The sequence below is a fragment of the Tubulanus polymorphus genome, chromosome 3 (assembly GCF_964204645.1).
Source record: "Tubulanus polymorphus chromosome 3, tnTubPoly1.2, whole genome shotgun sequence".
Lineage (NCBI taxonomy): Eukaryota > Metazoa > Nemertea > Palaeonemertea > Tubulaniformes > Tubulanidae > Tubulanus > Tubulanus polymorphus.
In genome coordinates this window covers 26,500,295-26,785,145 of record NC_134027.1, presented here as the reverse complement: position 1 = coordinate 26,785,145, position 284,851 = coordinate 26,500,295, and the positions used below count along the sequence as shown (strand labels likewise).

The 284,851-nt window shown below is 36.7% G+C and overlaps 27 protein-coding genes and 2 long non-coding RNA genes across 48 annotated transcripts; 13 read left to right on the top strand and 16 right to left on the bottom strand.

Moving 5' to 3' along the window:
• Positions 1–4,279: 4,279 nt before the first annotated feature.
• On the bottom strand, positions 4,280–9,411 carry LOC141901761 (uncharacterized). Its single transcript, XM_074789208.1, has 5 exons — positions 7,234–9,411; positions 6,618–6,783; positions 6,394–6,523; positions 5,355–5,567; positions 4,280–5,055 (listed from the first exon to the last, which is right to left on the bottom strand). Exons 1-5 carry the CDS (start codon positions 8,552–8,554, stop codon positions 4,915–4,917), a joined length of 1,971 nt encoding a protein of 656 aa, XP_074645309.1. The 5' UTR covers positions 8,555–9,411; the 3' UTR covers positions 4,280–4,914.
• Positions 9,412–14,476: 5,065 nt separating this feature from the next.
• LOC141901982 (transmembrane protein adipocyte-associated 1 homolog) lies at positions 14,477–18,123 on the bottom strand. The gene is made up of 10 exons (XM_074789594.1): positions 17,738–18,123; positions 17,520–17,655; positions 17,353–17,442; positions 17,192–17,264; positions 16,967–17,046; positions 16,478–16,597; positions 16,334–16,394; positions 15,816–15,918; positions 15,645–15,725; positions 14,477–15,117 (listed from the first exon to the last, which is right to left on the bottom strand). Exons 1-10 carry the CDS (start codon positions 17,887–17,889, stop codon positions 14,871–14,873), a joined length of 1,143 nt encoding a protein of 380 aa, XP_074645695.1. The 5' UTR covers positions 17,890–18,123; the 3' UTR covers positions 14,477–14,870.
• Positions 18,124–18,125: 2 nt separating this feature from the next.
• LOC141901984 (uncharacterized) lies at positions 18,126–22,490 on the top strand. The gene is made up of 12 exons (XM_074789595.1): positions 18,126–18,215; positions 18,544–18,653; positions 18,736–18,822; positions 18,957–19,019; positions 19,096–19,174; positions 19,329–19,414; positions 19,495–19,548; positions 19,829–19,933; positions 20,573–20,684; positions 20,776–20,878; positions 21,179–21,330; positions 21,623–22,490. Exons 2-12 carry the CDS (start codon positions 18,579–18,581, stop codon positions 21,712–21,714), a joined length of 1,008 nt encoding a protein of 335 aa, XP_074645696.1. The 5' UTR covers positions 18,126–18,215; positions 18,544–18,578; the 3' UTR covers positions 21,715–22,490.
• Positions 22,491–23,482: 992 nt separating this feature from the next.
• On the bottom strand, positions 23,483–26,681 carry LOC141901420 (polyadenylate-binding protein 2-like). Its single transcript, XM_074788634.1, has 8 exons — positions 26,587–26,681; positions 26,195–26,341; positions 25,991–26,111; positions 25,514–25,581; positions 25,319–25,425; positions 25,160–25,247; positions 24,468–24,616; positions 23,483–24,142 (listed from the first exon to the last, which is right to left on the bottom strand). Exons 2-8 carry the CDS (start codon positions 26,333–26,335, stop codon positions 24,112–24,114), a joined length of 705 nt encoding a protein of 234 aa, XP_074644735.1. The 5' UTR covers positions 26,336–26,341; positions 26,587–26,681; the 3' UTR covers positions 23,483–24,111.
• Positions 26,682–27,813: 1,132 nt separating this feature from the next.
• LOC141901433 (uncharacterized) lies at positions 27,814–30,269 on the top strand. Its single transcript, XM_074788657.1, has 2 exons — positions 27,814–27,895; positions 28,451–30,269. The coding sequence occupies exon 2, from the start codon at positions 28,474–28,476 to the stop codon at positions 29,728–29,730; it is 1,257 nt and encodes a 418-aa protein (XP_074644758.1). The 5' UTR covers positions 27,814–27,895; positions 28,451–28,473; the 3' UTR covers positions 29,731–30,269.
• Positions 30,270–30,803: 534 nt separating this feature from the next.
• LOC141901432 (IQ motif and ubiquitin-like domain-containing protein) lies at positions 30,804–38,323 on the bottom strand. 2 transcript variants are annotated; one of them, XM_074788655.1, is made up of 15 exons: positions 38,246–38,323; positions 37,830–37,961; positions 37,682–37,718; positions 37,138–37,581; positions 36,610–36,720; positions 36,232–36,366; positions 35,974–36,141; positions 35,196–35,527; positions 34,293–34,503; positions 33,774–33,949; positions 33,207–33,377; positions 32,622–32,798; positions 32,122–32,370; positions 31,317–31,502; positions 30,804–30,974 (listed from the first exon to the last, which is right to left on the bottom strand). In XM_074788655.1, exons 2-15 carry the CDS (start codon positions 37,947–37,949, stop codon positions 30,804–30,806), a joined length of 2,688 nt encoding a protein of 895 aa, XP_074644756.1. In that variant the 5' UTR covers positions 37,950–37,961; positions 38,246–38,323. The 2 variants fall into 2 exon arrangements, with proteins under 2 accessions (XP_074644756.1, XP_074644757.1); XM_074788656.1 differs by lacking the exon at positions 37,138–37,581.
• Positions 38,324–38,512: 189 nt separating this feature from the next.
• LOC141902714 (dynein axonemal heavy chain 12-like) lies at positions 38,513–73,002 on the top strand. Its single transcript, XM_074790556.1, has 57 exons — positions 38,513–38,667; positions 39,280–39,482; positions 39,986–40,076; positions 40,404–40,430; positions 40,891–41,077; positions 41,512–41,587; positions 41,676–41,726; positions 42,117–42,275; positions 42,578–42,773; positions 43,248–43,439; positions 43,779–43,932; positions 44,009–44,100; positions 44,397–44,575; positions 44,963–45,224; positions 45,693–45,899; positions 46,235–46,356; positions 46,651–46,939; positions 47,357–47,743; positions 48,223–48,539; positions 49,139–49,421; positions 49,774–50,050; positions 50,491–50,623; positions 51,311–51,506; positions 52,022–52,507; positions 52,859–53,088; positions 53,514–53,700; positions 53,978–54,202; positions 54,596–54,781; positions 54,864–54,989; positions 55,336–55,524; positions 55,609–55,757; positions 56,114–56,252; positions 56,522–56,881; positions 57,322–57,602; positions 58,027–58,296; positions 58,672–58,864; positions 58,960–59,121; positions 59,637–60,856; positions 61,291–61,573; positions 61,927–62,072; positions 62,148–62,362; positions 63,417–63,609; positions 63,947–64,139; positions 64,224–64,396; positions 65,508–65,648; positions 66,138–66,441; positions 66,759–66,983; positions 67,375–67,554; positions 67,836–67,976; positions 68,059–68,196; positions 69,658–69,891; positions 70,187–70,372; positions 70,591–70,694; positions 70,777–70,981; positions 71,346–71,483; positions 71,710–71,801; positions 72,233–73,002. Exons 2-57 carry the CDS (start codon positions 39,283–39,285, stop codon positions 72,492–72,494), a joined length of 12,033 nt encoding a protein of 4,010 aa, XP_074646657.1. The 5' UTR covers positions 38,513–38,667; positions 39,280–39,282; the 3' UTR covers positions 72,495–73,002.
• Positions 73,003–73,895: 893 nt separating this feature from the next.
• On the bottom strand, positions 73,896–75,895 carry LOC141902013 (nucleoporin NUP35-like). The gene is made up of 8 exons (XM_074789638.1): positions 75,683–75,895; positions 75,352–75,579; positions 75,213–75,270; positions 74,852–75,005; positions 74,694–74,763; positions 74,478–74,606; positions 74,238–74,387; positions 73,896–74,108 (listed from the first exon to the last, which is right to left on the bottom strand). Exons 1-8 carry the CDS (start codon positions 75,818–75,820, stop codon positions 74,031–74,033), a joined length of 1,005 nt encoding a protein of 334 aa, XP_074645739.1. The 5' UTR covers positions 75,821–75,895; the 3' UTR covers positions 73,896–74,030.
• A 1,631-nt stretch (positions 75,896–77,526) lies between these two features.
• LOC141902575 (E3 ubiquitin-protein ligase RNF123-like) lies at positions 77,527–87,635 on the bottom strand. 2 transcript variants are annotated; one of them, XM_074790375.1, is made up of 31 exons: positions 87,476–87,635; positions 87,094–87,142; positions 86,935–87,011; positions 86,748–86,851; positions 86,611–86,665; positions 86,451–86,536; positions 86,289–86,375; positions 86,125–86,192; positions 85,470–85,713; positions 85,276–85,392; positions 84,763–84,981; positions 84,602–84,675; positions 84,416–84,518; positions 83,826–84,056; positions 83,619–83,748; positions 83,166–83,267; positions 82,887–82,946; positions 82,626–82,816; positions 82,099–82,182; positions 81,824–81,931; positions 81,496–81,748; positions 81,327–81,414; positions 80,972–81,059; positions 80,811–80,889; positions 80,596–80,735; positions 79,867–80,131; positions 79,693–79,777; positions 79,196–79,323; positions 79,014–79,108; positions 78,857–78,942; positions 77,527–78,549 (listed from the first exon to the last, which is right to left on the bottom strand). In XM_074790375.1, the coding sequence occupies exons 1-31, from the start codon at positions 87,573–87,575 to the stop codon at positions 78,447–78,449; spliced, it is 3,699 nt and encodes a 1,232-aa protein (XP_074646476.1). In that variant the 5' UTR covers positions 87,576–87,635; the 3' UTR covers positions 77,527–78,446. The 2 variants fall into 2 exon arrangements, with proteins under 2 accessions (XP_074646476.1, XP_074646477.1); XM_074790376.1 differs by having other exon boundaries at positions 82,902–82,946.
• A 376-nt stretch (positions 87,636–88,011) lies between these two features.
• On the top strand, positions 88,012–93,046 carry LOC141901430 (syntaxin-16-like). 2 transcript variants are annotated; one of them, XM_074788652.1, is made up of 8 exons: positions 88,012–88,152; positions 89,093–89,193; positions 89,278–89,330; positions 90,236–90,342; positions 90,431–90,593; positions 90,674–90,771; positions 91,032–91,175; positions 91,633–93,046. In XM_074788652.1, exons 1-8 carry the CDS (start codon positions 88,072–88,074, stop codon positions 91,816–91,818), a joined length of 933 nt encoding a protein of 310 aa, XP_074644753.1. In that variant the 5' UTR covers positions 88,012–88,071; the 3' UTR covers positions 91,819–93,046. The 2 variants fall into 2 exon arrangements, with proteins under 2 accessions (XP_074644753.1, XP_074644752.1); XM_074788651.1 differs by having other exon boundaries at positions 88,012–88,260.
• A 256-nt stretch (positions 93,047–93,302) lies between these two features.
• LOC141902915 (dedicator of cytokinesis protein 3-like) lies at positions 93,303–125,096 on the bottom strand. Of its 13 annotated transcripts, XM_074790871.1 has the most exons (53): positions 124,937–125,096; positions 123,519–123,611; positions 121,962–122,002; positions 121,829–121,884; positions 120,906–121,002; positions 120,419–120,567; positions 119,549–119,669; positions 119,416–119,466; positions 118,319–118,476; positions 117,879–117,951; positions 117,727–117,799; positions 117,439–117,462; positions 116,869–116,943; positions 116,459–116,534; positions 116,291–116,382; positions 115,763–115,888; positions 114,798–114,922; positions 113,972–114,070; positions 113,821–113,884; positions 113,171–113,271; positions 112,875–113,043; positions 112,130–112,227; positions 111,971–112,051; positions 111,777–111,877; positions 111,610–111,691; positions 111,473–111,525; positions 111,311–111,404; positions 109,864–110,050; positions 109,355–109,485; positions 109,113–109,211; positions 108,438–108,631; positions 107,968–108,147; positions 107,823–107,881; positions 107,576–107,739; positions 107,146–107,231; positions 105,598–105,754; positions 104,843–105,085; positions 104,278–104,364; positions 104,090–104,197; positions 103,865–104,006; positions 102,624–102,793; positions 102,038–102,307; positions 101,653–101,736; positions 101,449–101,568; positions 101,015–101,094; positions 100,234–100,438; positions 98,706–98,732; positions 98,165–98,281; positions 97,539–97,653; positions 96,576–96,734; positions 96,266–96,324; positions 96,140–96,181; positions 94,834–94,973 (listed from the first exon to the last, which is right to left on the bottom strand). In XM_074790871.1, the coding sequence occupies exons 1-52, from the start codon at positions 124,971–124,973 to the stop codon at positions 96,149–96,151; spliced, it is 5,685 nt and encodes a 1,894-aa protein (XP_074646972.1). In that variant the 5' UTR covers positions 124,974–125,096; the 3' UTR covers positions 94,834–94,973; positions 96,140–96,148. The 13 variants fall into 13 exon arrangements, with proteins under 13 accessions (XP_074646960.1, XP_074646961.1, XP_074646965.1 ...); XM_074790859.1 differs by lacking the exon at positions 96,140–96,181 and having other exon boundaries at positions 93,303–94,973; XM_074790860.1 differs by lacking the exon at positions 96,140–96,181 and having other exon boundaries at positions 93,303–94,973; positions 96,576–96,731.
• A 249-nt stretch (positions 125,097–125,345) lies between these two features.
• On the bottom strand, positions 125,346–126,759 carry LOC141902434 (3-beta-hydroxysteroid-Delta(8),Delta(7)-isomerase-like). The gene is made up of 3 exons (XM_074790150.1): positions 126,417–126,759; positions 126,030–126,066; positions 125,346–125,945 (listed from the first exon to the last, which is right to left on the bottom strand). Exons 1-3 carry the CDS (start codon positions 126,703–126,705, stop codon positions 125,579–125,581), a joined length of 693 nt encoding a protein of 230 aa, XP_074646251.1. The 5' UTR covers positions 126,706–126,759; the 3' UTR covers positions 125,346–125,578.
• Positions 126,760–126,823: 64 nt separating this feature from the next.
• On the bottom strand, positions 126,824–135,092 carry LOC141901072 (DNA replication licensing factor mcm4-A-like). The gene is made up of 17 exons (XM_074788146.1): positions 134,937–135,092; positions 134,493–134,601; positions 134,369–134,410; positions 134,157–134,291; positions 133,771–133,940; positions 132,619–133,057; positions 131,833–132,075; positions 130,953–131,196; positions 130,457–130,548; positions 130,279–130,381; positions 129,741–129,917; positions 129,328–129,421; positions 129,100–129,254; positions 128,677–128,794; positions 127,990–128,231; positions 127,475–127,685; positions 126,824–127,110 (listed from the first exon to the last, which is right to left on the bottom strand). Exons 2-17 carry the CDS (start codon positions 134,587–134,589, stop codon positions 127,015–127,017), a joined length of 2,658 nt encoding a protein of 885 aa, XP_074644247.1. The 5' UTR covers positions 134,590–134,601; positions 134,937–135,092; the 3' UTR covers positions 126,824–127,014.
• A 103-nt stretch (positions 135,093–135,195) lies between these two features.
• LOC141901367 (malonyl-CoA-acyl carrier protein transacylase, mitochondrial-like) lies at positions 135,196–137,573 on the top strand. The gene is made up of 4 exons (XM_074788562.1): positions 135,196–135,906; positions 135,978–136,065; positions 136,546–136,766; positions 137,181–137,573. Exons 1-4 carry the CDS (start codon positions 135,307–135,309, stop codon positions 137,571–137,573), a joined length of 1,302 nt encoding a protein of 433 aa, XP_074644663.1. The 5' UTR covers positions 135,196–135,306.
• Positions 137,574–137,977: 404 nt separating this feature from the next.
• On the bottom strand, positions 137,978–141,785 carry LOC141901368 (NF-kappa-B inhibitor-interacting Ras-like protein 2). 2 transcript variants are annotated; one of them, XM_074788563.1, is made up of 9 exons: positions 141,680–141,785; positions 141,173–141,329; positions 140,994–141,017; positions 139,315–139,410; positions 139,188–139,235; positions 138,795–138,893; positions 138,563–138,656; positions 138,251–138,337; positions 137,978–138,170 (listed from the first exon to the last, which is right to left on the bottom strand). In XM_074788563.1, the coding sequence occupies exons 2-9, from the start codon at positions 141,269–141,271 to the stop codon at positions 138,109–138,111; spliced, it is 609 nt and encodes a 202-aa protein (XP_074644664.1). In that variant the 5' UTR covers positions 141,272–141,329; positions 141,680–141,785; the 3' UTR covers positions 137,978–138,108. The 2 variants fall into 2 exon arrangements, with proteins under 2 accessions (XP_074644664.1, XP_074644665.1); XM_074788564.1 differs by lacking the exon at positions 140,994–141,017.
• A 336-nt stretch (positions 141,786–142,121) lies between these two features.
• Positions 142,122–158,268, top strand: LOC141902323 (uncharacterized). 2 transcript variants are annotated; one of them, XM_074789991.1, is made up of 7 exons: positions 142,122–142,203; positions 150,020–150,378; positions 151,299–151,393; positions 152,632–152,712; positions 154,806–155,015; positions 155,868–156,285; positions 157,327–158,268. In XM_074789991.1, exons 2-7 carry the CDS (start codon positions 150,066–150,068, stop codon positions 157,515–157,517), a joined length of 1,308 nt encoding a protein of 435 aa, XP_074646092.1. In that variant the 5' UTR covers positions 142,122–142,203; positions 150,020–150,065; the 3' UTR covers positions 157,518–158,268. The 2 variants fall into 2 exon arrangements, with proteins under 2 accessions (XP_074646092.1, XP_074646091.1); XM_074789990.1 differs by having other exon boundaries at positions 157,324–158,268.
• A 482-nt stretch (positions 158,269–158,750) lies between these two features.
• On the bottom strand, positions 158,751–163,988 carry LOC141901168 (actin nucleation-promoting factor WASL-like). Its single transcript, XM_074788274.1, has 10 exons — positions 163,721–163,988; positions 163,455–163,595; positions 163,152–163,250; positions 161,802–161,901; positions 161,330–161,528; positions 160,801–160,843; positions 160,515–160,713; positions 159,838–160,316; positions 159,660–159,765; positions 158,751–159,585 (listed from the first exon to the last, which is right to left on the bottom strand). Exons 1-10 carry the CDS (start codon positions 163,817–163,819, stop codon positions 159,536–159,538), a joined length of 1,515 nt encoding a protein of 504 aa, XP_074644375.1. The 5' UTR covers positions 163,820–163,988; the 3' UTR covers positions 158,751–159,535.
• Positions 163,989–164,342: 354 nt separating this feature from the next.
• On the top strand, positions 164,343–173,511 carry LOC141901167 (low-density lipoprotein receptor-related protein 3-like). 2 transcript variants are annotated; one of them, XM_074788273.1, is made up of 13 exons: positions 164,343–164,392; positions 164,547–164,644; positions 164,760–164,801; positions 165,165–165,291; positions 165,703–165,914; positions 166,295–166,429; positions 166,935–167,087; positions 167,324–167,680; positions 168,177–168,293; positions 168,697–168,819; positions 169,222–169,347; positions 169,714–170,588; positions 171,048–173,511. In XM_074788273.1, the coding sequence occupies exons 2-13, from the start codon at positions 164,581–164,583 to the stop codon at positions 171,051–171,053; spliced, it is 2,337 nt and encodes a 778-aa protein (XP_074644374.1). In that variant the 5' UTR covers positions 164,343–164,392; positions 164,547–164,580; the 3' UTR covers positions 171,054–173,511. The 2 variants fall into 2 exon arrangements, with proteins under 2 accessions (XP_074644374.1, XP_074644373.1); XM_074788272.1 differs by having other exon boundaries at positions 169,714–173,511.
• An 829-nt stretch (positions 173,512–174,340) lies between these two features.
• On the top strand, positions 174,341–179,882 carry LOC141902257 (uncharacterized). Its single transcript, XM_074789903.1, has 11 exons — positions 174,341–175,735; positions 176,309–176,516; positions 176,916–177,089; positions 177,189–177,315; positions 177,801–177,931; positions 178,280–178,398; positions 178,542–178,622; positions 178,744–178,842; positions 178,926–178,979; positions 179,059–179,097; positions 179,568–179,882. The coding sequence occupies exons 1-10, from the start codon at positions 174,341–174,343 to the stop codon at positions 179,092–179,094; spliced, it is 2,424 nt and encodes an 807-aa protein (XP_074646004.1). The 3' UTR covers positions 179,095–179,097; positions 179,568–179,882.
• A 1,235-nt stretch (positions 179,883–181,117) lies between these two features.
• Positions 181,118–184,977, bottom strand: LOC141901699 (synaptotagmin-1-like). The gene is made up of 8 exons (XM_074789117.1): positions 184,599–184,977; positions 183,849–184,043; positions 183,091–183,351; positions 182,580–182,753; positions 182,425–182,501; positions 182,103–182,232; positions 181,877–182,005; positions 181,118–181,643 (listed from the first exon to the last, which is right to left on the bottom strand). Exons 1-8 carry the CDS (start codon positions 184,812–184,814, stop codon positions 181,569–181,571), a joined length of 1,257 nt encoding a protein of 418 aa, XP_074645218.1. The 5' UTR covers positions 184,815–184,977; the 3' UTR covers positions 181,118–181,568.
• Positions 184,978–185,084: 107 nt separating this feature from the next.
• On the bottom strand, positions 185,085–187,615 carry LOC141902359 (uncharacterized). Its single transcript, XR_012618892.1, has 3 exons — positions 187,531–187,615; positions 186,306–187,213; positions 185,085–186,154 (listed from the first exon to the last, which is right to left on the bottom strand). It is a non-coding gene; the product is annotated as an uncharacterized LOC141902359 (long non-coding RNA).
• A 2,337-nt stretch (positions 187,616–189,952) lies between these two features.
• LOC141902391 (uncharacterized) lies at positions 189,953–193,629 on the bottom strand. Its single transcript, XR_012618893.1, has 4 exons — positions 192,913–193,629; positions 192,692–192,827; positions 192,506–192,613; positions 189,953–192,182 (listed from the first exon to the last, which is right to left on the bottom strand). It is a non-coding gene; the product is annotated as an uncharacterized LOC141902391 (long non-coding RNA).
• Positions 193,630–201,579: 7,950 nt separating this feature from the next.
• Positions 201,580–207,710, top strand: LOC141901545 (protein bicaudal D-like). Its single transcript, XM_074788855.1, has 3 exons — positions 201,580–201,916; positions 202,782–203,147; positions 203,798–207,710. Exons 1-3 carry the CDS (start codon positions 201,731–201,733, stop codon positions 205,643–205,645), a joined length of 2,400 nt encoding a protein of 799 aa, XP_074644956.1. The 5' UTR covers positions 201,580–201,730; the 3' UTR covers positions 205,646–207,710.
• Positions 207,711–210,838: 3,128 nt separating this feature from the next.
• On the bottom strand, positions 210,839–220,465 carry LOC141901513 (methylglutaconyl-CoA hydratase, mitochondrial-like). Its single transcript, XM_074788799.1, has 8 exons — positions 220,327–220,465; positions 214,281–214,348; positions 214,107–214,194; positions 213,814–213,993; positions 213,390–213,446; positions 211,861–212,048; positions 211,675–211,773; positions 210,839–211,058 (listed from the first exon to the last, which is right to left on the bottom strand). Exons 1-8 carry the CDS (start codon positions 220,460–220,462, stop codon positions 210,981–210,983), a joined length of 894 nt encoding a protein of 297 aa, XP_074644900.1. The 5' UTR covers positions 220,463–220,465; the 3' UTR covers positions 210,839–210,980.
• A 263-nt stretch (positions 220,466–220,728) lies between these two features.
• On the top strand, positions 220,729–264,654 carry LOC141901922 (nuclear receptor subfamily 1 group D member 2-like). Of its 2 annotated transcripts, XM_074789496.1 has the most exons (15): positions 220,729–220,787; positions 230,299–230,353; positions 231,875–231,919; positions 237,943–238,037; positions 251,385–251,501; positions 252,170–252,311; positions 256,959–258,034; positions 258,535–258,634; positions 258,791–258,932; positions 259,332–259,462; positions 259,967–260,062; positions 260,160–260,311; positions 261,586–261,722; positions 262,583–262,666; positions 262,979–264,654. In XM_074789496.1, the coding sequence occupies exons 4-15, from the start codon at positions 238,035–238,037 to the stop codon at positions 262,980–262,982; spliced, it is 2,184 nt and encodes a 727-aa protein (XP_074645597.1). In that variant the 5' UTR covers positions 220,729–220,787; positions 230,299–230,353; positions 231,875–231,919; positions 237,943–238,034; the 3' UTR covers positions 262,983–264,654. The 2 variants fall into 2 exon arrangements, with proteins under 2 accessions (XP_074645597.1, XP_074645598.1); XM_074789497.1 differs by lacking the exon at positions 261,586–261,722.
• A 3,310-nt stretch (positions 264,655–267,964) lies between these two features.
• On the bottom strand, positions 267,965–269,945 carry LOC141901229 (hematopoietic prostaglandin D synthase-like). The gene is made up of 5 exons (XM_074788338.1): positions 269,752–269,945; positions 269,033–269,125; positions 268,571–268,686; positions 268,293–268,391; positions 267,965–268,203 (listed from the first exon to the last, which is right to left on the bottom strand). The coding sequence occupies exons 1-5, from the start codon at positions 269,897–269,899 to the stop codon at positions 268,021–268,023; spliced, it is 639 nt and encodes a 212-aa protein (XP_074644439.1). The 5' UTR covers positions 269,900–269,945; the 3' UTR covers positions 267,965–268,020.
• A 450-nt stretch (positions 269,946–270,395) lies between these two features.
• Positions 270,396–274,845, top strand: LOC141902256 (uncharacterized). Its single transcript, XM_074789901.1, has 10 exons — positions 270,396–270,597; positions 270,911–271,003; positions 271,082–271,197; positions 271,278–271,376; positions 271,456–271,637; positions 273,008–273,243; positions 273,827–273,919; positions 274,001–274,116; positions 274,218–274,316; positions 274,401–274,845. Exons 1-10 carry the CDS (start codon positions 270,450–270,452, stop codon positions 274,581–274,583), a joined length of 1,365 nt encoding a protein of 454 aa, XP_074646002.1. The 5' UTR covers positions 270,396–270,449; the 3' UTR covers positions 274,584–274,845.
• Positions 274,846–275,173: 328 nt separating this feature from the next.
• On the top strand, positions 275,174–278,398 carry LOC141902255 (uncharacterized). Its single transcript, XM_074789900.1, has 10 exons — positions 275,174–275,332; positions 275,490–275,582; positions 275,663–275,778; positions 275,858–275,956; positions 276,031–276,198; positions 277,327–277,462; positions 277,612–277,704; positions 277,783–277,898; positions 277,981–278,079; positions 278,158–278,398. Exons 1-10 carry the CDS (start codon positions 275,200–275,202, stop codon positions 278,326–278,328), a joined length of 1,224 nt encoding a protein of 407 aa, XP_074646001.1. The 5' UTR covers positions 275,174–275,199; the 3' UTR covers positions 278,329–278,398.
• An 840-nt stretch (positions 278,399–279,238) lies between these two features.
• LOC141902662 (uncharacterized) lies at positions 279,239–281,910 on the top strand. The gene is made up of 3 exons (XM_074790493.1): positions 279,239–279,329; positions 279,556–279,730; positions 280,090–281,910. The coding sequence occupies exons 1-3, from the start codon at positions 279,285–279,287 to the stop codon at positions 280,302–280,304; spliced, it is 435 nt and encodes a 144-aa protein (XP_074646594.1). The 5' UTR covers positions 279,239–279,284; the 3' UTR covers positions 280,305–281,910.
• The last annotated feature ends 2,941 nt before the right edge of the window (positions 281,911–284,851 follow it).

The following is a 284,851-nucleotide window of genomic DNA, read 5'->3' as shown; positions in this document are numbered from 1 at the left end:
GACGGATTATGACATAATCCATGCTCATAAAAACGTTTTGCATACTCGAATATACTAATCGAGTGTTCATAAAAAGGCCTCTTAGCTTGCCAGAGTTGACTAACGTTAGTGTATAAAAATCCCGCTAACGATGAGCATAGAGGCAGCACCGTACGGTAAATTTTCCTTTAGTTTGTATCAACTCTGATTACTTGAATTAGTCTCTTTGTCTCTGGATTGTATATATATATATCTCATAATTTTTGTAGTATCTCATTATTCCTGAAGATGACTATTAGGATATAGTCGAAACGTTGAAATAAACTACCATCTCGAAGTTTCATTTTCGGACTTTTTATTATCATTGTGGGATTCTCTCTACAATTACTGACACTGATCCGGAGTGGTTCTGATGCTGAATAGAGGATGCACGGGGGTGTCCCGGGTTCAAACCCATGAGTGGTCCAAGTTGTCCTGATGCTGAATAAAGGATGTACACGGGTGTCCCGACCGTACGGTGCTGCCGCTACGTTCATCGTTAGCGGGGTTTTCATACACTAACTAAAGTCAACTCTGGCAATCGACGTGCTATCCAGTTATACTCCGTGACCTTAGCTTGCCAGAGTTGACTAACGTTAGTGTATAAAAATCCCGCTAACGATGAGCATAGAGGCAGCACCGTACGGTAAAATGTTGATATCTTAAAAAAGCGTTATTACTGATAATTGATTCAGAGCGGTACTGATGCTGAATAGAGGATGTACAGGGGTGTCCTGGGATCGAACCCATCAATAACTGATACTGATTCATAGTCCTGAAGCTGAATAGAGGATGAATTGTAGTGTCGTCCTGGGTCCACAGTTCTACAGTTCTGAGTTAAGATTTGACCCTGGGTTAAATAAAACATTGAAAATGAATAAACTTTAACTCAGAGTTAACTCTAACTCACAACTGTGGAACTGGGTCCTGGGTTCCAGCATAATTACTGATATTGATTCAGAGTGGAGGATGTACAAGGATGTCCTGGGTTCGAACCCAGTAATTACTGCACTGATTCAGAGTGGTTCTGATGCTGAATAGAGGATGAACAGGGGTGTCCCGGGTTCGAACCAATCAATTACTGATAAGATTAATAGAGGATGAATTGTAGTGTCGTCCTGGGCTCCAGCATAATTACTGATACTGATTCAGAGTGGAGGATGTACAGGGATGTCCTGGGTTCGAACCCATCAATTACTGACACTGATTCAGAGTGGTCCCGATGCCTGAATAGAGGAGTGTACAGGGGTGTCCTGGGATCGAACCCATCAATTACTGATACTGATTTAGAGTGGTTCTGATGCTGAAAAGAGGATGTACGGGGGTATCCCGGGTTCAAACCCATGAGTGGTCCAAGTTGTCCTGATGCTGAATAAAGGATGTACAGGGCCGGGTGTCCAGACCGTACGGTGCTGTCGCTATGCTCATCGTTAGCGGGGTTTTCATACACTAACTAAAGTCAACTCTGGCAATCGACGTGCTATCCAGTTATACTCCGTGACCTTAGCTTGCCAGAGTTGACTAACGTTAGTGTATAAAAATCCCGCTAACGATGAGCATAGAGGCAGCACCGTACGGTAAATTTTCCTTTAGTTTGTATCAACTCTGATTACTTGAATTAGTCTCTTTGTCTCTGGATTGTATATATATATATCTCATAATTTTTGTAGTATCTCATTATTCCTGAAGATGACTATTAGGATATAGTCGAAACGTTGAAATAAACTACCATCTCGAAGTTTCATTTTCGGACTTTTTATTATCATTGTGGGATTCTCTCTACAATTACTGATACTGATCCGGAGTGGTTCTGATGCTGAATAGAGGATGTACGGGGGTGTCCCGGGTTCAAACCCATGAGTGGTCCAAGTTGTCCTGATGCTGAATAAAGGATGTACACGGGTGTCCCGACCGTACGGTGCTGCCGCTACGTTCATCGTTAGCGGGGTTTTCATACACTAACTAAAGTCAACTCTGGCAATCGACGTGCTGTCCAGTTATACTCCGTGACCTTAGCTTGCCAGAGTTGACTAACGTTAGTGTATAAAAATCTCGCTAACGATGAGCATAGAGGCAGCACCGTACGGTAAAATGTTGATATCTAAAAAAAAACGTTATTACTGATAATTGATTCAGAGCGGTACTGATGCTGAATAGAGGATGTACAGGGGTGTCCTGGGTTCGAACCCATCAATAACTGATACTGATTCATAGTCCTGAAGCTGAATAGAGGATGAATTGTAGTGTCGTCCTGGGTCCACAGTTCTACAGTTCTGAGTTAAGATTTGACCCTGGGATAAATAAAACATTGAAAATGAATAAACTTTAACTCAGAGTTAACTCTAACTCACAACTGTGGAACTGGGTCCTGGATTCCAGCATAATTACTGATATTGATTCAGAGTGGAGGATGTACAAGGATGTCCTGGGTTCGAACCCAGTAATTACTGATACTGATTCAGAGTGGTTCTGATGCTGAATAGAGGATGAACAGGGGTGTCCCGGATTCGAACCCATCAATTACTGATACTGATATAGAGTGGTCCTGATGCTGAATAGAGGATGTACAGGGGTGTCCCGGGTTCGAACCCATCAATTACTGATTCTGATTCAGAGTGGTTCTGATGCTGAAAAGAGGATGTATGGGGGTATCCCGGGTTCAAACCCATGAGTGGTCCAAGTTGTCCTGATGCTGAATAAAGGATGTACACGGGTGTCCCGACCGTACGGTGCTGCCGCTACGTTCATCGTTAGCGGGGTTTTCATACACTAACTAAAGTCAACTCTGGCAATCGACGTGCTGTCCAGTTATACTCCGTGACCTTAGCTTGCCAGAGTTGACTAACGTTAGTGTATAAAAATCTCGCTAACGATGAGCATAGAGGCAGCACCGTACGGTAAAATGTTGATATCTCAAAAAAACGTTATTACTGATAATTGATTCAGAGCGGTACTGATGCTGAATAGAGGATGTACAGGGGTGTCCTGGGTTCGAACCCATCAATAACTGATACTGATTCATAGTCCTGAAGCTGAATAGAGGATGAATTGTAGTGTCGTCCTGGGTCCACAGTTCTACAGTTCTGAGTTAAGATTTGACCCTGGGATAAATAAAACATTGAAAATGAATAAACTTTAACTCAGAGTTAACTCTAACTCACAACTGTGGAACTGGGTCCTGGATTCCAGCATAATTACTGATATTGATTCAGAGTGGAGGATGTACAAGGATGTCCTGGGTTCGAACCCAGTAATTACTGATACTGATTCAGAGTGGTTCTGATGCTGAATAGAGGATGAACAGGGGTGTCCCGGATTCGAACCCATCAATTACTGATACTGATTCAGAGTGGTCCTGATGCTGAATAGAGGATGTACAGGGGTGTCCCGGGTTCGAACCCATCAATTACTGATTCTGATTCAGAGTGGTTCTGATGCTGAAAAGAGGATGTATGGGGGTATCCCGGGTTCAAACCCATGAGTGGTCCAAGTTGTCCTGATGCTGAATAAAGGATGTACAGGGCCGGGTGTCCAGACCGTACGGTGCTGTCGCTATGTTCATCGTTAGCGGGGTTTTCATACACTAACTAAAGTCAACTCTGGCAATCGACGTGCTATCCAGTTATACTCCGTGACCTTAGCTTGCCAGAGTTGACTAACGTTAGTGTATAAAAATCCCGCTAACGATGAGCATAGAGGCAGCACCGTACGGTAAAATGTTGATATCTTAAAAGTAAGTACTGACACTGATTCAGAGTGGTTCTGATTCTGAATAGAGGCTGTACGGAGGTGTCCCGGGTTCAAACCCATGAGTGGTCCAAGTTGTCCTGATGCTGAAGGATGTGCAGGGGTGTTCCGACCGTACGGTGCTGCCGCTGTGCTCATCGTTAGCGGGGTTTTCATACACTAACTAAAGTCAACTCTGGCAATCGACGTTCGACGTGCTGTCCAGTTATACTCCGTGACCTTAGCTTGCCAGAGTTGACTAACGTTAGTGTATAAAAATCCCGCTAACGATGAGCATAGAGGCAGCACCGTACGGTAAAATGTTGATATCTTAAAAGTAAGTACTGACACTGATTCAGAGTGGTCCTGATTCTGAATAGAGGATGTACAGGGTTGTCCCGGGTTCAAACACAGCATTTTCCAAATAATACAATACAATGATCTGAGGGAGGGATGATACCGGCAAACATTTTTATTCCACAAAACAACCGAAAAGCAAAACACATTCAACAAACACTGGCTTTTTATACCTTCAAATTATATTGCAAAAAATAAAACATTATCGATTATGACATTATTACTTAATTATAACAAAACTAACACCGAAATATCTCGCAGATTTCTCCGACATAATAATTCTCAAATTGCATGAATTATATACAAAATTCAAATTCATTTTCAATTCAACATCATCTTTGAACATCGTCAAGAGCTTATTATGAAATAATCATTGTTTTTTTATCTATCTAAAGTGACCATTCATAAAGTGTGTATGGAACTCACAATACGCATACAATTAAACATTATCTACAGTATTCAATTCTTGATCCTCTGGGGCCGGTTGCAGAGTCATGGCTTAGACTTAAGACCAGTCTAAGACCAACTTAGTTCTATAGACAATCTAACAACTTAAGACCAGTCTTAAGTTTTAAGACCACTTTTGGACTTAAGTCACGACTGTGCAACTGGCCCCTGGATACACGTGTACTTAATGGACGGCCCCTGGTCTAACTAAACATACATTCGCCTAATAGCAAAATAGAATGAACTCGATGAAACTACAAAATAAAACTTATAACTAATGATAATTATAATACTGTGTGTGAATTAATGATAAGATACACAAACTACGACTGTCTGTAATTTTCACACCGATGATTCATGTTGTTTTTATACGTTGTACATTTTTCGAGTATTTTCGCGTATTATTTGTAAAACGTCGTCGATAGGAAGACGTCTGTGTTTAGCTACTTCATACGCGACACACAACGCCATACCGGGATGTGATAACTTTACTTCATCCCTCGGCACCTGTAATTACACAAATCACACGGTAAATAATACAGCCCTAGATCAGCTCCGAACACATTCACAGTTTTGAAAATTTGCTGATAAAATGTCTGATGTGTGATTTGTGGGTTCTTTTCGTCAAAATTGTCTCGGGTGAAGTTCTAATAGAAAGAACGGTGTATCAAATGTTCAAGGAGATGCAGGGACCAGGCAGCAGAATATCAAGAGTGGGTGCAGGGTTATGGCAGAAGGGTGTCAGAGAGGGTCCAGGGTCCAGCAGTAGATATTTGGTTTCTCTCAATTCGAGTACCGGTACTTACATATGAAGGAATAAAATACGGGGCATCCGTTTCTAATAGTATCCGATCTACGGGCATCCTACGGACAACGTCATGAATTCCACGGGCTCTCGGATACGTCAACAACGCCGTGAATCCCAAATATAGATTGGAGAAATGTTCCAACCACGGAACGGCGGTTTCCCAATCCTCGGTGAAACAATGTCTGTGAATTTTATAATCTCGCGGAACGTACTGTAAATATATATATACAATACATCAACAAATGAGGCATGAATGAATCAAAGATTGAATAGAGGAATGATTGAATAGAGGAATGAATGAATAGAGGAATGAAGGAATAGAGGAATGAAGGAATGAAAGATTGATTAAAAAGGTATGAATGAATGACGAATTGAGAATGAGAGATTGAATAGAGGAATGAATGAATAGAGGAATGAATGAATAGAGGAATGAAGGAATAGAGGAATGAAGGAATGAAAGATTGATTAAAAAGGTATGAATGAATGACGAATTGAGAATGAGAGATTGAATAGAGGAATGAATGAATAGAGGAATGAATGAATAGAGGAATGAAGGAATGAAAGATTGATTAAAAAGGTATGAATGAATGACGAATTGAGAATGAGAGATTGAATAGAGGAATGAAGGAATGAGAGATTGAATAGAGGAATGAAGGATTGAATAGAGGAATGAAGGATTGAATAAAGGTATGATTGAATAGACTTATGAATAAATGAAAGTTTGAATAAAGGAATTATTGAATGAAGCAATGAGTAAATCATTTGTATTGTGCAATGATGGATGTTCAAAGGCGCTTCCTAGTTTGGATATCAAAATGCTTTCTTAACAAGTTCTTTAACTCCATCTTGAAAGATAAGCACAGATGCTGAAGAGTAGGAGGCTAAGATGTGTAAACTGTAGAACTGAGTCCTGAGCTGTGGAACTGAGTCCTGTACTGTGGAACTGAGTCCTGTACTGTGGAACCAAATGAAATCCTGAACCGTGGAACTGAGTCCAGAAGAGCGGAACTAACTCCTAAGTGTTGCGTATTGCTTACCATTTTCATGATCTCGATACAATCTTTATCTGCCTCTCTACAATGAATTACCAACGGTTTCTTGCATTCTATAGCGATTTTCAACTGTTTGATGAAGACTTCTTTCTGAATATCGGCCTTTTCTAGAAAGCTAAAATAAATGAGAAAAGAGACGCATTCAGGATGATGGTTCATCGAAATAACTCAAATAGTAACTCATCGATAGGTGTTTTAATACTCACTACTGTTTTGAATAATCCAGACCTATTTCACCCAGAGCCACAACTTTCGGATGCTTCATTATTTCGCGAAGAAATTCCGCCTTCTCGTCGTTGAACTCACTCGCGCATTTAGGATGACAACCGAAAGCTCCCCAAACCTGATCTTCTTTCAGTATATCGACCCATACACCTGAAATAGATCGATCATCATCAGTGAATCAAATATAGATTCAACACTTGAGTTTAAAACCAAGGTCAAGTTGAAGAGTCATGACGTAAGTCCAATAGTGGTCTTAAATCTATCATAGACTGGTTGAAGGTTTGCTACAGAACTTAGACAAAAGTCGGTCTAAGACTGGTTTTAAGTTAGCAACTAGGTCCAGGGTCACATTCAGGAGGTCTTATGAGTCGCAAGACCCCCTTGACCTCACTGAGGCTTTTTAAGGAGACCCCCAAAATTTAATCAAAGGGTATACTAGTCATAAATAACCCGATGCCGTCCAGATTGTCGGAAAATTATCTGTAAAACATAGGTAAATTTCTGTTGCAAATGCAGGAAGAGGTATTTTTTCCGAGCGGTAAACGGGAGCCTATTCTAATCAATTGACCCATGCAGCCCCCCCCCCCCCTGAAAACCTACCATTCTGTTTATAAGTCCTCGGATCACAGAAGTTAGTAATACAGCCGGCGTAGTTAACCATGAACGTATCGGCGTGTAACTGTTTATATTCGCTCCACGATCCGCGATGTTTCGATTTATTGAATATGAAATCGATGTGACAATGAGAATCGATGAATTTAACGTCGCTCATCGATAGCTTCGCGTAATATCTCTGTTTCCACAGATAATCAACGGGAGACGAGACGACGTTCGTCGGCGACTCGAACGAGTAACGTTTCGGGTAAGTGAAACTCGTAGGCGACACGTCGGGAGTTCGGTTCCGCCAATCCGATTGTCCGAACGCCGACCACGTATTCACACCGCCGGTAACCGGGGAATTATTGGCGCTTCGCGGCGACGTCGTTGTCATCGTATTCGGACTCGTTTTAGCGATACCCGCGTTAGTCCAACCGAGACGTTTCGCCGGTCGATTCCTGCGAGTCGCCGCCGGTAAATTATCATCGTTGAAACTACTCGTAAACGCGCGATTCGACGGTCTCCGATTGGACGAATTCGTCGTCTGCTCTGCGTAACGATTCAACCACGGATTCAACGAACGATTCGGTAAATTTATATTCGGATTCGGTTTGAAGAATATTTCGTTGTCGCTGCTCAAACTGCTGCTGCTCGATTGACTCTTTAACTCGTTACGTCGTTTAGTGTCGCCGACTAAATCACGCGCGACCCACGAATCGTCGCTGGCCTCGTTATCGGAATCCGAATAATCGACGAGCGTCGAATTGAGCGACGCGTTTAGAGATCGGTTTAAATCTTTATTCGGCGTTACCGATGACGACGATGACGTATTGTTATTGTTAGTATCGGGAATAGATTTAAGCTTACGTTGTTTATCGATGGATTCATTCGTTTTGTCGCTAGCCGTTGAACCGCTGTCCGAAGGAGACGTTACCACATCCTCGGTCCAGTTATTACCGATATTACCGCTGTTCGCGGCTGTCGCGTCGAGCGTGCGGTAATACGGATACTGCATCTGAGGTATCGCGGACGTCTGAAATCCGGGAGGCGGAGGCATGCTGTTAAAACAGCGCGGTGCGAATCCCTCAGGGGGTGATCTCATAAATCCCGGGGGTCGTCTCATAAATCCGGGAGGTCTAGGCATCGGGTAATTATAATACGGAGATATGAAACGGTTACTCGACGTCATAAACCGATGTCGCTGCATCATGCTAGAATAATCAGTGTTCATCATCGCGTTAGGCGGACCACCGCACGGTCCGAGCAGATCCTCGAATCCGGTCATCGGATTTGAGCCGTAACCTTGCCAGTTCCACGGCGACATCCATCGAGCGTTTTCATCGAAGTTGCGATAGTTTTCCGACAGCAGCGGACTGTCGTCGGTAAACGGTGATTTAACGCGACGGCGGCTGCTGGAACGACATTCCGCGTAAACTTTCGTCGACGATGTATTTGAAGACGATTGTTGAGGTGATTGAAACCCTGGCGGAGCTCGTTTCGAAGCAGTTCGTTCAGAACATTTATCATTGATGACGCTACGGTTATATGCACTAAGTGACCTGGAATATTCATCGGACCAATGACTCTCTTCGTTCGCTATGTTGTTGTTTTGTTCAGGACGTTCGGTCGTCGTCGGTTTCTTATTTTCCAATTCTTCCCGATTTTCACAATTTTCGGAACCGACAAGATTCGTCGCGTCTTCGAACACGTTTTTATCACGATCTACCGCGTGATCTACTCTAGAGAACGATCTACTATCGTCAGCATTGTCATCTTGGACACTTTTAATAACGATGATTCTTTCATCAGTTTCTTTAGCAACGTTTTCAAGTTGTTTCGGCTGGTTCAATTTTCCTCGTCCTCGCCCGCGTCCGTAAGCAGACGGAAGACAACCCTCACCTCGTCCTACCCCGTGTCCGTGCGTAGATGAAACGCAACTCTCACCTCGTCCTAGCCCGCGTCCATACGCAGACGGAATACTACTCTCATCTGGTCCTAGTCCCAGTCCGTACGAGGACAGAACGCTGCTCTCACTATTTACACCTATGACACGTCGTTTCTTACTGTACGTGTCATCCGTAACTATTTTCCTTTTCGGCGTTTCGACTCTTCTTTCGTCGGAACTTTTCGCATCGAAATCCGAAGAATTTCCAACGACTGATTCATTTTTCGTCAAGTCGAAAGAACACTCACAACTCGTAGGCATAGATTGAAATTGTATTTCATCCTCTGAATCGTCGCGAGTTAAATCGACTACTGGCCCCGGTACGGTTTGCCTGGAAACCAATTCTTTTTGTAATTTATGAATCATCTCGCGAGACAGGTTTTCATCGAGAACTCGTGAAGTTTTCGCCGAATACATATCACCGCTTGTAGCAGAATTACCGGTATAATATTGATACGAATCACCTGAAGGAAATAAAAACATTTAAATATCAGTTTTTCCCTGAAAATATTTGAGAGAAAAAACCATAAACCTTTTTAAAGTGGTAGTCTCAGTGCTGCCATCCTTTCTAATGTAATAAATAACAAGGGCCAAATTTCACAAAAATTTTTAAACCCTTAAAATGATTTTACTTCTTAACTTCATCTTCAAATGATTTAGGAGTAAATCTTTTTTTGAAAACATTTTTCTGAGACCTAATTTTCAATGGAATTACTTAGTTTTTACAAGGTCCTTTTCTACTTTTTTACTAATTTCACTGACTGTAGGCTACTTGAATTACCTTTGGGGCGTTCTTCATATGAACCATCAAGAGAACCATCCAAAGACCTGTAAATATATATAACACCAAGTTCTATAAATCAGGAGATATAACTGTGTACTAGTGCCGGGTAGTATGAATAGGATTTGACTGAATGGCTTCTGATCACACAGAAGAATAGTATCTTCACAATAGCGGGGATAACAAAAGGCATTGTTCAATTCAGAGATGATTTGAAATTCACCACGTGTAACAAACTACGTTTCACTTACACAGTTTCTAATTGTTTAGATTCTGATTCTGATGAAACGCTGAGGTTTTCCATTTTATTCACTATTTCATCCGCTCGTCTTAAATCTTTATCCGATGACTTTTTAAGTATTTCAAATTGTTTAGTTAAATTGGCAGTCGGACTAATGCTAGTAGCCCCTGGTCTCTTACTGTAGGTCACTATTCTAGTGCTGTTAATCACTGGTGTTGTATTGGTCCTTTTATTTGCTTGGGTGGTCTCTGGCCAAGTACTAGTGGTCACTTGACTTCTACTGCTAGTCACTGGTCTTGTACTATTGGTGGTCACTGGACTTGCACGGGTGGTCTCTGGCCAAGTACTGGTGGTCACTTGACTTCTACTGCTAGTTACTGGTCTTGTACTGCTGGTGGTCACTGGACTTGCTCGGGTGGTCTCTGGCCAAGTACTAGCGGTCACTTGACTTCTACTGCTAGTCACTGGTCTTGTACTGCTGGTGGTCACTGGACTTGCTCGGGTGGTCTCTGGCCAAGTACTAGCGGTCACTTGACTTCTACTGCTAGTCACTGGTCTTGTACTGCTGGTGGTCACTGGACTTGCTCGGGTGGTCTCTGGCCAAGTACTAGCGGTCACTTGACTTCTACTGCTAGTCACTGGTCTTTTACTATTGGTGGTCACTGGACTTGCTCCGGTGGTCTCTGGCCAAGTACTTGTGGTCACTTGACTTCTATTGCTAGTCACTGGTCTTGTACTGCTGGTGGTCACTGGACTTGCACAGGTGGTCTCTGGCCAAGTACTTGTGGTCACTTGACTTCTACTGCTAGTCACTGGTCTTGTACTGCTGGTGGTCACTGGACCTGCTCGGGTGGTCACTGGCCAAGTACTTGTGGTCACTTGACTTCTATTGCTAGTCACTGGTCTTGTACTGCTGGTGGTCACTGGACTTGCTCGGGTGGTCTCTGGCCAAGTACTAGCGGTCACTTGACTTCTACTGCTAGTCACTGGTCTTGTACTACTGGTGGTCACTGGACTTGCACGGGTGGTCTCTGGCCAAGTACTTGTGGTCACTTGACTTCTACTGCTAGTCACTGGTCTTGTACTACTGGTGGTCACTGGATTTGCCCGGGTGGTCACTGGTCTCGTACTAGCGGTCACTTGTTTAGTACTAGCGGTCACTGGTTTAGTACAAGCGGTCACTGGTTTAGTACTAGTGTTTACTGGTTTAGTACTAGTGTTTACTGGTCTCGCGTCGCTGGTCACCGGTCTCTTTAATTCACTGAAATACGTCGTCTGTTGAGGAAATTTCTGATCTTGTTTCGTTTGCTCTGAAACTTTTCTATTCACTGTTTTTTCGCGTTGTTTTTTGTCATCATTTTTTTTCTTTTGAATTTCGGTCTTATTTCGTGGTTCAGTTTTCAGTTCAGTTTTAAACTTATTCTTTATCACAAATTCCGGATCTTTATTTTTCACGCAAGTTTTCGTTATTTCTATTTCATTCACAGATTCTGAACGAGTCACCGCGGTAGTTTCACTATTTATTCTTGATTTCCTCCGTGAGAAATGATTTGAATCGATGATTAAATCCTTGTCACAACTCGTAGAAGATTTCACTGATTTCACGCGCGTTTCAGGTTGAACGAGGTCTTTATTATCTGCGGAATCTTTGATTCCTCCCCCACGTCCGATTCCTCGATAGGATATTCCGATTCCTTGTATTCCGTGCAAGAACAATCTAGCTGAACCCCCTAGCGCACTTCTTTGTCGAGTAACATCCATTGATGCTCTTTACTGCCATTTCTTCGAACAAGTAAAATCTAAAAAAAACAACCAAAATTTTATAAAATTATTGAATAAGATCATAGTGCTGCTTGAAGCTTAGGGACTCGTATCATCAGAGTTTTTGGTCAGCAGATATCCATAATTGATTCATGAAACAACCTGGATTTATTCATCAGATAACGAACTAACGTTAACTAACAGTCAGGAACACTTTCCAAAAACGGCTTATTCTGCCAATTTCGGCGTTTTCCGCCAATAACGGCAGAATCAGCCATTTATGGATTACTCAGTTTTAAACTGCTTCTGCCAATTTAGCCGAAATCGGCGTTTTCTGCCATTTTTGGCTTGTTCTTAAAAAACGCCATTTCCGCCGTTTTCAGCTGTTACAGTTTTTAAAACTACATCGCCAGAAACGGCGTTTTTAGCTTAGATAGTTTTACAGGTGCTATTTATAATGCTTAGTTCGATGGGAGTCCCTATTATGACATCATCGCTTTTCTGCTGGCATACATTTGTATATTTGCGCCGAAAAATTAATCTCATTGATCCGTTCCAGGCTTCAAGAAAGAATTAAATATAAATGTATGGGTTTCCGATGGCAAATGTATTTGAATTCTGTTCTTTCTGTATACCTGTATTCTATGAAATAAATATATACATACATGTATCCCAAATTGTTTCGAAAATGTTTGTTGTATTTTGAAATGAGTCTAGATACAGCTGTATCGATTTTGAGTTGTAACGTCATCGGCCACCAATTCATTCAATCATTATCCATCACAAGAATCCATCAATTAGCTTGGAGGCATCGAAGATGTTAATTACCTTCAATTAACCAACATCATATGCAGTCCAATATATCCCTCAACCATTCTATGCTTTATTAGGCAAGATAAGACCGTGGGCAAAACTTAAAACTAGATTTTTGATACACTAGTTTATACATCCATGATTGATTTGTCTTATGAGAATGATAATTATAATAATACTAATTTTATTTTTATTTTTAACATATAATATTTACACATCCGTTCACCTCAGCAAATTAATTATTTTATTCCGAAAAAAGTACCGCGTAGACACTAGGGGAAACGTCTAAGTGGGTGGGGGAATCCTCATATATAACAAGGGGACTGCCAATAATGGCTTAATAGTTTATGATTATAAAACTAACTACGCCAAAAACGGCGGAATACGCCAGAAATGGCGAATGTTTTTATGTGTACCCATGGCAACGTTTACTTGAAAACTTTATAATAGTTTTTAAAACTAGTTCCCAAATTTATTTTTAACAAAAATCATGATTAATAAACTTGTTTCATGCTGTAGTAGTTTTGAGAGTTTTCCCGGAGTTTTTGGGCTTCATATGACGTAATCATTTAGAAAAACGTAAATTTGACCACTTTACCTAGCTCAAAAATTTCCATCCTAGCGTCATATGAAAGCTTATCGTCTGCTCGAGATTATGACGTCATCGGCAACATGCGCTAATTGAACCGGAAGTGCGCAAAAAACTTTAAAGCAAAACTCGAAACTTAGTGAGCTGAAACTGGCTGATTAAGCCATAAACGACTGTGAAAGTTTCAAAACTGAGTGATCCATAAACGGCTGATTCTGCCGTAATTGGCGGAAAACGCCGAAATTGGCAGAATAAGCCGTTTTTGGAAAGTGTTCCTGACTGACTAATAACTCTCCAATTTTTTGGGCATAGCTCGAGCTGGGCCCTGCTAGTGCTAGAGTAGCCTAGTTCTAGTTTTGATCCATGAATCAAGAAGTAATAATTATTACGGCTTCGTTTTGAGGGGTGTTGCAGGCAGTATTACTTTCGTTTCTTGTGATCGTGGACTGGAGCGAGAATTTTTTTGTAGCAGAATAAATAGAATGAAATAGATGAATTGAATGGACCGTTTTTGGCTCATTGTTAGAATGCACCCATGTATGCTATGGTTCTAAATAATCGACTGTTTTTTCTCTTAGTTTCATCAGTTTTCCTACAAAATCAGTTTAATCAAACAAGCGATATGCAACGAGGCGAGTCACACTTACTAATCAACACGCTGCCATTCACTGTTTTCGAAATTGGGGCCACATTTACATATATAGATGGCAGCACGTGCTGGGCGGAAGTCGCATGCCACAGTAGGAATATTGTAAGTTGAGTTAGTTCTCATGTTCGCCACTATTAATTTATATAGCGGCAGCACGTGACGGTTAAACCTATGACACCATTGCGGGCGAAATCACCGATCCGGCACATATTTGTAAGGGCGTCAGATTTCTACCTCATATTAATTTCTACGGCAAATATATATATATATATATATATATATATATATATATATATATATATATATATATATATATATATATATATATATATATATATATATATATATATATATATATATATATATATATATATATATATATATATATATATATATATATAGTCTATTCAGTTTCATGAAAAATATCTCGATTTAAGAATTTAATGCATAAGATAACGCAATAAGTATTGTTTATTGTTAACATAGCAGTATTTACTATCTTTATTTAACATTCAACAAAAAATGTACATATCATTATTTAGTTTAGCATCAATATTCACACAAAAATATCCAAGCACTAATCTGCAAAGATGACCTGTAGCAGGTGGGGAAGCATAGCGGGCCAGTGTGCCGAGTTGGAAATAATCCAATCTTCATGCAACATTATACTAAACATTAAAACATTATTACATTGACATATACATGAATTTGTTCAAAGATACTACATCGATATTTATCCTACGAACTGCAGTATTTGGAATGAATCAATATTATCGCGAGACAGTGTTCATCAGATCTTACATTCATTGTGTGTGTGTACATTTATTATATGTCATTTACGGCATTAATCCTCGCATTAATTCAAGTATTAATGCTATAGTCGTAAGTTGAATTATCGGCAGGCATACTGGCGACCATATATAACGGATTAGGACTCGGCGTGATATTACATGAATTAGTGTCAAACTGCGTGCTGTCGTAGATCGTCAGAGTCGCGGATGTATCGGTTGCAGACGTTGAAGATTGATGAGGCATAATCACTTCATCATCGGCTAATTCATCGATCTGTGTCTTATACGAGAATAGTATACTCGTCGGGAGAACCGTTCTGGATAATCAAATACACAAAACATATCAGTTCAATAATCAGAGACAAGTTATAAATTATCAATCCTACTAGAATAGAAAGATTTCAGATGTAATAATTGAGATATTTCAGTTTTCAGTTTGGTTTGTTTTTGCTTTACAGCATTCAAATCTTGATTTCCCAAGACTATATATAACCCTATTAGGTTGTTCATTTAACCTCACTATGAGACCACAGCTTTTAGGTATTGCCCACATTGTAAACACACTGTAAGTAGCCAGCAGGATTCGAGCCAGCTTTTTACTGATAGTGAATGCAACATCAAACATTACTGAGGCCGCTTAAATGTTAACCTAGTGTCAAATCAATAAACCACTAACAGGTCGTACTGTGTAGGTTAACTGATTTTAATGAAAGCTTATCAAGTTAATGAGTCTTTAACCAGATGAAGCTATGCACTAGTTGTCAAAGCTCATAACTTCTAATTATAAAACCAGTCAAACGTATACAGTGACTACCCTGTTTTTATGCTGAATGTAGAAACTTACTTGAAGAATTCTCGAAGGAATGTACCATAAATCAAAGGAGCGAAAAGTGCGAAATATATGAAAGTTGTAACATCGACTACACTGGAAAAGTAATCGTAAAAAGTTTCATTAGGAGAAGGATTCCCATTCGAAGTTGATTATTTGAGAAAGGTAGAATCATGAATCACTTACCAGATACCATCAGTGATTTCACTATATATTAACGCACTCCCAATAGTAGTAGCAGCATTCATTATACACAGAAAACCGGTGTAATAATAGAAACCTCTTCGAGCTGTAAATAATTAAAATATCAACAAAATAGGATTTCTCAAAATTCAAGTATACCAGCAAGTCAAACCCACTTAATTCAGATCAGTTCAGATCAGAATTTTGATCTGATAATTATTATTAACAGCCCCACTTACATATGGGATTGTTCATTTATCACGTATGCATAAAATTTTACTTTATCAACCCCCCTCCCCCTCTGTACGCAAAATCGGCCATTTCTTCGTATACATTAAGCTTTACAGTAGGCAATTGCACTGACCCCCCCCTCCCCTAATGCGTACGTAATAAATGAATGACCCCTATGTAAAATATGATGTTTAATCCCGATTTTTCATAAAACCAGATTCTGTTAGTTCCAAATGATCTGGATTAAGCGGGTTCTACTGTATGAGAGATTAGAAAGCTTAGATACTTACTCGGTAGCGGGTATCGTGAAGGAAGGCTCAACAATGGAAGAATAGATATCACAAAATATATCTGAAAATGTTTAAAGCAAAATTCTGCTGTATTTCATCGGAAATCGTTGAGAATTATGAATTTCTATTACACCGGGTACTTACAATAAAAAAGAAAGAAGAACTCGCGCAAAAGAAGATCATTCCTCCGTGACCGAAAATATCAAAATTATGCGATGGTGAAGATATTCTTCGATTGTCCTTCTTCACAAATTCTAATGTGCCCTGAGAATGAGTTAAGAAAATTTGTCATTAATATGGAAAACACACAAAAAGTAATTTGGGACTAAAATCACGTCCAAGTTTGACAGTTAAGATTTGATAATAAGGTCTACATTCAGGCTAGATCGATGTTTATTTACATGAACTGGAACAAAAGTTTCTAGAAAAAATCATGCTAATTCCGAATTCAAAATCAAACTGAAATTGTTTCATTCCCTGCAGGTATGGTGGATTTGTAAGGGACTCAAGAAATAACTATTGTAATCAAATGACTAAGAAAATTATTCCTATTGCAAGATCGAAGCATTGAAAATAAACAAACTAGTCATTTAGAGGAAGATCTATGGAACTACGAACACTTGTATATTTTACCTGAGCTACAGAGTAAATCAGGGCAAGAAAGAATGTTACAAATAGCACACGTCTGATACTAGTTCTACTGTCGAGGTGACCTGAAAATAATAATCACATAACACTCAAAAATGATTCATCGCGGTTAGCAGAAAAACCCACAATCGGAAACAAATAAATGATAGTGACGATAAATTTTGGAAATCTTTCATAGTTTATCTTTTTTTTGATTATGGGTTATCTCACCAAATGCTAGACCAAATACAAGCACCGACATCTCTGTAGCCAGTAGAGAAAAACGAAGTAGCAACCATAGAACCTTAATAGGGAAAAGTCAAAATGTAAAATTCTATCATCTCAAAATCCGTATTTTTTTAGTAATCAGTTAAATGAGGTTGATAACTTACCCTATCAGTTACGTCACCAGCTACTTTAGCAGCATTAACACTCATTGATACAATACATCTAACTTCACCTACTATAGCTACTGACAATACCTACAATACAAAACACAAATGGTATAAAACAATTGCTTTTATTCCTTTTACAGCAGATAGATTCATATCTTACTTACGAGACCATAGAATGCCGTGAATATCGGACTTTGGGAACTCTTCAATTTTTTGCAGGCAGGACGAATTTGACAGAGCAGGAAAATAAGAAAAACTGTGTTTGGCAAAAATATAATCAAATCCCATATCCGCACTTGTCTGAAAGATAGAAATAGGTCTTTGACAGATTTTGAAAAAAGAAACTGGATAAATGAATATTACTCATGATCAATTGACTCACTTGTCACCACTCCCTATTTCATCAAACAGAACAGCTTGACAGAAGTGTTCTTGTATTGGTTGAGGTGATATCGATGCATTCGGAGTTATAACGGCGCTCGTTGTACTCGTTATCGGAGTCGTTGTCGAACCGTTTTCCATTTCAACGATCATAAGATCTTCACTATTTTACAGTCGGTTTAGTTCGATAATTAGTGCGTCTTGTTTATGGCTATATATTCTTTATTCTACTCGCCTCTAACCAGTTTCTGTCAACATTAGTTTCTTTCTAAATAATCAGTTCTAACTGTGAGTTATCTGTTCGATATACTGTCGTCACCTGTCTGTAATTTATACACCATTTATTCCGCATTTTATCAATGTTTTTCTTCTTCGATTTTCACTTCCGGGTTCAGAAAGGTTACACTTCCTGGTTGGTTGGGTTTCTCATTTCTGATATTCGCCTATTCGATGCTTCAGTTCATTGCACTCAATTCTATGTAAGTTCTACATTTTATTTCACACTTACTCGCGTAATTTCAAATGACTCGATTGGATAGAAATAACTGTTTCTCCTCTGAAAATTGAGACTTATCTCCCATCATGTCCAATTCAATTAATCTTTTTTTGTAAATGTAGGCTAATGTTTTGTACACAAGTTATCATCCATGCTTTTTCGCTGTTCCTTTTTCATCGGATAGAGGCTTGTGTATAGATTATCTGATTATGATTCTAAAACTCTTTATTCCGGTTACTGACCTGACTTGTTGAAATCTATCTTGATTAATCTGGAGTTGACTGATATTGTCTCTGAATCTGTTGTAACAGGCACCCACAGTAAACCTGTTGTAGATGTGAAGAAGATGCAGAGAGAAGGTCCGGTTCAGTTTCTACGCTATCATCAGGGTAGCGTTAGAGGAGTCGCATTTCATCCGAAGGTAATTTCTATCAGAATATTTGCAATCGTTTTAGATACATTTCCTTATATAGGCTATAAATATGATCTGTTTTCACTAATAGGATCGCTATTTGTTTTGTTCCGGAGCCTATGATGGTAAAGTCAATCTTTATTCAGCTAAAAAAGCTGAATACATTCAAAGTTATGCTGTAAGTATTTCACATGAGAATTGAATTTTTTCCCGATTCTTCAACATTCTGAAGCCAATCTGGCAACTTATGAACACTTCTGGTCTCTGCACAACTGGATTTCTGATTAATGGTTATTGTTTATATTTGTTTAGATAACTACAGTAAGTTTAGCGAGGAATATCAACGCAGTGCGTTTTACTTGTGACGGAGCCAGGGTGAGTTCACTCAAATAGCCACCAAACAAAAATAAAAGGCGGTTTGTTTGATATTTGAGTTGATTGATTATTTCAGATTCTTGCTACTACGACTGCTAGAAGACTCGCTATGATTGACATTGAAAGAGGAACTCAGATTTTATCATATGATAATTGCAAGTATTCTAATACATCTAACATATGATCAAACTATCATTGTATTTACAACTTATTCAAATGACGTCATTAGTTAATTAGTTAATCCAATCACAAATGAACAGAGTATATTAAAACTGTTTGAATATTTACTATAATCTCAATGTATTTTAGGTGCGTTTAATGGACGAGATCGAACAGGACTTGCAGCTGATCCTCTCGCTCCTAACATCGCCGTCTGCTGCTGCGTAAATGGAAAGGTATTTTCTCTAATAGTTTCCAGTAAACCGAAATCTCGCTGCTCTTAAATGAATGAACTCTGATCTGTCTGTATTTATAGGGTTTGACGTTGTTCGATTTTCGAATGCCATTGCCACTCGATTTTATCAATGATGTAAGTAGCTTTAGGTTTAGGAGTGAAGTTCATACACTTCTGGAGGAGGGATAGAAATAGGCCACTATATGTACAAGCTGCATTTGATAGGAATGGATCACACCAGTATCAATAATAACTAACCCCTGTATTCCTGTATAAAAAAGAATTAGGGATACTGATTTAATCCATCTACTATCAAATGTGACAAGCCCCTGTGGCAATTGTGTATGTGGTTGAAAATCAGCTGAAGTTTTTTTCCTTATCTTAACTCATTCTCTAAAAATTCAAAATAAAACAGGTTCATACAGATAACATCCGAGATGTGACGTTCCTACATGAAACATGGCCGTGGGGCGATCGTGGTAGGATCCTGTTGACTGCCGGTGCTGATGGCATGTGTAAAGTATGTATCATCACTATCTATCCATTCTAGTCTGTATGATAAATATAGGCCTATAAACCAGTGATGTATAAACTGATTCTCTTTGAATTAATAAAGATTGCTTACCATGGATAAAGTTAATCTTAAGTTACTATAAAACAATAATTTTGAAGCGAGACCTCACACGGCAGCTCGCGCCATTTTGCAGAGCTTCTCGGGACCTGTGGTGACAGGTCTGCTTGAAAACTGATGAAATGAAGGAAAACTTTAATTTTTATGGTCTCTTTATAGTAATGAATATAATAAAGATTGCTTACCATGGATAGAGTTAATCTTAAGTTACTATAAAACAATAATTTTGAAGCGAGACCTCACACGGCAGCTCGCGCCATTTTGCAGAGCTTCTCGGGACCTGTGGTGACAGGTCTGCTTGAAAACTGATGAAATGAAGGAAAACTTTAATTTTTATGGTCTCTTTATAGTAATGAATATAATAAAGATTGCTTACCATGGATAGAGTTAATCTTAAGTTACTATAAAACAATAATTTGTTGACTGGCATCATCACTATCATCACTATCTATCCACTATAGCGTGTATGATAAATATAGGCCTATAAACCAATGATGTATAAACTGATTCTCTTTGAATTAATTTCAGGTTCTTACGTTCGATGGTAAAATAGTTCACGCGATTGACGCTGGTCATAGTTTAAACAGTGTATGTCCTACACCTGAACATTACGGATCCGTTCAAGATGATGGTTTCGCGAGTAAGAAGAAAAGAGAAACATATTTATAATTTGTTTAGAATTCCAGCACTTCGAATACGATTGATAATTGTTGTTTATTTGTTTGATATAGGTTTGATAATGATGGGCGGTAGTTACGCGTGCGCTTACCTTCCTGATTCTGGTATTCAAGAAAAACTTAAAGAAAACGGAGATATGCCCCTGTGGAAAATAAGGTAGGCACTGGAACATTATTTCCAATCAAGTGGGCAATGTGCCTTAGTAATTATTCGTACAGCCCTAGGCTTGCACTGTGTCCCTCATCTTATATATCTTAAAACTATGAGAATTCCTACAATGTAAGATACTACTCTTGTATGACATATGATGAAAATAAAATTATTATTATTATTATCAAGGTTTGGTCTCAAGGATTTGATCTAAGACCAGTCTATAAACCAATAAGTAAAGTTTCTAATAAGTAAAGATAGTACTGTGTGCATTTGATTAATTGTGAATGTATTGTTTATTTGAAGGTATACTTCTAATGGAAGTATGCTATACACGGCGTGTGATAGAGGTGTTATACGTCGGTATCGTAGATGGCCCGATTATCACGAGTATTTAGGAGATGTTTACACGCATAAAGCCGATGTTGAAGATATGGATATTTCTCCATACGATGAATGTATCCATTTATTTACAATTTACTACCAATATTTCTAAAGATCCAGGGATTTAACTAGGGGTTTCAAACTTCAAATGACAGTTGGCTGAAGCGTTGAGAGAATTGTAAATTTACAAGAAGTGTCTTATGAGGGGAGAGGATTAGAGGGAGCACATCCCCCCTAACTCTCTCCCTCTGTAAGACACTGAGTGTCAATGAGCTCAATGCCAAATCTTTCTGGACGTTTTAGGGAACCTCCTAGCATCGCCCCTGCTCTTGTCTCTTCGTTTATTCCTTAATGAGTTTATTGTAGATCTGGTAACGGCGTCTAAAGATCGCTCAGTAGGGGTTATGAGACTCGGGTCGCCGAATCATGGAGTTTCGGAATACGGTGAACTTACATAGCATCAACTGCTGCTAGTATCGATTAAAACATTGCTGATTCACTGAGCACAAATTCTGAAGATCGGGCAGACGTGTCGCATCGTGTCAACTGCTCGAAAAGTTCACAGGTCGCGAGTACAGATTTCCGGTTCGGCCCCCCTGTTATAGAGACAGAATATATATTGAAATACAGCTGGCAAAACTGGCTGAATACTGAGTAAGAAGAGTTAAAACAATCGGTAGATTGAATAAACCGCAAGCTGCAAGAGTACTCAGTGATTACTTACAAGTGAAGCAGGGTTTGTGACGTTATTGATCTCGTGATGAAGAAATTCAGTTCTCTCTCTCAGAATATTATTACCTTACTCAAATGTTATGTACGTGTAGATATATTAAATGAAAATATTTTTATTTTTACTTACATCAAAATCTTTTGCTTTATCATGTAAGCATTTATAATCTGTTTTTGCACACACACACATATATTTCGACGTATAAACATGCGGACAATGTTTTAGGGCATTTGGAGCAGAATGTTTATTTGATTTTCATGTCTTATTTTTCAATAACTGGACGATAGTTAATTATTTCAGATATCAGTGATTGAGAGTTGTATGTACTGCAATCTATTGTATATAGATGGTGACGAATATCATTATAACACTGTACATGTAATAGGAATGTATCATAAAGAAATGTTAGCTATTTTCAGTTCCAGATATTGAAGCTTGTAGAACTAACCTAAATTCAGTTTCATCATGTACATTACCTGTTATATATGTGCCATGCAAATAAACAAAGCATTTATTTTCAAAATGATGATTTATTTGTGTCAGTCAGTTTTTCACCTAAAATCGTCTAAACTTAGTTGTATCCCATCATACCGCCAGATGAATTTCATGTTTTTAACCCAAAAAAGCTTACGAAATTGGAAGGAATCCAAAAGGGATGGAAATCTTTTCTTGCGTGCAACCAAAACCAAAACCTGCTAGAAATATATTCATCTTATTCAGAATAAATGTGTATGTAGCTGTGACCTAACTCTAGCTCTGCAGAGATTTGAACCCAATTTTCAAGCCAAATGTGCTAATCACTGAACTGTGGCGAATGTGTTATGTGAGACTGGTCATCAGTTTAGTGAGCATTTAGCTGTGAAGACCAGTCTGATGTGGTCTATTCATGATCATTAACAATACCCTGGCCTATAATTCATGATGTTTGAACAGCATATCGTTATAAAACTTAGCTTTTGTACAAATGTTGAAATTTGTTATTCCAAATCTGGTTACACAATGGAGGACAATATGGTTAAATACTTTTCTTAAAAGGGCTTAAAAGGGTTTGTTCCATGTACTCTTATTGTCCAACTGGTACTGATGCTCCTATCCATTGTACCGATATTCCTCAGATCCATTGTACTGATATTCCTCAAATCCATACTAAAATAAACAACAAGTTATAAACTAAAGGCACGTGAATAATGTAAGATTTTATTTTTTTCAAACTAAAAAGGAAATCTGACATTTCTGACAAAATTTATGATTGTACCAAAGATTAAAACAAAGCCAAATGATATTTCAACTTCAGATTACTGACTCTTATTTTTCACACTACTAATAATTTCAAACGTTATATCAGTTCTAATGACAAACACAAGATTATCATTTTTAGTAGTTTGGATGGAAGATTTACAGAACATTGAGTAATAGAATGAAGCAGGTAGTGAAAAATTTGAAATCTACGCCAAGTGAACATTTCTGATTAGCAGAATGAAGATATTGACATAAAACAGTCACAAACAACTATGTATGGTAGTACAATTACATAGAAGAATAGCTTGAAATAACTTGCTATCTATCAATATTCATCAGATTAAATGCAAACTTCCGAGGAATGCTGTGCTCATTTCGTTTGCGGTAAGAAGTCCAGTTTTCAATTTCATGAACCGCAGCTTTTGACAATATTTACACGTTAAAAAGTTTGAGGTTTCATCAGAAATAATGAATTACGTAAAGTAGAAGCAGAAACGTTCACATTATGAGCCGAGCTGTCACATCTGCACAAACACCGCACGAGAAAATATCCTGCAAAAAACATATTAACACACAAACTCCATTCGCCTTTAAAAACAGTCAATAATCGCGATAAAGTTTTCTGAATTCTGAAATCGAAAGATGTAGTATCAGTATACAATGAACAGGTATTCTAAATTTGGCAGTATTTTTTTTTCTAGCAGTATCTTTTTTCATCTCTTTTTTTTTAAATATTTTTATTTTTTCGCAGTATCTTTTCTTTATATATATATTTTTTTTCATCAATTTTCATTCATTATTTTGACTGCTTTTTTTTTTCTTTTTCTTTCGTTTCTTTTTTTTCTGCCAATTTACTATTTTGTGTGTGAAGCTTCAGCAACAACATCTAATACGGAGAATACCACGGTCGTCTAGGTCTGAGAAATAGAGAAAACAATAGAATTACAATTTTACTCTCATGTCTCTGATTAGAAAAAATACTTGCGCGTTCTGAAATGAAAAACATCTACGAGCAAATAATATAAATCATCATACGGAAGCAAACTACAGTTTTCATAACTTAAGATCAGGAGATAAAACATGCAATGTCTTCAACAGTGAATTTGATTTGCTGAAAAAGTATATGTATAACAAAGAAAAACGCGTGAATCTGAAATATTTAAATGAAAATATTATACAAGAAATTTAATTGATTGAAATCTTAGAAGAGACAGAATTAGAATAGGATGGAAAGCGACTGACCTGTACATTCCGCGACCACGGGGTCGGTACGACGATGAAAATGAACTAGAGAAATACGGATTATAACCTCTGCCTCGACCTCGTCCTCGACCACGCGGAGGTCGGTTCGTCGATGAAATACCCGGTCTGTTCGTTCGTTTCACCATTACCTACAAAAAAAAAAAACAGCGACATTCTTAGCATTTCAACGGAATGAATGTTCTTCAGGGTCCCAATATTAGATACAGTTAATCTTGCAAAACATGTCTTCGCTGTAATGGTCATTAAATCGATGACTGATCCAAATGATAACTAAAGCAATAGTTAATTGATTTGCAATTACAAGTTTGGACTAAAAAATTGAGACAACTTCAGTTATGTGATGATAAATATCCAAATGACAACTAAGACTTACACTTAGGTCAGTTGCTCGAAAGCTAGTTAAAGTTCATTGGATGGATGAATGCCACAGAGACAATTGAATTTGGTATTTGTCCACCAGTTAACTGTAACCAACGTTTGAGCAATTGTCCCGTTATTGCAAATGGAAAAGTTTATGACTGCAACTAATCTTAGCCATCTGTAAATTTTAACTTCTCCAAGCGTTTTAAATTACTGAATATAGTTTTATACTGAAGTAAAGCGCTATATAAGAAAATACATTATCATTATTATCATTGATATAAATGAGTTTGATTTTAGTTTATTTTTACCGCTATTTGTCGACCTCTGAATAACGAATCGTTCAAAGCCTGGGCCGTAGTGACTGAATCTTTATCCGCGAATTCGATGTACGCGAACCTATCGATAATAACAATCAATTAGCGGAGAGCGAAATAAATTTCGACCGTTTATCGTCGTATAATAATTACCCTTTAGGATGCCCGGTATATTTATCGCATAAAATCGTAACACGGTTTATAGAACCGCAACCGTGAAAGTGTTGCTCTAATTCTTCAGCAGTTGCACCGTAATCAACCTGCAAATTATCATAACGTTCGTTTATTTCCGTCGTCCAAACTGAATTCATTGTTGTTTCTGAAATCTGTATCCAGATAATCACTTACATTAGCTACGTGTATAGATCTGGCATCGGCGTCGATTTTTTCCTCCATTGACATCGATAATGGACTCGCTGAAAATAAATACTACTTTGTAGAAATACTCATTACGCTGTGACTGATCAGATCGATGGACTCTAGAATTTTCACATAACTTTTCCAGATTTTCATAGTCTTATTCTGACCAATTAAAATCAAATTTCGTGGACTTAAATTCGTAGCTCGATCATAAAATCTAAGCACCCTGGGACCGGTTGCTCAAAAATTGGTTAAAAATAACCAGCGGTTAAATACCATAGTAACAATGAAATTTTAATTGTCACTATGTTAACTATCCACTGGTTAACTCTTACCAACTTTTGAGCAACTGCAGCCCCTGGTATATTGCATAAAAAGGATCAAAATTTTCTGAAAAACTTGCATTTTGTTACATTTCACATGAATCAGATTATTGTTTTTTTATATTATATAGTATGTACTTACTTAGACCAGAAGACGATGTTGTACTAAGATTCATTTGTTTATCGACTTCATTCTGCATTTCTTTTAATTTTTCAGCTTCCTCTTCCATTTCCCGAACACGAGCTTTAATTGCTTCAAGTTCCTACAAATATTATCATTTCATTCTATTAAAGCGAAAAGAAATCAAAATCTATCATGGAAAAACATGATTTATATAAAACCTACTGGATCTTCTGGATTTGTATCTTCAGTCGTGTCTCCTGGTGAAACATCAACATCATCGGTACCTAAACCTTCTGTAGACACGTCGTCAAATGTCGTAGAATCGTTGGTAAATTCGTGTTCACCATCACCATTTTCTGCCATTTTACACTAGAAATTCAAAGATATAAAATATGAAAGATGGTTTAGTGTCAATATTAGGCTACACCGTACGACTACACGTCGTAGGTAATTTTCGTCGTTTTTGTTTGGTAAATAGTTGTATTTATCCAGAGCGTTCAACTTGACTTGTTCATTACTTGAGTTTTTACATTTTTCTGACAAAAAAGTTTAATTTATCCAATTGTAACCAACATAATAAACATTTCAGATAATATACATATACATTTTCCAACCTTTTCTTTGTTAAAAACGTTTAAAAATACGGTTCCGTTGTTAAACGATCTCTCAAAGGCTCCACTGGACTCTGTATTCTCGCTCGCCGCGTGTGAACTTGTAACCGACTGCAAGTTGTCGTCGCCGTACCCACAAAGTGTCCGAGTCCCGGAACCGGCTAATCCAGTAGAGAGCCGTAATAAAAAAATGGTCGTCATTAGTTCCAAGACGAGTTTGTCGATGACGTCATATATAAATAATAACATAACCACATGCGTCCTGGTACGCGCTCTTATCTGTTAGAGCAGTTGGAAATGTCTATTTCAACTTGACTTGAGAGAGAGCATCAGACGATGGCCTAGCTCAGTCGGGCTTGATAGTAAATACCTGATAAAAAGTCTGATCAGGGCCCGGTTTCACGAAACAGTTTAAGCCTAAAACAGTTATGTTTTAATTGTTGTCCTCATTGAAAACATGAAGTAACCAATGGCAATTACACCAAAAATTTTAGTTGAACTTGTTTGTGAAACTGGGCTCAGGACTAGAAAGGACTGGCAGTTGACCTAAAACATCGTTTTTTAATCCATTCTTTACTGTGAAGGATTGCAAAAGACATGTCGGTCTGAATCGAACTCTACTGGGCTTATCTGAGAAGAAAAATAAAGAATGTTTTGTTTCGTGTTTTATGTTGTTTTTTTTCTGAAATCTCTTACGATAAGCTATCAGTTAGTTCATACTACTGAAATAGGACAGATTTTCGAATTTTCAGTAGACCCAGTTTCACATATCATACTAAATTTAAGACGAATTGAAGAACTTTAGAACTATTCTATGATTCCGGCTATTGTTGAATGGGTATCTAAAAACACATCATATAGTCTACTAGCAAGAGTTATTTGATTTTATCATTATAAGTCTTGCAAGAAAATAAACATGCATTACTACTTCTACGCAAGTAAATAATTCATTTTGTTTATTTACAAACTAGTGATTATTCGTTTTTGAATAATGTTGAACAAAGAATCAACAAAAGATGATAACGAAGGAAAAGATTGCGGCAATTTGTTTATGATCATACAATTCAGCGCACAGAATTGGTTGAATAAAGTTTTTGTATTTATGTCTGTTCCTCACGCACGTGGTTATGTTATTATTTACCAATTACGTCATCGACAAACTCGTCTTGGGACTAATGACGACCTAAAAAAATGGGAAAACCCGGTAAAGTCCCGTAACGCCATCTATAATATAATCTAAATAATAAATTTTAGAGGTTATCACCACTTTTCTTACAAGGAAGATACAATAACGATTTCTAAATAGAGAGCAGTAAGTAGAATAAAGACTAGTTAGTTACCTAATCGTTGGTGGTAAGCTTTTTATAATCGGATGGGCTTATACCAACGTATGTATGTGGTTTGTGAAAATATCCGATCGTGAAACTAAACCGCAGACAGGTTACTGACTAAATAAAGACAACATCAATATTCACCACAGTCGCCTGGTTCCATTAATCTTTGTTTGCAGTCTTTAATGCTATGTTCTTGACTTTCTGATTGTCTTTTTAGTTTTTAGCCTAACAACACCACAGCCACACACACAGGGGCCTGACACAAAACGATTTTGACCCCAGTAGCCTGATAGGTACTACCTACGATAATGGGGTCATAAATATTCGTGTAAGGCCCCTGTAACCTACACTACAAGTATAATTTACAAAACTATTTGTTTCATGCCAGTCATGCCTGTCATGCCAGTCAGTAGGCCTACAATTGCCAATACTCTTTTACTTTTTACTTATTATCAAAGTTTTTTAAAGTTTATTGCTTCCAACCCAAATTACGATATCAACAACATAATACGGTATCATTTTTAATTTTTCAGAATACCTGCCAGTGCCATTGATCATGGAGCCAACAAAAAAACCAACAATGGACGATGTTGGACTGTTCATTAAAAAGATGGGTATAGATGACCCTGATTGGTATCAGGAGGGTCAATACGATGCTATTTTGTTATATCATCCTAATGATAGAGAGAAAGCGCACATTCTAAAAGGTGAAATAGAGTCTTTAGAATGTAAACCTCGAATATGTACCGAAGACGACAGTTGTCTGTATTATCAGGGGTTAAAACGACGTGAGGAATGTTTCAATAAAAGTACATATATGATGATGTACATTACGCAAAATTTTGTCGGTTTCCACTCCGATTTGATAAAAGAAGATGCAGTCGCTGAGATGTTCGATAATCCGGATAAAAGATGGTGCCTTCTACCGATGATTTGTCTAGATACTATGAAAGATGTGAATCTTCCGTTTGGTTTGAGAGGAATAAAACCAATTGAAATCAAAGCAATTCCCAGTAAATCATGTCCCAGCGATACAACGTATTTTGAAAAATTTCAAAAAAGAAATCTCGTGAAGATTATGAATTTGAAAAAACAATACAAAAGGGAGCGTGAGAAAAAAGATGAACACGAATTAAAACTTTGGAAAATTGAAAAGTTTAAGGAACAAATGGCAATTTCGCATCAGCGGAAAGCTGAAACCGACGCAGCAGCCTCGATGAATCTAACGAAGAAATTAAGTGAACTTAGTTTGAAAGAACAAAAAAACAAACGTGAAGAAGGTATGAGTCAAACTAGCAGAAGTCGTGATAAAGGATGCACTGATATACTGCCCGGGACTGTCATTAATATCTATCATGCTAAAGGGGTTCAGCTTGGAAATTCAAACACCATGACAGTTACGACATATGATGATGATGATAGTACTAGTAGTGAAGAGGAAGAATTTGATGATGCTACAGAAGAAAGAGCCGTTTATAAAAATGATGCCACTGGACGTAAAACTGTTTATGACAATGATGCTACAGAAGGTAAAACTGTAGATAAAAATGATGAAACTGAACGTAAAACTGTAGATAAAAATGATGAAACTGAACGTAAAACTGTAGATAAAAATGATGCTACAGAACGTAAAACTGTAGATAAAAATGATGAAACTGAACGTAAAACCGTTTGTAAAAATGATGCCACTGAACGTAAAACTGTTTATGAAAATGATGAAACTGTATGTAAAACTCCTTTTCGAGCTGATGATGTATACAGTGACTTAACACTGCAAGGAGGAATTGTAAAATGTTTATTCGAAACTTGCTAAAAAACTAAATTCTAACCTTCCATCACATTCGAATCATTCTGAAATTGCAAATGATGTCGTAATTTGTCTATCTTCAGTTTTACTATTGCTTGTCTGTGATCTTGCAGTATTTACTGTACTTTCAACTCATTGTTTTTGAGGTGAGCTCTACAAGATATAGTCGATGTGTTTTGCCAAATGTCCTTCGAGTCTGCTATTGAAATCATTACTTTACCGGTGACTCTGCTTGCCTTAGATCTTGTGGGACCAATATGTTCTCTCACAAATTTCGAAGTGGGGAATCATGGGTCATTGTCACGATGAATTGGAGTAAGAAAATTTGCACATTGTTATATATTATAGAGGCCATTTTCTTGGGGGTAATTTGGGTTTAAAAGAGTCTACTTATGTTTGTCATGAAGATGTTTTATGTTCCGATTGCTTAAATCAAGTTGCTTTCATAGACGTCAATGTCAAAATGCTGTAAACCATTGTTTAAAAAGACTTACAAAATGTTTTTGAAGAAAAATTCTTTATTCTCAAACATTAAACAATCATTATTTATGTACATATTGATAACATTGATTTAAAAATTTTTACTCTTATTTCTTAGTAAATAATTCAATTTGGTTCATTTGAACGAGATAAACGAGATAGATACTCAAGATTCATATTACAGTTAACCTCACCTTACTCAGACATGGCCAACTCAGATAAAAAATAAAATCATTTTCTGACTTCCGAAAGCATATTTCCGATCTTTAACTCTAGTCTGGATTAACTCAGTCCAATTTTACCGGTCCTGGTTTGTCGAAGTTTCGTGAGGTTTGCTGTACTATCATAAGAAATATGATTATTCATGTATAAAAAGAACCTTTGATGGACGGAATAAGTCGACTAGTTTAAGAACTAAAAGATGAATGTTATTACAAATATATCACAGTACTTTCATTGATATCGATCTATTCCATGTAATATACACAAATTGAATATCAACAGAAATGTTGAGTAAAACATTCAGATTTTTCCAGATTTCTATTTCTAGTAACTAGTCAGTTGAAACATGATATATTCTACTAAGATAGATCGTGATATTACTGTGCTCTGATTGGAACTCGTTGACCGGAAACTGAAGGTCCGCGACTTTTTTGGTTTTCTTTCTCTTTCGCGTGCATCAGTTCAGCCATTCCGGGTAATCTGGAGAAATAGTTGCGCGCGAGCGTGTGTTTGTGATTAGCTTTATGCATAAACACTTTACCGTAACCCTGAAAAACAGCAGGCAGATAAGAAATATTGTAAATATGTAATGATAGAGTGAAGCATGTAAAGATTATTAGATTTTGTAATCGAGAGGTTTCTAGGCACAAAAATCGTGAAGAATTTATTCGTTTTAAATGAATGCTTAACTCTAAGACAATTTCTGTGATTTGAATTGTCGTTTTTGTAATGCTGTATAAATGAAGGTCTTTCATGAAATTTCGCTTTTGAATGTGATACAATCATAAATTTGTCAAACAAATAATGATTGATGATTAAGATAATGTATATTTATCCGAACTAAATGAAGGAATTATTTTTGTTTTTTACGGGAAATATTCGCTACTCACCTCTTCCAAATTTTCTAATTTAACGTGAGCGGAGGCTTCGTCTTTCGTGAGGAGAATACAATTCCACGGAGACCACTCCTCATTTCTATCCCATCGTATCAACACGAGGTCGTATAAATCGTCCCACGCGCTCAGCATACTCTGAGAATTCCAAACATTCTCCACCAAATAACGCAGATCGCTTTCCTGAAATTAGAATTATCACCGTTATTTTCAACGGAATGAAGGAATTGAACGAACTTGCTGAAGTCATCATAGCTATGATCATAATGATGACTTACACTTAGTTAATTGGATTTGAGATACAGTGAAACTTATAAGACGAGAAGATACACAATATCCGTGTATGATGATAACAAGAGAAATCCCACAATAACGACGCCAAGATTGAAAAATTCTATATCAGAATTATTATATTTGAGGAGCGACGTTTCGGCTAACAACTGTTAGCCATCACCAGGCATACTCAGAGCAGTATTGATTATGGCAATCAATTATGGCTAACAGTCACTGATGACGACTAGCATTCAAAATGGCCAGTCACCAAACCAAGAGCGCTCTTAAGGTTGTAAGACAAACGAATCGGCAATCTGATCGGATTGTTAGCTGATCTGGGCCCGGTTTCACGAAAAAGTTTTCAAGCCTAAAGCGGTTAAGTTTGAATTGTTGTCCTCATTGAAAACATGAAGTAACCAATAGCAAATAAACCAAAATTTTGAGTTTAACTTTTTCGTAAAAATGGGACCCTGAGCTATGTTTTTCAGTGGGTTTAACTGGATATTTTTCAAGAATACATAAAAAGTACCTGTAAAAGGAAGGCAATTTTCGATCCGTCGCCCATCGCTTCTTCAGACTTTCGCAGAGCATTCAACATATATCTATATTGACTGTAATCCTGTCTAACGCGAGCGTCATTGTCAATCTTCTGACATTTACGGCATTTACCAACATTTCTCGAATTGGATGAAAGTTGGAAGTCCGTTGACGGTAGATATTGGTTACAACTGTTGCAGTAGTAGATATTTTTACGAAGCTGAGCTGGATCTTGAGGAACCTATTTAACACAGTAACACATGTTTAAACATATCAAACATTCACATTTATCTAGGTACAAGGCGGTCAACCTCTAAAATGTACAATCAGCAACAAATTGTATTTTTTCTAGTAACATTTCATTGAAATATGAAAGAAAATATTCAAATTAATCAGTTATTAAAAGTAAGACCCTCAGTAACATTCTTCAATATTTCTGTATGCATCAAATATATCAAATCAGTATTTCTCGACATAAATCAATTGAATTACCTTCAGTAATTTGGTAACCTCAGGATTAAACGTCGGTGTTTTGATATACTGAAGGAACAAAGTTGATATTCTTTTCCTCAAACCGGTTAGATTATCTTCTTTAACTCCTCGCATCAATAAATCGGCTTCTCGATCTATCAACTCGATTATATCTTGTGTTAATTTACAGTCGTGTTCCTACAAAATACAACAACTACATATAACCACAGATGAAACACTGATAATATGTGAAATGCCACATTAAGAGTGTGAAGAGTCGGAAATGATTCCTTCAGGTTTTATTCATTTGAATTTTAAGCTCTATCCTATAATCATCTTCAAAAATGTAATTTCTGGCCCAGTTTCTAAAGTCCAGAAGTAGTCTCCAATTTCTAGACTATAGCCTTAAGTTGTTAGATTGACTACATAACTAAAATGGTTTTAGATTGGTCTAATCTATGATAGTGGGACTGGCCCCTTAAAACAACAATTCAGATAAAGTCAAAACGTTGAGTTATTAGCTTAAGGAAACATTTCAGACTTCAATTTTAAAGGTTTGGATATATATATATTGTTTCTGCTGAAATCAGTGACAGAAATACAAACCTTTACAGTGTGTTTCAACGTAAGTAAAACGTCTAATCGTTCGTCTTGTGTGAGATATTTCATCGTGATGCTGTTATAAATATCTTTCAGTTCCGCAGCACGGATTGTAAACGGTGTATCCATCTCCGTCATTTTGCCATCGCGTCCTCTCCACTTTTTTGGCGACGAAGCCTAACATGAAAGCAATTTCAGAAATAAGCATAAATACCAATGCGAAAATATGCAGATTTTTTAAAACCTTCAAACTCCAGCCAGGTCCGGTTTAATAGACTGGCATTATCTTTAACCCAGGGGCTAACTCAATTCATATTCAATTGAGTTAACCCCTTGGTTAAAGATAATACCAGTCTATAAAACTAGACCTAGGGGCGAGTTCCATAAGTTTGGTCCCAAGTTGTTAGATTGGCTATAGAATTAACATGGTCTTAAGTCTAAGCCAAGACTATGGAACCGGTCCCAGATGTTTAGCAATATCATGCATTACTGGTATGTACAAAGGGAAGCTTGGTCAATCAACCCTATGGCTAAAGATGTATTTCATGAATGCTCTACAATCATCATCGTTACCTTTTCTAGGAAACTCTGTATATGTTTCTGTTTATTTTCGGTGTCAGCTTCCAGTTTGTGTCGACCGATTGATCCAATCAGGTGTGTTTCTTGTTCTAACAGTTGACACAACGCAGCTTTACGTTCAGCTCCGGTTAATGTATTATTTATATGTTCTAGTTCTTCTTGTCTCCATTCTAGAAGTAATCAATTAATTCACATGAATAAATCTTTGCTACTCGAGGCCGGTGTTTTCATTATAGACTCATGAGGTACTTAACCCCCCCCATTTTCCTTAGAGTAAAATTTTCAACACTTTCTCGATGGATCATTTTACTTAGACCAATCTTTAATTTACTGAGTCTAGTTTCTCTTTCACACTGGGTCCAGATTTATAGACCAGTTTTAACTCTATAACCTGGGGGGGACTTTAACCTGAGGGTTAATTCAATTGAAAATGAATTTGGGTTAAAGTTAATACCAATCTGTAAAACCATGCCCTAGAGACTGTAATACTAAACTGTATAAAACAGCACTTACTTTCTAATGCATGGTACAACAAATCGAAATCCTCCTTAGTTTTTGGATTCATTCTTCTCTCAAATTCTCTTTTGATTCGATCTTCCTTTTCTTTTTTCTTTCTGATCTGTTCTTGTCTCTCCCATTCCAGACGACGATTTTTGTCTTCGATGAGTTTGTGCACGTAACGCTGAGCTAGCCAACGTCTGTAGTACTTCTGAATGATTATAATCTAAAAATACAACATTGATAAACATCATTTACTAATTTCAAGACAACGAACATAGGCTCATGTATACACCTTATAAACCTTCAAATGAATATGTCTGAAGAGACAGGCAGCGCTGAAGTAACCACAGTTAACCTCCCCTTACTCAGACATGGCTAACTCAGGACGACTTTTTAACTAACTCTTTTGACTAACTAAATAATTTTTCTGACTTTCTAACTTATTTTCTTATCCTTAACCCGGACTTCGGTTTTGCTTGTCCAAGTTTGTGCGGGTTAGACAAGGTTTACTGTCAATTGTGGATTTCACTTCAGCTACTGGTGCATAAAAACGGCTTTAGTCTAATCAAAAATTCATAAAAACTCGTATCAATGAATGAGGTTTACTGTACACTGTGTATATGATTGTGGATTTCACTAAACAGCTGGAGACTGGTGCTTAGAGCCTGCTTTAGTCTAATCAAAAATTCTTAAAGGCTAGAATTAATTCCCTTGCCTTGGACTGATTTTGCCGGCCCCAGTTTGTCTGGAGTTAGGTGAAGTTTACTGTAGGTATATATGATTGTAGATTCAACTTCAGCTACTGTAGCTTAAAGACTGCTAAAAGTCTAATCAAAAATTTATAGACAAGAATTAATGAATTTTTGGTTGAATACAATCCATTTATCATTGATATCGAAGTGATATTTTTCTAACCTTTTCAAGTAACATAGATTTATAATCATCTGCGGTTGTATATTTTCCAGGTGTCATTAGTTTATCCTGCACATTCGACACGTAAACACCGATACCAGTCATTTGAGTCGACATGTTATTCGTTGTTTGTTGAACGATGTGTTTTATTTGAACTGTTTGCGTGTCTCTGCAGTTTCGCTCCACCGCAGTCGGTGCTCGTATCTTTTTCATAGTCTGCGCCGACGCGTGGTGATACTCGACGCCGCTGTTTTTATGTCTGTATCCGCCTAAATACGGCTTCTTTTTTGTCGCTCTTTCAATTTCGACCACGACATTTTTGACGGTGCCGTCATCTACAATGATAACAGTGAATCATCAGATTCTTCGATGTAACAATTTTGTTGTTCTTTACTATAGCAATTACCCTAGTGTTGACACAAAATGATGACTGGTACACTGATATCAATCTCATTAATTCTCACCATTTCAGAGTTAATGAACAAAGAACAAAATCCACAGTTGATGATTTAACAATCTATAAACTTCATGAGAAACGAAAAAAAAATAGTTTCTCTGCTGATGAAGATAAGTCAAAACTTCAAAACTGTCTGAATAAACTGTCAAATCACCAGTGGGTTTTGCTCATTAACCTCATGATATTTAAATGATGTTTTATTTTAGCTAATCTATTTCAATGCGTGTTCGTTGCTTCTTAATTGTATATCACAGTCATATTACAGATTAAGATTTTACAGAATTGAATTGCAACGGAGCAACTTTGTGGATTGAGAATATTTACCTGTCTGAACTCGCACCGATATAACGTCTGGCATGTGATATTCTTGTCTCGGTCGATATCCCTGTATAGGAGTATTCACTGGATCTGCCGATTGCATTTCTAGTTGCACAGTTCCATTAGGACCGACACCTAGATCGGCGAGCGTAATACCATTCTCCATGTTGCGACCTAACGGTATTCGTAGAAACAATGAAATTCTTAAAACGACCGAATCAAACAAATAAAAGGATATAACGGGAATACATTCATTTAACTGACCTCCGAACATTAACATTATCACTGATGGAGGAACTTTCAACTCGGCTGCAAAATGTTCTTTCAGATGTCCCAATGTTTGACCGAGACTGCAGGCCATCGTTACGACTTGTCCACTGGGCATCAACACAAACTTTACTGAATACAAAATTATAGAATATCGAGTATGAATTATCTATAGATGTAATGATGAATGGAGATAGTAATAGATATAATCCACAACATTGAAAAACCTCGAGGATAGAGGCATTTTCAGAATAAGTTTTGAAATGGCTGATACAATTGAATTGACACAACACAACTCTCTTCATTTTTTTCATCAAATTCTCAATATCATTTGTCTACAAAAATCAGAAGTGATAAACGATGATGATGATTTACCAGTAGCAGTAGCGGTAAGATTAGCTTGAGTTCGAGGTGATACAGCATGAGGATCCGTTTCATGTATTTCATCACTCGGTTCGGTTCCAGTTGCTGCATCTTCACGCGCACCTTCAATATAAACACATCCGATATCAAGAAGAAATTGGTTGAAATTGTGATCAGTTTAAATCAGGGTTAAATGGAAATCATAATTTCTTTTTTCTACTGAAATATAGAACATCGGTTTAGTTAATAAAATCGTTAGATATTTAGCATAAAAACCGGTAATAGTTCAACAGTTGTCAGACAGTTAGTGATAAGTTCGTCATACAGTTTGTGATATTTTCGTCAGGTAGTTAGTGAAAACGCTAGAGTTTGTCAGTCAGTTAGAACTAGAGTTTGTCAGTTAGAACGATGAGTTATCTGCTACAATTTGTCAGTCAGTTAGAACGATGAGTTATCTGCTACAATTTGTCAGTCAGTTAGAGCGATGAGTTATCTGCTATTCTATGAGTTATTCTCAGATAGTGTTGTTAATTGTCTAACCTCCTTCTTCCATTTGTAGCGTTGTATCTATTTCTTTTTCTGCTTCATCAGCTTTCACCTCAACTTGTTCCCCTTTGACCTGTTCAGCAGTCTGTTCCCCTTCAGCCTGCTCAGCAGTTTGTTCCCCATCAGCCTGTTCAGCAGTCTGTTCCCCTTCAGCCTGCTCAGCAGTTTGTTCCCCTTCGACCTGTTCAGCAGTCTGTTCTGCTTCAACCTGCTCAGCAGTCTGTTCTGCTTCACCCAGTTCAGTAACTTGTTCGCCTTCAGTTTGCTCAGTAACTGGTTCCCCATCGACCTGCTCCACATTTTGTTCCCCAACTTCCCCAACAGTCACATTATTTTCAACTTGTTCCCCATTCTCTTCATCTTGTACCTCCTCATCCCCAGATTTCCCATCACCCGCCTCACTATCTCCTCCATCTCCTACAACAAGTCCTGATTCTCCTACAACAATTCATAAACATCAAAACAAAATGAACGAACATCTTAACAATAATTTCTAGAATGCTTAAAACTTAACAAAACAAATAACTAGATTATTCACCTTCAGCAGCAGCGGAGGTCGGTTCCACTTCATCAATCTGTAATAGAAACAACATCAATTCAATGATCCACATTCATTATTGATACAACTATTATAGCCACCACTCGACACAGAGAACCAGGGGGAGAGGAGAAAGGTGTTCACTTACATTGTTATCTTCTATCTGATCATCAGTTACTTCCGTTACATCGACATTTGCTTCTTCTGTTACAATCTCTTCACTTTGTAATTCGATCGGAACATCCTTCACGTTCTCCTCGTCGGCCATTTTAAACTTTGCCTGAAAAAAAGGAAATTGAGCCGATTGTGAATTTGAATCGGCGCCCACCATCATCACCACCAAACACTTACAGCAGTAACATGATAACAAAGATAAAGAAATGTACACAGAGGAAACTGGACAGGCTTGAGCGAGGAGTTGAGGAGAGAGTTGAGGTTGAGTTGATTGTGAACTTTTAGTCTGAAAATGCATTAAATTATTCTGCTTTTCTCGAGTCAAATAAACAGATTATTTGCAACTTGTAAAGATGAGTATTTCTAAGATTATTCAGATGATAAACTTACCGTTAATCAATGATAAACCAGTGATAAGTGGAACAATTTAGCTGTAAAGACTGTTTTCACTCTGACACCGCCGCCATACTTGTTTAGGAAATGACGTCACGGTCGCCAAGGATTATCGACGGATTTGTAACGACTGATTTGATTGGTTCCAACGAGTCTGGGTAAAACTTTCAACCAATCGCGTGAAGTGTAACAAGTGTAGGCTCGATCTCGCCGAGTCTCGCGGATAGTCGAGATTTCATGAACCAGGAAGTAAACAAGAAATACACTTCCCTTAGTGATCGATGTCCCTGATGATGTTTGATTAAGTAATGAATTCGAAGGATTAAAAGTTGTGAAGTTTTGATCTATTATTTCTGCCCCAACTGCTGCTGCACCGGCACCTGCTGCTACTGCTGCTGCTGCTGCTGTTGCACTTTCCGGTAAGAAATTGTTTCATTTTTCAGTCAGTATTTTCTGCTGGAGAAATCTTTTCTTGTAAAAAGAAGTCTAAGAAACTAATTTTCAAAAAGATTTTGGCTTATGTAAAATGATTACACCCGCTCACTAAAAACTTAAGTCCCTTTAAATTCAAGCTAAATGTAAAAGATAAAAAAGTTTCGCAGACGGCAGTACAAACAATCTCCGTTTGAAACAATAATGACCAACCGGGCAACAGATTGTACTTTTTTGTAGTACGGAACCTGTCTGTGTCATCTGGGTTTCAGACTACAGTTTAGATGCCCTTAACTACAGTTAGAGGCTTAGCACAGCAGGATGGGAATTCAGAAGCTGAATCTCAATGTGTACGCCCCATCAGTTTACAGTCAGATACTAGAATACAGTTTGGCCTTAAAGTGTCCCTTAATGGTTCCCTATCTACCTTACACTATGAGTAGGCTTAGTTCCTAGGTGGAATGAAAGGTGACCTAGATGTTGATACTATATCTATATAGTACTATCTAGTCTGTTACTACACCGGCTAGAAGCTAGCCTTATACCTAGCCTAGTTTTACAACAGTTGAGCTAACTCTTTGATGTAACTGTTTTTACAGATCATGGCTTCTGAAGGTCAACAAATAAATGGAGGCCCGTTGGCTGCGAAACAGAAGAATTCAGCTCGCGGTATTGGACCGAATGGATTGCCACGGTTACCTCCGATTGTTCAGCCCGTCAAACAGGACGACCCCTACGCTAATAGTCGATTGATGAAGTTTAGAATGGCCGATCACAGGCAAGGTCTCCTGAAAAAAATCATGTAAGTCGAATAGTGGAAATATTTTTCAAATGTTAATCATCAACCTGTACACTACCCGTTGGGAAAAATTGGGAATTTCCGAGTTTTGGAATTTCTGGAATTTTGGATATATTTGGGAAATTGGTTTCACTTCACATAGCTTGTATCAGTATTATAGTTTTGGGATTTCAATTGCGAACCCCAAGGGCAAAATTTGTTCAGTAATTTTCCTTGAAAATCACCTTCATCAACCAGTCACCACTGAAGTGTTGACGTCCCTGATGGATCCATTTGAGAAAATTCAAAAATTACCAGTGAAATACTTGGAAAAAACTTGGGAAATTTTGAATTTATGTAAAACTTTTGGGAACAATGTCAATTGAGTCTCACACATTATCTTTAGCTGCTTTTATTCAGGTATTTCTCTCTTTCAATATTTCTGGCTTATTAAGGAAAAAATTGTTAGAATTTTGCGCTCAAGTTTCAATGATCAAATCAAATATGAACTATTGTAAATATTTCAGGCTCGAGAATGCAATGAGTGTTTATACTGATGCTGTAAATAGTAGTAAGAAAGATGAAGTAAAAGATGATGGACCAGATTATCCAGCGGAGGTAAATTCAATTCAAACTTATCAAATTTATTCACTCACTGCGTATGCCTAGTGTTAAATTCAATATTATAGACGAAAATGATATATTGCGATGTTTAATTCTAATAGAGAATATTTTCTTTCTTTTTTTTCTTTTCGATTAAACATTTTCATTATTTCACAATTTTCCTCCTCTCAAACATTATTTGTCTTGTCATCACCTTTTTAAAATCACCCATGGCATCGATCCCGATAATACCTTAAATCATCCTCGTTTTCATCCTCTATCACCCCCTCACCTCCTCACTTTCCTTTCAAATCTGTCCTTTCCTAATAATAATCAATACAGATGATGGGAAAAGACAGAAGAATTCGTGTAAGTAAAACATATTACAAATCCCCACAATCCATTTCCACAGTAAATTCTGAATCCAGGTTTACGGTTAAGTTAAACTCCAAATTTTGGTTTGATAATATTACTGATTATTGGAGGATCCAAAAGTACTTTTGAGTCTTAAAAAGTTCTATTGTGGTAAGTAGTTTGTTCTGTGAATTAAATCCAATTCATTCTTGGTAATTCAAATCCTACTGGGCCCAGTTTCACGAAAAAGAAAATCTCTATTTTTTGGTTTAATTGCTAAATTGATTTCTTCATGTTTTTGATGAAGAAGACAATCTAAACTTAACCATTTTAATCTTAAACATTTTCATGACGGAGTTAAACAAATTGGAAATGAACTACCCAGTAATCTTAACTCTGAAGTCAATGATAATGTAGAAAACTAAGCTTTAGTGAATTACATGAAATTCTATATAGATTATTGTCTTGTTTCTAGTTGAATTATCAGTTTATGAAATCATGCGTCGAAGAAGCACCGATCACAGACATGCAACAGGAATGGTTCGATCACATACTGACGATGATTCCTGAACATTTAAAAACACCAATGCATCGAGAAGTAATCGATGAGCTATTCGCGGAGATCGGCGAAAACTATACGTGTAGCATGAAGAAATCAATGGGTAGGTTTATTTATAACTCTTCAATTTCACATCGGAGCCCATTTTAGACTTTATCTAGTTTTTAGCCAGTTTTTACCAGTGTTCTCTTTATGCTGGAATTTTAAAGGTGCTACGTCGATTGTTAAGTGTATAACATTGTTTGTACTGAAATAGCAAGGCTTTCTATCCCCCCAAAAAATACCAAAAAACTAAGCTTAATTTTTGTGTAATCTTCTATTTTTCGCATTAGTTCAACATTTTTTAAAGTAATAATCAGCATTGATAGAGTATTGACAAGCATTGATGGAATATCGACATCCGCCTTGCTAGGGGCAGCAGATAATTTATGAGGGGTGGATATAAAAATGAAAGGGATGGCTGCCACTCTGGCTGTTGAGGAAAACACCAATTTCACAACTTATATTATAAACTGTTTTATGTTATTTGTATTTCAGTTCAACATGCATTAGTAAAACCATCAATTAAAGGACTAGAGAATGATGACACCGGTGAACTTCCAGAAGAACCGTGGTATGTTTTATTACAAAACTGTTTAATTGCTTGAAATGAATAAATATCAACTGTTCTCATGGTATTAACAGTTGTTTAAACTTTGTAGGACATCATTTGCCAAACTGGAAGAAAGCTTGACTTGTGTAGATTTCAGCAGGTTATGACATAAACTATTGTCATTACTGTTGTCAAAAAATCTTATTCAGTTTTCTTTTTTCAAAACATACATTTTTCATATCACTTTTCCTGTACTTTTCATGTAGTGAATTTTCTGATAATGATGGAAACTGTTTTCTGTACGAAACGCTTTCTTATCAATTCTAAGAACAATTATGATTTTAGATTTACACTTAATTTCGGTTTTTTTTTTGTTCAAAATCTGTTTGCAGTGGAAAACTTTTGGTGATAACTTTTTTTTGCTACTGTTTACATCAAAAATAGATTATGCATTATTTTCATCAGTGTTACATTTTTCCATTTTTTTCTTAATGGTAATTTCTGCGTTAATCGTGGTTCAGATGTATGAATTTAAGCCATTATTTTTCAGTGGTTTAGACTACTCGAGTCCATGGCACGACACCTACGTGAAAAACCGTGAAGAAATGAAACAGAACCTACACATACTACACCCGTCTATGCAGATAGTTTTAAACATGTGTTACGACGTTCTGTTGAAATTAGTTCTCGTCGATTGCTCAAACTTCAGGTTTGTGTCGTTTTACCTCAACTCATATGTCTAGAAATCTGAGAAAAGTTGGGGAATATTCTTTGATTCAAAAAAGTCGGGGAATTTTGTAAAAAGCTAAAAACCAGGGAAAAGGCGGGGGAAATTTGTTGAGATTTCTAGACCCTGCATAAATTAAATAGTTTTTGTCTATGTTTAACATATTTGACGGTGTTAATTGATTAGATTCTTAGCAGATCAAGTCAGGGAATAGAGAAATGCAAGTCGGATAAAACTGGCCACCTTGATAATGTATTTAAGCATTTAATATTTATGATTTTCAGGGCTCAGGGTCCTCTCGAGTTCGAACATCTACGTAACAATGTGATATTAGATTGCGAACGAACGGAAGAGAAATTGATGCACAGCTGGTATCCGAAAGTGATCAATATATTCGCGGATAAAAACACAATGGGTTCAATACGATCGGATAAACTGGATAACTTCTTCAGTTGTATTACAACACTCATATCAAACCAGGTATTATACAAACCTCATTCATGGAGTGAACTTGTACAGACAGCGACTTGTCACATTGCACAATGGAATTGATAAAACCAGTATCACTGACCATTCTCTATAAAATGTGACGAGTCCTTATCTGGAAAAAAGCACCGAATACAAATTATTTCTTTCATCCTCTATTCCTCTACGCATTCAGGGACTTTCTCACTATTGATAGGGAATAGATAAAACCAGTATCAAAGACCAGCCTCCAGTATCACTGTATGATACTGGGTTTGGTCTTTATTTTATCTCTTCTCTATAAAATTTGTCTCTTACATAGCAGCTTTTTGGGGAATGCAATATTATAATTAAAATGTAATTGATTGATTCCGATGAATAATTGAAAGCGGTTGAGCAAAATTCATTTAACTGTGGTCAGAATCAGCTCTTGTCATCAACTCATTGATGACATTCATCACTTAAATGTTAAATGTTTATTGATTACAGTTAAAGAGTTTATTAGTGCGAACAATCGAAGGTTGGGTGAATCTGTTCGATGAGAATAATAAAGAGAATTTACCGATATTACGAATGGAATTGACGTTCGACGATAAACGAATGCAGTTTTATCCGCCGTACGAAGATCTCGAAGAACTCGTTTTATTCATCGTTCATCAAGTGAATAAAACTATGCAAAGTGTAAGTTAAAGCATGAAAATATCTCTTTGTGTAGTAGATAGTAAATGAGAGAGGAGCTGTCAAAAACTTGTGATTTCTTATGGATTTATTTAGAATAGACTGTGCATAGACTAGCTTCATCAGGTGAATCACTCACTCTTCATGATGAAGCTACTGGTAGCAAAATATATCTAATGATCTCAGTTAACCTACATTGTACTACTTGTTTTCACAATGAAGACAGTTAAAAGATATGGCTGATATTCTGTTAATCCAGAACCTTCTAAAAATCCATCTATTAAAAAGTCTTCAGACAGTTAAAGACTGCGGTTTAAAAGTTGAATTGTTGCGTAATGATAGGTACCTACTGTTCAGTCATGGTTAGCTGGTGGAACAACTACCGTAAATACCGATGTCACTGTAGCTCAGCACATCACTGATGCTGCTATTCATAAACTGAAAGAAGCGTGCAAACGTAACTTCGAGGAACCACAAGTTTATCTTCAAACGTTCAGTAAGTCAGTTCTCATTTGTCACCCGTGTTGTTGTGTTGTAATGAGTTGTTGTAAAATGTTAGTTGTTAATTTCAGTTGAAAGGTATGATTATATAGTGAATGGTGAGGCGTATGATGAAATACAGAAGTTCATGGAAGAAGAACACACATTCGAGGAATATTGTGACGTAAGATTCTTTTACTAGAATAGACACTCAGACGTGGGAAACAGATGATAAGATTAAAACCAACCACATAGAAATTTAAGATTAAAATCAAAGTTGAGAATCAAAAATATAACATTTCAGGCTCTCTCTCATCAGTGACCATCATCAGTTGTATTTTGGTTTTAATTCTTGACAATGATTTCGTTTTAAATCTTTTATAATGAGTTTTAATCTTATTGTAAGATTCTTTACCATTTTGAGACATTTTGAATATTTTATCAATTCCATGAAATACATGTATGTTGTTTTAATTGTAGTATATAGAAACGTTTAGAAATCTTGCTAAAGAGATTATGGGATTAGCGAGTATTGAACATTTCGATATGATACGACTCGATTGCGAGGATCTAAAACGAGGTTTAGCCGAAGAAGCTCGAGGTCTCGCCGATATTCTACTGACCAGAGTCGCTTCCGATCACAGAAACGAAAATCAGAGGTAAACAGTAAATTCCACCTGATGATGGCTTTTAGGAAACAGCAAAATCCCATGATAAGAGTCCAAAATAAAGTCCAAGATGTTTCCTTCAGCTAGTAGTTTATTCAAGGATTCAACTTTATCCTAATAGGGATTCTCGGGAATACAGGAAACATTGAATAAATTATTAGCTCAAGGAAACATTTCAGACTATTCTTCATTCTAAGTGTGAAATTGTATATTATCATTAAAACATGGACTCAAAGAGTTTTTCATCAATGGTTTCACAACCAACACTTTGTGATCTCAATAAACTTTTCCATCGCTGAATTTTAAGTCTAAATTGTGCAATTTCTTTTTTCATCAAATTCTAAGATGATCAACAAAATATTATTTTACCGATTTCAGTATTTGTCGCGAATTCATGAACATCAAAGAGCGAGCGTTGAAAACACCGGAAACGAGTGAAGAATTAGTCGACATGGTCGCGTTTGTTGAAAACGCTCGATCGATGGGAATGATTAAACTGAACGAACGAATCGGAGAGTGTCAAAAACGTCTGCAGTATCTTCTAGACACGTATTTCTTCACTCAGGAAGATATCGATTTGAACTGTGAAGTTTTAACGTGGCCGAAAAATATTAATCCAATCTTCGATGACAATGATGAGGTAATTCTTATATCTGACGCGGGGAGGACAGCGTAAACAGCCTCCAGTTCGGTGGGTCCTCTACTAGACGGTCAATCTTTCAGCTTATATCATTCATCATCATCTTCTCTTAGTCAACTACCAAGGGAGGCAGCACAAATATCCTTTATCACAACCTCGAGCACAGTAGGTCCTCTACCAGACGGGTCAATCTTTCAGCTTATATCATTCATCATCATCTTCCCTTAGTCAACTAGCACAAACATCCTTTATCACAACCTCGAGCACAGTGGGTCCTCTACCAGACAGGTCAATCTTTCAGCTCAGACGCCTGTCCAGGAGTGGATATCATCTATCCATTGCTGCATTGGGCTTCCTCTTAAGATGTGGAGCCCTTGAATTCCCTTCACCTTTCTTATATATGTAATGATATTTCATGGAGCAATATTGGAATAGAACTGACTGTATTCGTTTCAATGTTTTTTGCAGCTCGTTGAAAGTTCTAAACTTCAAGGTGAACGAGCTCTACTCGAGAAGAAAGAGAAGATTATGTTAGAATTACAGAAATTGAAGCAGAGAGCAGACGAGTTTAATGATTACGGTGAATTAGACATGATGCAACAGTACGTACAGGATGTCAGAGCCGTACAGAAACGTCTAGCAGACGCCCAAGAGAATATCACATGGATTAACAAGGTCAGCAACTGAATCATTGTCTGATCCTAGTTGTGCAGTTCTAGATCCAGAGCTACAGTTTTAGACCCAGTGCTGCAGTTTTAGCCCCAGTGATGCAGTTTTAGACCAATTTCCACAGTTCTAGACCCAGTTTTTCACTTCTAGACCAAGTTCTTCAGTTCTAATCAGTTTTACACCCACTTTCGCAGTTCTAGATCCAGTTCTATAGTTCTTTGGATAAATTTTCTCTACAGTGACAATAAGTAAATTTTCATTTAGTCGATGCAGGTCGCTTTCAATAATCATCAGTTTAAAAAGTGTGAGTAATAAGATTGTTCCATCTATTCCATCTACAGGAAGAACTTCTCTACAAATATCCGGTCAGTCAATTCATCGAAGTCGACGAAATCACATCAGCAGTTGAACCGTTCCAGAGATTGTTTCAAGTAGTTTTGAAATGGCAGAGAGCGGAGAAAAAGTACGTTTTAGTGTAAAAACAATGAAAAATGTTAACAGATTTTGTAATTAAAGACAAAAAACTACAATACTAAGTAAAACTTATAGAGGATTTCGATTCAAAATGCTATGAGTCATTTTCAAAAATTTTCGTTTTTGAGAATTGGGTCGAAATGTAGAAATATTGACTTTGTATCGTGGGTTTTTTCTTCAATTGAATTAGAGACGACACAGGAAAGTCACTTGTCTATGGAAACTAACTATCTGTTTTTTGTAATGAAATGTGTAAATATGTTCTGTTGTATTCATTGTTCAGGTGGACCGATGGAGCGTTTTTAGAACTGAACGCCGAATTAATCGAAGGTGAAGTCGACGAATACTGGCGCGAAATCTACAAAATACAGAAAATATTTAACAATAAAGTGAAGAAACTGATGGCGGAAAAAGAAGAACGAGATCGCGAAAAGAAGAAGAAGAAGAGACGCGACGACGATGAAACGGCGAGTGTCAGCGATAAGAAGGATGATGATGAAGATGAAGAGTTTCATCCTCCGGCAGCTCTGACTGTATGTAACAGTGTACAGGATCACATCAGCGAGTTTAAGGTAAATTAGGATAATTCTCCAAACTAAAAAAAATCATTAAGCCACAAGCTCTTTTGTATCAATGTCCAGGAACCTCCTCAACTGGCAGGAGCTTTACACATGGTTGCAGTCAGAATATAATGTTGGCATGAATAATGACAGGAGCCTAGGCTTTCTTGACATACACCCGCAAGCAAGCATCTTTCACAGATGACACAAGCAGTGAGGCTAAAAAAAACTAATTCTTCTTTTTAAGGCTGCCCTGAATCATTGTTTAGGTCATAAGATTTTCATGTAGTGTGCAATACCTATACTTGAACTTGTTACAAAGTATCACAACTATTGGACTGCTGTTCACTAGCATGTTATAAAAAAGAAGGTAAACTTTGCTTTCCTTTTCCTAATATTATTGTTCTAACTCTGATGTTGGTATTTCAGGAATATATTCCCTACATATCTACTCTGTGTAACCCTGGAATCCGTACTCGTCATTGGAGTCAAATGTCTGAAATAGCCGGGTTCGATTTGACGCCCGATCACGGCACGACGCTTCGTAAAGTTCTCAAACTCAGCCTGGAACCGTTCATGGATCAGTTTGAGTCGATCAGCGGCGCCGCGACTAAGGAACACTCGCTCGAGAAAGCGATGCATAAAATGATGGAAGATTGGGAACTGATAGCGTTTAATACGTCGCAGTACAGAGATACTGGAGTCGCTATTCTAGCATCGGTCGACGAGATTCAAACTACACTCGACGATCAGATCGTTAGAACGCAAACAATGAGAGGTTCACCTTTCATTAAACCATTCAATAAAGAGATTAAGGTACGTGTCTCACTGCTTTCTAATGTCTATTGAAATCTGTTCAGACTAGTAGCAGGGTCTAGTGTATTCATAAAACAGTCACAATATATTGAAGTAAAATGCGTCTGCCCAACTTCAGAGGTTTATTTGAAATGAATGTTTTATTTCCAATTGATTTCAAGTAATCCGATCTCTGAAGATTGGTAGAAGAATTCTACCAGAAAGATCAGTTTAACTAACATCATTCATTATCAATCTTCAATATTTTTTGGTCATTTGATTTTGGAAGATGGACAATAATGATATATATAATTGTCGCTCTTCCAAAAACAGATTAGATAACTTGCATAGGTTTTATTTTGATTGTGGGTTTTTCTCTTAGGGTAACTTATAATCCACTTAGTCTTTAAAAACGCATCTATTCATAATTCTGAATCTGTGTATTGTACCTAACATTGATATGATGAATACATGATGAATTAATGTGATGAATATTTCAGGAATGGGAAGAGAGATTGATGCGTATTCAAGAAACGATCGATGAATGGTTGAAGGTACAGGCTCAATGGTTATACTTGGAACCGATATTCTCCAGTGAAGACATCATGCAACAGATGCCCGAAGAAGGTCGTTTGTTTATGACGGTCGATCGTAACTGGAAAGATATCATGAAACACGTCGTTAAAGATCCGAAAGTTCTCGTCGCTACGAATCTCGCCGGATTGTTGGAGAAATTACTCGATAGTAACGGTTTATTAGATCGTATCAATAAAGGATTGAACGCATATCTCGAAAAGAAACGTATTTTCTTCCCGCGGTAAGTTCTAGAATCTGTTACATTTCAGTAAACTATGCCTAACTCAGACTCGTGACAAACTCTACCAAAACCTAAATCATTCTAACACCTCTGGTCAAGTGGACTAGTTAAATCTGTCTACTGGTTAGCATGCTTGTTTTCTACGTATGAGACCCGGGTCCCATCCCGGGGATTGCGCGTAATTTCACTGTCATTTTTGAATCGTTACATGATTCGAACAGAAATGTCATGAGCTGTCCTTCGAATACTGTAAGAGAATCAATCTTATTTCTGCATTCAGTACCTTGGGTTAAGTTTGCCAGTCCCAGTTTGTCTGAGTTAGGTGTGGTTTACTGTACATATCTTCCCATAAACTAAACAGTAACTACCGTGTCAGGGACTGCAGTTGCTCAAAAGTTGTTTAGAGTTAACCAGTGGATAGTCGACATAGTGACAATTAAAGGTTCATTGTTACTACGGTATTCATCTGCTGGTTATTTTTAATAAACTTATGAGCAACTGGTCCCATAACTGTGTAGTTTCAAAATGTTAATCTATCCTCGTGGTATTTCCCATAGAATTCCATCTAAATGATTATAATTTTCTTTCATTTGCGACAGATTTTTCTTCTTGTCAAATGATGAAATGTTGGAGATATTGTCGGAAACTAAAGATCCGATGCGCGTGCAGCCTCACTTGAAGAAATGTTTCGAAGGAATCGCTAAACTTGAATTCGACAGCAAGTTGGATATTCATGCGATGTTCAGTAGTGAGGGAGAGAAAGTGAAACTGAGTTCAGTAATCAGTACATCAGAAGCTCGAGGCGCTGTAGAGAAATGGTTGTTACAGGTGCAGGATGTGATGTTGATGTCTGTAAGAGACGTGATTGCAGTTTCTAGAGAGGTAAATATTGAATAGACTTTAGTGTTACACGTAAATACAAGTAGTACAATGTAGGTTAACTTGATTTTATAAGAATTCACAAGATTTTGTTACTAGTGGATAAAACCTTCATCAGGTAAATGAGTGTCACAATACTATTGTTTCTCCATTGACTTTACTCATTTACCCGATGAAGCTACTACTATGTAAACAGAGCCACAATCATCATCAAGATGAGTAGAAGAATTCTACCTGAAATGTCCGATTTAAAGAATGAATATTTGCTGCTTATCTTTAATATTGTGGCACTGGTTTTACATACATTCTTATGAAATGAGATTTTATGAAATGTTATTTCTTCACTTTAATAAAGGCTTACGCGAAAGAAGCTCGCGAAGAATGGGTTAAAGATTGGCCCGGTCAAGTTGTATTGTGCGTATCGCAAATATACTGGACTTTAGAAGTTCACGAGGCTTTGAAATATGGCTCACAAGGTCTGTTCGAATATTACGAGAAACTACAAGCTCAACTAAGCGATATCGTCAAACTGGTGCGAGGCAAACTGACCAAACAACAACGTATAACATTAGGAGCGTTAGTCGTTATAGATGTACACGCTAGAGATGTTGTACTTGATATGGCACAGAAAGGTTTGTTCATTATATACACAAATCAGCTTCATCAAATACCATCAAATACCATTGATTAATACTACAGTTAATATTCTATATATCTATAAAAAAAACAGCGGATTTCTGTAAGTTCTTACTGGATATTTCACTGAAATATGTTCATCTGTGTTTATAATCTAAATGAACTTAGATTTTAAAAGTTGAAAAACAATTTTTATAGAAAGTACATGATTATAGTAGTACATTGATAAAGTACCATGGATTGAAAGCTCTGGTCACGAGTTTTCTATTAGATTGTGTATTTTCAACGTTTTAAATCTAACTTTGTTATATATTTCACATATGATTAATGATCTTCACTATTTATTTTAGAGCATGGAATGTTGAAGCATGTTTGTTCACTATTCTATCACTACGTGTGTTATTCATCGTGTTTGAATATTATTGTATTTTTAAAGGTGTTTCCGATGAGAATGATTTTCAATGGCTCGCTCAGATGAGATATTACTGGGAAGAGGATGATCAGTGTCGCGTACGTTTAACTAACGCTCGCGTGAAATACGCGTATGAATATCTCGGTAATACAACGCGGTAAGTATTACAAACATGTCACACGTAATATCATATCATTATCGAGGCTCGAGAGTAGTCTCTTCCCAGGATACGAGATCAGTATTCCACCGTGTCTAAGTTTGGTGCTATCTCAGTTTATCATTCATTGAAGTTTCTTAACAAGAAAACATGGAAATGAATTGAATCACAGACGTCTAGTTTATTATACGTTCCTGTTTAACCCTTTCAGTGCTGACTAATCAATACCCTATAGTGCTGGAGATAATTTGAAAATTTTGAAAAATTCCACCCTAGTGTGTTGAATAACGGGAATACCACTATAGTGCGTCTACACCTCGGCGCGGTGTATCGTTAGTTACTAGTATTTCACTATGTTTGACAGGTGCTGCCATCTTTCAAGAGAGATAATTAGTAATTACTGATTACAACAATACACCGCAGTGCGGTGTACTAGCAACATCCATCACCGATTCATACACTGCACTGCGGTGTAGACGCACTGAAAGGGTTAATCAAACATTTCCTAAATCGTGGTGAAAAATTGGTGAAATCAAAACATCTTCAGAAATTTCTTGTATCTTGTCAAGATAGTTTCATTTCAATTTTATTATCCTAACAAAAGATCTAGTACCCGCAAGATACTAGCAAAGCCGAGTCCTAATCATAAGACCTCATCTTGATTTAATTATGATTATTTATTTTCAGTCTTGTGATAACACCGTTGACCGATAGGTGTTACCGTACTCTGATTGGTGCGTTCCATTTGAATTTGAACGGCGCCCCCGAGGGTCCGGCTGGAACCGGTAAAACTGAAACGACTAAAGATTTAGCGAAAGCGTTAGCCGTTCAGTGCGTTGTGTTTAATTGTTCCGATGGTCTGGATTATATCGCTATGGGCAAGGTAAGTTTCAAATTGTGGTTTCAAGCAAACTTTCCTAGTTGGTTGAATACGGCAAAAGCTCTTTGCAGTGAACGCCTTTTGTTCTGGGCAAAATGCTTGCTGTGCAGAGGTGTTCACAGTGGAGAGGTTTGAACTGCTGGGGTCACACCACCTCGTGGTAAATCAAGCAGGGTGGCCACTGACCTGGAAAACCTTGTAATCCAGGGAATTAGAAAAATCTAGAAAAAATCAGGGAAAACTTGGGGCATTGACAAATTTTTCAAAAACCCTAGAAAACTCTGATATGTTATTGACCACACGTTTCTTTATCAATATGTGATTCATTAAAGATGAATGAATGGTAAAATTTTAAACCAAGAAATTCCTCAGATCCACTCCGGGAATTTGGCGTTGAAACATGTAAATTGGCGGAAAGTGGTCGCCCTGTCAAGTCATTTGATTCCAAAATTTCCAATTAATGAACATGTTTCCTTGTTTGTCAAATATAATATTTATCTTGTTGTTTTATTTGTTAGTTTTTCAAAGGTCTAGCTGCTGCAGGTGCGTGGGCTTGTTTCGATGAATTCAATCGTATTGAACTGGAAGTGTTATCAGTCGTAGCTCAGCAGATTCTCTGCATAATCCGAGCCGTTCAAACCAAAGCCGAAACGTTCGAATTCGAAGGCACCGAATTACGATTAAACGCCAACTGTTACGTTTGTATCACGATGAACCCCGGTTACGCCGGTCGCTCCGAGTTACCCGATAATCTTAAAGTTCTGTTCCGTACGGTCGCGATGATGGTCCCCGACTACGCGATGATCGGCGAGATCTCGCTCTACTCGTTCGGATTCATGGACGCGAGGAATTTAGCGGTTAAAATCGTCACGACGTACAGATTGTGTTCGGAACAGTTGTCGTCGCAGTTTCACTACGATTACGGTATGAGAGCGGTGAAAGCCGTTCTTTCTGCCGCCGGAAATCTGAAACTAAAATTCCCCGACGATGATGAGAATATCCTGGTATGTGCCAAGTGTTGACCAGACCTGACTATGACTACTATTTCAGAGTAGTTTCTTTCTACTCTTTTCAAGAGCTCAATTTCTCCAAAAAATATTAAAATCAGAATAATTTCTAGTTCATTTTCAATGAAACTACTTGAAACTTTTTGATCTCAAATTACTCTGGTAAAACTACAAAAAATCAGAAATATCAGTCGGTAGTCTGGTTTGGTGATGCCAATTACTCTGGTAAAACTACTAAAATCAGAAATATCAGTCGTTAGTCTGGTTTGGTGATGCTAATTTCAACCGTTTTTCATCAAAATTCATACAAGACATGTTTGTAATGATATTATATATTGATTATTTCAGCTATTGCGTTCGATCTTGGATGTAAATTTACCCAAGTTTCTGTCGCACGACATCCCGCTGTTCCAAGGTATCATTTCCGATTTATTCCCGGGAATCAAACTGCCCGAAGCCGACTACGAGATATTCCTGAAGGCCGTTCACGAAGTCTGCGAGAGGAATAAAGTACAACCTGTACAATTCTTCATCGAGAAAGTTATTCAGACTTATGAAATGATGATCGTCAGACACGGGTAGGTTTTTTTACACATTCGATAAATAAACCAATATTTCTTAAATACCGATATGAGAAAGTAAACATGACTTTATCAGTGATGTTGTAGTAATGATGAAACGTAAAACTCCCACTATTATAAATTGACTGAAAAGTTTATCAAAATGTATTAACATGTTACTACATGTACCGCCCTTTCTTAGTCTAAAAAGTTAGACAAACAATAACAGGGTGCAGCCACTTACCTGAGATTGCTAGATTGTGCATAAAATCAAACAGTTTCCATCTATGTCTTACATACTTGACTGTGTTGAAAATGATTGGATTCTTAGCAGATTAAGTTAGGGAATGGTCAGAGAAAAGCTACCATCCTGTCTCAGTCTAGAAAGTTTGAAAACATTTGTCAATTTATGATTGTTAACACTACTGATTCATTGATTTCAGTTTTATGATGGTCGGGGAACCGTTTGGCAGTAAAACGACAGTCATTCATACATTAGCTGAAGCGATGACGTTATTAAACGAACAAGGTCACGGGGAGACATTCGAGAAGGTCATGTATCGTACAGTCAATCCGAAGGCTATTACGATGGGTCAACTGTTTGGTCAGTTTGATCCAGTCTCACATGAGGTAAAATAATCTTTCTTATACCATAACTCATGATCCAGGACCCATTTCTACAGTTCAGTTGACCTTTGAGTTAACTTATTGAAAATGAACTACATGTGTAGTTTTAACTCAGAGTTAGTTCATTTTCAATTAGTTAACTCTGAGTCAAGTGTGAACTCACAACTGTGGAACTGGGTTCAGTTCTATAGTTCTCAAGAAATTATTAGAACTGGTCTAGATTTTCAAATGTTATTTGAATCTACCAATACTCACTGTATACGTGTTTATTTATTGATAGTGGACTGATGGTGTAGTCGCAAATACATTCCGTGAATTCGCATCCAATGATAGTCTCGACAGAAAATGGGTGATATTTGATGGACCTATTGATACACTATGGATTGAGAGTATGAATACTGTATTGGACGACAACAAGAAACTGTGTTTAATGAGCGGTGAAATTATTCAAATGTCGAACGTAATGAGTTTGATTTTTGAAACGATGGATTTGGCTCAAGCTTCGGTAAGTTTAGACATGAATTCAGTAGATATTTCCTCACTTATTTCTAGTGATGAAAACGTATTTGAAATTTCCTTTACAAAAAGATATGATATGAATGGCTATAACATTGATCATATTATTGAGTACCTGTGTTAAACATAGAATTTATAGACAGTTTTCGTAAATCAAAAATTCTATATTTATGTTTTTTCTTGAATTTTTTTTCATTATGAATTGAATTTTTTTCATTATTGCATTTCCTTAAAAGATAGGTTCCTCAAGATTCCTAACCTAAGGTTATTTATACTTCTTTGAATGTTCTTTGTATCATTCTACCTTATTTGATTAGATCAAGGATGAATTGAATGTATAAATCTGTAAGAGAAAGTCAATATCTCTTGCTGTGTATTTCAGCCAGCTACAGTCAGTCGATGTGGTATGATCTATTTGGAACCTACGAGTCTCGGCTGGAGACCGATACTGAAATCATGGATGGCCAGAATATCAGACGTGATGTTGAAAGACAATGAAGAATTGATTCCAGCTCTGTTCGAATGGATTGTAGATCCGTCATTACAGTTTATCAGAAAGAATTGCAAGGTGATTTTCTAAAAACCGTATCTGAAATAGAATGATACCTTTGACATCAGTATTTATTGACCGTTTGATGATCTGATTTCAGGAATATGTTCCGTACAGCGAGACTAATTTGGTTTGTTCTCTAATGAACCTCGTCGAGATGTTGATGTCTGACGCCTGCAGTAAAGAAGATGCTCTCGACAATAAACATCTACGAACTTGGCTCATTGTAAGTTTCACAAGTTCGATCAGTTTGAGTGTTGAAGTTTAATTCACCCAACAATCTCGGAACCAGTTCTATAGTACTCGGTAAAAATAAAGCTTAATTCTGTTGGAATCTTCTATTTTTCACATTAACTCGATATTTTTCAAAGGAATTATCAGCATTGATATAATATTGGGATCCACTCTGATAGAGGGAGCAGATACTTTATAAGGTGTGGCTGAGTTTTAGAGGGTAGATGTAAAAATGAAAGGGGTGGCAGCCACTCTAAAACCTGTTGTGGTGAACACTGAGAATTAACTCATAAATGTCGAACCAGGTTCTGATTATTTGTATTTGAATATATTTACAGTGTGCGTTCATGTTCTCGGTACCGTGGTCTATCGGAGCTCTTGCCGATCCCGACGGTCGGGATAAATTTGACGTATTCTTCAGAGAGTTGCTCTCCGGTAAATCTGACTCGAATCCGATTCCGAAAGCGGTCGGTAAAATCGACGTAGCATTCCCGAACGAAGGACTCATTTACGACTACATGTTCGAGGTATGTCTATAGATATCGCGTTGAATAAAAGTCGCAAATGTTTGAAGACGTTATTTCTGTAAAGGGACTTGTTTTGTTTTGCAGCAAAAAGCTCGAGGTAATTGGAAAGCGTGGACTGATTTTACGAGAGGTGCCGATCGTTTCCCCGGGAAAAAGATACGAGATATACTCGTTCCGACTATGGATACAGTTAGATACACATATCTTATGGAAGTGTGTATTGAACATGGAAGGTAAGTCAGTCAATCAGTCAAACAGTCAAACAGTCAATCAGTCAGTCAATCAGTCAGTCAGTCAGTCAGTCAGTCAGTCAGTCAGTCAGTCAGTCAGTCAGTCAGTCAGTCAGTCAGTCAGTCAGTCAGTCAGTCAGTCAGTCAGTCAGTCAAACAGTCAATCAGTCAGTCAGTCAGTCAGTCAATCAGTCAGTCAGTCAGTCAGTCAGTCAAACAGTCAATCAGTCAAACAGTCAATCAGTCAATCAGTCAGTCAGTCAGTCAGTCAGTCAGTCAATCAGTCACTCAGTCAGCCACTCAGTTGGTTAGAATGATCATGTATACCGTAAATAATGTGAATGTTTTATGAATTTTAGACCTCTGATGTTTGTTGGTCCGACCGGTACCGGTAAAAGTGTCTACGTCCAGGAGAAACTGATGAATGGTTTATCGAAAGATAAATATCTACCAGCGTTTGTGAATTTCTCCGCTCAAACCACAGCCAATCAGACACAGGTATGTCAGTGATATTGATAGTGATAATTTGATAATAATCTATCTAGTGTTGGAGCAGCAAATGATTAAAGGCTCTGTTACCAGAACAGTTATGACAAAAGCCTTTGACAAGATGACTTGTATCCTGACTCAGTCGAAGAGATTGACAAAGTCTTGAGATTTAACTCCTCAAAGTTACAACCAGTAAGGGTTGAGCTCTGGGTTATTCAGTGTAGGAGGCCGACTGCTCAATACTCCTTAAGTTTGATAATCCTTTCTTCTACTTGTAGTTCATAATCATGTCGAAATTAGATAAAAGACGAAAAGGTGTATTCGGACCTCAGATGGGCAAGAAAGCGATTATATTCGTCGATGATTTGAACATGCCAATGAAAGAGATCTACGGCGCTCAGCCACCTATCGAATTACTGAGACAATACTTCGATCACGGAAACTGGTACGATTTGAAAGATACCGTGAAGATCACGTTACAAGATATACAGTTACTAACGGCGATGGGACCGCCCGGCGGAGGTCGTAATCACGTGACTCCTCGATTCTTGAGACATTTCAATATCATCGGTATTACTCCGTTTAATGATGAGACAATGACTCGGATATTCTCGATATTGCTGAGTACCTACCTCAGAGTAAGTTTTATTCATCAATCCTGGATTCATCTCGATATTTGCTCCCACAATAAGAATGAAAAATTGAGTCCGGAAATGTTTCTTTAGCTAATAGTTCATTCAACGTTTCAACTTTATCCTAATAGTAATCTTTAAGAATACTTATGTTGTGACGAAATATTGAGATATATATTTAGTCTATAATTAAGAAACTAATAAAGAAATAAGATATATATCTTCGTTCTGGGGTATACCTCATAATTTTGTCACAACATTGTATTCCTGAAGATGACTCTAAGAATATACGTATTCAACTACTAGCTTAAGGAAACATTTCATACTCAAATTTCATCCTTAGTGTTGGATTTTATATCATCGTTACAACGCACAGCATTTCATCAATGATTATCGTATTAATATTTCATCAATTTCACAAATAAAAAAATGATTTATTTTTTCAGAATGAGGAGTTTGCACCTGATTTCTTCACGGCTGGTAACAACATCGTTCAGGCGACTCTTCACGTTTATAAAGAATCGATGGCTAATTTATTACCAACTCCGGCGAAATCTCATTACGTGTTTAATTTGAGAGATTTCTCGCGCGTCATTCTCGGGTGTTGTCTGATCAGAAAAACTCAAGTCGAAAGTAAGAAAGTGTTGACGAGATTATGGGTACACGAGGTGATGAGAGTGTTCTACGATCGACTGATTGATGACGCTGATCAAACATGGCTTTATGAGTAAGTATTAAAAACATGAAGTTTCCCACAATATCGGGGAAAACTTCAAAATGATATTTCCTGGTTTTGAAGTGTCTGCAAGTTTGATCGACTTTCTTCTAATCCTGGAAATATCTGGGAAATTCATTTTCCACTTCACGTAGCATAGTTCCAGGATGTCAATTGGTTCCCTAAGGACAACTTCCTTCAGTAATTTTTCCTGAAAATCACCTAATCCAACTAGTCAGCACTATTAAAATGATGATGTCCCTGTAGTGTGATAGAATCTCTTCATTTCCAATTAGGAAAATTGAAGAATCACTCATGAAATACTTGTGAAATCGGAAAGACTTGGAAATATTGAATTTATGTAAAACTGTGGGAACAATGTCGATTGAGTCTATCTGTAGTTGCTTCACATATTTTTTTCCTGTCAATATTTCAGGCTTATTAAGGAATGCTGTAAAGAATATTTCAAAGAAACGTTCGACAATCTGTTCGATCATTTGAGTAACGGCGGTGAAGGCGGCGCTAAAGTGAAAGAGGAAGATTTACGTAGTTTAATGTTCGGTGATTATATGAATCCGGATTTAGAACCTGAAGAGCGTGTTTACGAGGAAGTTCTCAATCTGAAGGATTTATATACAGTAGTCGAACAATGCCTCGAGGAATACAATAATACACACAAGACTAGAATGAATTTAGTCATATTCAGGTTAGTTACAACATTGAAGCAGCCATCTTGGATTTTGATTAGATTGTTTGTGCTTGGCAAATTAAATTTTACCCAAATATTACAAGTGTTGATCTGATCGAAATCATGTATGATCTGAAGCAGGTTTTCAATTGATCCAGAATTCTCCTCTAGTGAGTTTGTTTCGACCAGATTATGCTCTACCTCTTCAGGAATAGTACTGTAAGCTGTAAACCTGATAGAAGTGGCCGGTAGAGAGTTTGTCATTCGCGATTCCCATTCCTAAACCAGAATACCTTCTATCAAAACCCTGCTGAAGATGGGTTCCTTAATTATTGTTTTTGTATCTATAATATTCAATTCCTGGTTTAAATTATTTGTGTAATTCATTTACAGATATGTGCTGGAACATTTATCTCGTATTTGTCGTGTATTGCGTTCACCCGGAGGTAACGCTCTGTTGGTCGGAGTTGGAGGCAGCGGTCGTCAGTCTCTCACGCGTCTCGCTACTTCAATGGCTGGACACGCTTTATTCCAACCAGAAATCTCTAAAAACTACGGAAAGAACGAATGGAGAGAAGATTTAAAGGTTTGTTTCTCGATTCATTTCAACATGGAAAATTGTAAGCATTTTTTTTTCGCACATCAGCATTTCATTGTCTTTTCTTTTTTGGCGTTTTGTAGGCATTGCTTAAATCGACCGGAGCTCAGGGTAAATCAACGGTATTCCTGATCACTGATACTCAAATAAAAGATGAATCATTCCTGGAAGATATCGATAATCTTCTGAACACGGGAGAAGTTCCGAATCTTTTCGCAACTGATGAAAAGGCAGAGATTATGGAGGTAAGTGATGACAGTAGTTTGTAATGGAAATACAGTAGACTCTGCTCAAGTAAGATCTTTTAAGACTGTAGAAATTTGTCCGACTTGAGATATCTAAGTTGGATGGTGTAGTTTTTCATCTCTGAGCTAAATGGTTATCTATGAGTTAAACAGTTTTCCCTGATTTAGACAGTTAATTCTGAATAGAATTGTTTTCTTTGAGTTGATCAGGTGCTGCAGTTGCTGAAAAGTTGGTTAGAGTTAACCAGTGGATAGTTGACATAGTGACAATCAAAAGTTCATAGTTACTATGATATTCATCAGCCCGTTATCTTTAACCATCTCTTGAGCAACTGCAAACCCTGGCGGATGAATACCATAGTAACAATGAACGTTTAATCGCCGCTATGTCGACTATCCATCGGTTAACTCTAACCAACTTTTGAACAACTGGCCCAACTTAAGTCAAGTTTACTGTTCATGCGATTTGAATGTATCAATACCTGTATGTGCAGTGATGTGTATTTATATTGTAGGCTGTACGACCAGCAGCTCAAGCCGGTGATAAAAACGCCGACTTCAGTCCGCTCGCTTTATTCGCATTCTTCGTCAATCGATGTAAAGAGAATCTTCACGTGATCATCGCGTTCAGTCCGATCGGCGACGCGTTCAGAAACCGATTGAGACAATTCCCGTCGTTGATCAACTGCTGCACGATCGACTGGTTCCAAGCTTGGCCCGAAGACGCCCTCGAACGAGTCGCCCATAAATTCTTAGAAGAAGTCGATATGGAAGACGATATGAAAAACAACGCGGTTTTCATTTGTAAATATTTCCATCAAAGTTCGAGAGTTTTATCGGAGAAATTCCTCGATAAACTCGGGCGCCATAACTACGTAACTCCGACGTCGTATCTGGAATTGATCAATTCGTTCAAATCGTTGATTACGAAGAAACAAGACGAAACGATGAAAGCGCGCAGACGATACATCGTCGGTTTAGATAAACTTGCGTTCGCGTCGTCGCAGGTCGCCGAAATGCAGAAAGAACTCGAGGAACTTCAGCCGCAGCTCGTCGAAACGGCGAAAGAAAACGACAAAATGATGATCGTCATCGAGAAAGAGTCGAAAGAAGTTGAAGAAACGAGTAAGAAAGTGAAAGCGGACGAAGCCGTCGCGAACGAACAAGCGTCTGCCGCTAAAGCTTTGAAAGACGAATGCGAAGCGGAGTTAGCGGAAGCGATTCCCGCTTTAGAAGCCGCGTTATCGGCGTTGAATACGTTAAAACCCGCCGATATTACCGTCGTTAAATCGATGAAGAGTCCTCCGGCCGGAGTGAAACTCGTAATGGCCGCCGTTTGCGTTATGAAAGACGTTAAACCTGATAAGATCAATGACCCGGCGGGCACAGGCGGGAAGATCATGGATTACTGGGGTCCGTCGAAGCGTATCCTCGGCGATATGGCATTCTTACAACAACTGAAAGAATACGATAAGGACAACATTGCCGTTCCGATTATGGCGAAAATTCGAAAAGAATACATCACGAATCCGGATTTCGATCCGTCTAAAGTAGCGAAGGCTTCGTCGGCGGCCGAGGGTTTGTGTAAATGGGTGTGCGCGATGGAGATCTACGATCGTGTAGCGAAGGTCGTCGCGCCGAAGAAAGCTCGACTCGCCGAGGCTGAATCGGAATTGAGCAGCACGATGAAAACGTTGAATGAAAAGAGAGCAGAGTTAGCTGCAGTTGAAGCTAGGTTCGTTTACATTCATATTCATTGCTCCAGCCTCAGATCCTAGCTGAGTCAAACTTAACTCAGAACTGTGGAACTGGATCCTGGGCCCTACCAGTTATGAGTTTAGAATTGAGTCAAACTTAACTCAGAACTGTGGAACTGGATCCTGGGCCCTACCAATTATGAGTTTAGAATTGAGTCAAACTTAACTCAGAACTGTGGAACTGGATCCTGGGCCCTACCAGTTATGAGTTTAGAATTGAGTCAAACTTAACTCAGAACTGTGGAACTGGATCCTGGACCCTACCAGTTATGAGTTTAGAATTTATCGCAGGACCACGGATGACGGTATGGGGTCCTCCCTTTAAAAATTTGGAAGTTTTACCGCCTCCAGATGTGAGATCTATAAAACCAGCCCCTGATCTGATGAAATGAATGTTTATTTCTCTCTATAGATTGGCTGATCTGAAGAAAACATTCGAAGAAGCGACTGAAAAAGCGAAAAACCTCGAATTCCAAGTGGATCTCTGCGGAAAGAAACTTGTACGAGCTGAGAAACTGATTGGTGGATTGGGTGGAGAGAAAGACAGATGGACACAAGCTGCCGAACAACTACAGATTATATACGACAATCTGGCCGGAGATGTATTGATTTCAGCCGGTGTAATCGCTTACTTAGGACCATTCACATCAGCTTTCAGAGATGAATGCACTTCTGATTGGGTTAACAATTGTCTGGTAGGTTATGTGATCATTTATACTACAACTATTCAGTTCCACGGGCCTCACTTGAAATCTAACTCTGGGCTTATAACATAAGAACTGAACTAATTTTGTCTCAAGAATCGAACTGTAGAACTGTGTTACTAGTTTGTGTTCAGCTCTTGTTTTATATGTTAATTCGCTATTACTCATTCATACTCCAGCCAGTCGGTTCCACAGGCCTTGGTTAAAATTTTATACTAGGTCCAAAGCGTTGGAAATGAACTCATTTTGTTTGTTTTGTCAAACTGTTGAACTGCGTTACTTGTTTGTGTTCAGCTCTTTGTGGTCGATGTTTGAAATCGGAATTCATTATTTCTCATTTCTAGATGAAGAATATCCCGTGTAGTAAAGAGTTTTCTCTGACTAAAACGATGGGTGAACCGATCAAAATACAAGCGTGGAATATAGCCGGGTTGCCTAGAGACGCGTTCTCTATTGATAACGGTGTCATTGTTGCCAACTCGAGAAGATGGTACGAGAGTTTGAAAACGAGTTGATTTATCAAGTAGATTTTCACGTGTTTATTAATTCTATGTATTTAATTCAGGCCATTGATGATCGATCCTCAAGGTCAGGCAAATAAATGGGTGAAAAATACGGAGAAAGATTTATCGCTATCGGTGATAAAACTAACCGACGCCGATTACATGCGTACGTTAGAAAATTCGATTACGTTCGGTAATCCAGTCTTACTGGAGAACGTCGGCGAAGACTTAGATCCATCCCTGGAACCTCTTCTTCTTAAACAAACATTCAAACAAAGTAAGTAACATTAGTTTTTGTGTTCATCGTCGTAGTTTAGAGAAAGTTTGATTATAGTTCATTCAAATCTAGAAAAATATTTCATAGTTTGGGAAAAACTACACAAATACAAAGTAAAGTTGATAGATGATTTTGACGTTTTGATTCAACTGGTATCAACCATTTTCAAAACAGATTCGAGAGGAGTTTTGATGTATAAATTTGTTTTGGAAATTAATTCGAAATATGAAATTCCTCTGAGTTTTTACTTCATAATTGTGGCTTTTCTTCAATTGATTTTTAGTCATTTGTCTAAAGAAACATATTTCATTGTCTCGTTGATTAATGTTATTTGTTATGTTTGTTTTTGAATTAGTGTCAATGGGTAAGTCAGGTATTAGAATTCTATGTTCTTACCTACCCATACCTGTGGTATATGATGGAAGAACCAATGATTCTTTTATAAACTTTTCCTCCTATTAAACTATATATTATCATCATATCATTTTTAATCATTTCCTCTATCTTTTTGCTCGATGTATTTAAGATCGATGTATTTTTCTCGCAAATTTCCGAGAAATCAAATCAAATTTACTCTCTGTTTTCCTTTAGCCGGTTGAACAAAATGCCTCCTTTTCCATCAGAATTTTCTCAAATACAGAATCAAATGGTGCTTCTTTAGATTTCTATTTCTTGTAGCTCTGCTCATAAAACATAGTTTTGATGAAATGTTTCCGACCAATTTAGACAATAAATGTTCAATAAATATTATATGAATATTATATTCTATAGCTGACAGTAAAGGAAATCCTCTGATAGGTTGAACATATTTTCCCGATTCATCTTTTTATTTCATCACAAGCCTTTATAATGTCATACCACATTTTTATATAAAAAATTTTTTTTCAAATTTTCACACTCAATGCATAAATATTTATCACGAAAGATTCACATAGTTGTAAATATCATGGTGACAAATTCTAATCATTTCATTTCATTCTGGAGCTATTTTTGATATTAGATTCATGGCTTTGATATTATGAATTTTCATTCTATCACAATTTCTATTTTCAAGGTGGTGTTGAAATGATTCGTTTGGGTGAAAATACGATTGAATACAGTCAAGATTTCCGATTTTACATCACAACTAAATTACGTAATCCGCACTATTTACCAGAGATCGCTACTAAGGTTTCACTACTGAACTTTATGATTACACCTGAAGGTTTGGAGGATCAGCTTCTAGGAATTGTCGTCGCTAAAGAAAGGTAATATCATAAAGTTGAATACAGTTAACCTCTCGGTTTCAAAGACAAGTGACTGTAGTTGATATGAATTCATCGAATAGAGAGTGACTGTGCACTTAGCTCAGTTGGTTGAGTGGAGGACTGGGCACCAAGAGGTTCCTAGTTCGAAACCACCCCTCTGGCGTTAGCTGGTGAGACACATACTGCTAACTTAGCTAGGTTGTGAGCCATAACAACCTATATAAAAGCCCTGTCCGTCTCTTATGACCCACAGGGTTACACTGTTACTTGGAGTTGAGACGTAAAACTCTGATAAACTGTAACAAGTGATGGTAATGATTTAACACATTTCTCACAGGCCGGAACTCGAAGAAGAACGTCAAGCTTTGATCATTCAGAGCGCTGCCAATAAAAAACAACTGAAAGAAATTGAAGATAAAATTCTGTACACATTATCCGCATCTGAGGGTAACATCTTAGAAGATGAAACTGCCATCAAAATTCTCGACTCTTCGAAAATTCTATCCGACGAAATCTCTAAAAAACAAAAGGCGAGTATGAACTCTATTTCGGTATGTCAGTTATATTCGTGAAATTGATATTTTCGTATTATTTCAACACGTATTTGTTTACAGGTTGCTGAAGAAACTGAGAAGAAAATAGACACGACGCGTTTAGGATATCGACCGATTGCGAAACATTCGTCTATTCTGTTTTTCTCGATCGCTGACTTGCCAAACATCGATCCTATGTATCAGTATTCATTGACGTGGTTCGTCAATTTATACATCAATTCTATTCATGACAGGTACGTTCAACCCACTGCCTTATCATGAGAAATATATTCCCGGGGCCAGGTTCCACAATTGTGAGTTAAGAGTCAACTCTGAATAGAAAAAATATTCATTTACAACTAGTTAACTATGATTCAATTGTTGACTTGCAACTGTGGAACTGGCTCCAGTTCGATATTAATGTTTAAACTCTATAGAGTCAAATTTAACTCAAAACTGTAGAACTGGATCCTGGACCAGTTGTGAGTTTAGAGTTAACTCTGAGTTGAAATCAGTTCATTTACAATGTTTCGACTCTAAGGTTAGATTTCAACTCACAACTATCATGGAATTCAGTCTTGATTGTTTCATGTTACCCCCTCCAAAAGGCTGCTGCCCAAACCCTACGAAGACCATTCATCGGAATTTACGGTTTAAATTTTTCAGCAATAAATCACGGATTCTTGAGAGGCGTTTGCGCTATTTAAAGGATCATTTCCAATATAATTTATACGAAAACATCTGTAGATCGTTGTTTGCTAAGCATAAGCTTATCTTCTCGTTCATATTGTGCGCTAATATTTATTTGTAAGTAAGAAGAACGTGTCCTTAAAGCGCTCTCCCTCATATATACTATACTCATGTATATATATCCATATCCATCTATATATTTAGCCTAGTTATAACTGGACCTCGCCACCTACCATATCTATAGCATGTATCTACTGTCAACAGGGTTCTTACCGATCGGGGAAATCAGAGAACTGCTCATTTATTACTGGTAGGGAAGTCGGAATTCTGACTCTTTTCTTGAAAAGTTGGTGAATTTGAGAGTGGCACAAGAACCTCTCAAACAGAAACCGCCCCTACTGACGATATCTCATGATTCAATAAGATATCTTCAGTCAAGGATCAGGGAATTATCAGGGAATTTTGAAATCCCTGATCTGTAAGAACCGTGTATCAATATGGAATGCATGAAGAATTTTGAAGTATTCATCTCCTTGTTAGACTCAGTACATGGTTTACTATCAGTCGGAGGAATCGAATACAACTGAAATTCCAATGAATTCCAAATTGAGTAAAAGTGTATGATCTGTATCTCTTTATTTCTCATTTCTCTGCATGTTTATCTAATTTTTACAGCAATAAATCGAAGATTCTCGATAGAAGATTACGTTATCTTACCGACCATTTTACCTATAATCTATACACTAACGTGTGTCGGTCATTATTTGAGAAAGACAAATTGCTCTTCTCATTTTTACTGTGTAGTAAATTACTCATGTAAGTTATTTGTTTTTGTGTTTGAGGGTTTCGGTGTTTTAGAAAGTTTCGAAGTTTTTGCTATTTTTTTTAAAAGATTTTGTGCCGTGAGTCACGAATATTGCTTTTCATTAAATATAATCATCTGCTTTTTCCTACTCTTTTCACAAATCATTTATTGCACTTTGGTTTTCAACAGTTATTTTTGTCACATTTCACATTTCAAATGCGTAGTTATTGAACTCTTAAAAGAAAAATTTTAAATCTTATAAATAATACTGAATTCTTAAGAAAATTATTTTTGTTATAGACTTTTAGATTCACTGCACAATTATTACTGCAACAAACCTTAAGACTGAACATTTTAAAAGACATTTCAATCAATTCATAAATAATTATGTAATCTGTGTTTACAATTGCACTCCACAGCCATTTTGGATTAAAGCTCTCTATAAATTTTATGTTATATTGATAGTAATAATAATTCTTTACTGGGCGATTGTTTTACAGGGCAAAAGGTGAACTGAATCATGAAGAATATTTGTTCTTTTTGACCGGTGGTGTCGGTCTCGAAAACAAATTAGCGAACCCCGACTCGTCATGGATATCCGATAAAGTTTGGGATGAGATTTGTCGTTTGAACGATCTACCGACGTTTAAAGGATTCAGAAATTCATTCACCGAGAATCTAGGATTATGGAGAAAGATGTACGACAGTAAAGATCCTCACGAGTACGAAATACCCTCACCGTGGAATACAAAACTCAACGACTTTCAACGAATGATAGTTTTGAGGTGCATCAGACAGGACAAGGTAAAAATCAGAAAAACCTTATCATTTATTATATACCGGTAGATACAGGCTATGACTTCTATTTGAGAGTAGTTTCTACTCTTTTTAAGGGCTCAACTTCTCCCAAAAATATCGAAATACCTCCAAAATCATAATTTCTCTTTCATTTCTAAAGCTAAGTCTAAAAGGGATTTTCAGACTCGTCACAAGTTGTTAGATCAATGGCAATGCCATCTTCAGAGATACTTAGAATATCGTCAATTGTGCCTTCATCACTGAGAATACAGATATCAGTTCATCTGTTATCCAGGAACTAATGTAATGTCTGTTTATTTCAGGTCGTTCCAGCTATAACTATATTCGTACAAGAGAAACTTGGAAAGAAATTTGTGGAGCCGCCACCGTTTGACTTGGCGAAGAGTTACGTCGACTCCAACTGTTGTTCGCCTTTAATCTTCGTTTTGTCGCCCGGAGCAGATCCAACAATGGCTTTGTTGAAGTTTGCCGAAGATAAAGGATTTGGTGGAGCGAAGTTCAATTCAATTTCTCTCGGTCAAGGACAGGTAGGTTTAAAACTAGATAAGGAAATATTCAGAATGCATGATTTGATGAAACACTTATCTGTGACGATTATATACAAAATCCAAATCTCTAAGACCAGGGGCAGCAGTTGCTCAAAAGATGGTTAAAGTTAACCAGTGGATAGTTGACATAGTGATGATTAAAAGTTCATTGTTACTATGGAATTTATCTACTGGTTGTCTTTAACCATTTTGAGGAACTGGCCAATGAAAGTTTCCTATATATTCAGTATATTCAGGGTTTTGACTATATTGCCTTAGTCCTCAGTTATCTTCGGGTCGATGACTAATCTCACTTTGTTAGTGTATGGTTTTTAAATGTTTCTATGATTCCAATAAACATGTGGAAAGATAATGAAATGATTGATTTCAGGGTCCGATCGCTGCTCGTATGATAGAATCAGCGAAGAACGAGGGCACGTGGGTGATGTTACAGAACTGTCATTTAGCCGTCTCATGGATGACAGCAATGGAGAAAATTTGCGAAGACTTCACTCCAGAAACTGTTGATCCTAACTTCAGATTATGGCTGACAAGTTATCCTTCAGATAAAGTAATTATTAGTATTAGGTGTATCACAAACACACGATAGTCTTATCAGATGATTTGAAACTTTTCCGAATTTTTAAAGACTTTTAAATGAGCGTTGATTTTCTGCTGATGTTTTGTTCTTCAAATCTGGAATGTTTTAAAAGATATTTTGTTGTACCTGGTATCAGTATTCAAATATGTATCATAATGTGATATTGAAATATTTAAACTGTTGTGAAACATAGTTGAGCGTGGTGAAGAAAGTTAAACTGTTTTTGATAGTATATTTATTTATTTGTTTAGTTCCCTGTGACTGTGCTACAGAACGGTGTTAAAATGACTAATGAACCCCCAACTGGATTGCGACAAAATCTGCTACAGTCGTATCTAAACGATCCTATCAGTGATGAGACATTCTTCGCCGGATGTCCCGAACGAGAACTCGTACGTATAAATACCTCATTTCAATTTCCGATTCATTTGAAACTTGAAGGAATAAGACATCGTGATAATTATTTTTCTGCAGCAATTTGAGAAGTTGTTATACGGGCTTTGTTTCTTCCACGCGCTCGTGCAAGAAAGACGAAAATTCGGTGCTCAAGGTTGGAATATTGCGTACGGTTTTAATGAATCCGATTTGCGTATATCGGTCAGACAACTTCAGGTTTGTGTTCCTCAAACTCCTATTCATTAATACATCACATATAACTAGACTATTTGTAGAAAAAACTACAATTATGTAGAAGAACTAACTAAGAGAGTAACTAAGAGAGTGATGATGTTTGGACTTCTATGGGCCATTTTCTGAAACTGTTTTGAAAATGCCTGATAGAACTGAGTTGAAACATACGTCACTTCTCTCTTAGTTTTTCTACAAATGAATTATAGACAGTCAGTTGTCAATGGAAACTCGATTCTAGATGTATTATAGACAGTCAGTCGTCGATAGAAACTCGATGTATTATAGATAGTCAGTCGTCGATAGAAACTCGATTCTAGATGTATTATAGACAGTCAGTCGTCGATAGAAACTCGATTCTAGATGTATTATAGACAGTCAGTCGTCGATAGAAACTCGATTCTAGATGTATTATAGACAGTCAGTCGTCGATAGAAACTCGATTCTAGATGTATTATAGACAGTCGGTCGTCGATAGAAACTCGATTCTAGATGTATTATAGACAGTCGGTCGTCGATAGAAACTCGATTCTAGATGTATTATAGACAGTCGGTCGTCGATAGAAACTCGATTCTAGATGTATTATAGACAGTCGGTCGTCGATAGAAACTCGATTCTAGATGTATTATAGACAGTCGGTCGTCGATAGAAACTCGATTCTAGATGTATTATAGACAGTCGGTCGTCGATAGAAACTCGATTCTAGATGTATTATAGACAGTCGGTCGTCGATAGAAACTCGATTCTAGATGTATTATAGACAGTCGGTCGTCGATAGAAACTCGATTCTAGATGTATTATAGACAGTCGGTCGTCGATAGAAACTCGATTCTAGATGTATTATAGACAGTCGGTCGTCGATAGAAACTCGATTCTAGATGTATTATAGACAGTCGGTCGTCGATAGAAACTCGATTCTAGATGTATTATAGACAGTCGGTCGTCGATAGAAACTCGATTCTAGATGTATTATAGACAGTCGGTCGTCGATAGAAACTCGATTCTAGATGTATTATAGACAGTCGGTCGTCGATAGAAACTCGATTCTAGATGTATTATAGACAGTCGGTCGTCGATAGAAACTCGATTCTAGATGTATTATAGACAGTCGGTCGTCGATAGAAACTCAATTCTAGATGTATTATAGACAGTCGGTCGTCGATAGAAATTCGATTCTAGATGTATTATAGACAGTCGGTCGTCGATAGAAACTCGATTCTAGATGTATTATAGACAGTCGGTCGTCGATAGAAACTCGATTCTAGATGTATTATAGACAGTCAGTCGTCGATAGAAACTCGATTCTAGATGTATTATAGACAGTCAGTCGTCGATAGAAACTCGATTCTAGATGTATTATAGACAGTCAGTCGTCGATAGAAACTCGATTCTAGATGTATTATAGACAGTCAGTTGTCAATAGAAACCGCTGATTTGTATTACAGATGTTTGTTAATGAATATGATGAAGTTCCATATGAAGCTATCACGTATATGACCGGCGAATGTAACTACGGAGGTCGCGTTACCGACGATTGGGATCGAAGATGTTTACTGACGATTCTATCCGATTTCTACAATCCGAACATTATTACTGACGCTAAATGTAAATTCTCCCCGAGCGGACTTTACTTCGCTCCTCCGAAAGGCACATATGAAGACTACGTTGAGTTCATCAAGGTATGAAAATCTGTATTATTTTGCATGAATGTTTGATTTGGTGTCAAAGTCAAATCAGTGAAAACAGATTGACAGTACTTTGCAGGTTAACTAGATTTTGTTTGAAATTCTGAGCCTTCAAGAGTAGCTTCATCAGATAGCTTTACATGACGAAGCTACTCTGCACAGCTAGCCGAAGCTTATAACTTCTAACAAGCTCTAGTTAACCTACACAGTACGACCTGTTTTCACATTTACTTTCTTAAAACTGTATAAATCAATTGATAAAATGTATGCATTCTCTTTGCATGAATAGAAATTACCTCAAGCTCAATATCCGGAGATATTCGGGATGCACGATAACGTAGATATCTCAAAGGAACTGCAGGAAACTCGAGGTCTATTCGACTCGGTGTTGTTGACGCTCGGTCAGATGGGTGGAGGAGGCAGCGGTAAAACTGATGACGCTTTACAGGAAATTGCCGCCGATATTCTGAGCAAGGTAAACTTAAATAATACCTCGGAGCTTAAGTAATACCTCGGTAATTAAGAAGTACCAGATAATACATGTTTGAATCTAGATGATACAAATAAAAACATAAGATGGGGCATAGAAGACCAAATAAAAAGCTGCAGTTAAGAGAAGCGTCTTTGAGATATAAAGACATGTAAGGCTGCTTCACTTGATTAACACTAAACACTGTATTTATTTATTTTCAGTTGCCGGATAATTATGATCTAGAGGTGGCCATTAAAAAGTATCCAGTAGTTTATTCAGAGAGTATGAACACTGTTCTCGTACAAGAAATGGAACGTTTCAATACGTAAGTTCATCATTCATTCATAAGACTGAGTCTTTCAATTAGCGGGATATTCAATATATCAATGTGATTTGAATTTTTTCAGGTTATTGTCGATTATTAGAAGCAGTTTGATCAATCTACAGAAGGCGATTAAGGGTCTGGTTGTGATGTCAGCCGAGTTGGAAGCGTTATCGAACAGTCTTCTGATCGGTCGAATGCCGGCGTTGTGGGCTAAACGTTCCTATCCATCACTGAAACCACTCGGAAGTTACGTCAACGACTTCTTAGAACGTTTGAGATTCTTACAGGTTTGTTCTGTGATACGATATGTAACATCTACAGGAGAGTTAAATGGAAATGAATCAGGGCTGACAACTCTTCATGATTTTCAGTAATTGTTACTATCCATATACCGGTAACTAGAACTACTGATTTGATTTGTTTGATGCATACAGAAATATGAAAGATTTCACTGAAGGTCTTACTGTTGATTACTGATTGATTTGAACATTTTCATTTATATTTCAATGAAATGTTACCGAATAAATTCAATTTGTTACTGATAGCAGTTGGCAGCCCTGATGAATTGATAAGAGTGAAACCCTAATTGTGATTCAGTTCTTGTCTCATTGTTTCGCATGATAAATCTGTGATAAATGTTTATTTCTACAGAAATGGTACGACGAAGGGAAACCATCGACGTTCTGGGTGTCGGGATTCTTCTTTACACAAGCATTCTTAACTGGTGTTAAACAGAATTACGCGAGGAAATATACGATTCCTATTGATTTACTGGACTTTGATTTCCAGGTGAGTTTTCGCCGTTGTCTTAAAGAATGAAAGCAACGTTAACATTATTATTACAGTCATTTGATCTTGTGTATGCCTACTTTTTTAATGCTTCTATTTGTGAAGATAATGAAATCTGAGGTAAGGATCCGTTGCGCGTTACTGGATCCTGGATGTCATTAGATATTTTCCTAGTCGAATAGATTGCGATTGTTGATGATTATAGAATATTCATGTATTTTTGTAGGTGATGCATACTGATAAATTAGATACACAGCCTGATGATGGTGCTTATATTATTGGTCTGTATTTAGATGGCGCAAGATGGGACGTTACAAAGTAAGTCCATAACGATACCCACAGATCTGCTCTAAAATGTGACTGTATTGTGTTAATGTATTGAAAGTCAACTAATTATGACTATAACCAATAATCATTTTGCAACTGGATCCTAAATTGTTAAGAGATATTGAAAGAGAGAATGAAAAGTTGATGAATTTTGATTGGATATATCTAAAGTCTCTAATCTAAGCCCAATTTTGAAATGATAAATGTTTACATGACACTCCCTGACAACTGTGGCTATTGTGACAAATGCCGCGACAAATACTAATTTCTCTATTGTAAAAAGTTTTTATTTAATGTCTGGATAAGTTGCAGCTATAATGTACATGTATTGTACATGGAATTGAAAATGGGAAGCATCAGAGATTCTTTATTCTCCAGTTAACCTTGATAATTAACTGCAATATTTATGAATGTATTTTCAGCGATCAACTGACCGAACAGTTGCCTAAAATCCTCTATGACTACATGCCTATAATATGGTTGAAACCGTCTAAAATGGTTGATATTGACACATCGGACAAACGATACTTGTGTCCGGTTTATAAGACAAGCGAAAGGAAAGGTGTTTTATCAACGACTGGTCATTCTACTAACTTTGTCTTACCGATTCGTCTGAATGCCGGTAAACCAGTTCAACACTGGATTAAAAGAGGCACCGCTCTTCTTTGTCAACTCGATGACTAGATCGTCGCTTTCTATATTTTTGTACAAATCTCTTACGAATTTTATATAGGAATTCTTATTTTGAATCCGTCCCAGGTTGAAATTGTCTATAAAAGACTGCTGTGTTATGTTAAGCTATATAAATCAAATTATCTATGCTATTGTTATTTGATTGTTTCATTTGTACTCGTACACATAAATACTATACAAACTTATACATGATTTTGAATATATTTTGTAGAGCATTGTGTTATATTTAAGTATCTGTTAGATATAACTCTAACTCAATCCGTCCATGATAAGTTAATTCCGTCCCTATCTATCAAAATCCACACATAGAACAAATCTGTTATTTTTTTCATGTATTCACAAGTTAAATACAAAATCCCGATTTATTTTATAAAAGTTTGTTCTTGTTTTTCTAGGAAAATTTATACAATTATTATTATAATTATTGTATGTTATAGATACGTGTGGTTCACTTGTTGATTTAATTCTGTGATATACATTAATGAACTGATATAGAATAAAGTTGCAATTTAATTTGATTAATTACCAGTTAACAGTTCATTCTGTTTTGCTCGAGGAAAACTTAGGATACACACTTTAGGATACTCCGGATATTGACGAGACAGGCAGGCTCAGAAGATTGGGAGACAGACACCGAGACAGGCTCAGGAGATTGGGAGACAGACACTGAGACAGGCTTAGGATATCGAGACAGACGCTGAGCCAGGCTCAAGAGATTGGGAGACAGACACTGAGACAGGCTCAGATCTGGAGACAGACACTGAGACAGGCTCAGGAGATTGCGAGACAGACTCTGAGACAGGCTTAGGATATCGAGACAGACACTGAGACAGGCTCAAGAGATTGGGAGACAGACACTGAGAAAGGCTCAAGAGATTGGGAGACAGACACTGAGACAGGCTCAAGAGATTGGGAGACAGACACTGAGACAGGCTCAGGAGATCTGGAGACAGGCACTGAGACAGGCTCAAGAGATTGGGAGACAGACACTGAGACAGGCTCAAGAGATTGGGAGACAGACACTGAGACAGGCTCAGGAGATTGCGAGACAGACTCTGAGACAGGCTTAGGATATTGAGACAGACGCTGAGCCAGGCTCAAGAGAATAGGAGACACGCTAAGACAGGTCCAGATTGAGAGGCACGTCCAGGAGATTGGGAGACAAATGCCAAGGCAGACCCAGGAGATAGAGACATACTGAAGGGAAAGAGAGGTACTGACAAGACAGGAGGTTAAGATATCTCACTACTTAGCTATGATTGATGAATGAATTCTAATTTGTCCACAAATACCTGGAGCTGTTCATACATATCACTATCCTTTCCTTCTTGAAACTCCTCAATTGCATCATGCAACGTAGGATAATTACTGACCAAATTGATGAACTACCGTATATTCGTTTATTATCATCTATAAATTCATTCATTATTCCTAAGTAAGTAATACATGTAGATTCGGCAGTTGATTTGAACACAATCGATACAGAACGGTGCTGTTTAAAAAGCGTAGAGTCATTTCTGCGAAAAGTCACCAGCCAAACATATACTCCATTGCTTTACCGATTATACCAGAATTTTTCTGCGGCGTAGTGCACTGATTGGTTACCTGAAAAATCAACGCCATCTATTTATAAACATGGAAAACATAACTCCGATATTTATCCGAAAAGACTCGGATCTCAGACTTTGATCTCGGGCTCTGATCGAGTTATGGTAGCGAAATTCTAATATTTACCTGATGATCACTGCTGGCAGCTATATAGGCAGCCGTTAACGGTCTAATCGGGGTACCTCTAGCAGCGCCACCTATCGGAGTACCTCTAGCACCGGTTATAGGCGTATTTAAATTAGATTGATTGCACTGATTTCCAACGTTCATAACCGACTGTAAATAAAACGAATAATCCAAACATGAAACTTTCTCCCATGTCACAAATTTAAATCTGTCTTTAGAAGATAATTGAACATCACTTACAACGTCTATACACATCTGCACTCCGACCATGATTCCATTACCGAAAACCTTTCCATTTTTACTCAACGCTTTTTTGGCTTGTATTTTAGATTGATATTGAATATGCATCCAATTACCTTCAGCCGATATCTAAACAACAAACGTAACCGTTAAATAACACCAAACAGACATTTGAAAAGATGATTTCTGATTAGAAGCGCTGAATCTGTTAATTACCACATGATTGAGAATGTTGCCGTATTGTGAGAATTGTTGTAATATGAACGATGTCGCGGCTGGAGGAAACCTGGGACAAAAATAAAAACGACGTTACAAATATATTTAGAATCTGATCGCCCGCACTGACTAACAGGGGTGGTAGGTAGTATTCTCACCCGAATATTGTAACCCAAGTTTCATTCAGTACTTCATCAGGTGTAATAGCTTCACCCTGTGTATAGAATGGATCGATCTGTGTTGGGCTGGAAGCTGTAGCAGTCACTGTCTGTGGTGGTGCGTTATTAAATAGTAATCCAGTTTGAGGAACTCCTATTAAACACAATAAACAATACAATCTTTTAGAGAGAATTGTGACTGGAAGGCCAACTGGGGTGAGTGCCTGGGGGCCGACCAGGGTGAGTAGGGGGTCACCAGGGGTGAGTGCCGGGGGCCAACCAGGGCGAGTAGGGGGTCGCCAGGGGGTAATGCCCGGAGGCCGACCGGGGCAAGGGTCCGGGCAGGTGGGTTAACACTTACTATTGATACTTCTATTGTATATTGATGAAGAGTTAAGTTGACTTGAATTAAAATCAGGCTAAAAATAAAAGCACACAACTATTGAATGTTTAGTCCAGTAGGTTACTAATCCTCACATCAGATAGATGCAAGTAGTTACCTGATTGTGTCCATGAAATGGACTACTGGCAGCGCCACCTGGTGTAGTTATTTGATCGTACAGACCCTGAACGGGCGGAGCAGCAGTTTTATCTTTACGTTGACTGTAATCTGTGCGAGGAGTAGAGAAAGAAGCGCCACCTATACCCGCGACTCCGCCACTGCTGCTCGGAGATTTCACTGATTTTGGAGGACTGTATCCGCTAGGAGTTCCCCATAATCTTGGCGACTAAAAAGTCAGACAAAAATGAGAGAATAGAGAACTTTAGATGGCTTTCAAGACAATAAAATTCAATTTGTTAAACACAGTATAGATATACTTTACTACTTACCGCGGTAGATTTAAGAGCGGATGGAGGTTCACCCAGTAAATAACTCGGTAAATATGGAGACTGTAGATTGCCTGGAGTACCTCCTCCACCTCCAGGTGATCCAACCATCATTGGTGAATCAGAACCAGGTGAGAACATCTCGCGATAAATAAATGATGATATTTCGGTAATTAGGGTGCCGTTTTAGAAAGAGCGTTTCGACGAAACGGAAGTACCGAAATCGTATACACTGTATATGCTACATCGTATGCTAAATAATTTTGCTATTATTTTGGTTGGCAGTAACTTCCGCATATTTAAGTTCGATTCCCGATTTTAACAATTCTGCATATTTTACACTGTGCTATCGAATATAGTTGAGCTTTTTCTTTATAATTGAGGAGATATCCTCAATCTCGATGTAATTTGAAAAGTTGACATGATAGATCCATATTTCATGAAATATAATCAAGTGTTGGTTATATTGAAGTGTCAAATTCATAATCCTAGACTTTCAGACTAGTCCAATTGTCAGTCTTTTATACATCAAAGTTTATAATTCTTTGTGTATTTTGTTATTTTCCTATTGATGTAAATTGTATAAATCAGCTGTAGTGGAAATGTATCATAGATAAAGACTTCTAAATACCTTACATGTAACTTTTATGGTTTTAAAGTTAATACAACTTCATAGTAATAGAAATAAAATTACTATTAAAATTTGAGAAAATACGCTAAAAGTTAATAATATGATGTGTGGAAATAAAATGATGTAAGAATGTAAATCAGATTGATCATTTAATCCTACGCTTTCCAGAGTATTTGGCCAGGTTTATCTCTGGTTTTAGTGCGGGGGCCATGGACAATTGAGTCCATGGTTGGACTTTTTTGTTTTAGAGTCTATGGTTGGACCATGGGCATATAAACTCTTGTTTATAGTTTATAAGCTTATGGTGGTTGGACTAGTTGTTTTTGAAAGTCCACGTGTTTGAGGAGCTTACATTATAATTCCTCGAGCACTCCTGGTATTTTGTATAATTGATAATTGTTGTATGAGAATAAATATGATTGATTTTGAAATTTGTTAAGTTTAATATACAACTCCTGGATTGAGGCCTAATAATCGATTTAAGATAAACTGAATAATTGAAAAAATTCTATCGATTTTAGTGTTAAACCTTTTTATGAAACTGGGCCGTGGGCATTGCTGTTGTCCGATCAGTTTCACCCAGGGATCCAATGGAGTTGTAGGTAGTGTAAAAACGATAATCTGTTAATCCAGCGTCTGTTAATCAACAGTTTTTATACTACCTACAACTCTGATACGAGCCCTGTGTTTTATTCTTGTAATCTTGTAATCTACTTCTTTTTTCAACCCAATCAATAATCCCACCAACTGGTCCGCCGACAAGCTTTTATTTATGCGATTATATCAACGGCACTGTACGTAACACTGGCCCGTTGACAGTTGTTGACGCTAATTAGTATGACCAGCTAGAAGTACAGCAGGCCTAACTACGATTCAAAAAGCCGACATTCTGGATCTGTCAAAATCGACTTAAACAAGCTTTTAACCTTCTGCAATTCGAGCCCCTCAACCAATACAGGCCAAAGAACTCGATAGGTTTCAGGTCAATTCAGAATTTATCCTACACCCTAATAGCCTGGGAATCAGTGAGACTGGGTTGTTTCTTTTCATGAGTCGATCCTCTAGTTCTAGTCCATCCCTATCAGAGATATATTTCTAGTCCACCCCTTTCAGAGAGTTCTAATCCATCTCGGATATCCTTAGTCCTAATTAACAATATATAACCAACAAACGCGTTTACAAAATTTGCTTAATGAATTTTCATTGCATGATTAAAATACATTATATTTTATTATACTTTACAATACATTATTCCTGATTCACTTTGCATAAATTATGTACATAATTATTTGACACAGGCAACAGAGGTTTCAGACAAAGTTACACCATATACAGAGACTTCTATTATAGGAAGGAGAATACTACATTATACATGTACTCAAAACTCTGATTGGAGCCGATGCAAGTAAAGATTGATAGTATGCAGGCGCAGATCCAGGATTTTCACCAGTTTAATATTCAAAAATGTTAAACTGTCGACTAAAATCTCTATTGATAGCCGGGGCCTATACGGCATATTGTTTGGCCGAACATAAGATGATATGGTACTGATTATGTGGTACTATCTGCCCACTTTGTCCTTAGTACATTTCTTCAAGAAAACGATAAAAAATCTTTTTTGGTAGCTGAGCAGGGGGGGGTCACGACACCTGAAACCCCCCTCTGGATCCACGCCTGGTATGATGATATTGGCACAAACTAAAATATTGAAAACTAATAAGTGAGTGTAATTTACTAATGTGCATAGGAGGGTCAAATATAATTTACAACAAGAGATGCTGATTTAATATATTGACAAATTAAGGACCTACATTAGATAGATTTAGTATATTTGTTGTATAGTCTATGCTTACATTACTGACAACAATTTGGACGGAATCGATAAATAAATTCCATTCTGCCAACAGATCTAAAGAGATTTAGCAGTGTGCGACGAGTTCCCTGTTCAAACCTTTTCAAGGCACTGTTTAATCAACAGATATTCATTTAAAGGGAAATTGATCAGTGTTTTTAATATGCCACGGCGGTCAAACATATTTAACAAGCCTAGAATATTCTTCAGAACTAAAATTGATAGCTGCTTTCAATATTGATAAAAACATTACATCTAATCGTAATATATTCAATTCGTTGTCATCAAATTTTAATTTGTTTTCCATTGAATTCTTCAAGACGTTCAACGACTGTTTTACAGAAGAAACATTCTTTTTTGTTCAATAGATGTTGTGATATACATTTCCTGAAACAGACATCGATAAAATTTCAGTCTTAGAAAACAGTATTTCGAGGGTTCTTACGGTATCCTAAATTCCCTGATCCTTGACCAAACAAAAATTCTTTGATTAAAGTATAAGATATCTCGGTGGGAGTGGGATTGTGCTATTCAACACCGGTGAGAACAACAAGATACCAAAAATTCAAATATCCTGACTTTTTCCCGATTTCCAAGAAAAGAAAAGTAAGAATTCCTACGACTGTCCCGGATCTATAAGAACCCCGTAGCTAAATGTGACAATCGTATGTTTTTGATGATAAGATTTACTTACTTGCACGATTGATGTCCACACGGTTTAAACGTTACCGAAAGTCGACTAGCGTAGCATATAGTACATAGTTCATCCTCGTCAGGAGACTACAAAATAATATACAATCTCATACACAACCTAAAATATACGACTACTCCGGTAGATTGATATAACATACCTGTAACTGTTCTCTAGAAAGCTGCTGTTGACATTTAAGATGAGAAATCAAGTCGATCACAGATTGAATTTCCTCAGCATTCACTTCTTTAGGATCTAATAAAATAAATAATGATTTAATCTTAATTCATAGAGTGAAATCATAATCGTTTTGAAGAACAGCAGATTTGTGTCGGCGCTTACATTTTCTGAAGGAAAATCGTTTTTTGTCGGTTGCAGTTTCGTCATGGTGTGAATTATCCAGTAAATAATCTAACGAAGACAACTGAAAACTTGGTTCAGCTATAATCGCGGCAGTCGCACATTCTTGACTTCGAACAAAATGTTAAATAACCATTAATACGGGTCCGGACCGGGTATCAAAATAACCCCTACGGGTGAATTCTCAACACGGGCCTGGTTTCATAGACCGGGTATAAAAATTACCCTAGTGGTAAATCCTCAACCAGGGGCCAGTTCCATAGTCATGGCTTAGACTTAAGACTAGTCTAAGACTATCTTAGTTATACAGCTAATCTAAAAGCTTAAGACCACTTTTGGACTTAAGTCTCGACTGTGCAACTGGCCCCAGGTGTGACAACCACGAGAAACCATGGAAATAACTGATAAATTTCAAAATGTTCCCAGGCATAATTTCACCCCTGTATCTATGAAACTCGGCCTAGTAGCATACAACTTACCTTTTAGGAGAACCTTTTACAATCAACTGAACGAGTATACCAGCCACTGAGGCTAGAATAGGAAAGTGATCCACAGACTCGAGTCCTGTTTCATAGAAAACATAACAGATTTAATAATAGGACAAGCGGCGAAAAATAATCGACGAAAATGAGATTTAAAGATTGAATAATTACCTGGGAGTTCACTTTGTATCACAGTCTCAAATACACCAGTCCTAGTGACTATTCGATTCATTACTTGACATATACATTGAAACAATCGAGCTATCAACGACTCTGAAGAAGGTTGCGTCCAATCTGTGAAGAATTGCGGCACTAAATGTATCACCATTTCTAACACTCTCAACAGACGGACAGTGATATCGAAACATATCGCGCAAATCTTTAATTGCCGATTGTCGACCATCAAACGTTCAGGACGAGAAGCATACTGCTGTAACTATAGCAACAACAAACAGTCAAATATCGGATCATTACTGAAGTAGTCGCTATTTCTGAGTCACAATATATATTCAGGGCTGCCAACCTCTAAAATGTACTATCAGTAACAAATTGAATTTTTTTCAGTAACATTTCCTTTTGAAATATGAAAGAAAATGTTCAAATCAATCAGTAATCAACATAAGACCCTCAGTAACATATTTCTGTACAAATCAATCAGTAATCAACAGTAAGACCCTCAGTAACATGTTTCATATTTCTGTTCAAATTAATCAGTATCTCTCATCATAAAATAGTAACAAATACTGGAAAATAAGGAACAGTTGGCAGCTCTGTATATGAGCAACTCAAGTGTAAGTCAACATAACGATCATCACAACTACCGCGACTATTTCAGGAACCAGTTTGCACAATTTGAGTCAAATATAAACTGAGAACTATTGAACCAGTTTCAGTAATTACCTCTTGTAACATGCCGATAAACTCTGAGAAAGACCAATTTAATTGATTGAGTAAACTATCGAGAAACTTCACAGAACGTTCCCAATCAGCGAGTAAATATTCGCGAATCATATTCTGATAAAATCTGGATGGACAAACACCTAAAATACACAAAAGATTAATGATTTACTGATTTGACGATGATCGTGCGTCGCATAAAACTAATGAATACGTACGTTGAAGTATATCGGGCTGCGAGTTTGTTTTTCCTTGTTGGTGGGGTAACTGCGTGTATCTGTATGCAAATCCACAACCCTAAAACATTTGAAATACATGTATAGGCTGTTATATTGATTTCAAACAATCTGCATTCAACGCATTGGCGATTGAAGCATACCTTCCAAAATCTGACGAGAATCCAATTCGTCTGTCCCCAAGATCTATTTTCGTATGGTGCAAGTAGATTCTCAATCAATTTGATACATCTGAAACAACAGACATTGTAGAAACTAGCAAAAACCTGACCACAGCATTGGTAGAAATCGCTGTAACGTCAATGATGTACAAAATGCTTCGAAAAATGTTAACCCTTAAAGACATTCTATGCACATTTCCAGACGTGAATGCCAGATTTGATAACTCTAGTTGCTGTGGCTTAAGAGGAGTAGCGTGACAAGTTTCTTCACTATTAATACCGGGTACCGGGTAATAATATGAGATTAGAATCATCTCACATCAGCATGGATACTTACTTGTCAGCAGGCAGAGATTCTAGAGCTCGCAGTGATTTGGCATAGCATACAAAAGCTGCCAGAGCCTGCACCAATGTATCTTTAGAATCTGAAAATCATTTGAGTGATCATTGAGCCATGAGGTTCAATATAGATAACGGAATTCATGTAGATATCGATTCACACAAACCTGAGTTCACGATACGCGTATCGGCAAAATATTTACTGAGAAACAAAGCGTATCGTCGCAGAACCGAATTAAAACCGCGTAGAGCGTTTAACGGGATTGTTGGAGCGAAGAAGTTGTTCAAAGCGCTCGCTGTATTGATACAGACATCGATGTAGAAATCAGGCACGAAGGCTATTAGTGAACCCTGAACATCGGCTTGTTCTATCGATCGCAATACTACTTGAAATAACCAGAAAACATCTTCTTGTTTCTCCTGCAAATAAATTACACAATATTCGTCGTATTCATAATTGAAAAAAACCTAGTGAATCAATGATATTCAACTCACTCTAGAGTAGATGATAGCTATAACCCATGACATGTGACGGGATAATTCCGACAATTTATCTATGAAAACTTCACGAGCTCGTTCTAATTCTGTCTTTACTTCTGGAAGCTATGAAAAAACATAAACAATGATATGTTATAACAGATAAACAAATGTATAATCAATAACAGAGTGACCACTTTCAGCCCATTCACAAATCCCCTTATATTTTCTAGATTTTTTCTAGTTTAATAGTCAATTTCATTATTCAATACTGCAGTAGATGTAGAACTTACTTCTTCATTACAACGTTTCAGTTTGTCTTCTGTGTCACTCAATGCTGATACATACTCATCGACAGCCTCTCTTAGTGTGCACATCTATAAGACAAATATAAACAACTCACAGTTCAAATATTGCAAGTATTGTCGTGATTAGATCTATTATAAATTGGTATCATTATCATTTATAAATAAAAGCCGAGCTACAACAATTCATCATTCAGACCATAGATCAAATTGCTTGTGGAAGGAGAGAGGCGATGAGATTAGTGTTGTACCCAGAGACAATACTGGTATTCAGGACCTAGTTCCGGAGCTCTTAGTTAACTCATTAAAATGAACTAAGTCCATCTCAGAGTTAATTCAAACTCACAGCTGTGGAACTGGATCCAGTAGCTCAAAAGGTAACCAACAGATAAGTAATATAGTGGCAATTATAAACTGTAGTATTTATCATCCACTATAGTGAACTTTCACCAGCTTTTGAGCAACTGCAACTGCAGTAACGTATCCTACATCTTACACGCTGGTGAGACACTAACCTTACTGAGCTGTTTATGAACAGCTATATGATACATCATTATAATACCATCTAGTATCTCCTCTAACGAAGCTCGTTCAGTCGTCAACTGTTGTCTTTCTAATTCTTCTTGTTTCTCTTTTTCTTTGTCGACCGATTTTTTCCTCGACATCAAAAGCGAACGTAATCCGGTCAGTTTGTCGTATACGCATTCTGAAAATAAATCCGATCATCGAAAATACGACGGTTAATGACAAATTTCTACTCGAGGAATTTTACCAACCGGAAGATTCTTTACTAGATTTGCTGACGCCGACTTCATCCAACACTTTCTGAATTTCATCTATAAATACATTTTACAATGATTAGAAGAAAAGCCGTGAAACTGCTGTGAAAACATTTAGAGTTGCATAGTTATATCAAGTAACGAGACGAGTAGTAATATATAGGTTAACTATTTATTTGACGCACAAGCTTTCGCTACAAATGTATAGAAGCTTCATCAGGTGAATAGTTACTCGTCTGTGAAAATTTTAACAGTCGCACAGTTATATTAATTAACCTTTGTATGTTTTCTGTAGATGAGACATTAAACCTCCAAGACGCTGGATTTCAAAATATTTAATACTCTTATCGAAGAATCGATGGCAAGGAACGACAGCTTCTGAAATATAAAACGTATTTCCGATATATAGTAAAATGCAATCAATGATGAATCACTTCAAACCATGATACATGAAATCCCACAATTGATCAAAAGGTTTATGATAATACAGAAATTTTACTGATACACAGATATTGATCTCAATATTTCAGAGAGTTAATAAACAAAACCCACAGTTGATGATTTAACAATTTATTCTGACTCTGAGTTTTGACTAAACTTCATCAGCAGAGAAATGAAAATCAGAATAAGTTGTTAAATCATCGACTGTCTTTCTTATTCAATTTACTATCATTGGACCTCAACTGTCTTTTCCTAGCAATCAATACATGAGTGAAATATGAATGTAACCTGAGCTTTTAGTCAAGTCAGCTGGGTGAGCGGTGTGGTATTCATCCCAATAATGTCGAACAGCTTGAATCAATCGATGGAAGAAACATAACGTTACGGGTAACGGAGCCTGATTGTAACCGAGAGAACCCTAAAAATAGACGTTTTATTTCATTTAAAAACGTATAATCTTATAATCACTCGTACAAACGACTACGAACTACGAACCCGTCCTGAATCAAAGTTTTCTTTCAGATAATCTCTGAGTTTTTCTAAGAATATAACTCGCGATGACGCGCCCTGTTCGCAGTCGTTCATCTGTAGCAGAACGCGTAGAATTTCCACTTGTATTTCTTCCAAAACGTTCACTTTTAAACGTAATTCTTTACAGGCTTTTAAATACGCTTCGCGACTGTTACGATCGTCCTCCCGATCCGGGATGACGTCTTCATCATCTTCCTGTACAAATAAACAATATATAATTCATTCAATCATATAAACAAATTTATCACCATTATGTCTTCACCCCTGATGGCTCATAACCTTGGCAAATATATTTGGCTTAGCAAAACAAACGCGCTGTAAATAAAGAAACAATACTTAACTATGCCAGATATGTATATAATTTCCTATCATGTACAAAATGTAAATACTGTTAAGGAATTTCTCATATTTTATACTGTTTTTTTTTTTTTTTCTCATCTTTATTGTGCAAAACCAATAATGTAAAGCATTACGGAATAATAAAGATATTTTGAATTGAATTTATATATGATCAGTAACGCCGTTACTAAATATTGAGGAACAATTCTACTCACTTTTTTCGGGAATCCCCACCACACAGATGGAATTATATCGATGAGGCCGGCGTCGTCGGGAGGTTTTACGTGCAGGAATATCGGGAATTTGATCTTGTCAAATGTAAACGATTCATTAAGGTTAAAATATCCGCAAAAATATGAACGGAACTCTAAATTTAAAATAACGCGTTCATAAAAGGATATAAAACTGATTTGAGCAAATATCTTCTGGTTCTGTTATGTCGTAATACAGCTAGTGTTAGTATGAGGTACATTTGCTGAAAGTAATATTACAAATTACACGTAATAATAATCGCATTACGCGAACAGTGATATAATCAGCGGTCAATACGTATTGACTGTACCTGGAATCTGAAATCAGGTAGAACTGGTGAGAATCGATAAGCGGCGAGAAGCGTCACGACTAAATGTTCGAGACACGCGCGTAATTCATAATCTTGCATCATTCCGCCCATTAAATCTAACATCTCTTCCATGTACGGCTGATCTTTTAAATGAGCTCTCGCATCACAGAATTTCAACATAAACTTGAGCAAACACGCTTCCACTACATAGGCCTTACTCTGTTCATAAAAATATCATATCATCCAATACATGTACACTATGTATTTATACCAGGTTAGACTCTCGATATTGAAGATAAATGATTATAAACTGTTTCAATTGAAATTTCTGATAGAATGCATCTACCTATCTTCAGAATTTGAAATGTATTGATTAATTAAGATAGACAGAAAGTTTTCATTAAGAATCTTCAGTATTTTAGGTTTTTTATAGACACTTAGTGGCCTGAGACTTTGATATCTTCAGGTATTATTTAGTTTGTGGGGGTAAAACGAAGGGTGTTTTAAACCTACCAGAAGAGGTGAAAGCCTCTCAAATATGTGAGCAGCTATCACCATATACGTGCATCTTTTAGAACTTTTATTTTCAGATGTTTTAGGAACTGTTGCTGCTGCTGTTTGAGGATATTCCTGAAAACGGTGTAAGAACAACGAATTAGTTCGCAAAGTTCATTACGTGTTTAAAACGAAAATAGAATTTCATTCACCTTCGGAAATTCGACGAGCGAAGGAAGTAATGATTCCAGAAAACCGAATAAAACTTGCGCTTTCACCAAGTCAGCGGTCGGGGGTTGTTGTAGAGGACGGTAGCCTTCTATCGGATAACGCAGAGGAGTAGCACCAAAGTTTACGCGTAGGTTTTCACCGATAGATAAACTAACAGCCGGGAAATAAGCGAGACCCGATCCTGAACGAAGAGTCGTGAACGCTTTACCCAAACATCTCCCATTCCTTCAAAATAATAAGTCATACATATATATTAGAATCAGGGTCAGAATCAGAATCAGATCAGTCATTCCTGGTTTTCAAGAAGTTTTAGAGGAAAAATGTTTCAAATTTTGAGGAAGCGTCTGCATCACGTTCATATCCAAATAACTGCATCACTCCCCCTAAATAGGTACTATCCTGGAGCCAACTGTACTGATCCAATTTAGGTGCAATTTACTGTACGACTACAAATTAGACAAAAATTTCTAATGGCCTATTCCTCAAAATTGAAGGAGTTTTGGGTGTTTTGCTCGAATTAAAGCAGTTTCAAGCATTTTCAGTTTAGAAGGAGTTTTTCATCATTATATGAATTGGAGTAGGAAAATTGATAATCTGAAGCAATCAGCTCCGTGGCAGGTGCAGTTCGTTCTATACCTGTAAAATGTAATAGTTCCTTTATCACAGTCAATAGCACAACTGATCACATCACCAGTTAACCAAGCCTAGAAAAATAGATAGGTAATCAACATATGATTACAAATAATCTAAAAACCTATAAATACCGGTAGTTCGACCAAAATTCTAACTATCGTACAAACCTCGCCGTACTTCTGCGTTTTAACATTCCACTTCCTCAAACGATTTCCATCATAGGCGTACGAATCCGGAGTATCACCAACACCTTCCTGAAATATCTCAAACCATTTAACACGATATCTCAATCATGGTTTGCATTAACAATTGTTACCGAAATAACTTACATCTTGTGAGAACTTGCAGTTTATCGTGCTCCAACCTAATTGCATGACACCTTTAGACCCTAACATCACTTCATAAATCCATTTCCCTGAATAAAAGTTGTAGAAAATTATATTAGAAATCTCTAAATCTTACATGTGTATCGTCACAAAATGAGAATACCTTTAAAAACGCAAGTATTCGCTCGAATTGTGCTGAAATTACTGTGACTCGTCACCTGAAATATAAAACATTTTTCAAAACCACATTTCCAATGTGCAAATAAAATCTCCAGGATTCTCTTCGAAATAGTAACTTACACCGAGTTTATCAGTTTCGATGAATAATGTGCCCACATTTGAATTGATATCAAACGCCACAACATCCGGTCCAATTAAACCCATATTCGTGTTATATTTTGAATCTATAATGAAAAATACGAGAAACTTCACACTTGTTTCAGTAAAAATAATGGAGCAGAAATAAATCAACAAAATTCTGACAAACCTTTTACTTGAGTTTCAACAGTGATATTAAGAACATCCTGAATGTGCTCAGATAGATTATTTAAATCTAACACTTTCCTAATTGAAAAAGAAAATTTATAGAAAAGTTGATGAAATGTAAATATCGTACACAATCAATGTTTATGACTGAATAACTCACTCTTCCTGACCACCAAATATATGTCGAATAATCTTCTTAGTGGCGTTATCTGAAAATATTTAAAAAAGAGGTAGAAATATTGTCCATATAAGTCAACTGTCAGCGGCCTCAGCTCAGGATAAACTGTTGCATTCATTATCAGTGTGTGAGCGCTGGGGCTGGGCTGGGAGGGGGTGACAAGCGGGTTTGAGTCTCCAACTGGCTGCCTACAGTGTTAAGGGCAAAACTTAAAAGGTTGTGAGGTTAGATGAATAATCTAATTGGGAAACCAAAATCTGAACGAATGTACAGTATTTGATGATGCCATGATGGTAAAAAATAGGAAAACGATTGACATCAATGTCATCACATCGATCGGGTTTAAACTTTAACAAGAACTCACCACAATCAGAGGCATCTGTCAGATTGACACCAGCTTTTTTCTTATCTTTCATTATCACAAATGACGACAGATCGAGATGTTTATCTTTTCCAGATGCCATTTTTATTGAAGATCTACCGACGATTTTTAGAAAAAAATTATTTTCATGGAGGTCGCCATATTGTTATGATCTAGAAAATAAAAATCCGTAACTGAAACGACGTGAATTACAAATTATTTATTGTATCAAATGATGTACTGATATGCTTGAATAGTGCGAGATCAAAGCAAATCTTATCATTCAAAAACTAATTAATTATCAATTGTCAAAATATTTGCTATTTAGAAAAATCTTTGCACTTAAACTTTTCAGATGATTTCTTTTCATTATTCTAAATTTTGGAATGCAAATCAATTCTATGTTAAATTTTCCTTAGTATTTTCAATTCAATTTCTTAATCTACTTATTTAGATTTACGAAAAATATCTCAAAATTATGTCCTAGTTAAGGGCCAATAAAGGTCAAATTGAATTGAATTGGCTGTCATTAATAAACACTTCCGGTGCTACTAAAATCTTCAAATTTCATGAATTTCTGCTCGAAAAAACCCTAAATAATGGCAACTAGAAGTCTAACAGAGGTGTTCATCTTGATGAGGAATAATGCCATGCAAAATCGGCATATATTCTCAGAACAAGTGAGTAGCAAACTCCCTGCATCATCAACTCATCTGCATCATCATCCTGCTGATCCTGCTGCAGATTCCGGTGGTTCCTGCGGCTCTCCTCAGCAGTCACTACTGGCGGTGAGTGCGTGCGTTCCGTGCGTGTGAATCAGCTCTTCTCTGATGTTTGCTGTCGTCGTTTGGTTGCAACGAATTTAAGTTTCGCTATCCTGCTTCTCGTCGTGATGATAGAGAACACTGCTGCATGTGTGTGTTACCAATTTTGAGACTGCTTGTTGGGTAGAGAGAGTTAAACTGCATAGACATCCTCGGACATTTTACGTCCCTTTTTGCCCCTTACCACCTTAGCTGCGGTCTTACCCTTTTTACACGCGGGACCTGATGCCGGATTTTTTTTACACCAATTCAATATCCTTAACCGAGGTACCAGTTTCCTTAGATTGTACCTGGATACTGGACCCTGGGGAAAAAAAACTCGCGTCAGGCCTTCTCTTAGAAGGGCTTGTTTCAATTGATAATAAATTTGACCACTTTCATGGACCACTATCCCGGTCACTGAGACTGGACCGGTCATTGAGAGCGGACCAATGAGTGTCAGACCCTGTGTCTTAGTAATTTGTTTGCTTTAATTGATCGTAACTTTGTTAGTTTTAGCCTGGTTTTCACAATAAATTGCTGTGTCTTTCGGATCTGGGTTCTCTGTCTAGTTTTAGTTTATTCCGTTTTCTATCCTTGATGTTTATAAAATCGGTTAATTCCAGATTGAATATTTTCAGTTCTACCATACCTAACTCGGATAAACTGGGGCCAGAAAAAAATAAGTCCCGAGTCTTGAGCGAAGTCCGAGTTAATTTAAAGATCGGCGCAAGTCAGAAGATCATTTCCTTGTTTTTTGGCCCGGTTAGTCTGAGTTGGCCATGTTTGAGTTTAGGTGATGTTTGTTCTATTTCAGACATACAGCGATGATAGGACGGCTCTAGTTTCACATTCTTCGAGAGACGTTGAATTAGGACTCAGTAATAACTCCCCGACGAATAAATTACCTCCCGAATGGTATGATCCGTTTCGAAATCAATGATCCGATTGTGTTGCGTTGAAAATTTCGGTATAAACTTTTACAATCTACTTTTATTGAAGGATTGATGGGGTCGAAGAAGTACAATACGAAGTGTCAAGAATTAAACAAAAATGTAAGTAAAAAGTTTCCTCCTCAGTGTATATTGAATACTAATGTCTATTGATTAATTGATGAGACCTGTTTTTCTGGGATATTTTGCTCACTTTTTGGGGTACATACCTCATTTATGTCTTAACAGAATGCCAAAAATCGCGGACAACAACTGAATATCCGATATATTTCCAGTTCCGTACCAATTAGATGGATTGGCAAAAAGACTCCTTAAGTCCAGTTGAATGAGAGAGAAAATCCTCCATTTTGTGAAATTTCTTGAATTTTTACATTGTCACCATGCCTACAAAATGAAGTTATTTTTCTTGTGGGGTCTCAACAACTATAAATCAGGGTGGCGTAGGCATGGTAACAATGTTCAAATCCAAGAAATTTCACAAAATGGGGGATTTTCTCTCTCATTCAACTGGACTTAAGGAGTCTTTTTGCCAATCCATCTAATTGGTACAGAACTGGAAATATATCGGATATTCAGTTGTTGTCCGCGATTTTTGGCATTCTGTTAAGACATAAATGAGGTATGTACCCCAAAAAGTAAGCAAAATATCCCAGAAAAACAGGTCTCATCCATTAATAAATAGACATTAGGGCATCAGACAGTCTATCAGATCTTCAGAAGACGTCTAAAAACACAAATCTGGTATACACACACATGTGTCTTTTTTCACATCATGGTCCGGTTTCATAGACCGAGTATAAAAGTTATCCTAGGGGTAAATCCTCAATCTGGGCGACAACCACCATAGTAACAATGAGAAACCTTGGTTATAACTGACGAAATTTCAAAATATTCCCAGGGACTATTTTTCTTCCGCGTCTATGAAACCTAGCCCAGGTGTTGATACAGGCACTATAAATTTGATAGATACACTAGTGATAATAATAATAATAATATGTTTATTTCAGGGAAAGAATTATCGACACTTCACGACAAACATATGAATCGTCCGACGTTGGACGACAGCGTTGACGAAGAACACGCTATTGAAATTCAAACTAGAGAAATAACACAGGTTAAATTAACGAAGTCTTAGTTTCACATTTTTTAGTCAGTTCTAACTCTGAATTATACACAATCTGATGATTGTTTTTGTATTTCAGATGTTTTCGAGATGTCAGAGATTAGTTCAGCAAATAGTCGCTAAGGGGCGCCACGCTACGATACAGGAACAAAAAGTTACTAACAATATAACGAATGCGCTAGCGCGGACTTTAACGGAATTATCAACTACGTTCCGACAAGGACAGTCGAACTATCTGAAAAGTATGTAGTGATTATGGACCAGCGAGGAGTTTGTCTCGTTACTATATTGAGAGTGTTTGTATTGAATTACTGTTTTACAGAATTGAAAAACCGAGAGGAACGTTCAAATAGATACTTTCAAACTGATATGACATTCATGGACGAACAAACGACGGCAGAAGATGAAGTTTATGATCGGGTAATTATCATCCCTCAATCCACTTGAGTACCATATCAAAAGCCGGTTCCCCTCGATCGCATGCATCCCACTCGTGGCATTATAAGTAGGTTTGAGGTTTCTTTTTCCTGTGAAGGGGAGAGGGACCAGAGAAGAACTGAGACTGTACTGATTCCACTAGAATTTGAACGAATAAACCCTTAACTCACTGAGACTTGAACTACTCATCCACTACATCTCTCTGCTGAATTATGAAATATGTTGTTGTTTTGTTTTTAAAGGGTTTTACAGATGTACAACTACGAATAGTCGAAGATAATTCAATAATGGTTCAACAACGAGAAAAGGAAATAGCTCAGATCGTACGATCAATACACGACCTGAATGAGATATTTAAAGATCTCGCTTCGATGGTCGTTGATCAAGTAAGTCGCTGAAAAAAGTCACAAAAAGTCATAATCGCAAGGGGTACTGATTCCCCCTAGGAATGTCGATTTGCCCAGGGTCCAGTTGCACAGTCGTGACTTAAGTCCGAAAGTGGTCTTAAATCTTAAGATTGGTCTTAAGTTGTTAGATTGGTTATAGAACTAAGTTGGTCTTAGACTGGTCTTAAGTCTAAGCCATGACTATGCAACCGGCCCCTGAAGTTTTATGCGAAGATGAAAAATATTAAATTGATACCTAAAATAGTTTAAATTCAAAAACTTCTTCTCTGTATTGCCAAAAAATGAGTAAATCTGAGTGTTCTGACGAGTTTTCTCTCTGGGTGCCCATTTAATTATGGTACATTAAGATGAGTACGCCACTCCCTGAATCAAACCCTAGATCCGCCCCTGATAATTTATCTTTTAAATAGATTTCTTTGTGTATTTTTGATTTCAGGGGACGATTCTCGATCGTATCGATTTCAATTTAGAACAAACGCAATCGACAGTCGAATCCGGGCTGCAACAGTTACAAAAAGCGGAAAAATATCAGAAAAAGAATCGAAAAATGTTGTGTATATTAGGATTAGCAGTGACGATTATATTATTAATTATAATACTTATATCTGTGAAACATAATTAATATTACTGTTAGATCTGAATGTGTGAATACAGTATGAATGTTATTTATATATGAGTGATGAATGATGTATGAGTTTGTTTCATAATGATTGCATTTTCGATGAAAGTTCAATATTTGGGTGGTCGTGAATTGACAATTCTGCGGTCTCGAGTAGGTTTTGGTTCATTTATAGGCAGTCTATATCAGGGTCAGATCTAAGCACTTGTCCGATTGCCCGGGACAAGTATATTCTCATCAGGGCAAGTAGGTTATCATTATCACTTGTCCCAAGTCTAGTGCAATTTTATGTCTCAAAGCTTCTTTCCAACTTGATACAACAGATGATAGTGCCACCAATCGGACTGCCTGAGTAGGGCAAGTAGCTTTTGGAGGGGGCAAGCAAAATTTCAGATATGCTTGCCCTTGGGCAAGTGGCTTTCATTCCTTAGATCGGACCCTGTATATGGATTGGAACCACGAAGCCTACAGGAACAGCTGCTATGTTAGTGAATCTTATTGCGTCGTGAGTTGAGAATCACAGAATTGAAAGTCGTTGTTAAAGTTACAGACTTAAGTCGAGTAAATCCCAGTTGATGTTGAGGGATTTTGAGCATTGTGTGCTGGATGAATTAAATTCACGGTCCAGTTCCACAGTTGTGAGTTAAGATTTAACTCTAAGTTAACTCATTGAAAATGAACTAACTTTAACTCAGAGTTAATTCTAATTCAGAACTGTGGAACTGGGTCCGTATCAACGCTAGGCTAAAAGTTGATACTTTGTTTCTCATTTCCGTGGATCTTAAAAGTTGACCCGGCCGGGCGCCTATCTACCCTGTACATTACTTTCTTCTAAAATGATTAAGCTAACAATAACAGACCTGGCAGTTTACGAAATGAACTGATTACAAATTTTATCGCAGTTTAGAAAAAGACCCGGCCGTCTACAAGAAACAACGTGTCGTTTTTGTTTAGCCATAAGTTTGGTTCTAGTCATATAAATAAATGTAGCTTCATATATAGATTTCTGTTATAAGAATTCAATAAGTAAAGTGGTTGTTATTATTGTAATAGTTAAAATAGAGGATTGAATATGTTTCATTGAATACTGAAATTATTACACTATAAACATAAGAGTCTACAGTAAGTCTACAGTAAGTCATATCAGTTGTGGTCGTAGAGGTTTAAATGATTTCATTGAAGATTTGATTGCATTTCATTCCAAGTGTGGATATACTGTGTTATAAGAATGACTTGACTTCGTAAATAAACAAATTTTTAAAATAAGTAAAAAGATGAATATTAATTGAATGGTTATTCAGTGAATTTTCTCGAGGATGGTGTCGGTGGTCACTGGAAGGATTTCTTCACTGGAGTTCGGGAATTCTATTTCTGTTGGAGTTATTGGGCAGTTACTCACGAGGATGTCGATTGTCCCTCCTCCGTTACAGTGGAGCTTGAATTTTCAGAAAATTCCAAAAAAAAAACTAAAAGAATCTTTCCTTTCTTAAATGATTTCTTTTTATTACGAAATAAGTTAAGAAATCTTAACCGTTTCAAAAATACCATAAGTGATAATGAAATATCATAGAATATACAGATTGTTGGTCGTGAACGATTGGAATTTTAGGGTGAATCAAGAAAATCACCAGTGAAACATAACTTGTATTTGAATTCTTATTTACAGATGGTTTACGGGAAGTTATTACAGGTTTTGTCCGTATATAGTGATAGTACAAAATAGATTGAATATTCTTTCGTGGCTTTTTAACCCATTATAGTTAAGCACATTGCAAAAAGTAACAATATAGCTTAATCTATACTACTGGATCCAGTTCCACAGTTAGAGTTGAAATTAATCATATCAGTCAAATGTCGAGTTAAATCTAAACTCAGAACTGTGGAACTGGGTTCCTTGAATGTAGCCTAATTCAAATTTTGAGCAAAATGTGATTGAATTTATCCGTGATAATCTGAGGTGAATTAACGTATAATAAACTTTGACTCTAATCCAGAAATTACACATAAAATACTTCTATTAAAAATTAACTTCGATATATAACGTTTAAATTCGTAATTCATGATAATAGAATCTATTAAAGTAAATAGTTGAAATTTGACGTTATAAAACAGTTACATATTGAACATTTAACGTACACAACACACATTATATTCATATGAGTGCGGAGATTAATACATAATCAATATGATTTCAACGCATGATTATCAATGAAAATATCATACAAAATATTATAAACGTATTAACGTACAAACGATCTACAATTAATTATTATGCTAATTAAGATAAACCTTGTTCTAAACGTAGAAAATACATGAAATATAAATGTCAAACGCTTTTGACACATGAAAAAAAAAACAAGAGATAAATTTAAACAGATATATTCATCATTAGCACCATATATCATTCATTTCATATATAAACAATTTCATTAATTTCTGGTGTAATACGTAATATCAACAACAGATGAGACGACAAAGTTTTATACAAAATGTACATATCATAATTCACATTCAAATAATATGATTATCTCAGTTTTACCAGATATAGTCAAACTTACTTAAGTCATCATCAGATAAGTCTGCACATTACTAAAGTCATCTGTATTCTTTCGCCTAAATCTATATTTGCAATACAATTTTCGAAAGCGTAAGTTTTCATAAGAGGTCACATAAGTCATTTCTATTTTGGAGTCCCAATTTTTATTGCCAATACAGCTAGAAGTTATCACATTACTCAAGTTGTATCAATTTAAATTTCCAAAACAATTTACAAAGTGTAAGTTGTCAACATAAAGATCTTCCCAACTATGATGACTTAAGCCAGTTTAACAGTTTCTATTGTGACCAGTTAATTCGAATCTAAAAACGTGCATAAACGAACGTAGATATCACATTCTAATGTTAGGCGTACTTGCTTTACGAGGTTTTGGGGGCAGACGAGGAGTTTCAGGATGAGTATGTGTGAATATCGAAGCAGCTCGTTGAATCGGTGAACCGTGAGTCGATTTGCCGTGAAACGACTTGCCAAGTTTTTTCGGTGGTAAACTCGGTGGTAAATCAGGCGCCTCTTCATCTTCCTCCTCTACGGTTACCGCCGACGCGATATTCGCCGTTAATTTACTCAACTCTGATGCCGTCATTATTTGTGGTGCAGACACCTGAACGAAAATTTCGAAAACATTCATTCAGCTATTATCGATCGAATCAAACAAAAACCGCTTAATTCGGATCAGTTTGGACAAAGCAAAATTCACCGAGTTTATCAGAAATCAGGATTGAACATAGTTTACATGTATTAATGGACTGTAAATAATATCCATATTAGATTAAGATCCGGATTGATCCGAATTAAGCCAGTTTCATTATACATTTTTTCCAATCTCAAATTGGATAGAGCCTATGTATGTATTGGATATGTATATAGGGCTGTACCGAGCCATTGAATTTTGGGGGCAGAGAATCCTGAAAAAGGGCAACTCTACCGGATAAATCAATAATATTTGCAAAAAGGGAAATTTCTGAGAGGCAACTGCCCCCGCTAGGTACAGCCCTGATTTATATTCTTTTCCACTAAATGAAAATAAGATATTCATGCTGAAAATTCAAATCTATAGTCTTCAGTCTTGAGTACTGTATTCTAAGTTCTACCAATCATAAATGGATGACCAAATAATCCCAAACCTTCCCTACAAACCCTGAGGTCTTAACCTTAAAATATAGAAACCTATACTGAAAATAAGGTGCTATCAGTGGACACAACACTAATGTTAGAAATAACTACCATACATTTATTGTTGGTTTTATATCTGGTTAAATTTCAGTGTGATGAAGTTATATACATATTTGATAAAAGCCTGCAAGAGTGACCTAAGTATATATGTCATGTACGCATAATCATACAACTCACAACTCAATCTGTGCTCAGTGAGGAATCTGCGTAAACTTACTATCATCAATATAAATATATCTAAATCCTGAATGTTTTACATGAAAGAGACCTGAACATACAAGAAATCATCACTTTAATAACTGCAGTATCGAACGACGAACAATTTCAGAACTAGTTTTATGGCTTTTCTTGGGTACCGGTAGATTGTGTGCAATCAAAGCTTCATAGCATTTCTGATTTTCTTCACACTTTGAGCAGAGCCAACAACACACATTTAAGAGTTAGATTAAATCACAAGTCTGGATCCAGTACAAGAATTCTCAATTAAAATTCAATTTTAAAGAGTAAGAACATTACTGAATTGAGGACCCGGTCGTAGAGTCTGGCTCTGTACGTTGTTGGCTACAGCTTGAACACACTTATTTCAATACATACTTATTCTAACTAAAACCTTGGATCCTTGGAGGACCGTTGAACCTTTTTAATAGATGTAAATATATCATACGTATTTCAATGATATACCAATAATATCGCACAGACAATCATCAGTGATTCACTTACCCTTTTGCTTAAGAATTGGCGTTCGGGAATCGGTGGTTTAGCTTTCTCAGCATCGGATTCTAAAAATAATCCAATTATAATCAGTGAACTTAGGAATTCAATTGAATTGAAAATAAGAAGAAGTTGAAATTTCAATTTAATACATATATATATATTAAACTAATTATAAAGGAGAGTTAAAGATATATAATCATGCTTTATAGAAAACATATCATATACTGTGTACGTGTATTTCTGGGATATAAGATATTGTAAAAAGCTAAAATCTATTCTAAATTCCCTGATCCAATTTCGCACAATTGGAACTCACCGGATAACGAACATTTTCTCGGTGGAAGAGGTGGCCCGGTGGCAGCGTTATCAGTTTCAAAAACGTCATTACTTTCCTGCGACTGCCGAGAAGGGCTACTATTCCCACTAGACGTTACTATGCCGCTATCGGGGGTCAAACACTTGACCATACTAACTACTGAAGTCAAAAATATCGTGTTCATCTTTCAATCAGTAGTAGAAAACTAACTCTAGGTTATGTATAGAAAGTGACTGCATGCATTAGGTCTTAATAGATTACAAAATAATAATACTGGATCCAGTACCAGAGTATTCAGTTTCACTTGCTTCAAAATTAGTTCATTTTCGATGTTAACTGGTTCAGTCATATTTCAACCTAGAATAACCATTTATAAATGACTCGATCTGTGTTATGAGGATAATATGTAGAGAATCCTGTTATAAAAGTTTCCTTGAATTACGAGAGAAATCCCACAATAACGAAGCCAAGATTGAAAAATTCAATATCAGAATGATTATATTTGAGGAGCGACGTTTCGGCTAACAACTATTGCGTACAGTACCCTGTCATTTTGGTACGCCTGATGATGGCTAACAGTTGTTAGCCGAAACATCGCTCCTCAAATATAATCATTCTGATATAGAATTTTTCAATCTTGGCTTCGTTATTGTGGGATTTCTCTCGTTATCATCATACACGGATATCGTGTATCTTCTCGTCTTTTCCTTGAATTAGTAGTTTAATCAACGTTTCGACTATATTCTAATAGTCATCTTCAAGAATACTGCGTTACTGAAGAACAGTATTCCTGAAGATGACTATTAGAATATTTATATAGAAGAAATTTTGAACAAACTACTAAACTCAAGGAAACATTATCGGACATTTTCGCGATTCTCTACATATTTTCAACGTAGAACTATGGAACTGGATCGTGGTTACAGTAATACCTGATTACGCAAATGCAATTAAACTACTGACCTGAACCACTGAGTGACGATACACCAGTACTGCTATCAGCACTTATTCGATTCAGATTCGAATCACTGGCTGGTTTTTGTATCAAATTGCTTTTATTGTTGTTGGACTCTGAAGCCTGAATTAATCAATTATAGAAAAAAGAGCATTCATCAAAAATACTACAGAAATAGTTTAAACGAGTAATGCCACAACCGTTAAATGTTATATGTTTATTTGTAATATTTTCATTTCCAATATGCTTCAAAAACAGACAGCACGAAAGATTAAAGATTATTTGAGATAAAAGAGGAAGATGTTAATGACATGCATTACAGAGTTTACTATTACCGCCACCACCACCACCTACTACTACTCAAAAGCTGTGCTCATACATTTACACCTTTTATGATTTCATAAGGGTTCAAGAAAAAGTAATTAAAAAATTGCACGAAAGATTTCAACACCTTTTCTCGCGAAAATGAACGAAAACTTGTTTAAAGCGATGAAAAAAAAAAACGTTATCCAAATACAAAATAAATGTGACCGATATATATTCTTGTTATATATACGTTATTTCTGATGTCTGCATCAAGTGATGACATAATTCGATACATGTTGTGGTAGTGGGAGGAAGGAGTGCATATTACCTGTTTAAGAGGATAGACGTCTGATCGAGGACGTTCTCGTAAAGAAGATCGAAATACGCTCGCGCAAAGAGATCTCATCTGTACAGGAAGAGGTGGTCGAACGGTAACTTTAATGTCCTGGAGACACACGATAGGGAAAGGTGTGTTATAGATAATCTGTTAGTGCAATTCTACAGTAAATACAGGTTAGTTAATCACGGAGTTAACGAAGCGTAGAATCGTGTGAAAACTTAAAGCAGAATCATATCATCTACTCGAAATGTGCGAAGTATATATCAGTGCAAAAACCAACACGAGATAGAGAGAAGATTGAAAGATCGATGAATAACTATTGATGATATCATGATTTTTTGTTAACAAAATCATAAGCGTTATTAACTTTATTAGAACTGAGTGGAACCAGTGATTCTTCTATTTCTACTGTCTTTAAAATTCAATCAGGACAATAGACAGGTTAATGGGTTTGAAGCAGTTTTAATTGCTGTTAGTATCGTTTTTATTTATCAAAATCCACGGTTAAGCCATCACCAAAAATTCATACCGGGTTCATCTCAGAGTTTTCTTCAGCCTAAAATTAAAACAGATCAGAATTTCTGTACGATCAATTTACAGAAAATACCGCGAATGAACAACGAATTATTCATTCCGTAAACCGGACCCAGTTTCATAGTTGTGAGTTCGCGAGTCGAATCTAAACTCACAACTCTGGAACTTGGTCTCATGTTTTCTGAACCAACGTTGCGAGAATTTCTGTGTGCAATAATAACGATGATAAAAGTACAGATATTTCATGCTAGTAATGAATCTCATGCGCTGTGTGAAGGTGAACAAGCTTCGGTGAATATAATTATTCCTGTAAGAAACGTACGACAATATAAAACAACATAAGGTCTATATTACATCATTAATCATAAGCAAAAAGCAGCGCTGGGATTACAAACATACAACATTATAAACAAACACGTATCTTAAGTTCATAAGAATTTTGTATCAAACTGTTGCACCAAAGAACAGGATCAAGCAGATCAGTGGATAACAGACATCACTATAGTTAAAGCTGGTCTTCAGGGGGGGCATCCATTGATTACCTTCTGCTGGTCATCGGTCACGTGACACGATATGTCCGGTGTTAGTCGTAGTCATTTGCAGGTGGTTTCCGCATGGAGCTTTGGAAAGAAATCCTACAGTTTAACTCCGCTGAAGACCGGCTTTAGAGAACCAACCATCCCAAATCCCGAACCAGAAAAACAGAATCTAATCGCCCATCGCTGCACTTTTTGTGTATTGTTTCTTTTTTTAGATAATAACACAGTTTCCGTGCAAGATGAATATGTAGAAAATCCCACAATAAGTTCAAAAACGAGATGAAATGTTTCGTAGAAAGTGAACATATTTGGGCTATTATACAATCATGTCCAATACTGATTACTCATCAGGCATACAGTACACCTGATGATGGCTATTGCTTAAGTAAATATACTCACTTACAACGCAACACATTTTGTCTCTTTTTTTACTTATTGGTAGGATTTTCTACGTAAGATTTCTTTTTTGATTAACAAAGTTCATCAAACTAGAATAGTCGACTGATGATGAATAGTGAATTGTGTTTTTGAATACCGTATGTGCGATATCGTTCAATCACATATCTCGTATATACTCGTATGATACTGACTACTGAGAGTGGTACAGAGTCTTTCTATTTATCAAATATGTAAAAAAAAGAGGTGCAGGGAAAAATCACGAAGACAAACCGAAACAGAATCTAAAACATTAGCCTCGAAAAACGAATGAAAGAAAATAACTAAAAGCGAAATTTTGAAACGAAGCATAAGACAATTTCCTATCCACAAATTGAATCCAGATTGAAATGAAATTGTGCTCGAAATGCCATCTCTTTATATCATTGTTCAAAATGAATAAATTAAAGCCATACATAAACAGTGCGATAAATTTATCAATTTGTAAACATTCCGGGATTGAAGCCGTTATCATCATCTATTAAGGAGCAATTTGTGTATCGGGAAACTCTTTGCATATACAGCAATTGAAAAATGGCTTAGACATACCCCTAATGGGCAATAGAATCTGCTAGATCCACAGCGCTTCACTGCTGTACCACTTTCAGATTTTGCCCGACTCTTAACAGTCTCACATGAGGAGATACTTTTATCGCTACATACCGATGGAGGTCGTGCTGTTTCGATTACGTAATCTCCGATCTCACCGTAGATGTTCGATTCACGATCGGTGTTCAGTGATAGGTCACTAGTTCTGAAAATCAAAACACACGATCTCAATATTCAAACGATGAATGCAATCGAAATGTACCGTACCCCTCTGTGAGTCCAGTTCCACTGTTTACTGTTAACATTTGAGCTAGGTTAAAGCATCAATTTCCCTTAAAATATTCGGATAATATCTATTTTTATGTTACAGTACTTTTCATAGTAGTATCGCTGTATGTTGTATTGGAAAGAGCATACCATAGATAAGCCATATAATATTACTTATTAGATCATTGTTATCATCCATTTTTTAGTCATTAAGGCTCCTCGTACGCTATGTACAAAGTTACAGCCTTCAGGCTCTGGACGAGTCCTTCATAGTTCATCTCAAGATTTTGTAAGAGAAATTATTACGAATGATATGTATTATGTTCTATGAGAATAACATTAATCAATAAATCAATCATTCAATCAAAATAAACTGATTTTAATTCAAACCTAACTGTCAACTGCGGAACTGAACCCTGAACAAAATCTATCTTATTTATGAAACATGCACCATGAAAATGAATAACTTCATTCAAAAAGAAAGAAAGACTTTCAAACCAATAGAATAAAGCACCTTGAACTTTCAGAAGATTCAGGTCTTAATGACCCATCAATTGGTCGTCTCAGAGTTGCTTGAGCCATATCCGGGGAACCCTGTAAATCATTGTAGAATGTTCTTTTAAAATAAATATACATCAATAAAGCTTCGAAATCATACTCAAAATAATACGTCGATCAACCTCCGAACATAAATTACAAATCAGAACAAGCAGTTTATTAATGATGAATGTGAACAACATTGTGTCGATAGCTAAATAACTTAAAACATTTAGATCTCCATAAATATCTCATCAATAGAGCTGCATATCAAACCCTGAACAGCTTTTGATTTCATTTACTTTTTAATTTTGATGAAAACTAAATGACACAACATATTAGATGATCCCATTCATGACATGAACATTTAAAAAGCGAAAATATCAAAGCTATATCGTATAAATCACTCACTGATTCTTTAATTCCCTGCTTCATTTTTGTAAACATCTCGACGAGACTTTCGTGAAGTGGAATCACGTCTTGTGTCGCTAGTTTACCGTGTATATTCAACGCTTGTTCTAAAACCGTTAACTGAAATTACATCAGTTCAATGAATGATTGAAACATCATTCAGTAACTCAGCATGAACAGGGGTTTTATTTTAAAGAGGTTTACCTGCTCTAGGAATACACCTTTCAGTTTGAGAATATTTTGATACTCAGACGGATGACTCTGAGCGTATTCGCTCGTGAAGAATGCCTGCGCAAATAAAAAAATACATGAATAATCTTTGCTCTGTGGAAGAGTGGATGAGGATCTGGTCTCATGATTCCCTAGTGCAAGCAGTAGCCTGTGTGATACTTCTCAAACCAATGTCACTTCTCTAAGGAGAGAGATGACTGATACACAGTTACAGATATAGGCAAGAGGTAATAACATGAATGTCACTCTTCTCCAGGGAGAATTGACTGATACATCATTGTGGATCATGTGCACCTAACAAAACCGGTATTCTCAAAATTATTACGCAATTTCTGATGAACTGAAATGATGAAGTTACCTTTTCATAATTCTCCATTCCTCCATTAACAGCTGCGTCTATGACACCTTTCAGTATAATAGTCAATGGATTGAGAGATGAATTACGATCAGGAGTCAACTGATAGGATAAAGTCATATCTTTCAGTTCGATGTTCTTCAAATGAACTGATTCAATAGCTGTTTCTATCGGTGATAACGTCTCTATTTGAATACTCTTTACTTCGCAGTAACGCAGAATGTTCGGTAGTTTATCCGCTAATACCAACTTTGTTCTTTCCAAGCACAATGTCTACAATAACAAATATCGAACAAACTCATAAATGCAACAAGTCAAAAAAACATATAGGGCCTAAGAAGGAAATCCCATAATAGATTCGGCCAAAAAAAGAAAGTTGAAGCTGAAAGTATTGTCGAATTTCTTTTATATTCTTCTTACACAGATATTGTGTATCTTCTTGTCTTATAAAGGGCCTACCAGTGTCAATTTTAAATCTAGGTTACAAAAATACATTATAGAAATAGGGAATTGATTATTTGAGCCTGACATAAAGGCTGTACAGTCACTATGAACAGTCACTAGGCAGCAGTTGATATAACTAACTTACCTTGAAGTTATTTTCCTTATCTTTGATGCCATCTTTGTGGAATGGCCGATCGTATTTGAATGTTTCAACCTCATTGTAAGTATAGAATTTCGATATGGCAGACGGTATCTTGCGACCTTTGAATTGCTGTCTCTCACCCGCAGTGCAATGTACATTACAAATTTGAAGAGCTGAACGTTCGTTGAGGAATATAAAACCACTGAGACATTATTAGACTTTATCAACCACTTACTGCCTCTTCCCAGTTGCTACTATGAGATAACTTAATTGAAGAACTGGATCTACGAGATATTTCATAGCGGCAATGATGCCTGAACTGGAACTATGAGATGTCTCATAGTGGCAATAATCCCTGAACTGGAACTATGAGATGTCTCATAGCGGCAATAATCCCTGAACTGGAACTACGAGATATCTCATAGCGGCAATAATCCCTGAACTGGAACTATGAGATGTCTCATAGCGGCAATGATGCCTGAACTGGAACTATGAGATATCTCATAGCGGCAATAATCCCTGAACTGGAACTATGAGATATCTCATAGCGGCAATAATCCCTGAACTGGAACTATGAGATGTCTCATAGTGGCAATAATCCCTGAACTGGAACTATGAGATGTCTCATAGCGGCAATAATCCCTGAACTGGAACTACGAGATATCTCATAGCGGCAATAATCCCTGAACTGGAACTATGATATGTCTCATAGTGGCAATAATCCCTGAACTGGAACTATGAGATGTCTCATAGCGGCAATAATCCCTGAACTGGAACTACGAGATATCTCATAGCGGCAATAATCCCTGAACTGGAACTATGAGATGTCTCATAGCGGCAATGATGCCTGAACTGGAACTATGAGATATCTCATAGCGGCAATAATCCCTGAACTGGAACTATGAGATGTCTCATAGTGGCAATGATGCCTGAACTGGAACTATGAGATATCTCATAGCGGCAATAATCCCTGAACTGGAACTATGAGATGTCTTATAATGGCAATGATGCCTGAACTGGAACTATGAGATATCTCATAGCGGCAATAATCCCTGAACTGGAACTATGAGATATCTCATAGCAGCAATAATCCCTGAACTGGAACAATGAGATATCTCATAGTGGCAATGATGCCTGAACTGGAACTATGAAATATCTCATTACGATAATGATGCCTGAACCTGGAACTATGAGATAACTCGTAGTTGACAGTGAACGTGTAAATGCGTTAAAGTAAAGGATACAAACACCTTCTCCATTGAGTACGTGATCTTCTGGTGGTGTGTTCACTGTTAGAATAGTTGCGTGTGGAAATTCAGCCAGAAGTCGCTGATGACATTCGCCCAATCTTTCCATTTCTTTTCCGCGATAAATGAAACATTTATTCTGTAAAATAATGGATGAAAATATCAGAAACATCAGGAGGATGTTTACTGTTAGAACGTCAGTGAATGATTGAGTTTACAGACCCGTATGAATCCTGGCAGACTACGACCGTAAAATCCGACTCTGAAGAACGACGGTTCGAATCTAAGATCAGGTCTCAGAATGTTTTCATAGAATTTCGCTTGCATAGTCTATAAATAAACATCATAAAATCAAATCATCGTTCTAATAATTTACAAATACAAGAAACTGTTACGAAAGAACAACCTACCAGAATTTCACTGAGTTTTTTATAATCGTACATCTCTTTGTAGAGTAGAGCGAGTTCCTCACACAGCGGAAAACTGTATTCCCAAGACTTTAAACACAAATATACACAATTCATTAATTCATTTCTAAGAGCAATTTCATATCTATTATAGATGCTGCAGGGCCAAAATATGGCATCTTGCGCAACTGAATTTAATCTGAATGGGGGAGGAGGTTTTGGCTAAACTCCTCAATGGATCCAGGTAATATCTATGTCCATATTTTTTTTTGCAAAGAAAATTTCAAAAAGACAAGATATCCACCTAAATTGGCCCTGATAAGGCCTAGATAAGCCCCTTTTTGTCCTAAATTTTCACTGGACCCCTAGCAATGTATGCTTGTCGCCCTCGCATTGCCAAATCTACCCTTTACAAATTAAGTGCCAATTCCAATTTTCAGGTTGAACCCTTGATTAGATGATGGGATTTAGGCAAATCGCCAGCAGAAACTGTTAGAAAATATTGTGGTATTTTTATCTCATCTACGAGCCGAGTAAAACTATCATTCTATCATATGTCGTTGTATACCTTTCCTTTATCAAAGTAATCAATAATCAGCCGATAAATTTGTTCCTTTCTCTCTCGTTGGCGCTGAGCTATATAAGACTGATGCGCCGGTAAGAAACTATCGCTCCAGTCCAATAATCCGGCGTGTAGTGATAACGTCAATCCGGCTTCCACGTAATTTCCTTCTTCTAAATGAAGATCGCAGAGTTTATAAATGTAGCGAATGTACATTTCTTCACGAGCGATTTCGGTTTTGTAGAAATTCTGTAAGAACAAGATAAACAATGTCTAATTACCGATATACATGTACCACTGACTTGGGTAAAACCGCTACTAATTTGGGTAAAATAGATACTAATTTGTGTGTATCACCAGTAAGAAGAAGTTTGAGTTGAAATCAATCTATTCTCAATGAGTCAAATCCTAACTCAGAACTGTGGAACTGGATCCAGAGGAGTTGTAGCCAATTAAACAAGAAAACAGGTAGGTTCACTGATTGTGTTAGAAATCATCAGCTTTCACTTCTACCTGATGGGGCTAAAAATATGCACTAGAAGCGAACGCTTGTGATTTCTAATTAAATCAGTTATACTACACAGAAATACCTGTTTTCAAGTTAACTTAAGTAATCTGGAGCTGGTTCCACAGTTGTTAGAGTTGAAATCAGTAAATTGTTTTCAATGAGTTAACGCCGAGTCAAATGTTAACTCACAACTGTGGAACTGGATCCAGGTTTCTACTGAAATTTGCTAAAACGCGAGACGTTCTATACTCACCAATAAATTAACCATGCATAACATTTTCAGCAAGTATGAAGAACATTGACTGCAGCGTCTGTAATCCAGTAACAACTCTAATAGTTTCGTTACTGATTTGATAAATGCGGTTCCACTCTCCTTCCACTGTGGTTCATCATCTATCTTCTGTTGAAGCCTGCAAAACAGTTTTCTTATTCAACCCCTTTTTCATAAAAGATTTGTCGCATCTAAGATGAAATAAGACTAAGTTAGGATTTTTTAATGATTTTTACGAAATTCCACACATCAGCGGCATTGAAACGGTATCTATACCTTACTTGAATATTATTTATATGGAAAGTTCAATTTTTAAGTGAATACTAATAAATTATAATGAACATTGATGACAACAAAATTACATAGATATAATATGGACCTAAAACTATGATGATCGTATTAATGATTGTGTAAAGGAAACCATTACCACTTCATCCGACCAACAAAAGAAAATTCATAAAATTTCAATCCTTTGCCATAGAATAGATAAGGACCAGCAATAATTCCCATAGAAAATGAAATAATATCTAAGTTAAATCTTAATGATTGATCGTAAGCTATGTACGAAATAAAACATATAAATATATATATATATATATTAAAAAATTTCTAAAAAAAGTCATTCTTATTCAAAAGTTAATGGTAGTTAATCATTTCTCTAAAACTAGTAAAACTTAATGGTGGATTGAATAAACTTAAATATATTCAAATATAAACGGTTATGGAATACATTCTCATGTCTATAGATTCGAAGATAAGAACGACATATTAATTAATACATAATATACTGAATGATATATCAGTTGAATGAATCAAAAATACACGTTTAAAGATACTGTTTAAAACTAACACCGAGAAAAATGTAGAAAAACATGTAGCTAACAAAAAAGTGAAATAGGCGTCTAAAATAACGATGATATGTTAAACTTACACCAACATTTTCCTGTGAGAAAGTTTTTAAACGAAATACGATTGCGGTAACTTCTATAAGTAAACACGAATATAGCGACGACAATATATATATCAACTTTCGAACAAAAACTGTAGATTATTTTATTGTTTGTCGACACAAATGTTGTTGGAGCGATGGTTTAATAGTCATAAGAGCTGTGTGAATCTATGATGATTAGTCACTTGTGATTACTGACTGACTGACGGAGGGGTGACACACCAGCAGTAGAAAATTACAAATACCGGTACATGCGAACCTCCAATACAGACAGAAAGCTAAAAATGCGCCTGATCCAACTAAATTCACCCACTGAGCTAAAATATCATTGAATTATCTAGATGAAATATTGAAAGATTTCGCTCATCGGATAGCTCAGTGAGTTTCGATAAACAATCAAGTTAATATTTGTAGACCTGTCGTTAGGAAGCAGCGGTCTGTGTGTGAAGAATAGTAAGAATTGATTTTAAATTCTCGACTCGTTAAAACTCTTAAAGAATTACGATTAATCGAATACAGGAATCAATTTCTGGAGAATGGAGACAGAAGACGAACCGGAACGAATGGAAATCAAGACTTACATCTGTTCGAATAACTTCCTGTATTCATCATCGCCTTTATTACGACTGATCAGAATATCCAACTTGTCAATCAGTTCGTATTCAACCTTAAATTCAAACAATATTCATCAAGTTTTATACATATTATAGATCCAAACCCTCTCGACTGCGTTCCACAGTTGTGAGTGAAGATTTGACTCCTTGAAAATGAACTGATTTTAACTCAGGGTTAACTCTTAGTCAGAATTGAACTTGAACTTATTGAAAATGAACTAATTTGAAGTCAAAGCGAACTCTAACTCATAATTGTGGAACTGGATCCTATGTTTCCGTTTTTGCTGTGATTTGGTATAGAAAGTGCCCTCCCCATAATAGTGAGTTCACATAAACAATTCAGAACCCGAGAAAGGGCCCTGGATCCGCCCCTGCCACATGTTTCAACTAAACTTACGGATAAACCTCTCGCAATAGTCATACTCTTCTTGGCGTTCTGTTCGACTTGCATCATATCGAACAGTATCGGTAAAGTCGCCTTTCTGACGTTAGTTTCAGGTACTAACGTCACTTCTAGAAACGGTCCTACCATATCCGGAATGAAGTTGATTTTGTGTGAATCTGCGAACAATATCAAATTGATATTTGAGGTTCATCAATAATATATTTGATGGACGTTTGAAATTGAAGGATAAATAGTTCACCTAAACTCTGCCACATTGTGACAATTTCAAAAGCCATCGGAACTCTCATATCGAAATATCTGAAATAGACACGAAAAACAAATTAACATACAGTAGTTTATCGAAAATAAACTCTCATTTCAAGTACGATTCATGCAGTTCTTACTTCTCTTTGATTTTTTCCTGTTTAGCCTCAGAGAAATTCTCCAGTTGCAATGATTCTTGTGTGATGAACGCCACTGCCAATTTGAAATAGGTTTTCCACAACTCAATATCAAAATCAGGTCCATCTTTGAATTTATCATTGAGTGCTTGATCGAGGTATTGCGAGGCAACAAGTATCACACTGAAAATAATGATAATAACGTAGACGTGTGAAATATCGGATGCATTGAATTGATGTAGATTTTACTCCACTCTAGGGAAATTTTCGAGGACAAACTTTTCTCGATTTGAGAACAACATCAAAGTTTTATGGGAAATAAAAGATGAAGATCAAATCAAGATGAAAAAAATATCTCAACAAACATCTGAGTTAAACAGTTATCTCTGAGTTAAACAGTTATCTCTGAGTTAAACAGTTATCTTTGAGCTGCTCAGAAATGACTTCAGCGGAGCCTGTGGTATAATAGTCACCTGTTAAAAACCATTCTCATCACCATCCAATCCGGCGGGAAGATATTGACTCTGACGAGATCCGTGAACACCGTTAACATGCGATTGAGAAATATCTTCAACGGTGGTCTAGCTTTGAAACTATCCAGGATACATTTATAATGTCGTTCAGACATCAACCAAAGCATACCGATCAAACACGATACCATCGGACCCTGTAATAATACAACATTGATACACAGTTTGAAATTAATATAACCAACAATTGGTTTACATAGACAAGTGACTCTCAAATTCAATTGAAGAAAAACCTACAATTCATGAAGGAAAACTACGAGAGGATTGATATCTCTACTCAATTCTGAGAGCCACTTTTAAAACTGTTTTGAAAATGACTATAAGAATTGAATCAAAAAGTCAAATACATGTACTCTCTCAGTTTTCTTCCTAAGCTGGGTATTTTCTTTAATATTTCACAATTTAAGTCAAACACAGGGTACACACTGATCTAGTCAATGTCAACTGTCTTTAAGTCTATCTGTATATATTATCTCTTTCAGTTTTCTGGTCACTGTGGTCATCAATCAACAGCTGAAACGTTGCATGTCGTTAACTTACAAAACTATTTCTCGTAAATCTTCAGCGTTGCCCATTTCATTTATCCCACAATACTGAATATTAAAATAGTAAACTTACCGCAGCACGGCTGACTCTATCTATCTGCATCACACATTCAGACACGACATCCAGTATTGACTTCACCAACACTTCGATATTATAATCTATTGCTTCTTCCTAAATTCCACAATATCAGAAACACAGAAATCATCATTAGACCTCATAAACGGTGCAGTATAATTGGCCAAGATAAGAGCAATTCATAAACTCTTTATTTACATTCCTTCCACATATCTATACAAATTGAAAAGTTTACGTACAAGTGATCTATGTTTTTGAAGGAATGAAAGAATGTCTCCTAAAACATCCGAACACATGGCCAGCTCAACTTTACAGATGAGAAATCGTTTGAGTAGACCCATACACATCGACATTATCACAGTCCGAGACTCTGAAATTTAAATGACAAATTGTACTCAGTAGTTCGATTATGTTTCTAGTTCAAATTATTTTACAAAACCGAATATCTAAATCTAGTTCCACAAGTTCTGGACCCAGTTCTAGAGTTGTTTGACTTAACAGTGAAAATTAGTTCATTTTCAATATTTCTACTCTTGATTCAATAGTATTGAAACTGTAGAACGGTTTAACTGGATCCTGAGTTTGATTGTACTCTGATAACAATTGAGTTTCAATTTCATGTTAAACATAAAGATCTGCCCCCAGTTTCAAAGTTCTGAGTTAGATAAATAAAATCATCTTCAATCATTAAACTCTATGGAGGCAAACTTAAATTCAGAATTGTGGAACTGCGGTCGGGTTTGTTCACCTGGATCATGGAACATCTGGGATTTGATGCAGTTCCTCGTAGCTTGAAGTTGCCCCCGAATGACGACGTCAGTGTGGTCACGTGGTATCGTGTTTATGCAATTACATATGAGATCGCTCAATTCACGTTGAGTTATTAATTCTAGAAGGCCGTCGTAGATCGTACTCAGATTTTCCAACAGAAGCACCTGAAAATATAGATAATCGGTTTAAAACAGGCGAATAAACTGTGATACAACGAATACGAACGCTGTGTCTGATCAGTTATTTTAAACCGCATAATTCCTTAAGGTAAATTGAATTGAAACTAAACAATGGCTGAGATTAGAATAACAGGGAACTCTGTTGTAAATACGACCATTTTCATACGACTATATTTAACCAGAAATGGTTCTTGACGATGAAGTTCAACAAGAGTAAGTTCAGTATCCCTGACCTGTACGAAGGCTGTCGATAGACAGAAACGACAAACTTGTTTTTTTCAAACACCCTCAACCCGCTAAGCGCCATGCAGGGCATTATAAGCGGGTTCGATGTTTCTCTTTCCCAATGGGGGAGAGACCAGAGAAGAACCTTCAAATGATTACTCCAAGCTTCGACCGAGAGACTCTGTCGCCACCAGGGTTCGAACCCATAAACCCTGGATTGACGAGACCAGTGACCGGCGTCTTAAACCACTCGGCCACTGCGCCTCTCCGAATTTCAAACCAGTTATAATGATGACTGAGGAAAACATTAGTCAACAGTTAAGTTTTACAGAATTTGCATCAGAATTTTCCAATAAATCTAAACGTGCAAAAAATACAGAAATAGAATCCTTTCTACTGTCTATTCGTAGATAATGTTGGGTGCTGTGGGTTGCAGATATTTGAGAAAATCTGTTTTCTTTTACAGAAAAATTCCTGATGGCAAAATTGCATTATATAAGTAAAGCAGGCCTACACATGCAAATTGAAATTGCTATGAAAAAACATTTGTGAGCACGGTATCAACACACTGAATTGTGTTCATTACAGAATCTTATGTTTACTGTTTTGTAACTTCTGGAAAAAATGAATGATGAAATAAAAGTCAGAACGCAATGAAGCAATTGTGTTATAAGTACACATGAATATTCCTAAAAACCTCTTACTTGATTACGATGGAATTTAGTAACCCACGTTAAGAAATTGGTACTTTCCATCTAGAATAGATATTCATAGAAATCAATCCGATTGATGACTGAATATTTACTATCTTATCCGACACTTTCAATGATCATCGCATTTAAAGACAAAATATAAAAAAATTGAATTATCATAGTCTTCATTTACCTGATGAAGCTAAAGCTTGCTCTTCAAATAAATCAAGTTAACCTTCAAAAACCTTAATTATTTGTCTTTATATTTACTGATAGAATATTCCCGAATCCCTGTTTCCTGACACTCAGTTCATCAAACGCAACAAACCTGAGTTTTTGTCAGACAATCCATCTTATGTTGCAGAAACTGAGTACAAGCGTTGAAGAAATCGGACAGTAACTTGTTGAACTGATTGTCTGCCCTGAAAATAGACAGAAAATTAGCATGTGAAAACAACTAAACATTTACATCAACTAAAAGTCTACCTACTGAGATGACAAAGTTCTTGATTGCACGATGAAATCAAATATACTATCCAGCACCTAGAAATTAAAATATCAATTCATTATATTTGGAATCAAAAAGTATGAAAACATTTTTGCAACACAATTTACAATCTTTCCTACCCCAAATGTTTGGTATAAGATGTTTTGATCTCGAGCGCTTGGAGCAGCATCAATCAGGGCTATTAGGCATCTCATTAGATCGCTGTAAAAACCAACCAATGATTGAAGTTGTATTCATTTAATGATATCGCTGACTGATTCATAATGATTTCAATAACGGCACTTACTGATAAACCATAGCCGCCGAGAATGCTTCTTGAATATAATTATCCATTACTGGTTTAAAATGTTCAAATTTTGGATTCCGCAAGTGTTGACAAATACAAACCTGGAGAACATTTTACAGCAATTAATCACTGGTACTGGTGGTATATATATATATATATATATATAGGTATAACACAGAAATGGATTCACTCACCAATGCATGGAAGACTAGTTTAATAGGAGGGCTTTCTGCTGATGCAATCACAAATAACGCATCTAATATGTCATGAAGGAACTACAAATAGGAAAACAGTTGCAAGAAAATTCTCAGATCAAATTCCGAAAGGTTTGAGAGAGTTTGTACGGTTATCACCTTCACAATTTCATCTCCATTTACTTTCATCAATTTCATGATGTTAATTTCAATTTTCGACGGGTCGGCGCGCCACTGTAGGAAACTCTGAAGATCGGCTGAAATAAGCAAGAAGAACGAGTTAGGAAACATCTACAGTGTAGAATAGATTATACTTGTAGACAGTGGGTATAGATGGTAGAAGTTGACTTGTCAGTCAGTTACATGTTATAAAAGAAACTTATCTTTTAAGGAAAAATTGTTTTCAAGAATCTTTGATCAATAGTGCGCTAAATATATACTCTGTTTTTGCTTAAGTTTATTGGAGTCTTTTATATTGTATTTTCAATTCAACATTTTGCATTATGTTTTAAATGGGATTATCATAAAGTGCAGGAATTATCCTGTCATAGAGCTGCACTATAGAAAAAAATAACAAAAGAGATTCCACAATAAACTCAGCCAAAAATGAAAAGTTCTAAAGTAAAATGATACATATATATATATATATATATATATATATATATATATATATATATATATATATATATATATATATATATATATATATATATATATATATATATATATATATATATATATATATATATATATATATATATATATTTAGAGCAACGTTTCGGCTAAATACTATTAGCCATCATCAGTCATAGTTATTCTTCATACACGGATATTGTGTATCTTCTCGTCTCAGAAGAGAAAATACAGTATTATCATAAATTATCATCATTATTAATAAACTTACTGTTCTGAGTGAATTTAGTTGAACAAAGTCTAGTAACAATAACTGCACTTTCTCTCATACTTCGCACGAAGAAACCGTTATCATTCGTCACATTTTCCATATCTACTTCTTCTTTCAGACACGGCAACTTGTAATAATAATCCTTGCGCAGTTTAGACACATCTTCGCACTAACGAAATAAAGAGCGATAATGACTTTCTACCGAAAATAAACATGTTCGTTATTCCACCACTTTTTCCTATGAACAACACGATGACTATCTACAAAATATCTGTTGTTCATCTAGTTTCTTATACCTTATAAAGGAAAAGATCGTGTTGTCCGTCTTTGATAGTGGCTCCACTAGTTCCGGTAATCTTGAAGAATCCAAAAGCGAAAAGCTTTTTGTCCGTATTCACTGAAATAAAGAAATCACGGTGAAAAACCCGCACCAAATGCTTAACCACAACGCACTGCTTGAACTCATGTTTCATGTAAAATCATTTTTCTGAATGGGGCTGAGCTCTTCTAGATACGATATGATTAAATGAACTTGAACTTGAAGTTTTAGATGTTCGAGGCCCTGGCCTCTGTTCATCATTCCAATTTTTCCTAGCTTCATTGATTTTATGCGGCATGCGTGGCTCTGTGGCAAAAACTTATATAACCAATGCATAAGATTAGGACTGGCAGATTGGGACGTAGACACTTGCCAGGTCCCTTCAAAATATGCTGAATCTAGACTTGAAGCTGTTCACAGATGGGGCTCTCACTACAGACTCGGCGCAAGATGTGAAAGAAAATTCAACCACAAATTGTCTATACACACAGAGCAAGGAGCATATGAAATGATTGTTTCTGTTTCTAATAGTGAGACATATGAAGAGATGCAGCTTGATGTAGCGGGTTGAACAGGGGTAACCCTGATATCATATCATAACATACTCAATGAAAATGTAATACATACGAGAAGCGTGTCTAAATTCCAGTCTGACATGACACGTCGTAAACTTCTCAATAGGAAGACTCAACTAAAATCAAAACATCATTCACGATAATTATTATTGGGAAATGATGATAGCATTTTCGCATTTTGAAACGAAACTGAGTTGAATTACCTTGATCGTCTCATTCCAACGAGGAAGATTATTGTGATAGAACACAACAGAATTCACCTCTTTAACCGGAGGTTCACCAACACCCAAATAGATTGCCTCCTGAAATTATAACAAATGATTAAAACATGTACGAAACTAACATGTAAAATGTCATTGTTTGTGTTTTGAAAATGCAACACTTAACAAGAAATATGAGTCTGAACAGATTTCCTTTAGTTAATGTAATATTTTCAACATTTCCTCCATACACTAATGGTCATCTTCAGGAATACTGAAAATGACATTTTCCTGAAGATGACAATTAATTAGGATTAAGTAGAAAGGTTGAATAAACTACAAGTTCAAGTAACTCCATGCATCGGGTCATTGTTAATACAGATTCATTATTTGTAACATATTTTACATCTTCTTTCCAGACTTCAATAGAGAGACCTAATTATCATTTGTTTCTAAAGTCTAGTCGCCTGGAATCGCCACTAGTTTACTGGTATAGCTTGGCTCAAATATACAGAATTCTACTTTTTCTCATGGGGATCATTCATTTATTACGTACGCATAAATTAGAATTTTTCAACCCCCCCCTCCCCTCTGTATGCAAAATTGGCCATTTTATCATATACATTAAGCATTACAGTACGCAATTGCACTGACCCCCCCTCCCCTAATGCGTACGTAATAAATGAATGATCCCATGTACAAATCTATTCTATCCTTCTATCTATTTCATTTCAGGAAATATTTCAGACTCATTTTTATTTTGGATTTTCAATATCATTGTTTACAACACGGATTTCAATCAATTTTATTCATGTTTCATCAATAGTACCTCAACCACTTTATCATCTTTATCCAACACAAGCAGACGCACTTCCACATTTTTACCGACACTTTTACCGGCGCGTTCGAACTCTCCGCCGACTAAATTAACGTAGATATCGTTTCGAACCTCTCCTGAAATTCGTAGGAAATTATTCGATATATTGAAATGTTCTGCGAACGACTGATCTCGACGTGTGACGATAACACATCAAACAATGAAAGCATGATTTAACATCTCATCAAAATTATAGAATTAAAAAAAAAAATTTCAATGGATTGAAGCAGGGAACTGAATAAAAGGTGATGATAATGAAAAATACCACAATCGATGGCATATATATACAGTTTCTTGACAGTATCAAGATTTAATCAGTAAATATTAATGTTTCTGAGAAAATAGGATTTAGATAAATCTGGAAACTGATCAATGAACTTTTTTATATGATTAATGGTGGTATTTTTCATTGTCCTTTACACTCAGAATACACCAGTTTATCCATTACGAATGGCAGCTTTTTCCAGTGCAGAGGATTTACAAAAATCTCATAAATACCGGTATGTCGTGTGTTAATATCGAAGGTTTAAAATTGCTCAACTAATCTTCAGGGCTTATGACACAAACTGTGTGTGTGTGTATATGTGTGTGTGTTAGGTTCCTATTCGCTAACAAATGATGATCTCAATAAATAACTAAACTAGTTTCTCTTCATAAAAACATGCCATGAAAAAACAGCCAACAACAAAAACGAAGATGACACATAATATCAGTTAGTAACACAGGGATTGTGCGGTTTTGACAACATGTTCAAAATGTTGGCTCCGCTCACCAAATATGCGCCTTATAGTACTTCTGGTCAAAGGTATATGACCTGTTCACACAAATAATATCATAAATATCTGTCCGATGACATTTTAGGTTTTTAAACTAAGGATAAGAATGAGAAGAATGAGATTTCGAATTCTCTAGTTTACCTGGTAGAATGACATCCGAAAATCCGAGTCGTTTGATCAATGCTAATCCTCTTGTGAATATCAGCGGATTATCTTTCTTTACGACGTCCATTTCTCCCTTCAATAATCTCTCAGTGATTAAGATACCTTTAATCATTATAATGATAATGCATGATTATGGTAATGAGGCTGCATGTTGCTTCATCCGGTTAAGCTGCTCACAATGCTAAATGCAACTCAGAACACTACAGATTCATTAGTTGGTATTATCACCCGCGCCTATAAGTCTAACAGTGCATCAGCCATCTCTCTCTTTCCCTCTCTCTTGGAATGTCCCATCAGAGGGACTACTTATGCTCAGGAGTCATCTGTCAGGCCCGGTGCCCATTCACTCCTGATGGATGGATAGAGCAAATGAGATAAGTATCTTGCGCGTGAACACTATTGTAATGTATGGGATACCCGGGACCTGGTATCTCAGAGTCGGGTGCTCTAATCACTTCATAGTTCACTGTCTAACAGTAACGATGTCGGGTTATGAGTACGTACCATAGTTCGTCTGTCCGGCTGATAGACTGTATTTACTGTTCTGTTTCTTGATGATGTTTTCATGAAGTTGAGGAAAATCGCTTTCATTGCAACTGAAAATTTCAACGAATATCTATGTAAAAGCGAATGAGAGATGATAGTTTTTATAAAGTGAGTTCAGACACTTACACGAACACTTTCAGATGAAATTCTCTATCTTTATCCTCCCCTAAATGATTCGCTAACATTTCATTGAAACTCAGAACTACAAAAACACAACATGAAATATATGAATAACCTGTACACTGAAACATAAAGAATAGACGATATAATACAAACCCACCATGTATCGATTTAGAAGTTTTAAAACCAAGAACTTATATCAATAATTTAAAATGACACGTTGTTTTCAAACTCATCATCATCAAGTGTGTGATAATGATCTCTAGTGAGTTTGAAACATGGCATCATTCTAAACTTTTTGATCAAATAAATTTGGTTTTAAAACATCTAAACCTATACATAGTGGGTTTTTGTTATAACAACAAATGAATGATTTGTTTGACTAATGATTTATGATGTTATGAGTGTGTCTCTACCTGTGCACCCGTACGGTCGTCTATAGGCGTAGGTCGGCTTCTTTTTACTCGACTCTTCTTTCAGTTTCATTCGTCCTGCGAATAAAATAACTTCATCTCATACATACTTGACGATGATATGAATGAAATAGTATAATGCACGAGAACTCAATCATCAAATGATTGAATTCATTCGTGATCGAAAAAGATGGAAAAAAGTTTTGAGAAGGTTTGAAAGCAGGTGTCAATCAGCTGTCTGGACCTCCACGCAACCTCTCAGACATTCGATACTTTATCAGTGAATTGTTCACACTTCACGTGTGTTCAGAACTTCACCTGAGACATTTTCAATTGAAAATGAACTACAAACACCAGACATTTTATCAGCACACTTTCAAAAACTGATTGTCCACACTTCACGCTCAAAAACTGATTGTCCACACTTCACGCTATACTAGTGGAATATCTGAAGGAGGTGAGAGGAGTTGCGGGCAGAGTTTTAAAGCAGGTACTGAATGCATTGCAAGGTTCAATAAAAAACAGCATTAAAAAAACATAAAGCATTGAGGGATTCATGTGATGAATACACACCTGATTTGGGCACTTTGCAACTACCTGAAATCAATATTCAAATTTTTACATCATTCAAGTATTTCATCATATCACAATCCAGTACCGGTACTTCATATTCCTATTTTGTTCACAGGCAAAGCATGATTTTATATTATTGTGATGCACTCAAGTTAAGTAAAATATCAAACAACCAAATCTTGCGGTTTCACATAAAACATCAGATCTTGGATAATCTCACTTCATGCCGATATTAATACGTAGAATAAACCACTTGCACGCAATCATTAGTTTAGGTATTAAACGCACCTTTTCTGTAAATATGGATTACAAGATGAAGATCCCTGTACGGATCAAGATTTCCAGGATCGAGATCCAAATCCTACAATGAATCAAAACAGTTAAATATCAATAATTAGTCATAGAAATATGATAGAAATTACACTGGTTTTAAAATTTACCGTAAATAGAGCCGCTGAACTGTATCCACTCTCAGGTCTTCCGGTCTTATCAAGTCTTATGATAAACCTTTCACTGAAATAAACGAATCAAATTCAGAATGAAAATCCTGAAACAACTGAAAATAATCAGGACCCCAGTTTGATAATTCTGAGATAGCCAGTAAGATTTGACTCCGATAAAACTCATTGAAGATAAACTGATTCTAACTCAGGGCCCAGTTTCACTAAAAGGTTTAACTCTTAAATCGGTCTAATTTCTAAGTAAACTCAGTTGTTCTTTCATCGGTTTAGGCCTTAATCCTTTTTGTGAAACCGAGCCCAGAGTTAACTCATAACTGTGGAAGATTTGACTAAAATTTGAGGAAGGTTTGAGTAAAAATAAACTAATCTTAGCTCATAATTGTGAAATTGAGCTCTGAATTCATTGCTGAATTTTGTACCTCACGAATTTACTTTCTTTGGCGTCGAACATTTGGAAAAACACTTCAGTCTCTTCACCGATGTTACAGCGAAATTCTTGTAATGTAATATAAACATGGTGCACCGGAGGTCGTTTCTTTTTACCGGCATAACGTTTCAGTTTGTCCGAACCACGAATCTAAAATTAAACCAACATTGTACTGTCAGCTTCAGAAAACAATGTTATCAATGCGTAAGCCAGCAGGTAGCGTGCAGAGTGAGTGGGAATTTAACACGGGTCTGAAAACATCTTTAAAACCTGATGTTCAGGTACGTATGGTCTCTATGTCCAGTTGCTCAATAAAGTTTAACTCAAAATTTTGGTTTATTTGATTTGCTATTGGTTACTTCATGTTTTCAATGAGGACTATTAAAACTTAACCGCTTTAGGCTTAAACACTTTCATGAAACTGATACCTGAGCAGTTTCTGTTCATATAAAATAACAAATTTAATATACCCCAGTAGAAGTATGGTATTATGTTTACAAAACCCTACACTACTGGCCTGGTTAGGGTTGGCTAGAGGAAGTTAGACTATCATCAATATCAACAATACAAATAGTTAGTTTTTCAAGATAATGTGAAAAAATTCTAAAAATGTAAACTGTTAACCCTTTCAGTGCGTCTACACCGCAGTGCGGTGTATAAACCAGTGATGGATTTTGCTAGTACACCGCACTGCGGTGTATTGATGTAATTAGTAATTTGTAATTATCTCTATTGAAAAATGGCAGAAAGTGTCAAACATAGTGAAATACTAGTAACTAACGATACACCGCACTGCGGTGTAGACGCACTATAGTGGTATTCCCATTGTTCAACACACTAGGGTGGAATTTTTTTTAGAATTTTCAAATTTTCTCCAGCACTATAGGGTATTAATTAGTCAGCACTGAAAGGGTTAAACAGAAAAGTTCAGTGCTACACCCGCCTTGCCGATAAGCAATAAGATATAGTTTCGATGCAGCTGAAAATTAAGTATTATTTGCCTAATAAATATTGTCTCCCAGATAAAATCAAAATGAATTGTTAGTAGCAAAAGATTGTGTATTTCTCGAATAGTATGTTTTTTTTTACCAGTGTTGAACTTTCATTGGATCGTGTGAGGATCTCTTTAGCAACGACGAACTAAAATTAAGACGCTCGATGAAAAAAATGAATCCGCTTCTTAATGTAATTAAACGGCTATCTTTGAAATGAGTGAACTTACAGATGCACTAGACGAATATTCAGCACTCTCCCTGTGAATATGATATAATTCAACGGTGCTGATTTGCTCAGGATCGACTTGATCGACATCAATTCTCGGCACCAAATCCAATTTCAGTGTCCTGTGCATTAACGAGAAAAAGAAAGAATACGATTATTTCTATTTGCGTTATGAATTCAAAAACTATCATCTGGGGCCGTTTGCATAGTCATGGCTTGGATTTAAGATCAGTCTTAGATGATCTTAGTTCTATAGTCAATCTAACAACTTAAGCCTAGTCTAAGGTGATCTTAGTTCTATAGTCAATCTAACAACTTAAGCCTAGTCTAAGGTGATCTTAGTTCTATAGTCAATCTAACAACTTAAGCCTAGTCTAAGATGATCTTAGTTCTATAGTCAATCTAACAACTTAAGCCTAGTCTAAGGTGATCTTAGTTCTATAGTCAATCTAACAACTTAAGCCTAGTCTAAGGTGATCTTAGTTCTATAGTCAATCTAACAACTTTTGACAGGGCCTAGTCTTAAGATTTAAGAGCATTTTGAAACCAACTGGACCTTCTCTGAGACTAACTTAGTTCTGTAGCCGATCTAACAACTTAAGACCAGTCTAAGACCATCTTAGTTCTATAGTCAATCTAACAATTTAAAACCAGTCGAAGATAAAGTTAAACTTAGATTTACGACAACTTTTGCGCAAACTGGACCTTCGAGTTTAACTATTAAGGACTATTCAAACGAATCAGACATAAATCAATGCGCACACTTCATCTGAAGTAATAAATCATAAATCTGTAGAACTCTGCATTTTATGATGATAAATGTCAGCGATCATGAAAGAAATGAGGCATAAATGGAATGAGAGTCACTCACGCGTTCACCCAATCTATCTTCTTGATGATCTTAACCTTGATGTCGTGTATGTGATCCTGAGCTAATGTACCCAGTAAAAGCATCCGTCTCCAACAGATCAACTCTTGCATCACGGCTTTCACCATCTTGAAAGTCGCGACGCTTCTTTGCTAATAGATTTAGAGAAAATACATCATTGATGAAAGGTCAATTTATCACTCGGTGCTCATTCATTTAAATACACTTAGAAATTAACTCGATTAACTTGTTCCCGTGAATATTTATATATACACCCCTGGTCCCGGTTTCATAGACTGGTATTTACTTTAACCCGGGGGGGGGGGGGGTATTAACTCAATTGAAAATGAAGTGATTTTTTTGTAATTACCCCACACCTGAAACCTGAAACACCATGCATTTTAATCAATTTTTTATTCTGATTCTTAATATGTAAGTTTTTGATCTTTAGATTTGTGGAGATGTATTGGGTTTTAATGTTAAGACTTACGACGTAAAGTCGTTTCCAAATCACGTTCCATTCTTTAAGAACGAAAGCGACTTCTTTAACTGTATTATCTTCAACCGGAATAACTGTTTCTTGAGCCCTAAAATCAATAAAATAAACTCGATACATTCATATGAAAAGAATTTGTTTGAGGGGGGATTCCCCGGTGTCGTAATTGAAGAAATCAGTTCACCTAAATGTCTGGATAATGCTTAATTGAATAGAATTCTTTCTGGGAAATCCCTGCTTTCTTTACTCAATGCTAATGCGAAATCATGTATAGATTTCCACTTCATAAATACAAATTGCGAAATTCTATCATTTCAAGTTGTATTCGATTTTTTTCATTGTTCACTATTATCTTTTGTCAATCAATATCGGATATTGTAACTAAAAAGTTTTTTGCCATTGTCCAAATAAGTATTTGGAGACGATCACAGAAATAGATACGAATTTCCATAATTGACGTCTAATAAAGTTTTGTATCGGAACATATCAATTTCCCTTGTAGATCCCTGGTACACAAACAATACTGAATTGATTTTCAGACAGCGATATCAATGCATTTTATTTACATTTCTAGTGTAACTAATTCATTCGATATCAAAGTTTTTGTAATTGAGGAACCAGGCAGTAATCGAACACAATATAATGATAATGATGATGCTATGCCACTGTATCTAATAAACTGTGCTATTTTGTGTATATATATATACATATATATCATAATATATTACTGGAATGACCCCTATATATATATATATATATATGTATAAATATACATCAAATTGCCTTTTGTGATATAAATGCTCGACTAATACTGATGAAACCAACAGATTTTTAGGCGGCACAGATAGCTATCAGAAAAATGCAAAGAAAAAGTGATCCGGTACTTGAAATAGGAGTTTGAATAATGTCATACTTACCCAGCACTATCAACTGTACATGGTTTACTACTGATATAACTTGCAGGAAAAATACCCTAAAAAATATTCAACTTGTCGATTATATTTTCATTCTAATTATTTCTGAATGATTAGTTTTTCATGCGCGATTTACCTTGGTATTTTTATTCCTCAAAGTGAACCCTCTAAACCAGCCTAAAAATCAGAGAAAAACATAGTGATTTAAACCTGTCCACATACAGTGACATGTCAGGAATTTAAATCATTTCTTTTAGAATTTAGACCTTAGCTAGGGTAGGTCATATTTTCGTACAAACCCCTTAAAAATCCAAGGTGCCCTTATAATAATAATTTTGGTGTCAAGCCAAAAATAGTGTCTACATTTATTTTGGAATTTGGGGAAGAATAGTGTCTTAAGATGTGTTATTTGTAAGCGAGTGTTGTCCAGAGTTTATTGTCATATCGCGAATGTTTTTCAATATATCATTGTTTTTACCCGTGAGATTCCTTTGGTGGACAAATTGCTCTTCTAGGAATTAGTAATGGGCCTGATAAAAAAAAGTTTATTGTAATCTGAGAATGATGGGGTAATCGCTAGTGAATAGAGCAATTGCTGGTAAATAGAACATTTTGGCAATCAGTCACCATGCTTGAATGCTGAATTATTTCCAGGTTCAGATCGCAGAGGGGCTAGGTTTGGTTAGGGATGGGCCCTTAAATATTAATTCTAAGCTTGAAATATATAATTCAAAATCTTTCTAGTTTTGTTATGGCTTTCATGGTGGAAAACTGCCATTAACATAAGGAATTGCCTAAAGATGGGCCCGATATAGAGAATTCTCTTAGTGAAAATGACTCACAATCAGTCACCACACCTGACTGGCTGGTCACCAAGCCTGACTGGCTAATCATCACACCTGACTGGTCTCCACACTGACCACACAAAGTTTGTTTACAAAGATCATAAGCCAGTATTGCCCGGTGGTCTAGTGGTTAGGACATGAGACTGGCATGTTGGAGACCCAGGTTCAAATCCCGCAGTGGCTAGTGTTAGGGTTAGGGTTGTGTGGCTAGAGCTGATGATAGAATTATTTGTTGTTGGAACTTTTCCTAGCCAATTTCCTATTTTAGTTTATTGCGTTAAACTATTATTTCAAGATTAAAGGTACAATAGATATTTCATAGGAATGGATTTATGTAAAGGACATTTAGACTCCGTTTTTGGACTTAACGAATGTCCTTGAATATTCCAGGCTAAGATCCTGAAATTCAAACAGCTATTGAATATTGACTGTATCTCTCTGAAGGTTTATGCCGCTGATTGGGTTTATCGATGTTCAGTAGAACTATCTCCCAAACGGGTAAAATGCTTTTAAGGTATTAAAGACTGAATAGATCGTAGATTATTGATCATATTCACAGTGGCTTCACACGTGATGTTTTTAGACTGTGTTGACATTTATGAATTCAGCAGTAAATCGTGAGCTGCACGAGTTTTCAGTGATGAGAAATCGTTCGTCGGAGGCAATCTAAATTGTGTCAGGAAATTGAATTTTTTTGTATTCGATGCAACATCAAACATTATCGATATTCATATCAGAATGTTGAAAGCATTTCTGGATCTATGATATTCTATAAATAACGTCGTCTAAATGATTGCTGAAAGCGACTGAAATTTGTCTTCGCGTTTTGTTTTATGTTTTCTAGATACCTTCTCCATCGCATTCCTCGGTGATCTGCACCGTATCGCCGATAACTAACGTCAAACCATTCCGAACAGCTTTACCATTGAAATTATAGATTGCTGAAATATAATATCATTAATCATCTTCTGCCATAGGAACATATAACAATAATCTGTCGTTTGATGTCCCAATTGTAAGTGAAAACACAATAGAATTGCAATATTATCTAATAATCATAAATTTAGGTGATGTAAGGGAAAGTTAATTTAGAAGTCAGCATAAAAAACTCATCAATTGTTAAAAAAAAGATTTCAGTCCACAGAATAGAAGTTAGTCAAGAAAGAAGTTATATTTATAATCGCGTACATTAAACTGTCACTAAGAATAAATTGGTCAACTCTCATTTTCTAAAGGAACAGGATATTAGAAATACCATATAAAATCCCAGACTAAGAATTAAAATATATAGTCTGAAAGGTTTTTGAGCTTATATTATAGTTTATTCAATGTAATTCAATAAAGATGACAATTAGGATCTAGGCCTAGTTGAAATATTCAATAAACTATCAGCTAAAGAAAACACTTCATATTCTATCTTTTATTCTTATTTTTTATTCATATTATGATCAGAAAACAGCGATATAATGTTTCTGACCAGTTCTGATCTATTGGTTGTTATTATTACTGTCAGATCTATCGAAACTATTTTATCTAAGCTGGTTGTGATATATATATGTATATGTGTGTATTGTGTACGGCTACAAGTAGAAGTAAAAGGACTTTAATCTGTAGATAAATAATAACAAGGATCTGAAAAATAACCTTTGTACCGTGTAGCCTATTTCATGAATAGGTCTATTGCAATAACGTGTATTCTTAACCACTGATATCATACTGATATATACTATAGGGTCTATTTTCATACATACATAAAACAATGATATCTATGAAACTATATGTTTTTAGAGTAGGCAGGTTATAAAAATAAAGCTAGGTCTTTTTTTTTTATGAGTGAGTCAAGACTAAATTCCGATGAATCATATCCTTTAGCCTAACTTCAATGAGAGTTTTAAACGTTTGGTGCTCCGTTGTGTGGTGGTGATTTGACAGTAATCTATCTATTTCATTAATCAGGCTGGAATTCCAATAATCCATTTCATGATCAGTAGGATAATAGATTTCATTGATTATCAATATCTAGTAGGCCGAGTAGATAGGATGTCTTCTAATTCTCGAGAGCTTCGGTTAAATTGACGTGAAGATATATCACACATATCATCCTATTCGAGTAGAGAACTAGAGCTGTAATCACGGATTCAAACCCCGACCCAAAGGCAAAGCTCTTGTCAATGTCAGTCATCTCGAATAAATCTTCACTTCAGAAATTCTTCTCTATCTTTTGGTCGACTTGTCCAACTCAATGTCGTCGCATTCCTCGACTTACCAACTCCGTATTTCACTTTACGAGAGGCAATCCACATTTTCCCTTAATTTCATCGACCCAAACTGCAAATGTGAATCCTATTCCTTTCACGATTATCGGAAAAACCAACTATATTCACTATAAATCCATGTATGGGTTTCACTTCCTGGTCGCTGGCTGTCAACCATGTTTTGATCACATGACCTCGGAACCCTTCTCCGCAAAGTCATAAATGGCGCCACCATCCAGTCTCGATAAAAATAAATCAAACACTCTGGTTCTTTTTTCATTGAAATATTTCAAAATATTTATTAATCATACAAATCAAACTGTTTATGAAATAATATTACATATTATATAATTATAGAATTGAGACAACTTCCATGGAAATGATTGATAGTAGATTAAGAATAAATGACCTTTCTTTTAAAGAGATATCCATGGCCCAGTCAAAATTTTAATCAACAAATATTGCCACATATTTCTAATTTACTATAAATGGTGCCTGCAAGAATACTGGTTATTTAAAAAAAAACTTCACTCCATTTTTTGCTAGGGGCGCGAGATCATCTGGTATTATGATTGAACTATAAAAAATTACAGAGTTTCTCCACTATAAAGTTCAAACTGCTACAATACTGTATTGATTTAAACATAGTTTTCTTATTTCTTCTTTTTATTTTTCAAAGCTACCGGTTTAATTTGTTTGTTATCGTACAACTTCTGAGCCGAACTCAACTGACGCATAGATTGAACAGAAAGAATGAGAGGCACAATAAACCACCAGATATTCATAAACACGAAATAAAACCAGAAATATACGGGATGCCACAAAATTCCGTGTTGAAATCCGTCGAGATATTCAACAACGAAGTATAAAATAGTTCCGTACAGTTGTCCGAGCGATACGGCGAGTTGAACGGAATATCTCCACGGGTTATTGCGAATATACATCACCGCGGTGACAAAACAAAACGGTCCCTCGACGAACGCGGTAAACGACTCGATTGATACGACCATTCCATCGGAACTAGAACCACAAGTAAATAGATCGTACATGAAATGAATTATATATCGGAAAAATTAATCGATAAAATTATGACGAAATACTTACATGACATATCGACTATCAGAAATAGCATACTCCTTCCCTGTATAAATAATATTAAAATAAATATCAATATACATTAATTTTATATACTGTGCCGGGGGCCTGCAGTTGCACAAAAGTTGGTTGGAGTTAACGTGGATACTTGACATAGTGACAGTTAAAACTTCTTTGTTACTATGATCGTTTTCAATCAGCTGCAATTTATCTTTAATCAACTTTTATTGAGCAACTGGCCTCTGTAGGCTATACAATAGGCTCTGCTTGCCTCTGATAACTAGTGACTGCTTAGGAATTTAATTCACTTGCCTCAAAGAGAATCAGACCAGAGTTCAGAGAATGAGGTAACCAGAGTCTACCGAATATCCTCTGTTATTTCACGATGATACTTACAAATTTGGGCCAGAGTGCATTGGCTACCAGCGAGCGTTTTATTGAACAAACCAAAATATCCTTCAAGTATGATATGAATGAACCCGCAGACGGTGAACCAGCAAACAGTGAGCAACTGACCAGTAGATAATCTACGCTTAGCAAACCTTCGACTTAAAAATACTGTTCCAACTAATATTACAAATACACAAACAAAAAAACCCACCAATATTTCAAGCTGAGTTAAAGTGTTTGGTTTGTAATGAGGTATATTCAGCGAACTAGGTTTAAATGGATGAGCAATTGCCATTTTCAAACCGTCTTCTCACTCAGGAGTATAATAGACTACTAATTTGAACTTTGATAAACTTTATCTCAAAACCGGTTTTTAAGGGAAGTGAACCACATCACCTTGACACAGTTAACACACTCACTTTGAACTTTGAACACATTGAACTCACTTGCCACTACAGGAATTGAATAGACATACAAGAAGTTCTTTACAATATCATATAAGAAATGTATTTTCTCATAAACGAATAAGTAGAAAATGCTTTTATCAAGACGCGTAAATTTCATACAAAATGCAGAGAGAACAGGACGTGGGGAATTTGAGAAGTTATTGACAAAGACGAATCATTTTATTGACGACAATTATCAGATCTTCATCTTGTAATTCCTTCAACGCGTTGTCAAACATCTCCTTAGTAATCATCTGTAATTATAAATATAAACGCCAATTAATAAACATTAACAACAAAAAGATATATCGTACAACACTGAAATAATTCAGGGTGGCGACTTTTAATTCACTTGACTATTCATTCCCCGCCGACATACTTTCCCTGATCTTGACTTTTAATCTGCTAGAATTCGATCCATCAATGAATGCAGTCAAAATCATGAGACATAGGACGGTTTGATTATACACGCTATCTAGCAATCTCAACATTAATTCCCTGACTTATCCCTGGTTTTTAGCTATATTTCATTCCCTGACTTTTTTTAAAGAAAAGAAAATTCGCCGACTTTTCCCTAATTTCCAGTTAAGCGGCCACCCTGTAATTCATTCTACTTACAATATCCGATTTAGATTTCACATCATCATAAAGTATTTGATGTTTAATCGTTGGAACTTTGCCTCGAAGTTGAATCGCTTTACGAACAGCTTGCGTGACCTCGGCGTGACGCTTTCGAGCGGCTCCACTGATTCCGGTCGTCAGAATTGAAATATCTATTTTACCGGTGGCCGGGTCGATAGCAGCTTGTTTCAATGCTTCTCGCTGCAATCTGAAAACAAATTCATACATCAATAATTCATAATTTCATGGAATTCTAAATTCATCGCTATTTCCCAGATCCGCAACCAAAAATTCCCTGATTAGATTATTACATATCGTCATTAAGGCCAGTTTCGTCAGGGTTCGTATAGATCTGGGAATCAAAAATTCAATTCCCTGAATTTCTCAGCAAGGATGAATGAATCCGGAATTCCCTGATCTGTTTGAACCATGTAATTCACTGTCTAATGAAAAATTGAAAAGTTTTCTAAATTGGTTGAACGAATTTACAGCAGATGGACTGCCAGACGGACCTGCGCGCTTCTTTCACGTCATCGACATCTACGATATTAGACAGCCTCATTCTAGCGTGAGCTTCAGCCAATCGTATGAGAGATTCTAACTGACGTGGATACGCCGACACCTGTCCTCTTCCACTTCCTACTTTACGCATATCCACATACTCCTTCACTAACATCTGACTCGCTTCTTCGTTGATCTTCGGTGAGTAATATTTCTTCGCGTAAGCTATGAAGTCTTTCAGGGTACTCATATCCTACAAACAACAAGTATCAATATTATAATCAAGAGTTAACGCTGTGCATGAATATCCATGGATCGCTCAAAATAAACCATAAACCACAGAAGAGAATGTAAATCACTGAAATAATCTATGTAGCTATCTGTATCCTGCACCCCTTCAGATGATCGCCATTTCATTTGAGTTTAATTTCATGTTGTAAAATGTCTCTTTGGGGCCAGGATAAAAGTTTTATTCATTTGTCAAATGAATAACACTTTTATCCTGACAAGGCAATTTTTGTTTTCAAATTGAAAACAAAAATTGCCTTGGTTCCAGGCAAGAGACCATGTGAAGTATTGAAGATCAGGTTTTGGGGTGGTTACTGATAGTAGACTGTCTCGAGAGGGTGCAGATACATATTGATTGCTGTATCTGTAGGTAAAAGTAGACGACATAAAAAATAGTATCGATAACTTACAAGATTCTCATTATCGGCTTGTTCTTGATCCTGATAATACAACGATACTAAATGATTCGCCAACCGGCGATCAAAAACCTCGTCTTGAGGATCTAAAATCAGGAATATCAAATCAAATCTGAAAAATAACAAACAATATCAAACAGTTAGAATAGAGTTAGCGATGATGTATAGTTGAACTTGGTGGTTAAGCTGTCATCCGATAAATTATCACTGTATGTGTCTCTTAACGTATTTCTTAATGAATTTATTAGCACACGTCATTTGCATAAGTTTTAATGTAATTGTCACTTTTAAATGTCGCCATAATTTGTTGTTCAGTTCATTTTTTTGATGAAATTGTATTTCTGTTCGTCGGTCACATATTGCATGATTCGTTATCCAATAAATTTTGATTAGGTCAAATAGTTTAACGGAACGAACCTGCTCAGCAACGTATGAGGTAACTGTATGTTTTCGATAATAGTCTTGTTTTTGTTCCACTGCGACTCAACAGGATTAGCTGCAGCCAAAATCGAAGTCCTCGCGTTCAATTGACAAATAATACCAGCCTTGGCGACTGATAATGTTTGCTGTTCCTACAAATAAACATCAAGTTTAGATCGAGTCTTTCACCCGAGCAAGAATCAGGGAGGGGCGGTAAAGACTTACCATAACCTCATGTAGAATAGATCGCGTGCTGTCAGACATTTTATCGAATTCATCAATACAACAAACTCCATTATCACTCAACACTAACGCACCACTATAACATAAACATACAACACAACCTTGAAATTATTTTATAATTTGTATTTTTTTGATCCGCAAGTTTGACAGGGTTTACTGTTGAAGAAAAACTCACGGTATGAAGAAAATCTAGTAATAGAGTATTTGATGTTTTGACTCAACTCAATGAGCAATTTTCTAAAAGACCGGCTCATTAAGAATTGAGTCAAAATGTCTCGTTTCTCTTCATATTTCGAGCTTTCCTTCAATTGAATTAGAGCCACTTGTCCATGAAAACCAAGGATTTATTGTATCATCATCGAAGCTATAAGATTCGATTTTGATCGTATATTTACGTTTGTAAAGTGAGCTGTTTTGTTTCAGGATCTTTAGTGACGTATGCGGTCAACCCGACAGCGCTGGATCCTTTTCCCGATGTATATTGACTTCTGGGCATCAGATTATAAACATACTGTAACAACTGAGATTTACTCGTACCCGGATCACCGCATAGTAGAATATTCATTTCGGATCTACATGAAATATATATCAGAATACAATCAATCGATGATAGTTCAGCGTTGACCTGAAATCTTTAATTGCAGTAGTTTTCACAAAAATGATTATCAAATTATAAATGAACTAGAAATTATTCTGATTTTTTGGATTAGTTGAGAGTAGAAACCTCTCTGTCTGAGATAGTTGTTGTAATCAGATCTGTGAGATCTGACATTTTCTTCACAGCTTGTGCTTTTTATGGTAAATAGCATATATATTCGTAAAGGGATTCAAATATTTTGACGGACACTTTTTTCCAAAATTTTCCGCACATTTTCACAACTTCTCAGCAGACACCAATTTCCACCTTAATCCGGTGACGCTAAAGAAACTGACCTGAATTTACCGCGTCCAGCGTGAGTGAAGTCTTTCCTTGCTCCTCCAAATAACTGTAACAGGATCCCTTTCTTTATGTCTTCATTTTCATAAATACTCGGAGCTGTCAAACAAAGAGTTAGTTTTCATTACCTTCATTATAATCAATCATCTTAATTTATAGTATAAAGTTCAATACCTAAAGAACGGGCTAATCTTTCGTACAAATCTTCTTTTTCCGCGAGTTCTTTCACCAATTTAAGACGTTCTTCAGGAAGTCTCAGGTCAACACTGAAAATAACAATATTTCATTTTAACATTCGCAGTAGTAATGACTTTGAAACGCTCGATAATACAGTATTTCATTTTAACATTCGCAGTAGCAATGATCTTGAAACGCTCGATAATACAGTAGCAGGATGGACACTTTCAACTGTTTATAAATATTCCCAGTTTTCAATGTAACAAAAGCAAATCTGCGGCAGGTGAAATAGATTGAACAGAAATTTCTAGCTTTTCAATGTCACAATTTATTCATTATTCATGAATCACGTATTGATAATGAATGGCATTTCAGTTTTCCTAGTTAAAGTAAATTTTAGGCAAGATTTCCCTGATTTTCTCTGAATTTTCCAGGTTTTCGATACCAGTGGCGCCACCCTGTGCTTAAATATATTATAACAAAATAAACGAACTTGGCTTCATCTGCGTCACTGTTTGCGTCATTCAATCGTTTACTGTCCTGTTTTCTAAAATGGACGACGTCAATGTGCGTTTTATAGACCGATTTCACGTTACGCTGTCGTGGGTTTTCTCGCAGCGGAGTAGCTCTGTAAATACCGGTTACCGTGACGCGATCACCCGGCTGTACTTTATCGACTAAATCATTATGAGCGTAAATGATGACAGTGTGAGGCGTCTGACCCGGAGGCATATCATCTACAAATACAGCAAATCATTCATATAAATTATCATGTCAATGACTTATTCAAATGACTTTCATTTTGTAAATTGAGTTTGAGGAAATGAACAAAGTCGGACCTGACATCAACAATGAGATGACTTCACAGAGTTTCACTGTTTAGGGAGCGTTCAAATACATATACCACAAATCTCCCAATGTATTTTTATGTATTACTTGTTATTACAAATTTTGTTTGGATTAACCCAAACAGGCTATTATGATTCGAGTTTTGGTTCTAGATTTTTCACCTGGGTCCAGTTTCACAAAAAAGATTAAGGCCTAAATCGATTTAAGATGAACTGAATTAATGAAGAAAATAAATCGATTTAAGAGTTAAACCTTTTTGTGAAACTGGGCCCAGATCATTAAACCTCCCATGTAAAAGGTATCGGACTTCTGCTACCAAAACATGAAACCCCCAACAGCTGTACATAACACTCCCATACCAGTGACGGGATTTCTGGGGTCAGTTGCTCAAAAGTCGGTTAAAGATAACTGGCGGATAAATACTGAATTGTCACTAAAACAACTATCCACTGGTTAACTGTAATACATGAGCAACTGGCCCCAGCTATTTAAAAATAAACTTATGTAATTTCTGATTTAATTACCTGGCGATTCTTGTAATTTAATCATCTGTTTATCAGTGAACTGTGATCGGTTGTGGATTAAAGCGAAGCTATGATTCGTGTTACAATGTTGACACAGCGTAGGTTCACCGATTCGACCTCGTTCTATTTCTACTCGTACGCTATTACTACAAACGTAACACTTAAAGAAAGCTTCTCTCATTTCCGGAATCAGTGGCGACAATCGGATAACCATTCCACAAATAGTGATCATCTGATCGATATCTACAATTAATCGAAACAAGCACGAAGTGATGAAATTAACTTTATACTGTTGACTCTGCTTCTTATTTGGGAACTGTAAATGAGAATCGGAAAACTTGGTTGTGTTGAGACTGTTGTCTCAAATATTGAAAATCAGGGAGCACTGTAAATATTAAGAACTAGGGAACTCGATAGCATTTAGACTGATGTTACAGTTGTGAATTCACGTAGACTTGGAGTTAACTCATTCAAACTCAGAGTTAACCTAATAACTCACAACTGCGGAACTGGGTCCTGGCACCGAGTTGAGAATCAGGAAAATAGAAGATTTAACCAAATAAATAAATCGGGTGGTTCCGGGTTAAGGTGGATTCGATGAATATTTCAACAACGAGTTGAGAATCAGGGAACTCGGTAGCATTGAGGCTGCTTTGAATATTTCACCGAATTGAGAATCAGGAAAGCAGGTTTAATCAAATAGATCGCATTAAATTTCAGTCAGTCAGTTGAGTGTTTGATGGTTAAGGAGGAGTCGACTGTAATCAATCGAATATTTGTTTTTACCTTCGGGATTCAAAGATCTCATGTTTTTCGTTTTCTCCGCGTTGAACGGTCGAACTTGAATCTGATGTTCTAACGGAGTGTCGGGAAAACGAGAGAAGAACAGTTCGTTTACGGCCATATCTAACGTAGGAATAACTTCTTGAGGATAACAGATCAACTGTCGGTATAATTCAGTATCGAACTGACGTAAATGATCGCAGTTGACGTTCAGGAACGGATCGCCGATCAGATTTATCTCTTCCAGATGTTGCAGATAAAGCGGTTCCTCGATATCCAACCCTTCAAATTTCTCGTCGTCTTCGATGTTTTTGTTGACGTAGCGTAAAATAAATCTCGTAAACTTCTCTTTACAGTGACTGACGATGACGTCCGTCCCCCAAATAACCAATTGAGGTCCGGCGTTAGGGTCGGTTCCCATATCACTGGTAGCCGTTTGTTCCTAAAATTAATATATGGTTTGGAATCATTAATAGAAGTCTCAAAGCGTACACAGGGTCCCTACAGTACAGACATTCTTGGATTTAAGGAGTTTTAAAGGAGAAAATTTCAAGGAAGTCACTTTTATATCCCAATTATGGTACACTCCTCCTGAACTGGTACTGTTTATCTCGTTAAACTATTAACTCGGTGGTTCGCCTAAAAATCCTGCATCCAAATGTACTGATTTAGGCGTAGTCTATAATGTACAACTCCTATTTCTCCAAACTGGAGGCATTCTGCTCAAATCAAAAGAGTTTTAAGCACCTTCAAAAGTATTTTCCATTTAGAAGCAAGTTTTTAAGGAATCAAGGAGTCGTAGGAACCCTGGTGCAACATGTGACAGGACACATGTTATTCATTGTCATCCCAAGGTTCCTACAATTCCTGGTATCCAGAATTTTTGGTTTTACATGTCTAAATCTCAAAGTGAAACAACTTTCATTCACAAGTCACACAGTGAAGAATAATAGAATACACTGTCTTCTGAAAAGGACCTTTTGAAAATTTTTAATAGGACTTTCCCAGAATTTAAGGAGTTTCAAGGAGTTTATGGATATTTCTCAAAATTAAAGGATTTTCAAGGACCTTGAAAAATATTTTCAAAAATCAAGGAGTTTTCAAGAATTCAAGGAGTTGTGGGGACCCTGCATCCTCATGAGTCATTCAACTTACCACCACTTGATCAGAACCGATATTAACTTGTCTAATCTTGCGTCCGCTGCTAATATCAACCCGCGGTCGAATCGGAGTCCCGGCCGCTCCGGCAGTCCTCGGAGTTCCTCCCAGACGCGAACTTGGTAGGTCATAATTCAACGGATCGCTTAAATCTATTTCACTGAATCCTGCAATCGACAAAACAATCTGTGAGTATTCAATTCATAACCGACTGATTGACTAAATGACTGACGGATTGACTAAACCACTGATTGACTGACTGACCAATTGTCTAATGATTGACTGATTGACTGACGGATTAGCTAAATGACTGACTGATTGAATAATGACTGAGCGATTGACTCCACTGACAGATTAACTAAATGACTGACTCATTGACTAACCTCCGCGTGAAGCGTCTAAACCTCCTGGTGAAGATGGAGGTAAAGGAGCCAGTTCTGACGTATCAACTCTACGTCTTTGAGACGGAGGAGACTGGACGCCTGCTGCTGCAGCTGCATCTACTTCATCTTGAGCATCTTATAAAATATACAATCAGAAACACAATGAAAACAATCACAAGTGACAGCAGAACGGCGATAGTGTGTCAACATACCTCGTTCTCCAGCACTAGCAGCTCGTCGACTTCTGCGCGACGCTGAAAAAAATTCATAATCAACATTGACAATTTTTGGAGTTTGAGTGAGAATATTTCGGATATGATTATGCGATGTACTGACGGGTATGTTTACTAGAGGATGAAGACGCCGGACTGCTCGGTGGTTCGGCACTTCTACCACGTTTCTTCCTACTCGGTGTACTTCCTCGACTCGACATTATTCAACAACCCTACAATTTATTTATTACTACAGATCACCCACTACTAAAATTAGTCAACTCTCTATTAAGCCGATTGGCGATTGGAGGATCAAGGATGGACACCATCTTTCATTCTTTGCTCTCTTGACTTTCTTTCAGCCCAATCAGGGGTCCGCAAGATATAGGCCTTGGTCTTAGACTGGTAGTCTGTCTACTACTACTACTTGACTTGAGAGTCGAGAGCTGTGTCTGTCCATCATCATTACAAAATCGAAAACCAGCACAGCAGGCTCTAGTCTCTCTCTCAAGCATACTTCAACTTTTTGTCTTTTGCCTTTTTTGCGGCATATTTTTTCTGCACTCACCTCAATAATGTATAACACAACACAGTATCGGACACTATTAGTCGGCGTCCGTTGAGCTTGAGATGAGAGTTTGATGATTATAAGATAGAGGTGGAGTGGAATCAATATAGAAAATTGAAAATTGAAGCGCCAGCGCGCCAGTATAGCAACCTAGCGGATCGAGAAATGGGTAGCTCCGAGAATATCCACATCAGGGCATCCATATGGCGGCAGCTACCCATTATTGGATTTGGGGATAACTCCAAAAATATCCAAATCATGTAATCCAGTTCGAGCGCCACCTACTTTCAATATGGCTGCGCCCATGATTTAAATCAAATGGACAATTTTCGACTTTTTTAACGACAAAAATAAGATTCAGGGTTACCCGATGATAAGATTAAGAGAACTTTTGTGTGGACGGGGAGCATGCAGTGCCAGCCAAGGCGTTCCTGCGGTGATATGTGGTAAATTATGGCAATCTTGTGTCGTTTTACAACAAAACCGCGATTTGCGGCGAAGAGCCGGAACCGGACGCTACCAACAAGTAGAACAACAAGAACGCCAGACTGAACGCGCGCCCAATGAAAATAGTGAAGACATTTTAAACTTAATGAATACCAATAATGATTATAGTGTAGAAACTGATGATCCCCAAAATCGAGATGATTTCCTGTCTGATTTCGCGAGAAGAAAAAAACAGCGCTTACAGCAGAGATACGCGTATAGACCCAGAGCCGATCCAAAAGATACTTCTATTTTACTGTTTCCCGGTCAAGGAAGTCAGTTTGTCGGTATGGGTAAAAAACTGTTACAATATCCGAATGTTAAAAAGTTATACGAACTCTCAAGCGAAATATTGGGGTACGATTTATTGAACTTGTGTTTGAATGGACCGAAAGAGAAACTTGATAAAACGGAATTCTGTCAACCTGCAGTTTTCGTTACGTCTTTGGCTGCGTTGGAGAAGTTGAGAGATGATTTGCCCTCGGTAAGTTTAAGGCTTGAATTTGAAGTTAGTAAATGTGTGAACTGTTTCTGATATATCTGGTGTTATTTCAGGTGATTGATAAATGCGTCGCGACTGCTGGATTCAGTGTCGGTGAATATGCAGCTTTAGTATTCAGTGGAATGCTCGAATTCGAAGATGGTTTGTATTCATAGATTTATCATATACCATATTTTCAACATACCACCCCTTTTGTCCCCCTTTTGATGAAAAGCTCCAAGTGTAGGGTTCATCTATAATAAAGTCCATTTAATGATGGATGAAACTTAGTGTTTCTGTGATATTGCGCTTGATTCTGCAGAACATACCTCATTTTACCCCATGGGACATTCATAGGCCATATATTCCTCATCTTTCTGTCCCCTCCATGATGAAAAGCGGGTAGAGGATGAATCTATTTGATAATAGATGAAACTTGTACTCTTTGCGATATATCTGATTTGGAGGATGACCAAATCATTTTCTTGAATTTCTTGGATTTGAATATTGTTGTGTGTGAGCATTATGTATGTAGGGAGAAGTAGCCAATATTTGACCCTCCTCCTTACATGGATTTAAATCCCCTATCGTCTCTCGCTATTGGTCATTGCATTTCTATGTTTTCAAAATGAATTCTTGCAGCTTTGAATATTGTGAAACTTCGCGGCGAGCAGATGCAGGCGGCATCTGAAGCGGTAGCTGGTGGAATGATGTCTGTATTTTGCGGTGCTGAAACTCAAGTTGGATACGCCTGTCAAGTGGCGACTGAATATTGCAAGAAAAAGCGGAACATAGAAAACCCAGTTTGTCGAATCGCGAACTATTTGTGCCCGGAAGCTAAAGTTGTAGCTGGAAATATTGAGGTGACCACATCTTATTCAGTTTTCGTTATCTATCAAAAATTCTGCTTGGGTTTCAAGTCTGTTTCATTGAATCACTTTATCGGTCTGAGTTCAGTTGCTCGATAGTTGGTTACTATATTTGTCCACCAGTTAACTCTTTACCAACTTTTGAGCGACTGCGACCTCAGAGTTCTATCGTTCATGATCATCTCTGCACCTTGAATTAATTGTTAATAGATATTGAAAACTGATGTTCAGTGGAGTTCTTTATAGCGTGCTCTAAACACATCTTTATTCATATAGTTTTATGGTTCGTCACTTTTTTAAAATGTATTTTTTGTAAAGGGCTTTGAAATTGTTTTAATGTAAAGCGCTTTTGCATATCTTCATGATAAACATCGACAATTGGTAACGTGAGTTATGTATATTTTTCAGGCTCTGGAATTTATAAAAGCAAACGCGAAGATATTCGGAATTCGTCGCATGAAGATGTTACCAGTGAGTGGAGCGTTTCATACGGATTTAATGATCGATGTGAAACAGCCTTTAAAATCAGCATTGAATAATATACAAATCAATAAACCTCTTATATCAGTTCACAATAACGTGACGGCAAAACGAGCCAATCAGAAATCGTTAGTTCATCACCTAGTGTCGCAGGTTTATAAACCGGTCAAGTGGGAACAGACTATGCATGTTCTTTATTCGCGCGATCAAGGACAGAGTTTTCCTTCGACGTATGAACTAGGACCCGGTAAACAATTAGGTACAATACTTCGACAGATTAATAGCAAAGCATTTCGAACGTACAAATCTGTAGAAGTTTAGTTAATAAACGTTTTATATTGTACTCATGTAATTGTGTTTTTTTATTTATATTTTTTGCTTTCGAAACGCTGAAAGCGATCTTAAACACCTAGTCGATCTGGAACCTAAGCCCAGTTTCACAAAAAAGTTTAACTCAAATTTTTGGTGTAATCGCTATTGGTTACTTCATTTCTTCAATGAGGACAACAATTCAAACTTAAACTGTTAGGCTTACACCTTTTCGTGAAACTGGGCCCTGGAACTAAATTGTGTGGACATCCAAAAGTTGGGAGAATGGTGATAGAATGTCCAAGGGGCTGCAGAACACTAGATTGATACCTGCATAAAGCTAAAACACCATGAATTCAAATCAAAAAGTAGGCTCTCAATTTCAATTAATAATCTTTTATTTGAATTTAGTTGAACATTTAATTGACTAGGTTTAATTGGTCCCTAACGAGACCAGTACATGACAGTAACGTAAAAATATAATCAATTTTAAAGAGTATTTTGTTCTGTACAAATTTACAAATTATCGGAAGTATTCACTGTTGTATTATGTATCAACACTAGATGTTGGTGGTGCCTTCTTTTTACCGATACCAAATGTGCTTTTCTCTGAAAGTTCAACAACAACATATTGATCGCTACTGAATTGCAAAAATCACTCATTGATTAAAAGTGTGACCTAAATTTACCTTTAGGTTGATTCATCTTCGAGGCTAACCAAACGAACCCTTCGATCAGAGACTGACGATTAGTGACGCTTACTTCAAATAGTTTCACTACAAATTGAACCAGTAAATGATCATCTTAAAGATGTATTCAAATACAGTAGACAGCTGACTCATTCTCACTCAGATCCGAGACAAGTGATTTCTGTTACGATCTACGTGATAATTTCAGTTGGAATCTAATTCACGGTTGCTCCGAGATTCGGGTTTCGTCTGAATTTGAGTTGAGAGGAATCTACTGAATCGATCTGAGGCGCTGACAGTAGATAAACTCACCTTTCTCTTTTTGGGCCCATTTTTGTGCGACTGTATATTCAACTTCTCTCGTTTTATCCATATCTGATTTATTACCGAGAGCAAGAATGAATCCCTGCAAATAAATCAATCGATCACTATTTATCGGATTGAACACATTTTTCAGTTCAGTTGATGTTGCAGAGTAACCCGCACAGGTCTGAAGCAAAATGATATATCACGTTCGAAGAATAATAACTTGTATCCAACTTACTTCAGATTTTTTGTCGCGACCGCGATCAATTTCCTTCTTCACTTTTTCAATACAGCGAAATGTTTCTATCATACTGATATCATACACTAAAACGTATCCCTGTTAATAATAATTAAAATAATAATAATAATAATAATAATGATAATAATAATTTTAATTTATATAGCACAGTAATTACATTGTAAAACAAAAGTTCAAATGCTCTCCTCCAAGGAAAAATGTGCATTGAAGATCTGTGATCTGAAGATCTGTGTTTCAGTGAATGACTTAAACTCTACAACAGACATTGCCAGAAGTTGTCGGGTGAAAATGTAACTTCAAAATTCTGGGAGCGACACAAGAAAAAGCCACCAAAAGTTGTACAACTTAACTTTGCCTATAATTAGTACTTACGTCACTGACTGCTATATGATGTTTCGGTACCTCGGGTTTCATCAGATCCTACAAAATTATAATCAATTTGAGGAGATAAATCTGCAAATACTGTAAAGGAGGATTCAGTCCGTTTGTTGTTTCTTACCAATCCAGCGGTGTCGTAAAATCGGACTTTTTCTTTGACGCCTCGATCGGTCTCGATCATTGCGACATACGTGTCTTCAATTGTTGAGAAAGTTGGCTACAATTTACAGAGATATCGTATAGAAACTGAGTTTATATTCAAACTCGTTTAATCCGAATTTTGACCATGGATACAGATATCATTTAATTCTATAAGTAATCCACTTATTATTTTCTTACAGTCCATTTATACATGAATGTATGCAACACTAAAATATGATTTCTCATAAATTTGATGAATTTCATCGTTCCTGCATAAACCAAATTTAATGGGTTTAATTTCGTATTTTATCCAAAGACTTCCATGTATTTCATATTGAAAATTGATCAAGTTCGACTCATTCATCTATTTGAAAATATTTCGATGAATTTCATTTATTGGTCCTGAACGAATGATCCAGATCAAACTGGTTCGACTGTAGATAATATAATGGATTCAAATATTGCTTTTTTTCATAGAAATTTGACTCTGTAAATGGTAAATGTATTTGTTTGATACAGGTAATCTTCCGGTAGGTGGAATCGGATGTGGGGAACTCCGAATTCAACAACATTCAAAGCTGTGTCGACGCTGTGATATTGGTAGGAACTGCTCCATAGAATAATACTTTACTAGCTCACAAATAAAGCGTATCGGATAGCTAGTGATATATACCGAAATCCCTGCAACCCTTTACATCCTGTAGTTTATAGATAACATTTAGAATTACTTCAAAAATTCATCCTGCTTCATCTGATTAAAGATCATATCGATTTTTAAGCTTCATTTATATAAGATGAGAATATAGTGTAAATGTATGGAAGATGACAAATTATTCTAAAAGAATTAGATGATTTTCAATGATATGAGTCAATTTGAAATACACGTATAAGGAGAATAGAAAAGACAAGATTCCAGAAACAATTTTGAACATTGATTTAAAGTGGAAATGAGTTCAGTATTGCGCAAAAAATGATTCATTTACAAATCAAATCTTACCACCTGACTTAAACCCTTAAAACAACGGGCGGGGCAGATGAATTTGAGAAGAAGGTTCTACATGTAACTTGTGTAAAAAATATGATGATTTAAAATTCAACTTCTCTACAAAAACTGAAAAGCTGTTCTTTTAAAACTTTCCTTTTCGGTCATATTGACTGAATCCAGATATTTCAAGCAGAATGAAGAGAGACATAGCATTGATAGGGTTTAACATTGCTAACTGCTGAATAGCATTTCTGGTTTCCTTATTTGTGATTTCCGAGAAGACAAAAACAAAAAAACAACTATTTATATCAGCAGAAGAACCTACGTACTTTTACAAGGGTCTGCCAGGAGGTACCCGGTGCCTTAAATTTCTTTCAAGTTCAAATATGAAAATTTAGAAAATCACACACCAAGAATAAAATAGAGTCTGAAATATTTCTTTGTTCTAATTTCATTCAAAATGTTGAATATATCCTAATACTCATCTTCAGTACCTTGAATCATAAACTACTAGTTCAAGGAAACATTTCAGACTTATTACTTTTGTGGGATTTTCTATTATCCTCAGACCACGGACTAGGAGTGTTTTATCAATGGTTATCAATATGACATTAAACATAAATGAGTTTGTGAATTAAGCAGGTTCTACTGTATAGTTATAATATAAAAACTACCTGATCAGCAAATTCATCATCTTTCTATAGAAAAATAAATAAAATCGCTTTAAAACTGAAAAAAGTCTCAAATTTGAGAAATCTGTTCCAGCCTCTGTTTGGGAGGTTTAACAAAAACTTATCAGTAAAAATTCATTAATATCACAACTGATAATTATTGATTGGTATCGAATACTTACAGTTCCTATGATGTGGTTACCGAATATCAACTGTTCGATGATAGCAGTTTTACCCGTCGAAGTCGCTCCTAAAACAGTCACTTTACTTGTTTTACCCATGATTGAAGATTGATTGATTGATGATGATATATGAAGCTTCAGTTCACCTCAGTTCAAACTAAAACATACCAAACAATATCTTGATTAGGATATAGACTTCCACAAGATCTAGTTACTTACCTAATTTGTGGTGGTAAGCTTTTATACCAACAACGCCCAGACAGGTTACTGATTACACAGCCTTCCCTGAAACTAAGTTTGGTTGACCCTAGACCTAGTTTTTCACCAAAAAAACCCTTAAGGTTTTTCATTAAAATCATGCGCATGATTATATGAATTTTCATTATTGAGTGAATTCAATCTGAATCTGAGCAAGTTAATTTTTGTAATTTTTAGTCAATTTCTCAGCTATCATTCAATAAAACAAGTTGTAGGATTGAAAATAGATTTGGGATTTTTGTTTCTTACCAAAAAAGAGCACCTAATTCATCTGTAGGCCCCAACCCGTACGTAAACACCTTGATTTTGTCACTTGTCAAATGGTGAACTGTCAAATTCAATAAATTTACCTTGAATTTACCTTTATACAGCAGCGCCATCTTCAATTGGAAACTAATTGTCGGCAGTTGGACTGTGAGGCTGAAACACTTATCAACAGCGGACTAGGACTTGGAATCGTGCTCGCAACTGATAGTCAAATAGTAGTCATGGTGACGATGCAAGTGCGCGCAAGATTCGTCAATGTTCAATTTCGCAATAAAAAGCCACGAAAATGAAAAATTATTATCAAATGCAGTTAAAACAATAAAATAATTAGTTAATTCGCTATTTTTGGTTCCCTAACTGATAATCTAAGATCTGCTATAAAGTGAAGCGTTCTGGGCTATGAATTCAGCGCTGACATCGGTAAACAAAATGGTGGATGACATCAACTCAAAATCTGCTCACCACTAAATCCTCACGCTTCAATGATTGAAGATCGTCGGATAATGGTAGATATTCGTTTTTGTTAAATTCTCAGGTTATTGTTGTGGATCATGAAACACTCAAATGTAGTTTGTGTCCCTTTATGCCCATGATTTCACAATGGTTTACTAACATAAATTGAATTGAATGAAGAAGACTTCTTCATTCAAAATCAATTCATAACAATTTGAATTAACAAAATCAAATTAATTCAATTTTTCGAAAATTTTGTTAGAAAATAAATAATGATACGTTGACTTGTTGTCTATTTATAAAGCTGATTTTTATTGGTTGATTGTATATTCCAAACATTTTAATGAATGAATTCGGCATAACAGTAGTATAACACTGTAAAATCTTATTTGGCTATATAATATATAGCCGCAGCGCAACTACAAAAAAGTTTACTACAAGAACAGATGATGAGTGATGAATTTGAAAAAGCCCCAGAAGTTAAGATAGTTTCAGTATTTATTGTTACAGCTGCTCGATTCCCTACATCATTATTGTTGACCCGCCTGCTGTGCCTTTAATCATATCAGAAAAATCTCGGAACTACTCAAATTTCAGATCTCTCCGCCCTAAATTGCTACATTGAGGTTGAGTTGGCAAGACACAATGATCCTCCGAGAAATCTTTTGGGATGGATATCTTCAAAAACACCAATGGGGAAACGCAGTTCAAGGCCTCAGCGTGGCCGCTTTATCTGAGCCATTCCCTTAACTGTGTTCCATGAAAATCAGCACTCCCCTTCCTGTAAAAATATCTGCTGCCCCTATTTTAATTTGTTGTCAATCGAGCTATGCTTGCAATGTCAATTGCGTTGTAAAGTAGTGAGTTATTTTCATATCGGAAGTCTATATCTGGAAAATAAAGTCAAGCTTAATTTTATATATCTTTTTTATTGATCAAAAGGTTTGCTTCTTCAGTACTATGATGTAATATACTAAACAATGAATGCAGCCCTTCTAAAACCCAAGTGTGGAGAAAAATATAAAAGTAATCAATTAAATCAATTTCCAAGTTCTTTTATAAAAATTTTCTAATATAAATGTCTAATGCTGTATCACCAGTATTTTAATCATCATTATCAGATTAGGCTGCAGGAAGGGATGGGGGTTGGAGGGGAGGGTGCAGGAGCAGAGGGGGGCAGGAGGAGGAGGGTCAGGAGGGGGGCAAGATGAGATGGTGAAAGTATAAATTAACATTTGGTTGAGTTCACTTATATCTGATTATAAAACGGAACCGAGATAATGAATGAATGAATATAGCACGCGACTCGCTGTGCGTCGCAGTCAGTCATCACCACGGTATCGCAGTCTCTTATTGTTGTAGCTTCGTAGATAATTAATCATTACAATCGATACTCCCGTGCGCAATATCGACGTGAACCAGAGACGCATCGCGATATTATCAACAATCTTTCTTTCATTGTATCGAAATCAATAGTCTTCATACTTTCCATCTCTGATACCTGTAGATATTACAACCTTTGATCTTCAGCTGTTGTAACCTTAAAACGGTTCTTCGCGCGATTCTGTTTTCATGTCCCGCGTGTGATCACTTTTTAACTGTTATCTTTTATTACCCCGGAGATAGTAGACAATAACGTTTTATCGTCGATAGGCCTCGCGATGCAACACTTCATCTGTGTCGTAATCGATATAACATTACCCCCACCTCGTGCATTAAGTACATCTAACCCCGAATATTCTATAGAATTTATCATTCGCACGTTGAAATAAAATCTTTCTCGATGCCGATCTTCCATGTTAATGTCATCAACAAGTTTCGATGAAGATGCGACTTGCGCTGATTATGTGGCACTTGACATTCGCTGATAAATTTTGCAATAGTTGACAGTAGAAACCGATAGTAACAGTGTGACGCTCATTTTATATTCATACTGCAGTTCAATTATTCATTATAAACAGCCAAACGACTGAATCGACTTCGAATGAAGTTTCTCTGAAAAACACAGTAGAACTCACTCAATTTCGACTGCAGACTGCTTAAGATTTCTAAGGTAAATCTGAGTTATGAATAATAGTTTAAACAGTTCCTGGTTGAATGGATCAAATATTTGATCCAAAGTAATTGAGAATCCAGATTGAGAAATCTGAATAAAGCGAGTTTATTTCGATGACTTGTTGGGAATGAATAGAATCCGAATTATGAATTAGGCCTATAGTTTAAATAGTTCCAAATATTTCATATGAAGTAAATGAAAATCAGCATTAAGCAAGTTCTAGTATAGTTTCATGAAATGCTGCTATGATATCTGTGACCCTCTCTCTATAAAGGTTTTGGCTATAAATACACGGGTTGTCATTATGAGTATGAACTCATGCATTCATAGTCGGTCTCATCTTATTAGAAGACGTTCGTTCGTCACTCATACTGTGCGTTATAATAGATTGGTCATCATCCTCTCAGCTGGACAGCTGTATTAATTCACATATCACATTCACTGGTTTCAAATTTCATCAGTTTCCAAATGCATTAAAATCTAATCAACATTTTAGAGACAAAACCATTTCATTAGAAACTGCGTCGATATCGAAACTTTTAGAAAAATTCTCTAAGACTTTTCTTTATAACGAGCATTTCTGCTGATGTTTTACTCTATTATCAATTCTATTATGTCACATAATGTGATGTTTAAGTAGGTATTTAACTACTCTTAAGTGAAGTGTGGAAGCTCGGTAGAAAATATGATTGTATTTATAACAGTAGAGCTCACTCACTATAATACGGATGATTAGGGATTGCGGCCAGATTTCTTCTAATGAAATAAAATCTGAATTATGAATAATATTTAACGTGGATTCCAGGTTAAATGGAGCAAACATTTCATTCGAATTAAATGAAAATCTGGCGAGTTTCACGTGTAGTTTGAAATGTCCAATACTTCTACGCATGAAAATTGGATAATAAGGCTAAAAAAATGATACCTTGTTTCTCATTTCTGTCGAGCTGTAAAGTTGACCCTGTCGGCCGCCTATCTACACTGTACATTACTTTTTAAAAAATCGTGATCAAGCTAACCATAACAGACCCGGCCGCTATAGAAATGAACTGATTACAAATTATATTATATTTAACAAAAATGACCCGGCCGCTGCGGAGAAACAAGGTATCATTTTTGTTTCTAGCCTAATTTCTTTAGTATCCGACTTGACTCGTTATAAACCGTATAACTAAGATAAAACTAGAAAACGATGTACGTCGCGTCGCGAGCCAAATGTTCATAGATCAAGAAGAATAGTTTTCTTGTACGACTCATCGATTGATGCGGGAATTTTAATGATGTTACGCGGTATTGTGTAACCCGTCAACCCACCGGTCATTGAGCACCTTTAATCACGAAGCTAACATAATTAATACGACTGCGAAGCTAACATAATTAATACGACTGCGTTATAATTGGTGAATCGGGAGGCGGGGTTTTCATTATCTACAGGATTTCGGTGAGGATAAAAGTGCACTTTCTTAAGATTTGTAACTCATTGTTGATCGCGGGATGATTGTTGAATCGCCAGGCAGCAGCGGTTCAGGCAGATGGACGGACGGACGAGGGGTATGGTGCACGGTGTATGGGACTATAGCTGAATGAATGAATGAATTATTGCTATTCATCGCTAACTGCTGCTGATGTAATTACAAACTGAATCCAGCTTCCATTGTATGTATGTGTGTGTGTCGTGTGGCAACATTGCCATGGTAATAATGGTCAGTCAGTTAGGCGGCAGGCAGCAGTAGCGGAGAGAGAGGAGAGAGAACCAGTCAATATTAACAATATGTTTCATCACTACTATACAAGTATTGAGAGAGAGAGAGAGAGACAGAGATGTGCGGGTTACAGGTAGCTGTGTCACATTCTCCCGCTGCTGCTGCTGCTGCTGCTGCTGCTGATGGTGGTGATGATGCTGCTGGCTGCTCTCATCGAGACATTAAAGGAATTCTCTCTTTAACATCAACCGTAACGACCGATCTCATCATCATCGGATTTCAATCGAACAGAAAAGAAAATGTCAAAATATTGCGATTGGCGCGAACGATCCGTTGATGCGAAGACTTCAACCGTTTCTAAACGTTCTAGGGGTAAATATAATTTCTAAATCGATGTTCATTACCGGACGCGTGTCGTTAGATTCCGGGGTTTTGTTTCATTCTAAATCGATCTTATTTCCAATGTAACGTCCCGTAATACTTATCTTTACGCCGCTGGTATTTATCCAGGTGATTTAAAAGTCAACATGGCCGCCGACGCAATCTGGACGGTTGATTGTCTCTCTCTCTCTGAACAACAGCTGTCACCACGTGCTACATGGATACTATATTCTGTATTTTGTTATAGTGACAGATTGTCTATGACCTGAATGTTCATTTAAGTTCCATTACACGCGGACATTTCGATGATGATTCGTTATATCGCGTGACAAAACATGATAATTAAGATTTCTCGCGTACCGGAATGGTTTTACGGAGAGGTTCGGGGAGGTTGTAGTCTCGAAAGTGATTTTTACGATCTAATCCAATCCCGGCGCTGCTGCTGCTGCTGCTGCTGGCTATAAAACGTAAATCTATAATTCATACAGTTAGGTAATTACAGGATTTGACGATATATTCAACCTCTTTATAGACTGGTCTCTAGTGGCGGGTAGAGTGTATATGTATATATAATCATTATCTAGCACCACTTGAAATCAGTGCTGTATCGAGGTATTTACATCTTCTAACCTGAAAATATCCCCTTAATGCTCGTTCAGGAAATGAAAAAAATTTTCATTTCAATAGTTGGTTTTACCGGTATATCGTCAATGATAAACTGCTGCGACTGCTTTCATTTGGTGATTTAGATGAATGTTGAAAGGTTCTAGCACCATTTGAAATCAGTTTCTGCGTTATCAATTATCGACTCGAAATTTCGAAAGAAAAGTCTCTAATCGGTAAGATCACGATATCTGTGATGAAGCGATCAATTCAAAATCCAACAATTGTCGAAAGACTAAAAAGTTTATTCGAAATACTAGAAATATTTCAGGTAGGACATATACCACCCTTTAATCTAGAGGACATTTTTACCTGACTACTGTTCTACAGTCTAAAGGTGGTAGGAACCACTGAAATATTTCTATATGCTGGGATATTTCGAATAAACTTTTAACAATTATGGATATTTAGATCTTGGTGATTCCTCAAACGAGACGTTTTCCAGAATATTATTTTGGTTTCATCTATCGGAATTTGCTTCATTCGTGAAGCGTACATCGATTGTATATTGATTCATCAACTCAAACTCTTCTCTCCAGCTCCCTATCAACAATAGCCACCGATGATCACGATGAAGACAGGATATATCGAAATATTATAATGAGTGTTGATTTGTTTTGCTCATTAAGACTTTCTCAGCTGACCGCCGAACCCCCCTCGCTCCCCCTCCCTCCACCTCCCTCCCCTCCCTCCCCTCCCTCCCCTCCCTGAGTTACCAAATACAGCTACAGATAATTATATAGAAATGAAAACCACGGATGTGTGAGTGAGTTTACGGAGAGATGATGATATCTGATTATCGGTAGCAATAATCAGGGGTTTGTTGATTATACCTCGAGAAATAAATCATTACATCTACATCACTCATCACGACCTGATACATTTTATCTGTTTTTATATCGGAGACGATCAGTAACTGTAGAATAGTTTTCTGTGGGAAGACTATCCGATTTTTGATTGTTTATTTTCCATCATTGAAACTTTTTATATCATAGATTAAAATGTAGCATTTTAGTTTTGTTTAAGGGCTTGTTTTACTGCTCTTTAAATCGCTTTAAACCAGAAACGGCACCATGAAGAAATTAAATCTGTCGATGAGTTGAACTTGTTTTTGCAAAACTGGGCTCTGGGTCTGTTTCTTGCTTTTGACCAGAGACATTTAAATCTGGATTCAACTCTGATGTTTATTGAAATATTTTTTGTGAAGCTATATATGAAATACGCGATATCCAACTTGAATATCACTAAAGTTGGACACATTTTTAGGTCCCAATAAATCCGACTTGAGCGTAGTCTACTGTTGATACTGCGATGAGAGCTGTGTTCATTCCTCTCATGAAGGGACAGGGAAAAATATGATAAAAACCTACAACGAGCGCAAACATTTCCTTTACTTTATGATGTACAGTCAATTATAACTCCATCGGTTTTTAAACCCACTGTTCATTTTAACGCCTACATTTTTCAGAAAACTTATCTGCTCAATTAATCTCAAATTCATCGAAATTTACCATGATTTTCATCAGTCCCAAAAGTAGCTTTATAATGGACTTTTACTGTATTTCTCAACGTTTCGACTATGTCCCTATATAGTCATTCTCAGATATACTAGTGTTGTTGTAACGGAATATTGAAATATCTTACGAAATCAAAAGATTATTCACGACACAAGAAATGTAATCGATACCTATTGATAAACAGAAGGATATTCTAGCATATATCTGATATATATATCTAGTTTATTATAACTGAATTGATTTATTTGAATTTCTGACATTTTGTCTTCATTACGGGTTTGTGTATGTATATGTATTGGTGAATAGCCAGTACGACCGATGCAACCCTTGAATAATCCACCAGGGTGTAATAATTCTTATATCGATTTACAATATTCCCCCAATACACCATCAGCAGCACCAGTAACAGCAGCACAAGCAGCGTCATTGAACAAATCAATTCTATCATTCATTGAAATTCGAATTCTAACTGTGACCAGTGTTGTGTGTTTATTGTTCCGCGGTTTGATTGAAATACGAGTCGCGACCAATTTAACTCTAAACGCGTTTCATATCTACTCATTGTTTTAGATACAGTAGGTAGATTGTGAGTGCGAACCTTCGAGCGAAATTCTATATCATCGGTCAAATATTCAATAAAAGCTAGTAAGAGATGCATAATGATATCTTTATTCATCACAAGAGAAGCAATCAGTATGAGGGAAGTGTATTACGATAAAACGCGGTATTTGGTCGGGAATAAAGCGGTTTAACTTAGCGCGCGCGCGCGCCGCGTATAATTCGGTTAAAAATGCTTCGGATACCTGTATCTATCGTCTCTCCACAACTAATCCCGCTGAGGGTTTATATCGTTTGAAATAATTGAATCAGTGAACTACGTAGACATTTATCCGCATTGACATCAACCGCTGATAAAACCTGCTAAAAAAGATGCGACTACCATTTCCTGATGAATTCTGTTATCGTTTGGGCGTCTGGTGCTCGAGAGCGCGTATAAAAACGAAATTTATTGCTCTTAATGTTCAAATGACATTCTCCTCTCTCTCTCTCTCTCTCTCTCTCTCTCTCTCTCTCTCTCCCTCTCTCTCTCTCTCTCTCTCTCTCTCTGTTCCTAATGATTTCGTTTGCGTTTTTGTGCAGGCCCTAATTCACAATTCGCCCGCGCTTTAAACTGTTGATTCATCGTGTATTTTCAGTAACTGGAACCAGTTTCTGTTCAAACATACAAATTTAGTCCGTTCCAAAATTTAGAAATGCTCGAAGAAAAAAATACTGATATGTTGTAACATTTCAGTTGGATCTGTGTTCAAATAATGCAAATATTGTTGTTAAATGCCAAAGTACAATGTATATTGCTTGAGATACATCAATTTCCTTTTTGGACGGTTAAAATTGATCGAGGTCTAAAATGGAACTGGGCAATTTCGGAACTGACTTTTTGCTAGTGCGAACGCTTTTGGTCCGTTCTAAATTGGAATGGACCATATTTAGACCCTTCTAGATAATCTGAATGCGGCTTTAAACTATTTATTCATTTCTGTATTTTCAGAAACTGTTTCTATTCAATTAAAGTCGAATTTCACATTGAAAAAATAATGGACCAACGATCGGAGAAATTATCGAAACCTCATAACCGCGGCAACGTCGATTCAATCATGGCCGACAGTCGTTTCTCGCCGGTTTTAGAAAATCTCGAATCCGAAAATCAGGACGAACCGGAAACTCGACGAAATCGACGAAGTTCGAATTTTGAGATCAGCGACGAGATGCTGGAAGAGTTACCATGGCACCACATACAACTGTACCGATTGTACGGAGAGCAGGCGAACGACTTCCTTCATCCAAAAATCGACCAGGAAATTATGAATCAATTTGTGAAGCCAAAACGACATAATAACATTAAGCTAGGTACGAGAGACGAATGAATAATTATTATTCACAGTTACGTAATATTTACATTGATAAGTCACAATAATAGTGTTTTGTGTCTAGGTGCAGGATTTATTAGTTTTATGCATTAACTAGAAAAAAACTAACAACTCCATCGTCAATTACTCGCTGAATTCGGTTCTCGATATAGAATTATTGCATTGAATCGAAACTGAACGCTTGAACTTCGGTCGATGAATATCTATAGTGTGGTATGTTAAACAGGGTGGCCAGAAAAATATCAGGGAATTTGACAAATTTTGCATAAAGAAACTCAAAATCTCGAGGAAATTAGGATACACTATTAACCATGCATTTCTTCAACTATTTGCGATTTGTGAAAAATGAATGATTTGTAAGATTTCTGGCCAAGAATTTTCTCCTGTCACAGATTTCTCAGGGAATATTGTGTTATATAAACATGGAAAAATCTGGGAAAACTGGATAACGCTATTGACCACGTGTTTCTTTTTGAATACATGTTCAGTGGCTGCAGTTGCTCAAAAGTTGGTTAAAGTTAACCAGTGGATAGTTGACATACCACGGTGCTGATCCGACGGTTGACTTTAATCAACTATTGAAACAACAGAACCCAGTTCCACAGTTGTGAGTTAGAATTATCTCTGAGTTAAAAGTAGTTAATTTTCAATGAGTTAACTCTGAGTCAAATCTACTGGAACCACTATTGTGAGTTGTTAGAGTTATCTGTGAGTTAAAATTAGTTAATTTTCAATGAGTTAACTCAGGGTCAAATCTGAACTCCGTGTAACTGGACCCTGGTCCCTGGTCCCAATATGACACATATGACTGTGATATCAGTTGCGTCACCTCTATATAAAGTGAGTTTTCTATTCAATGCACCGGTATTAATAGTATCTCTAACACTCTTTATGTTATAGATGGAATGACTGCTGATGAATTGTGGACGAAATTGCGTAAAGATTCCACTTATAGGCTGTTACGACGAGATCGCGCAATTCAACAGGAATTAAAGGTATCTATATATATATATATACATATATATATCTATTACCATGGTTACTCGATACGATACAGTGATTATAGAATGATGAATTGTTGTGTGACGTAGTTCAACGATTCTTCGATTGATTCACGTTCGACGGAATCGTATTCACGATTACGGTATTATCTGTCATGAAACCGAATCAGGCGACGGAAAATCATCAACAAAATTCTTAGAACATCTTTTAGACCTTTAGTCAATCTTAGGTTAAGTCTTTATTTGGATAAGTCGTCACATTAATGAAGTCATCATCTCATGTTTTTGAGTCCCAAACTGTTTTTCCAATTCAGTTTACTAGGTGTTAGAAAGCGGTCATCTGATAAGTTTTCACATTAGTGAAAGTCGTCTCTATTTTTGAGACCAAATATAAATTTACGATTCAATTTACTAAATGTAAGTCGTCATTTGAATAAGTCATCAACATATTGATCATTACAACTACAACGACTTAAGCAGCAGTTTCAATGTATCTCTATCGCTGTATCTCTATAACTGTATCTCTATCGCTGTATCTCTATCGCTGTATCTCTATCGCTGTATCTCTATCGCTGTATCTCTATCGCTGTATCTCTATCGCTGTATCTCTATCGCTGTATCTCTATCGCTGTATCTCTATCGCTGTATCTCTATCGCTGTATCTCTATCGCTGTATCTCTATCGCTGTATCTCTATCGCTGTATCTCTATCGCTGTATCTCTATCGCTGTATCTCTATCGCTGTATCTCTATCGCTGTATCTCTATCGCTGTATCTCTATCGCTGTATCTCTATCGCTGTATCTCCATCGCTGTATCTCCATCGCTGTATCTCTATCGCTGTATCTCTATCGCTGTATCTCTATCGCTGTATCTCTATCGCTGTATCTCTATCGCTGTATCTCTATCGCTGTATCTCTATCGCTGTATCTCTATCGCTGTATCTCTATCGCTGTATCTCTATCGCTGTATCTCTATCCCTGTATCTCTATCGCTGTATCTCTAGTTTCTTCCATTTGTATCTTGTATCTAATATCATTACTGTGTTCTGTGATATATGAATTATTTCAGTGTCTTTTCTCTTAGAAATTATTTTCTCAGTCGGCTTTTCTTTCTTTCCAGTTAGATTTTCTCGAATGACAAAAATGTGTTGTTTTTTTTTCCTCTCATTTCCATTATATTTCCTATCGTCTCTCGGCGACTTACACTCTATAACTATACACTGTTATTTTAGGCAGCTTACAGTGCATTTATACGACAATGCGCGCAGCAAAATAAAACTCCCGTCAAGAGAAATTTCTACGATAAAGACGATGTAAGTTGTGTATTGTATGCTGCAGTCTTGGCTTCTCTTGATTAAATTTCTCATTCAAATCTCACGAGATCAATTAACATCAGCCGCAGAAAAATCCAAAAGAGCAGCGCAAAATGTAGGTTATAGCGAATAGACCGATGATTGTTGCAGGGGTGGATGGAAAATTAGACGGCGGGGGTCTAGAAGAAAAGAAAGGACATTCCTTAGTGGTGGCTGCTAGCCGAGTCCCATCCTTAGTTGTGGCTGCTAGCCGGGTCCCATCCTTATTGGTGGCTGCTAGCCGGGTCCCATCCTTAGTGGTGGCTGCTAGCCGAGTCCCATCCTTAGTGGTGGCTGCTAGCCGGGTCCCATCCTTAGTGGTGGCTGCTAGCCGGGGCCCATCCTTAGTGGTGGCTGCTAGCCGGGTCCCATCCTTAGTGGTGGCTGCTAGCCGGGGCCCATCCTTAGTGGTGGCTGCTAGCCGGGTCCCATCCTTAGTGGTGGCTGCTAGCCGGGTCCCATCCTTAGTGGTGGCTGCTAGCCGGGTCCCATCCTTAGTGGTGGCTGCTAGCCGGGTCCCATCCTTAGTGGTGGCTGCTAGCCGGGTCCCATCCTTAGTGGTGGCTGCTAGCCGGGTCCCATCCTTAGTGGTGGCTGCTAGCCGGGTCCCATCCTTAGTGGTGGCTGCTAGCCGGGTCCCATCCTTAGTGGTGGCTGCTAGCCGGGTCCCATCCTTAGTGGTGGCTGCTAGCCGGGTCCCATCCTTAGTGGTGGCTGCTAGCCGAGTCCCATCCTTAGTGGTGGCTGCTAGCCAGGTCCCATCCTTAGTGGTGGCTGCTAGCCGGGGCCCATCCTTAGTGGTGGCTGCTAGCCGGGTCCCATCCTTAGTGGTGGCTGCTAGCCGAGTCTTATTCTCAGTTTTAGAAAAATGTTGAAGAAATAAATCCAAGAATATGCAATTTTTCGAGAGAGGATGAGTGTCATATTTCGAGCAGGTTTTAACAATCTCTTGTCTTGACTAAAAGAGAGGTCTCAATAAGGCAGGGTTCTGGATCCCTGAAACCACCCTCGATCTACCCCTGCTGAATTTGACTGGGTATACTCTATATTGAGCTGCCCTTTTGGATGAACCAGCCTGTGTGTGGGCGTGCGCTTTTTATTAACTTCAATTGAAAGGATTTCCATTGCATTAATTTAATATTGAATCATTTGATCTTGATTGATATCCACGAATGAGTTAACACATTACATGAGCAGCCTTCTAATAGTACTAGCAGTTTCAGCGACTAGTCTATTCTGATTTTACCTGTTCCTAATAGACCAATTTATAACGGACCAAATCAACACTGCGGTCACACATGTTTTTAAATGCAAGGGAACTCTTGTTGACCAGCAATTAAAGCAAAGTTTCTATTCTTACAGAGAAAAATTTTTCGAAAAATTTTTCCAAACAGCATAGACTTATTCAGAGTGTGAACGCTTAGAGCGGACGTGAATTGACCTAAATTGGTCCCTTTTGAATTGGAACGGATTAGATTGAGAATATTCTAACTAACGTTGCATCAACCTGGCTCGAGTGTGTTGTATATATAGTCCGCTGGTGTTTGTTGCTTTGATTTTTACAGCCAAATGAAACTAAACCGTGCAAAATGTGACCAATTAAACATTTGAACGATGTAACAATTAATGAAGATAATATTCAATCATACAAATAGTTGATTATCAGTTCAAATGTAGAACTGCATCAGGTTCATATATTCTAACCTATCTAATCTGCTAATTTTACGGCTAGTTTTGTCAGGTATTTCCTGAATTTCAGTGGTGAATCAAGCCTCTTATCCTGATTACGGCTTGAAGACATTATCACTGGACCAAAAGGGAATTGTTGGGGTCCAGATGCATTCTGAGCATTTGTGGGGATGTGAAAATTTCATTTTATTTTTGGAAAATAAATCTTCTCAAGTGGTAACAATTGTAGGCTGGATCCGAGCCTGAATTCATGTCTTATTTCCATAAGATAGAAATAAGACATGAAATGATAATGTAACTGCAGCAAATGTCATAGAAATGAGCGTCATTAAATGATTGTAATTTATTCATTTATTCAATAACAGGTACCGGAGATAGATTTATTAATGGATCAGTCAGTATCTCAGGCAGTACAATCTTACAGTCTAAAGTGTCAACTGATGTATCGATCGGCCGTGAATAATGAAAACAAAGCTGAAATTCTACATCACAATAATCCATTCCCGAATCTGAATGATCTACAAGGTGAAGAGACGATCGAGAGATATCTACCCTCATGGTGGCAAACTCATTCTGTAAGTCAACCATCGCAACATATACCATGTTTTTTGTAATAAATTTGGAGTTGTCAATTTTGAACAGCGTTTCATCCCTTGTGATTTTATATAGTAAAGCATGACAACCGTTTGATAATGATTCTTAACGACCGATTGTTTATCGAAACTTTATAGCGCATAAAATAAACTATATAAACACAAGGTATTTCCGTGATATTTTGAATTTATTCGCAGTTCATATTTAGCGCCATTCTCGCGAGATTATCAACAACCCGGAAATAAAATCCAAGCCCATCGCCAAACCCCTGTGCTTCCATCTATGTCTTACGTATTTGGCTGAGTTAATTCATTGGATTCCAAGCTGATAACAAGGTGCATGTCAGGGAATAGTCAGGGAAAAGGATGTAAGATAAAAGTGGCCACTCTGAAAGAGTTAAGAAATTTGTGCAGATGATTCCTGCGAACAGTGGTGGCATTCATTTCAAATATATCCCTATTAATGTGGATAACAAGCAGTGGCATTATTTTAAAAACTTCATACTGTTAGCGGTTTCTATATTTTCAAGTCCAAAATTGTATTTCCAATTTACTAAGTGTAAGTCACCATTGGATGAGTTATCACTGAAGTCGTTTCTATTTCTGAGTCCCAATTTTTATCTAATTCAATTTACTAATTATATGTCATGAGGCACCGCATTACTGAAGTTGTCACTATTTTTGAGTCCGGATTTGTATTTCTAATTCAATTTACTGAGTGTAAATCGTCATTTTAGGTATCTGTCCCTATTTATATCAGATCGCTATCAATGACTTTCTTTCAAGAGAACTTCATCGTCGTTTGTGCTGAATTCTATTTTGAAATGATTTCAGGATACGGTTAGCGAGAAGAGTTATGAGAAATGGTTGAGGGAACCGAACTCGACAAAAACCAGCAGAACGAATTCATTATCGAGTGAAAATCGATCTGAATGTATGAAAAAACTATCGGCGCCTTCATCAGCTACTACGAAACTCAGCGCTGCGAAAATACTCGCTCAGAAACAGGACGAACAGGATTGGAAGGAGCTCGTACTGCCGCGGAAACGCGCGAATACGGTCGTCGCGGCGCCGCGGTTGAGATTCATGACCGATGAAGCGGCCGTTGTTACGGGAGATTTCGGGAAACGATGTAAAGAGATCGAAGAGTCGCAAACAACGCGAAATCAGTTCGTTAGCACCGCGAATAACGATAATACTGAATCATTGAATAAAGTGATGACAGCTCGCTGCGGTGATGATTCAAATAAAGGTATGTTTAATTCAGTGGAACCTCGTAACACACTGTTAACGAATCAAAGAGTCATAGAGATCTCTGTTTCACTCTTTCATTAATTAAAGTTAGGGACACACGAGCGTATTTTTTCGCCCGATCGCGACGATTAAATTCGCCAGCGATTTCGCCGACGAATTTATACGCCCGATACGAGCGGGCACACGTAGCGATCAAACCAAATTTCGGTCAGCGACTGGCACTAAGTGGGAGAGAGTTAACGAATCACATGATATCAACAATGCATCCTATTGGTTGATAAAAATGGATCGCTCGGCGAAATTCGCTGAATGCGGGCAGACGAGCGAATTTGCGAGCGATCCGATCGCTGGCGAAAATAATCGGGCGAATGTTTGATACGGGCGATCGAGTCGGCCGACGAAATCGTCGTCGTCGTGAGTGGCCACACGAGTGAATTTTTCGGGCGATTGATAAATTCGCCTCGATCGGGCGAAATAATACGCTCGTGTGCCCCTACCTTAAAAACTCCATTAAAACAGAACATGCTTTCAAAGGTGCTTGAAACTCATATAGTTTGAACCAAGCCCAAAACTCCTCTTTCAATTATGAGAAATAGACAATTAGAAATTTTTGTCCAGTTTGTAGTTGCACAGTAAACTACCCTTAAATCGATACAGTTGGACCTTGATTTTTTTAAACTCAATTAGGCGGTTACCGAATTAGAAACCGAGTTTAGGTATCAGGGTAGTTTAAAGGATAAAAATTTGCTTACAAAAAAAACTGTATTAATGGTTTACAGAGATAAACAGAACCTATTTAGAAGGAGTCTTATGTAATTGGGATATTTCCTCGAAATGTTCGTTAGATAACTGATAGCTGTATCCAGTATGAAACTGATTAAATAGTTTAAAGCTCAGGATGAAATCCTGAGTTTGTTGTAAAATCTGGTGAATCATAATATCTGAGTTTGTTATAACTAGTTTCCTCTTTTTCTTTGTATTCATTTCTCATTAAGGAAGGAAACATTTTAACAAGTTAATTGTTGTATATTTTCAGCAGTTTCGACGCCGAACAATAGATGTCTCTCCGAACCGCTTTTATCGACTGAAGAATATAATAAACATTTCCTCACAACGTGGGAACCATTAACCGAGAAAGCACTCATCGAGTATAAACAACGGATCGATGTTATGGGTAGCGGCGACTTTAATTACGGTCGAGCAAAAATGTGGAATTTAACAAAAACGTGATAGAAATAAGTAATTATTTGTACTATTGCAGATTCAGGGGTTCTTATGAAATAATGTAAAACCTTTGACATTCTGAGTGCCTTAATCAACCAAAGACACTTAATATCTGAAAAGGGCACTTACTGTTAAAACAAAGGCCCGATTTTGTCAAAAATTCTGGAAAATGGCATTGTTCCTCACAAAACGGAATGCTCTTTTCTTAACAATGTGAATTCAGAAAAGGGAGCTATCAGAGAACCATACCTCCCTGCTATCAGTCTCCCTGCTAACAGAGAGACATACCTCCCTGCTAACAGAGAGACATACCTCCATGCTATCAATCTCCCTGCTAACAGAGAGACATACCTCCCTGCTAACAGAGAGACATACCTCCCTGCTAACAGAGAGCCATACCTCCCTGCTAACAGAGAGACATACCTCCCTGCTATCAGTCTCCCTGCTAACAGAGAACCATACGTCCCTGCTATGAGCGAGGCTGGAGAGCTAGAGAAAGTCTATGATTACTGAATGAATAGATATATGATTGATTATTGAACAGTAATTACTGATTTTCTCCTATTGAGTTTGTGTAATAGTGACCAGATGAGATTCATTATTGTGCGTTGTGTCGACTCATTTAATTATATACGAATGAATAACTATGTTCTAATACTGCAGTACTCACTCAACTCAGATTGTCGTCCAGTTTTCCATTAATGAAGATTTTATATTGAAGATGTTTATTTCTATTCATTAGGTTTTTTACTATGATTGACTGTGATTCTATAGATTATATTTCTCTATTAAGATCTATATATATATTTATAAACATACGTTTATTGTATTTTAAGATTTATTCATTGTGAAATAAATATGTTAACTTAATGAGTATGAATTGTGAAAATTTGAATTTTGTTCTGGTGAGAGGCATCGAAGTAACGCTAGTCGACACAAAGATGGGGAAATATCGAGCTGCCATGAAACATAAGGAATGGATCGAACTTATCAATTGTATCGTAGTAGTCTTTCAAGTTTATCGAGGAAATCGATAACAATTCTAAAGTATATCAGGGTCCGCGCAAAGTGAGACCATCTACGCTGTATCCTATCACAATATTCCTGATCTACAGCGAGCAACAAGAAGATTTCTCCAAATCCCGAACAAAAAAACACCACAAAACATGAATTGTTAACGCATTAGTAATATATATATTTATCAACAATTTGCACTGAATTTTAATCAGTTTATCAGATAATTTAAGATTTGAATATTATATTATGAATATATGTATACATATATATCTAGCTGGTACAAGCAAGCAGCATTTTAAACAAAACTTATGCTTTCTTAAAATGAATGAAATTCCTCTTCCCAATTATTTACTAGTTATGTACATTTAATAATTAGTTTTACTCATACGAATTATTAACAATCTAAATGAACATATCAGTAAAATATACTTCACTAAATACAATCTAACTTCCTCAGTTGTGAATGCGTATAACACCATGTAATACAAGTTCAATTCTATTCCTAATGTTTCTGCAATAATATCACAACCAAAAGCTGCTAAAACTATTGGTCTTAGGTAAATCATGATGCAAGTGGAACCTCATTACATCGATCTCGGATATTATAATTTATCTGTTATTACAAACACAGAATTTCGTCACAAATATGAAATTTTAATCATTTTGTACTGAATTTGACAAACTATTACTTTTGACGTCCCAAAATCATTTTCGTCGTAACGAGGCTCCATCGTATTTTCTAGTACAGTCAATTCTGTTTGATCCGCGATACTATCCACCTTTACATAGATATAGGTGTATGTAAGTTATGATGTTTGACTTGAATATCTAATGAACAGGTGGTCTGATGTTGGTCCAGATTGATACTATCCACCTTTACATAGATATAGGTAAGTGTAAATTATGACTTTTAGACTTGAATTTCTAATGAACCGGATTATGTTGGTCCCGATTGCTCTGAATGAAGCCGGTTTGACTACTGCCATATTTAAGTGGAATGTCGTCGATTAATCCCAATCTTCATCATCAAAATCATCGTCATCTTCATCACTGCCATCTATAATTAACGAACATTCAATTACACAGCGAGGAGGGAGAGAAGGAGGAGAGAGTGAAGAGATCAAAACGCACCTGAATCCCTTTGTCGAAATCTTTTATTCAGCGCATCTTGCAGAGCACCTGCGATACCAACTCCAGACGGCATCGCAGCTGGTTCGGGATTGTCTTCCGGTTTGACCTAAAGGGTAAACAATTATGAGCGTTGTTTTTTACGTAGATTACTTTGATTCGTACGTTGTTTGATTCTTACATGTTTCAGTTTTCTGCCCTCCTGTATTTGTCTCAGTAACATGTCACGTCCTCCTTCAGCTCCTCCAGCAGATTTATCCTCTTCATCTACGTGTTTTAATTTAGCTCCTTGTTGTATTGCGCTCAACAGATTCGAACGTCCGTTAGTCGGATTAGCTACAGCTGATGGTACACCGGTAAGGGGTGGTGGTGGGGGTGGCATACCTCCTCCCGATGGAGGGGGTGGTGGTGGTGGGGGAGGGGGTGGTGCACCCGCTGATATCGGTGGTGGAGGGGGTGGCGGGGGTACGTTAGCAGCGGGCTGTCTGTGGAAGGCAGGGGAAGCAGTAGGTGGCGGAGGCGGCCTCGAATGTTTAGCGCTCCGTGTCGGAGGCGGAGGACCTACCGAACGAGTCGGAGGAGGGGGAGGAGGTCCCGAGGAGGGTCCACGCGATGGGGGTGGCGGGGGTACGTGTCCTCGACCAGGCGGTGGTGGAGCAACTGTAAAATGAATAGAAAGCACACATTACAACATTTTACAGAAACATTCTGACATGGCAATTCTAACTCAAAATCAACGCCCACAAAAACAAAATGTTTTTTTCTGATTTCTTCTGATTATATTTTTCCCATCCTAATCGCATTCATTGCCTTCATGATTATACGGTGCTGCCCCCAATTGACACTTGTAATATTTACCGGCAGATGAAGGTGATCTTTGAGCCGACCGTTGACGCGGAGGAGGAGCTCTATCCACTTCCGCTTTAACTGCTTCTAAACCTCCTTGCGACTCGATGAAATCATAAATAAATTTCGACGTTTCTTTATCTTTAAGCTGCGATTCGGAAACGCCGATCTTATCGAATAAATTCTTCAAACTCGGATCCATGTTGTTCGTCTGTCGAATTAAACGAGAACGAGATTTAATTTTTTCGAAAATTTTTTAGTGAAGTGATTGGAAAAACCGCAAATAGCAATAACTTACGTCATAGCCTTTTTCTGGGTCCCATCCTACGTGACTTACATGCCTGGGAAAATAAGAAAGGATATTTGATCAAAGAAATCAGGACTTCCAGCAAATACTGATGATACAAAGCTGATGTAACAGTTAAACTCGAATAAGTCATTCATATTGCGAACAATCATTATGTTGATGACTTACACTTTGTAAATAGAATTGGGGCTAAAAAAGTAGAGATGACTTAGGTAATGCAATGACTTATCAGAGAGTTTAGTCGTCATATATGGGACAATCATTATGTTGATGACTTACACTTAGTAAATAGAATTGAGGCTAAAAAAGTAGAAATGACTTTAGTAATGAGACGACTTATCAGATGAGGTATTGAGTTTAGTCGTCATATATGGGACAATCATTATGTTGATGACTTAAGTCCAAAATGATATTGAATTGGAAATAATACAATTTGGGACTCCAAAAATAGAGATGACTTCAGTAATGTTATATTTTAAAGGATGAACCGAGTTAGAGTTTGTAGAATGTTGATGAATACCTGAAATCAGTAGGATTACTGATATCCTCTTTCGTCAGTCGAGTCTTCTTCTTCTTATTATCTTTATCTTTCTTGCGTTTCAAAGTGTCCGACTCGTACGACGGTAGACTCTGCGTAGAACCGGATAGTTTAGTGACTGGTTGAGCTTGTAGATTGTTATTACTAGCAGGAGGCGCTGCACCGTGAGTGCGTCTTCGCTCTATGAATATAAACCAGATAGATGATCATTTCACGGTTAGTGGACCGCAAGCTTGTGATCGAGCTGATTGCGGTATCTCCCACGTCCTGGATGGGACCCGACTGTCTAGATTATCACATACCCCGGACTGCATTTGCCACAGAGCCATGATTGCTTAGGTTTATCTTGTATCCCGGACACTGTTTATAATGCAGCCAATTGCCTTAAATTTCTGGAAAATTTTCCACTCCAACCCATTATCGCTGTGACTACCTCAGAATTCATTTACTTTACCTTCTTTTCGTTTTTCTCTTTCTTTCAGTTTTGAAATGACGACATCTCTGAACGCGGACGCCTCGGACTCTTCGGCGAAATTCAATCCAGCAGCACAATCCTTAAAAACATTTACAATATCATCACATATAAACCATCGTTATAAAGAAGCAAATTACCCGAAATGAACTGAAATAGTGATTCTCAACGGCTGTCAGTCACTGGGCTCTAGTGGGTGAATTCTAATCCTAGTAGTGGCAAAGTATTTTTATTGCATGCCTCGAATTTAACAACAGCAGAGGCGGCATTGGCAGCAGGTAATAAAACTATTGCTGCTGGTTTGTATCCTTCCTTACTGACTCCAGTGAAATGCCGTGGGTTTATTACATACATTGTTATGTTTGTCATAATGGCTATAGATGATCTGATCATGATCTGTCAGTCATTTGTTACATTTGTTAAAGAGGCAATACCAGTTTTATCTATAGCTAACACGCATGTACCAGAGCACGCACCCGGTCTAGTGTGGCAGGGTTTTGTGCCGTGGCTGAGTCCAACAATGCCATCAGGTTGAGATCCCTGCCAGGGGGAGGATGACACATAGTACTTAGCCTAATCATTGTAGGTGTTGTCGGCCCTTAAGTAATGATAAACTATCAATTTATTGCCTGTAGCAGTTAAAAGGTAAGTATATTAAGTGGTTGAATGATAAAAACAGGGCTGCACCTAGCAGGGGTAGGGGTAGGGGTAGGGGCAATTTTGGAAAGTGCTCTGTTTGCAAATATCATTGTTTCTGATAGAAATGTTTTTTTTCTTCAGATTTCCCCTCCTAATTCAAATGCTAGGTACAGCCCTGAAAATTGCTTATCCATAATTTAGAGATGGTGATTTGTACGAATTACCAATTTGCTATGATGAATTTCAGATTTGACATATGAAAATGTTGTAGGTTTTAGATAAATTGCTGTGGCCACCCACAACATTCCATGATAATATATCGCTGTAGGTCAGGTTTCCCAAATTCACACCCTGTATAAAAGGTATTGGGAAAATAAATTTTCTGCTTGATGCTGCTAATGATTTCTGAGAGACGCTCAGGGTCGAGGGGAACCTGCTTCCAATGTCCTGGTTCCAGAGTTCCACAGTTCTGAGTTAGAGTTGACTCTGGTTAGTTAAGTTAAAATAAGTTATTTTCAATGAGTTAACCTAGAGTCAGATCTTAACTCACAACTGTGGAACTGAATTCAAATCCGAGTCAAATTTTAACTCACAACTGTGGAACTGGATCCTGAGTGTTAGTCAGTGGATTGAGGGCGAGAAAATATTATCACCTAAATCTATATGAGACATAGTGCGTATGCTAATACTCACATCAGCATCAAAAGTATGAAAATAAGGCCTCGCAACGACGTATTTAAACTGACTGTACAATTCCTGTTCCCACAATAGATTATTACCGCCATTATCAGCCTGAAATACAGAACAAACCTTCAGATAGCGATTCAAATAAAGTAATACACGAAATGGTCTAACTGCAGTTTGGGTCACCTATCCACTGGGTGGCGTTAGTGTTATTAAAGAATAGTGTTATGGTAAGGTTAGGTACATAACCATTAGGGACACCTAAACTGCAGTCATACCCAAGAAATTCATCGTTAAACTTCTTCAACTTACGCCGAGACTAAAAACTCTGATGTAATACGATCGTTTCGGATTATCTTTAACGAAGGTGGCGACACCGCAGCATCGTTTATTCCATCGTCTCGTTGACGGAGGATCGCACATATAAACCTGAACTACCGCTGACGATAACGCCTTAAAATAGAATCAAAACATATGACATTGGATTTATGAGTAAATTGAGAGAATGAGAGATGATTGATAAATTTGGATCGTTTATTTTTGGTTAAATCAAATGGTTTGGTGGTTTTTGTACTAACCAAGCATCTAGCTCCAACCAAATTAAACAGTTTTTCATTCTCTTCATTTGTTAATAAAGCTGAACCAGTATTCCTCAACTGTCGTGAAGGGTTTGTCATCTTTCATCGATGGGATTTTTTTCCGTATATTCACAGGGGCGTTTCAGTGATTAGAAATGTCAATAAATTCTCTTTTGGATTTAAGGTTGGTGGCAGCACCGTACGGTCCCCTGGCGGAGTTTCCATGAACTAACGTCGGTTCGGCGAGCCATCGGCGACCCCTTAATTACTTGATTCACGATTAGATGGAAAGGTTTTATTCGTGTAAAGAAATTTCCATAGTAAAGAACTTCAAACACATCTATTCTTATAATATAAAAAATTCCCTTTTTAAATTGAATTGGAATCCACATATCTTAATTATCGCGTAAATGGAATTTAATTCTTACCGAAATTTAGCATAAAAATTTATTTTTTTATTAAAAATCTTTAAATATTTTACTCAAATCATCACCAATTAATTTAGACTGAACCATTTCCCGATCTTTATTGAAATAATATCCGTTCACCTATAATGGTGTAGTAGGTGGCGCTGTGAACCAGGAAGTAAATAAAACAAAAAAATCCTAAAACATTATCATTATAATCATCAAACAAACTATGTCGCGATAAAACCTGTTTTTCATGATCTGTGTATGTATTTTATCTAAATCTATATCATCGTGTAGTTAACCAATACATTTTACATCATTAAAACCTCCTGGCTCCTCAACAGAGACAGACAGAGTCAGACTCTCACTCAAAGTCCAGACAGTCAATCAAATTTTGACTTTTTTTTAAATTTCAGACTTACCAACTGCAGTGAACAGCTGACGTTGAATATGTCATGGTTGAAAATGAAAGTTAACTTTGTCATTCATTTCATGACTGTTTTATTTATCTGTGGTGAGTTTTTGATGGTGGCACACACTAGGCTACTGTCTTTTATCGAGATTATTGATTGAGTTTTTTTGTCCTTCTTCGTTGAATTGATTCTTACCTGATGTTTTATTAATTTCAGATACTATTGCTCCAGTGGAATCCAGTAATAATGCGCTGCGTTGTATGTAGTTGTCTGTTTTTTTTCATTGATTCACCCATATATAGGCCTATACAATTAAAGTATTCAAGGTTAATACAGATATGGGAATTCTGGATTTATTTTTTCCTGCAGGAAAAATTATGAAATTCTGACCCCTTTCTTGAAAAGTTGGGGAAGTTTAATTTACGATGTCTCGTGTTTTTTGTTGCTGATATGAGTGGCACAAGGAACCTCTTGATTAGAAACCGCCCCCATTGAAGATATTTTATGATTTATTGCGGGGGATTTTGGTCAACGTTCATGGAAAATCACGGAATTCTAGATTCTCTGATCTGTAAGAATCTGTTTCCACTGTTTTAATTATTGCGTTAATATATTTTTCAGCGTGTTTAAAATATCCGACAGTAAAATTACACGATATACGCGGAGAAATCAGAAGTCCGGACTATCGGACTAACTCGTGTAAACGATGGCGCATTAATGTACCCGCTGGTTCTACTTTAACTATCAGGTAATTAATCCATCCAGCATCTGGAGCTATAAACCAACCTACATTCGAGATAGAAGGTGCTAAGGGTTCTAACCCCTTTATTCGTATGTTATATTCTGACTTGTCTTTACTCTCTTTGTTGAGAATTATGTCACACACATCATTATTCCTGAAAATGTCTATTGGGATATCTTTGAAAATTTGAATAATGCGAGCTCATGTGTGGGATTTTATGTTATATAGATAGGTGTTATAAGTATCTACATTAGTACGCCTGATGATGGCTAACAGTTGTTAGCCGAAACGTCGCCTCCTCAAATATAATCATTCCGATTTTGGATTTTTCAATCTTGGCTTCGTTATTGTGGGATTTCTCTCGTTAAGTATCTCGTTAAGAATGTTTTCATGATTTGCTGTTTTTTGCTATTATAGTTTCAATGATCTCGACTTTCCGATGGGCAAGAGTCGGATGTGTGGTGATAGCTATGTTGAATTAGCCGATGGGAATAAAAACCAGTGGCGATATTGTAAAGATATAATGAAAATTTTGCCGCCTGTATTTATGAGTAACTCATCGGTGATAGTGACATATCAAACAGGAGGTCAGGGTACAGGAAGAGGATTCAATTTGAATTATATTTCTGGTATGTATAGAAACTAAGAACTTCAAACTCTGAACCTATGAATGTTGAATTTGCATATTTTTTCTTAAGTTAGCTCCTTTCCAGTGACAGCCTTTTCTTTTGGGAAAGCGATCGTTAAAACCTGTTAAAAGCATTCATCCTCTCGGAACTTTCGACCTTGTAATATCTAAAGATATATCTTAAACTGAGGGAGGAACCCGAATAGAAGCCTTTAACTTTGCTGCTCTATCTGAGAAATGACTTCTAATTTTCCCTAGATCCACCCCTGCTTTCCGAAGAGAATCCTAGAGAAAAGGGCACTTTGGAAGAAGTTTTAGGCGCGACACGGACTACAGGCATTGTATCTCATTTTCTCAATTTTTCTATCTGAATTTTTTTAGGTCCGGTTCGTTTCAATAATACTTGTCGTAGTGATGAATTTAAATGTTTAAGCGGTAAATGTATCTATGATAAATGGCGTTGTAACGGAATGAGAGAATGTTCTGATGGAAGTGATGAACATCGTTGTTCTGCAGGTCAGTAACAAATCTCCCGTACAATGTTAGTTCAAGTATTGTTCACCTTATTCTGTACGAAAAGAATCAAGGCAGCTGTCGAAGAACTCTAAAAGCTGTCTGAGTCATAAAACTGATCCTAAACTTGTCTCAAATCTAAACAAAGACTGCGCAACTGGCCACAGGGAATTGGAAGTCTGAGACAAGAGTCTATTGTATGTGACTGTATCTTAGTTTCCCTTCATGTTAAATGAATTCACCCAGACTTGGGTGTTTAACCCTAATGAAAAAACTGAAATTTTTTTTTCGAACCATAAACTCTGAATTTTTGGTTTTCAACTAAGAACTATTATCAAGGAATCATCATTCCTTCATAATAGTTTTTATTGGAAAATCGAATATTCGGAATTGTTCAAACTTTTCTGATTTGGTGCTCTACTTTTCCTTTGCCTCTTGTGACACGTTGCAAATTTCAAATATCCCGATTCATTTAATGTATTGTAAGAATGTTTATTTGATATGACAGGTATTCACCGACCGACACCGATAACTGAATACTGTCACATCGAACAGTTCAGTTGTATATCAGTCAAAACTGGACGAAGTACATGTTTTTACAACGTGAAGAAATGTGATGGAGTCAACGATTGTGTGTCTAGAGTCGATGAAATCGGTTGTCGTAAGTTTTGAATCAATTCATGGTGGATTTTAGGGAGTCTGGACCCAAGATAGAAATTGTTAAAACATGCAACTTTGATATTCATCGCCTTGGAAAGTGCATGTTCTTCAATTTATTCCTCAAAGATTCAAAAGAGGGGGAACCTCGCATCAGGCCTTCCTTTTCTTTCGGCCTTCTAGATCCATCCCTGTTTATCATACATTGTTCTACACATTTATTCGAATTCTAATTTCTAGAACGACGCTCATGTGGAGGACACGTCGAAGGATTGCTAGGAATTATCCAGACGCCTCATTTCGTTCAGGGGTATTACCCGGCTAATATGAACTGCGTATGGTCGATACATGCGCCACCTGGTGTAAGGATTCAACTGCGATTTAAAACGTTTGATTTCGGAGTCGAGACGGACTATCTGACGATCTACGACGGACCGATATACTCTAAAAGAGTCGGTAAATACAACATGAATAATCATCCACCGCGATTCCTAGAATCGACGTCCAGTGAATTCGTGTTGAGATTCTACAGCGATAATCCGCAACCATTCGGAAGCATCATCGGTCACGGATTCAACCTCACTTATCAACGAAAAGGTTTGTGTCATCCATTGATGTTTTGATGCGGTATGGTAGTTCATTTCTAGGCACATTTCGATTGGGTCTATCCATTCTGGAGTACTCGTATGTCAGGGTCCCTACTACTAAATCCTTAAAAACTCCTAAACAGGAATATGTTTTTAATTTGAGCAAAATTCCCAAAACTCATTTATACCTCGGTATCTTGTACAATTTTCAAACTATGCCTAAGTCAGTACAGCTTGGAGTAGGATTCTTTACTCAAAGAGGCGGTTACTGAATTAGTACCGAGTTAAGGTAGTGTTAAGGATAAAAATAAAGACAGTGCCAATTTATGGGAGAGTCTACTGTAATTGGGACATGAAATGATGCAGACGCTTCCTCGAAATTTGAAATTTTCTCCTTTAAAACTGTAATCTGGAACCGTTATTCCTAAGACTGGATCTGCTTATTATGATGCTGTTATTCCTTCTTAACTGATAATTAATTGATAACTATGTGTTTTATCATTCAGGTATATGTTTCCCTGATCAGACGCGATGTCACGGAGAGATAAACTGTTACGATAGTTACGAGAAATGCGACGGTGTTTGGAATTGTAAGAGTTACGGATCGGATGAGAAAAACTGTCGTAAGTAGAAAATTTGTCATCGATTTAAAATCTTACATGAACTTCCCTAAGTCGGAAGGTTGCTGAATTAAAAGTCGAGTTTAGGTAGTGTAAAGGATAAAAATTTGTTTATAAAACTGTTTAATTACCTGGTAATGGTTTACCGAGATAAACAGTACCCCTTCACGAGAAGTCTAGAGTAATTGGGATATGAAAATGATGCTTCTTCGAAATTCTGAAATTTCTGTCATTAAAACTCCTTGAAAACTCCTTATATCCAGGAATGACCGATTTGTAGGGACCCTGTTTACTGATTTGGTAGTAAAGTAAAGTAAAGCTTACGACTAATGATTAGGTCACTAACTGTAAATACAATATTGAAAACATAATGGTTAATGTTATATAATGTGATGTATATTTTAAGCTCGATGTAAAGGTACTCCGGACTCGTTCCCGTGTAGCACAGATAGTAATCGTTGTTACGCTCTGTCTGAACGTTGTAATGGTCTCGGATACTGTCTCGATAATAAAGACGAAATCAATTGCAGTAAGTCTTAGAATTATATGATTTATTTAGCAAAGTAATTCCATTCAGGTCGCAAACTTAAAACGCACTCTCTTCCGGGGTAATGCGTCATGTCTTAATATTAATATGCATTGAACAGTTTTGTCTTGGAATTGAGGTAATGAAATTATAAGCGTGCTTTGTGCAGAGACAATGATACTATTCAACAGTCTTGCAGCCTGTCACCAAGATTGTCTGCAGTACACCTCGCCTGACTCAGACTTTGGAATAATTCTAATGAAATCATTTTCTGATTTCCCTTCTCATTTTCCAACTCTTGGTTTTGATGGTAGGAATTATGTACTAAGCAAGGTTTCATGTATTCACTATTGGATTTTAATGCATTTCATACGAAACTGATAACTTGTAACTTGCTCTTCTCAGGTGCTGATATATGCGGTCCTCATAATGGTACTTATCTATGCTCGAACAAGAAATGTATATTTGAATCTTGGTTGTGCGACGGTACGAATGACTGCGATGATGGAAGTGATGAACACAATTGTACAGGTATTGATGATTTGTCTAGAATGAGGGCTCTGCGTGCACCAGTTACCCCCCAAGATGGCATGCTGCGCCATCTATTCTGCTAGATGTTGTACTGCGTATCAACCAAGTTAAAAATCAGAAATTAGACAAATAATGTTTCTTGATCAACTAAGATTGATATTTAGGGTCTCAGATTGATATTTAGGATTGAGATATAGCAAGGTCCAAAGAATTTGAAAATCTTTGAATCCTCTCCGCAGTAGTCGGTGTCCTAATGCACACTAGCGACACCTGCTTGATCCACGCTTGCCCCAAACGTAGAGTCCTCTTTTTAGAATCACGAATTCAACATTGAATAACGGGTTATTGTTTTATTATTTTATAAAGCTGTGCCGTCAGTGCGTGTGATACTAGCAGCTGTAGTCGGTTCATTAATCTGCGGCCTCGTTCTCGTTATCGCGCTCGGTTGTACCATTAAACTATTCGCGTTACGTCTGCACGAAAACGGTAGCGGATTCGATACGCCGATGTCTCGATTACAAGCCGAATTCATGCGTATACCGGCGCCGCCGCCGTATCACGAAGCGATGAGATCGTCGCGACCGTTCGAAGAAGTGATGGCTCAAATTCGCGCTGCGCGACTCCAGCGAGGAGGATCCGGAGGAGCCGCAGCCGGAGGTGTGAATCCGTTGTATGAACGAGTTCACTGCGATAACGAGGAATCCGGTGACACGTCTGCTGCTGCTCAGATGGAAGAACTACCCGATAATTACGTTATAATTCACACGCAACAAGAAGAAACCGGCGACGATCGACAGCAGCACGGAGCAGACGGAGCAGGAGAGACTAATCGAGCCAGTCGTAGTTTGAGCGGAGATAGTTCCGATTCTGAATGTATTTTATCCGATAGTTACCGATCTCGTAATACGAGCGGTCAGAGTACGGCGTCGTCGTCGTGTTTAATTATCGATAACGATTCATCGACAACTCAGGATAATTTAAATCATGGTGCTATAAGTTTAATACCGCTACCCGACGACGACGAGGACGACGACAAGGAGGACGAAGCGTTGATTAAACCTAGCGATAGTTCGAATTCCGTTTGTATTCTAGCGGAGGACGATGAAAGGATTGTAGATATCGATAATACTCAATCGCTCGAGGACGATTATTCCCCGGTTGTGAATCGGCGTGCGGTTATAACGTCTTATTCGGACAATCCAGCTTTCAGTTTGGATGAAATAGATGAACCAGCGTCAACGGTAATAATTGAACAGGACGAATGATGTCTCTAGTTTCGCTACAGCTGAATAGTTTGTGACTATTAGCAGCATTCCGATATCTATATTTATTGATCAAATTTTGCTCATAGGGAAACATTTTAATTCTATTAATGCATGTACAGTCAAAGTCTGACGCCATCCTTTTTAATGCCACTGCTTATTTTAACACCAGCATTTTTCCAAGAACAAATTTGCCAAATCCAGCAGTGGCATCATAAAGGACTTATACTGTAGATACATTTGTGCATTTTTACCGTGGAACATCGTTATAATGATTTATGGAATTTAATTTGGAATTTCATCCCAAGTAGGAAAATTTGATTCATTTCATACTGGATATAATGGACTATCAGTTGTAACGAACGGATTTTCTGGTCTCCTGAAGTTCATTGCATGAACGAGGTTCCACTGTTAATATCCTATGATTTGTTTTTACAGAGATGAGTATGAAATCGTCTGCTCTTTGATATTGGCCGACCAGAAATAAATGAACAAGATAGAACATGCGGTAGTAATGATTAAGTCCCTCCGAATTTACCACAGGTGCTAATACTCTGTGGTACGTAAAAACCTAGTTTTTAAGGTACCTAGGCCGGGGTCATTCATTTGTTACGTGCAAGGGGTTAGAGCTAAGTGCAATTGGTTACTTTAGTGCATAGAAAATGGCCAATTTTGTGTACTGGTTTAAGGGAGGACAGTTGAAAAATTCAAATTTTTTTCGTACATGAAATAAATGAATGATCCCCTATGTAATATATATACATATATATTACTTGCTAAAGTTGGATTCATCTGATGATGACTGCAAATTGAGAGTTCGATTCTGCCTTAAAACCTTGATGATCCGTTTATTTGAGTGTTTATTGTGTCATCAGCTTCGATCTCTATTTTATTCGGAGAAAATGAAAGTTTTTATGTCTTCTTTATTGTTGAAAAAACTTGTTATAAAAACCATTGATAATCTATAGAGAATCACACATTAATAACATAGAAATAATATAGTCCAAAAATGTCTCCTCGAGCTAGTAGTTTATTTGGCATTTCGACTGTATTCTAATTGCCATTAGTACTCTCCTGAAGATGACTAATTTAATCAAAATGGAATTTATTTGAAATGTTGAATAAACTATTCAAGCTCAAGGAAACATTTTCGGACTTAATATTATTTTTGCGTTATTACTGTGACTGATTCTCTATAAACTTGTTATAATGTGACTTCTTACGATAGAAATATTTCTATGTATGTAATCTGAAAGTGTGTTGTTGAAGTGATTATCTAGACTGTGCTCTGTATTGAGATTGTTTTTCCACTATTCCACTCCTTACTAATCGCCCTTCACTGAACTGACCATCATTCAAATGTGGTTACACTTTGTGTTAAATTATGCAAATTTGTTCTTTATTTGAACTTGAATCAAGTGATACTTACATTGAATTTTACAAAACCCTTAAAATGTGGCTTAACTGAAGAATAATACCCAGATACTAATGACGCACATGACAGTGAAAATAAGTAAAAATGTTAAAGATGATTATTCTGTGATATCTATAGGTATAAAGTCTGTACCTAATTCTGACTGTTTATAATGTATGTGTTAATACCAGTACGCGTAGCTTTTGACATTAAAAGAATCAACTGAACTAATGATAAAAATGAGATGATGCCTTACAAAGCGTAACTACGAACCAGTGTAAAACTCCTATTCATTTATTTACCTTTTAAGATGTATGAACATATTTCATGTTTTGAATCTGGTTCCTGTTTCACAAAAAAGTTCATATAAAATTTCTGGTCTAATCGTGATTACAGTAAACCTTGCCTAACTCGGGCAAACTCGGATCTGCAAAGATGGTACTGTTTTTTCTCTGAGTTAGTCGAAAGTCCAAGTTGGCAATGTCCAAGTAAGGGGTGGTTTACTGTATTCACGATTTCAAGGAGTCCGGACTGCAATTCAAACAACCTTTGAGTTGAAACATTTTTGTGAAACTGCATCGAAACTAGTGTTTGACTAATATATAGGTGTATCCATTTTATGCAATAATGTTCCATTTAATCAAAAATATTCTTCTTCCTTCCACATTCCAGCCCTGTTACTAAAATCTTACCACAAAAACCGTATATGTGCTATTTCTGAATGATAGATGTTTGTTTGTTTGTGTACTAGAGCCATCTATTGAAAGGGTATGAATTTAGTGCCTTTTGATTGTAGAGGTATCCTATAGAATATGCAACTAAATAATGGCTTGCGTGTACTAAGAATATTGAAATTCATTTCAAAGGGGTCTTCACTGCAAAATATGAATACTGTATAATCTAATCACTGTGTGACTGTTCCACGATCCAACTGTTATAGCAGTTTAACTAGCATAATTAGATAAGTATCCTTTGATTAGGGTCAAATGTTACATGCCCTTAATCTTCGAACAGTGAAATGCTCAGTCAATCATGAACTTCGAATAAACCATGATACAAAATGTGTTTGGTTGGACCGCTGACCGGGCTGTTAATGATCTACTATTGTTATGAATTTTCACTTGAATTGATTTCTATAATAGATGAGTGTAAGGTATAGTTTGTATCCTGGGGCCCTGTCTAACATCTTATAGAGTTGTTAGTGTAGTATAAATCATATTGTTTGTGTATGGTATTGTTATCAATATTATAAAGGTTTGCTGGATTTCTGTGTTCGACAGATGTCAATTAAAATCTCCCGTAATTAAAGGAAGACCGACAATAATGGATTGTTATTGAATTTTCAAAATAATTTCATTATTCATATGTACAAATACGAAGCATCCATTTGCTTGTAACGATATTCTGATCTGTGTAATATAGAATCAGTCTTCAATGTAAATAAATACTTATAACTAAATTTTAACATATTTATGTGCTAATCCTAAAAACCTGTATATAATATTAATATTAATATTAATAAAGATTAAATCAAAATGTAAATAAATTGTGCTTTGGTGTCTTATTTTATTGCTATAAGATAGTTAAACAAATTGCAATAATTTCTTAGTTGTGACAGTCAGATTGCTGCATCAGATATTGACCGTCAAGTGCTGCCCCTATATAAAACAATAGCGGCGATCGCGTGAACTAATTCGACGGCACTATATTCCCACTATAGCATGCGGGTAATAAGTTAGTTCACATATTCACCGTTAACGATATGTATAGAGGCAGCACTTAACGGTCAAGATTTCAGCTAGCTTGAGCTGCAGTTGATTCGCATTTACAAAGTATAGAGCTCGTGCTCTGCAGTAAAGCATGAAAAAAAAGCTATTTTGTAGAAAACTCCCCTGGCAAGTGGGATAAAAGGCTATGAACCGTCTTTTGTATAAAATTGTACCCTGGCAAGCGAGTATTGGCTCTGTGTAGTAACAGATGGCGCGCCTATACGCGGAAGTAATAAATTGAATTGAATTGGCACCGGTAACTTTAAACTGATGAAACAAGATTTTGATAATGTTGTTAGTTCGTTGAGTCGGCGATTGAACTATAGAACTGCTGATTTCAGAGGAAAACAACGCGTGCAACGAAAAAGAACTTTATTTTCAGCATGTAGGAATCGGTGCTTTCAATACTGTCTTTTATTAATTATCCACGCACAAACGACCACACACACCAGCAGATCACAGAAAATCAAACCCACCCAGGCCTAATAGTTTAGTGTTGACAGACAGGGCAAGGGTTTAGACTCCTGCGGAATAAGATAGAATTCAATATGGATTCAGGTCACGAAGATGATCACAGTGATATTTGTATTAAGCAGAATGAAATCGATGGAAGTAAAATGTCTATGTTAGTGTGTGAAGATCCACAGCAGCAGGAAGGAATAGGCCTAATGAACTGTTGTGAAGACCTACAACAACTTCAGTCCTCCCAAATTCCCCGACCACTGGATACTGCTGCACCCTGTCAGGATCAGACCGACATTGCAACCTCTCAGGATACCAACGATACTGTTGCACTCTGTCAGGATACCCCTACTGCTGATGTCACTAGACTGCAACAAAGAAATGAAACTTTACTGCTTGAAATGAGGAATCGTGAGCGTCAATTTCATGAGATCATTTGCGGTAAAAACAAAACTCTCGATCAGCTACAGAAAACTGTCTATTCTTTAGAATCGACGGTTGAAAATCTGCAGCGAGATATTAAAAAATATGAGTCAAATCAACGAGAGAAATCTGTCGTCGATTTAGAGTTGGATTTAACTCAGAAATTAGACGAAGCTTTGGCGGAACATTTGAGTAAACTTCGAACTGAAAAACAGATGGAAATTAAAGATGATTTAAACGTGAAAATGGAAAAGCTTGAAGTCGATTTGTACAGAAACGTAGATCAGTTGGTGAGAGCTGATATGTCATTGATGATTTGTAGAAACCGATTTGAAGCTGAGCTTTCTAACAATACTGATCTTAATAATAAACTAAAACATGTCGAAGAGGTTTTAAACGACGCGCGTCATCGCGAGAACGAGGTTCACGATTTACTGAACGTCGAATTAGAGAATGTTCGATATCTGGAAACGGAACGGGACGAAATGGTGAAAGAGATCGAAGTGTTGAAGGATAAACTTCGCGAGGCTCTCGTCGCGAATAAAGACATCGAAGAATTAATGGCTCAAAATCAGATTTACAACGTCGAAGATCGGCATAATGTGAACACTTTAAAACAAACGATAGCCGAACGTGACGAACGAATAAAACAATTCTTCGTTAAACAAGATGAGTGGAAAGTGGATGAGAAATATCTCATGGATAAGATCATCGACGCGGAAACTGAATTGAAAGTTGAGTTAGAGAAGGGCGCTCATCACGCGGCTTTAAAACACGAGTTTGAACAGAAAATATCCATTCTCAGTCAGGAATTGGACATCGCGATTTCGAATAGGTTGGAAGAAAATGCCAGATGCGAAAAACTGAAAATTCTCGAAGAGAAAGATGGTTTTAGTTTGACGAGGATTGAGAATCTGACGGTGCAGCTTAATAATTTACAAACTGAGCTTCAAAAAGTCATAGCCGAGAGGTCTACAATAGAAAATAGCTTTGAAGAGGAGCGTCAGGGTTTGATCTTTCAAATTAAATCACTTGAAGAGGAAGCAAAATCTGAGAAGGTAAATTCTGTAAAATGTTACAAAATGAGAAATGTTTGATAGTTGTATAACAGGCATACCACAAAAGTGTGTCTATCCTATGGTGCGGTGTATCATTTTCACTGTTTGACTGGTGCTGTCATCTTTTAATAGAGATTAAAACTAATGTAAAATGTTACAAAATGAGAAATTTTTGAAAGTTGTATAACAGGCATACCACAAAAGTGTGTCTACACTATGGTGCAGTGTATCGTTTTCACTGTTTGACTGGTGCTGTCATCTTTTAATAGAGATTAAAACTAATGTAAAATGTTACAAAATGAGAAATTTTTGAAAGTTGTATAACAGGCATACCACAAAAGTGTGTCTACACTATGGTGCAGTGTATCGTTTTCACTGTTTGACTGGTGCTGTCATCTTTTAATAGAGATTAAAACTAATTACTCAAATTCATCAATACACTGCGATGCAGTGTACTGGCAAAGTTAATCACCGATTTATACACGGCAGTGTCATGTAGACACATTGAAAGGGTCAAGAGACAGTGAATTGGGAGATGTATAATGTTTCAACCCACAATGTTTTAACTCACAGGAATTAGTTGAGAGTCTGAATAAAGAAAAACGTGATATGAAAGAAATATTGGCGAGTTGTCGAATAGAGCTGGCGCGAGTTCAGTGTGAGTTACGTCGTTCGCAGGAACTACGAGCGGACGAACGACGGCTGTTCGAAAAACACGAATGTGAAAATAAATTACTGAAACAACGATTGAAAGAGGAGCAACACAACTTTGAAAAAACAGGTATGAAATGTTGTAACACTGTTTTAGATCAGGTACTAGTTATATAGTTATGACTTAGAGGTCTTAATGTTGTGTGATTAGCTATGAGTGAAACCTCGTTACAACGAACTTCAGGAGACCAGAAAATCTGTTTGTTTTAACCGAGAGTTTGTTATCTCTGGTATGAAATTAATGAGATTGTCCTTTTTGGGACTAAATTCTATAGGTTTGTAATCCCAGTAAATAATTACATCTGAGGTTGTTGTAACAAGGTTCCTCTGAAGTCTGTAGAACTATTGTTGGTTTGAGGCTGGTTTATAAATCTAAGCTATGATTGTGGTACTGCGCTCAGGTGCTGGGATTGTATGTTTATGATTAGTTAGTTCTATGTATTATTACTCATTGTATTGTTGCTTACAGTTCAAGAGAAAGCTGCGCTTGAAAAACGTATTATATCATTAAACACTAAATACATGTACGGTTTAAATCGATCGAGTTCAATACGATCTGCATGTTTTAAAATGGCGCCCGGGTCTACCGAGATTCTTCGTGCATGCGATACTAATGATATAGGTCACTCGTGGTGTGTTATAGGTAAATGAAGTCGATATATACACGGCGTATTATGTACTGCGTCTAGTTCAGATTTAAACTTACTTACGATTAATGGTAAATTTCTCTCCGATATTTCAGATATGGACAATATGTCTGTGAATTCGATGAATATTTCACGTTCGTCTGACAGAAGAAATCTTTCGATGACGTCTTACATGAGTGTTCAGCCTGATAGAAGTTACAAATCTGATTTACACATTTCCGGGTTAGTATAGAACACGGTCCTTGCGACTTGATTCCTAAAAAACTCCTTCTAAATGGAGAATACTTTTAAACATGCTTGAAATTCCTTTTATTTGAGCAAAATGCCTGAAATTCCTTTACAACTCTTTCAATTTTGGGAGATATGCAATTTGAAATGTTTATCTAGTTTATAATTGGACAGTAGACTAAGCCTAGGTCGGTAGAGTTGTGATTTGTTTTTACCCAATAAGAGGGTTGCAAAATTAAACACTGAGTTTAGTATTGTGAAGGATAAGAATTTGCTTAGAAAACCACTGAATTAATGGTTTACTGAGATAAACAGTATCGATTTAGGAGGAGTCTACAGTAATTGGTATTTGAAAGTGATGCAGACACTTATATCCAGGAATGACTGTGATCTTTTTGGACCCTGTGTATAATAATGGGTCATCTTCATCCCCTCGACCCCAAACATGAAATTTTATGCATTGATGTTGTTTTTATTAGTGTTTCAGATATTCGACTCACAAGTCCGTATTCGATAATCTCGCAATCAGATAATTATATCAACAACAATAAAGATATATCGCACGGTCCTTTAACATCGTCACATCTAGATCAAACTTCTTCTATTCCTCGTAAGTTGAGAACATTCTTATCTTGAATAAAGTAATGAGGTGCTGCAATTGCTCAAAAGTTAGTTTGAGCTAACTAGTGGATAGTTGACGTAGTGATCATTAAAAGTTCATTGTAACTATAGTTTTTATCTGCTGGTTATTCTTAACCAACCTTTGAGCAACTGGCCCTCGATCATGTTCTTCTTATTCTTCCGATTAAGTTCCTTTATTCCGTTGATGATTCTCAGAACTGTCTGTAACCGCTGATCTTGAGCTAGTTTCACTGGTTTGGGTCAAACAACCTATCCACAAAGCCAGGATAAAAAGTCCATGCAAATATCTCGTTTATTGAATTTATTGTCGTTTCAGATGGAATCGGGAATTTGTTCTCATGTGAAGATGAACCTCTCCACGTAGATTATGAATGGGATCAGCTCAGTGTCCTGAAAGATACAAACACTGTTATTAAAAAACCTCAAGCTAAAAAGGTAAATTCTTACTGCTGACCTGTACTATTCTACTCTGTAAAGACACAGCCTTACTCAGTAGTGTAAAGACTGCTGTAAATATTATAGTCACTGTACTTTATCAATGTGAGTTTGAAATTTACTGGTCCCACGCTCATTTTCAGGTGAAGAAATATGAATCAGTGGCGGACAAAAAAGATGTACTTTCTAAATCTTGGCACAACATTTCTCTCAACTCGCAGAAGGTAAATTCATTTTCCTCGAAACTCAAAACCTAAGCTTTGATGATTATCGTAAAAAATAAATGATACATTTATGTATTTTTTGATATTGTACCTTTGTATTACGGTTGTAATTTTTTACTAGGACAAAGATGTTTTCAAGAAGCCATTTTCAAAACGTACTCCGAGACAGAAACCAACACAGAATCAGGAGAATTTACCTCCTCCAAAGGATAAAAACGCGGTAAGTTTTTACCGGTTACCGGTATACTAGACTTATGCTTCCCTTCTCTCTTTATTTTCTATAATGAATGTTTATAATTTTAGAATACTTCGAATTCTGTCGATTTTAAAACTAAACACAGCATAATGAAAGCAAAGGTGAGTAATTCAATTTCGCGCCTGAAACTCGAATTTGATAAATCTGTTGATAGATAAAATGTTATTTTCGACTGTTTAGCGTTTACGAGCGAAGAGATTATTTTTTCGTTCGTAGTCGGTATGTAATTTACTGATATTTATCTTAATTAGTATTCTCATTGGTGGCTGCACCTCCTCAGTTCTGTTCCGAGAAAAAATTCGAATAGGATGACTGGTACTGATCTCAGTATTTCAGGGTTAATAAACCTGCAGGTGATGATTGCCGATTTATTTTCTGACAATTTTATCTAAACTTCATCAGAAAAACAAACGATTTTCATTTCTCTGATGATAAAGTTTAGCCAAAACTTTGAAACTATCAGAATAAACTGTTAAATCATCATCTGTGGGTTCTGTTCATAGGTGTATGATAGTTTATATCGTTGTATGAAGGTGATGTTCAATGCATGGTGTTAAAATCACGTTTTAACATAAGTTCATTGATTTCTTAAAGGTTTCATTAGTTATTGTTTAACCAAGGAATTTAACCAAATATTACATCATCTCGAACACCTCAATCGACATGAGTTGTTTTTATTTGATTTTCAGGATGATACGAACTCAACGAGTGGAAAGTTACACATTATGTCGACTGCCGTCTGACTGAGAACTAGAGAATTTTGTCAGCTTTCCCAGTGAAAAGATCGATGATTTAGGAAACTGTGCTAAATGATTACTGACCACCTACACAACATGGGAGTTCCATATTCTCTGGATGATTAAAAATGAATATACTTTAATGCAGACAATCGCTCGGTTAGAGACTTTTATGCATAATGATTTTAATATGCTTTAAATGTGATCAATTGTTAGTCGAATGAAACACACTTGTGATGTATAACACATGGATGAATTTTCCTTAAAATGACGAAACAATTTAAACATTGTAGATATATCGATTGTATTATTGATTATTATATACATAGATATAGATTGTAATATTGATAATTCAACTATTGTTTTAAACAAATTTGTGATGATTTATTTACGATTGTATTAGTGATATTTCTCTTAAATCTCTTTATATATCGCAGTATTTCTATCCCGCCCACTTTCAAGTTTTTCCAAATGCAATTTACTGGCTTTTAAGCGATGTATTTTTTTAAATCAAATCTGCACAAATTATTTTGTGTAAAATCTTGTATAGTTTCTTTCTAATTTAGAGCTAATTGTAGGTATGAAATTATTATTTTCAGTAAAGCTTTGCCTTTGACCATTTAATGGCATGTAAAATTTATTTGATGCTGGCTTTAGTTGAAATAAAATCATGTATATGTAATTGATGTGAGGTTAGTACTCTTATTTGAGTTATGAATTAGTCTGGATGAATACAGCTTGAATGCAGCTGAATATCAATGGTTGATTATGAAATAGTTGGTATTGTTATGATGAAAAACTAACGAAGTAATAGATTTTTGTAGCCAAAAAGGAGCCAGGATTTGAAACCTACAGGATTCAAGCCCTGTGTGGTAGGTAGTAACACGACCAATGGGTAATTGTTTGAAAGTTTGTGCTCTCCATAACATTGTCAATTATTTCATAATCAATTTGATCACGTGATAAGCTTCATTGTGGAATAAGCCTTGATAATAATTATTTCTTAAGATCTTATCTGTTTATCTAGATAGTGGCCTCTACCTCACAATGCCAAGTACCAGAATCTAATCTGAGCCTTCTGTTTGCATCTTATAGTTAACACATATTCTTAGAAGGCTAGTTATATAATGGTTTGCAATTTTCATACATTGATTGTTTATCCATCGCTATTTGACGACAATGCTCATCTAAATCCCCTGTAGCATTTCAGATGTATTTGTCAAGTGATGGCCTACCACTTCCCCAACAGGTTTACTCAGAAACAGTATCAGTATCAAGGATCAGGAACCATTGAAAAGATTTGCAATCAGATCAGCAAAATTCCAATAATGGTGAAAATATCGTTATGTTCTGTATGTAATAACTAGATACATCCTCTTCATTAGCGTCAGAACCATACAGTTTATACTGCAATGCATCATCCAGAATTCCGCTGATGTCAACGACAAATTTAAAACAAAAACAGATTTTAGGTGATTGTCTTATTTATTTCTAAGCAAATCAATCAATAAATACATGTATATACCAGTATATATTTCTGTGCGAAAACTAGAAACAAAGTTCCCATAAAAAACTACAAATCTATCAGATGTGTACATAATCAATATTGATTTAAAGCTATAAGATAGATTTTGATTTATTCAATGATTGCAATGACACAGTTACACCTGGACCAGCCAGGATATATTGCCAGAGTCCCTTTCAACAAAATAATACATTTCAATGGACGGATTGTACTAAACTAAATATCATACATGTAGTATGCTGTGAATCAATATAACCGGTAAGCTGTTTGAAGGTAAATTTGATTCTATCGAAAACAAAAACTTGCTACTAATGCCTAGTAGATCCATCAGGTCAGATTTATGATAAAATCAGTTTTCACATTACAGATTTAATATGACAGCAGTTTAACAGCAGCAGGAGCTCCTCTCTTACTCGTAGTATGAGTGTTTATCTAATTGGTATACCGTCCAGCAGTTTCATGCGAGTTGAAGCTCCAGCTTTACGACATGTCAATGAAACCACCTGAAAATATCATTAGATCATGAAATACTATGGGTAGATGCAGTGCTCTATCAGATTCCTGTTGTCCTTACAACCAGGGCTTATCTGAAGACAACAGGATCCAGTTCCATAGTTGTGAATAAACTCTTGAGTCCTGAGTTTATATTCATTGAGTTGATTATGAGCCAAATCTTATATCTGTCAAACCGGGTCCTGTTGTCATGAAGTTAACAGTATCTCTTTTCAAAACTTACTTTATTTCCTGTATGTCGTTTAAACAGTAGATCAGGCATAGTAAATTGTGAATGCGCGACCAATGCCTCCTTGAACTCCTGAGCAATAGCTTTTTGTGACCATTTCGATCTTAATCTGTCCGTATTTTTCTGAAACGAAAAGTTCGTAGTTTTTCTGTAATTTATTGAAGACCAACGTCCAAAAGGTGAAATATCAAACTCATGAAATACAAGGAAAAATACGAACCAAATCGGCTAATTCAAAGTCTCCATAGTAACCAATATCAGGGTCAAGGTTGCCGAGGTCGATTATAATTTGTCCCATACTGTCGTTGTCACCAATGGTATCATGATCAACGGTGTTGAAAACAATGTATCTATCAATGAAAACAATGTATCTATCAAAATAAACTGATAAAGCTCAATGGAAGAATTATGGCTCCACAACTATGAGTTCAGATAATGTTGTAGGATTATATCTATGTATAAGAAACAAATTGAATTCACAACCGATGAATTGGGTCATGGAATTAAAAAAATGATAATCTACAGTACTGGTGCATACAAACCTGTATGGGAATTCCTCAAATGGAACTGTAAATTCAAATGTCTCATTCCAAACTGGATTTAAAGTGTTCTTTTTCACCTGAAGAATATAAAGATTATTTAACAACAGTCCAGTGTGATCCGATCAAAACATGGTATTCTATTTCTAATTCTATACCTGTGTTTGATGTATAGTTGAAATACCGGGAATCATGATTTTTACGAACGGATCGGCTGAATTATTTATATCTCGCGGCGCTAGTTGATGGCCGCTGATTACCGTAACGAGCAGAGTCTGAGGGAAACGATATCCTAAAGCAATATTCAACGTCCCAGTTATAGATAAATCAGTCTGAAATAGACACACATCGAATCATCATATAAAATCATAATTCATTTTATGTTATAACGCAGTTCTAAAGATAACAACTGCACTATACAACTATGTCTATACATGATACAATTTTTGAAATTACCGTTTTAACTATTTTTGATTCCAAATTTTTATTTTCAATTCAATGTTTTTAGTGTAATAAGACATAAATATGATAGATGTTCAAATTGCAACAAGTTTCACTCCATAGAAATGTGGTTGCATCCAGACCCAGCATCCAGAGGATGGAATGCCTGGGACCCCATCGAAGAGAGGACAATAGAGACAGACAGCTAGGTTCGTCGATTAAGCCTACCTCATTCTGTAAAGGAAACCACGCTGTTGTGATCGGCTGCAACTGGAAATCATAATTCTTCAATTCGATCAAACTTTCGCCGATGAAATCGTCGTTACTCAAAATATCGTGATCCCAAATTTGAACGGCGAGCTTTGTAGTTGAGACGACGTCTTTCGGGAGATCGAAGCTGAATATCTCGTGGTAGACCGGGTTTAAAGTTCTCTTAGTTACGCGTGTCTCTTTGATTCCCTGGCTATGATGGTCGGGAAACAGCTTCAACTAAAAAACAAATTATTAGTCAATAATTAAAATCTTTCAGTTTCTTAAATGAAATTCATTCGCAGTAACAAATCAGATACAAAAACGGTCTTAAATTTTCACACTGGTCTTAGGCTAATTTGTTAGATTGGTTATAGAATCAAAATGAGCTTAGACTGGTCTTAAGTAATTAGATTGGCTATAGAACCAAAATGAGCTTATAAGTTGTTTGATTGGCTACAGAACAGGAGCCGGTTCCATAGTCAGGGCTTAGACTTAAGACCGACTTAGTTCTATAGCCAATCTAACAACTTAAGACCAGTGTAAGACCGACTTAGTTCTATAGCCAATCTAACAACTTAAGACCAGTGTAAGACCGACTTAGTTCTATAGCCAATCTAATAACTCAAGACCAGTCTTAGATTTAACTTTTGCACTTAAGTCACGACTGTGCAACTGACCCCTGGGCTTCAATTTAAGCCTTGCAACTGAATCAAGTGGATTGTGATCTGAAATACCTTAACATAAGGATCAGCAGTGGCTCCTCTGATTTGTCTCGGAGTTAAATCACGAGCTCTGATGACTTTAATCATCAATGTTTCACGACTCGTGTCGTATTTCATACTAAGCAGTAAATCACCTTCGATATTCGTACATTTCATCACCGTCGGATCCAACTGTTTAAAAATCTGCTTCACCAAAATCATGTTCTCCTGTTGAAATGAAACATTTACGTTCGTGAAGATCAGGACAAATAGGATTAGATGTACTAAAGGGACAAACAGCAGATACTGGAGAAAAATATCAGATACTAGAGAGGACTTACAGCAAGACTAAAGTGGACAAATAGGATCAGATACTAAAGAGGATAAAGTGCAGATTATGATGTTCCCCAGAAACTGACATTAAATGAGTTTCTACAGCTCTCCACAATACAGATATCAATCTGTAGCCCTGGTACACTTTAATTGACTAATTCACTCCTTAAAACAAAGTGTCCAGGCTGAGGGGTTGCAGGGACTTGTCACAACTGATAGTATATGGGTCCAATGAATACCATGGTTGATGGTCACAGTGGTCACTGAAGTCCCTATGATCATTTGACAATTACCTATAGAACTAAAATGAGCTCAAACTGGTCTTAAGTTGTTAGATTGAAGAAGTTCCCGTTACCAGTAGGCCTAGGTGTTATAAATGATTGTGTGAGACAGTGCAGTCTGAATACCGGACTGGATTCCCCTGAAACTCACTGAAACAACTTGACTTACTTTGGTGCATTCAATTCTGTCATAGTCTAACACATTGTTTCTATGTTTATGTAGATAGTTTCTTGTTGTATAAATGTGAGCTAAACGTTGTAATTCATCGTGTTTCTGTAGTTTCTCGTGTTGCGGATGTTTCATTGCAGTAATTCCTCGCTCGATGTCATCTGCATTTTCTTGTTCTTGATGTTGAATCGTGCTTTGACTCTGATTGCTTCCCATCTTATTCTATCAATGACTTCGTTGACGGTTCCTGAACTTCGCTGAAAAAGCTGAAACACTGAAAAGCTGAAACGCTGAAATAAAAACGCTGAAATTTCAGGGAATTTCCGAAAAACGCCGAAATTTCAGGGAATTCCCGAAAAACGCTGAAATCGTGCTAGGTACCGACAATACACGTTTTGAAATTTTTTCCGGGCCGGTGTCCGCTGACGAGTCCTGAACCGTGTTTTATGCTCTACCTTCGGTTACAGAGACATGCCTTAAGGTCGTCGTCATGATTGACTTGATCGATTGCGGATTGCGTGGATTGTTAGATGTGTTTTTTGCCATAGTTTTATGTGCATATACCGGTACGATCTAACAATGAAGTTATCACTTCATTTGAATAAATTCTTAATCACAGTAATATTAATTCACAATATTTTTTCTTATGTTTGGTGATTTCTTGCAACTTATCATTGCCAAGTCTCATACAAGTAGTAGCTGAATGAAAGTACAGTTAGGCTGAACCTGATAACCCAAATTAAGTGCTAGCATGGAACTAATGATTATTTTGATTCTATTTTCGGTGTCATTGAAATTCGTTAAGAAAGGTTCAACCGTCATAGTATACTGTACTTAGCATTGCTACAATTGGGTGCCATATTTCTACAATTTCTACAAGGAGGAAGGAATCTTTAAGTGTCTCTGTTCCCGGGTAGGTGGTTCACTTTCTCTTTCGACTAGCCGGAGACTACTATCTGCAATGTATTGCATGCTTTGATGTGTCTGGCCTATAGGAGTCGAACGATATTTTTTTCCCATACACAGGCTTGGCTTTAGTGTAGATGAAGGCTAGGCACTGCACATTGTGGATTGACTGGAACTCTTAACTCACAAAATTAAACGAGTCAACAAGAAAGATCCAATAATTGGACATTTGTCTAACTATATTATTTAACAGCTTGAAATAAAACATAACACATTCTGCAAGAGTATACAAAGGAAATCAGTTCTTACATTATATCAGAATCAATAGTTCGCTTAACTCTGGCTAGAATTCTGGTTCCATTGCTTCATATTCTAATGAAATCCACTAGTATACCTTAGAATATCGCTTAGCTTAAGACTAAAAATTTGGTACCAGGAAACAGGGAAGAAAAGTGGGTGTACTGTACATCCGCAATTGACTTATTTCTCTCAGGTTGAATCAAGTTATTATTGAAATAGCATTCGAATAGCCATTTTATTTTTAAAAATTGTGTCGTTCAGCTATCCTGCTGCAAATTTCGCAGTTGAAGTTTACTGGTGCCATCTGATTTCTCAGTATCTCAAAAAATTTGCACATTCTAAGCCTGAATCTAAAAATAGAAAAAGGTGCATTTTAGTCGGATATAAAAGAATAGTGGCTAATGCACCCTGGACTATATAGCCTATGGGGTGGGCCTAGTTTGAAAGCACTGAGGTCCGAGAGAACAGCACTTAGTAAATAAATACTGAAATTAAACTTACAAAACACCCAGTACTTGAGATGATGTACTTGACAAGAAGTGTCACCAGCTAAGCAAATCAACTCTGTCTATGACTCCTCCTTTTATAGATTCAGTAGTAGTCTAAAATTAAGAATCGGTACATTTTTCTAACAGTTGGTATGTCATTTCTTCAAAAAAACTAATTATTATCATGCCACAGCAAATAAATTATTCACAGTTGTTGAATGGTTAGCCCGATTTAGATTAATTGGTTGACGCTAATCAGTATGACCCATACGTAGGGGCCTACTGCATGCCATTGGCGTCAATCCATTCCATTCCATTCCACAGTGAATTAAAAAGAAATTTAGTTAGATCCCTTTTGTCCAAAAGCTGCATCATTTATATAACTAGCTGTCAAATTTAATTTACCTCCTTCAGAGAATACCATAGTGACATAGTCCGTCGCCCATCAACGTGTTGACAAAAGAAAAGTTGCTGCATGTTTTATACAAGAACGTTCAAATAAGATATTTTGCGTCTTGCAGGGAATATTGAGCATAGTGTTTAAGTTGGCTTGCACGGTTTGTGAATGGGTTTTCCTAATTATGCTGCCTGTATGCATTAAAAATCCGGATTTCAAGCGAATTAATTTGTCCAACAAGTGGCCCTCTAGAAATATACTCCACACATACTGTCCATGCATGTCTCTGTAACCGAAGGTAGAGACTAAAACACGGTTCAGGACTCGGCAGCGGACACCGGCCCGGAAAATATTTCAAAACGTGTATTGTTGGTACCTAGCACGATTTCAGCGTTTTTCGGGAATTCCCTGAAATTTCGGCGTTTTTCGGAAATTCCCTGAAATTTCAGCGTTTTTATTTCAGCGTTTCAGCGTTTCAGTGATTCAGCTTTTTCAGCGAAGTTCAGGAACCGCTTCGTTGAACACTAAAAGAAGAAATGGGCCTATACATAAAACGTTAAGCTGGAATTTACACTGTAACAATGCTCTTGTTCCGGTAGGCCTACTGAAATTAAGAATTTATCAAATGAATTCATAACAGTTAGGTGCAATATCAAAACTTTGAATAAGATCAATCTCAATCTCAATCTGCTGAATCAAGTCAAAACAATCAACTGAATTCAGGCCTGCTAAGACAAGTCATAATATAATTTTGGCCTATAATTTTCAGTCAGCAATAAGCTCCCTCAGCAGAGTCACAGAAATAAATGCAGTTTGGAAATGAATACAAGTAATGGATTACCAGCAGGCGACAGGCTACTTCATAACAACACATGAGCCACTTTTTTAGCAAAAAACGATCGAACTTCGAAGAACTGTCAATATTGTTTACCTTAAGTTCAGAAGCCAACCGTTCTCAATATGGTGGCAGCACCTCACGGTAAAATTTCACGTTTAGACTGGTTGCCGGTCTCTACCTTCGGGATAGACTGGTTGCCGGTCCAATACTGCGGGGCAAATTCGGTTTCCGTATCTAGTCGACTAGTGGTCGAAACTAATAACCGAATGCGCTTTATTTTCGAACTATTTCCGGAATATAGTTCCGACTAATGGACATTCGGTTTCGTTTAGTTTAGACTATAGTCGACTAACTCAAATGACCGAAGGTGGCCCTGGGTTCGTGAAAATGATTCACGGGCCGGCCGTGAAAAGCAGTTAATTTTATAGCAGGGCAGTGAAATAGAGGTGTTACTAAAAACTATGCGCTACTAAAACGAAGACCTATGCACTTTGGGGTATAAGAACTATGCATGACTAAAAAGAAGTCCAAAGAAATCATCACTTGGGGCGCTGTGTACCACCTCTGCCGGAAACGTAAATTGCCTGGTCGGTTTTCTCGGGTGCATATAGTTTTCGTTTTTAGTAGTGCTTCGTTTTAGTAACACTTGTTGAAACGAATGACAAATTTCAAAATCATATTTATTCTCATACAACAATTATACAAAATGCCAGGTTTGTGCTCGAGGAATTATAACGTAAGCTCCTCAAACACGTGGACTTTCAAAAACAACTAGTCCAACCACCATAGGCGTATAAACTATAAACGAGAGTTAATACGCCCATGGTCCAACCATAGACTCTAAAACAGAAACGTCTATGGCCCACAACCATGGACTCTTAAACCGTGAGTCCATGGCTCCCCGCACTAAAACCAGAGATAAACCTGGCAAAATACTCTGGAAAGCGTAGGATTAAATAATCAATCTGATTTACATTCTTACATCATTTTATTTTCACATATCATATTATTAACTTTTAGCGTATTTTCTCACATTCTAATAGTAATTTTATTTCTATTACTATGTATGAAATTGTACTAACTTAAAAACCACAAAAGTTACATGTAAGGTATTTAGAAGTCTTTATCTATGATACATTTCCACTACAGCTGATTTATACAATTTGCATCAATAGGAAAATAACAAAAATACACAAAGAATTATAAACTTTGATCCATAAAAAACCCGAAAATTGGACTAGTCTAAGATTATGAATTTGACAATTCATGAGGTCAATGTAACCGACACTTTGTTATATTTCATGAAATATGAATCTATCATGTCAACTTTTCAAATGACATCGATTGAGGACATCTCATTTATCAAGAAAAAGCTCAACTTTATTCGATAGGACCTTAATAAATCAATGTTTTATGAACAATTGACATGAACATGTCATTTTATCTCCACAACAACAATTATACGTAAATGACAGGTAATTATGTACTGGATGAAGTGCCTCAGTCATTTACAAAAACAACATGACCTGTATTTCAAAAAAGTCTCCAAAAAAACATTATAACCGGAGATAAAACCACAAATTCAATCTGGAAAGCTTAAGATAAGTAACTAAACAGTGTTTGATTTAATTTTCATTAACATTATTTTACAAGATAGCTAGTTTTGCCACCTTTGCCTTGTCTTTAAGAGGTTTCAAGACATTATCAAATTGGTTATTTTCTCAAATGTTACATTTAATGCAAAGTATTTTGGAGGTATTCTCTTCTATGCATCCAGCAAGAGTATATAAATCGAGTATATAAATATTGTTCAACTGCCATTTTTAATAGAGCTAGGGCAATTACTAATAACTAATGGCTTTGCTACAATTAAGTTAAGACTCAATAACTAACTTTTTGATGTGCTTCTTGTGCAGATATTTCAGAACCCATATAGACATTGTTAAACCATGGTTTTGAGTCTATAGCTAGCATAATCTACTGATTAATACTGTTCATATATCCTCATTTATCAAGAGACTGCTCCTCTATTTTGCTACTCTATTTCCATAAGGGCCTTAATGAAAATAGTATTTCATGAACCATTGATGAGCAGCACAGTATGAATGACGAAACATGTATATCATTTTATTCTTACACAACAATTATACCCCGCTAAAGAGTTATTTAAAAAACATTTCAATTTAAAACCTACAAATTCACTCACTCTGGAAAGCGTAAGGTAAACTAATTAATCTCAGTTATTACAAGAAAACTAAAAACGTTGCCAAAAATTTCCTCGTCTGAGAGATTTCTTTAATTATCAACTAGCTTATTATTCTATGCTCCTGCTCATTAAAACAGTATTTTATGAACCACTGAAAAGCACCACAATGGAATTGTTGCTATAGAAATTAACAACTAAAAAGTTTCAACATGAATGATGAAAATGTACATTGTTTTATTCACACAACAATAATATCTTAAACAAGGAATCATCATGCAAGTTCCTAATTTCCAAACATGCGTTATGTGTTTACAATAACAGTCTCCAACATAGAGCATTAATACTAGAGATGGAACATACAGATTCACTCTGGAAATCTAAGTATCAACTAATCATTACTTTCACTAGAAAACTAGAATTTAGCCTACTTTGCCTTGTCTTAAAGATGTCCAAGCACCTTGGCATTAAATACTAAGTATTCTGATGTTTTTTTCTGGCAGCTTCGAAAACATCAACATAATCATAAAATCGGTAACTAATCAATAACATCAATAACTTAAGTTTATAGCTGTTTTACATTCTTTCTAAAAAGTAAAATGTATGTACCAGATTTTAGATAGTAAATCTATCCCCGTATAACAATCAACGGTCACAGCAGTGATTGAGCGCAGCTAGTTCTAAGGACGGGTCGATCTTTCATCACAGTTATTCAAAACATTCTATCATATCAGTTATTTTTTTAAGTGTATTCGATTTAGTTAAGGTTTATAGTTATTTGTTTTGTTTATTACAATAACTGAGTTGATAGAATGCTAAAAACAACAACAGAAAAGATCTCGGGTTTTCGCTATACTTAGGGAAGGTTGTTCGATAAATGAGAAAACCTTGTTGATAAATAAATATTTGAAAAAATGCCTTTTCATGTAAATAGAGTTTGTATTGTTTGTATTGTTGCTTATTATTTTATCTATTTTTTTTTAAATATTATTCATTTATTTATGAACTTGCATTTTGTATTATTTACTATCTATTATTTATAATTTTTTATTTATTGGTTTTTCTTATTTATTAATGTACTTGTATTTTGTATCATGTATTATTTATACTCCTCTATTTACAACTGCAGGCATTTTTTTACTGTAAAGTTCTGGGCCATTTTAGAAAAGCACTACTGATTCACTGCCGCTCCTTAATAATCATTATACACCCGATTTGAAGCTAAGTAATTATTAATGAGAGCCATCTCGTGATATGGATTTACCCATTATTTACCCATTACAATAATAGGAGTTCAAACAGCTATAAACAATGTTAAAACGTTCAAAATTAGTCCTAGCTATAACTTTAGCTTTACCTCTCAAATGTAAATAATGGTCTCCTTTTAGATAAAGCTTTTGCTTTCAATTACGTAGCTTTGATCATCGAACAGATTGATGGAGGCTCAAAGTTACAACTCCATGTGAAAATCGACATTTATGATTCATTTCTCAAATTGGTTACACGGGCCTTGGAAAATATCAATACCATCAAATTAGTACATCTACAATTCTGCAAATACTTATCATTTGTACATAGAACGTTACATTCTATGTTTCCTAACTATGTGATATCTACAGGGCAAAGCCACTGTGTTGACTCTGTTTAACTATGGTAAGCACAATAAAACTTACAATATCATGTTGAAACTATATCTCAGTTTAGGAGTTAACTCAACAGACCTACGACTCAAAACTAGGCGCTCGACGCGGCCATTTACTCCTAGTGACTAACCAACTCGACTTATCTTTCAACCTAAGATCGAAGACCAATATTGTGAATTAATGGAGCTTAGCTTTTATTAGACTCTAACAAGTATTTTTCTGTCACATTGCAAAACACATGACACATCTTTTTACAAACTCATTATAAAACAGTTTTCTCTATATTGAAATATTCAAACGTAGAGTTCCTTTCTCAGGCCGAAGGAACCTAATTATCTAACTATTTTCAATATTCGACTCAATAACTATTTTCATACTCCATTCCACGCAATCAGGTAAATTTTGTAAACTATGTTGCCTATCAGACTGGTCTGATATTAGAGTAAAAAATCAATACTTTACTACAAAGGTCTTTGCCGCTGCTGGATCTCAGTGTTTATGAGATACACCATTGTCTTTGCTTCTTCTTAAACGGTGTTTATCCTGAATCAGTGTTTATAAGATAATCCATCGTCTTTGCTGCGCGAATCAGTGTATATAAAATACACTATCATCTCTGCTGCTCCTGATAAAATGTTTTATAGAAATCAACCATCGATTGTAGAAGATTCCATCGTTGAGTGATTAATCCGTCGCTGGCTCCTAAACTTATATCACCTGGGCTTCTGCAGTTTTCATCACTAAATGGGTCAATGGGTATTTGTCTACTTGTGTCTTCTTCAGGCCATTATTTCCGGGATGTATTTTGACTGAAACAAAGTGAAGAAAGCAAAACATTTTAGACAGATTTATCATAACTTACATGTCATTTCAAATAACAAGCCACTGTGTTTTTCACTTAGTAAAATTCATTGACGTCAATTGCCGATTTAAACCCCAATAAATAATTGCAGTAGTAGGACTAGTTCATCAATGTTTAAGCTTGGAGTAATCATTTGAAAAATTTATTACTCCAAGGTCTAAGACTAGTAAAGATAAAAGTTCTAAGATCAGCCATGTAGACAGGTAAATAGATTTCAATGATAATCACTTATCAAATGATATTCATATGAGGCCTGAAATTTCTATATACCGGTAATTTCCATCTAATGAGTTTGATTCTTCTGTGGGTTGTTCAAATCCGTAGATTTCAGATGAGTAGTTGATTTAAGCTGGTCTCTTTATTATAGTTGAAACTTAGCTGCAATGAGTAAAGAAATATATCCTGTAATAACGACATTTAGAAATCATCGTAATAACTCCATGTATATCAAGTTACCTTTTATGATTGCTGGGTTCGTTATCGGTGTGGATTATCTAAAGTTGGTTGGCCTCATCTGTTCGCTGTTCCAGTTGGTCGATTTTGGACGAGTAGTTGATCTCAAGCTGGGTTTCTTCTTATAGTTGAAATTTAGCTGCAATAATTTAAAGAAGATATCCTGTAATGACAAAATATTTCGATAAGAATTAATCGTAATAATTCCATGTATACCAAGTTACCTTTTATGATTGCTGGTTTCATCATCGACGAGGATCTCCTAAGTCGGTTGGTTTCTGTGCACTGTTCTCTAATCGGCAGATTTTTGATGAGTTGTTGACCTCAAGCTCTCGTTTGACTTTTCGAGTTGGTGTCCCTTACAAACCTACCACACCTGCCGGGAGCGAAACAACATTTTTTCAAAATCGGAAATCGAAGTACAGATACATACAGTTGCGTGATCGGCGTGATCTTTTTTTTGAAAGTCCAAGAACATAATTGGTATTTCGGTTCTGGTTCATTCAAACAATCTTTTACTCTGCCTAATTCTGATTTTGGAAATAACTATATTACAAGGTTGAAGATAATTTTACAATATTTGTTCTTTTTTTATGTAACTAGTCCGAAAGTTTACAACGTTTAATAATTTTGTCTAACTTCAATTCTTTTGGTCGTTTTCACCGTTTAAATAGTCGAAGCACATATTGAGTGACTGATTGGGGTTAACTTTTTTTCTGCCTAATTTGATACATCGAGATTTTGGAGATAACTATATTTTACAATATTTGGTCTTTTTTTCATGCAACTAGTCCGAAAGTTTACAAGGTTGAATAATTTTATCTATTTTTTTCTGCCTAATTTAATACATAGAGATTTTGGAAATAACTATATTTTACAATATTTGGTTTTTTTTTCATGTAACTAGTCCGAAAGTTAACAAGGTTGAATAATTTTATCTATTTTTTTTCTGCCTAATTTAATACATCGAGATTTTGGAAATAACTATATTTAACAATATTTGGTTTTTTTCATGCAACTAGTCCGAAAGTTTACAACGTTTAATAATTTTGTCTAACTTCAATTCTTTTGGTCGTTTTCACCGTTTAAATAGTCGAAGCACATTAAGTGACTGATTGGGGTTAACTTTTTTTCTGCCTAATTTGATACATCGAGATTTTGGAGATAACTATATTTTACAATATTTGGTCTTTTTTTCATGCAACTAGTCCGAAAGTTTACAAGGTTGAATAATTTTATCTATTTTTTTCTGCCTAATTTAATACATAGAGATTTTGGAAATAACTATATTTTACAATATTTGGTTTTTTTTTCATGTCACTAGTCCGACAGTTTACAAGGTTGAATAATTTTATCTATTTTTTTCTGCCTAATTTAATACATCGAGATTTTGGAAATAACTATATTTAACAATATTTGGTTTTTTTCATGTAACTAGTCCGAAAGTTTACAAGGTTGAATAATTTTATCTATTTTTTTCTGCCTAATTTGATACATCGAGATTTTGGAAATAACTATATTTTACAATATTTGGTTTTTTTTTCATGTAACTAGTCCGAAAGTTTACAAGGTTGAATAATTTTATCTATTTTTTTCTGCCTAATTTAATACATCGAGATTTTGGAAATAACTATATTTTACAATATTTGGTTTTTTTCATGTAACTAGTCCGAAAGTTTACAAGGTTGAATAATTTTATCTATTTTTTTCTGCCTAATTTAATACATTGAGATTTTGGAAATAACTATATTTTACAATATTTGGTTTTTTTCATGTAACTAGTCCGAAAGTTTACAAGGTGGGAGAATTTTGTCTAACTTTAATTTTTTTGTCGTTTTCACCACTTAAATTTGTCTAATTTTTTAAAGTTTATTGTAGTTTTTCTCGAGTATATCAGAAATCGAAGTACATAATTGGGAAATTCGATTCCGGTTCATTCAAACTATCTTCCAATCAGTCTGAAATGGCAAGCTGAAGAAAAGAGCAGAACCTTTTGAGCAGAAAATCCTTTCGAATATCACTGATCATAATTATCATGTCAATTCATATATAAGATCAGCAACGTGGATCGATACGTAGATTTTAATAAAAAGCTTAAATGATAATTATAAAATTTAACTCATATAGTAATTCATCTATTTTCTAAATATCTAAGCAATGGTTGATTATTATAGTTTAACAACAATTCAACTAAAGCATCTATAGTCATCTCTAGGAATACCAGAGTTACAACAAATTTAGTAATGTATATAATCAATCTTATCGAATCGTTTTTGAACTGTCTTCTTTTCTATCTTCTTGAAATTCTTGATGTGTCTTTTATTGAAACCCAGGCCCATCATACAGTGCAAACCTGCTAGTAATATTGGCCTATATATATTTCGATTGTCAGCTAAACCACGTTCGTATTATCAAATTTACTTCATCGTCAGTTAATAAACTTAAGAGATGTTTTCTACCCACAGATGGCGATCTGTACCCAGTGAATGGTATTCTAATCCATTTCATTAATTCTAAATATTGCTCCTAATATATAAAATGATCTTGTAATTATGATAATATAACTAACTGAAGAGTGAGTGCGCTGCCAGCATTGAGCACACCGATCCTATAAGTAACATGGTTCTACAGATCTAAGAAACCTCCAATCATTCCCACACCTCGACAAATCCAGAATTCTGCAAAGCCTTAAAGATTCAATAAATTCCACGCACAAGAGACAGAGTTAAAACAGTTAACCAGTATTCTTTATATATCAATCAATATTAAATTATACAGTTGTCTTATCAACCCCTATAGTTTAGATTTGAGCACTTTTACCTTATATGAAGATGCTGAATTAGATACCTAATCAATTAGTTAATTGATAATGTCCTAGCTATAATTGAAATTGTCTCGGACAATATTTTATATGGGGCTTGAAATTTCTACACGAGAAGAATTTCAGATCCGGTACGAATTTGAATTAATCACTATTTGAACTGCTGATTTTGCATCAGAGCTTTTGATACCTAGCTTAACTAACCCAGAATTCCCTAAAACCTAACTGATTCAACAGATCCCACACACATGTGGCCCAGTTAGACGCAGACGACATTGCACGATACAGTCGATCCTATAATCCACTGCACAATTTTGAATAAGTTTCACTTATATTCATTATATTGAATTGATTTTAATTGAATTCTAGGTATCTAAGCGAACCATTAATTTGTAATCATACTAGCTATATTTTAATTGTCAGTTGAACAATATTTATATGGAGCCTGAAAATCTACATGAGTAGAATTTCAGATGTGGTGAATTCGTCACTATTTGAATTCATCAGAAATTAAAGATAAAAAAGCATATTTTTAGTGGTAAATTAGAAATTCCCTTAGCCGAATGGCCATATAATTTTTATTTCCCTTATATAGTACACTGTGTATAAGGACCAAAAGACCTTGTTATGACCGGACCTCCCTGGTGCGGTGCGAGTCATGATGCTAGAAAATAGTTTGAAGGAGAGGGGTTAGTAAAAGAGAGCTATTAGCAAGAGGAATAAGACCTAAGTTTAGGATATCCTGTCAGAATAAGGCTTTGAATCTGACATACACAGTGAAATTGACATATTCCCCCTTCCAAATCCAGGAATGTATTTGTGCACAGATTCGATCGGTAGTAAATCTGCGTTAAATGATTTCGGCAATATGTATCAAAACTAATACAGCTGTGTGAAGACACCATAGGTTCACTTAGATACAGATAAATAAATGTGCTCAGATACACATGTATCAGCTACATTTTAAATGTCCATGGAATTAGAAATAATTTCACATAATAATTGAATTAACCTTAATCGATCTAAGTAATACGTTAATGAGTAATTCATCTTAGATTCTAATTTTCAGTTAAACTATATATAATATGTGTCACTTGACACACAGTATGGCTTTTAGATATTAATTGAATCAGTTAGGTTTGAGTAAATTTTGCCAATAATGAAAAGCATGGCTAGTCGTCGTAAGCGCGGCAGTTGGCGATACAGAACTGATCAGTCAATGAGACTGATTCACTTATAGATGTGCTCAAATATATTATATATTTCAGCTATATTTCAATAAATATTTATGATATAAAAAGTTTTTGATCTAACATCAAATATTGAATTCATCTTAATTGTGAATATCTAAGCCATTTTTTCTGGCTGTATGCTAATTGTCAGTCAAACAACAATTATCATGCGTCGCCAAAAACAAGACTTAGATCAATTAAAGCTTTGGTTTATTCTGGATTTATCAAAGTGTTGAGACCAAATCACTGTTTCATAAAGACCTGTAGTCCATAGTTTTCCCCATATAACACCAGACCTCGATAGAGCCCTAGACACTATCTTATGAAATTCATAAGTGTTATATGTGAGGCAGCACACAGTATATATTGTGAAGTATGGCCTCAATCTTAATAAATTTATTAATATATTATTTGTAAAGAAAAATCTATCAACCAACGATAAAGTTTAATTGATATATCTTTTAGTAAAAATTGTCCTATCTAGATCTTGATTGTCAGTTAAACAATAGTCATATGAGGCCTGAAATATCTACGGTACATTCGAATAATTTCAAATGTCACATAAGATATTGAATTTACCTTAATTGTACGTACTTACGAAATCTTTTAATCAATAACTGACCAATCTACATTTTAATTATCAGACCAAAGAATATCTAAGGGACCTCACTCAATCATTTCGTCTAATATTGTAAATATTCAAGCAATCATTGCCTAGCTATATTTCAATTTACTACCGGCCACAGAGCTTCAATAAAGTAGTGCGGAGATGGTGAGCTTAACCAGCGCCTATGCATTCTACCCCAGATATGAAAAATCAACTTAGCTTTATGTATGTATGTATTCCTGTTGCCATGCAGGATGAGGTCAAGACTGCCAGGTTCGGTTGTGGCAGGTCTTTCGGTGTTTGGTGGTACTTCAAGGTGGAGTCTTTTGTGGGCACTTCAAGTGGGCAGATTTTAGATGGGCCTTTCTGGATTAACCTGAAATGAGTAAAAGAACAATATTCTGTAGTTACACAATCCTTTCCGTATCACGCATCGTAATTTACATGTGTATCAACTTAACTTTCAATATTGCTGAGTTCAGTGTTCTTTTTTGGCATCGTCTTTGTTGTAGTCGCCTTCAACATCTTCTTCAACTTCTTGGGAGTCCTGAAATGAAAAAAAAGAGAAGAGCGATGAAAACCTGGTACGGAACAAAACTAATGTTCGAAAGCTTTTCAGCTCTCCGTCGCCGGTCACATGCCGAGAACACCAGACAATGAGCCAGCCAGGAATATACTGCCCTCTACACGCCCTCACACAGAACGCGAAAACCAGAATGACAACGCCTCACATTCCCCATCTAACTGCAGGATGTACTGGGCGACGTCAGTAACGGACACACCTGTAAAATTGCACGAAACACAAATAGCGCAGTACAACCAGCTTGACCGGGTTGAGATTCAGGATCTCAACTAGCACCCAAAAGCGTGACAAGAGACTTCATCCACTGACCGAGGTTATCACAAGGACACAATGAAACTAGCACTCACAAGCCGACGAGAGACTTCATCCACTGACCGAGGTTATCACAAGGACACAATGAAAACTAGCACTCAAACTAGAAATCAAAGAGCGTGACAGTAGAATCATCCCTCAGCCGACTCAGAATACCAGAAACAAAGAGCGTGACAGTAGAATCATCCCTCATCCGGGCGGTCGCAAGGACACAATGAATGCTAGTAGCGTGACAATCCAGTATAACCGCTCCATTTGTATCCCGCGCAATCCCGCAGATATGCCCGTCATTGACATCACTCAGCACACTTTGTAGATAGGTGGGGGCAGTGAGGCCTCGTCATCCTGGTTTTCGTGTTCCGTATGAGGGCGTGTAGAGGGCAGAATTTCCTGACCGACTCTTTGTCTGACATCCTCGACACATGACTGGCGAAGGAGAGCCGACGCTTTCGGACATTAGTTTTGTTCCAGCAAACGTTGAAATTCGACAGAGAAATCGGCCCTGAAAAACAAAACGGGTTAATTGCTGAAAAATAGAACGGATTAATTAACACGGAACAGTACAGGACAGCACAGAGACAAACAGTAACACATAAAACATAAAGACGTCGTTCCTCAGGAAGCAGGAGCAGGAGCAGGAGCGGGAGCGCAGCTAAAATCGCCAGGAGGAGAATCCACGGTAGCATGTTCACGATGTGAGTGTGCAGAGGTGAATGAGGCCTATGCTTGTGTACACCGTGGTCAGCCGGTGACGTATTCAATAGGGCGTGTCAGAATGATATCAACAACTCTGAAAACCCGCAATTGTGTCTCTATTGTTGAATGGATTTACATTATGAGGTTCCACCGCCGGGTTGAATACGCGCCAGTAGTCAGCTGAACAATATAGTGGAGGAACTTTAATAAGGCCATGAAATAGATTACTTGATTCCCCAACAGCTAGCTACTTCCGAATTTATAAGCAACCGCCTGTTTTTTTTTCTTAAATTCTAGAATAATTTATAAATTATACCGACCGATAGCACTTCCAGTTAAAGATTCACACCAACACAGGTCTTCCTATCATAGAAACCGCGTAAACATTTACTAATGAAATTAGTTTATTAGTCACGGACAGTTCATGCATAACTACCTCACATGGACGAGGAAAGCGGTCTATTTGAGTCATTGGGGGAAAACCCACTATTACCATGTATTCACGATTATTCATCATACATACTGTTATCACAGAATCCCGTCAATAGACAGATTTTCATTAAAAAAACTCCTCGATTCAATTGAGGGGAGATATATGAGGCATTTTTAATTACTTGGAGCACCGATCCTCTGAAATTCTGCCAAAAACTTCATGCTTACCACTCATTTTCTTTAATTTTGATACTCAACTGGAGATTAAACGGTACATCATCATGTAAATTTAGGAAAGTCCATATTAGAATTTCGTTTCTTGATGTTCCAATTTACTCTTATCCCAATTTTTGATTTTGGTCAGAGTATGGCGGTATCAAATCATGCGTACAGGGTCAGTCTGTCCATGAGGATGCTAGTTGCGGCCGCTGGTCACGTAAGCGCAAACCGCCGCGACACAAGAAATGATTGTTTTCATTAACTTTTGCAAAAATATAGCAGGCGAATTTCCCCCAAAAATCAGCACAATACTCAAAACAAAACTAATGATTCCGGAATCAAAATTTGATCTAAAATGTTTTTTGTAGAACCACATTCTAATAATCCATTGGGGGAATAAAAAGTTCATAGTATCCGATAGTTCATTAGATTCATTTGATATCATTTATACTTGAAAAACACCCCCTGGTGTGATGAAACACAAACAAACCAACTGGTTTCATAGGACTATTTGAAGCCATCGTGTGTCTAGTACAGATAACCCACAGGCCATGTCCTTGAGTGCGCTTCATCAAAGGACTTTTGCTGATTGACAGATAATAGCATCTGTACTGAATATTTAGCGAAGCTTGGGACTAATATGACATTGATGGATTAACTTGACTTGTAAATCTAAACATAGACACTTTTCACCGGGCAATAACTATATACTGGGCTGTAGCTCCTGTTTAGATCTATCTTCTCTGAAAGTTTCAGAGACTTTGGCCGTTTTGTATTTTACTTATTAATTTCTAAACATTATTTTTGATATTTTGGGGTCTTTGGGGGTCAATTAGACCCTCAAGGAGCCCTTGCACCGGGCAATAACCATATACCGGGCTGTAGCTCTAGACTAGGTCTATCCTCTCTGAAAGTTTCAAAGACATTGACCGCTTTGTATTTTATTCACGGTATGAATTTATTTATTTTTTTAACAATATTTTTGTTATTTTGGGGTTTTGGGGTCAAAGGAGCCCTTGCATCGGGCGAAAATTATTAACACCGGGCTGTAGCTCTTGCATAGCTCTATTTTCGATGGAAATTTCGGGAAAATTTGCCCTATTTTAGAATGTCTCCATATAGACAGGGTCTACGTTGCCGCCGAGTCCGGTTCCGTATCCGTAAAATAACAACTACAAATGAATAAGATGAAATAATTTTATATTCACAATTTAATTTTAACGTAAAATATCTTTTTATTCAAAAACAATGCAGAAAATACACATTAAAATCACTAAAACATTTATAATTAATTTGAATCGAGTGATGAAAAAAATTTGAATCGAGTGATACCGAATCCAGTGCTCACTACACGAGATTTGCTGCAGATCCGTCTGAAAAATTCGTGAATTTTTCAGTCGTTGTTCCCTACGTAGGACGACGGCTAGGAACTAAACTACTCGAGGATACTAAGGCTAGAACTTTCAAATTGTGAGGAAGTGTCTGCATCACTTTCAAATCCCAATTGCTGACTCCTCATAAATGGGTACAAAGGAAAAATGTTGGTAAGATTCAAGAATAGGGGACTAGTGGTTAGGATTAGGGTTAGGATTAGGGTTGGGTTAGGTTTAGTTCCCTAATCATCATTAATTACTATTATATACATACTATATACTATATCATCATTATCAATTACTAATATTATTACTTAATTGATTACTATCACTACATATATATTGCTATAGTCCCCTATTCTTGAATCGCACCAAAATGTTAAAAACTTGAATATCTATTTGAGCCGTTCATTTCAACCCATATACATTTTTGGAGAATTATGAAAAAATATTTACGATCACATAACAGCCCCGCAAAATATTACGTTTGGTAACCGTACGGTGCTGCCACCAAATTCCTTACTTGCCATTTCAAAACTGAGCCGCATTCTTTCCGCGAAACGGAGCCCGCCCTCCACATTGGAGCCCTCCTATTTCCTATTCGAAGTCAGACAACATGGACGCCGTCCTGACACAAAAATAGACGCGTCCAAATTCCTGAGTAAATAGCCGTTGTTTGTGATGACATGTCGTGTTGTGGAGCCAGTAAATCGTGAATCAACTATTCTAGTTTGAAACCAAACAAAAAATTTTATCAGTCGAAAAAAATGGAAGCGTTACAGACGGAAAACCGGCGCCTTCAGGAGGAACTCCTGCAAACAACTCACCAAAAAGAGCAGGCAGCCGAGTACGGGTTAGCTGTGTTAGAAGAAAAACAATTATTACAGCAACAACTCGATGATTTAGAGGGAGTTTATGAGAATACTAGATTAGAATTAGAACAAGCAAAAGAGGTAAATAATATCGGTGATCGGGTCTTGTACTGTCCCCCCACCCGACCTGGCCCAACCCGCGATTAGTCAGAACGAGACATGGCCCAGCTGAGCACCCTACCCTCGCGAGAATTTAGAGTATGAATTCCGTGGTGAATGAAAAGAGCAAAGGAAAAGATGCAAAATTAAAGAAATAAAGAAAGAAAATGTGGTTAATAGTAAAAAGAGGCCCTGTATTAATGTTGAAAGTGTATCTGTAATTTTAAAGGGGTTGATTCATTGTTTAGTGTATGACAGCCTGGCTGCTGAAATAGCAAGGCTTTCAACCATCCACAAAAATACAATTTGATCTAATCTTCGATTTTTCACATTAGCTCAATTTATTTCAAAAAAGTTGTCAGCATTGATAGTATATCGACATCCTCTCTGGAAGGGGCAGAAGATATTCTATAAGGGGTGACTGATTTTCAGATAAGGATGGATGTAAAAAAGAAAGAAGTCCTGTTGTGGAGCATCCTCCCCCGGCAGGGATTCGAACCTGATGGCATCGAGATTGCCACGGCACGAAACCCTGCCATAATCGACCGTGTGCGCAGATACATGCGCAGTTCAGATGATGTGAAATTTGCCTCAACGATTATACAACGAGCAATCTGATTGGTGCCGCCAGTTTTCGTTCGGAAAGCTGCGCATGTACCTGCGCACCCGGTCTACTGATGCAGGGGTTCGTGCCGTGGCTGAGTGTAGCGATGCCATCAGGTTCGAGTCCCTGCAGAGGGAGGATGGTTGTGGAGCCAACTAGTCTGTTGTTCTTCGGAAGAAGCTGTAGGCCTAGGTGTAGCAAACTCTTATATTCATAAAATCATAAATATCTCGATAATTTCAGGCTCTCGATCAATTCCACTTGAATCTGAGGCGGAGAAGCGCTGCTGGTATAAACGATGAAGAAACGCTATTGGCTGAAACTGCGAGTCGCGAAGCGAATCTTACCCATCGTATCGGAGATCTCGAAACGGAGCTGCGTCAAACGAAAGCGTCTCATCAGAGAATCACCTCGGAGAATGACCGCACGATCGCCGCTAATCAGGAACTCACGTTGAAAGTCGATGATTTAGAATCGCAACGTAAGATTCTGAAAGCCGAATTGAAGGATTTGAAATTCAGGGAGACAAGGAATTTAGCCGATTATTCGGAGCTCGAAGAAGAGAATGTAATGTTACAAAAACAGGTTTTACAGTTGAAACAATCTCAGGTGAGTTCAAACTCGTTCAGTACCCGGATACACGGTTGTGAGTTAAGAGTTGTTACCTCCAAGTTGAATTCGATTTTTGCAACGAAGAGGAGGAAAAGAAAAGAAAAGTCTTGTAACAATTAATTCATTTTCTATGCGTTAACTCTCGAAATCAATTCTTTACTCACAACTAGGTCTTTAACTTATAACGCGAGGTTTCTACAGATCAGCGGAAATCTGAAGTTTGAATTTATGGTTTCTTGTTATTCATGCTGGTGATGAGTGGCACGAGGAACCTCTTGATATAAAACTGCCCCCACTGAGGATATTCAATAATTTGATCTGCGGATTTTTGGTCAACGGTCAGAACGAAAGTCATAGAATTTGAATTTATGCTGTCATGTTGTTCTGGCTGGTAACGAGTGGCACAAGGAACCTCTTGATAAGAAACAGCCCTCACTGAGAATATCTTATAATTCAATCAGGGAATTTGAATTTTGGGTGTCTTGTTGTTCTTGCTGGTTACGAGTGGCACAAGGAACTTCTTTATGAGAAACAGCCCTCACTGAGGATATCTTACTTTGATAAGTTTTAGAACCGCGTGCAACTGGATCCTGTTATATTATTTCGTCATGAAACTATTTATGAAATTTCGCTCGCTGTTATTTCAGGTCGACTACGAAGTGATGAAACACGAAAGTAAAAGATTAAAAGAAGAAACGGAAGATCTGAACGCGCAGCTCGACGAGTTGATGAATCTAAAACGAATCGTTGAGAATAATCTCGAGGAGGCGTTGATGTCTCTGCAGCAAGAACGCGAACAGAAACACGCGTTGAAGAAAGAGCTCGATCAGAGACTGACCAACGAATCGTTCTTCAATCTCAGTAACCTAGCGCACCTCGGCGGTTTAGGCGAAGGTCTAAAACTCGGACGTCAAGAAGTTTCGCATTCGAACGATCACGAAGAATCGGAACATCAGGAATCACCGGCGCTGAAACGAATCGAGGCCGATTTCATAACGTCGACGCCGTCGAGACCGACGAAACCGGAGCAGACGCCTTCGCAGCCCATCGCGCCGAAACAACAACAAAATAACGATCTGTTCAGCGAATTACATCGAACCGAGATTAAAAAACTCGAGGAACTCGTCGAAGATAAAGACTTTCAGAAAACGGAATTAGAAAAGAATCTACGCGAAACGCAACTAGAACTCGAGAAAACGAAGATCGAATTGAACGAACAGATTTCACGCGTCGAAGATCTGACGACGCAGATCAGCGAGATGGCGCTACGCGACCAACAGAGTCTCGTCGATCGCATGCGAGACGTCGAGTTGAATGACGAAAACAACGATGGCGCCACCGAGGTTATGAAACAACAGCAGGCGAAATACGCGGCCGCGTTGAAACAGATCGCTAATTTACAGACGGAGGTGACGCGTTTGAAGCAGAAATCGTTAGTGGTTAATGAGTTCACGACCGGAGACAACTGGCAGGACGAGATCGTGCGATTACGCAATCAAGTCATGCAATACGAGGAGAAGGTCACCGAACTCGAAACGGATATTAGAACGATGTCGCAAGCCGCCGGAGAAGCTCAAGGTAGTTTGAGTACGTCGCAAGATGAACTGGTACGCGTGGCCGAGGAACTCGCGCAGTTGTATCATTTAGTTTGCGAAGTGAATGGTGAAACTCCGAACCGCGTGATTTTAGATCATTTTAAAGCTTGTAAACAGCTTCATCATATCAGCTCGACGGACGTGTCCGATCGGAACAGCGAAAAATCATCGGAATCCGACGGCTTCGAGAAGTCGCCGTCTCCCGAAAAACAACCGACGGCGTCGACCGAAGCCGATCCGGTTACGTGTTATAAACTTATCGAAACCGTACGAGATCAGGTGAAATATTTAAAACGTTCGGTGACGCATCTGATGGAATTGTCGCATCAACGTCAGTCGGACGCGAACGCGAATACCGATGTGGAAGAGTTACAGGAACAGGTCGTTAAACTGAAGGCGATGTTATCGGCGAAACGCGAACAGATCGCGACGTTACGTAGCGTTCTTAAAGCGAATAAATCGACCGCCGAAGTGGCGCTCGCGAATCTCAAACAAAAGTACGAAAACGAGAAATCGATGGTCACCGAGGTTATGACTAAATTGCGTAACGAACTGAAAGCGTTGAAGGAAGACGCGGCGACGTTCGCGTCGTTACGCGCGATGTTCGCGCAACGCTGCGACGAGTACGTCACGCAACTCGAGGAAACGCAGCGTCAATTAACGGCCGCCGAGGACGAGAAAAAGACGTTGAACTCGTTGCTTCGAATGGCCATACAACAGAAACTAGCGCTAACTCAACGTTTAGAAGATCTCGAGTTCGATCGCGAGAGACGCAACATGAGACCGCCGCGTCATAACACTCGTAATAATATGAGACCGAACTATCCGCCGCAGGGGTATAATCCGTACGAGGGGTACGCTCGATACCCGCCTCCGCCCCATCAGAGACGTGATTATTAATGTTTCTATCACTGCACTGAACACGACGCAGTCAGTCTCACAGTTCATGCTATAACTCCTTGAATATCCTCTTGATTTGAGAAATTACTCCGGGGAAACTCCTAAATATTTTGGGCAAATGTTTTTCAAAAGTGTATTTCTTTGCCTATTTTGTAAGGCAACCAAAGACTTTGGATTAATCAAATAACGCATCGAATCAGGACAATAACGCAAAGAATTGAATTGATTTGAATATTTTTTCCTTGAAAAGTGCTCAAATTCTGTAATGACGGGGTATAGTAATAAAACTGTGAATTTGAACTGTGAAAGTAAGAAGCAGGTTCTTCATTCACTGCGGAGATACTGCAGTGCTGGTCATACTGTTTTGTTAAGTACCGATTGGTGTCTGGTTTTCACGAGTAAGCTTTACACAAACGACGCACTGTTTGTATATGTATTTGTGACTATGTATTTTCATTTTTATGATGAAGAATCTCATTCACTGCCATCTATATTTAGTTTCAATTCGTGGATTGAATTTTGATCTTCATCAACGGAGTGTTTTTAAGTATTCTAATCAATTGAATTTGAATTTTCTTTTATTTTTGACTGGTATTTCAAATAATATGGAATTAGGGGGAAATTTGAATGAATTAAGAAAAACCCTGATCATGATTGAATGTTGTACAAGAGTTTTATCTAATCATGAAAATTTATTTCTTGCCGAATGTTTAGTTTTAAGAAGGTCTGAAATTTTATCTTTTATTTGCCATTTGCGAATTTAGAACGACCTGATTTTAAGGTTTATGAATTTTTTGAGAGAATTTCTGTTTGGTTGGTAGAACGTTTCCTTGTATAAATTGGTGCTTTAGACTTCAGTAGGGTCTAGTTGATTTGTATGTGTATATACATATATTTGTAACATTGTTTTATAGGTAATAGTACTTAATATCACATTACAGGTCTCCATTTGTGGTGTGTTATCGTAAGTCAGTTATTTCTCACAAATGATTAAGACATTCTCGTGGCAACGATTCATGCTTTATAATTTCAGGTTATACCGGGATAGTTTTTCATTTATCATTTGTGACACCTAGATATTTGTGACACACACCGGCTAGTCATTTTGAAAACATAACAATGGCATTACCAGTAATGTTGACTGACCGGTTAGTTTGTTGACTGGTCACTCATTCATTCAAATGTCAGCAACTCATTTTTCACAGTTTTCTGTTGGTCAAGTTTCAGTCTTTAAGTCGCTGAAATGCTCAATGCCCAAGAATCAGAATCAGTGAGTTTTAAATCAAATGAATCGTTGCCATGAAAAACTATGGAATACAGAATTCCTATCTATGCATAACGTAAAACATTTATAACTGAATGTTAATCGATATTATTTTAGCGAATGAATTTTATTTTAAGGTGGTTTATCTGCTATTTATCATTTCATATAAAGCTTCATTTTATTTTCGATCGACGAAAATGAAATTTCTTATTCCCAACTTAGCCTGACCGAACTTAAACGAACTTCTCCCTTTTAGACTGATTAGTGAGACTGTGTAGAATCTATATCTATATATATCGAGCTGTATTAAAACTACTGAACGGTTGATGGAACCCTTTCAGTAGACTTGAGATATATTCTTGTTAATGACTATGATAATGCTTATTCCATTGATATAATTCTTGTGATGTTAGAGATTGATTATTAACGTATTAAAGGGTTATTATTAACTACATTTATGTTAACTGTAAGAACTGAAGAAGGAAAGGATTTTTAGTTTGATTTGACGGTGATTTAAACCTGAAGACAAGTGCGAGTGTAAATATCTGTTGAACTGATAACGGTTAATATATAATTATCGGGTGGCAAGTTATTAGACTTTATTAATGTCACTGAATTGTGCCATATATTGTCATAGTGGCTGTGGTTGAAGTACTGAGGGCTGTTTTCGGATCAGTCTTACGGAGGGATACAATTTCAGAATGTAACCTGCCGCATATTTCAACCTGATGATAGATATTATTATTATTATTATTTTAAGGTTTTAATCTTATTTGTATGAGGAGGGTTAAAATGAAGTTATGTTGAATTAGCATTTTGTCATTATCTCAGTGATGAATAAAATGATTTATTATCGCGTACATTCTGGTCTCGACTCTTGGTCGATGAATATTTCAGGATCTTTGAGAGAAACGATCAATCCTAGCCCTGCCAAGGATCGAACCTGGGACCTACTACATTCAAACAACAATGACGTCGTCCTGTCCCAAAGAATAAAAACCTCCATACGAATTTTATTTGAGTGATAGATTTCGTATGATTTTTGATTTGGTGACCCTTACAAACTAACCACACATGCCGGGAGCGAAACAGGGGTTAGATAAAATTAATTGATTCCGTCCGCGACATGACTCGAACCTGCTATCTTCTGATTCATTAGTACGGCCGTTCAAAGACTGGCAAGTGAGTATTATGTTAGTTCACGTTTTCCCCGCTATCGTAATGCATAGGGGCAGCACTAGACAGTCAAGATCGCTATTTTTGCTGTGGCGGGCTAATATCATTTCAATCGCCAATTCCATCCGAACGCTTAATGCTTTATTTGAAGAATTATTCTCTAAATAGATACTTCAAATCACTTTTTAATGAAAATAATTGCAATCTATTCTATCCGATTTTGGTTAAAGAGATAGATATCAAAATGCTGCAAGCGATAGAGTTGCCAGAAATGAACGCAGATTCTGATAGATGGCGAGCGAACGTCTAAATGTTTCATTCAGCCATCTAATTGTCCATCAAGTTCGATAATGTCTAAACATTATCATAAGGAACCATACTCGAGAAGCATGGCTCAGATGCTCCAACAAGGCTTCTGGGTCCTACACCCCCTAAAAAATACCATATGTGATCACATCAGGAAAATTGGAAGCGAATCTACTATCATTTAAACGAAAACCGTATGGAAGATGAAATTTCGATGCGAGAATAAGAGAGGCGTCTGTGTATGAATATCAATCAGGGAAAACAGCCGAGAGGAACTGGTCCACTGGGACATGCTGGAAATCATCAATCAGGGAAAACAGCCGAGAGTAACTGGTTCACTGGGACATGCTGGAAATCATCAATCAGGGAAAACAGCCGAGAGGAACTGGTTCACTGGGACATGCTGGAAATCATCAATCAGGGAAAACAGCCGAGAGGAACTGGTTCACTGGGACATGCTGGAAATCATCAATCAGGGAAAACAGCCGAGAGTAACTGGTTCACTGGGACATGCTGGAAATCATCAATCAGGGAAAACAGCCGAGAGGAACTGGTTCACTGGGACATGCTGGAAATCATCAATCAGGGAAAACAGCCGAGAGTAACTGGTTCACTGGGACATGCTGGAAATCATCAATCAGGGAAAACAGCCGAGTGGAACTGGTTCACTGGGACATGCTGGAAATCATCAATCAGGGAAAACAGCCGAGAGTAACTGGTTCACTGGGACATGCTGGAAATCATCAATCAGGGAAAACAGCCGAGAGTAACTGGTTCACTGGGACATGCTGGAAATCATCAATCAGGGAAAACAGCCGAGAGTAACTGGTTCACTGGGACATGCTGGAAATCATCAATCAGGGAAAACAGCCGAGAGGAACTGGTTCACTGGGACATGCTGGAAATCATCAATCAGGGAAAACAGCCGAGAGTAACTGGTTCACTGGGACATGCTGGAAATCATCAATCAGGGAAAACAGCCGAGTGGAACTGGTTCACTGGGACATGCTGGAAATCATCAATCAGGGAAAACAGCCGAGAGTAACTGGTTCACTGGGACATGCTGGAAATCATCAATCAGGGAAAACAGCCGAGAGTAACTGGTTCACTGGGACATGCTGGAAATCATCAATCAGGGAAAACAGCCGAGAGTAACTGGTTCACTGGGACATGCTGGAAATCATCAATCAGGGAAAACAGTTGAGAGGAACTGGTTCACTGGGACATGCTAGAAATCATCAATCAGGGAAAACAGCCGAGAGGAACTGGTTCACTGGGACATGCTGGAAATCATCAATCAGGGAAATCAGTTGAGAGGAACTGGTTCACTGGGACATGCTGGAAATCATCAATCAGGGAAAACAGCCGAGAGTAACTGGTTCACTGGGACATGCTGGAAATCATCAATCAGGGAAAACAGCCGAGTGTAACTGGTTCACTGGGACATGCTGGAAATCATCAATCAGGGAAAACAGCCGAGAGGAACTGGTTCACTGGGACATGCTGGAAATCATCAATCAGGGAAAACAGCCGAGTGTAACTGGTTCACTGGGACATGCTGGAAATCATCAATCAGGGAAAACAGCCGAGAGGAACTGGTTCACTGGGACATGCTGGAAATCATCAATCAGGGAACACAGCCGAGAGGAACTGGTTCACTGGGACATGCTGGAAATCATCAATCAGGGAAAACAGTTGAGAGGAACTGGTTCACTGGGACATGCTGGAAATCATCAATCAGGGAAAACAGCCGAGAGGAACTGGTTCACTGGGACATGCTGGAAATCATCAATCAGGGAAAACAGCCGAGAGGAACTGGTCCACTGGGACATGCTGGAAATCATCAATCAGGGAAAACAGTTGAGAGGAACTGGTTCACTGGGACATGCTGGAAATCATCAATCAGGGAAAACAGTTGAGAGGAACTGGTTCACTGGGACATGCTGGAAATCATCAATCAGGGAAAACAGTTGAGAGGAACTGGTTCACTGGGACATGCTGGAAATCATCGATCAGGGAACACAGCCGAGTGGAACTGGTTCACTGGGACATGCTGGAAATCATCGATCAGGGAACACAGCCGAGTGGAACTGGTTCACTGGGACATGCTGGAAATCATCAATCAGGGAAAACAGCCGAGAGGAACTGGTTCACTGGGACATGCTGGAAATCATCAATCAGGGAAAACAGCCGAGTGGAACTGGTTCACTGGAACATGCTGGAAATCATCAATCAGGGAAAACAGCCGAGAGGAACTGGTTCACTGGGACATGCTGGAAATCATCGTATATGGGCGGGTTTCGTCATTAACAGAATCGTACTAACGAGGTTCAACTCCAGTGGTCATCATACAGTATCAGAACAGGAAGGTTCCCTCCACTGCGCTGACCATCTATTTATATCCAACTAATACAATGAAATATTTTACAAATCATTTATTACACAGCAGTTCATGATCAATACATTTAAATCAACTTCTATTCAAAACAAAACTCATTGTAAACCCGTAAACTGAAGTCATAGAACAACAGAACTGAAGCGGATCAGACAAAGTTCTGTGATTATATATATATATATATAAACAGGTATCTATTCTCCAGTGTATCGTGGTGGACGCTTTTCTCGAAATGCTGTAAGGCCTTCTATCCTGTCTTTAGTTGGAATAACCTGTAAATATCAAACAATAAACTATGAATCAATCATACGTAGGTTTTATATAATACCCACTCATAAACCCCTACCACCGCCTGATGACAGGTTTTTTTCTGAATTTAACTAGATCTGGATTCAACTAGTCAAAATTAACCCTTGATATGCCTCCATGCTCTCTATACTGCACAAATCATGAATTCGCAATGTGCTCCCTTTAACGGGCAGGGGTAGATCCAGGGTCAGGGCAGGTCAGTAACATGTCTGTGGTTTCGTTTCACAAACCATGAGACCATATTGGTATGAGCCCATCCGACAACAAAATCTTACCACCAATGATTAGGTAACTAACTAGGTCAGGGTGCGAGACAGCATTGAAAGAAACATTGAGGGTACAAAAAGGGCACTCCCAGTATCCTTCCCAAAACTAACGGTAAGGGTGTGATGCCAAACAAAGGGGTTTAAAATTCTAAAATTTATGAGCATTCAGAGGGCTCCTTGTGGCTATAAGAATGAACCACTTTATTTTGAAGGGCACTTATAATTCAACACCTTATTTTGGGCGATATATGGTTAATACCCACTGCATCCACACCTGTTATGGGATGACTGTAGATTACAATTATAAACTTACTTGTTCATAACAAGTTTCCTCCACAGTTAAAGCTGTATTCAAATCACAATCAATTCCTTTATTAATTGCTAATTTAGCCATTCTTACAGCTATTGGTCCCTGAAATCGCGATATTAGAAGTTTGAAAATTTGAACTAAAGTCATATTTAAACTGATACGGTAGATGATTTATTTTTCTATCTATACCTGGGGAGTGATTTGCCTGGCAACTTCAAGCGCTTTCAAATAAGCGGCATCGCCGTTTTCATTTTGTTGCGTAACATGATTGACCAGTTGAAATTTGTGAGCTTCATTACCGTCTAAAACTCGTGCTGTGAATATCAACTCTTTAGCGATCGATGTTCCTACTAAACGCGGTAATCTCTGAGTGCCACCTACATTTAACAATTAATACATTCTTATAACAGAGGTCAGGGGTGGATCTAGGATTTTCCATGGGGGTGTTGGTGGGGGGGGGGTGTCCAATGAGACAACGGGCACTTTTTACGTAACACCACGTACTCTGTATACTTCTACACCATCTTAGGGTGCTGTTGGTCATTTCATGGGTTGAAAAAATTATTATAGGTGGAAAATCTTGGTCCAAAAAATTTTGGGGTGACATATTTGATGACATTTCAAATTTGAGGGGGCACCCAAACATCCCCCTAGATCCGCTCCAGGAATTACCAAAACCAAGGGAAAAATAAACCGAAGAAAACATTTTGAAATTTGTCAATCATTTGTTTCTTGGTAGTTGTCGCTTATAGTCGATCTTAGTCTTGATGATAAGAGCAACCTCGATGAGCCCCCGTGTCCAGCCCCTAAATCCACTCATTACATCATAACTATCAATTTATTGTGTTCATCGCGCTGGGAATAACATCAGTTTATTCGTTATCTAGGAACGGACTGTAATCACGTGATAAAGGACGGTGTGTTTGATCAGGAGAGAGAAATAATTCAGAAACTCAGATGAAATGCAACCATAACTGAGCATGAATTATTAACTCGAGCTATTTCTTAATTGAGCGCATATTTTTATCAATCATCGCCGCCAGCTGACGTTTCTTCCACCGTTTATTTCCCCGTTTTGTGCGTCGTCGCATTTCTGTCGCGATTCACAACAACCGACGCCGCGGTCGGCACTCGTTTCCGTATCGAATCACGACGACTTCGACTCGTGACGTCTTTCTCTAAACGACTGAAGAGTCACCGGAGAAAGTTTGGAGTGCGTCACTCAATGCGTCGCCGGAGAGAACCTTCATTAGATTCTGGGTCAAAATTTATTATCTCGTTCTATAAGATGTAACGAATATCCCTTTAGATTTTTTCCGCGTGAATCGGTTTCATAAGATGAAAGATGGCCAGTGATTTACAGTATACTCATGTATTTCACGTAGAGAATATGCTTTTAGCCATTAATTCATAAAAATAAGATAATCTAACCATATTCAGAGTTAAACATCATTTACATGAAAACTATTTCTAATTGGTTTCGTGCAACGTTACATTGATTTATGTTCCATTTTTCAATCTACTTTTTTTCCTATTTTTCAATGAAAATTATTATGGCTAGATTGATCATGATTTAAAAAAGTATTGTACAGGGTAGATAGGCAGTCGACAGGGTCAACTTGCCCCAGAAATGAGAAATTACAATTGTTTTAGCCTAAACATAGTCTTTATGAATTATTGGCTTAGCTAAATAGATGTTATAAAACGTAGTCAGTTACCTGCACCGGGTATTATCGCTAATTTCGTTTCAACAAGACCCATCTTTGCATTACTAGCTGAAAATAGAGAATAACATTAAAATCTATAATCCAGGGTTCTTACAGATCAGCGGATGCTAAAATGCCGGATATTTCCCTGACCCTCGACCAAAAGTTCCAAGATTGAATAATAAGATATTTTCAGTGGTATTTTCTTCTAAAGAGCTTCCTTGTGACAACTTGTCACCACAAAGAACAAGATATAAAAAATTCCCTGACTTCTCAATCTTAAACAAAGGAGTCAGAATCCCCAGATGTTTCCTGATCTATAAGAACCCTTTCTGTCGATGAAGACTTCAGGCATGTGCTTCAATAACTGGGAAAATACCTTGCATTCAAAAGTAGATTTTCTAGCAAATTGAATTTAAATTTTAGAATAACATACCAGCGACTCTGAGGTCACATGCCAGAGCCATTTCTAGACCTCCCCCTAGCGCTGCTCCATCAATAACAGCTATTACCGGCATTGGAAGATTTGAAAAATCTGATATCGTTTTTCTCGCAAGACTCACGAATGGTCCGACCTCTTCCGGTGCCATTTTCGCTCGTTCTTTCAAATCAGCTCCTTGAAATCATAGAGACAAAATTCATTTGAAGATATTTCGCAGTTTTCATAAGGAGCAATGAAAAAAATCTACGTGTTTATAATATTGAAGTTACGGCGAAATCACAACTGACCGGCGCAAAATATTCCAGGAACTTGACTTCTGAGTAGAACTGTTCGCACGGTAGTATCTGATTTCACCATCTCAATCGCTTCACCAAACTATAAGAGAAATCACAGGTATCCATGAAAATAACGAGTAAAACAAATATCATCTTATCATCAGAAATCAATTTCAGTATATTTACCAGTCGAAGTAGATTTTTACTGATGGCATTTTTGGCTTTAGGTCGGTTCATATTAAACACAACAATTCCTGAAAGATATAGAATAGAGATTACCATAAGCAGTTTATAACCATTGATGAAATACTCTGAGTCTGCGTTGTATGGTGATAATAGCTTCGAAATTTTGACTTTATCCTCATATTATATAATTACATTTTAATAAGATTATAATCACATTCTATTCCTGAAGATGACTACTATTAGGATAAAGTCGAAATATTGAAAATATCGGTAAATCGTTAAACTAAAAGGACTTGTTTTCCTTTTTTGAATGTGGGATTTTCTATATATATCATCATAAACAGTTTTTATCTAAATCAGTTCCCGGATGAAAACATTGATATCGTGTTTGAAAAAATGCCTAATTTTATTGTTCTTTGGTTCGAATGCCGTTTCAATGAACTGTCAGTCGTGTTAATGATGGGAAGAACTGGTCACAGGGGTTATTCTAAACATCGTATTGAAGTGGTATCAAAGCTTCTTAGGTACATTTCACAGCAAAAACGAACATAGCTGGTCAGCAAAAGCACACCACTTCAAAAGCTATCGAGATCATCCTCGGTGAATACATGAAGTAGACTGTTGGCCAGTTGCATATTCATAAAGGACTTCAAGTAGTCGCTATGCCTGTAGTTCCAGTGTGAAATATATACTAGAAAAACATCTGTGAAGCTCCAATAACAAATATCATTATTAACAGAAATATGATAAATAGCATTAATAAGAAATTAAAATAGTCAAATGCGCTCAATTCTTCAGATCAGTTCAATCCTGATGATTTTGGTCTAATTCGATCGTTTAAGTCGATCTATAAATAAATCTAAGTTAAATATGATGTTGCGGATGAATTTCATCGGCCCCCAACTGATCCCCATTAAGCAGGTTTGACTGGAGAGTTTAAACCCGCTATATATAAATTCATTAAAAACAAAATTTATCCGTTAAGAATTTAAGGTCTTTACAGAGACCTCTACAACGTTTGATTTTAGATTTTAATTTTTGATGAATAAATTTTGTTTTCAATATCTGAATTAATTTAAATTTTAATGGTTTTAATTCCATTATCTATTCTACATTTCCATTATTAGGTTTGACTGTCTTGATATTCATCTAATATTTCAAGTTCAAGTTCAGTTTTGTTTAATCATAGCTACGAATACGAACTGGTTTTCATACTTTAAATAATAATCATCCGTCCGAAAACAAATACATGTTTTTGAATCATGAATAAACATTGAAAATTGAATTAAATTCTCTATCGATTTCGAAAACAATTTACGCGTCTTGAAAAAAATGTAAATACACATATCAAATTTACACTGGTCGCGTGATCAAACAATTTCAGAAAAACTGTGTCCAGAAAGTGCGCAATATACTGAATTGATTGTGTTAAGTTGTACCGAGTGAACCCGGCAGAGGAAAGTATAGTTCGCACGTAATGACCCTATCCCCAACGATCACATACCAATACTACAGTATCGACAAAAAATCACTTCACGTTTCAATTGACATCATAAATTTTTGCATAAAATACTTAAAACGTTACAGAAGTTGCCTCTCAGAACGGCAAATCCTAGAAATATTGTGTGAATAGCCGTTATAGAAATATATGTGAGTTGAGGTGTCAACAGTGTTACGACTTTTTAGTACTTTGATGATTTCCTATTTTGGTGTATCATAACTTTTGCCTGAGGGTCGACAACAGTACGCAATACCCTTACGCCACTAGAAATCAGCGTTGGGTGTAAACAATTAGTTCTTTTTTTTTGTAAATTATTGCTTGTGTATTTATGAAAAACTAGAAATAACTAACTAAAATCATTCTTCTGTGAGTATTTGAAAGTTTGATATTCTGAGGTAACTTCCTTATAATAAATAATCTGTATAAGAGTTGAAAGTATTAACAGGTAATAGAAACTCTACCGTACAACGACACATGACATCACGCTGGCGTCATTAAATATTCAACACCTTCTCCATAAACTTTCTATCATGTGACACGCATTATGTGGGAAATTCAAACAGTTCTAAGTTTCGTAAGAAATATAGAAAATAAAGTAACAACCAATTTACTCACCCCGTTCTATTCTCCGATAGAAATATATCTATAAACAATCATCTATTATATAAGTTATATACCGGTAGCTAATTAGTAAATATATTTTTTTGAGTTTTTGATATTTGATAGCGTTACTGTTTCTAATGATAGTTCTCTAGGCCGATCTATTGAAATTAAGATTCACATCTTCGGGAACATGTGCTAAATGATAAAATTCATTGCCAACTGTTCTCACAGTACTTACATAATCTCAAGTCAAAGCGATATTCTCTGAGAGGCTTCGCAAATTTTGAATAAATATCAGTTTTTATAACATAGCGCGAGATGCGCAGGAATAACGAATTTAATAGATTCGAAGAGTGTTTCATGTTTGATTTCATCTTCTGTGTGGGCAGAATTTCCACTCACAATCGCCGGTCATATGGCAAAATCACACAAAAAACAAAAACCGACCCTCGTGTCTGGAAGACTTGAAATTTTTGAAAAAAATTCACTCGGAAGTAATAGTACTTCAATATTTCAGATACGGACCGTGGTTGTTCGGTACCGGTACATTAGCAGAGCGAGAGAGAGAGAGAGAACAATGAGTTATAATTGACGCACTTCAATGTGGTCAAATCAGAAAATATAATAGAAACAAGCGACGTTTTTGACATCGAAACGTTGGATACATATTAAGTGTTATTGTTAATAGTATAATGAATATGCCAATGAAACAGTACTCGCTACAGCGCGCAAAACATGTCCTGTATCCTGTGACGTTGTCAAACCCCCTCCCGGATACGGCGTCTCAATCACAAACTTCACTGCCTCCCTACTTTAACTTCTGTTCCGTTCCCAATGCTAAAACTGATCCTGTCATCCTCGTAATGTCTTGACTCGGAATGCGACCAATCGTCTGGTGACAACTTCCCCCGAAAATACATCCATGTTAATTACCGCGTATCCTCTCGAAAAATCGGCGCTTCCGAATTTAATATAATCGCTCGCTCGGATATCAATTCGGGGCGGAACTTTTAATTCGTATTAACTTATCAAGACATTTGTTTCAGACGAGGTCCAATCGGAAATGTGTATAAGAAAGCTGAGGGAAACAAAGCGTTACATCACAATCATTTCCGGGTGTGAGTCTCGACGTGCGACGTGGGTCACCTCATTTCACAGAATCCAGGACGCCTCTTCACGAACAGAATCCGGGTGAAGATTCTAAATAAACAGGTCAGTCAGAAGCTTATTATTCTCAATGATATTAATCTTTATACAGTAAACCAATTAGCTCTAGGTTTTTGTGTAAAGCGCGCGAGAGTTGTTGACTTATATGTTAGGAGATCAGGGGGACCGACCGATACCCGGTCCAGATCAAGAGGGCTAGTTTGCACAGATTCTTGGCTATAAAAGAACACAAAATCATCATAACGCGCAGCAAACTATATCAGCCACGACGCTAGGAATAACACTTTACAATTTTTGCCAAAAATTATCAGGATTTATCGAAAACCCATTAGGATTAATACGATGTTCAGTGGTAGTTGTTTACAAAAGATTTTGGTGATAAAATATTGCAGGGATTTGAACTTTAGTTGAGTAAACTGTTGATGTTCGTTTTATCGATATCGATGTCTTGTACTTCTGTTGTAATTTTCATTGAGAAATAGGAAAAAGGTCGATTGAAAAATGAAATGTCAATCAATGTAACGTTGCATGAAACCAAATAGAAATAGTTTAACTTTAAATAAATCATTTTATGTCTTACTTAATTTCTGATTTTTGCTGATGATAGTTTCTAGGTTACAGATTTGTTCTTACCACGGACTATATCCGTCATATAGTCCGTGTTTTTGCCAAGAGCTAAGTCAAAAAAGATTTCATTGATGCATTTACTCTATTTGCACTTAGCGAATCATCGCAAATTCATTGTCATGAAAAACGCACAAAGACCTCGAGTCTTTTTTTTTCTCTCGAAACGTATTTACCGACACAAGTGGAGGCGACTCAGATGACAGATTGTACAGTTGATAGGATACTTTTAGAAAACATGTATATTTGCAAGCATATTTTCTATACATCGGAACTCAGGCTGAATGCATGAAACCAGGTCAAAAATATGAACAATTGTGAATGCAGAAGAAAGATTTAAAGCCGATCAACGAAACATTTACATGATTCACAAACGATTTTTTTTCACAAATCAGAGTCCCTACAGAACAGTCTGAGTTCCAAGGAGTTTTAAAGGAGAAAATTTCAGATTTCATCCCAATTACATTAGACTCCTCCTAAATCGGTATTGTAAACCATTAATTCAGTGGTTTTGTAAGCAAATTCTTATCCTTAACACAACCTAAACTTGGTTTCGATTTTGGCAACCGCCTTAAATAGGGTAAAAATATTTTTGGTGTAAGTTTACTATACAACTACAAATTAGACAAACATTTCGAATTGTCTATTTCTCAAAATTGAAAGAGTTTATTAAGGGGTTTTGGGCATTTTGTTCACATTCAAGGAGTTTAAAGCACCTTCAAAAGCATTATCCGTTCACTTCTAAGGAATCAAGGAGTTGTAGGGGACCCTGCACTTCTAAGGAATCAAGGAGTTGTAGGGGACCCTGTAAATCAAGTTTTAGTAAAGCATCTACATTGACATATCAAATCAAATTCATGATAATTTATTCAGAAGAACATTGAATATTCGTAATTCATCCAATGATAAGTCTAAAAGTTGGTTGTAATTTTTTGATAGCATTTTTAACTAACCGTCCAAATTCTAATTTCACAAAATGATACAAAATGATACACGTGAACAATTGAGAGCTAATTATGTTACGTATGTTGAATTAATCAATGAATAATTATTCAATTAAACACTAATCTATGCGCAATATGAGACACGTAGCGATGAATTTATGCATATATGATCAGTGATTGGCACAAGGTTGCAGTAAAGAGGATGGACAAGGCAGTGCTGCCACCTGATATCATAATTTAAAACGAAATGTATTTCTCACCATGAACAATCCCTTGTTTGAATGCAAAATCGTAATTAAAAACGGTGTTCTGAACAACAGGTTTTCATTTTTACATCCAACCCCAAAAAATCAGTGACTAATGAAATATCTACTGCCCAAACCACAGAGTGGATGTCAATATCGTATCAATGCTGATAATTGCTTTGAAATATATTGAGCTAATGCGAAAAATAGAAGATAACACCAAAATTCTGTATTTTTGGATGGGTTGAAAGCCTTGCTACTAGAGCAGCCACAATGTCATACACTTCACAATGAACGCAGCCCCTTTAAAATTCCGGCATGTAGAGAAAACGGATCAGTGAATGACTTCTCATACAAGAAACACTAGAAATAAACTATCATTTGAAAAAATCACTTTATTAGGTGAAAAAAATCATAACAGTTAATTGATATTCATATTTCATTCATATTAGGCTAATTGATATATTTCTGATAAAATTCTAATAAATGAAGATTTGGAGGGTAGCCGGTGATTTTCATTTTGTTTCGAGGTTCGTGTTTTATATTTTGCCACTGTATTGTAGGTCTACGCCGCTCTTGAACAAAATCTCACTATATTTTTCGATCATCTGTAATATGACTTTATTACAGTTTTAGTTCCATGCGAGTCACAACCGTTTGTAACATCAGTTCTTAATGTACATATAGTGCATAGGAATGAGAGGCAATAGCTGGATTGAATTATTGTAGCTGTTCAATCAGAGGCTGTACACACAGGGCACCAGTTTAGGGAATGATACTCATTAGTTGAGAAAGAGATGACTCTGTATACAATAACATACAAATTAAATTATCAACGACTAAGTTTAACCAAAAAGTCTTCTTGTGACAAAGACGAGTTTTTCTCATTCTTGCCCTTTTGGTCAGATTCTCTCTTCTTTAATTCGTTCTCCCCCAGTAAAAATGTAAAAAAGAACACAAACCTTCATTTTCTTCGTCTAAGACATGCAAGCTGAACTCATCATTGCTGTTTGCATTCACTGATATCGATCTGGCGGCTTGCAGACTTGTGATTCTGACGTTTTTGAACCCGAAAATCGTTTTCATGAAATTTCTCATGGGCGCGGCCATCTTGAATGCCGCTTGTAACAAACAAAATCGCCGACTTTTTCGAGTTTGTTTTTCAAGGAATGTTAATCATTTTTATCCGCTAAAATCATAAATACATTTATCGTACGCGATCAAATACAGTATTCTTGTAAATAAAGTGTTTAAATGATATCGATATTGAAACGATAGTGTTGTTGTTGTTGCTATATTGATATAAGCGACGTTGCGAACGCGGAAGTGATTTTTAAGTGTGGAGTGGGAAAACCAGAAGAGGAAGTAAATATCGCTAGACCGGACTCTCCTCACGTTTGATGAGATCGTATATGACCACATGGTAAGTTGAATACTATGGTTGTTAGTCGTTTGGCCCAGGAAGGCTATGTCTGTCAGTAGTAACAGTCAGTAGTTTGGTTGTATGTTTCGGTGTCACTCTGAGCTGTATTGATTGACGTCATCCTCGTCCAACTCTGTGTAGCCGTAGCCGTAGGTAGGCCTACACTACAGTAGTATCCCTACACAGTCATCTTAGAATCCTCATTCCTCCTCATGTTGACAGAATGCTCATGTGCTCTACATCATAGATCAAGATCGACTACACTAATTATGACCTTTTAGAACTCCACTGTGAATACTACACAGTTTAGATCTAATCTCAAATAGAATATAGCAATGGTAGGCCTATAATTTTGGAAGAGAGTATGGTATTCTAAAAGTTGAATAACAGTAAAAACACATGAAAATCTTCATGATGATTAAATGATTATCTAAATGTTTAAATCGATTTTGACTCATCTCTTGGGAGTCATTTCAAGAAATAAATTGATAGGGCCTAGCCTATACTTATGCATAGTATACTCGGCCCTATAACTAATTGCTCAGATGAAGGCCCTAAATTTTACTACAGAACAGTAAAAAAGCTCTCTATCTAAACTACTAAATCACCACCTAATTAAGTGAGTTGAACTGCAGTGTGACACAGCTGAAATTTGGTGATTTACTTTTTAAATGTATATATTTTAATGATGAATATTTTATGAGAAATAAAGTATAGGCACTGAATGAAGGCTTTACCTATGAGTCATTATGATTAGCCTTAATATTCTATCAGTAATAACAAAAATACGTATTTTAATTAGAAACATTTAGGTTAATTGGAAGCCTGAACATTGAATATCTGATACCTAGCCACAAATGATGAAAATACTCAATTCTCTGCTTCAGGTGAAAATTTATTGTTTACTAACACTACAACAAAATACATAAGTCAAAACTAATTAATACAACTTCCAGAATTTATTCACAGGAAAATAAAGGATAGATCTAGGAACATTACTGCGGAGAATGATTAGAGAATCTAGCTGATCTTAGGTCACCAATACTGAACCTGGTTTCTGCTAGTTTCCACGTTTAATTAATAATCCATTTCTTCTACCGAATCATCGCAGCAGAAATCTGAGTGAGCGCGCACATAGAGCATGAATAGTAAACTGTGAATATAACATAGATTTCCACAAAGTATTTTCCAAACAATTCCCTGTTCAATCTCATTGGCTATTCAGAATAATACTCTTCAATATATTGCATGCTTGATCAAACCTAGAAATTAATACCCTATGGTAAATCACTGCGTACAGGCCATAGGTATGTTTTGCCTTACAGATTACCATTCAGCCAACTTTGTTGAAAATAAATGTGTAATAAAACAATTTAAATAATATAATGATGAAATAGTCAATTCTTATCAGTATAGAATGATATATAAACAAACAGAGCATTTTACAAAACATAACTCAAGCCCAGTGAAGCCTAAGGGCTGCATATGACGCTGGTACCCACTACTAAAATTAAGCCTTGTAAATTTTGCCTTGTGTTGCACAATCTAAGACGACCATTAGCCGCCCAATCTACAGGGCAGGGCTGCCCCCAGACATGGATCCCCTACAGGCCTGATGTATAAACTGTATCGACATCCACTGAACACTAATTGAAAATATCATAGAAAATATAGATGCCTGTCATAGATGAATATATTTACTATCCTTTCAAAATACTGATAATAATGGACCTGGTCGCAGTGTCTGTAGAGGATACTCAATGAATTCTCTGCGTGTTGTTTGATATAGCTTCAAGGCAGTATACACGGTACATCTCTATCATGCTTATTATAGGCTGTTTTTGATGTAACACTCCGTATCTCATGAGCTCAGATATTTTATCTTCGGCTACTATCGTAACAATGCTATTTCATCCAATGTTCATACTAATGTATGTTCTGATGAGAAATTGGCCTCTATTATATATCTCTCTATCTGTGATGTGGAATATGTTTCTATACTGTGATCGATATGCACTAGTTTGTGAAAATGAGGAATAATCATTTAGTCATGTCGAGAATTTTGTGATATTCTTGAAAGGAAGGTTATGAAGGAATTGTGATATTTTGATATTTTCTGATATGGATTTTGTAAGAATTTTGATGTTTCGATCTAGGGTATGATAGAACTGCAGGGCCTCAAGATAATTTCAACTTTGATTAAAAAGATTTCACTGCTCGATGTCACTTTTCTCATTCAAAATATCTTTGAAACTTGATTCGAGACCAAATTGCAGGAATTCCATTCCTATTTGCATCAGTTTTATGGGGGAGCACTCCCATCCCAGGCCCCCGACTATTGAGGTATTTTATTTTTGATATTTTCTGGTTAAGTTTACTCATTTCAAACATATCATTGATATGAATAAAAGGTGATTAATTTGCCAGAGTTAAATGTTATTTTTAAAGAAGATTTTATGCACATTATGTGAAAGATTAACATGTATAATTGATAGAAATATTCACAGATTTTGATTTCGATGATTATGTCCCGCTGCTGCTGGTTGTTAAGTTATGTCACATGTTTAATATTCTATGAATATACCGGTAACCCGTATGTCTGTGAATGAATGAAAATGTATTTTTTCGCGCTGTATCAATTTTCTAGGGCATTTACGACTTGATCGAAAAATCATTCGGAAGATTTGTGAACGTCTATCAGTTTGCTGAATGAGTGAATTTATCGGTTGTGGCTCCAGATTATCGTTATTTTCCTGTGCCCTTTTCGAAACGCAAACTCTTTTGATCCTATCTTCCACTTGTATCTGGAGTACAGGAGCTTATATCACCGAGTGCCTGTAATTGTATCAGAATGCACTGAAATTTCCAAATTTCCATACCACTGTTTTGTGTGGATATACAGTCAACCCCTGATATAGCACTCACATCAAGTTTGGCGGTATAGAGAGTATGGCGGTATATCGGAGGTGTTTTACTATGTATTTGTATTGATATGTACATTGAGTAAACCTGGCAGTAGGCGGGGGTGGCGGTATATGGCAGGGCGGTATATCGGGGGTGTTTTACTATGTATTTGTATAGAGATGTTCATTGAGAAAACCTGGCAGTAGGCGGGGGTGGTGGTATATGGCAGGGCGGTATATCGGGGGTGTTTTACTATGTATTTGTATAAAGATGTACATTGAGAAAACCTGGCAGTAGGCGGGGGTTGCGGTATATGGCAGGGCGCTATATCGGGGGTGTTTTACTATACTATGTATTTGTATTGATATGTAGATTTAGAAAACCTGGCGGTAGGCGGGGGTGGTGGTATATGGCAGGGCGGTATATCGGGGGTATTTTACTATACTATGTATTTGTAATTATATGTAGATTAAGAAAACCGGTGGTAGGCGGGGGTGGCGGTATATGGCAGGGCGGTATATCGGGGGTGTTTTACTATGTATTTGTATTGATATGTACATTGAGAAAACCTGCCGGTAGGCGGGGGTGGTGGTATATGGCAGGGCGCTATATCGGGGTTCACTGTAGTTCACTCCAGTCAAAGCCTACCCCTGCATCTGCCCCATGATATTTCTAGCTAGATAGTCGAATATCATTTTTCATATTTATGCCTAGGCTCCTCATTCACTCGAATTGAGCTGAGGAAAAATTTCACATGTTGAGTTCGAATCCTGTTAATACGATCAAAGTCATGTCGATTCTTATTCAAATTGAGTTTTCTGAACTGATGAACGTTGTTTGAATAACGCGAGACAGATGGATTAAAGCTCAGACTCTCACGTCGTAAGTATCGGGGTTTTGATTATCAAATAGAGGATAATAGAGGATTTGTAATCATCTAATTGATACTACGCTGACTTCTAACGTTAATCCTCATTTGAAATCTGGTCTCAAGGAAGTAAATTCGAGATTATTAAGTCGAGTGTCTTTGAAGAAGCTGCCACGCCTGAGTCTCTCGTCGCGACTGCTAGCTATGGGCAGTTGTTTCCATAGTGACACTTTTAGAAAACTTCATCAAAAGTTGTCGTCCTTTCGGGATGAATGTGAACGATATAACCAGCAGGGGAAGCGTGGAGATATTTTTATGATGACAGGTCTGAATTTATTGTATCTCTCTCTGAATAGATAGAGTAACAGTTGTTTATAATTCGTTATGAAAAATGGTATTTGCATAAAATGTAAGTAAGATTTAACAAAATTTGTTCTCGTGGAAAAATGTTGACGTTACAAAGGATGGTGTCAGATTTTTAAACTATTCGTATAGGACGAATAGAACATTTCTGAAAAGTGCCAGAAGTTCAATTATTTTGTTACTTCCATCAGAATCTATGCTTCCAACTACTAATAGAATTTAAATTTATTCAAAGTAAAGTAAAGACTCATTAATATAACAGGTACATGTTCGGTTATGATTTCGTCATGTTTAGAACTTGCTGAAAATGTCAATTCTTGCCGCGAGCTAAAATGGATTTATTTCTATGAAATGTTTGTGAATATTCCAAGAATTCGAAGCCTCGAAGAGTTTGAAGTATATAGATAGATAGCTATTGAAGTGGATTGAGGACGTAGTAGGCTTTTCTTTCCAATGCGTTAAAACCTTTAATTACGAAGTAAAGCAAATTAATCTGCAGAAATTGGATCGGGAGGCAATGTATTCGTATGTATTGAACAAAGCTGAAGGATTCGTATTCAGAAAATGTAATCCAGAGTTTCCAGAGATGAATATCAGGTGTGACTGTTTCATTATATAAATAGATAAAAATACTTAGCATTTCATGATTAAAGGGTTATCTTACTACCTACAACGACGGGCTGTACCGGTTGTACCGGTGGAACCAAGCTTCTTTTTGGGAATTAATTAACTTTTAGCATCTGCACTTTGTGAAAATTTGGATGGCCAAATTTAATTGAACAAGGGGGCATCTGTCAACCTGATATGAGTCACACAATTTGTAATGACAGATATCTACAATTTCGTATTGAAATCTTCATAATATTCTATATAATATCTTATCAAATGAGATATTTGATAATAACAATAATTACAAGAGGGTTTTCGATGACAGTCAGAAAACCTTCACAATTGAAATAATTTTGTTAAGAACTTGATTTTATTGAAGTAAAATACGAATACGTATATGTATATATATATATATATATATATAAATAAGTTGCCTTGTGAAACCATATAGTGGATGTTGTTATCCGGCTGTAAGAAACGTCGTCTAATGTTGTCTGAATCCTTTGTAAGACAGTACATAGCTCTTAGCTGTCACCACTAGCACGTATTATATGACATTTGATTTTCTAAGAGGTCTTATTGCTGGCGACATACTGAGTAGTGTTAGTTTATGAGGTGTTTAGACCATCAGAAGAGGCTTTCAGTCTTTAAGAAGATGCTGGCAAGTAATAATGCTTTCTTCTGCGTGGTGGTCGTCGTGTGTATAATGTCTATGTTAATGAGGTACTGTTCGTGGTATGTTTGATTGTTCATATTAGACACAGTCGATGATGTAAAAGGAAAAGTTTTTTTTTCTCTTTTTTTCGATTTCTCGGCTTCGAATCCTAGTAAAATGACGCGATATTTATAGATTTTATATTTATAGCTAGTAATTCTTTAGAATAGTTTTGAGGAGTTTTTTCTCGATGTCGCTCTGAAAAGATCGGAATTTTTTATATTACAACCGTAAAGAGTTTCATATTCATTCAACAGAAGTTGAACGTACCATGAAGAGAGAGAGAGAGCGAGTATTTGTTTTCCGATGTATCGTATCTCGCGATCATGCAAGGATTTTCTATGACATAATGCTGAAACTGAATATAATGGTAGCTCCGAGTTCTAACTGTTAATGTATAGATGTATGGTGATGGAGAGAGAAAATCTTGTCAACTACTTGTGTCTGTCGCAAGATCGGTTGAACATCTCTCCAACGTGAGTCAAGCATCACTGCAAACATAGTCCATTACTCTGACTCTCTGTTCTTTATTATTAAAAGCACTATATAAATCCAGTTGGCGCTCGTCTAGTCATTTCACAGATGATTCCGTGAGTTCAGAGAAAACCCTCGCCGCGATCAAATTATTACATGAAAGTGATTATTCAGTGAAGCATCGCGCATGAGAACGCGAAACGTGGTCAATGTTTTTGACGATATGTAAACGATGTCCCGCGCCCGTGCCCGCGCCCCGTGCCCGTGCCCTTTTCTTTCTGAAATTCTTCCGATGTCGTTTCGTTTGTTATATCATAGAAGCGAATCATGATCGACGGCGAAAAAATACCCGGTAACCAGCGTCGAGCAAACGTTGTCAGTCAATTAGTGTCCTGAAAAGAGAACGTATTTGTTCGTCATTAACTGGAAGTCAGGTCGCGGTAAGGATGCTTCACATGAACCGTAGCTGGTCATTCGGGACACTATCAATGAAAGTTACCCTCGACGGCTGGCTGGCGATGATGATGATGATGATGATATATACATGTGCTTTATATGTACGTGATCTGTACAAAAATGTTTCGTGTTTGTTCAAATAATAATACTGGAAATAAGAACCTACTCTGTTGTGAGGGATATTGACATAGCCACAGAGTATCTATCCAGTATCAGTTCTGATTGACAGCTACAGACAACCCACCCATAAGTAAACAATATGGCAGTCTATCCGATTCAATTGTTATACACGCGAGCAATTCGATATGAAATCAGTGGATTTTAACGACTTATCGAGGATTGTTGTAAGTCGCGACTTTTTATAATCTCTAAGTTTATCGGGTGAGTTTTTCGCGATAACGTTTTTCTACACATTTAGAATCGGAAAAGGTTTTTGTTTTTAAACATTGATAACTCTTGTAGCTGTTACCTGATTGATGTGCACGTTAATTGCCCTAATTTCAATTTCGTGAAATCATAATTGTAGCAGCTGCAATTCGGTGATTTAATCAGTTCGCGGCCTCAGAAAGTTCAGAAACTGTTATCAAAAGTAACCAAAAAGATGCTGATACATGTTGGGAGTGGTCCAACCACAGCTCATCCATAACCCTATAGCCATATCGGGACTTGAACCTGGAACCTCCGGCGTTCAAGCCCTGTGTGCTACCATTAAACCACTGGTTTCTGGTCAGTGGAGAAGAAAGTTTTGCCTTATGTATGAAACCATTGCTGAGGGCGGTGACCAGTCAGGTATGGTGGTGACTGGTATTCACTAACAACACCATCATCAGGCATATTTATAATACGTTCTAGTTCGAAGACATGTATGAACTTAATACTATTAACACTCATCATTCACTGATTCGATAAGATCCTTTAATTCATTACCAGGAAAATGAACTTTGTAAACTGAATTGAGTGATTCAGCGAAACACGGCTGAAGATGCTGTCATAGCGTGGTAAATATTGGCAAAATACATCGATTGTCCACGTACTTCACGAGCTCGCATCACTCTTCTCATCGCTCTTAGTATCTCCTGCAATATGTTAAAATTAATGATTTTATAGCCATGAAAGTAATGATTTTCATGAAGAAATCTTCAATTAATTTCATCAATGATCTCGACGTATGAGTTCTTATATCCCTAGTCATTGACAGTATCAATAGACACAACAGTCATACATGCTTTTTTCTATAAGGCTGAAGAAATTGATACCTTTTTTCTCATTTTTGCTGAGCATAAAAGGCTGCCTATCTACCCTGTACAAAATCATGATCAAGCTATAACAGACCTGGCAGCTTTAGAAATGAACTGATTACAAATTTCATGGCAGTTTACAAAAATGACCCGCGCGATTAGGAGAAACTAGATATCATCTTTTTTTGTTATAACCGATGCATTAGTTTGCTTTCAAATCAATATTCAATGAAGATATTTAGTTGCATACGTTCTATGAATCATTGACATTTCTGTGGTCAACTGTAGCTCAGGCCTCTCCTAATAGAATACGTCTACCAACTATTTTTTATACAGACCACCCATGATACAACAGGTCAATATTTGAATAAGGTCAATTGCTAAATATTGTATTCTATACTTTTGCTATAGTTTTTAAAGTATGATATGTTCGAGCATGTCCCTTATTGTTATCTCGCAGTAACAAAGCAAAACACAGATTCAGTAAGCGCTGTTGTGGATAAGGTTAAAACAACTGAAATGAAAAAAAAAAGTTTTTTAGTTAAATGAACTTATTGAATGTTCACTTTAACTCATACCGTAAGATGATAGTCACGTTAACAATAATTTGTTGGTCGTGCAGCGTGACGGATTCTAGCTGTTCCAGAATACAGTATACTCTGCTCGGCTCACTATAGGACCAATAGATTCTCTCTGAGGTTCGCAAATTCCAGGGCGGCAGTCGGAACAGGGATGGGTCTTTATCACGATGCATTGTAGTTAGAAAATTTGTAATACATTATCTGGGGCATGTTGTAATCCGAGGCAATGGACTCCCGGGTAAACGCAGTCTACTGCATTCTCTAACTCACAAATGTGAATATGTCTGAAAGAATGTTTTTTTTTTATTGTTTGATATTCACCGATTTCTATTTGAAGACCGCCTCTGGGGAATCCGCATCAACAGATTGCTGCAATTTCCTTGTTTCGATGCTTGTCATATGGATGCTGGTGAAATTGCGGCACTATTACATCTTCTTCTAAGAAAGTGAATTCATCTCCTTGGCCTACTTTTTAGCTAACGTTTTTGTGTGTTTTTTTTCAACGCGAGATTAGCGTCATGTCTCAGAGGATGGAATTTACTGATTGTATCTCTTATATAAAGCATTGTTTGATGATGAACTGCACATGAGAACCAATGATCTTATTATCAATTCAGTTAATTCCATTAACCAGTTTTTCATATCCAACTCGAATTAGGCCTACTACTATTCGCGATAACAGGATCCAGTTCCACAGTTTTTGAGATAAAACTCGACTCAATTCGGTTGAAACATTGAAGCATTATTTTAACTCATAAACGTATTCAAATAATTGGTTTGTACGTGAACTCAAATACAGTTTATTATAAGCTTTGAATTAAGCACTTGTAATTTGATAACTCTTGTTGTACATAAATCTGAAGTTTCATTCAGAATTTGATGCACTTTTATTTCACCTGATGAGGCGGTATAAATCCTTCCCTGATGTGAGGATACAAATCCTCCCCTGTTGAGGGGATGATAAATCCTCCCCTGTTGAGGGGATACAAATCCTCCCCTGTTGAGGGGATATAAATCCTCCCCTGATGTGAGGATACAAATCCTCCCCTGTTGAGGGGATATAAATCCTTCCCTGATGTGAGGATACAAATCCTCCCCTCCCTCCCCTGATGTGAGGATACAAATCCTCCCCTGTTGAGGGGATGATATCATATTACATTCGTGTCAACAAATTGTTTTTACCCGTTAGAAAACGACAGTTTATTGTGGAACATAACCGTGGTCTGGTTTAACGCATGTTACGCAACTGTTTTCAGTGAATTTATCCAATTTTAATGATCGAAAATGTTTTCATTATTTGAAGGCTGGTTGTGAGACTGTGATATAATGATCAACATGATGACACAACAACATCTATGGTACGTACATTCTATACTTATCAGATTTCAGTGAACATTCGATGTCCTCGAGTCTTCAGCTGTGTCTAAAGTATAGAATTCTGTGTTAAACCTATCATCGACAGACATATATAGAGTTTATACAAATCTAGTTTGGACTAGTCGCTGTCGTTGTGGGGGTATATTTGATGTGATGATTCAGTGTGCAAAACCCACAGTTGATGATTTAACCATTCATTTTCTGACAGGTTCGAAGTTTTGGCTAAACTTTGTCATCGAAGAAACAAAAATAACTCATTTTGATAAGTTTACATGATTTAATAAGTTATTTTGGTTTCTCTGTTGTTTCTGGAAGTTTAGTCGAAACTTCAAAACTGTCAGAATAAACTGTTTTATCATGAACTTTGGGTTTTGCTCATTAACTCTGAAATAATGAGTTTAGTATCAGTCCACCAATCATTATAAATTTTGCTCTTCTTCCGATCTCAGTATTCTTCTTGAAATGTGAGGAAAACTGAATTAATACTCATTGTTTCATGCTACTGTGGATGTTGACATGCAGATCTAAACATGTGTCACTAGAGGATTGAGCATTAGAAAACAGCAGCAGCAGCAACAGCAGCAGCAGCAGCAGCATCGTCTGAAAACAATTTGAATCACAGTTGTATATATAAGGGGCAACAGGTTTCGATTCTATTCATCGAATTTGAAAAAGTTTGGGGCGATTAAAAAGTATAACGTATTGTCGCGTGATGTTAGTGCGGGTAATTACGATCAGGTGTGTCCTCGAATCTAACAGACATAAATATAATATCATTAGGTTGATCGCTCTTTTTAGAATATCGAATGAAACCGGTTTATTGTATGAACGATGAACAGATTGCGGCATCGTTTCACAATTCGTTCATTATCTATTTTAATACGTCGTCACAATAATCGACGAAAAATAGGTTCTATTTCAATGTAATGATGTATTTGTAATGATTAATATATAATCGCGCGATAAAGAATAAAAAGTTCAGTATCCCTGAAGATGACGGATAGCAACGAACTGTTAACCGGAGGAAGCATTTTGGACTCGTGTTCTCGGTGTGAGATTTTACATTATCTTTCTTCCAGTCTCCCGCGAATCTTCGAGAAACTTTGAAGAGTAAACTGTAATTGAGTTATCAGTCAATAGCCACTTAAACTTTGCAGTAGAAAAACTCGACTAAAATCTTCTCGATTTTAGACGAGTTTTAAGGATATTTCGCCGGTTTGTCGAAGATGAATATCGCGTCATTTCGATGATTTTTGCTATAAAATCGTCAACTTCGTTCGTATTTGAATATTCTAACTCGTTTCATTAGTCTAATGGTCGCGATCCTCTTATCGACAACTGTTACATCATTTAGTTCTAATTCGAATTATAATTTCGATGATTACCGGGTGTTAATCCGTCACCGAGGTTTTATTCTGATATCTGTAGCTCATTTATTGGCGACGACTGCGCGAGAAATAACGTCTGTCTCTGAATTCAAACGATTCTTTTCTCTATTTCAGTTGAAAAGTAACGCATTGAGATTTTTACAGCCACAGAACGATACAGTGAGTTTGATACTTTTTTGTTTATACTCTCGCGTCATAAATCGCGGAAATCATGTATTATCTGTCATCTTATTTATTACTATAAGTGAAATATCCTCCGATACTAATACTGATTGATAGAATGCAACACGTTGACGTGAACGGCGGGAGTGCACCGAATGACGGTATGATTTTCAATAATTAACTAGTTATATCCGATGACATTCGTCGGTATAATTTCGTGTCAAGGATCGAATAATCAGTTTGTAAAATATGTTTGTTCGGTAATTTTGCGATGTCGTGTATCGTGCTTCACTAAAAGTGGATACTTTCGCTCTCTCGTACTCGGGTCAATTGTCTTTGTTTTACGCGCGGCGCGAAGCGTAGAACGTAAAATAATCCTCGTTAGGATCGACTCTCGAAAGTATCGACTAATTCGATCACATTTCGGAGATATTTCGTGCTTCGCGCGTTCCTGGATCGAATTATAACGGGTACAGGTTACAATACGAGCGAAACACGCCGCGAATGCGCTTCAACTACTATTATGCGTTGTCATTATCAGGCCATGAGAAGTTTAAAAAAACATTACAATGGTATTATCATAACACCTTTCAATGAAAACCATGATGAAATACTGGTAAAGATTATATGCGAAACACATGTCGAAAAACGGCTACTCTAAAGAGTATTATCGGCGTGTACTATGCGTCAGATACGAAACGTGATTTCATAACGATATTCCAGATTTAAGATGATTTACAGTAAACTATGTAATATGGTGTATAGAATATTACATTTTGGCAACAACAGGTTCAATAAAGTAGCTTATTACGCATGTTTCATGAGACGGGTTTCGTCATAATTTGGTAAAATGTATGCGGTATATATTTGTACGTGCGTATTTTCAGTCAGTGCGCTACAGAAGCTGATTGTATTATAAATAGATGACATCAAATTGGCAGATTACTAATTTACATCGACAATACGCAATACAAAATACGGGTCATGTAAACATTTTTCAAAATGAAGAATGCTTTTAGGCGTTCGTTCATCGTTGAGAAAAAAAAACAAAGATGATTAGTCATACGTAGTTTCGACGATGTTTCATCAGGGTTTGCTCGAATTGAGAGGTATCTTTTGCGTCAAAAATTACGGAATGATTTTATTTTTGACGTCGTTAAATTGTTTTATACATTGATAGCTACTAAACGTTGATTAAGGGGTTCTGTGTGAGTCGATGTGCACTATGTCATCAATATTGGCGTTTCAAAATAACAAATTAGATTGTGAAAATTGGTATTTTTTTGTAATTGAATGTATTTCAAAACTCTTATTTCTTTAAATTAATTTGAAAATTTTCATCTGTCTTTTAAATGATGAGACATTATTTTTCAAGGCGCTTTCAAGCTAGTTTTCTTTCTCTGAATATTGAATATGATATCCTTCTGAAATGGCAGTCATTTTTTTCATGTTTCTTCATGTGCGCTGTGAACGTTTGGTATCAGATGGTCTTTACATCGTTGAGTCAATTAGAGTTTATAACAATCCGTTGATAGAGAGTTTCACTTTTCAAGTGTTGTTTTTTATCGATTATGACAGTATGACATTCAACTCCTCTCCTCTTATTCCAGGGTCATGTATTTACTGTGTTCATGTTCCAACTATCACTAGTTAGTCGTTCCCTTACAGCGGGCCTATTAAACATTGTAGCTCATTGGCCTACGGGCACAGGGGATAACCCTCATGGTGTCCATGGGCACAGGAGATCAGAGTTCTCCAAGGACGACCCTCATGTTGTTCACGGGAACAGGAGATCAGAGTTCTCTAGGGAGGACCCTCATGTTGTTCACGGGGGGCACAGGAGATCAGAGTTCTCCAGGGACGACCCTCATGTTGTCCACAGGGGGCACAGGAGATCAGAGTTCTCCAGGGACGACCCTCATGGTGTCCACGGGCACAGGAGATCAGAGTTCTCTAGGGGACGGCCCTCATGGTGTCCACGGGCACAGGAGATCAGAGTTCTGCAGGGACGACCCTCATGGTGTCCACGGGCACAGGAGATCAGAGTTCTCCAGGGACAACCCTCATGGTGTCCACGGGGTGCACAGGAGATCAGAGTTCTCCAGGGACGACCCTCATGGTGTCCACGGGCACAGGAGATCAGAGTTCAGGTACATAACACATATAGTAATAGTCTACAAGCATCAATAGTGATGCATTCTAAAAAACTCTCATTGAAATTACAATTAGCAATGTATTAAAAAGTTCTGTGGTTAAAGAATAACTGTATTTTACTATAGTTAAGTATTATCTAATGATTCAATATTTATTAGGACTAATATAAGTCGACTGAAGCGTGGCTCGTAAAACACTCGGGGATATGATTTGTTCTCAGATATAGAATGGCACTCGGTTACTGTGTAAATCTCTATTATAACCCCTTTCATAAATATTGTTTTAAGATTTGTTTCTTATTGACATTATCGTGATGTTCATTGCGGTGATGATTTTTCAAGTTTTTGTTAGGTTATTTTTATGCATTCTTCGTTCATGTGTTGTTTTAATTAACGCTTGCTCGATGCTTGTCTGTTTACAAGTCGAACATTTCCGCGCCTGAAAAATGATATGGGAAAGTCGGAATTCATCGTGCACCGCCCGTTATTAGTTTTAATTAAGTTGAAAATTATTCGTTTAGTAGAATCTAAGTAAACGTTGACGTAAAAAATCTTGTACGAAGTCGTTGCCCGGATGATGATTATCGTAAAGAATACATGTATGCCATTAACTAACGGTGTCTCGGGGCTATGAGTTCTATCTATCTAATCACTCGTGTGTCGTATGTCATATCAGGGATATTGTCTCGCATCTCTCAGGTCATATTTGATAATGTAATGCTATTAATAAGGACATGACAATCGGCAAATCGAGGGAGTCTTGTGGATCTTGTACAAGACCTTCAAATGTATTTGGTTACCCGTTTCTGAATGATAACTTGATAACTTTTTTCAGCCTTATTCTATCGAATCTTATAAACTTCTGTTGCGTAATTACTACAGGATTAGGTAAAGTTTTCCTAACCCCTTCTAATAAGCCTCCAAATATGCCTTTTAAAAGTGTGTAAAAAATTAAACGTGTCAAGACCTACAAAATTAGTCCTCGAATTCACCCCTGTCTCCTTGAGATGCTAGTTTATAGACAGATAATCTCTTCTCACATTCATTCAATCTACGAGCAATTATCTCAGCATAATTGCTCGTACATATTCAATCCAACAGAGTTTATGAGTTATTTTCATATAGTTTTTAAATCCCAGTTGACCCTCTCCGCACTGCCCCCCCTCCCTCTCTCTCTTCCTCTCCTGAAGATTTAATGACTGTTTTATCATAAGAAGTGTAACTACACTGTGGGTATTGTTAATATGTTATTACAAGCTAAGATACAATGAATTTGTTTTCATACCGAGGCATTTTATTATTGAGAAATGCTGTGTCTGCTCTCCATTAACCCCACTCTCTCGTTTACCTAACCTAAAAACAACAACAAAATTACAATGTTACCAAACTTAGTGTAGTTTTTTTTTTGCTACGAGTCTCAACTTTCTGCCACGCGCTTTTTTCCCTCGCCGTTCGTTCGATATCATCTGGACTGAATTTCGCTGAATATTCGAAGATTTGAAACTATATTTATAAACGTATTCGCGGTTGAATAATAGCTGGGAGAAAAAAAAAAACGATTGAAATCCGAACGAAACGAGATACTCGATCGTTCTCGGCTCGGAATAACTCCGTTTGAATTCATTGAATAAATCAGTGAATATCCTGTTACTCTCCCTGAATAAAACTTCGAATTCGGTCTATTTTTGGAAGATTTCTGATTTTGTTTAATTGAAGAGAAATCTGTCGGAAAGGAAAACTCTGCAAGTATTGATGAATCGACTCAATTCAATTAGCCATTTTTATCTCGAGAATTACTTACTAGCAATTCTTTAGAAATTGTGGATTTTCTTCTATTTACAACAATTGGTCGTCTATGAAAAAACCAGTTTCTCGTGTTATTCCGGGTATCGTCACGATGAACATAGCTGTGCTAATGTTGCATGCACTAGCGACATCTGTGAATATGAATCGACACCATCCCTCATGATCTTCTCGATGATGTATTCAGTATTTGTTTATTTTTAGGTTTAGTTTACTTCAAGTAGTGTTGCTTACGCATTATCATTTATTACATCATTGCTTTGCCTGTTTTTATAAGAAATGGGAAAATATTAGAATGAAATTCATCTAAATTCTGTTTATTTTTTGATGCTGAAAAAACTGGTGACTACAATAATATTTCTGTGATAACTATGTGTTATTCAAGGTGTTCTGTGTGGGTTGATGTGCACTATGTCATCAATATTGCCATTTGAAAATAACAATTGTGAATTTTAGGATTATTTTGTAATTAGATAAATTTCTTGATATATCCAAATCTAAACAAAAATTTATGCTTTGATATTTCAAGGTGTGAATGATTTTTCAAGTTAGTTATCCTGTTTATTCTTAACTTATTACTCCTTAGGATTTTGATATAAACAGCTGGTACCCTGGGGGGAGTTTTTATAGCATGGTCCACCCTCTTTAGTTCTTCTTCGTACCACTAGGGTGCGTTAGTATTGCTGATTAAACACTAGTGTCTGTAGTTGGCACCAGGGGGAGTTTTGATAGCACTGTCCACCCTCTTTAGTTCTTCTTCGTACCACTAGGGTGCATTAGTATTGCTGATTAAACAGCAGTATCTGGAGTGGTGACAAAGTAGATTTTAATGAAGCCACAATGGCCATCTTGTAGGGCTATTGCGGTGGAGCTGCTCTTGAACGATTGCAACAAAATCTCAATTGAAATGCACCGAATGGACTCTCTCTCCCAGCTGGTTAAAGTGCTGCCTGATTGATTGACGATTTCACCGTCGTAGTCGTTTCATTCATATAATCACGTCTTTAGACTTGACATGACACTTAACTAGACAACAACAGCAGCGGCAGCGGCAGTCACGATGATTATTAACTCAGACCTGTTGCGTGGGGGTATGCAGGGTGCGTATGGTACGTCCACCTCCGTTACATTTTGTTGAGTTCCAATTAGTCCTTGCAATAACCGCTCGGTGCTAGGAACCTGTAGTTTGTCGTAAGGCTATCAAATACCTGACAATACATCTCGGAATTGCTCGCTTCTTAAAAATTTGACGTATCAAATTCCGCTCCAAGAAGCTGTGACCACATAACTTCATCATCATCATATTCCAGTCAATCTAAAAAAAGTCTAAGTTATTAAAGTTTTTACATTCCAAGCCTGAAAACATTTTTCATATTTTGAATTTTTGAACTGATAGTTTAAAGTCTCCAGGCCAATCGGTTACTTTATAGGGTTATATAGAGTTTGGGAAAGTACTGATCTATCGTGAAGACAATTCTCTTATCATTCTTGTCTATTATGAATATTGATAAGAGTGAATTGATGTCGTCTGAAAGTCATCTGACGTTCATTGATCGCAGTCAATGACCGAGTGATGTTCGAAGTCTGGCTTCAAATGGATTTTTTATATATTCGAATGCTGTTTACATCCTATAAATCGCATACTGATAAATTTACTCTGTATCTGCACAATTTTAATGACATTTCAATAAAAATTTGTAAAACAAAATCCAAAAAATTATTTAATAAAACATATCATTTATTTGCAGATCGTGTTCACTGTATTTTCAAAGTCACATCTCAATTGTTTTTATATCTAACACTGGCTAGTATCTATGACCACTTAAGCGCCACCTGTTCACATCTCCTCGCGCAGTTTAAACAAGTCTTCATCGGATTATATCCCACTCGTTTTCTGATTGGCTGTATTGCGATATCACTGGTCATATGATCCAAATGTATATCAGTTGCACCTGGGCTTATGATTGGCTACGCAGTTAATTAATTCCCACACTGTTTCATACAGTTTATGAAATAAATGCCTTCAAAACTAATTTGTGACGATTATATTTTTTTATTTTGCAGAAAATTCAGAATTTGTCATGACAATTTATAATACAAAGCTTTGAAGACCACCGATCATCAATTTGTTCTTGAAGTTAAATTTATTTCCTTTTATGGTGAGTAGACTAACCCTTTATAAACCTAGCCTTTGTAATGTATATGGCGGGATGAGACCACTGATCTGGACAACTGACAAACTCAGAGAATCAGAGAAAACTCAGGGAATTTGACAAATTTTACCAAAAACACGGAAAACTCAGGAAATTCGGATAATGCTATTGACCAAATTTTTAAAAAATTAATACGTGATTCAATGAAAATTAATGAATCATAACATTTCAAACCTAGAAATTTCTCTAATTCCATCTGGGAATTTTGTGAATTCACATGGAAAAACTCAGGGAATTTATAAATGGCAGAAAAGTGGCGACCCTTGGATAAATCTTCTGGAAAAATTCTACCCTTCATGATTTTTTGGTCGAACAGATAAACACGAATGTGGTGTCTAGAACTTAACGAATACTCATTGAACATACGATCATTTGGGGTTTTTTCCCATGGAATTCTGGAGGGATATCTGAGGATTGTGAGTTCTCCTAGCGACGATGTTTATTAGATGAAGCCCGTTGATACGGAATATTTTCTGAGACGAAATTCGCCGAGATCAAAGGTAGCGTCGAATGTGGCTGCATCAATAGCGCCATCTTAGATCATTTTTACTATAAACATACAGAACCGCGATCGCAATCGGTCTATGTAAACACGTAATTCTCTTTCTCACCTTGTCCTTCTCTCAGCTGTCAATCTATTAATTCATTTGGTTCAATAACGTGCGTCGATTTCAGCATCGTAAACCCTACAAATAAATGAAACAAAAAACCAACCCGATCGTTTATTGACGTCTTAGAAAAATTACACGTTTATCGCGCAATATTGTTGACAATAGATAATATGATATGAATTATATGATATTAAGGAACAGTGAAGATATATTAGATTTGAATATATTGATGAATCTAATTGAATTGACTGGCAACCAGTCTAGCCTAATATATCGATGATATAGTGCACATCGTTTCAAAAATAGTTATTAGAATTTATCAAATGTAAAATATGTTTAATTACACAAAAATTCACAATTGTTATTGTTATTTTTAAACGCCGATATTGATGATGTAGTGCACATCAACTCACACAGAACCCCTTGAATAACTAATACTAGGTATCAATGTTATTGTAATGGTTTTTACGGCATCAAAAAATCAAGTAATCGTATTTGAAAATATGAGTGAGAATTGGAGAACTATTAAAGACGCGATGCACATATGTAAATGAAGTATTAGTGAACGCTGTCGTCAAGTGGGTATTATATTCTGTTATAGAATATGATGTGAAAAGTCAAGAAATTCGATTGAATTTCTATACGTACTCGAGTTAGAAGAATTCTCTCCACATCTGAGTAAAGATCGCTAAAGGAGGGTATGAACTTTTCAGCAGTTTCTTGAGAACGTTTATTAGCAAATTCAAACCTGTGTTAAACCGTACTCGGAAATTTCCACTTCGACGAATAATTTTTTTCTGATTTCCTCATGTATTTTCCTTAAATAAGGCATTTCTTATTTATTTCGATACATTTCGGTTTAAAAAACGGCTAAAATAATCAGATTTTCATTCCTCAAAAACCACCAGCAGAATGTCATCGTATTAGAAAGCGGTTTAGAACGTATAATGTGTACGATGGGGATGGCCAACCAGTGCAAACTAATCATTGACTAAAAGAGAGAGAGAGGAGAGAGAGGGAGAGAGAGAGAGGGATGTCACTTTTCAAGCAATAAGAGAAACACATACTAGACGCCGCACTTGAATCAGCGTTACATAATTAATATAATATTCAACTATGTCTTTACTAGTGATACTCTAAACGCTTGACGCGCTCTTCAACGCTATCTCCCAATTCACATCTTTATTGCATTGTAAATATACTATTCACTAATGAGCGATTGTCAACTCTGTGAAATCATTCATTCGTTCGATGCATTTTTGGGGATCATCTTTTTATCACATATTTTCCTTAGATTTAATCTGTAATCTTCGTGAGTGCAGTCATGACACATTCTGTCACACTTTCTCCCCTCACCCTCTCTCCGTCTACCCCTCCCTCTCTCCCTCCCCTCACCCTCTCTCCCTCAACCCCTCTCTCCCCTGACCCTCTCTCCGTCTACCCCTATCTCCCCTCACCCTCTCTCCCTCTACCCCTCTCTCCCTCTACCCCTCTCTCCCTTCACCCTCTCTCCCTCTACCCCTCTCTCTCACCCTGTCGCTCCTCTCTCCCTCCTGTCTCTTCCTCTCTTTGTCCTCTCCCTCTTTCTTCCAAATTCTTCCTCTTTTTCTCTTTTCTCTCTTCACTTTCCTCTTTACCTCTTCTCTGTCACTCTTCGGACCTCTTTCTCTCTGCTCTCTCTCCTCTTTCTTCTAAAGCCCGACCGTCTTCTGTATCTGAATAAATCATTTCATCCGATGAAATTTAAAACTCGTTATTTAAAATGAATATTACACGAGATATATTTAACATCCAGGTAAATTGAAAGCCGTTATGGTTTGAAATAGTGTCTCCTCCTCATATAAGTGAAGTGAAGTGACAAGCACGTGTGTTAGTCTCATTAACGACTTGGCAAACTTTTTCTTTTTCGTAGTTGTTGGGAAATAAATGGTTTTGTTTCGAGACTTTGCTGAACATACATACAATTTCCCTATTGATCAAACAGAGTAAAACGTACCGGATCACCCCAGCTATTCCTCGGTGCAATGAGTGCGTTTTTAAATGATATATTGTGTATATATATATATATGTGTGATATACTCAATATGAGAATCATTGGTCTTTTTGATATATCGCAGCTGAAACAATTAACATCACTCATAAATATTTTGATAGGCGCGCTATTCACTTCAAAGCTTTTCATTGTTCTTGATGAACTAACTCTTACTAACTCTTGCTTCTGACGTTTTGCTTCTGCAACACACTCGGAGAGGAACAGATTTTTCGACTATCGGCGCGATATATATTTTCGAAGATTGTTGTCGAAAAATAATTCTAAAAAAGTTAGAATTAGTTTTGAAGAATGGGAAAATAGTGTCAAGAATAGGAATTATCGTGCCGATTTTTTAAAAAGAATTTGTTAAAGTTATTGCGTTTAGATGTTATGTAGATTTCGCCTCATTTCAGCCCAGAATTTTGTATCACATATGAAAAAATATCCGATGAAATGCTCTTGAGTACATTTCATTTATTAAATTATTAATATCAATTATTGGAATTATCCACTAACTATCCACTAACTATCCACTAGCATTACGATGCCCTTTTTGAACTAGCGATTTAAGAATGGGGGCCAGCAGAGCAAACAGCGCTGCACTTGTCAGAACGCTCATTTTTAGTTTGAAAAATTTGATTAAGAAATCAAATTTTCAAAGTTTCAGCTGATACAGGTTAAGTTTGAATTACTGTCCTCATTGAAGACATAAAGTATTCAACAGCTCCCAATAATTTGAGTTAAACATTTTTCATGAAAATGGGTCCTGATGAGTTCTTGTTTCAACCCCTTCCAATACTGTCTATACGATAAGATTTATATTCAGGAAAATGTGGACATTGCGTCAGTGTATGTTAGCATAATTTATGATCTACTAATACTGTGATATTCCACAATACAGAAAAGAGAGATTAGTCAGAAATGTTTCCTTGAGTTTATAGTTTATTTCGACTATATCCTAATAGTCATCTTCCGGAATTGCGTATTGCTGAAAATGACAGGATATAAGATAAAAGTCGAAACGTTGAAAATAATTAACTTGCTCAAGGAAACATTTTAGAATAATTTTCTTTTCTATATTGTAGGATTTTAACGCGTTATCGTTTCAACACGGACTCAGAGTGTTTCATCAAGATCATTATGATCTATCATTCGAATTGTTCAATTCAATCGAGGTGTAGAATTGAGAAAAAATGTAGAAACAAAATTTCTAGTTTAAAAGGGAGAAAACTTTAGTGAAAATAGAGAGTATATTAGAGCTGTATGTATGTGACAGGGCTGTGTGATCAAGAGCTCTATCTATTGTACCGTTAGTGTTTAGTCGCTCAGTTTTTGACTGGTCCTTCATGGATATCAAGTGAAAGATGAGTGGTTTTATGCAAGCCGCAATAGTTGAAATCTTTGAACTCAAAAGTAGAAGACTAGCATTCGTGTCTGGTATCTCAGGGGTTATCTGGTATAACTCAATATTATTGATGTAAAAATGACAGAACCGAGCGAGAGGGATTCATTCATAGTTGAAAATCTTTCATCGGTTTAAAGAGAATGAAACGCATCAGGATTAAAAAAATTTACGAGCTTAAAAGTTGACCCCACCGGGCGCCTATCTACCCTGTTCATTACTTGTTTTCTAAATCATGATCCAGCTAACAGACCTGGCAGTTTTAGAAATGAACTGATTACTAATTTGATTGCATTTGACAAAACGTCCCGGCCGATTTGGAGACATTTTTTTCATCCTTACATCATAAAGGATTTAATCAGAAATATTCACTCCTGCAATACGCGCATACTTTTATTTCTCTTTATTGAGAGTAAAATTGATGAGAATTTTGATGACATTTGAACTGAAAATTCAATGAAATATTTTCGTTTACGCGTGACCTTTGCAGAATTAATGAAATCTGAATGAGATCCGGATTTTACATTAATTATAACCGATGAATCAAACTGTCAGATGACATGGACATTAATCGTATCTTCTTCAAGTTCAGTCTCATTAATTATCAGGTACCAGTTTCACAGATATGAGTTAACATTTGATTCAGAGTTAACTCATTCAAAACAATGAGCTGATTTTGAGAGTTAACTAATAACTGTGGAACTGAACCCAGTAGATGCTCCTCTTGAAGTAACATTAAAAAAAAATTCAAAACAACTTTGGCACGTTTAATGAGGCAATGTTCCCAGAGTAGATTTCCAAGTACACTAAGTTCGTGGGTGGGGGGTTAAGGATGTGATCTTTGTCCCCAAAACAGTCATTCAATCGGGAACCTAAATCATTAAAATATTTGAAAATGGCTAATACTGAAAGAGGTTGATCATCGATATGCGCCTTTTTTAAAATGTGGCCTTTTTTCTTTGTGGAGGCAGTCGATATTGGTTTATTATAAAGTCACTTGTTCTGATCTGATTAACCAGTTTTCGCTGATTTTCACACCAGTCGTTTCACGAGTATTTTGTAATTCATAACGAGGTGAATAACCGGCATCAGTCACTGCACTGCAGTTCACTCTCTACATTCTAACTCAGCCGATCAAAACCTTTAAAATAGAATAGATCGTTATGAAAGATTGAAATGGTAAAACAATTCAATTATCTTCTGTGTTACTACTGTATATAGAATACAGGTTAATCAATCACAATTGAATTTGTTGATACGCGGTCAGTCGATAGTGGGTGTTATACAATTACATCAACCGGTTTACAGTTGTGTCTTGTACAATTGTTACGACAATGATTGGCCGATAAGATGATCTCCCCACCCAGCAGTTTTAGTGGGTAGTATATTACTAGAGTCAGGGCTAACCGACGTACTCTACTCCGTAATTAATGGTCCTCCAACGATACACTTGGTTTTCTAGTGGTACTTCAACTACCAGTGCTTCTAGCCAATCAATGCTTCAATTTGCTTCGTACACCCCGCCGCGCACCGAATGACCTATTCGTTGCACCTGCTATTGAACGTTACCTCAAAAAATTAAATCAAAACCAAAATATTTTCGTAAGTTATTTCATGAGCTATTTGTGGGCGTATTTTCTCATGTTTTAAGATGCTGAAATGTTGACGATGCAATTTTTTTCACATTTTGAAGAAGAAAGTTCTTGCACGTGATTTCTTGTGGTTTCTCATGATTATTTATCTAAATGTTTTTTGACATAATTGTGGCTGCATATATATATATATATATGTTTATTCTTATATTTAGTGTTGTTAGCTTATTTCTGCTGTGGTCAGTAGATTGATGTGGAAAATTATAAAAAATAGAAAATGGATGTTTGCTTAAAAAATTATGGTATCAAGTGAAAATCTTAAAAATGTGCGAAAAATTCAAGAAAAATGATTGTCCAAATATTTCGATCTCCGTTTTTTAAGTCATATACCGCGGAGCTCAGAACTTCTGCACAAGCCGTGTTGAAATCTTAAGAAATTTTGTTTAATTCGTCCAGATTGTGGTCAGTAACCGTTTATGTTATTGTACTTGAAAGTAAAACATGTGAAAAATCTGGGAAAATTATGCGAAAAAATATTTGAAAAATCCTGGTTTTTTGTTTTAGAAAATGTAATAAAAGGCAATTGTTGGATGTGAAAAAATGTTAAAATTCCGAAGTCCATCAACCTGATTCCTGATTCCGGATTCCTTATTCCTTATTCCTGATTCCTGATTCCTGATTCCTTATTCCTGATATGAATAGAAGAATGAACATAAACATGAAAAAGATGAAAAAGGAATTTGTATCATGTCTAGATTTCTGGTAGACTCAAATAAATTGATTCGAGGGCTGGTTTATCGGAAGGTGCTAACTCCATGTAAAGTGAAGGTCTAATTTTGTCTCAGATTCTGAGGAATTTCAGCTGTCTAAAAGGTCACTGCCACAGAATGACTTTTTCTGATTAATTTGCCCTAGAAAAATTGTTGAGACACAGATCTTAGATCCCTAGATTTTGATTGTATAGTATTTATTATCAGTCGACACTTCCAATGATTAGTTATTGTAATATCCTGATGATATTTCCTACAATCATTTTTAAGCGAAACGTCCGCATCAAGGTGAGGTAAATAAGCCTTTGTTTGGTTTAGCCTTGTTTATATATTCGGATAAAACACAAGTCAGTTCAACAATATCAGTTCAAACATCAACAATTTCTGCCGCTTAAAAGTAATTCATTTATTCTTCCAATTTATGACGATCGAAAGAATTGTATTTAGATTCAACGAGGCGTCCTTTTAAGGATAAGTTAGGGAATTTTCTTTTCTTTAAAGAAGTAAGGGAATTTTGAAGCTAAAAATCAGGGAAAAGCCATCGAAATTTGTTGAGATAAGATTGGCCCACTGTTCAAATTCATAGTTGTTGTTTAGCAATTCGGGATATCAATCATTGCAAGTGATATATATATATATATATATATTATATGGAAATTAACTAAATTCAAAATCGTTACAAATAGAAGAAAATAAGCTACAATGAATTGATTTCTCTTTATCCATTATTTCACACTATTTTTACATTGAACTATAAATGAACAATGAACTAATCATAATGTATATGAATGCATAAATTAAAGTAGAATAAACGATTATGATTAAGTCTCGATACTTCACAGAAATTCAGCTGCGGATTTTATTGAATTCAGATATTGGTCGTTTTAACAGTGATTTCTGGTGTAAAGCCGAGGGTGGTGTATATATATTGTGAGTAGGTGATATATAGCCGGTACTGTGTAGAGGTTACTGCGTGCATGCCTGCAACTAGTCTTCAACTTTTAATCATACTTCTCAGGGTGTCCTGTATTTAACCCGAATTGGGAATGAATTTCATTTTTGTTTTTTGAGAAATTTCATTTTCTTCGTTCTGACGAGTTAATTCAACTTCGATTTAATTTAACTTTATTCGATCTTTATTTCGTAATGAAAGAACAAAACTCGTAAAGAACGGAATTTTACAGAAAAAGAAAAAAAAGCATTTTTTATATACAATTCCCAGGAATCCTAATCATTGAATATTTCTACCAGACATTAATTGAAACTAAAGTTATAAATAAAGGTACAAATTCCAGTTGTTCTAAATGAAAATAGTTAATTAATATATCTGTTTTACTTTCCATTTTGTCTGTACTGGTAGACGGTTTATGGAAGTGTAAAATTCGAAGTATAAAGGTGTGTCAATTTTCTGAAATATTGACAAGCTCGATTGTAAAAAAAAAATTACACTGTGCTTTTAGGTTTTAATAATTTCTCGATCTCAATGTGTTTTATGAATAATGTAGTTTTTAATGCTGATTTTCTGAATGTATCGAAATGAATTAATTGATGCCGTGACAGAATTCACAATAAACTCCGAGTGGTTTTAGTGACGTAAAGTTTGATTGAAAACACTGACTGTTCTGACGTACAGTTTCCATGGATTCCACTTAGTGCTGGTTAAGTATTGGCCATTAAGTGCCCAACTATAGTTTCAAAACAATACCATTCTTACATTGGAAATGATTTTAATTATTCATACTTGAGAATTTTACTTGCGCTCGCGTATTTAGTAATTGTCGTTGTAGTTTTTTCGTGGCATTGATTTCATCAGATGTGAGAAATTGTAAGAAATACCTGCTGAACATGGATTGTACTAGTTCTGCTGAACAGGGTTCGTACTAGTCCTGCTGAACATGGTTCGTACTAGTCCTGCTGAACATGGTTCGTACTAGTCCTGCTGAACAGGGTTTGTACTAGTCCTGCTGAACAGGGTTCGTATTAGTCCTGCTGAACAGGGTTTGTACTAGTTCTGCTGAACAGGGTTCGTACTAGTCCTGCTGAACATGGTTCGTACTAGTCCTGCTGAACATGGTTCGTACTAGTCCTGCTGAACAGGGTTTGTACTAGTCCTGCTGAACAGGGTTCGTACTAGTCCTGCTGAACAGGGTTCGTACTAGTCCTGCTGAACATGGTTCGTACTAGTCCTGCTGAACATGGTTCGTACTAGTCCTGCTGAACAGGGTTTGTACTAGTCCTGCTGAACAGGGTTCGTACTAGTCCTGCTGAACATGGTTCGTACTAGTCCTGCAGAACAGGGTTTGTACTAGTCCTGCCGAACAGGGTTCGTACTAGTCCTCAAAATATAAATAGTTGAGGCTATTTCCAAGTCTTGATGAATATCATTGAGAGGAAACCACAATATCAATTTAAAACAACTGTGATTGTTTTTCCTTACATATCAGTCAGAATCCTCCCATACCTCTTCGTTGTTTGAGTTTATTTGAAAAATTATTTTTTTAACTAAATTCTTTTCTTGATAGACCTGAATTAATTCAATTTTGAAAATGAATTCTGAAGATGGTTGGAAGGATTCCACGCCAAACAAAAGAAAGAAACAATAACAGTTGTTTATGTTGTAGATTTCTCTCAATGTTCGTCCCGAAAATCCTGGAAAAGTTATGAAATAAGTAATATGTTTTTTTGAAGGCTTGGAAAAGTTATGAAGTTATATTAAGTTTTGTGACGGGCTATAAGAAAATTATGGAATTTTTCAAATTTGATGCGGATAAGTTTTTCTTGTGGTTTTCGAAGTGTAGGCGTAGTATTACTTTTCATAAACTTTCAATTCTGCATTCTTGAGAGTATGAACTCATTTCGGCCCTGGAAAAAGCTATGGAGTAGGTATGAAAAATCAAACACTGCAAATGGTACGAACCCTGTAATAGAAACAATCAGCATTTGCAGATCAGAAAAAATCAAACGGGTCAAAAATATCGATACCTTAAGAGTTGAAACTTTTGTCATGCGGCTGTTTTTTCGAACGGTAACTTTTACAAAACAATCGTTTCTTCAATATACGAACAAAATAAACATCGACAACAACTTCATCAATGCGTCCTCTCTCTCTCTCTCCCTCTCTCTCTCCCTCTTCTCTCTCTCTCCTTCCTCTCCCTCCCTCTCTCTCTCTCTCTCTCTCTCTCTCTTTCTCTCTCTCTCTCTCTCTCTCTCTCTCTCTCTCTCTCTCTCTCTCTCTCTCTCTCTCTCTCCTCTCTCTCTCCTCTCTCTTGATGTAGATTATATCCAGTCGTCTCAGTAGGAAACCCGAGTGATCGTTCTCCGACGGAATTTCATAATTGCTGCGAGATTGTTGCGATTGTACGTTTGTTCTCGGGACGGCGTTTACCGCCGCCATCACAAGAGTTCAATGAGTACGAACTACTCGGCACCGCGTCGACGCGATACTGAGAGGGAGAGAGATATATAAAGTGGCCACGAACGTCGGTAATACTCCTCATTCTACCTGACATGGTGACATAGTCTATACTCTCTATACGTTAGCATCCTCTATCAGTCATTGTGCGTCGATTAGTCAAACTATTAACAACTCATCAACTTCGACCGACCTGAGACTAAAGATATGTAACTCGCGATTCTTTTACACGCGCGCAATTCATCGTTTAAAAGTGGGAATAAACTCATATTTACAAACTACGTTTGATCGATAGATTTATCAGCGACGACTGCTGAGAGAATCTGAGAGCTTATCACTCGCAGATAAGGATAATCTATTAGTCACCGTGGACGCGTTTAGGGGATTCTGCTTCGGCAGTCAGTCATCCACCATGTATTCACAGGTAATAAACCAGTTCATATAGAAGACGGTGCTCTCGGAAATGAAAAACCGGCCCAAAAAAGTTTTCTTCGGTTAGTGATTTATTTTTTACATTTCAACTATATCCTCTTAGTCGTCTTCAGGGATAGTATTTCTAAAGATGACTATTAGGATATAGTCAAAACGTCGATGATAAATCATTGATTATAGGAAAACTTTTTGGACTCGTTTTTCTTGGGTCTGGGATTTTCTATATCATTGTTGCAACACGGACTCACAGAGTTTCATCAATGGCTAATTAAACAGGTTCTAAAGGATGAAATTGATTTAAGCGAATTTTAAGTTAACTCACAATCAGTGAGAAATTAATAATTGTGCTTTGTTGAAATATCTAAAAACTAAAAAAATTGCTGAATAACAATTTTTTTTTTTTAATTTTTTGTCAAAAAACTGTGGGAATATGTCAAAAAATTGAAGCAAATAATTAGGATGGTCCAAGATTTATGATGAAATATGAAATGATTAGCTGGATTGACCTACTGCACTAAGATATCACAATAATGAGTTAAAACTGAGGAATAACTGAATTTGTACCTGGCGTACATGTTGAAATTGTTGCGTTATTTTTAATAATTTCAGTTACAGAGATTTGTATTCATAAAAAAAAACAATGAAGAAATTGTGATATTTCTATATGTTCCAGAAGGTTCTATGGAGTACAGAGTATAGTAGGAGCAGTGACTTAGTACAATCAGTGTATATATATATATATATATATATATATATATATATATATATATTTATATATATACCGAGAACAGTATGCGCCATTGTTTTCATAAAGTCTCTGAATAATATGAATATTATTGGGTTTAATACGATGTGTTTCTGTGTTATTCATCTTCTGAGTGTCTGGATCGAATCTTACCAGATATACAGAAATACAGCGACCAGCTGTAATACAATACTGATAGGTTTTCATAATGAAAAATTCTAAATTCTTCATCCAAAAATCTAAAGCTTAAAATTTGAGCTTTAGAAAGAGAAAATTCCTTCGCGCGAGTCTTTAGTTTGAAATAAAAGGCTCATACGATACGATACGAAAGAAATATTTTTTTTGCAAAATATTTCGATCTTGCTTCAATGTGGATATAGCCCTTGAGCAAGCTACTTCTCCAGGACTTGAACCTGGGATCTCCTGCACTCCAGCCCTATGAGCTAACCCACTAGACCACTGAGTCATTATGAAAGGCTTGGTTAGGAAGTTTGTGTTATGTGAGAGCAGTGGGTGCGGTGACCAGTCAGTCAGGTGTGGTGACTATTCAATAAACAAAACTCTATCATTCACTGATTAAAGGAGTTTCTAATTGGGAACTGTTCTTTCTTAGTTCAAACGAGGGCAGTTTTCCATCGAACAAAGCCGATTAAATGAACAATCGAGTTAAAAAACAGTTTATAATTGCGATTTTTAATCTCAACAATGAGACCAAATGCCGTTAACAAATAAGAATTTGAAGTATTACTGAATCATATGCATAATATATAAATATAAGGCGTACTGCTAGATTTCATATTGATTCAATATTGAATTGCCTACAATTGTTAACTGATCTCGATCGCAACAATTAACAGAGAAATTTCTAGTTATTTGTTGAAAGTGCAACGTTTCAAGAGAGATGAATCATCCATCATTTCCAGCAGAGTATCAAACTTTCTTTGTAAAGATCATCTAATTTCATGTAAGTTCATCGGATTCAGAAATAGACCCGGAAAAAATCATCATATATAAATCTGTTGATCGTCATTGTTCATTATGAATGACGAAATAAATGAGCAAAAATTTCGTCACAATGAGTCGAAAATGAATAAATGAATTAATTTTTCCCAATCAAGCGAAAAAGAATCAGCGCTCGACGTAGCTGGATATAATGATTAATGGTTCGTGTAACAGACTTTCACAAACTCTCGCGTCGCGTCGCATCATCATCGTTATTATCATATACAACCATTGTTTATTTCTAATCTTTGTGTCGTGAAACTTTCATCATCGTCGTCATTATCATCGCGCGGAAAGAATCGAGATTCACGTTTTGACGGGATCAGCTGTGAATCGATGATTAATTAAACCTCTTGTCGTTATGAATCATGGCAGTTAATTATTGAAACTGGAGGCATTCGCTGCGTGATTTATTTCAAATACTATTGGCTATAGATATCGATGATTAAGATTTTAAGAACCGTAGACAAATTGATCGTTGATCATCGATCATTCCTCTGTTTCATCGGTGACGTTTATGAATTTATTCGTCGTTTTCGTGAATCGGCGTAAATGAGATTCGCGATTTAAATAGATAACGAAATTAACGACTGATGATTATCGCACCAGATGGCGCTGTAACTGAATCGTCACCGGTCACATGTGTTCCCCGGCGTAAAACGACATAAAACACAAAGTTTGATTCAGGTTTTAATCAGTGAAAAAACTGAATTGAACGCAGAATGTTTACGAGTAATGAAGCGTTTTATCACAGTCACGAGGCGTGTTTCCTGAAAACTAAATTGACTAAATGTATGGATGCGACTTGTATTCTAGGATCTTATGTCAGCCACTTTCAAGGGGTCAGTAAACAGGTTTATTCGATATATTTGTGATAACATTAATTCTTTAACTGTTTTGTTTATGTCTATTTTACTGTGCAACTGGTCGTGGTTAGAGGTGGACTAATCAGTATCCAGTTCCACAGTTCCATAGTTCCACAGTTCTGAGTCAAGTTTGACGAAAAGACATTTAACTCTCATTTTGTTTTAAAATGCGTTGGTTTTTCGGGCTTATAGAACAGATTCGTGATTAAATCTATTCTATAAATATCTTGCTATGTGTGATAAATGTTTTGCTATGTTTTTACGACGCGGCGACTGGTCCTGGTTGGAGATGGACTATAACCAGCATCCACAGTTCTACAGTTCTGGGTCATGTTTCACAAAAAAGTTAAACTCTAAAATTGATTTAATTTCTTGGTCTAAACCCGTATTATCTGTTCCTAATAAGAATGTTTGATTCTTGTTTTATAGGTGGATGAATATATGGCTATGGCTATGACCAGTAAGAATAAGGGACCTCTATGCAAGGTGTGCGGAGATGAATCATCAGGATTTCATTATGGAGTCGATTCCTGTGAAGGATGCAAGGTAAAATTTCCCATATTTTAAACGATTTCAAATGAATGGAAAGGTTTCGATTAATCTGAATTTCGCAATCAACCAGGGAAGTGATAGAACCCTTCTGGCTTCAGAACCCAGTTCCCAGTGTTTGGGGTAATTATTTAAATTTAAGACTAAAAAACTAATGAGTTTAAACATCAGTTATGGTCAAACGTAAGTGGAACTGGGGCCTGTCAGCATCTTTCGTTTCAAATCTTATGTTTACTGGTTTAATGAGTCTATATAAAATTGGTTGAAAACAACATAGACTTTATTTGTACTGCAATATGTACAGGGGCAGAGTTAGGGGCAGACTTTGACAGGCGCACAGTGAAATAAAAGGGGCATATATACTGAAAAAGTGCAATTATCCACGTCGCCAAAACAAGGGTCTGAAAACTTGAAATTTCAGTGCATGTTCATACAATTCTTGGCACCTGTAAGCTTAATCTTGGGCTGTAGACTACTGTCTAATTAGTGGCGGGTGGGAAAAGTGAAAATACTGCCATTTGTATTTTCAAAAGGGTCCTGGAAAATTTCAACGGGAGCACGTGCTCCTTGTGCCATCTGGATCCGTCCCTGTGTGGTTTATAGCATTCAATAAAACATTTACTCATAAATGAGATCCTGATGAAGTTATCTGTTTGATATTTCAGGGTTTTTTCCGCCGATGCATAACGCAGGGTATGATGCATCGTTGCGCTAATAACGAAAAATGCGAAATTACTCCATTCACCAGAAACAGTTGTCAATATTGTCGACTAAAGAAGTGTTTCGCCGTTGGCATGTCCAGAGAAGGTAAGATCATCTTCTGCATATTCATCATCTGAATTCATCTTTGAAACTTATAGACTTCTACTTATAAATGATCTAATAAACTCATAAGTAAGCAGCCCTCTGCAGGCCTGTGGCTATGAGTTTTCAAGGACCGGTCCAGATTTAGCCATAAGGGCAATTTCTGCACGTGTGTTAAAACATGAAAGGGCGAAAGGAAATTTCATAGATACGTGAGTGCTCTTTTTGATAAAAACCATCGCAAATGTGGTCTTGATCTAAAATCTACCCCTTTCTGAATGCCAATTTCATTCTGGCGAATCATTGAAACAAGGGCACTCAATTTTGTGCCCCTCCTGGCTACAAATATACTCTATAATGATAACTAGATATCTACGTTGTCTTTTTATGAATTTTTGATATAATCGAAATGTCTAATTGGCCAATATACTTTTTGGGCCGGTTTTTCATTTCTGAGAGCACGTTCTTCTATATCAACTGGTTTATTTACCTGTGAATACATGAAAAGGTCATTATATCTATCTTTATGATTATTTGCGCACTGAAAGCATCTGCTTCTGCTGGTGCAATGGCTATTTTTTTCCTACTAAATGCATGTCCAACAAGTCGAATTACTGGAAGTCCTGGGCCATGAAACAGCAGCTGGTCCGGCAGATTTTCGCTAGTTTTAATTGATAATCTAAGCCCAGTTTGAAACCTATTTGAGGAGAGAATCCCACAATGATAATAAAAAGTCCGAAAATGAAACTTCGAGATAGTAGTTTATTTCAACGTTTCGACTATATCCTAATAGTCATCTTCAGGAATAACGAGATACTACAGAAATTATGAGATATATATACAATCCAGAGACAAAGAGACTAATTCAAGTAATCAGAGATGATACAAACTAAAGGAAAATTAACGTAGAAACGGTTACACGCTAAAATAGATTAAAGGGAAGCAAACTAAGGGGTGATTATAAACAACAATAGTGAGTATAATTATAAATGAAACTTAAAGTCAGTAGTAAAAAGAAAACCTATTTTTTTGGTAATAAAATTATCGATGCAGTATCTCTCGGGAAGCGGTTATAGATTAATACGTGATAATCGGTTATGAAGCGTTGTATGGAGAGAGATATGACATCGCGCTGTTATTACGTAGCATCTCATCTCACTCAGTGGATGGTACTCAAACTTCTCTCTCATCTCGTGTCACTATTTCAAATGACGTTCAAGTGAGATTGACGTCGGCTATCAAACAACTAAACGCATTCTCGTGAAATATTTATCGAAATCGCTACCACAATGCCCACTTCGCCCACTGAAGAAGGGCCGCTAGTGTCGAGACAATACGATTTAAAAAACCACCGCTATAGAACGAATATCTCATCATTATTTGACTGTCATTTTCATTACCAGAAACAGACGATATGTTTTTTTGTCACAATATCTTTCATATCTACTGCTGCTATATGCATGTGCATACTTACTGCAGATGTCTGTTATAAGCTATATACGTGCACATTTCCGTTGAAGTACCATTTTTTTGCATGTTACTCAATAAAAGTCGTAAGTTGTATAATATATACACGTGTACAGTAAGCCTTACTCGAGACAAACTGCGACCGGCAAAATTCGTCTGAGGTATCAAGCAAAGTCCGGATCGGTTATAGGAATATGTGTTAGGAAGTGAGAAAAATGATTTAGTTTTTGTGCGAGTTGGTGAAATGTCTGAGTTGGCCGCGTTTTAGCAAGGCATGGTTTACCGTGAATATATATATATATATATATATATATATATATATATATTTATATATATATATATATATTTATATATATATATATATATATATATATATATATATATATATATATATATATATATAGGTCATCAGAGCAAATTTTTAAGACTTCATTTATCATTCACAAAATTAATCGATGGCTATATATTTATATATATATATATATATATATATATATATATATATATATATATATATATATATATATATATATATATATATATATATATAGGTCATCAGAGCAAATTTTTAAGACTTCATTTATCATTCACAAAATTAATCGATGGCTTTAATTAAGCTGTTTAGCCTCCGATAGTTATGTGGTTTATACTGGACGTTATCGGTTAGATGCAATAACAGAATCTTTGAGTAACGGTCGTTTTCGTGAACTGTACGGATTGGTTTTAATATGAATGATAATAATAATATTTCATTTCAATATACATCCAGGAGGTAACGGTGTAAAAATATTTGTCTCGATAAATAAATAACACAAACAGAAGAAAGGAATGATAACCTGCCAGGGTTCTATAGAAAGCTTGTTATTTTATACTATTTACGTTACCATTCTTATAGCGTTAGAACATATTCTGATTCTGATAGTTCCATGTGTACTTACTGGCCTACGGGCTAATATACTGACTGGCCTACGGGCTAATAGACTGACTGGCCTACGGGCTAATAGACTTACTGGCCTACGGGCTAATAGACTGACTGGCCTACGGGCTAATAGACTAGTTGGCCTACAGGCTAGTAGACTGACTGGCCTACAGGCTAATATACTGACTGCCCTACAGGCTAGTAGACTGACTGGCCTACAGGCTAATATACTGACTGCCCTACAGGCTAGTAGACTGACTGGCCTACAGGCTAATAGACTGACTGGCCTACAGGCTAATAGACTGACTGGCCTACAGGCTAATATACTGACTGGCCTACAGGCTAATAGACTGACTGGCCTACAGGCTAATAGACTGACTGGCCTACAGGCTAATATACTGACTGGCCTACAGGCTAATAGATTAACTGGCCTACGGGCTAATATACTGACTGGCCTACGGGCTAATAGACTTATTGGCCTACAGGCTAATAGACTAACTGGCCTACAGGCTAATATACTGACTGGCCTTTAGGCTAATAGACTTACTGGCTTACAGGCTAATAGACTGACTGGCCTTTAGGCTAATAGCCTAGATTCCCACAATTCGAATTTTCAAATTAGTTTGTGAACAAACTTGTTTCATGTATCTTTTATTGGGGCGCAAAAATAACTAGAATATATCTTAGCGTTCACTTTCATTTTAAATACAATTGATACAAATTATGTTACTAAACATATATTGTAGTTTTTTTTTAATGAAACTCAGAGAGAAATCTATCATGAGGTATCCAGAGATTCTACCTAGTATTTACTCGTAGGCCTCGTTTTGCCCGGTTGCGTCTTTGTACTCAGTCACCTTATTGTTTTGTATTTATTGACTCCATTGTTAAGTTTGTATCTGAATAAATTTCGCGAGTCTTGAACTAAGAGCGAAAGTTAAACAACAGTAGCAGCCAACGTTATAGTGGAGAGAGCCCGAGTACCTCTCTTCGTCCGGCACAGTTTCACCGGGCATGAGTTCTCAACGATCGTTGAAAGTTCAGATTAAACGAATCCAACTGAAAAAGAGCCAGGAAAATAATTTATTCCGTTTGGAGAATAATTGATATTTGGCTCCCAGGTGAGCGGTAGGTACCGTTTGTTGAGTGTTGGTTTACACGACACTCAATCAGCCGTAGTACGAGCAGCGTATATCCCGCATATATCATTATCGGATATATATGATGATTTCTTCAAATGAAATGAATTTATGAATTTTCCGAAAAAAAATTAAATTCGATTAATTAGATGAAAATGCTTCTGACACCTGTTACTATAAAAGTCATCAAATATCAAATGATGCATAATTCGTAATTCGTGAATATATGATAAATTGTAGTTGATGACATGAATAGAATTATGTTACATATGTCACACAAGTTGTTTTTTAATCATGAACCTCGGAATCCAGTTGCACATTTAAGCTGTCAGTTAAGATTTGTCCCGGTTAAAACATTTTAAAACTGACAACTATTATTGTACTTTAGATCGAAAAATTTATAAAACCAATAAAATTTTTATTATAAGTTTTTATTGCTAGATGGAATAGTTATCTTAAATTGCTCAATGATTCTTCTGTAACATTCTCATCTCAATCATGAATTTACATTGATTTTCATGACAATAAATTAATTGAAAATTACTTGTGATCAATAGAATTTGTTTCTGATTGGTTCATATATATGTATATATATATATATATATAATGTGAGTGAATACGGCTTGAATTCCGACCCTGGTTATGATAATGATTATAGAATTCATATAAATCAACAGTTTTTCTTATTCTCTGTTATTTTATGCGTTGACATTACATGTGATTTATCATCGAGTCATTGACTGGAAATTATACAAATTCAGGTATTCTTTTAGACCCCTCAGTTATGAGTTTGAATTAGGTAACTTTAAGTTAGCATTAGTTCATTCACAGATATTTCACTGTTAAGTCAGAAGTTCAGTCAGATCTGGGTACTGGAATCTTGCTGGTCTGGGTACTGTGGTCTTGCTATAATGAATTATTCTTATATGAATTCAGATTTGTCAGATAATCGTTGAGTTGTCTAAATTGTGACGAAAATAGGCTATAGGGAAAGATTATTATCATTTTATTATTGTATTACTTTTAGACTTGATATTCATAATATTAGTAAGGAAGGACAGGCATATCTTTAAGATCAGATGCTTTCCCGAGTTCAACTTTGGTTTCATTTTCTCTTTCTTCTAGCTTCACGTTTAGGAAGGCGACCGAAAAGGTTGAAAGTCGGTGAACAAAGTAACTTGAAGTCTCAACAAGTGCCGAAAATCGCTCCGTACCCTTCCCTCGATCCGCAAACTCTCAGTCAACTCAGAATGGCCGAACTTCAACGTTTACTCCGGGCGACCAACGGGAAACAACCGAACTTCCCGATATCGTTTATGCCTCAGCATTATCCGTCCCAAGATGCGTACAGTGCTGGTATTCCGTCTATGCAAGATTACAGTAACCAAAATATCATGTGTAACAATAACGCCGACTATATGTATAATAAAATAGATCCGATGAAATCTCAATTTTCACATCATCACCAGCACAACCACCAATATACACCACAGAACAGTACGATGTCATCGATGCCTCCCATGACTCAACCCCAGCACCATCAGGCTCAAACGTTTAAAGAGGAGTACAGGTCGTCGTGTATGGGTCCGCAGCAGACTCATATACCGGAGGTGACCACCACGTCGATGGCTATGATGGTTCCCACGACGACCTCGATCGGCGGTGGTTTAACGCTGAACGATACCGCGTCGTGTTTATCGAATATGTACGTTCCGGACCTTCCTCCGGTCGTCGAGTCGGTCGATACGACCGTACTCGCAGCCGCGACGACCACTGTAACTAACGGCAACAATAACGCGCAGACGTCGGCCGTAACGACCACGAATGTTTCGGGAACGACGAAAATGGAACCGGTAACGCCACCTCTGACGACCAGCGGTAGTCCGACTAGTAGCACGACGTCGTCGACGTCAGCCATGTTGCCGGAGAGTTCGACGGAAAGATCTCCGAGTTTATTTCTATATTTAAACTTACCGTCTTCGATCGATTCGTTACATGTGAAACCGATCGACGATAAAGATCCGATCGCTTCGATTCGTCAACAGATTCCCGAACTGAAAAACCCGACGAACACGGACACGGCGAAACTAGTCGATCAGATCATCGATTCGATTATAGAGGCTCACGATAAAACGTGTATATTCTACATGGAACAGATCGGTGACGCGAGACAACGAGTGAATCAACGTATGAAAGAACAGGTAACAATGACATCTTATTTCACAGGCACGGATCCATCTAGGACTCGTGCTACCCTCTAGATTTTCAGTTGGTCCCCTACCCCGTCAAAAACTCGGTACCTCCTGAGGACGTCCAATGGCCCTTAATATGTTTTTCTTTGTTTGAAAGAAGCTAAAATGCTTGGAAACTGCATCTGCAGTTGCTTCTTTCAAAATTTTCCTGGGGAGGGGCCCGCCCCCTTTTTGGCTTCGCATCTTCAGCACTCACCACCACTGGTGGATGGTGCCTCTTAGCAATAATGATTGCCCTTTCTATCAGGTGCTACCCCTCCAATCGATGCCCTGGATCCACCCTGTTTCAAATACAGTCAAACTTCTGCTTCAGTGCCTCTGTTTATTGGTCTGTATCGGCCAGATCAAATAAGTTGGTTTCCATTTTCCAAAAAATGGATTGAACTGTACTGATTCATACAGTGAAACAAACTACGACTTGTTTTTCTATTATATTCATTTTCATTCAGGCTGATTTTCAACACAATCCTTACGAAGTCTGGCAGAGATTCGTTGAGAATATGGTGCCTATAATTACTAGAGTTGTCAAGTTTTGTAAACACCTTCCAGGTGAGTGCGCATTATACGTGAGCTACTCATGAAGTCATAGAAGAAGTTGAACAAACATTTGAAATAAAAAAAATCCGATAATATCCGTGGCAGTTCGTGCTTTGCTGTAGTACGTGTATTACATGTACGCGCTGTGATTAATGTTTTCGATTGTAGGTTTTATAGAATTAGCTCAAGAAGACCAAATCAAACTCATCAAACAAGGATCATTTGAAGTAATGGTCACGCGGTTCTGTATGTTAGTCGACGACATACATGAAATGATGTTTGATCCAAATCTGGTTGATAATGTTCCTAGGTATGTATCTTCAATGATGGTTTGTACCATTGGTAGTCTTTGATTTTCCAATACTTTTCCATAGCATTTCCAGGGCAAGATATCCAAATTTCCAAAGCTACTAAATGAAGTATCAGCTTATTGTCACTAAGGCAGAGTTGAATTTTTATGAAAACAAATAATAGGCCTATGCAACTAAAACCACTAGAAAAATCCAGACTAAATCTTTTAAATCCCAAGCTTTTTCATAGCTTGAGGCACAAAACTTGAAGTCTAATCCCTTATCCAAGCCTTTAAAAAAGAAATTACCAATTTCCATAACTTTTCCAGGATTTTGGGACTAATACAAACCCTGAATACTATGTTCTAGATTCTAGGTAAATGGACAATAATTTTTAATTTTTTTAAAATTATGTACAGATCACTTATACAGAAGATGCCGATTGGGAACTTTTTCGACGAGTTTTTCAACATAGCTTCACGTGTAAACCCTATCAAATTATCGAGAGAAGAGATGGGATTATTTACAGCCATCATGATCCTCTGTCCAGGTGAGAGAAACAAAAAAACAATTCATGAAACACTCAAGAGTTTAGACTATATGGTAAAATCCCACAGTACAGAAAAGAAAAGTCAGAAATGTTTCTTTGAGTTAGTAGTTCATTTTAATGCTTTGACCATCCTAATAGTTATCTTCAGAAATACTCTATTCCTGACCTAAGATTCTATATTCTTTTCTATTCTAAGATGAAGTCGAAATGTTGAAGTAAACTACTAGCTCAAAAAAGTTTGGGGCTTATTTTTCTATTGTAGGATTTTATCTTATGAGAGAGAGATTTCCCATATCTCTTCGTTCATGTAATTCCGTATTGCATGGGATGTTTGATGGATTTTCTATTGATAACTGGACTTGATGAAAGTTACAAGTCCATAAAGTACTCAAAATGCCACTTTTCATGAGGCCAATTTTGACCCTCATGCTCCCATGGATGCATAGCTACGTACCTTGATAATGTGTAACTTGTGCGACTATAAATTATTTTGATTAATTTCAGATCGTGTTGGATTGAACAATTATAAAGCAATAAGTAAATTACAGTTTGTTTATTTACAAGCATTTCATACATATCTGATGCGACACTATTCTGGAGGTAGTTTAAAATATCGACATCATTTTCAATATTTCATTCCTAAATTCATTATCTTTCGAACGTTATTAAAATGAGATTCGTAACGATTTCTTTTCAGACGATTCAAAGTTTTATAAATGTATAGAAATCATCCCTCAACTTCGGAAGATCAATACAGCACACGCTCAAGTTTTGAATAATATCAAGATGAAATTACCGGACGCTGCGTCTCAGTTTCCCGAATTACATCAAGAAGTTTTTGACGGAGAGGTAAAATTGTCTTCGTAGAAATTAACGCGTGCATTTAATCAATTAATATCATAGAGGTTTAACTAGAGATATAGCTTTGTAAACAGAAGAACCCGCTTATAATTCAGATCATTCGTGAAATTAATTCTTTATGAGAAATCTGAATTAAACATTATATTTTACATACATTTACATTTGCTGCTGGTGTAGTGTGAACTGTAAACAATATCCGGATTAGACAGAAATCTGTAATAAGCCGATTTGAATTAAGCGGGTTTGATTTGACTGACTGAACATTTGAACTCTCACCGACATCATTTACCGGTACAGATTTTGACGAAAGAAATTTCGAATCATTTTGATAAGTTTTCATTTTTGTCGTAAATGATCTCGGTTGGTGTTGAAATGATTACGGCATTTGGGGAACTGGATTGACTGAAATCAGATTGAATTCTGATTACAATTGATAATATATTTTGTTCTATTAGTTATTTCGCGATGTAGCATTCCGTACTCTATATTCGTGAATGAATTAGTAGAATTGTTTAAAAAAGTCAATCCAGATCCAAAAAGCTCAATAATTAGAAGTATATTTCTAATCACTAACTCGCTGAAAAAAGAAGAATTCTATCAACTATCAAATAGTTAAGGGATGCTCCATGCATTGCCGAGTCTCTTTAAACAACATTCAGAAGCTTTGCTGAAATAATGGTGAATGTTCTTAACATTAATAGATGCAGTTTGCCTGATATTAGTATTAGTACCTGATCAGGGGCGGATCCAGGAATTCTGAATAGGGGGCGGGGGGGGGGGGGCAGAACTGGAAGCCTAGTTGTATACATGTACCTGGTACATGATCGCGAGTGCTGTAGATGCTAAGTCCCGAGAGCCCCTTAAGAAAATTTGAAACAATGGACCATTTTCTGGGCATCTAGAGTGATTCTTGAACAAAATTAATTTACCACTTTATGTGTAACTTTCTTAAACCGTTTTGTGAAAATGTTATCTTGGCAAATAATTGGGGGCCTGCGGTGCTTAGACCCCCTTGGATCCACCCCTGTTGTATGTTCCTCTTTAACATTTACCTTTTCACAAAAATACACATCATGTATTGATGGTACAGATTGCCTAAAATGACTGATATTTGGCTCACATTTAAACTTCACTTTTTCATGATTTAGAATTTAATCCTTTAACAACTGCTAATAGATTTGGGCAGTGATTGTCACCCTCTATCGAAACAACTCAAATCATGTAACACGCAATAAACTTGTATTCATCCTGGCAAATTGCAGAGTTGCCTAGTTTCTGAACTGGCCCGTGCATGGAGCTTCAGGACTTTCACCCCACCCCATGTATGGACTGACAATACTGATATTAATACCTGGGTCTATGAGACCGGTAGCCGTACAATGCGCAGCAATGCTGCCTGGTAAGTTTCATTTTCGAGCCCGGTATTAGGTGAAGGTTGAATCCCTTAAGCATGATTTTTGATATGATTTTAATGATTTTTCAATTTCTGAAATTGCGTGAAAATGATTTGCGGGTTTTTAGCGTGTCCTGCCTTCACTTGTGGGTTTAATGATAATACGCGAGGAAAACATGGCTGGGATCAATTTATGTTTACATTCAACCATGCATGTCTAATGGTTTGTAGGTTTATTTACTTTCATTTTCATCTAGACAATTACCGAACACTCAGTGGTGGTCTAGGTTGCAGCCTTTCTCTTCAATTTTTGATTTTTAGCTTGTCGAAAATTTGACCCATTTTTGACTCTTGAATTTCATGCCCTATTAAAAAACGTGACCCTCATCCGCCGACGATTCTGCAATCCAGCTACGGAAATGAACACCCGCACCAGGCTGATATCCTGATTAGTAATTCTATTATCAACGTTAAATCATAATGGATATGTTGATTTTGAAGTTTTGTTTAGAATATCGTTTAAAAAACATCTGTTTAGTACGATTAAAAATGACTCATTTGAATAGATTTAGGAGTTCATTGTTATACCAGGTTTATACGTACATAAAGGTTATGAATACTCAAGGACATTTGTCAAAGTTTTATGTTTCAAATTAAAAAAATCTAAGTAGTGTATTTCATATTCGTTCATATCCTGAAAATATGATTGTTTGATATTCTGTTGGTTTTTTAAGTTTTTTTTCCAGTTTCATTTCTATCAATAACTGCCTTTACCTTACTAAGGTCATCATTCATCACCTATTTCTCTATAATGAAAATTACCTTACATGACTGAAGAGTACATGATGTGCTTCTCTATTTTCTAGGACACCCTCTGGATGTTTGGATCAAAGACCCCGCCAGCCCCCAACACCTCATCCATGTCAGCCACTACCTGAGATCAATTCCTGGTACGTCCATAATTGAATTCATAGTAATTTTTATTGTTTATATGGAATTTATGAGTTTCGCATCGGTAGAATATCCTGTACACTCTTGACGTGGAGAATATAGATTCAAATTTAAAACCCACTATATACAGAATTTTTCAAAATTTTTAAATGAAATTCATTTCTCAAGAATTAATAATCTCACGAGACTGTTTGAAACATTTGAAATTTCAAATCTGTATTATTCTAAATCCTTTTAAATTTGTATGCAGTGATTTCGAACTTATAACGAGTTTTAAAGATTGTTTCTGTAAAATGTGTTTCTATTTTCAGGTAAGCAGGAACTAACAGTCTCTGCTGTTTTCTCCGCATCATCACGATCTCAATTTACGCCGACTGTTGCTAGCGTGTAGACGTGCCAGCCAACTCAAGCCTGTCCCCCAGAGTATGAGCTAGACCTGTACAAATAGTGCCATTGATATTGTCTCCGTATCAAAATCATGTGCCATACAATAACAACAAACAGTAAACCTGAAGTGGTTCGGTAATATATTTCACCTGTAGTTCATACTTGTCTGCAGTAAGGCGATAAGTTTGAAGGTACTTCAGAGTTTATAAACTAGATTCGAGGCGATCGTCAATTGATCGCAGTTAATCAACATTTGTTATTATCATATGAACAATTATTCGCTATACTGTTATTTATAATTACTTGCTTGGTATTTTATATGAAAGTGGGTGCTTTAATGAAAATAAAACTGTAAAATGGTGCTTTCAAATATTTCAATGTTACGTGAAAGATGAAAATACTGAAAACACTCCATTTCTATATGATTAGATTAGTCATCGTAAGCCTGTCTCAAAATAATGATTGTTGAATTTTAAAATATGGGTTTTTCTCATACATAGTTTCAAAGGTTATTGTCTCCGATAATAGTCATCTATATGAGCATAATAGTAGGATCTGAAGCACTCAGTGAATTCATGATGTCGCCCCTCCACACAAGAATACGATATTTAATGCATAATGCTTGGCGTGCGTTGGTTTTTTTTCAAGCTCAATAATTTTTGCATCAAAATGGAAATTCAGTTTTTTATAACGTTTTGAATGTGTGTAAGGTACATTCATGAAGTAAGTACGCATTCAGGTAAAAAATTGACCACTCTTCCCTCATCCTCGCTTGCCAGGGGTCCAGTATCACTCCCGAACTCGCTTCCACCAGCCCCCTGGCCTCACGAAGCGTGATTTCATTATTGGGGCTGTTGCGCGTGACGTCATATATCGATTTGCGAAAAACTTCCTTGTTCGGTAAAACGTTCGCTGATTGGTCAATTTAACGGGAAACCAACAGAAGTCTACTGTCGGTTTGTTACAAGCGCTGTGATTGGTACGACTGGATTCTGGTCGGCTAGTAACGACTCCAACGACTTGTGAGGTCAAGGGGTTCGGGGAACAGCTTTAGCGTAGTGGGTTCGAATCCCTTGATGGGTGAAGATGTATAGTGCAAGGGTGGATCCACAAGATTTTTAAAGGGGGCCACGCGACACTGGACTTACCATCACTGCAAGCAGTGACAGTGTAAAGCTGTGTCTCTGGGGATATTTTGAAGAATTGGTCTCATTTCCATGCATTTTGTGGCACTGCTTTTGATTACCTCATACATAGAATTTACCCGTTTGCTAAGGGGGGGGGCTGTTCTAGTATTCAAAGCACCTTGTGGATCCATGGCTGCATGATATAATGCTTAGAATTGCTCACACGGAGCAGGAAGGTGTGTTGAAAAATTTTGCGTACTCATTTTATGACTAGCCCCTTATATAAGAATCATTAAAATGTTATTGAAATCAGTGATAAAATCATTATCGTTTATTGATGATAAAAACATCATTATCTGCGTATTATCTATAATAGTGTATCAGAGTTTTTGTAATGATGAAATCATGTGAACTTAAAAACACTGCCTCATATTCGATTGTATTGTATTATATATTAGTATATGTATCATGTATATAGGCCTACATTATTAACATAAATAACAAATACATAAAAAAGTATAAAATGAATTTTATCAAATACAAATACTATATATAGACATGATTATGTTGTATATAGATGAAAAAAGTTTTCATTACTACACTGCTTCAACTGTTATTTTTTGTTTTTACAAATACCGTGGCACTTTTACTTTATTTGGCTCAACAACTATATTCTAAATTCACTTTATCTTCCTATACTCTGTAGTATGATTGTTTATTCATATATAACTAAAAGCACGGCGATTGAATCTGTCTCATTTTTGTTTGATCAAATTGCTAATAATTGTACATAATATTATTCACCAGACAGGGTATCAACTGAACGACTGATTATTGTTGGTTGTGTTAGTTTCAAGTTTTGAAACCGGGTTTCTCAAATGGCTTATAAATAGCCCATATTTTGTCACCCTGATTTCTTGGGCCTAGGCGGGCTCAAGCTACCGCTATCCTCGTGCTAACGTATTTTCCTACACTATATAAACCAACTCTGGGGATCCTGCCTTACTACACCGTCAAGGTGCTTGCTATTCGTTGGCGGATATTTCATGCACTAGCGTTAGCATCAACTTCTGTTTTTCAATTCAAAACTTAATTGTTCTTTTTTCATAATCTAGTATATAATCACACTGCACAATAATGCATGAGAAAGATTCCGCTAATGACGTACATAAGCGCAGCACCTCACGAAGAAGCGCCTTGATTGCCAGAGTTAGTTCATGTTAGTGTTTGGAAATACCGCTAACGATGAGCATAGCGGCAGCACCTCACGGTATAGTGAAGCAGCATTGTAGCGATTGCTGATAATAACATCGAACTGATCGCAACCTATCAAAGCACACCTTCTAACGATATAACTGGAAAGTGAGTAGTATATATTATCAACAGGCTTTTACAAATACGGCTGCGTATTGTTGTTTGTACATCAGAAATTGTTGACCACGAAATATTATGGTAACTTGTTTATGGTTATAAACTGAGCTCTGCCTTTATAACGTATTTGAGTCTGTGATCGTCTGTAGAATTAGAACTTTTTGATACCAATTCAAGCGTGAAACTGTAGTTTTGTTATCACTATATACTGCTGACCAATCCGTAAGAGTAAACAGCTTCCAAACTCTGATCTACTAAAACTGGTCCCACTCTTTAAAACTTCACTTGACGGTTCCAAATTTATTGTCCAGCATTATGATAATTGATAACACAAAGATGTTACTGTTGTTTTAAAACTGCTGATCTAATAAATGAATAAAAAGGGTAATTTTAGCGTGTAGTAATAATAACAGGACACTTAGTCTCTCGAAATGGTTGTTGATAATGTTTAACTAATGCTGTTGCTTTATGAATTTTGAAGTATTGTGGGCATAATGCGTTCATTGTATTATTGTGTAGTATTTATTATACATATGGTATTTAGGGTACATTCAGTTTTGATTATCTCCTCAAATTGAAACGTATCATACCAATAATGATAATAAAAGGCTTAAACTTCATAATACTTCCATTTTTCAATTCGTGCCATATTACATCGTATTGCCAAAGTGTTTTTAGGCAATTTCGAAAATGAATCTCGTGCAAAGATAGTTTAGATTATTTGGTATCCTTTTACTGGGGAGATACAGCCATTTTATAACTTATCAAAACGAAAAAAACTACGTAAGTCTTTACAACAAATAATTAAAAAAAGACATCGAATGTGTTTTATGTATTCATATAATGTGCCTTTCATTTGTAATGAATTCTATTAAGTAGATTGTAGTATCTTCACGAGCTCTTTTTATATCAGTAGATTGTGCAGCGTTTTACGTAGGCTTTAGGCTAAACAAAAATGATACCTTGTTTCTCCGCAGCGGCCGGGTCATTTTTGTAAAATATGATAAAATTTATTAACAGTTCGTTTCTATAGCGGCCGGGTCTGTTATGGTAAAATTGATCACGATTTAAAAAAAAGTAATGTATAGGGTAGATAGGCGGCCGGCCGGGTCAACATTTAAGCTCAGCAGAGCGGAGAAACAAGGTATCAATTTTTTTTGGCCTTAACAAGGCAAACAGGGTCATAGTCGGTATATTCATATTACAATAATTAAACGTTCCAGACATCGATAATAGTTTGATTTTATCTGTTTATTCGGTAAATGTTTTGATAGTCCCCGGGAAAACTTTTTCCTAGGTTCAATTAATAGGTGTATGCTAGACATGTTGTTATACCGGGTCCGTCGTTCTTTATTTCCTTTCGTTTATAAGGCTAACGAAAATTGATATCCTGTTTCTAATTTCTGCCGAGCTTTAAAGTTGACCCGGCTGGGCGCCTAACGATCAAGCTAACCATAACAGAAGTTATATAGAAATGAACTGATTAGAAAGGTTATTGAGTTTTACCAAATGACCCGGCCGATAAGGAGGAACAAGGTATCATTTTTATTTAGCCTTAGATCGCGTGTTTAAGTTCAAATAGAGATAATCTTTTTCCCGCTTGTTCTGTTTTTACCTCTAAATGAAATGGAATGAAATGTTGTCGTCGAGTGAATCATTATTTTGTGAATCATTCCATGTTATGAAAGTTGGCTTATATCGAATTCGTTTTGATCTACATTTCTTATTTTTATTGTTCGTATATTGATATATCACAAAACCTGTACCGTGCTAAAGACTTCGATGATGTTTTTCTGTTTTCGTCATCTTCACAGCTTTGGTTTCTATTTACTTCGCATCACTTAGAAAATAATTCTGATGCGATCCAATTCAATTTCTATCTAAACTTTGCTTTTTAAAGTTCTTTTTTTAGCTTGAATGTTATAAAGCCTGTATTCTGTAATTATGTAAACTATAAATATATATATATGCATATATATATATATACCTTGTAGAGTTTTTCTGGTTCTGTGGATTTTTTGAAATAAACTCCTCGCAAGTATTAAAATGCGTTTTCTGTCTTATTCGCTATTTGGACTTTGACTCTGCTGCAAATCGACCAAAATATGGATAAAACATCAAATATTTAAGAGCAATAGTTGTTTGATGGTATTTGTATCAAGAAGCGATGAGTGACTCCAGGATTTTTCAAAGGGATCAAATTTCTCTGAAAGGGCCAAATCAATTAGGTTCTCAATTTCATTAGTAATTGACCTAGGAACCGTTTTAGGGTTTTTTAAATGAAAGAAATGACTGCTAGATCTCAGTTTACGAAGTAAGGAGTATTTGCGTGACTCGTACCCCCGAACCTGCCTTAAGCGGCGCCCGGATAAACGACCTGTTAAAAAAGAGTTATAACAATTCAAATACGCTCTCATCGGACACAGAAATGCTTTATTTCTATTATCTAGTATTCCAGTATAGGAGATTTATGAATCAGTGTGCGGTCGTCTGGCAAGATATGCCGCTATGTTAGGTAGACGAGAGACGCGATTACGATGCGCCGTTAAATTCGGATACTTCGCAATCAGTTTCGGCAAATAATCTTTTTTATGCTTCGCGAGGTGCATATCATCAGTAACCAGAAATACGTTCATATCACCTACAGTCACCTGCAAAGAAAATCATGACCAACAAAATCAATTTCACTCTTTAATAATCAATGAATAGGACATGTTGCTCGTTGGTAAAGAAAACTTACTCCTGATGGGACGAAGAAGTCTTTATTACCGAGGAGAGTGCTTAGATTCCCGAGAAGTCGAGGCAAATCATTTTCAGCATAGTTTTTTTCTAGCTGAACCTAAACATAAAATGATTGATAAAAGTTCATTACTCAATTCCAATGTTGTTAGATCAGTTTGACTGTTGTAGTTCATTTCTAGTTTATTTACTACGTTTTAGAGTCAAATTCTAACCAAGAACCGTTGAACTGAGCTCAGTATTTAGATTAAAATAATCTGGTATCTCTCTGCGCTATACCTTCCTGTATTCGTCTGGTTCTAGAAACATCAAATACTGGGCCTCCATAATATCTTGAGCTGTGAAAAATGCTTCGTACGTTTTGCCTTCTTCCATTGCATTGGCGCCAAGCAAATCTGGGGATAAATACATGTCAATATTATAAACGTGAGCATTATAGAACGATAACCACACTCAAACGTGGTGAACGGATAATAAGATAAAACCCACTATCTTCAGATTAAAATAATTTAAAAACCAGAATTTATTCATTCAATCTAAAATATATAGAATACACGACGTTTCGATCTCACCCTAGAGATCATCGTCAGGTGTGAGATATTTTTAGTCTATATCTCACACCTGACGATGATCTCTAGGGTGAGATCGAAACGTCGTGTATTCTATATATTTTAGATTGAATAAACAAATACGTAAGGATTGTTGGTGGCTAGGTAATTGGTTTTATCGTTGAATACATACGGAATTCTCGCGCTAAGTAATGAGCAATCGCTAAACTTTGGGTCAGAATTTGTCCATCAAACTCGAGTATTGGCACTTTACCGAACGGTAGTTCTGAAAATACATTAAGAGTACATGGAACCTCGTTACAACAAATTTCCGGAGACAGAAATATAGTGATAAGCGATTGTTCCTTATTCAGTGGAACCTCGTTACAACAAACTTCCGGAGACAGAAATATAGTGATAAGCGATTGTTCCTTATTCAATGGAACCTCGATACAACGAACTTCAGGAGACCAGAAATATAGTTATAAGCGATAGTTCTTTATTGGGCGGAACCTTGCTAAAACGAACTTCAGGGACCAGAAAATATGTTTGTTATAACCGATAGTTCACTATTATATCATGTATGAAATCATAAGAATTCAAATTGTCCTACATATTTGGGTCAAAATTCTAGTTTTGTTATAAGCAATAAATCGTTATATCCTACCTAGGTCAATGTAACGAGGTTCTGCTGTACATGGTTAGAGTACAAAAAGCACCCAGTTATTTTATCAGCCCCTCCTCTTAACTATTTCTACCCAATATAAGAACTTATATTATAGCCTACATGTACATTGATATTTAGTTTTTAATAACCGAATAATCTTAACATCCAAGGTCGTTATAACGAGGTTTTCCTGTCAACACTTCCTTCATTCAAAAAGTAAAAACTAGGTGCATTAGTCCACTCACTAGATTTGATTTTTGTCCATCCCTTCGGATCCTCGAACCGATGCGTGTATCTGACATCTTCATAGTTGACACCTGCTTGGGCAAATAGAAGTCGGGCGATTTCACCCCTGGCACGTAGGTTGAAATATTTCAGCGTATACCGAGACATGATATATCATGTAATCATGGACTGTGTCTGGAAATTATTGTCGTGTTTCTGATTTCAGCGGTCTAAAGTTCGTGTTCGCGTTTAAACTTGTGTTAGCGAATCTTGAACTTCTAACTTTATCTGGGGATCACGAACTTTAGTTTTCAACTTTAGTTCTATTCGCTTTCTCATCTTAGATTCTCGACCAACTGTTAGTACCGTATATATATAGCATGAGTCAATGCATTATTTGTTATCGGAAGCCACTGACTTTTACACACCTAGCCGTATCAACTAGACGTCCTTAGCGAGCTCTGTCATTGATAACTTATGCCTTTACTTGTTTATCAGATCACTGGCACTCAAAATTTTTCAGTGGAAAAATATATATATATAAAGTCACCTGCCCAGATCTGCTGATGAATGATTCAATATTGTCTCCAATGTCGTCCTTATCAGTGAGAATATAGCGCTTATTCACTGATAAGCGAAGAAACTTTATATAAACCCCAGATTTCTAAGTCTATTTTCACAGTTCACTCGTAAACTGCTAATAGAGACCGATCTAAGAATGCCGAAATACACTTTGAAATATTTCGATGCTCGTGCTCGAGCTGAGATTAGCAGGTTATTATTTGCTCAGGCCGGAGTCGAATATGAAGATGTAAGATATCCAATGCCTTTCGATGATGCTGAAGGTTGGGCTAAAATAAAAGCCGGTAAGTGGGCATACAATGTAGCGGGACCCAGTTGTACAGTTCTGAGTTTAGATTTGACTCTCCAGAGTTCAAGTAGTTGAAAATCATTTATCTTTTGCTCAGAGTTAACTCACAGATGTGGAACCGGGTTCTGGTGTCTGGCCAATATGTCGGATACCTCTTACACAAACTGCTATCATCTTTGCTCTTTTCAAGTTTGAAGCTACGATGCGAGGACTACACCGGCTACGTTACAATTTGATATCGAGTTTGAAAAAGGTGGTTTTGATTTGACGGGGATTTGCTAATTCTTTGATAAAATGGTCATTTTCAGGAATTCCCTTCGGCAAGGTACCAGTCCTAGAGATTGATGGACAGACTATGACTCAAAGTTTAGCTATTGCTAATTACCTCGCAAAAGAGTTTGGTAAGATATCTATAATTAAGTTAAATGAGATCATGTATCATTGAATTAGAGACATCATCCGAGATGGATTTATTGCAGGTTTGCTTGGTAATACCGCAATGGAAACGGGCAGAATATTGGAGGTTTTCTTTACTGCCCAGGATATCATGGAAGCTGGCTGGAAAGTTGCGTTCGAAAAAGATGAAGCCAAGAAGGTATTCACGATCTCTAAATAGAGCATTCGTTTAGGATGTCTAGTAGCCAACCAAGTTTCATATTTTTATCAATACTTTAGGAAGAAATGAAGAAAACGAATATGGAAACAGAAATACCAAGACTTTTTGGCGCCCTCTCAACATTGCTCGGCTCAAATGAATTCTTCGTCGGTTCTGGGGTAAGATACACAATAATTACATCTTTTCGTGATGAAAGTGTTCGTCGTTTAATAAAGAAATTTCTCACGATATTTCCAGGTGACATTAGCAGATTTACAGGTGTTTCTGGTCACTGATGGCGTAATTCGTTTGTCGAAAAAACACGAACAACTGGTCGGATTCCTAGACAAATTTCCGACACTCTCAGCGCATAGAGATAAGATAGCAAGCATTCCAAAGATCGCTACTTATCTCGAAAACAGACCTAAAACCACATTCTAAGACTGAAATTCATTCATAGAAAATATATATTCTTTAAACATCTTAAAACATGAGTTGCATTTCGTATTTTTTTCAAGTGTTACTTTATTTTTCCATATAGACGTTTTCTGCTTGAACTCAAGTATTATGTACTGTAGATATACTGGGACACCCTATAGGGGGGGGGGGGGGGGGAGGGTTCAAGGATGATAAAGTGAGGTTACGAAAAGGGCCGCCACGAATAAGCTTTTTTACATTAAGACCAGTTATGAAAGGGACTATAGATAACTATAGGTAGCCTTACAGATCGCGATAATTTTGGTGGTGTTCCTTTTTTATTGGCAGACTAATGCCACATTAACCCAAGACTTATTTTAGTTCATATTCACATCTACATTTACTTGTTTTGAAGTAACTTTTACCAGACAGCAATTTGATTGAAAAATGACGAAATATAATCTGAAATATTTTGATACTCGTGGTCGAGCAGAGATTAGCAGATTATTATTTTCCCAGGCTGGAGTTGATTATGAAGATCTACATTTGAGGAGTGGCCAGCGCCGTAGGTTACATTCTGATCCATCTACACCTGTATGTGACTTCGTTGTTTTCGTAATCAAACTTTTATATATTGCTCTTAATTGTTGCGTTAAAAAAATCGAATAATCACCGGCAAATACCTGCATTTCATTTCCTTTAAAATGGTGTATCAATTAAGTTAATCGAGCAAGGGAGTGCAGAGCTGCCGGACATTCAATCATAACTTATGTTTTGAAAATGAGCGCAAATTATCGCAACAATTGGGACCACGGGGGACCGCCACAAAACGGCGCCTAGAAACTGGAAACTTCTTTAAACAAGTACACTCCGGTTCAAAAACATGACTCATGTTTTGAACGCCGGGCTTAAATCAAATTCGGTTTTTGTATCGACCTGGTCGGACTGGAACTTAACCGAATGCGCTTAATTTCCGAACTATTTCCAGAATATAGTTCCGACTAATTAACATTCGGTTTCACTTAGTTCGACTATAGTCGACTAACTCAGATAACCGGAGTTCTGGTTTCAACCGATACAGAGGAGGATGTAGTTATGATCCCCGAAACCCGGACGGAGCGCTCCTAATGTCGAACGTTTGCGCGATCGTCTCTTGTGAAGAAGCCATCATGAATCTGTGTCATATTACACCGGCTTATAATCCCAGATCAGCTGACGCAAGACAAAACAATACAATACAACTTTATTGAACTCTAAAATTTTACAATAGAAAACACTCGAGTATGAAATCAGTAAAGTACAAACAAGAGAATCATACAACGTGATGAATGATTCAACCTTGTCTCCAATGACGTCCTTATCAGCGAGAACATCGCACTTAATCACTGATAAGCGTAGAAACTTCATATATAAACCCCGATATCAGATCTATCAGAGTCCATTTTCGCTGTCGACTTGTTTTAACAGAGACCGATCTAAATATGCCGAAATACACTCTGAAATATTTCAATGCTCGCGGTCTAGCTGAGATTAGCAGATTATTATTTGCTCAGGCTGGAGTTGAATATGAAGATGTAAGATATACACTTGCTATCGAGGATGCTGAAGGTTGGGCTAAAATAAAAGCCGGTAAGTAAGCTGACAATGTAATGGGACCCAGTTTTACAGTTCTGAGTTTAGATATGACTCCAGGGGCGGATTTAGACCGCGTCGACCGTGTCGCCCAACACGGTCGGAATTTTAAAGTGCCTTTTAATTTTTTCTCTGTATCAAAATTTGCCCTTGTAACCACCTGTATACACAATAGATATTTTTTCCTAAATAACCTATGTTTCTTGACTAAATGTCTAGATGCTCAGAAAGCTCTAAAATGATAGTAAAATTTCAAAAATTTTGCTGATATGCCATTCCGCCCTAAATTAAGAATATATGCCCTTTTTATTGGTCGACATGGTCACAACATGCCACTGGATCCGCCCCTGGACTCTTTAAGTCCAAGAGTTTACAAAGTAGAAAATCATTTAACTTTTGCTCAAAGTTAACTCACAGATGTGGAACCGAGTTCTGGTGTCTGGCCAATATGTCGAACTATCAATTTAGTTGCTCTTTTCAAATTTGAAATTGAAAATGATGACTACGCCGGTTTTTTTTACAATTTGATGACTTGATATCAAGTTCGCAAAAGATAGTCTTGACTTAACGGTATTTTCAGGAATTCCCTTTGGTAAAGTACCAGTTCTAGAGATTGATGGACAGACTTTGACTCAAAGTACAGCTATTGCTAATTACCTCGCAAAAGAGTTTGGTAAGATTTCTTTAATTAAGTTAAATTCAGAGATCATGTATCATTGAATAAGAGATATCATCCGAGATGGATTTTTTGCAGGTTTGCTTGGTAATACCGCAATGGAAACGGGCAGAATATTGGAGGTTTTCTTTACTGCTCACGATATCATGGATGCTGGCTGGAAAGTTGCATTCGAAAAAGATGAAGCTAGGAAGGTACTGTATTGAAGATCGTATTCAAGAAGTTATTAGAAATATAGCATTCGTTTAAGATATCTAGTAGCCATCCAAGTTTCATATTCTTATCAATATTTCAGGAAGAAATGAAGAAAACGAACATCGAAACGGAAATGCCAAGACTTTTTGGCGCCCTCAAAACATTACTTGGCTCGAATGAATTCTTCGTCGGTTCTGGGGTAAGATGTATTTCGATAATACACAACAAATACATTTTCCCGTGATTGTTCGTCTAATAAAGAAATTTCTCACATTATTTTCAGGTGACATTAGCGGATTTACAGGTGTTTCTGGTCACAGATGGCGTAATTCGTTTGTCTAAAGAACATGAACAACTGGTCGGATTCCTAGACAAATTTCCAACACTATCAGCGCACAGAGACAAGATAGCAAGCATTCCAAAGATCGCTACTTATCTCGAAAACAGACCTAAAACTGCATTCTAACTGCATTTATTAATATTATCACTATTATTATAATCTATTAACATATTATCAACACATTTTTCTCAAGGGGCCCGAATGTCCTATGTACAGCCTTGATGGCTCTGTTCAGATCCCTATCATCAATCAACTAATTCTGTCATGTACTTTATTTGTAATTTTGTATTCGATTTAATTGATGATGAAATAAATTATTATTATCATTCTAAGCTAATTGAAATTCATTCATGGAACATAAAGAAAATATATATTCTTTAAACATATGTCTTCAATCATTAGTTGCTTTTTGAATTCTTTTCAAAGGTAATGTTTATTTCCATATAGACGTTTTTTTGTCAGTGGCTTGGAACCAAGTATTAGTAGATATATAATGGGACACCCTATAGGAGGGAAGTCTGATAAAGTGAGGTTAAGAAATGGGCCACGAATAAGCTATTTTACAACCACGCAGGTTAATATGAAAGGAACTAGATAGCCTTTACAGATCGCTATATATAACTTTGGTGTTCCTTTTTTGATTGACAGTCTTAATATAACAGATATATAAACTCAAGACTTTCAAGTTCATATTCACATTTTCTTGTTCGAAGTAGCTGCCTATCAGACAACAACTTGAAAAATGCCGAAATACACTTTGAAATATTTCGATGGTCGTGGTCGAGCAGAGGTTAGCAGATTATTATTTGCCCAGGCTGGAGTTGAATATGAAGATGTTCGCTATACATTTGAGGAGTGGCCCGCTGTTAAACCCGGTACGTACATTTTGATCCATCTATTTGACTTTGTTATTTCCGTACAAAAACCATCAATAATAATCCTAAAACAACACTTTGGTTCAAAACATGAAAAAAACTAAACGAAGAAAAAAATCTCACAGAATATCGCAATTCCTGATTCATTGGTTTTCAGGAACTCCGTTTGGTAAAGTGCCAATACTAGAGATTGATGGAAAGCCTTTGACTCAAAGTTTAGCTATTGCTAGTTGTCTTGCAAAAGAGTTTGGTAAGATATTTATTCATCCATTTCTTCTGAAGAAAGTAATAAGATAGAATTCAAGTGTAACTCGAGATGGATTTTTGTAGGCATGTTTGGCAATAACCCGATGGAAATGGGTCGAATAATGGAAGTGATGTTTTTTGCCAACGATACAATGGACACTGCCGTAAACGTTATGTTCGAAAAAGATGAGGCGAAAAAGGTATTTCTTTTGTAAAATTCGTTAGTAATCAAGCCAATCGAAAATACGGTGTGGTCTTACCTAAATATACAATTTTTAGGCGGAAATGATGAAAAAGAACCTTGAAGAAGAAATGCCCAGACTTTTTGGGGCGCTCACAAAATTACTCGGCTCAAGCAAATTTTTCGTCGGTTCTGCGGTAAGATATAGATTTGATAAACTTCCACTTTTTGAAGTGTGCAAAAAATGTTACTTTGTCGTCAATAATTTCAGGTGACGGTAGCGGATTTACTGGTGTTCGCGGTGCTTGATGGCTTTCTTCAGAATGAAGACTTCGCCAAATTGCTTCAGAAATACCCAACACTTATAGCTCATAAAGAGAAAATAGCACAGCTGCCGAAAATCGCTGCTTACCTCTCTAAACGACCCAAAACTAAAATGTAACTGGGTAAATCATTTATGGAACAGCTAGTAAAGTCTGTATAATTCACAGGGGCTCGTATTTGAAGTTTGGGGTGAACTGTAGCTTAGATCATCTAGTATCCTTGGTACTATACTGGATGATCTAAGCTTAAGTTCACCCCCAAACTTCAAATACGAGCCCCTGTGAGCCCCTGTGGTAGAATCCTTTCAGAACTGTGCAGAAATTAATAGTCATATTAATGCACAGATTGATGAGTGAAATATGACTATATTTTTAGAATATAGACGAATAAATATTTGAACATCTGATCAATATGGTGGTGACGTTAATTAAGTATATTTTTGCAAAGTGTCGATGAGTTAAAAAAGGAAGCTGAGGAATTAAAAGAAACATGAGTTGAATGCACGCGCTGCCGGATGGTTCACTGCAAAATATCACCAAACCGTGCAGTGACAAAAACAAGTTTAGATATATCTTTATACATTAGTTTTGTTTCATATTGGTGATATCATATGAATTTTTAATCTAAACATTTTTCATATTGTGAAAAATATTTTAATATAAAATATAAAATAGTTTCCCTTATACCTATACGTATACCTATACCCTACCAAATTTTAAATGTATATTTTTGGCCTTATTTTGCTACGAAATAATTCTTTGAAAAATATGAAATATGAAATTGAACTTAGAACTCAAGAAATGAAAAGATTTTATATAGGCAATGCCCTTGCCAAAGAAGTCCACTTTGAAGGTAAACCACTTTGCCCATGGGCGATTTATTTCAAACGTTATTGCTTGCTATCAAGGTGTTTATGGCTGCAGATTGGAAACAAGTATAAGTAAATAGATATATGAGACACCTTCATACACGTTGCACGGGGCTGAAAAAGTAAGGTTAAGAAATAGGCTATGAATAACTTGTCGGTCGGGGACTTGTATACAACCAGCGAGGCTAATATGAAAGGAACTATAGCCTTTACAGATCGCTATTTATAATCTTTGGTGTTCCTTTTTTACGTCACAGAACTAATGCACCCAAGCATAACGCAAACACGTACGTGCACATTCGTATTAACCCCCGATTTCTTAGTCAGTATTCACATTTACTCGTTTGAAGTAGCTGCCTACCAAACAACATTTGAAACATGCCGAAATACACTTTGAAATATTTCGATGTTCGTGGTCGAGCTGAGATTAGCAGATTATTATTTGCCCAGGCCGGAGTTGAATTTGAAGATGTTCGATATACATTTGAGCAATGGGCTGCTGTTAAACCCGGTACGTACATTTTGATTTAAACGTGACTCTCTTAATTTCCTAATCATCGCCATCCTTAAACACATACAATTCGGTTAGAAATATGAGAAAGATTCTAAAGGAGGAAATATCTTGCTGAATATTACAACTCCTCATTCATTGGTTTTCAGGAGCTCCGTTTGGTAAACTACCAATACTAGAGATTGATGGAAAGCCATTGACTCAAAGTTTAGCTATTGCTAGTTACCTTGCAAAAGAGTTTGGTAAGATATTTATTTATCCATTTCATCTGATCGTAATAGTTAGAATTAGAGAGTGTAACTCGAGATGGATTTTTGTAGGCATGTTTGCCAATAACTCAATGGAAATGGGTCGAATAATGGAAGTGATGTTTATTGGTAACGATATTAACGAGACCGCGTGGAAAGTTGTGTTCGAAAAAGATGAGGCGAAAAAGGTATTTCTTATAGAATACTTTAGTAATGAAGACAATCAAAATGGTGTATGATCTCTACAAAATAATAATATGATATTTCTAGGCGGAAATTATGAAAACGAACCTTGAAGAAGAAATGCCAAGACTTTTTGGAGCGCTCACAAAATTACTCGGCTCAAACACATTTTTCGTCGGTTCTGCGGTAAGATCTAGATTTGTTGAAAAACTTCCACTTTTTGAAGTTTGCAAAAATGTTTTACTTTGTCGTCAATAATTTCAGGTGACGGTAGCGGATTTACTGGTGTTCTCAGTGATTGATGGCTTTCTTCAGAATGAAGACTTCGCCAAATTGCTTCAGAAATTCCCGACGCTAACCACTCATAAAGACAAAATAGCACAGCTGCCAAATATCGCTGCATACCTCGCCAAGCGACCCAAAACAGCGTTGTAATTGAGTAATTCATTTTAGAACTTGTATCATTACCTGTAGTTCTAGAATATAGATAAATAAATATGTTATAGTGATACTAATTAACTTAATTGTGCAATTTTGAGGAGTTTAAAAGGAAGCTCCGAAGGTTAAAGCAGACGTGAGTTTTTCTTTCCACCAATAGAGGACGTGTTTTTCTGGCAGTCTTGAAACCAATAGAAATAATCGACAAAGAATTTCGTAATGTTTATATATTCCGTGAGAAAAAATCTTTTCTTTAAGTCATTTGAAAAGAGTTAATTCACAATTGTGTGTAGTAGTATAGTTGTAGTTGTAGTGGTTTCGTGTATTTCACATGTATGGGCATGTTAGCACACGTAGCACGGGTTTAGCTAGTCATGCACGTTTAAGATGCCTTGATCTGTCAAAATGAACCCGAACGCAGAACTTTACTCAAATAACAACACTGGCCAGAAAAATTGGGCTGCAAGAACTATATCATCGATAGAATTTCAGCAGAATAGTTACAGGAATGTATTGGATATAGGCTGCGGTAGCGGAGAGGTCACTAATATATTACTGAATCATATCAACAATGTTGAAAATCTAATTGCTTTTGATAAGGTAACAATGCATTTGAAATTTGCAGAGTCGCTGTAAGTTGAGATATTAATATAAAACGTCATAGACGTTAAAAGTCTTTGAATCTACATGTTATAATATTGTTTCAGTATGAATCAATGGTTGAATTCGCTCGGGAAAAAAATCCGAATCCTAAAATTGAATATCTAGTCGCAGATGTGACCAAACCCGACTCATTCAGACCGGAATGGCGGCAGAAATTTGATCTAATAACATCGTTTGTAGTTCTACACTGGACTCCAAATCAGTATTCGAATTTAGAAAATATAAAATCTCTACTTTCCCTAAATGGCGAAGTGATCATTCTCCTCCTAAAATCAGCACAACTCGAGTACATGTCTGAAGTTGCAAAATTGGAAAAATGGTCTCCTTACTTTCATGTACGTAAACAAATATGCATTTCAGGCGGTCCATAAGTAAAGTGCGTACGCAATCTCCTCGATTTTCTAAATATTTTGTACGTAGGGAGAAGTGGGGGAATTTTTGACCCCCCTTCAAGCGTTCGTACTTAATCAATTGTCCCTTATTCAGCTAATACTTTAAAGGATTCATCTTTGCTAAATTTCAGCGAATCTAATGATAAGAACTAACTGTTTTTAAACGCAGGGATTTACGCCTGAGTGGTCGTACCCGTCGTCCGGCTGGGAGGAATTCAGTGATTGGAGATTCCCGGATGAAGTTACCGGATATCGACGAATGGCTGAGTCACTAGGGTTTACTGTTATACAATGCACGAACACTGTTGATGATATAACTTTTCCCGATCTCGAATCTGCTAAAGGTGAAAATATTATCATCATCATGAAATTAATCTTCGGGACTCTAAAACAAACCATGAATAAATACACCACAATCTCTTCAGTGTTTGGCTCACAAATTCCCACCCTGTTGATAAAATCATCGGGGATGTAAGAAATAATACAGGACTAATTCTTTGAAAATAATTATTTCAAATGCAAGAAATGTCATTTAGTATGTAAAGTATCCATTCTTAAAATTTTGGGGAGGACCAAAGATCGCCTGTTTGGGCTTCTTGCGACAACATTTTTTATTCAAAGTGCCCCCAAATTTTCTAGATCCGCCCCTGTTCCTGTTGGTTGAAACACGATAATGTTAAATACTGTGTATATTTTTTTCCAGGATGGTTTAACGCAGTTATGCCTCATATAAAGCGGATTCCCGAATCAAAATTGCCTGAATTCATGGATGATGCGATCGATCTGTATAGGCAAAAATATCCGGTAGATGAAAATGGAAACCTGCACACGATCGGTTACGCGATTGCTGTACATTTACAACTTAACTACGAAATGAATAATGATAACGTATATCCTTCCAAACTCAGGAGGAACTGAGGATATATTCAGGGATTTAAAGTACCCCAGTAAAGCTGGCTACTACTAGTTCCCGGTTCTTTATTCGACTATTTTTTAAATGTAGAGCTGGCTGCTTATTCAACTTTTATGCTTTTTTCATATTATCAGCCTCTAATTGAATCGCCCTAAATCGATTCAGCACTGTTTTCGCAAAAAAAACGCATCCCCTAGTAAACAGCAGATGACCTCTCATTACCTCTGGGAAGTTCTATTACTTATTCAAATGTCTCCTTCCAGTAAGGAGCAAGGAACTGTTACTTGTATCCGATAAAGAGTGTGAACAATGTAAAGTTGGCTCCTCATTCCGCTGCTTGAGCCTCAACGCTTTTATTTTCTCCAATATCGCCCAAGTAGCTTCGTGTAAACAAAGCTCTGTATCTACGTTTACTAGTGTCATATCGGTACCAAACGATATTAATAAATATCAATCATGATGTAATTTGAGTAAAGCCTAACGAGTAAAGCCTAAGGCGTTTCTCGTTGAAATTAATCTTATCGCGTCGGTTCATTGGAATTCAGTTTTTACGGAATTAGGTAAGTTACCAAAAATGAAATGCAGTTCGATTTTTTTGAAGGAAGCGCCACCTAGTGTAATCACACACGTTTTGTACATGTTTGGATCACGTGTGAAGCACCTGTTACAATTTCGTTGATATCGAACAGAGGATTTTGCAGATTTGTTTCACTGTATGGTTCCCTGGTGGAAGCTGAATGAGCTTAATGGAGTGTTTTACATAATACCCAGTGTAGTGATTATATAGAATAAAATTACTGAATTGATTGCTGTTTTCAACTATTAGATATTATTAACCATAAATATGGATAATTTTTTTATACAATAAATTCTAGGTATCAGTATTCCGGACCAGACTGAGGATTATTTTCGACTGGTATCACCAATGTCATAAATCTCCGCTTATTAGAGTTTTTTTTTATCAAGCGGTGTGACTAGTTCGAAGTATGGTCTCACGTTTTTCTGAACGCCTCAATTGTAATTTCAACCTTCGCGACTAGGTCAAAATCTCATGTAACAAATAGTTGAAATTGAACGCTATTTTCGTTCCAAAATATACAGAAACAACCGGTTTGTTTAATGATTTGAATCGCATACACGTCACAAATTCAATTTCATCGAAAAATCTTGTAGTAATAATGCCTGTTCATACCCTCCTCAAAGACATCCTTTCGCTTGCTAGGTTTGCTTGTCTCTCCCGTCGAAGCTCACGTCGTTTTATTTTGCCTCTTTATTAGAAATAGTAGGTCTTTCTACAGTTTCCATACGCCATGTTTTGGGGTACTCACTGGGTCCGCATTGATAAATTGATAAATTTCTTCGATTAATCGATTAATCAATTCTCAATAAATGTTACCAAACTTCCAATCGAATAGTGATAGCGGGAAAAATGTGATTATAAATTCGGATTTAAAAGCCAAGAACGATATCCAGTTCGAAGATCACTGAAATGAACTAATGATAAAACAGAGCAAAGGCTATCAATATGAGCTGCTGTAAATTCTAAAAGTAATGTGAATCTCATTTGAATTGAATATCTCTGAAAACCGTAAATAACAATTACAATTGGTTCAGTGCCTTAATTACTGACAATAGCACCGGATTCTCATAACCATTGTACTTAAAAATGTATTGATATTATCATATTGTATGTATGGATTATGAAAAATGAAATATACTTACTATATCATACTGACAGTGGCCTTCTTATCTTAATATCATGTAATGTCAACCTTTGATATCTTTTGTGTGAACTTGATAATAAGTGACAAGCATTCATTGATTTATGCTTCGTTTCTAGTTTTGTCGTCTCTGAACGATACGCATTGAAATCATGCTCAGTTAGTTTGATTTGCTGTTTTTATTTAGTCTGTCACAAACAGACACTGCGCTTAAAACACCGTTTCGAGAGTATTGATCAAATTAGCTGTAACAAGTTCGCCACAAACTCAAAACAAGACTCTGAATAGTATTTTAATTCTGACCGTGCTTTATTTTCATTTCTTTCGAAATATTTTAATCTTCTGGCAAGCAACATCTTCCGAGCAGCATCTCGCAACATTCTGGGTCTTCACTAGCGAAATCAGGTTTGCCTTTTTTGCCCTCGCAAGTGCACACGTCATTTGCTCTCTTTTCAATCTGAACTTCTGAAAAATTATGACAAGGTGTTGTCGGTTGAAACCGTGAACGTAGAAGACATCTGATTGCTAGTTAACAGAATTGTTCTCATAGATTACCTGCTGCCATAACTCCAACGACCACAAATAAGGCCAAGGCGATGAACAGAGTTTTAGAAAACATTCTGAAATATATAAGCTTACGCGTTTAAATCTGGAATCGGTATAGATTCCAAACGCACGCACGCATGAACCAGATGCCCGCAAATCAAACCCACGGAACTGGACCCGGAGTCAAGATTGAACCAGTTCCACAGTTGTGAGTTGAAATTAACTCTGAGTTGAATCTAAACTCACAACTGTGCAAATGGATCGAGAACCCAGTTCCGTAGTTTTGAGTTAGAGTTGAGTCTGATGATCTTTGATAAGAATTCGTTCATTTGCAATAAGTTGATAACTCTTGAGTCGAATCTAAACTCATAACTGTGGAAATGGATCCAGGATCCACAGCTCGCGCACAGTAAAACTGGTATTAGGAAAATAATTACATTCATTCATTAATTTATGTGTAACTATAGGTTTAGAGCATTCACAGATCCTGGTACCGTCAATGAACTAAGTTTGAACCGAACTAATTCGGCCTTGAAAACCATTCAGTTTGGGGTCGCCAGTTTCATAATCCATTGTTTTAATATCAGATCAGCATTCTGTTTTAGTTGCAGGTGCTACCAGGGACTATTATTACTTTCCCAAAAAATGAATTAATTGAAATATTCTTGGAAAAGGGCAAATTTAAACAGTTGCTGTTACCATAAAAGGAAATTTAGCATAGCTGGCGCTCGCGCGACGTGGCAGTTTCGTGGCAGTTCGACCGTTCATTTTACTATCACTGGTGGAGAACCCGGGCATCGTCACAGGCAAGTAACTAGTGCGACATCGGAACAAGTAAATTAATGAAAAATTAAGTGTCAATAATAATAGTAATAGCAATAATGATTCAAAACCTAGTTTGGGAGTAACGACCCGAAAAGGGCCGACGGAGCAAGTTATAAACGCTACTGAAATAAAAAGTTCAGAGAGCGAATTAGCAGAGAATTCAGAAATATGTAAAGAGGTATTTTTAGAATGTGAAAATGATAGTATATTGAGTAATGAAAATAATTCTGAGTTAACTGATTCGAATCTGATCTGAATAAGAATTTTAGGGTAGCAGATAATAATATAATCCCCAGCGCTGAGGAGACTTCCAGTAAACAGTTGTATACTAAGGATAAACAAAGTAAAACTATAATTGATTCACGTGAGAAGGACACAGATTCCTTAGTCAATAATGATAATATTCGTATCAGAAAAACTACGACAAATGATGCTGAGGCTGATTTTGCCTCAAAAATGAACAGGGAACCCGTCACATATGACCCTGGGGAAGATATTCACGGGCTGTGCAGATGGACAGTTAAGAAACTGAGATCTATCAGATGTAAACGCCAGAACCAAATCATTGAAAAAATGTTGGAAAAGGGGCAGTTTCGCGAGTGCCTATATAAGGAGGGTCCCCGAAACAGAGAGCCAGCGAGAGAGGGAGACACCGAGAAAAACACAATAAAACCTGAAATAAAGCGTATATCAACTGGAGAAAATTCTTCGAACGTTCATCTTACTATCACTGGATGATGATGTTACAGAACGTGGTTTGTGTACGTACCTTATCGCGTATTGTTGACGAGATCCCGAACAATGACAACAACAACGGTATAAATCCATTTATATACATTTCCAAAATATGCAAAATCATTTCATTCATCACGATAAGTGTATGATCAAAATGTTGTAATTATGCTTTATGTTGCAAGCGAGGATCCACCAGTAATCAGCAGGCTGTGAGCGGGAATCAACTACAGTGTAGCCTTGCACAATCCTACCCCGGCAGGGATTCGAACCTGATGGCATCGATATTGCCACAGTACGAACCCCTGCCACACTAGACCGAGTGGGCAGCTAATGCACAGCTAAGATGATGTCATCATAAGCCAATCAGATATCCCATTTTATTTTAGCCCGGGTTTTCCCATTTATAGTTCTTCCTTCAAATTTATCTCAGCGATTATACAACGAGCAATCTACGGAAGCCCCTAGGTGACATATGAGATAACTTTTTTCATAATTTCGACTTATTAAGTCGAATTTCGACATGATAAGTCGAAATTCGACATAATAAGTCGAATTTCGTGTTAATTAAGTCGAATTTCGACTTAATAAGTCGAAATTCGACATGAAAATAAAACTCGAAATTCGACTTAATAAGTCGAATTTCGACTAAATAAGTCGAAATTGTGAAAAAACTTTCTCGTATGTCACCTAGGGGCTTCCGTAGCAATCAGATTGGTGCCGCAAGT

Coding starts and splice junctions, on each gene's coding strand:
- LOC141901761 (XM_074789208.1), bottom strand. CDS start 8,554: ATGTCGCCGTGGAACTGGCAAGGTTACGGCTCAAATCCGATGACCGGA. Junction 6,784..7,233: donor GAGGACTTATAAACAGAATG/GTAGGTTTTCAG, acceptor GATCTATTTCAG/GTGTATGGGTCGATATACTG. Junction 6,524..6,617: donor GGTCTGGATTATTCAAAACA/GTAGTGAGTATT, acceptor CATTTATTTTAG/CTTTCTAGAAAAGGCCGATA.
- LOC141901982 (XM_074789594.1), bottom strand. CDS start 17,889: ATGATCGTTGAAATGGAAAACGGTTCGACAACGACTCCGATAACGAGT. Junction 17,047..17,191: donor TGTATTTGGTCTAGCATTTG/GTGAGATAACCC, acceptor TATTATTTTCAG/GTCACCTCGACAGTAGAACT. Junction 15,118..15,644: donor TTCCTTCGAGAATTCTTCAA/GTAAGTTTCTAC, acceptor TTGATTATCCAG/AACGGTTCTCCCGACGAGTA.
- LOC141901984 (XM_074789595.1), top strand. CDS start 18,579: ATGCAGAGAGAAGGTCCGGTTCAGTTTCTACGCTATCATCAGGGTAGC. Junction 18,654..18,735: donor GAGTCGCATTTCATCCGAAG/GTAATTTCTATC, acceptor TTTCACTAATAG/GATCGCTATTTGTTTTGTTC. Junction 20,685..20,775: donor TCAAGATGATGGTTTCGCGA/GTAAGAAGAAAA, acceptor TGTTTGATATAG/GTTTGATAATGATGGGCGGT.
- LOC141901420 (XM_074788634.1), bottom strand. CDS start 26,335: ATGGCAGAAAATGGTGATGGTGAACACGAATTTACCAACGATTCTACG. Junction 25,426..25,513: donor GATCTATACACGTAGCTAAT/GTAAGTGATTAT, acceptor GATAATTTGCAG/GTTGATTACGGTGCAACTGC. Junction 24,143..24,467: donor CGTGGTCGCGGAATGTACAG/GTCAGTCGCTTT, acceptor TCTATTTCTCAG/ACCTAGACGACCGTGGTATT.
- LOC141901433 (XM_074788657.1), top strand. CDS start 28,474: ATGGAGCCAACAAAAAAACCAACAATGGACGATGTTGGACTGTTCATT.
- LOC141901432 (XM_074788655.1), bottom strand. CDS start 37,949: ATGGCCGACGAGGAGAACGTGAAGGATGTTCCGATCGAATTACAAAGT. Junction 36,142..36,231: donor GATAATGTTAATGTTCGGAG/GTCAGTTAAATG, acceptor GAATACCGTTAG/GTCGCAACATGGAGAATGGT. Junction 32,799..33,206: donor CGTTGAAACACACTGTAAAG/GTTTGTATTTCT, acceptor TGTATTTTGTAG/GAACACGACTGTAAATTAAC.
- LOC141902714 (XM_074790556.1), top strand. CDS start 39,283: ATGGCTTCTGAAGGTCAACAAATAAATGGAGGCCCGTTGGCTGCGAAA. Junction 49,422..49,773: donor TGATTGCAGTTTCTAGAGAG/GTAAATATTGAA, acceptor ACTTTAATAAAG/GCTTACGCGAAAGAAGCTCG. Junction 67,555..67,835: donor CAAGTTATCCTTCAGATAAA/GTAATTATTAGT, acceptor TTATTTGTTTAG/TTCCCTGTGACTGTGCTACA.
- LOC141902013 (XM_074789638.1), bottom strand. CDS start 75,820: ATGTTCTCACCTGGTTCTGATTCACCAATGATGGTTGGATCACCTGGA. Junction 75,271..75,351: donor CATTTCATGGACACAATCAG/GTAACTACTTGC, acceptor TTTTATTTTTAG/CCTGATTTTAATTCAAGTCA. Junction 74,607..74,693: donor GCAACATTCTCAATCATGTG/GTAATTAACAGA, acceptor TTTGTTGTTTAG/ATATCGGCTGAAGGTAATTG.
- LOC141902575 (XM_074790375.1), bottom strand. CDS start 87,575: ATGGCATCTGGAAAAGATAAACATCTCGATCTGTCGTCATTTGTGATA. Junction 86,537..86,610: donor GAATACTTGCGTTTTTAAAG/GTATTCTCATTT, acceptor ACTTTTATTCAG/GGAAATGGATTTATGAAGTG. Junction 82,947..83,165: donor TCTACAGAAAACATACAAAG/GTTAATTAATAT, acceptor ATGTATTTATAG/ATGAAATTCAGAAAGTGTTG.
- LOC141901430 (XM_074788651.1), top strand. CDS start 88,072: ATGGCAACTAGAAGTCTAACAGAGGTGTTCATCTTGATGAGGAATAAT. Junction 88,261..89,092: donor CTCAGCAGTCACTACTGGCG/GTGAGTGCGTGC, acceptor GTTCTATTTCAG/ACATACAGCGATGATAGGAC. Junction 89,331..90,235: donor GTCAAGAATTAAACAAAAAT/GTAAGTAAAAAG, acceptor TGTTTATTTCAG/GGAAAGAATTATCGACACTT.
- LOC141902915 (XM_074790859.1), bottom strand. CDS start 124,973: ATGTGGATTGCCTCTCGTAAAGTGAAATACGGAGTTG. Junction 108,148..108,437: donor ATGAGAATGGTTTTTAACAG/GTGACTATTATA, acceptor CATTATTTTCAG/TGTGATACTTGTTGCCTCGC. Junction 100,439..101,014: donor GAATCTTCTGAAAGTTCAAG/GTGCTTTATTCT, acceptor TTTGATTTTCAG/AACTAGTGACCTATCACTGA.
- LOC141902434 (XM_074790150.1), bottom strand. CDS start 126,705: ATGGCAATTGCTCATCCATTTAAACCTAGTTCGCTGAATATACCTCAT. Junction 126,067..126,416: donor ATGCACTCTGGCCCAAATTT/GTAAGTATCATC, acceptor TTATTTATACAG/GGAAGGAGTATGCTATTTCT. Junction 125,946..126,029: donor TCTGATAGTCGATATGTCAT/GTAAGTATTTCG, acceptor TTGTGGTTCTAG/TTCCGATGGAATGGTCGTAT.
- LOC141901072 (XM_074788146.1), bottom strand. CDS start 134,589: ATGTCGAGTCGAGGAAGTACACCGAGTAGGAAGAAACGTGGTAGAAGT. Junction 130,549..130,952: donor AGTGACGCAGATGAAGCCAA/GTTCGTTTATTT, acceptor TGTTATTTTCAG/TGTTGACCTGAGACTTCCTG. Junction 128,795..129,099: donor CCTCATACGTTGCTGAGCAG/GTTCGTTCCGTT, acceptor GTTATTTTTCAG/ATTTGATTTGATATTCCTGA.
- LOC141901367 (XM_074788562.1), top strand. CDS start 135,307: ATGATAAGATTAAGAGAACTTTTGTGTGGACGGGGAGCATGCAGTGCC. Junction 135,907..135,977: donor TGAGAGATGATTTGCCCTCG/GTAAGTTTAAGG, acceptor GTGTTATTTCAG/GTGATTGATAAATGCGTCGC. Junction 136,767..137,180: donor TTGTAGCTGGAAATATTGAG/GTGACCACATCT, acceptor TATATTTTTCAG/GCTCTGGAATTTATAAAAGC.
- LOC141901368 (XM_074788563.1), bottom strand. CDS start 141,271: ATGGGTAAAACAAGTAAAGTGACTGTTTTAGGAGCGACTTCGACGGGT. Junction 141,018..141,172: donor GTAACCACATCATAGGAACT/GTAAGTATTCGA, acceptor ATTTTTCTATAG/AAAGATGATGAATTTGCTGA. Junction 138,894..139,187: donor ATCATATAGCAGTCAGTGAC/GTAAGTACTAAT, acceptor TATTATTAACAG/GGATACGTTTTAGTGTATGA.
- LOC141902323 (XM_074789990.1), top strand. CDS start 150,066: ATGGACCAACGATCGGAGAAATTATCGAAACCTCATAACCGCGGCAAC. Junction 150,379..151,298: donor ACATAATAACATTAAGCTAG/GTACGAGAGACG, acceptor TTTATGTTATAG/ATGGAATGACTGCTGATGAA. Junction 156,286..157,323: donor CGGTGATGATTCAAATAAAG/GTATGTTTAATT, acceptor GTATATTTTCAG/CAGTTTCGACGCCGAACAAT.
- LOC141901168 (XM_074788274.1), bottom strand. CDS start 163,819: ATGACAAACCCTTCACGACAGTTGAGGAATACTGGTTCAGCTTTATTA. Junction 163,251..163,454: donor TCAGAGTTTTTAGTCTCGGC/GTAAGTTGAAGA, acceptor TCTGTATTTCAG/GCTGATAATGGCGGTAATAA. Junction 161,902..163,151: donor TTCATACTTTTGATGCTGAT/GTGAGTATTAGC, acceptor AATGTTTTTAAG/GATTGTGCTGCTGGATTGAA.
- LOC141901167 (XM_074788272.1), top strand. CDS start 164,581: ATGTCATGGTTGAAAATGAAAGTTAACTTTGTCATTCATTTCATGACT. Junction 167,088..167,323: donor AGTCGATGAAATCGGTTGTC/GTAAGTTTTGAA, acceptor TCTAATTTCTAG/AACGACGCTCATGTGGAGGA. Junction 169,348..169,713: donor TGATGAACACAATTGTACAG/GTATTGATGATT, acceptor TATTTTATAAAG/CTGTGCCGTCAGTGCGTGTG.
- LOC141902257 (XM_074789903.1), top strand. CDS start 174,341: ATGGATTCAGGTCACGAAGATGATCACAGTGATATTTGTATTAAGCAG. Junction 175,736..176,308: donor AGGAAGCAAAATCTGAGAAG/GTAAATTCTGTA, acceptor TTTAACTCACAG/GAATTAGTTGAGAGTCTGAA. Junction 178,843..178,925: donor CTCCAAAGGATAAAAACGCG/GTAAGTTTTTAC, acceptor TTATAATTTTAG/AATACTTCGAATTCTGTCGA.
- LOC141901699 (XM_074789117.1), bottom strand. CDS start 184,814: ATGGGAAGCAATCAGAGTCAAAGCACGATTCAACATCAAGAACAAGAA. Junction 183,352..183,848: donor CTGCTGATCCTTATGTTAAG/GTATTTCAGATC, acceptor TTTGTTTTTTAG/TTGAAGCTGTTTCCCGACCA. Junction 182,006..182,102: donor ACTTTGAATTAGCCGATTTG/GTTCGTATTTTT, acceptor TTTTCGTTTCAG/AAAAATACGGACAGATTAAG.
- LOC141901545 (XM_074788855.1), top strand. CDS start 201,731: ATGGAAGCGTTACAGACGGAAAACCGGCGCCTTCAGGAGGAACTCCTG. Junction 201,917..202,781: donor AATTAGAACAAGCAAAAGAG/GTAAATAATATC, acceptor CGATAATTTCAG/GCTCTCGATCAATTCCACTT. Junction 203,148..203,797: donor TACAGTTGAAACAATCTCAG/GTGAGTTCAAAC, acceptor CTGTTATTTCAG/GTCGACTACGAAGTGATGAA.
- LOC141901513 (XM_074788799.1), bottom strand. CDS start 220,462: ATGAGAAATTTCATGAAAACGATTTTCGGGTTCAAAAACGTCAGAATC. Junction 214,195..214,280: donor GTAAAAATCTACTTCGACTG/GTAAATATACTG, acceptor TTTCTCTTATAG/TTTGGTGAAGCGATTGAGAT. Junction 211,774..211,860: donor CCAGGCAAATCACTCCCCAG/GTATAGATAGAA, acceptor TCGCGATTTCAG/GGACCAATAGCTGTAAGAAT.
- LOC141901922 (XM_074789496.1), top strand. Junction 258,035..258,534: donor ATCAACGTATGAAAGAACAG/GTAACAATGACA, acceptor ATTTTCATTCAG/GCTGATTTTCAACACAATCC. Junction 258,635..258,790: donor GTTTTGTAAACACCTTCCAG/GTGAGTGCGCAT, acceptor TTTCGATTGTAG/GTTTTATAGAATTAGCTCAA.
- LOC141901229 (XM_074788338.1), bottom strand. CDS start 269,899: ATGTCTCGGTATACGCTGAAATATTTCAACCTACGTGCCAGGGGTGAA. Junction 268,392..268,570: donor AACCAGACGAATACAGGAAG/GTATAGCGCAGA, acceptor TTTTATGTTTAG/GTTCAGCTAGAAAAAAACTA. Junction 268,204..268,292: donor ACTTCTTCGTCCCATCAGGA/GTAAGTTTTCTT, acceptor TTTTCTTTGCAG/GTGACTGTAGGTGATATGAA.
- LOC141902256 (XM_074789901.1), top strand. CDS start 270,450: ATGCCGAAATACACTTTGAAATATTTCGATGCTCGTGCTCGAGCTGAG. Junction 270,598..270,910: donor TTGGGCTAAAATAAAAGCCG/GTAAGTGGGCAT, acceptor GGTCATTTTCAG/GAATTCCCTTCGGCAAGGTA. Junction 273,244..273,826: donor TTGGGCTAAAATAAAAGCCG/GTAAGTAAGCTG, acceptor CGGTATTTTCAG/GAATTCCCTTTGGTAAAGTA.
- LOC141902255 (XM_074789900.1), top strand. CDS start 275,200: ATGCCGAAATACACTTTGAAATATTTCGATGGTCGTGGTCGAGCAGAG. Junction 277,705..277,782: donor TTACCTTGCAAAAGAGTTTG/GTAAGATATTTA, acceptor GGATTTTTGTAG/GCATGTTTGCCAATAACTCA. Junction 278,080..278,157: donor CATTTTTCGTCGGTTCTGCG/GTAAGATCTAGA, acceptor CAATAATTTCAG/GTGACGGTAGCGGATTTACT.
- LOC141902662 (XM_074790493.1), top strand. CDS start 279,285: ATGTCTGAAGTTGCAAAATTGGAAAAATGGTCTCCTTACTTTCAT. Junction 279,330..279,555: donor AATGGTCTCCTTACTTTCAT/GTACGTAAACAA, acceptor TTTTAAACGCAG/GGATTTACGCCTGAGTGGTC. Junction 279,731..280,089: donor CGATCTCGAATCTGCTAAAG/GTGAAAATATTA, acceptor ATTTTTTTCCAG/GATGGTTTAACGCAGTTATG.